The sequence below is a fragment of the Brachyistius frenatus genome, unplaced genomic scaffold, assembly GCF_029030835.1.
Source record: "Brachyistius frenatus isolate BFR_SWC_R1_liver_20210118 unplaced genomic scaffold, ASM2903083v1 Contig_21, whole genome shotgun sequence".
Classification (NCBI taxonomy): Eukaryota; Metazoa; Chordata; class Actinopteri; family Embiotocidae; genus Brachyistius; species Brachyistius frenatus.
Genome location: NW_027210620.1, coordinates 3,783,205 through 4,018,503, shown reverse-complemented (window position 1 = coordinate 4,018,503; position 235,299 = coordinate 3,783,205). Strand labels below are relative to the sequence as shown.

The window sequence follows — 235,299 nt, the reverse complement described above, 5'->3', positions numbered from 1 at the left end:
TGCGATAGATTTAAAGAGCACAACGTTTTCTAGATTGAATAATGTGTGTGTAAATGTCAAAAGAAATAGAGTTCAACATTTCAATGAGTCTGGTGCTGCTGGTTCTTATAAACTGCAGTAAAAGCACATGATCTGTATTGACCTGCTCCATCGATCAATCTACCAGTCAGTCAACATATTGTTTGTCTAATTGATATAGATAAAAGGCTGGTTCATGATTTTATATATTGCCATTCACTGTTAAGTCTTATGGCTACGTGAATGAACCATAGTTATGAGTTAGGGAATGGATCGAAACTAGTTTACTTCCTTTCATTGATTTGTCCCCCCCCCCCTCCCCAATCTGTTTACATTAATCCAAACTGATGGAGTTTTTGTTGTATGAAAACTAAGCTCAAGAATACTGTGAATGTATTTGGAAGCATACTGTAGTCACAAAATGTCCTGACTGTGTGTGAATTACCTCCATCATTTTATCACCACCATGTCAAGTAGGTTACACCAGGCAATTAAACCGAATCAGATCAATTCTATCTGGAAACCCAGAACCAGAATGAAACGGGTCAGACAACCTCTGCTGCCACCCAGTGGTTAATCATGAACGCTTATCACCTCCATATGGAACGAATTACTGAATCATGTGAGTGTGTGAATGCCGAATGTGATGTAGGTCAGCCAGTAATTTAACTGGTGATGATAATGGAAGTATGAGGAAAGAATACATGTGGTTAAACTGACGGTGCAGAAATGACAGCTTTTAGCATAATGCACTGGAAGATCCTGCAAAGCTCTGCTTTTGTGTGAATTTGTACACATGTACAGTACAACCAGATCGGGATTTCAAGCAGCACGCATGAGTGCTTCGTTTTTTTGCATTTACAGACAGACAAATCTAGTTGTTATCTTGAAAGAAAATGAGCAAACTCAGAATGTCAGGTTCATGTTGTGCATCAGAAACAAAAAGAGGATTTCTGTTTTTCAAATAGAACACGAGTCTTTTTAAAATGTTGTATCTGTAGACGGCATTACATATATTGCAATGATTTATTGGGATTTGGCCCAAATCTGCTGACACATGGAATGCATTTGTGTCTGGCTGCTTTTTTCTTCTCCTTTTCTTGTCTCCACCAAAACAAGGTCCAGAGAACAGAGGTCATGTAAAATGGATCCACTGGCATCTCCTTATTTAGCAGTGCACAAAAATTTCCGCTAATGTCAGCGGTCAGGCGGAGGCCAACTGTTAACCTTGCAGATTGACCAAACACTGAGGGCAGTGTACCACTTAGAAGTTAGCGTCTATGTGATGCTGATGAAGAAAAACATTGATCTTGCAGAATCTTAACTCCAACAAAACAAATCTCAAATAATTCTGTCAAATAATTACTTGTACACAACTCAAACGTAGCTCAAACAATGTCAAAAAGCAATGTTTCAAGAGCAGATTAGATTTACTCAACAGTAATGAGTAACGAGTAATGAGTAACCTCATCAGCTAAGGTTTAACAAAACAGTGTTAAGAGGTAAGAACAAAAGGTCAAATGAGCCCCCTGGGAATAAGGAACTCAGAAAAGATGATAGTGGCAGGAAGGACAACCACACAATAAACACCTAAACTGCAAGAAGAAAAGAGTAAACTCACAATTGGCTCGCACAGTTGGTGTACAAATGTGTAAATATAGGCAATGAAAAGATCTTAACGTCTGACAATTCCCTTCTGGATTTAACATTTCAAGATGAAGTGTCCGGGTTACTTGCAGGTGAGGTTTACTTGATGCTATCTTGTAAACAGACGGCAGCTCGTCTGATACCCGCTGTGACAGGTTTCACCACGCATGAACTAAAACTGGATTAAACTGGACTGAAATACATTTACAATGGGGCCTTTTTTGTGGGTGGTGAGCACGCTGAGATGTGGATAAACGTACTGACGTCTAGCACAGTGGGAAGCAAACAGTTGTGACAGGAGCGGGTGAAGGTTAAAGTGTGTTTGCGTTTGGCTGGGGCCCAAAATGACACACACACACACACACACACACACACACACACACACACACACACACACACACACACACACACACACACACACACAATCTCATATTGTCTAATCAAAAATATACACACACAATTGGCACAGTCAAAACTAACGTAATCCATACTTAGACTTTTTCCCCCGTCACTGTAATCCAATCACAAACACGAATAACACAATACTTTAAATGCACAATAAGTTGCAGATTGGTTTAGTAACTGCAGACTAAATTAGATATACAGTGGGTATGGAAAGTATTCAGACCCCTTTACATTTTTCACTCTTTGTTTCATTGCAGCCATTTGCTAAAATCAAAAAAGTTCATTTTATTTCTCATTCATGTACACTCAGCACCCCATCTTGACAGAAAAAAACAGAAATGTAGAAATTTGTGCAAATTTATTAAAAAAAGAAAAACTGAAATATCACATGGTCATAAGTATTCAGACCCTTTGCTCAGTATTGAGTAGAAGCACCCTTTTGAGCTCGTACAGCCATGAGTCTTCTTGGGAATGATGCAACAAGCTTTTCACACCTGGATTTGGGGATCCTCTGCCATTCTTCCTTGCAGATCCTCTCCAGTTCCACCAGGTTGGATGGTGAACGTTGGTGGACAGCCATTTTCAGGTCTCTCCAGAGATGCTCAATTGGGTTTAGGTGAGGGCTCTGGCTGGGCCAGTCAAGAATGGTCACAGAGTTGTTCCTGAAGCCACTCCTTTGTTATTTTAGCTGTGTGCTTAGGGTCATTGTCTTGTTGGAAGGTGAACCTTCGGCCCAGTCTGAGGTCCAGAGCACTCTGGAAGAGGTTTTCTTCCAGGATATCTCTGTACTCGGCCGCATTCATCTTTCCTTCAATTGCAACCAGTCGTCCTGTCCCTGCAGCTGAAAAACACCCCCATAGCATGATGCTGCCACCACCATGTTTCACTGTTGGGATTGTATTGGGCAGGTGATGAGCAGTGCCTGGTTTTCTCCACACATACCGCTTAGAATTAACGCCAAAAAGTTCAATCTTGGTCTCATCAGACCAGAGAATCTAATTTCTCATAGTCTGGGAGTCCTTCATGTGTTTTTTGTCAAACTCTATGCGGGCTTTCATATGTCTTGCACTGAGGAGAGGCTTCCGTCGGGCCACTCGGCCATAAAGCCCCGACTGGTGGAGGGCTGCAGTGATAGTTGACTTTGTGGAACTTTCTCCCATCTCCCTACTGCATCTCTGGAGCTCAGCCACAGTGATCTTTGGGTTCTTCTTTACCTCTCTCACCAAGGCTCTTCTCCCACGATTGCTCAGTTTGGCTGGACGGCCAGGTCTAGGAAGAGTTCTGGTCGTCCCAAACTTCTTCCATTTAAGGATTATGGAGGTCACTGTGCTCTTAGGAACCTTGAGTGCTGCAGAAATTATTTAGTAACCTTGGCCAGATCTGTGCCTTGCCACAACTCTGTCTCTGAGCTCCTTGGACAGTTCCTTCGACCTCATGATTCTCATTTGCTCTGACATGCACTGTGAGCTGTAAGGTCTTATATAGACAGGTGTGTGCCTTTCCCAATCAAGTCCAATCAGTTTAATTAAACACAGCTGGACTCCAATGAAGGAGTAGAACCATCTCAAGGAGGTTCAGAAGAAATGGACAGCATGTGAGTTAAATATGAGTGTCACAGCAAAGGGTCTGAATACTTATGACCATGTGATATTTCAGTTTTTCTTTTTTAATAAATTTGCACACATTTCTGTTTTTTTCTGTCAAGATGGGGTGCTGAGTGTACATTAATGAGAAATAAAATGAACTTTTTTGATTTTAGCAAATGGCTGCAATGAAACAAAGAGTGAAAAATTTAAAGGGGTCTGAATACTTTCCGTACCCACTGTACATAATGTATCTGAAATCAAAAAGAAAACTGCTAAACTTTCTTTCTTCCACACCTTCAGCAAGCAATAAAGCAGCAGCACGACAACAATTAGCACCTTTCATGCTTATTGACCACATGGAAAACTCCAGTGGTCTCTGCCAACAGCATGTGCGAGCCAATAAAGAACAGATTGTAATAAGCTATATTGTATACGCATATTTATGAAAAAACAAATACAATTATACAGTGTACAGTGTCCACAGCACACTAAGACCATGACCTCGCATACATGTAGAGTAGAACTGTGCTACCTGCTACCTGTTGAGCCTCAAGCCTGACTTTTTTTGTTGTGGTTATGCAAACGGAAGTCGCATCGATGAAGTGCGATTTATTTGTTCGTGTTTAAATGTCGAAACTAACGAATTTGCGAGGCAGACCTGTTGATTTCACAGTAAGACACCGTCACCGTCAGTCTGCACGAATGACCTGTTTCAATCAGTTGTCTCCTGTTTGATTATTTCCCATGTCAGGAAGTGGAGCAGATGGCAAGTCAGTGCGATGGTGTAAGTCAACACTGCCGTCGTTTGTATCAGCGGTCGGCTGAATCCAGCCAAGGCAAGGTGCGGTGAGTCAATACAGCCACATCTAATGCACTCATCAATCATTAATCAAAGGCTCCAATAGGAGCACAATCGATTTGTGTCAGAAACTCTTGTTTTTTTTGGGGTTCAACTGTGGTGCACATGCAGTAAGATGTATTGTCCTACCAAAAAAAAATAACTGGAGAAGGTGGTGGCACTGAACTGCATGGATTCGAATGCACACGGATGAAGTTGCTGCATGCACAAAGAAGTAGGACTTGTCCTTTACATTTTTTGGCACAAAAGGGTCAAAAAGATTCAAGTAGTCCAATTGCAAGCCATCAATATCCTTCCCTATAGCATAGTCACACACACACACACACACACACACACACACACACACACACACACACACACACACACACACCTCAGGTCAGCTCTGTGTTTGGAGTCGAGCTGTTTTCAGCCGTTTTTAATCCGTTTTCAAGCAAAAAGTCAAATATTTAATGGTTACAGCTTCTCAAAACATGATGATTTGCTCTTTGTCTTAATTTATAGCAAACTGAATATGTTAGGACTTTACAGACAGGGGCTCTGGGAAACATCACAGGTGTCTCTTGATGTTTCTGTGACCGAATTAGAAAATAATGAGCAGATCAACCAGTAATGAAAAGCATTAGCTGCAGAGTAACAAACTGAAAGAGAGGATGACAATAAGGAGGTGGCATGTTGCTGGTTGAGAGATTAACTATAACCTTTTGATGATTATGAACTCCTCAGCTCATTACCACTAAGCTTCAGTTGTAAACGCCAGGCATATTTACAGCAGCTGTTTGCTCCTCTGGGGTTTGAAAAGGTTGATCCTGACAGGGCTAACACCTCAGAAGAAATATAGCTCCATGCTGTGAAGAGGCCCAGTGTTACAGTGGTGGATGTTATGTAAGAGCAGTCTATTTACAACAGAATAACATCTAAATTAGGCGCTACAGGATTAGGTTACATGTGAGACTGTATCTCTGAGGTCGAAGAAAAAGCAGTCAGCCCCGTGTTTACCTGAATTTCACTTTCCACAGCTGCTCGCGAGGTAACGACAACGAGAAGAAACGACAAACTTTAGATTACATTATTTAAGTTTATGGGCAACATACAAAAAACAACGTCTTCTCTGGTCAAGGCTTTTCCTGCCCATTTCGCGGTTTACAATGGATGTTGTGTGAGTGCGTGTGAAAGTTTGTGCGCTCCTCCTCCACTCCGTGAAAGCCGCCGTTGATTATTTCGGTGCTGAGGCGCTCAGGATCCGCTGCCCGCCCGGAGACACACTGGAAGCCTCAGCGCACAAACCCACCAGCACAAAATGACCGTTGAGAGAATATTCGACGAGCTCGGACATTTTAAAAGGTACCGAAAGTATTTGTACTCTCTTGTTTTTTGTTTGTTTGTTGTTCTGGGAATGAGTTGTGTTTTTCTTTTTTCATCGACAGCCTGTTGCGCAGCTTTGGAACCGCTCAGCGTCTGATGTTATTTGTATTCCATGTCACAAATGCATATTTAAAAAAAACAAACGAGTGTTCGCGACTCCTTTTTATTTCATGCATACTATTTTTTGTTTTTTTTCAATGACATGTCAGTGTTTCACTTGACTCGAGGAACTTCATTGTCTAACAAACTGAAGCCGGACTTCAGCTAAAACCCCCCAAAATAATCCCAAAACAACGCAACACACTCATGTTGCCTGACCACTCGTCATTAGCACTACTTGAACATAAACTTTGCGCTCCTCTCCTTCTGGTCTGCAGATTTATCAATGACTCTGGTTAAAGTCAGTCTTCTCAGTCACCAGCTTCTTTTCCACTGACAGCATGACCAGTGTGTCTGAAGCACAGATCGCCAGCTGCAGGTCGGGGTGAAACGAGGAGACCGGGCCCTGTGTGTAGCTCCCTTGAAGTGTGCGCACAGCTGGTGTTTGTTAGAAGCCTTCATCAACACTGATACACGTTTACTCGGATGATACTCGTCAAAAGTACATGATCCGTACCAGATACTCGTCTCATCCCAATAAATAACTGCATTTTCCACAGTTCCACTTTAATCCTTTATTCCACTGCTTGTCAGATCGCAAAGAAGCAAAAGTAACGGTGCAATTACGTCATGGCAGATGTGAGGTGAACCTGAGAGACGGCGTCGAGAGTTGTCCAATCACATTAGATCATAAAACGTAAAACAATACAGATTCGCTGCCAATAAAAGAGGCAGGGTCTAGGGCGCAGAGATGTGCACCCAGTGGAAAATCTGATGCAACCAATTGAGGAGCAGTCTGAGGTCCTGTGGTTGACAAAAGTTGAAGGACTTGTATTCATTCTCATTTGGCCGGCGCCCTGCAACAGGAACTATTTGTATTCACACAGAAATGAACTAAATACAATTTATAAACAGCTTTTATTGAATGCTTACAGGCACTAACAGACTACCATGTGCATTTTATCAGCAAACTATAATGATATAATTCATTTATATTTTACATGTTAAAGTAGTATTCTTTTTCTCTCTAAGTTGGTGCCCCCCCCCCTTTATTAACAAACCGCCACTGGTTGGCACCTACAACAGTCGGGTAGTTCAAAAATTGGCATCACTTTAAAAAAAAAAAAGTATATTATGATATCCAAAATATAATACGATATCTAGTCTCATATCATGATTTTGATATCATATATAGAATGTTACTCCACCTTACAACACTGTATGTACCCAGTCTATGTGTGTACCTAATTGGTTCAAAGACTGATTAGAAGATGATCTGTTAGGGTTTTCTATTTTGGAGTTTTATGTTGAATGAGACACCCGAATAACTTCTACTTATCATCCCGTCTTCAGCCCTGCTTCACATGTTTTCATGTATTTCCTGTCTCTCCAGATATCAGGCATGTCTGTACTTTGCAGCAGCCTTCCAGGCCATAGCTTGTGGCATCCACTACCTGGCCTCCGTTTTCCTGGTGGAGACTCCAAACTTTGTGTGTAGTGCGCCCGGCAACATCACTGATGTCCTGTACGGTAACATGACTGGATCTAGTCTGGAGGACATCCTGCCGGTCTTCAATTCAGGGAGTGGACCCTTGGTGGTGAAGACGGCTGAGGGAGAACAGTGGGAGCTCAGCCGGTGCCGCTGCGCCCTGCGCATCAACCCAAAAGACTTTATATATGACTTTGATGGTAACAAAACAGTGAGAGCATGTGATGGGAACTTTGTTTATGACCACACTGAAGTTCACCAAAGCATTGTGACGGACTGGGACTTGGTGTGTGACAAAGAGTGGCTGGCCAAGCTGTGCCAGCCCACCTTCATGCTGGGGGTGCTGATTGGCGCGCTGGTGTTTGGGGACATCGCTGACAGGTAAGCAGGGAGGGGTGTGAAAGTACTCTCATGAAGAGTCCAAATTCAAAGAGGGGAGGTAAATTGTACCATGCACCACACTTGCAGTAGAGTTTCACCATTTAAGGACATTTTTTACACTTGTGCATGGAAACGAGAGTACACGTTCAATCACTAAAGACTGTTGACTTGCCTTTTTAATTCACGTAGTCATAACTTCAGGAAACATTCCTCCACTTCTGCCTCAACATTAAACAGCATGCTGTTCCCTCTCATGCTCAGTGCTTGAACACAGAACTACACAACTACCTTATAAACTTGATAAACAGTAAGAAGGTGTGGGGAACAGATGGTTTGAGTGACAGTGAGGCAAGAAAAGTGGAAGCCAAATTAGTGTAGATGACGGTTTAGAGGAAGAAAGAGAGAAATGAAGGAAAGTAATCGGAGCACAACAGGAACCTTGGCACAGTTCGGAAAGATCATGTGACCTGCCCTGAAAGCCTGAGTGGTCAGGACTTAGAAGTAGGAGAGTCGAGTGCACACTTGATTTGATATTTGACAACCATTGACAATAATGAATCCCACTAACAGACTAAAGAAGGTTAGGATTAATTGCTGATGGTCAAGATTATTTTGGATTTATCATACCTACTTTTATCAGTGCACTTATACACAATGACCTATGGTTGAATGCATGCATTGTGTGGGCATTGTCAAAGTCCTGTTTCACATGGTTCTCATGAGGACAAGGTTTGATTGTTAGTGGCTGTGAATTATACTCAGCAGCCAAAGAGGTTGTAGGGCATCTCTTGCATGCTCAGAGGAAAGTACAATCCTTTGTTATGATTTAATTTAATACACAGCTGGATGATATTGCTTTTACATGTTGTGCAAGTAAATAATCATCATTTGATGCCATACAGCTAATATATTTTGAGCTAGAACATCTCTTGCTGTAAAGCTTGGGCACTTTTTATACGATGTATCTGAAGCTCTATCCATAAAGTCCTTGCTGCAGTTTGCTGGACTGCTGCAACATCGATTCCCTGTTTTTGCAGCAGTTAATGTCCCTGCACAACTTTAACAACTGGATAAACTCTTTTTAATGCTTTTCTTACCTGATCTTGTAAACTCATTTTCTGTTCTCTCTGTTTGTTTATCTGTCCCCATCTTTCTCTTTTCACCCTGATTTCTCCCTCTGATGCTCGTCTCTCTCCACCAGAATCGGTCGTGTGAGGATTCTGATGTTCACCAGCCTCTGTCAGTTTGGGCTCGGGGTGTCTGTAGCATTTGCTGGAAACTACACTTTTTTTGTGGTGCTCCGCTTTCTCCTTGCCATGGTGAGTTCAGTGTGTGTACAAATGTATGTGCCCTTCTGTACTGTATATGGTTATGTACCTGTGTGCGTCTGTGCACATTTGAAGGAAGTCTCAGCTCTGGGCCTGAGACAAAAGAAGCGTCGTATTTTTCCACTTAATTTTTGTGAATAACCACTGTCTTCAAGTCCACTATGTGCCTAATTTCTGAATGTTTCTCTCAGCCAAACACCCTTCTGTTCTTTAGGAATGTATTTGGAGCCACCTCCTGTCAGTTATATTGCAGTGAGGCCAATTTACAGACCATAGTTTTATGTATCTCTTCCCTCTTTTTTACTGTAAGTTTTTATATATTTAGGTGTTTTTTCTTTAGGAAATACTGTTTAAAATTTAAACAAGATTTTAATGCCAAAAGCTATTTTTTCTGCATGCCAATCAAATCTGTGTATGCATAAAACTAGCTGGGTTGGTGCCCTCATCTAGGCCTTTAGGTAAATACCTAAACTGTAAACATCATATTACAGCTAACAAGTGAAATTAGATCCCACGTCCTTGTCCTGCATCATCAAATGGTGTGAGTTAAAAACAACATGCCATGCTAAGAGAAAGACAACACGAGGAACTTAAGCTATACATAGCAGTAGAAAAAGTAAAGCAGCAGAAAAAAGGAAGTTTAGTGTGTCTTTGTGTGTTAAAATGTGTGGTTATTTTTATGTACAGAGTATTACATGATATGTGCATAAAATAACACATTTACAAGCCAAAGGAAGAGAGTCATTACAGTTTGATGCCCACATGGCAGTAAAGTTGTGCTGAAAGAGCCCCTTCAGTCTGTTCAGGGTTTCACTCCTCTCCGACTTCTACCATCCCCCTACTCCTCCTCAGCTACAGCTGTTGTTTTTCACATAGAATCGGACTCTCAGATAGTGAGGACAGCCGCACTTTAAAGCCACACTAAAAGCCTTTGCAGATATATCGGTAAATATCTAGTACATTATAAATCCTTCCTTTCATTTGTAATTTACTGTGTAGGGCAAAGAGTTGATCTCGTGAACCACGAGAACAACTGCCATCAGTTTCAACTTCAAAGCAAGACCGTGCCATTCTTTAAAAGATGAAATGACACGTTGTTTCTTTTAAGATGAAAAGTTCATAAGTGATGAGGGTTTACTTCGTCTAGCATTTTTCTGCTAACTTAATGCTGCAAGCACATATCAAAATGTGTGTGGGCCTTTTTTTGTGACTGTTTTTATGTTTTGAGCATATTTTTGTAGAAAATGATCACTACAACGACTGATTCCTGCATATATCTTACGTACAACATTTGTCCTCCTCTTCCTTTCCTCCTTTGCTTTTGTCAGGTGTCCAGTGGCTACCTGGTGGTGGTGTTTGTCTATGTGACAGAGTATACTGGCATCAAGGTGCGCACATGGACCTCGATGCATGTGCATGCGGCCTTTGCAGTCGGCATCATGGTGGTGGCTCTGACCGGTTACATGATTCGGGTCTGGTGGATCTACCAAATCGTCCTCTCCATTTGTACATCGCCCTTCCTGCTCTTCTGCTGGAAGTTCCCAGAGACGCCCTTTTACTTGATGGCCAAGGGCCGTTACAAAGATACTCAGACTCTGCTGGATGCGATAGCCCGCTTCAACGGCCTTGAATGCAAGCTCAAGGTGGAGGATCTCCTGGACCCGGAGAAGAGTGAGAATGGCAGAGCTCTGCTGGAGCAGGATGCCATGGAGCGGCCCTCACAGACCGAGAGGAAGCTGTCCATCCTGGATTTGTTTGGCAGTTGGAGGATGGCGGGCCGAACATGCACAGTGTGGGCCATTTGGTTCATCGGCAGCCTGGGCTACTACGTCTTCTCTTTGGGCTCAGTCAACCTGGGAGGAAACCAGTATGTTAATCTCTTCCTCGCTGGTAAGTGGTTGGCTGATGAGTGTGAATTTGCATGAAAAAAAAATAGGAAAATAATGGCAACAACATTTGAAAACTATATAACAATAATCATCCAAAGGTTGATATGTTTGCGTTTATAAATTGGGAAACCTTTGACAACTGGTGTACCTTTTTATAACCTTTGGTTTGAAATGTAGAGTATTATTTTGTATTTGTGTTTCTTTATTTGTCTCTTTTAGGTTGTGTGCAGTGCGGCTGAATCATTTTTAGATTAGCCTATTTCATCAAATAACAAATCCACCCCTTCCCATTTAAACCAATAGGCCTCTTAGTGTAGTTCAGGCCTGTTTACCAAGTTGAACAGAATCTATAAATCTAAAGAATACTATGAAATGTTGCAGTATGTTTATCTACAGTCATGTATTAGTTAGGTTTATATTGTGTCACAGAGAAGGCAGTGAGATCATTTGCTTTTCTCCAGTGTTGTTTACTGCTCTATTCATGGCAACACAGACTGAAATCAGCCTTTGATCAAGGAACCAAAAGTACAGCGTTCCATCTTTGATCTAAATGGCTCCCATGTGGTTTGGTATCTAATAAATAAAATAAGATTTGTACTATAATAAGCATACTTTATTTAACAAATCGAGAACTGATGTACTGCTTATGTAATAGTCATGTTAAAGGATGGGATTCTTCTCAGGCATTTCATATAAACTTTGATATTCGTCATAACAAATGCCTTTCTGGGTATTATTTCTCTCAATTGTACATGTTCCTTGGTAAAAGTAATGTCTTGGAATGCTATTTTATTATTTCAGCAGGTGATACAGTACTTGCGTTCAATTTACTTCGTCTTTTTTCATCTTTATACTCAACACAAAATATTTATTTGATCTGCTTCCTTTAATCCGCAGTGGAAACATTCCTTGCTAGTTTACTTTGGATGCATAGTGTGAGGCCAACATTTCAGATGGTTATTTAGGTCTCTGGGATAGAATGTCAGTGTCAGTGCCACGATAACCGATAACCTCTGACCGAGAGCTGCTGTGATTGGCTCTTTACAGGTGCAGTGGAGCTCCCCTCTTATCTGGTTGGCTGCTTTGCAATGGACCGCATAGGAAGGAAGAAGACTTGTGCCCCTGCCCTGCTCCTGGCTGGCGTCGCCTGCATGCTCATCATCGTGGTACCTGCTGTACGTACAGAGATCCCGAGAGAGAGAGACACTATGTCTTTTACATTAAATCTACACACCACATTCCAAGAATATCCTTGCTATATATTTAGCAGCATCTCAGCACTATTTTCTGTGGAGTTATAAAGTTACAAGCGCAACACAATGTGTAGCTCCTCCAACAAAAAAGAGTCACTAAATTTTCTCACACGCAGTCAGGTTAAATGTAGGCCATGTATCAAAGAATACTTTGCATAAAGAATGCTAGCTCTGTCTTGTTTTGTTATCATCTTATGGTGTTATTGCTAACATTTGACTAAGCATGACTTCTAACTGCATTTGGAGTATTACACGTGACAGTGATATTGCTGTCAGCAAGATCTGACTGTTCGTCGTGGTTATGTCTGAGCCAAGGCAGCAACAGGAATAGGCTAGGTTTAATATAGGTTATATAGGCTATAGTATTTCCTGCACTTTCACAATATGTTTTGACTGTTCGTCTTGGGGTCAGGTCCTGATATTGCTCTGGGCTCACTGGAACATTACTGTTGAGCTCTGATATACGACACCGGCAGTTCCCGACTTTCTGAGCTCTGACCCAGATTAGTACTGCTTATGGTTGGGCTGGCAAACAGCTGGTACTTAATGTTCAAATAAATACAAGCTTTGACCTCAAAAGCCATTCTGACCAGAGTGTTCAACAAATGGGAGATGAGACTCCTGGCAGGAGACTGACAACAGCGAGTTGTATGTCTTGTGACTTTTTGTACTCTGTTTGTGTAGTAACTAATGCAGTCCTCTGTGGGAAGACACAACTTAATGAAGCTCCATCCAGAGACTGCTAGATGTAGGAGCATGTGTCACATTCTTTGGTAAACTACATGGATATATATAGATATATATATATATATATATAGATATATATATATCTTGACAAACATGCCAGGGTCTCTAATGTAACTGCATAAAAGAGGAGTTTCAAAATGAATTGGTGTTCAGAATCACTTTGAACTATGCAGAATACATCAGCTTGTTGTTGTGAAGGAAATCGTAGAGATGAGGTGAAGAAGGCAAGCAAAACCGTTCTGGGTGTCAACAGAGTGATGTTTATTGGCAGCAGCTCGATTGAGGAAAGACGTCACATGTGGCTGTGCCAGTTACTAAACCTCTCTGCCTGAATTCTCACAAGGGCTCAACTATAAGGAACACATTTGTTCCTACAAGTACATAGAATATGTCCTTGGCTTGATACTGCCTAACAGAGAGTCCGACAGGCTGTCTCCAGTGTGAGCACAATCAACACTCATCATGGACAGTTATCTCCTGAGTTCGGGGTGTCCTTTATGGGACCTTTACCCCACATTCAAAAAATCAGAGGAGTCTCAAAGTATGTCTGGCCTGAACAACAGAGTTTCCTTGACAGTTTTGGTGACTGTGTCTTAGTGACAGACCATATATACAATGGACAATCTCATGCTTTTACTATCCAATTAGGGATTCCTCAGGAAGGATGGGAATATTATCATGGCTACTGCTTTTGGAGAGTGCTTTTGCTTTTGAATGCTGTCTTTGTCTAGAAGACCATTCTGTACTGCATTAGTACGGAAGGAGTAAATACACACTCAAGTCCAAAATCTACACTATTTCAGTGGCTTTATATACCCCTATCTGTATTTTGTAAATTAAAGAATTGGTAAATACAGACACAGGTTTGATAAGCACGACATACTGTTAACACAATATTAAAACTTTCTGGCAAATCTGGATTCTGCACAACATGGAAAAAAAATAAATCACTCCTGCCACTGATCACTTGTAACAGAAGTAAGATTGCCGATGTCCCAGCTCAGAGAGGACAGAAGACTGTTTCCATGCAAACAGCCCTGTGTGTACCAGGCAATCACACCATAGAACCCATTGCTAAACAAATTCATCAATAAATAAGAGGAAAATAATAAAGAATAGAGTGTTTGTGCCGAACAGCAGTACAGCCCGAAATATACATTGTTGGAGTCAGTAAAAACATTTCAACAACTCTTCTGGATAAGCACTAGAGCTCTGTAGATCACAGCTCATGTTCCAAAATCAGCTTTTACTTATATGTACTTGTACAGCTGTACACTATCATGTTTACATTGCCAGAGGGGATTTATTGTACAGTCTGATAGCAGTGGGCAGGAATGATCTCCTGTATCTGGAATGATCTCCTGTATCTGGAATGATCTCCTGTATCTGGAATGATCTCCTGTATCTGGAATGATCTCCTGTATCAGGAATGATCTCCTGTATCTGGAATGATCTCCTGTATCTGTCCTTGTGACAGCGGAGCTGGAGGAGTCTTTTGGAGAAAGTGCTGCGCTGTCCCTGCAGAAGGTGGTGGAGAGGGTGGACAGGATTATCCAATATGGATAATAGTTTCCTCAGCGTCCTCCTCTTCACCACCAGGCTGTCCAGATTGCAGCCAATGATGGAGCCGACCTTCTTAACCAGTTTGTTAAGTCTGTTGGTGTCGCCGGCTCCAAATGCTGCTCCCCCAGCAGACCACAGCGAAGTACAATGCACTGGCCACAACAGACTGGTAGAACATCTCCAACATCTTGCTGCACACATTGAAGGATCGGAGTTTCCTCAAGAAAAAGAGTCGACTCATCCCCTTCTTGTAGACAGCGTTGATGTTGGTCTTCCAGTTCAGTCTGTTGTCGATGGAGACACCCAATAACTTGTACCCCTCCACCATGACCACTTCCTCTCCCAGAACTCTCAGCGGTTGTGGAGCCGTCGTCTTCCTCCTGAAGTCGACCACCATCTCTCTGGTCTTGGCCACGTTCAGGAGCAGGTGATTTCTTCCCGCCCACTCCACAAAGTCCTCCACTACTGCCCTGTGCTCCTCCTCCCGTCCATCCCTTATACATCCTACCACTGCAGAGTCATCAGAGAACTTCTGCAGATGGCAGAACTCTGAGTTGTACTGGAAGTCAGTTGTGTATAAGGTGAACAGGAGGGGAGACAGAACAGTTCCCTGAGGAGCTCCAATACCACTGACCACCGTATCAGACAGCACACTGCCCAGTCGGACAAACTGTGGTCTGCCTGTCAGGTAGTCATTGATCCAGGAGACGGTGGAGGTGTCCACCCCCACCACCTGCAGCTTCTCACTCAGCAGCAGTGGTAGAGTTATGAAGTAAATTAGCGTGTAGTATTGTAGTAGTGTAGTATGTTATTCAATTTACCCATCCATGGATATAATACTTTGGTTTGAAGCTTGACTATTAAAGTCAGTGATCTGTTGTAAAGTCTGAAGGCCAAAGGTCAGTTTCTTAATTTTTTTTGAATATAATGAAATAAGCTCTAATATCATTTACAGGGTTTCCCTTTTAGAGCAAATTACATGCAGAGAAACAAACCAAAGTTACTGTTTATCCTCTGAAACATGGGGAAATGTCCAGCATTTGCTGAATTTGCAGTCTTTGTCCTTTTTTTTTTTTTTCTTGCCTCTCATCATCATGCTTCATCTCACCTCATTTCCACAGGACATACAGGCCCTGGCTATCGCTCTCTGTATGATAGGAAAGTTTGCCATTGCGATTGCCTTTGGTCTCATTTACCTGTATACATGTGAGCTTTACCCAACCATCATCAGGTAAGGATAAAAGACAATCAAAACATGTACCATACACTACAGGGTTTACTAGTACACTACAGTACACTGATTTGGACTAGTATAAAACTGTGATTTGTTTTAATAGTCCTTTTTGTAAAAAAAAAAAAAAAAAAAGCCTCTTTAATTTATGAGGACAAAAATAAACCTTTTTTGGGTCTCATTTTTATATGTTGATAAAACAGTCCAAAGGGAAATCACTAAGACTGCAGTGTAATTTGACCTTTTTTATAAACAGTGTTAAGACAGCATTTCTCAAGTGTTAAACCTACACCCCTGCAATAACTAGATATATTAATTGAAAATTAAGTGTACGGTTCCTTATTCTAATTGACTCTAATATGGCAAATAATGATGTTGTCCTGAGGTAACACTTAAATATTTAGTTAGAAATGGTAATGACTGATGATTCTATTAGTTCTTCAGCAAATAATTTATGGTCTGCATCATAATTAAAAGGTTATTCTGTTTTTCTGAGACTTTAATTTTTGTTTATTATGAAGGTGATTGATTTGAACAACTTTTCTTTTTTCTCTATCCTTAATTAACTGAATAGCTGACTTGGACTGTGTTTGTCTTCTTCCAGGTCTTTGGCAGTAGGTAGCGGCAGTATGATGTGCCGTGTTGGCAGCGTGGTGGCCCCCTTCTGTGTGTACCTGGCTGAAGTCTGGATCTACCTACCGCAGGTAGACACACTCATGTTTGCTTTTCAGAACAAAAGATATTGTTCCATGTTATCGCGTTTCACCTTATCCATTGTGTAAACTGTGGACCATGCTCCCATTTGTCATAGTTTATCTAGCAGGGTATCCTGGCAACAAAACGATATGTAGCAAATCAATTTTTCCCTTTTTTCATCACGACACCTCTATAGCTCATCGTGGGAATCCTGGCATTCATTATTGGAGTGCTGACGATGTTGTTGCCCGAGACCCTTGGCAAACCTCTAACAACCACCTTGGAAGAGGCTGAAGCTCTGGGATGTGAGCCCAGCAAGAAGAGCTCAGCCCTGGGCAATGCAGATGCTGAGAACGGGTTGGAGCTGAACCAACATATAGCCAAGGCCTGAGCTGTAGACTGCAGGGAAAGCAGAAAGACACACACATGGAGAGATGCTTTGGAAAGTCCGAATGGATGGAGGAGATAGGAGGTGACGGTTTCCAAAAACCTAAAACAGGAACTTCATTGATTTATTTAATTGTTGGAAAATATGAAAAAAAAAAAAAAAAAAACAAGCTTTTATCACAACTCAACTTTTTTTCGTTGACATTTTGGTCTGCAAAGTCACCAACAGTTCAGTACTTTAAGGGTCCTGAGAGGTTGAGAATCATTTCTGCATGCGTACAGATCTCGGTACAACAGTCACAATGCAATCGCTGCACTTTATAAATTCAGTGGTCGAGAAAATAATGTGCTACGTTTGTGTTATTTGTGTATGTGTGTGTAACTTGTGTGTCCAAGACCAAGGAAACATGAAGGCTAGTGAAAGATTTTTTTCAGTTCAACTTCAGAGTTATTGTTGTAAAGTTGACCATCTTTTATTTTAGTTATGTTAACATTGTGCTCACCAAATTAATGGCAGAACACAGCAACATTGTCACAAGACAGTCACATGGGACAGAAAATTATCAGTCAGACAATCAGATAGTTTAGCCAGATTATCTAAACCAGTTTATTTAGAAAATCACAGATAGAAAAATGGCAGAATTGTTCACCTGACTGCTCATGTTTCTTGCGCTGTTGGATTTCTTTTTCTTTTGCAGTGTTGCAGTGTTCCCCCAATTATCTGTAATGAACCTACTGCAGTACCAAAGGACTAATGTCTAATGACTAATGACTAATGTCCAAACTACAAAAATAGGACCCAAGCTGTAAAACAAAGTAAGACAGAGAAGTCATCAGAAGTGAACTGCGGCACTTTGATTTAGTTACCTCTCCAAACTAGTAATTAGGATAAGTGCAAATTAAATCTATCTGTACATCTCATATTTCATCTATCAAAAGAATAGAATGTATTATTCTAATATCAAATAGGTTATTTCTTTTTTTTAAATGTTACAGTGGCCTTTTAAACTTTCTCTTTAATCTCAGGGCATCAATATCGCTGTGAAACTTTCATTTTAAAAGTATTTAAATTTTACACCTATTTCAACATTGTCCTCAATTCCATTGTTTAAGATGCCATTGCTGAGTTTTAACTTTGTTATCTAATGTTAGTGCATCTGTGCATGTATTTGTGTGCGTGATTGTGTTTGTGTATGTGAAGGAAATTGGTGTGCTAGTTTTCCACATGTTCATATTTTGTATGTAACCTAGATGCCTGACACACTGAAGGAAAATTACATCAAGTAATACTGCATTACTGTGTGTTTAAGGGTCAAGATGTGATCTCCAGATGTTTGGACCAAATACAGGAATGAACCACAAGTGTGGATATGTACATATCTGCTTTGGAATATTGTAGTATACTTTGCATGTTTTTTGTTTCATTTAAACCATTGTGTGGTGCTTTAATTTGAAGGAAAACAAATCATGAAAAGCCGCTGGTATCCTGGAACGAATGACATTTGATTACCAAGTGATGGAAGCATTAGGTCCTGCAGTCGGTTCTACAATCAACCAGGTGGATTTTTTTTTCTATGGATAGTTTCTTAGTATTATTTTTATTTCATGATGGAACAATAAATAAGATGGCTGACAATGAAGTTGTTGGAGCATTCAGAGTAAGTGAACAGAAGGTGAACGGTCACATAGCTAAATAAGCAGACAAAGCAGTACGGCAGCTGGACATAGTCTTTTTTCAGACAGTAAAAAGTCATACTATAGTATGACTTTTTTTTTCGGCCAAAATTTTTTTAAATGCTTAAGACTACAGTATGTCATCTAAAATATGAAGAGAAAGTCATACCATACTGTGTCGTTCAAAACATCATGCCTTTTTTTTTGGTGCAAAAAATCACAAAAAGTCATACTATAGTATGACGTTTTTTTTCGGCCAAAATTTTTTTAAAATGCTTAAGACTACAGTATGTCATCTAAAATATGAAGAGAAAGTCATACCATACTGTGTCGTTCAAAACATCATGCCTTTTTTTTGGTGCAAAAAAATCACAAAAAGTCATAATATAGTATGACTTTTTTTTTTTTTAAATAAAATTTTTTTAAATGCTTAAGACTACAGTATGTCATCTAAAATATGAAGAGAAAGTCATACCATACTGTGTCGTTCAAAACATCATGCCTTTTTTTTGGTGCAAAAAATGACAAAAAGTCATATGACATTTTTTTCAGCCAAAAAAAGTCATACTATAGTATGACGTTTTTTTTTGGGCCAAAAATCACAAAAAGTCATAAAATTTTTTTTAAATGCTTAAGACTACAGTATGTCGTATAAAATATGAAGAGAAAGTCATACCATAGTATATCGTTTAAAACGTCATGCTATAGTATGACCTTTTTTTTCAGGCAAAAAATCACCAAAAAGTCATACTATAGTATGACTTTTTTTTTCGGCCAAAATTTTTTTAAATGCTTAAGACTACAGTATGTCGTCTAAAATATGAAGAGAAAGTCATACCATACTGTGTCGTTCAAAACATCATGCCATTTGATTTTTTTCAGGCAAAAAATCACAAAAAGTCATACTATAGTATGACTTTTTTTTTCGGCCAAAATTTTTTTAAAATGCTTAAGACTACAGTATGTCATCTAAAATATGAAGAGAAAGTCATACCATAGTATATCATTCAAAACGTCATGCTATAGTATGACCTTTTTTTTGGGCAAAAAAAAATCACAAAAAGTCATACTATAGTATGACTTTTTTTTTTTCGGCCAAAATTTTTTTAAATGCTTAAGACTACAGTATGTCGTCTAAAATATGAAGAGAAAGTCATACCATACTGTGTCGTTCAAAACATCATGCCTTTTTTTTGGTGCAAAAAAATCACAAAAAGTCATACTATAGTATGACGTTTTTTTTTCGGCCAAATTTTTTTAAATGCTTAAGACTACAGTATGTCATCTAAAATATGAAGAGAAAGTCATACCATACTGTGTCGTTCAAAATAACATGCCTTTTTTTTGGTGCAAAAAAATCACAAAAAGTCATACTATAGTATGACTTTTTTTTTTTTGGCATGCAAAAAATCACAAAAAGTCATACTATAGTATGACCAAAATTTTTTTAAATGCTTAAGACTACAGTATGTCATCTAAAATATGAAGAGAAAGTCATACCATACTGTGTCGTTCAAAACATCATGCCTTTTTTTTGGTGCAAAAAAATCACAAAAAGTCATACTATAGTATGACTTTTTTTTTCGGCCAAAATTTTTTTAAATGCTTAAAACTACAGTATGTCGTCTAAAATATGAAGAGAAAGTCATACCATACTGTGTCGTTCAAAACATCATGCAAGGCCAGAACTTTCCACAACTCAAATTGTCCCTCGTCCGACAAAGGGATGACCAGGCGACCCGTGTTGCCACCAAAGTAATTTTTGATGCACTGTACTTCCTTTTTTTTTTTTTTTTTTTTTTATATATATATATATATATATATATATATATTTTCTAGTTCAACATTTTCATCCTGGAAAGTGTTGTTTGTGTTGTAGCTTTTCATCCGTTTTGGTGATCTCACTTCTTAGCAGCTCTTCCTCTTCATAGCCTATTTAATTTAAATTCAATGATTTATTTATACCGTCACAGCACATAACATGAAATCAGATGATTAAATTTAAGAATGTAATTTATCGTTTGTTTTTTGTCAAATGACTGTTTCTTCTCACTTTTTGCCTGTTTTCTATTTTCTTTTTTATTTAAATTTTTGTACGTTGTCTTTTTTTTTAACATATTTTGTTTTTTTATTAAAATTTGAGATTTCTGGCGAATGTTGACGACAGTCTAAATTCAATTCTACCCGGTGTAAAGATGCCATTGAAACAAGCAATGTAGTTTTATATTAGAAATAAATACTAGAAAAACTCCAGGGGCAAAAGTAAGAGTACATGTTTTGTATAAATATTGGTGCTTTTGTTGAATAAAGATTTCTCTTTTCATAATCTGTTTTTGTTTCATTATCATGACATTGATGAAGTGAACTGCTTCCCTCAAGGAGTATTTTAGGTTAGGTTAGGTAGTTACTTTATTAATCCCCGTGGGGACATTTTTTAATTTTAGTGTCCTCCAGCTGGTAGTTTTGATTTTACAGCACACAATGTTTGTGTTTGTTCAGTCTTACCTCTTTGTCTGGCTTGTTTTTGAGAATAACTCCAATAACGCAGTAGGAATGTTCCTCAAGTTCGACATTTTGGAGGGCTTTAATTTTGAGTCCATATTGGATTTTCTGAGTGACACGTTGAAATAGTCGAATACCATCCTGAGGTGAGACATACGATATCTTCTTTTAAAATGACTTGAAGTTCTAGTCTCGTGAACCCCTGTCCCACACGGATAACACATCGATTCTGAAGTTGCATGACAGCATGCGTCTTTGCAGCCTTTGTCCTAAATTGGATTCCAACCCGGTTCCACAGTGGTTAAAAGGTTTCCTAAACAGAATCTAAATATAGCTCCTCAAACTAATTTTGCCTTCCAAAGGTCCGCCGGCGAAAGAAAAAACAACTGCGCTGACATATTGGAGTCGCAGTAAAGTAATACAGTGTGCTCTTATTTTACGTTGAACCTGGACATGAAGGCACTACAGGTAGTCGGCAATTTTCCACTTCATGACAACATTTCTAATACGCAAAATACGTTGTGAATTACCTGTCGTGACATTGGGTAGCTTAGCATAACTCTAAAAGTCAGTTTAACCATTAATGGTTTTAACTCTGGTGTGGAGGTCCTGTCTCTGCTTCTCCTGACTGCAGCAGCAGCTGATGGTCAATCTTTCCACTTTGGTCGTTGCCCCCGGCCACCTGTTCAAGAGGACTTCATCGTGACCAAAGTAAGATACTGAATGAATGTTGCTCATTTCTTGATTTTGAGCTTATTGAGCAGATGTAAACGGGGTAATGTAGAAGGTTTGTGTCTTATTTAAGAAAAATTCCATTCAAATGCCATAATTTAAAACCTTTTCTCTCATCTCGCTCCAGTATATGGGTACCTGGTATGAAATAGAGAAGCTCCCAGCTTTGTTTGAAAGAGGAAAATGTAACCAAGCAACATACACTCTTCTCCCTGATGGCACGGTCAATGTTTACAATGCAGAGCTTTTGTAAGGATTCAACCGCCTCAACAGTTTTATATTCACCATTTACCTTGTTTAGGATTAATTGATGGGCCTCTTCTCCTCCATACAGATTTAATGGGAAGATAAACTCAATTGAGGGAGTTGCCAAAGTTAAAGACCCATCTCACCCTGCGAATCTCGATGTCAGCTTCTTTAAAGGTAAATATACTATAGAAGTATTTTTTCGTTTAGAAAATTGAGCTTGTATGTTGTACTGTTGGAATACAAAACTGAATAACTTCCACTGTACTAATTTTACCAGGTGTTCCAGATTCTCCATACTGGGTACTCTCCACAGATTACCAGTTATATGCGTTGGTGTACTCCTGTGCTGAATACTTTGGACTTTTTCACTTTGACTTGGCTTGGATCCTGGCTCGCGCTCGTGTGCTGCCTGACGATGTCATTAGCCTGTTACATGATAAGCTGACTGATGCAGGTGTAAACGTAAACCGCCTTATAGTCTCCAACCAGACTGGTTGTGATAGTCTTAATCAGTAAAAGAGAAAAAGTAAAAAGGGTAACCAAGTGCTGATTAAATGCTTGAACTGTACTGAAAATAATGGTTGACTTGTTGTTTTCTTTTGCTATATAAGTATGTATATGGATGTTTATGTATGAAGCTGTATATATATATATATATATATTTATATATGTAAAATATGAAGAGAAAGTCATACCATAGTATTTTGTCCAAATCGTCATGCTATAGCGACTTTTTCTTAGGCCAAAAAAAAAATCACAAAAATGTCATACTATAGTATGACGTTTTTTTTTGGCCAATTTAAAAATAAAAAAATAAAAATGCTTATAGTATGATGTTTTGAACAACACAGGTATGACTTTCTATTCATATTTTAGACGACATACTATGCCTTTTTTTTGGTGCAAAAAAATGACAAAAAGTCATACTATAGTATGACGTTTTGTTTAGGCCAAAGTGTTTTAAAATGCTTAAGACTACAGTATGTCGTCTAAAATATGAAGAGAAAGTCATACCAAAATTTTTCAAAATGCTTAAAACTACAGTCTGTTGTCTAAAATATGAAGAGAAAGTCATACCATACTGTGTCGTTCAAAATATCATGCCTTTTTTTTGGTGCAAAAAAATCACAAAAAGTCATACTATAGTATGACGTGTTTTTCGGCCTAAAATTTTTTAAATGCTTAAGACTACCGTATGTCGTCTAAAATATGAAGAGAAAGTCATACCATACTGTGTCGTTCAAAATATCATGCCTTTTTTTTGGTGCAAAAAATGACAAAAAGTCATACTATAGTATGACCTTTTTTTTTCGGCCAAAATTTTTTATAATGCTTAAGACTACAGTATGTCGTCTAAAATATGAAGAGAAAGTCATACCATACTGTGTCGTTCAAAACATCATGCCTTTTTTTTGGTGCAAAAAATGACAAAAAGTCACACTATAGTATGACTTTTTTTTTTGGCCAAAATTTTTTTAAATGCTTAAAACTACCGTATGTCGTCTAAAATATGAAGAGAAAGTCATACCATACTGTGTCGTTTAAAACATCATGCCTTTTTTTTGGTGCAAAAAATCACAAAAAGTCAAATGTCGGTATGACGTTTTTTTTCGGCTAAAATTTTAAATTTTTTTCTAAATGCATGACGTTTTGACGTATGACTTTTTTTTGGATTTTTTTGGACAAAAAAAGTCATCCTATAGTGTGACGATTTGGACGAAATACTATGGTATGACTTTCTCTTCATATTTTAGATGACATACTATAGTCTAAAAAAGTAAAAAAAAAAAAAAAAATCATGAACCATGTCTTGATGAGGTTGTTTCCATCTCGGAGTCGGCATTGTAGACTGCTGGACTGCCTTCGGCGCCGGAGGATAAGTTGTGGCAGGAGAAAGTGTTTGACGGAGTTCACTCAGAGTTTCCAGCGACTCAGCAGACAGTCTGGTTAACTCAACAGGTAAAAGATTCTACTTCACCAAGGTTGCTATTACTGGTTCAGATTCCACCTGTTGATGGTGATTCAACTGTTAGAGAAGCTGAAACGTTTGGAGAAATTTAAAATTTGTGCATACACTACACATTTCAGGAAGATATTTAACATCACTGCAGACCCCCTTGAAAACATGTATATCTACTGTCCAAAATATGTCTGTGGCAATACTGGTCGCATTTAAAAGAATATTTGTGAACGGTAAAGATTTGTCACAATGCTGCCTAAATCCTGGGAGGGTTGGTGGTGCAGTGGCACTGCTGCCTCTCAACCTGAAAGGTTTGGAGTTCAATTCCACCCTTTGTCATGACTTCAAAAAAAAAAAATCACAAGTCACTTTGGAAATGCCGGTCATTTTCTTAACAACATGCCACAGCATGTCTTTTGGGTGACTTTTTGGCCAAAACATTTTTTAATCAAGTTGAATAATTGCAAGCACAGCAAATATTATAGAGAGAACTGTTCCATTGTTTGGTGCTTATGTAATCATTCTTTTAATTGTGAAGGGCAAAGTTTCAACATACAGTATGTGGTGCTTTTATTCTGAAGGTAGACCGGAAGTGGGGAAGACAACAACGTAACTCGCCATTAATTTGTGAAACACGGGCGAAATTCAACAGTTTACTTCCCGAACCACCGAAACATGCCCAGCGGTCCGGATACCGGACTCGTGGACTTGTCGGGGCTGCACAAACCGTAGCACAGTCCAAACTATATATATATATATATTGGGGGGAATATGGACACGTCTATGTCGAGAACAATCTTCCCGTTATTTCTTTTCATTTCTTTTTCTTGTCTGGCGAGTAATTCGTCAGCCAAGAGAAATGACAAACCCATTATCGGTAAGTTTATTACGCGTTATTTACTGCGTAAATGTAGCTGGATTTACAGCCTAAAACTAACTCCACGTTGTGTTGTACTGTTTTCACTTTGTGACAAAAGGGGTCAAACGTTTCAACTGGCCGCGTTTCTCTTCCCATAAGGTGTACTGACTCAAGAGTATTATTTACCGACACCAAACCCAACAGCTTTCATTCTTGCCTCTTATGTCAAGTTCCTGGAGTGCGCAGGAGCAAGGGTCGTACCCATCATGTGAGTTTATAATCCCATTAACAACACTGCACCCAAACGCATCAGCACCATTTGCACTAGGTGCAATTGCGCCATTGTTTGGGTGTATATATGTATATATTTGTTTCTTAGCTGTATATATGTCTATTGATGATTTTATATGTCTGTCTGTTTTTGATGTTTGCATGCTGAGAGAGAAGCTGCAACCAGTCAAATGCCTTGTATTTGTAAACATACCTGTCTGATTCTGATTCTGATTCTGAACACAGCTATCATTCACCTCGTGTCTTTTAAATCTCCCCATCCTCATTTCCACAGGGTTAACCAGACACTGGAGGAGTACCAGACGCTCTTCAAATCCATCAACGGGTAAATGAGTAAAAAATACAGTTTACAAATTACACTACGTTACTCATTAATGTGTGTTATAAACAATCACTGTTAAGAATAGTTGTTCAGATAGGATACAAAAAAAACAAACAAACAACAACAACAAAAAAACAAGCCTATCGGTGTAAATTAACGAGATTTACGGAGTGTCACTGAACGTGCCTTAACCGGAGTCAGTCATCTCTGGTACTTGTGAGACAGCACGTTAGAGGTGAAAGAGGTTGGAAAACACTGGTTTCATCTCGAACATGTTGTATTTTTAAAACTTCTGTTATATTATCAAATCCGCATCTGAAAAGTAACTAAATCTGTCAAATAAACCTAGCGGAGTGGATGAAGATGTAGGTCAAGTCATATTCAAAGTAAAAAGTGACGCTTAAATATAATAATCAGTCATTAGATTGACACAGTCTTGATTTGACAATTACAACTTTTGTAAGCAGATTTTGAAGGCAACATATTTCCATATAGTCACCTACATATTTTAGGCATTTATTGAACAAGAAAAACATGTTGGATCAACTCCTCTTACACACACACAAGCCAGCAGAAAATCAAGTCTCCCTACTATTTTAATTAACCCTAGTTTGTGTTTCCCTTTTCTTTGTGCTGACTGTGACTCACTTCTAATTTCCTTCTTTGATTGACAGGGTCCTTTACCCAGGCGGGGGTGCCAGCATCACCTCATCTGGTTATCAAAGGGCTGCAGAAATCTTTTATGATCTTGCCATCCAGGTGAAAGTGAAAACAAAAAACAAAAAATGCAGCTACGTTTCAGTGTGCCGTTGGTGGACTGTGCTGCACTGAAAAGTGTGTGTCTGTGTGTGACGTTTCAGGCCAACAAGCGGGGCGACTACTTTCCCGTGTGGGGCACCTGTCTGGGGTTTGAGCAGCTGGCGTATCTGACGGGTGGAGGGGTCACACTGTCGTTTACCAACACAAGCGGTGTGGCGTTACCTCTGAACTTCACTGATGGTATGACTCTGTGTTAACAGACACACCACAATGAGTGAAGTACTATTGAGTATTGTATTTTTTTTTTTATTTTTTTTATAATCAATTTTTTTTTTATAATTGATTTATTGATTTTTATGTATGACATGTAACTACATGTCATAAATGTTTGACCCATTCCTTGGTTGTGTAACATACTAATGGTGAAAGAAAAACGACAACAGAAGTGATTTTGATTCTCTGCAGAAGCCAAAACCAGCAGGATTTTTAAAGGCTTCCCAGCTGACCTCATGAAGGATCTGGCGTCTGAGCCGCTGACAGAAAACTCTCACAAGTGGAGTTTGGCAACGTTGGTACGTCGTTCAATTCTTTTATGATGAGGAAATAGTTTAGTCAACAACGTTATCAGCAACATACGATAAGGAGTGCAGAGTAAAAGCAACAAGAGTACAATAGGTTAAAACCTTTCCCTTTTAACATGAGAATAGTTTTCTAAAAAGAAAGCAGGGCGTCGTTTAACTGAATCCACCGTAACGAACCTCTTGTCTTTTTCTTTCAGACTTACAACACAAATGAAAACCTGCAGAAGTTTTACAAAGTCCTCTCCACAAATACGGATGGGAAAATAGAGTTTGTGTCAACAATGGAAGGTAGTTAGAGCACAGCATTACTGGTTTTAAGTTCACAGCAAAATATACAAACAGTTTTAATGAGTACTTCCTCTTCCTGCTCTCCAGCTTACGATTATCCCATTTATGCGACGCAGTGGCATCCGGAGAAAAGTGCATTTGAATGGACGAGGCCTTCTATTTCACATTCTCCACCTGCAATCAGGACAACCTTCTACACGGCTGAGTTCTTCGTCGGTGAAGGTATGAACACAGCCTTATTTTGGGGTTTGAATTCTAGCCAGTTGCTGCAAAAACCCATTAAATTATGATCAGTGAATCTGGCACCGTTTTCTCTCCCTGCAGCCAGAAAGAGCTTTCACACATTTCAGTCTGAGGAGGAGGAGAGCAAAGCGCTGATATACAACTACAGTCCTGTTTACACTGGGGCCGAGGGTATATACAGCCAAATATATCTTTTTTGATTCCTGTTAGCAGAGAGCTCCTTCCTATTCAACGGCTGATTGGTTGCTTTAACTGTGACTTGAGAATGTTTGCAGATAATTTGACTTGTTTGATTTTGTATTTGCTGCTCTCTCCATCTGCTCAATCTGTAACTGAACAATGAGTAAACTGTAAATAGGAAAGATTCATGAATGCAATATGAATATTAATGCAGTGCAGGATTACAAAAACAATAATTAAAACCATGCTATGTGGATACAGCCGGGTTAACAGTAATCAAATGCTCTTACACATAGTAACATTTTAAGGCCTTTTAGCTTCAGAGAATTATCACCCAACTCCACAGTTCCCCCTCCACACAGCTGGGAAAAACAGTGGAGCATGTAGCACTTTAAGAGCAATAATATGTTCCTCAGAATTTATTGGAGACCAAAACAAGAGCTAAAAAGGGAGTAAATGTTGTTATATGTTTGACAGGTCAACAGAAACACGACTTTAGTTTGCTTGTCCTTCAGCCCTCAAGTCCAAAACACCGCCCAAAAAAACCCCCCAAAACAGAATTCAAATTCACAACAAAACATGCCAAAACATTGAAGGCTGATAAAATATCAATTTTTTTATTCTAACATTTACCTTCATGCCACATTCTGCCATTTAATCTCCTTCTATGCTTTGGATTACAAAGTTGGGTGTCTTGCAAAAAAAAGTCCTCAACCGCTGGCAAGTCGGCAAGTCCACTTTTCAACTCAATTCAAGGACAGCAACAGGAGAACAGAAATGAATAGTCAAAATGTAACTTCCAAAATGCTTTATGCACAAATAACACTCAGGTAAATATTGATTTCTTTTCTTTTTTTTTTTTTTTAGAATAAAATTATATTCTAATAACATTTACACATCAAGCTGACGAGACTGGGATCTCAATCACAATACTACTGGAAATGTAATCGATGCAATCCAGCGTGGAACATTCAAGATGTCAAAAATTACCATGTCGAACTGAGCTATCAGGGATAGTGCTGCAAATGACCTCTTAACATGCACTAAAGCGTAACACAAATGGTCATTCAAATAAAATAAAAATAAAAAACAATAAATTTATTAAAATTGTGCCTCAAGAATTAATTATTTTGGGTGATAAGCTAACATGATTTTTCCTCTTATATACAAATGCATAATTTCTCCGGGTATAACACTAATTCTAATGCCTTCTGACGTTCGCTCCAAGTATTCACTGATTTAGGTCGGGAGGAAGTGACACTACTTTTCAATGACAACTACTGCAGTTTCTGTACTTGTAACACATTTTCTTCACCTATTATTGTGAGAAATGCTGCATGCAGATTCTGTACATTTTAGCTTCATGTCGTGACGTCGTCGGGCATTTTTTTTTTGTCTTCCAGAGAATGTTTTTGTTTTTTTCTGTGAAATTTCAAAATCCCTTCACGATTTCCGAGTCAAAGGTTTTGCTGTAGAAACTAAACGAGCTATTTTATTCATTTATTATCTATTTCAAGCTGTAGGTTTGAAACCGTGGTTCACAAGAAATTGTGGGAAATATATGTTTTCTTGCCGGGAGTTGTAATAGATTGACACCACTCTTAATATTTAATTACAGCCAGAAAGGCGGTTACAGCATGGCTTGACAATTAGCAGCAGGGGGGAAAACCGCTAACTTGTCAAAAAAGTATAAATAAATAAATCTGACTCACGGAAATGTTTGCTCCTGCCAGTCCAGGTCATAACCCTCCATAAAAGCACAACTTCTTGTTTCTGTACAGAAAAAAAAACAAGTTATAACCGGCTAATAGTGACTGTTAGCAGGTCAGCTATTTCTCGCAGCTTAAAGCGAAGCTGATCAGCTACTGATTGCCGCTTCATATTTAAATAGAAGTGGTATCAAATGTTTCCATATAACTCTTAGCAAGAAAATGAGTATACTTCCCAAAATGTCAAACCTTCCAGTAAAAAAATCTGCTTCATTAGACCAAATAAATGCAGTCCCGCAGCCAGATGTTTTCTGACAAAGTAAGGCACAGTGACTAAAACAAGTTAATGCTTTTGCGTTTTTTTTTTTTTTTTTTTGTTTTTTTTTTTTTTGACGATGACGAATAAAACTTAAACAATAAGAAAACTCATGGCATTTTTTTTTCTTCTTCTTCTTCTTCTTCAAAACCATTTTTGCCAGTCAGAACTCTTGTCAGCATCACTGAGACGTTAAACGAAACTACAAGATAAAACCAACATCAGGGCAAACATGGGTACCAAAGGAAAATATATCTGTCATAGCTGAGTGAATGTTTGTGTGCTATTTTACATACTGTAAGAACAATAGACACAACCACGGTCCAACATGAAAAGTTCTTCACAACTTTAAAAATAGTAACATTTTCTGTTTTCTGCACTATTTCCAGACACCCGTCGTGGGAACACTGCCAGTCAAGTGTTGTTTTTCACCAGGGGTCTGATTTTCATTAATATACAAGTAATGTGCTATAAGGTGTTCACTTCTCCTCCTCACAGCTCGGAAGTCTGTGCGAGAGCTGATGCTTTCTCTCCACTGCTTTTGAGGAGCTGCTCCAATCCTTCGGTGAAGGAGACCCGCCTCCCCGTCAGTGTGTTCCAAAGCTTCGTGCCGGGTCATCAGTCTTTGTTGGCCTTTTTAGATTCCAACTGAAAGCACAGGATGAGAAATGGGAGGACGGATGTAGATCCGTCGTCTGCCCGGAAAGGCAGTCTCGGGTCGAGCGCGTGGTCGCGGGAAGTCCAGATGCAAAAAACAAAAACAAAACAAACCAAAAAAAAAACGCAAATAAATGGAACGAGATCGGATGAAAGCCGTATATTGTGGATACCAGTGTTGTGCTTTCGGCACAGCTACGGGATGGAAGGTAGGTATATAGATGAACCGGAGGGGGGTGGGAAGGATTTGGAGCGCAGGGTGAGCCCTCGTAGGCCAATCTAACCCTCGTTTTCAATCTCCTCTTCCAGAGCCTCCTCGAACACTCTCTCTGGTAGCCTGAAGCACTCCTCGAAGAAGTTCACCAGGGACTGACTGAGGTGCTGCCTTGTTGCTTCGCTGTGAATGAAGTGGCCTTCATCTGGGTAGATCTGAGAGACAAAGAACATGAGCAGGATGCAGCGTTTGCTACTTTATATATATATATATATATATATATATATATATATATATATATTTATATACACAAATATAGTTGATAATAGTTTGAGGATATGGGACATATTAGACAAACTCTTTGATATCTTCTTTAAAAACACGAAGTTCTAGTCAGCGTAGCTGTGAAACCTTCTCGTCTTTGTTCTGATTCTTCCGTATTATTTTGCAGCAAAAACTTGATAAGTCCAAACCTAAATCGGCAGCTAAGTTGCAAATCCCCCCCCCCCCCGCCCTCCCTCTTCCCGTCCCACTACTCAGGCACAAACAAAATGACCCAAATTGACCTAAAGTCGGCGCTGTAAAAACAACAAATCTATGCGATTATCTCGAAGGCTAGGACTATCTGCAGCGGAAAACTAAATCCAGAAAAGTGCCAGCTTTCAAAAGCGAGTACAGTTGAATAGAGTAGAGTACTGGCAGTGGAAAATTATGTAGATGAAAAAAAAAAAGTATAAAGTTACCAAAGCTTAAAGTGTAAAAAGAGTCCAAAGAACAGCCCAAAACCAAAAGGAATTTAAAAAAAAAATATAGCGCTACTAGAGGTTAACAGAGACACCAGATGAAAGCCTGCGTGCCCGGTAACGAGTCTGTCGGTCAGTAATGAGCTTTGATGAACATTCGGCTGCAGCGCATTGTATCGTAAAATGGATTAGTGGTGGTGTTAATGCAGGATACCCGAGGAGGTCTCATAATCTCATTATATGGAATGAAGGCATTGTGAAAGGGGGCTAATCCTCTGCCTGCTGTGGGACCACCACTGGGATCACAAAGCTCCCGAAGGTCGAAAGGAGAGCCGAACCGGAGGGAGGAAAAAAAGACGAGCCCAGAAATGGAGCAGCAGTTGTAATTACAGAGTGGAAGTTAAACCGCATACCTGTAAGGTGTAGTTGGCCTTTTCATTGATGAGCTGGGTGATGAATTTTGCTGTGTGTTGGAAATGGACTTTTTCTGGGGGGGAGGGGGGGGGACCAAAGGAGTCAGAAGCAAAAACACCAGATCAGCGTCTTGTCTTTTACATATTTATTTACTGAGATATACAAATTCGTCACCTACCATCAGCTGTTGGATGGATAATAAGGAACTTCCTATCCATGAATTGAGATGCTCTGTGTGCTAAGTTTGTTATCTGGGAAACAAATTGGATCAAATTAGTACTTAAGCAATTATCACAACTGGAATCTGAATGTAGAAAAAAACAAAAACAAAAACGCAATCAAATCTTACTGTGTATGCCCTCGGATCAGGTTTGGGCAGTCCGAGATATCTCTCGGAAAAAGCGGAGGCTAGAGAGGGAAAGGAGGTTTCAGACCTTTTGTTAGCAAGGAGTGATGCATCATTTGTTGCCTCGTTATGGTCATTTTTTGAACTCTGTCTTCCCCGCATGCAAATATATTCAGCCTTCCACGTATCCCTCCGTCTCAAAGCTGTCGCAGGCTGTCTTCATTTGCAATTCCAAACTTACACGGTGTCGTGGCATGTGTCTCACCCCCTCTGGGATTGCGAGAGAAATCAAATAGATGGGGAAATCAGTCACACCGCGACGCCCAGCTCCTCCTTAATTTGCAGTTTCCTGACTCGGTGCGCTCGCAGCTACGACGGCACCGCGCCTCGCTCGCCCCGTCTCTCTCACTGTGACTCTCCACATGCGCAACAATTCCACATTTCACACGTCTTCTTCCTTTGGTGGCTGATGTGAGGTGCCGGTGTCGTGAACGTTGTCATGATTGGGTTCCGGGCGTACCTTCACCGTCGCGCCGATACGTTTTATATATGTATATTTTTTTATATCGGCACACAGAGTACACGCATGTATAATGCAGTCACGGAAAGAACTCTCTCCCGCTGCAGGGGATGAAGGTGCAAGATTTGCAATCTGTCTTTCTGTCTCCCTTTGAATATGTTCCAGCTCTTGCCTGAGCCCGGATGATTATGCAGAGATGCTGTATTTGTTTACTGCGTACGGCGGAGATTTTACAGCTGCTTACCGTACAACTCAAAGTCGGTGATGGGCGAGAGGACGGCGCCGCATTTTACCAGAGATTCCACACCGCTGACCAACAGGCTGGTCACGTAGCCGCCGTACACCTGGGGCACGAGCACACGTGCAAATGTTATTTCGCAGCAAACAAGCAGCAGCAGCAGCAGCAGCGTCGAAGCCGACGTGGAGAACGGAATATTTTCTTTGTCCAACAGCTGATTTCTGGACGCACTGCAACCTGTTCACTCCAACAATATTATAATTCAACCTGGCAGTTAACAAACACATTCTTTCAGCCACCGAACACACAGAGACGGTTCCTACCTTTCCAAAAGCTCCAACTCGGGTTTTGTCCACATACGTCTCTTTTAGAATAAAACTGCAAAAAGATAAAACATGAGTTCTGGTTAGGAAGAAGAATTTGTATTCTTATTCACAATCGCAACTGCAGCTAATTCAGAGAAGATGTGTTTAGCCGCTTTTTGCAAAGAACTTTTCATTATACTTTAATAAATAAAGTGATTTATACTAGAGGAAATACCTTTAATCATTAAAAAAAATTTTTTTATTCTCATAGAGCTGATGTTATGTGAGCGTAAGATAGAAACATTCCTGCAACAGGAAGTATTTTCATTCTGATTTGTTAAATAGGAATTTAAAGGTTAAAATTACTTGTTTTTAAAACGCATTTATTTACAAATGGGCCATTTTTTGTGAACATCTGTGGCTCCATGTGAAAATCTGTAATTTGTTGGACTTATTAATGTTCAGCAAGATTGCATGAGAAGCCTCCACATACTCGAGGGCATCCTTCTGGTCCTGCTCCTCGTGCATGCCCAGTTTCTTCTGGATTTGGTGCAGCAGGTTGGTGCCCTGGAAGCCGCTGCCTCGCCCGTCGCAACGCACCACGATGGCGCCGAAGCTGCTCACCAGCACCGTGGTCCAGTCCATGTGGAACTGCTCCGACACCATCTGGCCACCAGGTGTCCCATCGCTGCACCAGAGAGACAACCAGATCAGTACAAACCAGGCCGCTGCACCGGATGCTTTTTTCTTCTATTACAATAAAAATATGCATACATAATGTATGAGTTTGGATCCATGTCTTGAGTGCATATATACCCCTACTTTGCTGGAAACTACTTTTAAATTAAACTAGTAAACTATATTGTGCAGGAAAGCAACATCAGCAGTATACACACTTTTGTACACGCCAACCACCTCAGACTGAAACTATACACTTAAAGGAGCTTAAAGGGCAATAGAAGTAAGAGGAAGAAGGGTTGACCTCAATAAAACCTGAAGTTGGGAAGGTTTTCCTACTGAGGCACGCTGCGTAGCTCGGTAGTTATGATCACTTTTATAGGAATGAGTGGGCATACATGAAATTAATGGTTGGGGTTTTTTTTTGTGGAGGGGGGGGTAGGAAGACAACACCGAACAGCAAGATGAAATATCGTGTGAGGCCCGAGGAAAGGAATGCTAACGAGAGAACAGGGTGGAGAGGAGGTTAAGTTTCCCTGTTCCCAGCGTCATTATTATCCAGCTGGTGTAGAGGAAGAAACGCTGCCTCTTTTGTGTTTGATTAATATCTCTGGCTAAAGCTCTGCCCTGGGAGTCTCCATTGATAAGGATGGACACGTCCCTCATTTAGAACTTGGGAGTCAGCACCGCTAATGGACACAAAACGTTGTCTTTTTCTTTTTCTTCGTGCGAGTGTGCGGTGAAACGGCGCGCTGATACGTACACGAGCAGGAGCAGCGGGTAGTGGGATGTTTCCACGAAGCCGGCGGGTTTCAGGATCTGCATCGACAAGGCTGGAACACAAAGCACAATAAATGAACTCAACCCAGCTTTCACTCACAAAAACGTAGCTGGAATATTTGTTTTCATGACTTTATGGACGACTACGGTCACTTACTGTAGTCGCCCATGTTGATGTCCTTGTACTCCGCTGTGGGCATCTGCATGGAGTCCAGAGTCAGCCGCAGGTTCTCATTGCTCTCCAGTTTATACACTTCTGCAATACCTGAAAAAACAGCAAATAATGAGACCGAAGAGATCGCTGTTCACACAATTTATAGTATTAATATCGAAGCAGGAATTATAGGCGGAGATTTCCTTCAGTAAGTCTGAGTCGTAGTGATGATACCCAGCAAACGAGTCATGTTAAAGTATGATTGTGAAATGAAATGTGAATAACATTGTTACTAAATATGTGATATTTATTTGTTAATTTAGATTTAAATAGATGTTACCAAGAAATCCTTTTAGCAGCTTTGATATTTTGCGGGTTATTCACGCTTCAGCAAGACTATGAAGACAAATAAAACCAGAAAATAAAAATCTGATGTGACTGCAGCTGAAACGGTGACCTGGATTCTCTCTTCCTCGAGAGGTTGGCCTGTAAAGAGAACCAGCTGTACTTATTCAGCAGCTACAGCTGGTTTGTCCAACACTAACATGTCACCCTTTGTTGCCGTGACTGCCGGAGTGAAAGCGGCTGCAGCAAACATTGAGACTTGGAATTGGTTTGTGTGCAAACGGCAGCATCCAGGAGGGAAATCAACACAACGGCTGCCCGGACTCACAAATTCAGATAAAAACCTGCCAGGCTGCTTTGATTTAATCTTCTGAGAGGAAAAGAGGAAAAAGAGCTCTGCCTGGGTTACAGACCGGAGCTGCACACGACTGTCGGTGTGTTTACTGTGCAAATGCACTAATTCTGATATGACCTTCGGTGTTCTGAATGACACACTGCCCTTGGTACCGCAACAAATAGCGCTCTTACATGTTGGGACTCGACAGGGTGGCGTTGTTTCAAATCGCACACATACAGGAAATAACCTCAGCGTGTGAATACTCCTGCCAAAATATCTGCAGGTTTAGTTATTTTACCCAGAAATGATTAGCCCACAATGAAAACACTGATGTCTTCTGTCCAGCAGCAGAAACACTTTTGTGCGGCGTTCAGGAACAGCTGCAGCCTTAATTTGCTCCTTCCTCTACGTAGCCAAGGTGGTTCAGGGCGGAAAGTGTCCGACGTTTCACACTTTAAAAAAAAAAAAAAAAAAAAAAAAATTCTCGAACGTTCTGATTGCATCATCCTGGTACTTGCAGTGCGTTGCATCTTTCCGTACTCGACAGTGTGAACGCACGTATGCACTCAAAATAGTGAGCGTTGGTACACAAGTACGCCATTTGAAACACAGCAGTCGTCTCAGATATATTGGATGGATTATTATGACATTTTCTTTATAGACATTTGAATGTACACAGACACTCTTGTTCTCCTGTTCCTGCTCATTTTTTCCACTTAGCATAATTAGCAGGTCAAAATGTATTTTATGGCAAAACATTCGAGAGGTAATGGCATCGTATTACAGTTGAACATCTGCATCTTAAATATTCTAACTTAATCAGGTTAGTCAGCTGAGCATTTAGCTGAAGTCCACCCATCTATTTGAACTAAATGCACGACGTTTATGAGCATCAGTCGGACCTTTTAATACAGAAAACTGACTAGTTGTGAAGGTAAAAAAAAATTGGCAAACATGACTGCACCTTCAAAAGCACTTCCCCAGGTGATTACATCCCATAATCACCGATAATAAATGTAATGGCATCATTTACAGACTTGTTTTTTACCATCGTCGGGGTAGGGAGGTCGTAATTGTGTAAAGATGACAAAGACTGGCACGCACACACGCACACGCGCACGCGCACACACACACACGCGCACACACACACACACAGTAGTAATCAAATTACTGATATTGCTGTTGGGCAGGTCGTAATGTAATGAGGACATCCATTGTGATGGGTAATGTGATTACTGCCATCATGCTAGACTTGGCTGGCAGACAAACAGTGACTCATTGCACAGGTGGTCATTGAGCACCGCGCTGAAAACCGCGGTTTGACAAGGACATTTTAAATGCAGCCGCTCTGCCGCCGCGCACAAGGTCACTTGTAATGTCTTTCACATAATTCAGAGACCTGTAAAATGCAAAGTGGTTCTTTAGCTCGTTGAAATACTCACTTTCTCGGTCTTGCGTCTCGCTTTCGGCGTCTCTCTGCGTCTTGTAAACAGCCACGAAGGGAATGTCCGGCCCTACGGAGAAAATCAGAAGAGCGTGATTGGATATTTTGATGTTTGAAAATGTCGTTAAGGCCATTCAGCGAAAGAAAAAAAAAAAAAAACTGACAAAAAGGTAGATTGCTATTTTTGTTGTTGTTGTTTGCAGCAAGAGCACAGTCAGCTTTCATCATGAATCCAGACGGATGTGAGTCTCCTCCAGTGAACAATAAGAGGAAAACAAAACACGCCAGATCTTTTGTTTGCCAGACAAAGAAGCAATTCTTTCCTGATTTGATTTACGTAATGCAATAGCTGAAATGGCTTTTTCCATATCGACACCACGAGCAGAGACGACGCCCTGAAACCTACGAACAGACGGAGGAGGGACAGTAAATGAAGTGATTGATGCTGAGAACACAACGCAGGAACACTGTGGCTGTATTTGGTGGAGGCTGCACTCGCTCGCTCCTTTCTCTTCCTCTCCTCATGCTAATGATGCCATAATCTCATCACGCAAGATCACAGGCAGGTTGTGAGGGAGAGAAGTGGATTACAAAAACACCAGGTACAAGATCATCGACTCAGTGATTTGTGGGGTCAGCGGGGAGGGTTTGATGGTATCATGGTCGCTCCCCTGTCTGATCTCTGCTCGGTGATGATTTCTCAGTAAGATTTAAAGGTGATTGACACAAAAGTGAATTAAACATTGAAGCTACAGGGCTTGAAGTCAGACTGAAATCACAGTCTGGAGTGTTATTTTTGTGGCGGTGAGACGACAGCGCCCTGACATTTTGATATTCGTCTGATCTTGAGAAGTGCTTTGTCTGTTCTTTTGGTATTTTCATGCCCAGCAAAGCATATCTGGATCAAAGGTGGAGGGAGACGTGCAACAAAGTGGGAGTTTCTAATTTTTTCCGTTTTTTGGAGGAAACAGCACACGGTCTGTTCTTGGCGTTACTTTGTGATTCAACCGATTCAAAACCGAATACTAAACCTTCATATTATTTTACTTCATGAAGAAGCCAAACTGGATTTAAATCCTGGCTGATTAATCACCATGGCCTTCTGATTTGTATGTAATTCATCTGACTCTTTGCGCACGTCCCCCTGTGCCGTCAAAAAAGTGTGTCCTTGGATTCATCGTCTTTGACTTCACCATTAAAACAGAGCTCCCACTTTATCAAGAGGAGAAGCAGAATAGAGGGTTGAAAAATGACAAAACGGGGACATGAGTGAAAGCTGCTGTGTCCGTTACCTCGGCAGCTGAGCAGGAAGTAGCTCATGTTGTAGCTGAAGGAGCCGTCGATGTAGCCGCAGCTGTTGTACAAGGCGCACGATAGACATCGACGGTTGAACGAACCGAATGTGTCGGCGCTGTGGAAACAAAGACCAAGACATGCAAGTTTATGCAGAGTTTTCTTTTCATCTACAGAAGCAAAACGAACCCATTTCCCCAATGAAACCTACAACTACTGCTGCAGCTCATTGGAAAAACCATTACCTGTACAGATGCCTTCGCTTTGGACCGTCTTCAGTGCTCAAGAAGTATCTATTTGAACAGAAGAAGAAGCAGGAATGACTTAATGTATTTCATACCGGCACACAACAAACTTGTTGAGCGGAAAACAGCACCTGGAGCACAGCGGCGCTGCCCCAGCTACGGGAATAGATGTTTCATAAATGAATGATGTCGGGGGAAAAAAGGGTGCATGAATCCTTTTAGAACGGAAGTAAGCCAAATCTGATTCCCTCGGGGAGGGAGAGGTTTTTGGGGGAGGCTTTTTCAAACTAGTTCAACCGTGAGAACAAAAGAAAAAGCATTTATATATATATATACATATATGTGTGTGTGTACATGTGAAATCATGTTAGTCAGATCACAGTTGCCTTGTAGCCTGGCATGTGGGAGTGAAATTATCTGGGAGGGATGGGGATGAGTCACACTCCTCATGGGTGCAACAGAGACGCTTTTACACCCAGCTCACATTCAGGGCACTTCATTGTGTGGAAGCGTACGAGTTGGTAAAACAGACCATTAGAGGCACAGTTTCTGAATATAGCATCAGTACAAAATTCAACATACATCGTTGCAATAAACATGAATGCTGATTGTGGTGCCGTAACTCTCACATGGTGGCTGTCCATGGTGCTGAAACAATCAACTGTTTTATCAGGATAGCGAGATTCAAGCAGAAAACAGTTTTTTTTTTCTTTGCTGGGCAACGAGAACACGTTAATTTGAGTTGTTTTGTGTTGTGTTTGCCTTCTGAAAACAAATTCTCATCTTACAGTGTGTAAGTTTACCAAATATCATGATGTATGTTCTGACTAAGACTTCTGGCAACTTCATTGTTGTTTTTTTTCTCCAGCTTGAGCGAGTGTAAATGGGGGTTGTAAACAGCTGTATGAGCGGGTGCTGGTGTTATTTTCGGTGTTGCTGCTGGTGCGCGCGTGCTCACATCAGTTGGCTGTCCTCGTTGTAGGCCAGGACATGAGTGACATCCCAGTCTCCAGACGTGATGGACTGCAGTGTGTCCGTGCTGGTGTTGGGCTTCGGATGTAAGAGAATAGAAAAGCAGAAAACTGAGATAACTCATGTTAACTTCAACTTCATGTTAAAAGAACACAGATGATCTATTACCAAAACAGTGATAAACCGCATTTAAAATGAGCTTTAAAAAGCAAAAGCTTCAGTGTTGCTCATATTTCATAGAAGCCTTTCTCAGTCAGTCAGATCAAGGCCTCAGTTTTCCATGTGAGCTATGCAAATTCTTGGCACACGAATATCCGCTCACCTGGGAGATGGACATGGAGATGTGAAAGAACTTGCCCCGTCCTCCTTGAGGAATTGCCCGGGTGAAGAATAGCTTCAGACCATCTTTGGAGAACAGAGGCTTCTCATTCTGAGGACACATAGAGGGCTTTTAAAAGAAATACAAATACAAATCTTTTACTAATCAAGACATAAAACCAGACTAGCGCAAAAAACAACCAATAACACAATAACACTAGATAAATGGGTTAGTAATTGCAATAAATATACACAAAGTCCTCCCATTACAATTTACAAAAGACAGCATACACGAGCCTGCAACACTGCCGTGCTCATTTTAAGGCTTGAATCCAATTACGGGGCGACACTGAGCTATAATCAGGCAAGAAATACCAGAAAACAAAAGGGTGACTTTAATTGAAAAAAAACATTAACAAAATGGGGGAAAAAAAATGTAATGCCTCAATGCTTTAATAAACCGCAGCAAATACAACTTAAATGCGTGTCAATGTTCTCACCTGCCTGTGAAGCCACCCTTCGCTTTCATCCTCGTGTTTCTGTGAAAAACAAGTGTGACAGGTTTTGAGTTTGTATATGGACGCGGCCTTCGACACGTAACGGCACAACGCAGGCGTACCTTGGTGCAGACTCCCGTCGTGGCCTCGCACAGTGTGAGTATCGAGATGTTCTGGGCTCTGTTCAGCCAGTTAATGGCCAGCTTGGTGGTGGTGGCCCATTTCACCATGGTCACATAGTACTCACTGAAGAACACACGAAACACATTCAACAGTTAACTTTTACCTTTCGCTGCCTGCGGATCAGCAGCGAAGCATCACGAGCGACTAAACGACCAAACATATGAAAATAAAACATACGATCGGAAAAAGGCGTCAAAATGTTTCCTTTTACTGATCGCTGATTTGAGCTGGAATTATAAAAAGGGATGAAACATTAATAATGTAGAGCAGAGAAAATTAATGTATTAGAGGAGCGTAAAAAGAGGCACGACGAGGGCGGAATAAAGAATTGGATATAAATGTGAACAGACTAAATGGAGGCATTAAAGTTAATGGCACTAGACGCAGGCTCGTATTAAGTAAAAAAGAAAAGAAAAAAGTATCACTGGAGAGAAGAAATTTAAAGGATTTATGTAGGCTACGCAAAAGAGACAAGAGCAGAACACAAAGAGAAAAAAAACTAGAGGAAATCAAGCAAAACGGCAACTTATTTAACATCAGAAAACTGATATCTGCTGACATGCACCACATCTCACGAGATAATACGAGTTACGAACACAACATGTCCAGTCGTGTGAAAAAGTAACAACATCTCTCAGAAACTGTTGACTTTTTCAACACATTTGAATAATCAAACATTTGAGACAATGTTTGTATTTAAAGTTCATAAAACTGATATTTGTAGACATGGAAAAAAGTGTCACGGTGCACGCGTCTATAATCAAAAAGAGATTTCACAAATGTGACCTTTTCTGTCATTGACTCAACTATTAATTCTGCATCATATCAAAGAGCGCTCGAGGGTAACGTGAGGCCGTCGGTCTGAAAGCTGAAGCTGAACCAGGAGGAGACCTTTCAACAGGAACATGACGTGTGAGAACACAAACTAGTCCACCGAGTATTGGCTCGGAAAGAAGAAGAACTGGACGGTTCAGGAACGGCCCGGTCGAAGGCTCAGATTCAGATCCCATTTCTGCTAAAGGGGGGCGAGACTCTCTTCTGTTCTGTTGATATTCATGTTGAATAAGAGATGTAAAAAGCCTATTTTCCTCGTGGTGTTGTTCCAGTACACCACCTTCAATCGCAGGAACTTTTTCAAACAGAATTATATGTTGTTGTTTTTTTCTCCAAATATGTCAAAACTATTTTCATCTTGTTGACTTTAAATCGCTGCCAGATTTCTGATGAGTAAATTGTGCATCATCTGACCGAGCAGAGAGACAGACTGTTTGACATTTGGCATGCCTCACCCTATCCTGGGATCATCGGGCCGCCTCATCTCGATGGTGTGCAGGGGGCCGTTCAGGTTCACGACGTACAGAGTGATGACGGGGTTTTCCTCACCAGCCTGGACGGCACGGAAATAAAGTCAGACAAAATTTAGCTGAGTGAACTTTACAATACACTTCATGTTTAAGACTGTTACTATAAAAAACAGATGCATTTTATAACAAAAAATATATATATATAAAAAAATACAGAACAGAACAGACTTTTGGACTCGTATAAATATCAGGTCAAAGTATTCCGAGAGAATCAGAAAGGTTCTGTAAAGAGGAAAAAGTGTGTACCTTAGGATAATGGTAATCTTTCCCCATCGGGTAGGGTGTGCCTGTAAACATCGGCAGCTCCATCCGCGGCACCAGAGTGTCGTTGATGGTGGCGTAGGCTAACCTGGCGCCATCCGGAGACCACCAATGGGCAATGTGGGACTGAAAAATCTCCTCTGGAACAAAAGACGGAACGAAAGAGCGATCAATCACAACGACGGCGGATAAAAACCTCAAACAGCAAAGACACGAGTTAATTACACCGCTGAAGGGCCGACGGCATCACACTGTTGTTAGTTGTCAGGGTTAGAAATGAACCCGGCTTTCAGGGACGGATATATATATATATATAGAAGCTAAAAAAAAGTATAAAGTGATGATTATCATTAGTGGCATTCCTCTGTTGGCCGTCATAGAGGATTAATAAAAATGAAGTTGCAGTTTGATTACAAGTCAAACTGCCAAATTCATCATTACTCGGTACAAGAAGGAAATATCAGTTCATTATAAACCTTTTTCCTCAAAGAACCCTAGTGAACAGTAGAAATGGACAAAAATACAAAGTCCCATCAGTAATACAGCATGCTTCCTGTTTGCTATATTTGGACTCTCACTGTCTCTCTCTCTGAAACCTACACACACACACACACACACACACACACACACACACACACACACACACACACACACACACACACACACACACACACACACACACACACACACACACACACACAGCGTCCAATGTTAAGCTCATAAATCACAACAGCTTTTAATTCCAGCGCAGCTTTTTTTTAGACCGAAATAGAACCGGTTTCCTCAAAATGAACCAAACAGCAATTTCTCAGCAGCTTCAACAGCGTGGAGAACTTCTCCAGGTAACTTCTGAGTTGTTTCTACTTGTGTGTGTGTGTGTGTGTGTGTGTGTGTGTGTGTGTGTGTGTGTGTGTGTGTGTGTGTGTGTGTGTGTGTGTGTGTGTGTGTGTACCATTTTCAGCAAGACACTCACTTCAACTCATTTCAGACTTGTGACCTATAGGTTTTCCCTCGAGTCCCTCTGCACAGAGGTGTGTCTGTATAAAATAATGCAGCAATCTTACTCTCTAACTCACTCACTCACACACACACACACACACACACACACACACACACACACACACACACACACACACACACACACACACACACACACACACACACACACACACACACACACACACACACCTGCAGACAGGGAGAGAAAACACTGCAGGACGAGAGCAGCCGCGGTCCTTCATCTCTGCTGCGACGCACACAAACGCCTCTGTCAACACGCAGCGACTCATTGAGAAATTATCCAAATAAAAGCTTGCTGAGGGAACTTTTTTGTTGACAACATAAAGCATGGCCTTGACAATCCGACATTCGTTATTAAGTCGGCGGCAACAACGCAGACGGCGTGGAAACAGTTGGACTTATTGTGACGGCCTGCCACCAGCTACATTTGTATCAACTTTTGCAATTAAAATTTCATTAATGTTGTTTATCTGTGGGACTGGGTGCTGGCTCCGGGGAATTAATAGACATCAACTACCAATTAGCATTTTCATTAACTGTGCACGCTTGGTGGAATGACTTGATATGCAGCATCGTTTGTCAAACAACCTCAGTGCAGACGCTTCTGTACATTTGTTCTCTTACGCAATTCTGCAGAAGTAGTCGTGCCTCGTAACTTTTTCCCTGCTGGACACAGTTGAACTAATTAAAATCACCAGATATTCTTATGCCCATGATATGAGAGGAAATATGTTAGCATTTAGGCCACTTAGTCTCTGCCAGCCTGGGGTGTCCACTCGCACCCTGCTGGCACGGCTCAGTGGGAAGTGATTGGACCTCATTCTGTTTTGATGAATAAAAGCAGCACAAGCACAGCACAGCACAACACGGCATTAAACTGCATTTGCAGAAGATGAATAAAAAAAAAAAAAGAAATAACAAAAAGATGTCCTGCATGGCCGGTTCCACCGCTGCCCGCTGACTTCACCAGCGGCAGCTTTAAAAAGCTTTCCGTGTGGAGTGGAGCCGGCGGGCTGTCGGATCCGCTCGGCTGGGGACGGCCAGTCACCTTGGCCAGTCAAGGAGAAAGTAGTTACGTTTCTAGAGGTGTCCTGGTATGTGTGTGCGATAACAAAAGTAAAGCGAAGGAGGGTGACAAAAGGGAGAGAATGTAATAGCGGGAGAATAAGAGGGTGTAAATGAAGCACCTTTAATGAGCTAACTGTCATTTTCTTCCTTAAGTAATGAGATCGCGTCTCTCTTCTTTTTGCAGCCGTCTCATTGGGATGATTACCGAGGTGAGCTGTCGGAGGCTCATCTTCCTCTCCGCGTTCTCCATCCTGCTGTGCGGACTACATGATCCACTGAGTAGAGGACATTATTAATGCGTGAGATACCATGTGTCGAGCGGCCAGTGGGAAATAATGATTGCCGGGTGACAGATTCATGCAGAGCGAGCTCGTGAGAAAAAGGAAATCAAACACTGCAGGTGGCATTTTGTTTAGATTTTTCTTTTACTACTGATCGAATGCAAAAAGTTTTCGCTGGAAATATCAAGACTTATGGTGTCATTGGAAATCTTTTTTTGACAAAAAGTCAAGTCGATTATTACATGTCCACATGCTTCCAACAGAGGGCAGCGGAGACACATAAAACAAAAACATAAACTAAAGCAGTGATATAGCAAAGAAAGGAATGCAGCTTTTTGTTCACTTATAGGCCTCCACTTCCTCATTTCATCTTTTGCTTTTGATATTTATAATCTGGTGTACCAATCAGGGGTAACATTTGCAGTCACCTCTGCCAATCAGATGAGACATCATTAAGTCTTTGCACCGCTGTCCTGGATAAATAATGGCCTCCCAGTTGATTTTAAAATGTCATTTATGAATGAGTTATAAACACTCTGTCATTAAATGAACATGTTTGACCGAAACTGAATGAAACACAGATTTGAATTCAGCATAAAAAAGTGCTACGAGGTCCGCCGATTTGAGTTGGAGGAGCAAATAAAAAGTTTAAATTTTGTTGCAAAGCGTTATCAGTTTGTCAAAAGAAAAAAGTCATCTTTAAACTCGGTTGAAATCACAAAGCTTTCAGTTTTCAATCAGCAAATGCTGTGACGTAGACGCTATCCCTCGGGGAGATGCAGGAAATGCTGAATGCCAGATTGCACTGAGTAGAGGAAGAGAGTGGGACAAAGGCTAGCCGGGAGGTGACGTTACGTCTATGAAAGATGCTGCTGAGTTTCTGGGAAACAAAACATCCAGCATGTTTGGAGCTTGAACCTACCGGAATATAAAAGACAGGATCTGTGCACCTCTTCTTCAACCTGTCTCGTGTGAGTCCCCCAACTTGACACCAACCGCTTATGCAATACTTCCCAGAAAATACTTATAGGTTCTATATTTTTTCAGGTGACGGTCTGTTTCTTCCTCTTTCAATTCCCAAACCAACGTCATCGACCAGAAACGGTAAACACACCCAACAGGTTTAATCTCTATTGTAAAACATATACATAATCTATATGAATGGGCATGAAACTGCAACAAATTATACCCATGTCCGTCAGGTATGTCTTCACCCCATGATTTCTACATGTTACATCATCACTGGTCCCACACAGTGTAGAAGCGCTAGTAACTCCAAATCATAAGCCTACATGGACTGACTAAAAAAAATAATATAAATACAATCTTGAAAAAAAATTCCACAGTTTCTCTCGTGCTGGGAAAACTGATAAATACCGAGCCTCCCCAACCTGATCCTCAGCGATAATCTACAAACAACACGGCTCTGATCCACCAAGAAAATTACACAAAACCATTTCAAACTGTCTCTCACATCAGTTTCCGCTCGTACGAACTAAAGCCTACATTTTTTTTGCTCGCTTTATTAATCTTCCCGTTTCCAGAGCACAAGTGTTGATTATGTGGTTTTCTCTGTGCCCCACAGGCTCCGACACAAACAGAGCGATAAACACAAACAGCCCTTACGAACCAGCCACTTGATGCAAACAGTCATCTCGCCAAACAATCTATGGGCCGAGCAATGACTCAAAATCAAAGCAACGCCGGGTTTTTTTCTTTTTTTATCTGGGCACACCAGAGCCCAATAAACAGCTGTTTCCTGCGGCTGCGTCACGCTGCAGGATGCGTCTGTATCAGTACAGCCTCAATAATCAGACAGCCGACAGATGACAGAACACTTGAGACTCTCCTGAGGCGTTCTGGACTATTACACGCAACCAACTGCGTCTCCTTTTTTAAATTTTTTTTTAATTTTGCGTTAAAATTTCTTCTTTTCTTGTCTCTCCAGTCTGCACGCTACAAACCTCTAAACACACACACACACACACACACACACACACACACACACACACACACACACACACACACACACACACACACACACACACACACACACACACACACACACACACACACACACACACACACACACGGATTAAGACGGCATGGCAAACCCAGAGGATATTCAAGGCCGGGAGATTATTTCCCAACCTTTCACCCCCTTGGCATAAAATCTGCTGCATGGCGACAGGCAGAGCTTAAGACCTCATCTCTGCTCGGCAGCAGTCTGGGCCTCAGCTTGACCTTGGTCAGAGGACAGGCTGAGTCATTAGCATGGAAAATCGTCTGCCTTGCAGTCTCACTGATGAATGTAAACATTACACAACCTGGCACGGCTTCTAAGCTCCCCTGCAGATGCTTGCATCACCACTGGGCCGACGCCAAATCTATTTAAAGGCTTACGGATACTTTTTTTTTTTTTTTAAAGGGATTTATCATTAATGGGAATAAAAAGGACTTTGAGTGTATTTGCATAGGTAAAGAATTAAACCCAGATAGCATTAAATCATCAACATCAGCTGGTTTCAAGGCGTTTTTTTTGCAAAGACTTAAAGTTACATTATTCTGCTGTTATCACTCTTCTGGTTCCAGGCTTTTCAACCAGAACCTGGCTGCAGGGATTTGGTTCCACCGGGCCTCGTCCAAACTGCTGCCACGAAGTTAGAAGCACACTATTGTTTAAAATGTCTCTGCATGATGCAACATAAAAAATTCAAACGACCGGAATTCAAGAAAATAGCCTCAGACAACAGGGGTGTCCACATACTTTTATTCTTCATCAGTAAAGGTGACACTTGGTTTAAAAAAAAAAAAAAAGCAACCATAAAAAAACACTGACTAGAATTACAGCATCGTGTTAATATGTCTCCGCCAACCAGTGAAGTTGCAGTTGACATCCATGTCTGTCCAGACTCTTATATGTTGGGAAGACTTTGAAGGAATTTGGCAAATAAAACTGATAGAACACAAACTTGTTGCCATGACAATAGACGACGCTTCAAAAACGGATGTTGCGACAAAGAATCAACAAATTCGACAAAGTGGATGCTTCACAAACATTTTTAAGCCGAAAGCTCAGAAGATCTGTAACGTCAGAGCAATGTCAAGGTGGACACCCAAGTTTAGTGTCATCAATTCGGTATCTGACCAAATGTTCAATATGGTCACAATCTATCCTCCTATTCCAGAATTTTGGCAATGCGTTCACAAGAATGGGAAAACCATGAGTTGACAGTGACCTTTGACCTCCAAAATCAAATCAGTTCATCTTTGAGTACGAGTGAATGTTCGTACCAAATCTGAAGAAATTACGTCAAGGCGTTCCTGAGATATTGAATTCACGAGAATGGGACGAACAACCCGAAAACATAGCGCCTCTGGCTGTGGTAATCACCGTCGCAGTGCTACAACACTGAGTTTAACTTTGTTAAGTTGTTTTCAACAAGTGTTTTCTATCTGAAGTCAACATATTTCAGTTGTAAGTTCTGACAACAGGCGTTAAATATCGGCACCAAACATTGTGCTGTATTTTATGTTGAGATAATAAAATAGCATTTTCTCTTTTCTCTTCTCAATAAAGTATCTAAACATCACATCACACGATACAGTTCAGGCACAAAACACACTTCTATTGTTCTATGATTCCTTTTTATCTTAACATTATGAAGATGATTCTGCGCTTCATCTCTCAGTGAAAGATTTATGCGGTGAGTAAATAACGAGTGTAAATTATCAGGCCTTCAGCAGCCCATAAATATGAGTGAGGGGGTCAGACGGTGCAATAACGCTCTGATTAATGTTTAAATGGCTGAGAATAGATATTGTTTCTGAGGGATGGACGTGATGTCGGATATCCAGCCTGGTTAGTGCGGAGATACGAGGAGCTGCGGGTGGACAACGTCACGTAAAAGCACACGAGGTGCGCCGCTGTCGGTGACATCAGATAACCTCTGCGACGCCTGGGAGCTCTCCTAGGTGGCGGCCATTTACATCAACAAACAGAGATGTGATGTTTCCGGGCTCGTCGTGTCTCACAGGCTGTCTGCTATCTCTGCATCTATGAGTCTGCTGCTCCCCATCGCCCTCTCGCTCTGTTATTAAAACACTGTTCCACTGGAGCAGAAAGTGCACCCCGGTGCGACACATATAAATTCATTAGTTGAATACGAACACAGTCCCCCGTCCCGGTTTTTACGGCGCGGCACACAGGTGAGTTTTGATCGGTCGTGTTGACGCTGGGAGAGCGCCGTGACATCGCTATCACAATGTATGACACACGCAGCCGCCGAGTGAATGCAAATCTGCTGATGTAAAACATTCATTCATTTTCAGGGCTGCGTAAAGCACAAGCTAATTGACAGAATATCCATTTTTAATTCACCTGCAGGAAATCAAGTGGTACATGCCAAAAATACTAATGTGGCTGCAGACACTTGGGAGTCATTCTGTCTCAAGTCGTTACTCCTCAATGCATGTAGTGCTGCAGTATTTAAATTAGAGTAAGAGAGGGAAGAAAGAGGTTCAATGTACCTATTTTTTTGTATTTGTCATCAAGATATCATTATATGCTCATTGGCTTCTTTGGCAAGAGTTCGATGAGAAGTCATGTCTGGTTAGAATATACACTGGAAAGCTAACACCATATGCCTACTCCCACCTCTGAAGTTTATGTTTTACCCATAGACTCGATATAAAAGTGGACGTTACGGGTCTGTAACATGACCGCAATACCACCGAGGGCCTGTAGGGGTTGGCTCCAAAAAGGCTGTGGCCCCATTGACTCCCATTCAACTTCTCTCATTAAATACAAAGTCAATACATTTTTTTCCACAAGTTATTTTGATGGTTATAGCTAAAGTCACTCACTTTTCATTACTTTTCTGGCAGTCCATCTTAAAATAACCCCATCAGTAATTAGAAATTAGGCCTCAAAAAGCCCTATTTTTCGGGTCCGTTTGATTGACAGGCCTGTGGTGCAGTCAGGTTTCCGCTAAAAAAATGTCGATGGCCAAAATCTGAACTCCAGACCTCATAACAGCTGTTCACAAACCAACGGGTGACGTCACTGTTGGCCGATTTTACCACATCAAATTTCTGCCAAGAGTCAAATCTCTCTCAAGAACTGGGAGACTGTTAGCTTAGGTTAGCACGACTACTCGAAACCCTCCTGTTTCTATGTTTTTGAACTGATTATTTTGTGAAAAAGAGAAAGAATAAATACCCGATTGTCACCCGATGCCTTACCTTCATACAACCAATCGCTGAGCCCGTTGAAGATGACGCCCTCTTTGCCGGTAGACACCAGACGAATGGAGCGGCTTTCCACTTTAGACCGATAGTAGATGTTGTTCTCAAAAATGAAGATCTAGAAAAAACAGCCAGAGAGGAGAGGAAAACACGGTCAAATTATGTACCAAACGTCTGTGATGTTAAAGCGGCATTTGTTTGCTGAAGTGTCCTTATAGAAGACACTGAAAGCCTTCCACCTCTAAGGACACCGACGTCCCTGACAGGCAGCCTTCGTACAGGCGACTTCCTGAGAAAGAGTAAGCTGTTTGTTTATCATTATCAACTCAACACACGAGAATCCCTGAAGACAGGTTTACTGAAATGTTTCATTCACAGGCGAGAGACCCGGGAAAGTTATTTTTTATCACATGCGAAATCAACCTCGGGGGGTCAAAACACACGTTAGCATGGCGTTTTCTCACGAGTCACACACAAGAAATCGGCAGCACCTTTCACACTAGACGGCAACAAGTGTTTCGGACAAAAGAGGGAAACACATAAATACGTCTTTTCAATTTCTGATAAGATTGTAAAACCTTGGCACCAGATTTTTTTTTTTTGACTTTGACGCTCTCCTCCACAGGCCTGCGGGGCTTTCAAGATAACTGAAGGTCAACTCTTCCATTACAGAGAATAATAGATCACCAGCACCCACAGTAAATGTGGCAGGGTGGGGCGGCTCCTGGGGGCAGGCATTTTAAAATGTTACAGCCTTAATGCCGTGCAGAAATCAATCTCAGTGTATTACTGAAAAAGGGCTGACTCGGTATCTCAAGGATTATGGAATCTCTTGGCCTCAAGCAGGTATCATGCTATCAAGTTTGTGAACGACTCGCCGACAAATATTCACTCGGAGCAGCGGAAATGATGAAAGTGCGCACAGCGGGGAAGTCCAATATTGTAGCCGTCTCTGATTTTTACAGAGTAAAAAGGGTCAAACGCTTCAAAGAAAAACACAAACACAAGTAATTTAGCAATTTCTTAGTTCTACTCTGTGTCCCAGCAGCGTGACATTGCGGTGGAAAATTAGCCCTCTGAAAGTTTCTCCAGCTGCATCTGTTTGAAAAGTAACACAGAATCTGTCACGATGGGTTTCTCTCGAGGAGACGTGAGCTGTGGGCCCGTGTGGTTTGGTGTCACTTCGGTGCAGATGGAGTCCCTGTATAGAAGCTAATCTAGGCCACGGCACCGAGAGAAGGCCTGGCCCCGTTCTCGGAAGGAAGGTGGAATATTTGGAGCAGATTACACCGACACTGAAACTCCACCGACTCAACGACTACATTACTCATTCTCATTCAAGTATTAAGACACCTGCGGTGCAGTTTAGGGAGGAGAACGTCACATGAAAAAATGAAAAGGAAGGACAGGTGAGGTTTTGACAACTTCTTCGGCGTGATCTGTTCTTTGTGTTTAGTAGGAATGGGATATGAATTTTGAATAGTCATTAAAATATATATATATTAAAAAAAAAAATCGATTTGTACACAACTATCATTCTTTCTTATTTCCTTTGTTTTTCTGGCAGATAAATCAATTAATAACTGAATAGTTTTGAGCAAATTTCGAATAGTATTTTTTAGCTTCAAGAAAGTGCCGGAGCACTTTTATAATACACAACACAAGTTACATTGAACCACTAAATATCCAGCATGAGATCTAAAATTACACAACTGAATAAATCAGAAAAGTAAACACATTGTATACTTCTAAGTGATTCGGACAGAGTCTGTGTCACGGTTTCCCTCTCTGTGTCTCTCTAATGTAATTGAGGGTTTAAAGGCCTCCTGAGGCGTAGCGTCCAAACTTGCGTGAATGTGTGTCAGCCATGTGTTGAAGATTATCCAGCTGGAGGGAGCAAAACAAAAACAACAACAACTCTGCAATTCACTGGGGGATTTCCTTTTCTAAATAATAATAATAATAATAATAATAATAATAATAATAATAATACTACAAAAAAACATAAGAAACTTCTTTGTGTTGACAAATGTTCCCATGAAAATATGACTTCAATACGGACAGCTGTGCTTGGGAACAGGATAACAGGTGGGCTGATTGATGTGTATTAACAGTCTAGATATGACAACTCGGCTCAGTCTTTGTATTTGCATGTCGCTCACTTCAACCTCCACCTCTTCGACAGAGGACACCCGAACCTCGGTGGAAAGCAACTGCTCCGACTTCCCGCTGACATACTTCGTCTGCTGGAAGTAAAACCACTTCATGACTAATGGTGGGAAACTGGAGGCTATATTAATCTAGCAACTGTGTTAATTAATCCGCGGACGAGATAACAGGTAATTAATAGCATTGTGCTTCAGGTTGTAATCGTTTACATCCCGACTGCCCTGCGAAAGCCGGCAGACTCGACGCTCGGTAATGCTCTGACAAGTTTGATTGTGCGACGGTGGAGGTGGAGGATGACTCATCTGGGGGAAGAGTTGCAAAAGGGATCGTTGCGTCTTTGCGATTCGAACAACAGCGTTTAATTCGAGATGTGTTTACCGGGAGAATCTCAGTGAATCGTTCGGATGATTCACGCCCGGAGGGATGAAGTAGTTTGTGTGTTCTGTTTTCAAGGACTTAAACCACATCAATGACTTGAGGATAAAACCGTCTCTGAAAAATAAAGATTAGCTGTGTTGCAGTTCTGGGGCGCATTCTCAACAAGGCTTCACCCAGTTGGGAAATGAGGCTTTCTTTTTGCCTGAATTTGAAGGACACAACCGGCGTTGTGCTCTGCAGCCATCAGGATCTCATAATTTGTTGTGCCATGGGCAGTTGGTGAATGCAATGGCGCGTTGAGGTGATCCTATTCATTTTGTTATGCGGCCATGTCGCATTTATCAGGTGGTTCATTCTGGTCATCAATCACTGGTAAACCCCAGTCACGTGAGGTGGACCAATGAAAAGCCACCGCAGGATGTAAATAAAGGAAGTCAGGCGTAAACTCCACAAACTACCAAATCCAGCCACAGAACACCACAGAAGAAAAAAATGGATGTCCTATTTCTGTTTCCTCCCATTTCTAAAGCATCGCTGTGGTTGCGTTTCTTCTTCGTCTTCTAGGCTCAGTTCCAAAAAACAACGAAACGCTGTGCTACTTATTACGACCACCATGCCAAGTCAGCGTTTTAGGATTTACACGTTATTTTGGAGAAGCGTCCTTGTAAATCCGGACAGAGGGATGAATGGTGATGAATCATGGACAGGTTCTTGCTGTCATGTTACTCCCACTGATTTTTATCAGTGTCTCCTCCACATATTTTCAGCTCCAAAGCCCCAACTAGGAATCTGTTTATTAACATCATATATCAAATAAAGACTCCTCTGTATGATAAGGCTTGAATTCATCCCATGGTCACGAACAGAAGTGGCCAGCTAATGAATGCTAAAACTCGGTGTCTCCTCAACATATAGATAAGCCGGCATTTGGCAATAAGCTCGCCACTGGAAACCAATAAAAATCGACTCACGTAGGTTTAAACGAAGGATACAATTAGAGCCCTTCAATCCCATTCAGCAGTCACTCTAACTCCTCCCATCGGGTAGCCAGCATTTACACATTCTGGCCAAAGCACACTGTCACAAATAATTGATGCCATCAGCTATTTGAAATTATACACAGGCATGTGAAGGACATTGAACTTAGTTCGCTTTTTTTTGTCTGTTTGAACTGTGAAGGTTTCTAACGATTTCACTTTTTCATAGTTTTAAAAAAAATATATAAATATCAGAATCCTGTCCGGGCAGTGGATTCATGGCAATTCTCACCAGTTGCTGTTCCTGCGGGCCCCAGCCTGCGTACTGCAGCTGAGCGTTTCGCACCTCCGGAGGGTTCAGGTTCCACGTCTCCCTGCGGTGCACAGACACAGTGAACAACGCTGTCACGCAGGGAAGTGAAGACACACAAACACACAATGACTGTCTGCTCTCGAGCAGCGCGGCAGCACAGGAACAAGTGTAGAACATCTGAGAACAAAGGCGTAAGCGTACCCATAAATACCGGCGCTCTATAACAGTGTCACCTCGCCTTGTTGGGAAAAGTGCTGCGCAGTGCAGGCTGCAGAATTAGAGGTGCCACTGCCTCTATGTCTTTGTCTGGAGCTGAGGATGAATGAGGTCATCAGCTGAGGTGTTTTTTTGGCACGTCACCACTGGGTGGCAGCACGTAAATAGATTTGAGAAGGGCAGCTGCTCATAGTGTCATCATACTATGACCTCGTGGAAGTAATTTAAGAGGGAAATAAGGAAAGTCATTGGTGTAATGTAACTAAGTACGTGTAGTCAAGTGCTGCACGAAAGTACAAATTTGATGTACTTGTACTGTACTGGAATATTTCCATTTTAATAAAACTTTATACTTCTTGTATTTTTTACTTATTTGTTACTAGTGACTTTACAGATTACATTTTTTTCATACCCTTCCTGTCAACTGAAGACCATGTGTCTCCAAAGACGGTGACTTTAAATGTGAATGTTTGTGATAAACAGAAGGATTAGATATTCCTTTATATGCTGAGAAAAATTCTCCTCCTTGATTTTATAAACCTTCTTGAATTCGCTGGAAAATGTCACAGCTGAAAACAGAACTGTTTGTTTTCACAGGACAGTGATGCTAAAAACATATGATGATATTACAGAATATGATGCGTTACTGTAGATTAAACTAATAGACCGTATAAAGTAGTTAGACTTTACTATAGCAGTAAAATGCACATTAATGCAGCAGCAATATTGATGCAAAACATTACATTTAATATTAAAAAAACAGGACGCATTTTATGTCGAGTGTGCACTTTTACTTTTGACACTTTAATTACATTTTGATGTTAATACTTTTAAGTTTGTGAGGTTTTGAATGCAGGACTTTTACTTGTAGTGAAGTATTTTTACAGTACGAGGACTTTTACTTATGTTAAGGACCTGAACAACTTTCCACCTCAGAGTAAAGTGTACAGTTGTAGCACAGAAAGCCCATAATATGTCATGGCACTGATACTATTTTAAAAATGCATGTTATGGTTATCTGTTATTTTCAAGAAATAAGAAAAAACAAATGTCTTAATGAACAGATTTTTTTCCTTTACGTGTATTAAAATGCAAATAAATGAAGATTAAACAGGTCGAATTGCAGCAGGGGGCACAGGCTTGTCACGCTTCACTACTTCCTGTTCCTTTTTGCAGGCATTTTAACAGCTCAACACTGACGGACAAGAGAGCTGCGAGAGACAGATTGACATTGAAAGAAAAAAAAAAAAAAAAAAAAAGAGCTCTATTGTTAGTATAGAACTCTGCAGCGAACAGCAGCACGTTTCCACAGTTCTGAAAATAATCTCCTCTGCGGTTGCTTGGCATCTAATTTTTTCAAATTTGACTGTTTCTTATTAAAATGATGCTGTTAGAGGGCTCATTCAGAAGACAGGAAGCGGATGAGGATAAGATGTGATTATGTTGGTGCCACTCCGGCTGTGATTTGAGGCCAGTTATACTGGACACCCGTTTTCATTTCACAGCTTTGTGGAGGTTTTGGAAGTAAAACAACGCGGTCGATGTGGGAAGTAGTTGTAAGAACAGGTGTACATGAGTGTCTTTCAGACTCACAGACAGCAAGGTCAGGATAGTGTAATGAAATACAATGTAAGCCCTGACGCCTACTTACGGAGTTTCCAGGCTGCAGATGATGTAGAAGGCCGTGTAGGAATGCTGGTAGACCTGCAAGAAGAGGCAGAACAAAATAAAATTGCATGAGACCACTTTAGTTCAACCTTGACATTTCAATTTGTGTCTAATTATGTTTTGGTCTATTTCTTGGAGGAATCAGTACGTGTATCCAAAGTGTGTTAGTGGCAATATTTAATCCTTTGCACTTAAAAATAAAGAGGAGAGCTGTTCGGGGGTCATTCTGACCTAAACACTGAATATCTGAAAAAAGTTGGAGCACTGACATAAAAATCTTTGGCGATGTTTTAGCAGCCGATAGTGACGTCAACCTTTGGTTACGAAGCCTCAAATTCAGATTTTGGCCGGCGCCATCTTGCTAGTTCGGAGCGGTTTGGAGACAGAAGAGACCATATTTGTTCGAGATGGGGAAGGAGCAAGCGGTGGATCTGACTCGATCTGATTGGAAACCTGACGATATTACATCCAGTCCATCGATTGCCAAAACCTGACTGCACCACAGGCCTGTCAATCAAACAGGCACACCACCATGAAACACCGCTTTTTTGAAGCCTATTTTCTTATTAATGTCAGGATTATTTTTTAGACAAACTGACAGACATCAAAATAACTTGTGGAAAAAATGTGTAGACTTCATATTTCATGAGAGAATTCGAATGGGAGTTTATGGCGCCGGAGGCTTTCGGAGCCGACCTAGTGGCACTCGGTGGTATTGCAGCTGAAGGCACTTTAGGCCTCATTTTCCAAAGCCGCGTCGTCTTTTATATACAGTCAGTGGTTTTAACACGCAAGTTTGGATCTGAACTAAACACCAAAGTCACACAATAACACAAACAAACTACGCAATCGGCAATCCCAAGTCCTGTGAGGTAAAATTCAGGTTTTTGTCAAGGGAGTCTGGTAGCTTTGAAGAGAGTTATATAACAGTGTGACGGCAAGGTAAAGCGTTTTTTTTGTTTTTAGGTAGCTAAAGTACGACTTGATGCTAATCCCACCCAGAGATTATTTAGCATCCGTGTCAGTGCAGCTGCCTGCTTCTGCAAACTGGAGGCATGTCGACAGGCAATACACTATACGTACACCTGCCTCATGCAACCGCACTTAATACAATCTGAATAATCCTTATGAGGGTAACTCAACATTTCCTGGAAATCCATTCATTTGATGTTTTGCTACAGTGATAAACAAGTGTGCTCCAGGGTGTGTGAATACGCTTGGACACCCCTGTTGGGGGAGTTTATGGCTTCACACTTCCAACCATGCCCCGAGTGATTTTGGGTGTGATTAAAACTTGGTGTTAAGTCTCCAAATCACCATGTTAATCTGTGCTTTGTTCACCCAGAAGCGACTGTGGACTTCTCAGACTGCCGTAAATTAAGGATGGCTCGCGGCCAACGTGCGGCTTAATTCCCGACTCTGTTGTTCTGCTATTTTTCTTTTGTTTGTTGTCAGACAACGGCGTGAGAGTGTGAAATTTGATTGCAGCTCATAAAAATGTTGACCAGCGGCCATTACCGAGCCGCAGATACAGACAGGCAAAATAAAGACGAAAACAAACAAGAGCCGTTATGTAAGAGCAACTATACTGAAAGTTAAAATTAAAAAAAAAAAAAAACATCTGCAAAACAATTGAGACTTTATAAAATTGGCTAATGAAGAACAAATTCTCCACTTATGTTTCCAGAGTGCAGAAGGATATATTATTTGAATTAACTCTAACCTTGACTTATTATCTCTGAAATCTATTTATGGAAAGCTCTTTGGAGATGCTTTTTTTTTTTACAATAACAACTTTTGCACGCCTTTCCATGCTCCAGTTCAAACAGTCTGTATTTATGAACAGTGCAGGAATGTAACGTTCAAATGGGCTCGTATTTACCGGGTACACGGGAAAAACTCCATGTGAACGGCGCCCTCTTGTGGTATTCACGACGTAGGAACTTGTGATTTTCTATAGGCTGAGCCTCGAGTTCCCGAGTTGTGACGTGTTTATAAAAGGAAATGGGGGAGGCTATTGAAGATCAAATTTTGTTGAATGCTAAGCTAATATGTTGTAATTTTCTCTTCATAACTTATATAGTGCATCTGTGGAAAATGTCTTTGTTCCACCGGCCTCATCGTCTCCCTCCGTCATCACGTCTTTGCATTTCCTCCGTTAGCTGCCTGCCTCTGTGGCTTCCAGACGCCTTCCACGCTGCCGTTGCTCAGCAGCGGCGTTTTTCTCACGAATTAACCGCTCGAACGGCGAGCGTACGCCGAGCGAACACGACACGTTCACATTCGAAGGACGGCGGTTCACGCGTGCAAATGCAGGTGCTTAATGTAAACACTTCATCTCCGCCGCGTGTTATAGAGATGAAGTGTGAGCGCGATGTGCACTCGCGAGAGTGAGTGAGTGAGTGAGTGTGTGTGTGTGTGTGTGTGTGTGTGTGTGTGTGTGTGTGTGTGTGTGTGTGTGTGTGTGTGACTGCGCGTCGCTACAGCGAGCACAGAGCAGGAATGACTGTCATCTATCAAGGTGGATGGATAATAAATGCAAACGCATGCAGCTCAACACACTCCGGTGTGTCGTAATATCTTTCTATTCATCTCGGGCAATCACACGAGGCTACACGCATCTGCCGGCATCCTCCGCACACACACACACACACACACACACACACACACACACACACACACACACACACACACACACACACACACACACACACACACACACACACACACACACACACACACACACAAAAGGAATAAATTCAGAGGCAGAATAAACACAAACATCAGGTGGCTGACTGATTCTATAAATTTGTTCTACCTATATTAAGAGCTGAAGTGTGGCATATCACGATGATGCTAGAAACTGATGGGGCACTTTATTTCAAGCAATCGCACAGAAAATGATGAATTCCCTGCTGATACTTCCTGTTCTCGCCGTCGATGGCGTCTCCCTCTCTCCCTCTCTCCCCGCGAGCATCGCGCGGCGCCGAGGCGTTTGTTTGTGTTCCTGCCTCCGTCGCTACAGCTCCGCTCGGCCGTGCCAGCCATCGCTGACAGGCAGCGGAGTGCGACAGGCCTTCACACCCCGCCATGATTACTCCCCCTCCCCTCCTCTGCCCCTTTTCCCTCCACTACGAGCCCGGCCACCGCACAGTCGGGGGCCCGGCTGACATATTTGGCTGTCAGTTCGCTAATTTAAAAAACAAGCAAACAAATGAGAAGCTCACCGGTGCAACGTTGTAGGCCAGCAGCACATGCTTCATGTCGGGAGACACCTCATACTTGCTGGCTTTGTACATTTCCTGAGGATTAAAGAAAGATGTAAGAAAAAAAAATATATAAAAAAAACAGACAGACAGAAAGATGAGACCTTTAACCATGCGTGTTATTTTTTCATTAAAGTAGTCCTTAAATGGCCGCCTTTGACGGATTGCTTGGCTCCTGAAGCAAATGGGAGTTGCATTAATCTTTGCACTCGGGCTTGGCGATCTGATGGCGGACATAATGTTGTGTGTCGTCACCCAAGCCGCTGCAGCGCTGATGCTGCATCTCCGTCTTGAGAGTCTTGAGTGTTAAATATGCACTTCACATTTCACAGTAATCATGAATCATTTGTTGAAGCTTTTGTATTGAAAAAAGGAAAAAAAAAAGAGAGAGGAACTTTTGGGTGCTTTGATTTGCTGACACTTGAAGAAAACTTTTAAATTAATTCATGAGTCCGTCCTTTGGTAGGAAAGTAGAAAGAGAAGAGAAGAAAAGATGACAAAACACTTACAAATTTTTTGTTATGGACCAAGATGGTTTGCTCATATGTGTCAACGTTGAACTTGATGACATCACCGTCACGATTACGGTACAACAGCTCGTTACCTGTAAGGTGAGGGAAAAGACAAAGACAAAGAATGAGGCAGAAGCTACTAAAACCATCTTCAAAAACTCTCAGCCTGTGGAGAACAAATGCAGCTCAGTGACATGAGACGGTGAGAGAAGATGTCAGTGGTCAAATTATGATTGCATGTAATAAATATTGTGTCAGAGGCTTTAAAAATTAAAAGTCTGGTTTCAAAACAAGAATATTTACCCCTGATGAAGTTACATAACATCTGCTGTCATAACAGAGAATGTAACTTTAATGAAGTTATTACCTTTCAAGAGCAGTGACAACATAATTACGTTTTAGGGCGGCTTCCATTTTTTGCCTTTTTATATCAAAGCAATATTACATTAGGTTTATTTGAGAACTATTAGCAGTTAAAAACGTACCTTTGTATCAGCAGGTGCAACAGTTATCAGCAGGCCACTTAATTGCATGAATATGTTTGGTGGAATCAAAAGTAAAAGCAGGGCTTGGAGAGCAGGGATGCACAATTTTTCTGGTTAATAATCACAATCATAATTCTGGCTTCAGCAGCGAGTCACACTTTGTCAGTCGTAGCACTTTAGCCTTGCTATGTTTTATGTATGTTGTCTGTTATGTTAAAACGTCATACTCATGAGCACCTCACACTCCAGCAACGAGCATTTGATTCAAACACTTAAACACTGCAGCGGGTGGCAGGCCGAGCGAGAAGGAAAGTCGTCACATTTACTATCATAGATTTCATTTGTTAACTTTCAGACGCCGCTCGTCATTTTTTGATTTAAAGATTTGTGTTAATTTGAAACGAAACTTTTAAAAATAGGTTTATTAATTAGACAATTTGAGCCATGTTGGTGCTGGAGTAAGAAGAAGTGGTCATTTCCTGAAGAGAGACTTTCATTCAAATCTTCTGTAAAACTTCGGACAGTCATGACACAGCAAAAAGCAATCAAAGTTCATGTTTAGCATAAAAAGATTAAAAAAAAAGAGAAGAAAAAAAGCCTGCATTATTCTTCATTGGAGAGATTCAAGGATTCAACACTCAGAAATTAAGCTAATCTCAATCAAGACTGTGCGGGATATGATCAGATATGATTAGCAGAAAACAACCCTGCATCAGATTTGGATTCAAAGTCTGAAGACTTCAGACGTAAAAACAACTACAGACAATTTTTTGTGAAAAAACTGAAACTGTTCAAACTTCAGCGAGAAAATTGTGTGTTCATGTAGGAATGCAGCAAGAATCAGAAAGAATCTGATTGTAAAAACAGCTTTTTGAAACCCTTTAATGCACCTTTACACGATTTCCAGTACGACAGTGAAATTTCCCCCCAAAATTTTAAAGAGAACCTTTCAGCTTTTAAATAAGTGTGCTCTGGAACCTGCCATAGAAAATGCACAGCTTTCAATGTGCTTGAACAAAAAAAAAAACAAAAACAAAAAAAGCCTCCAGCGCAGAGTTCAGGCCACGAGATGAAACCCCTTGAAGGCGGCCATTATTTGACAGATGTATGAAAGTCCATACCGCTCCTCATCCATCAGGCCTTTATCGGGGAAGGATAAGTTTAACACAGCAACTGCCCCCTTTCACCTTCAATCTACCCGCGCTCCTCTGTTTTATTGCTTTAGTGATCCATAGGCGCACGAGCAACCACGCCATTTGGCAAGGTAATTAGAAGCCAGAGATTGTTATGCAGAGTGCTCTCTATCTGCTAGCATATCTAATTGTCCATTAGAGGTGACAAAATTACCATCACAACGGCTTTAATTCAGAACGTGCTTGGGAGAGCAGTTTCAGGCCTTTTTAGACTGGCATAGCCAAACGCGTGATAAATACAAGGGTAGTTGTTTCCCCCCCCCCCCCCCACCATGAGTCATTATTTTAGTTCGACTCCTTTTGGCATCTTGATAAACGGTCTACTTTTATACAAGAAATGCTAATTGCAGACGGTGGGGCTTGAATGAGTAAAAAGATGATAAATCAGCGGTCGAGCCAGATGGACTGGACTTTATTTTGCTTCGTGATTTGACTTTATTTTCATCGTCGGGGGTTGACTTTCAACTCGGAGACGTCGCATCTCTTTAAGGCGCCTTTTTCATCTTTGTTTCTCACAGAATTACTGATCTTTTTCTCCTTTTAACCGCACGCTTCCAAGACAACCCCCAGATACACCACAGAGCTCTCAAGTCCTTCCCATCGCTGCCCTTATATAAAGGCCCTCCTGCTGAGTTCATCATTTCAGACCTCATCATCCCTCCTTCACCTCTCCGACTCTTTTCTTTTCTGCTCTTTCAAAGACATGGAGCCATCTATTCTTTCACAGTACCTTGGGCAAAATGTCTTTTCCTTCGATCTATCTTTCTCTTCCTTTCCCCACTGCTCTACCTTCACTCACAGTGCATTAGCCCAGGGCGCTGTTTTCTCCTCTGATCTATACCTTTCCATGGCAGTATGTCTTATTAATACAGCCTCCTGCCCTGGGCTCAGCCCTAACCCAGCCTCACTCTGGGGAGTCAGAGGGAGCACCGGGAAGGGAGGAGAGAGGAGGCGGAGAGACGTGGCCACACACCAGCCAGGTTGGTGTTTATTAGGCAGTATATTTGGTGGTTTTTATTTTTATTTTTTTTAATTTTTTTAACACTTCAATTTATTTTTCAAATTGTACTGTAGGCTTCATTAAAGCTTCAACCAAGCTTTCTACCTCATGTTCCTCGTACAATATGACAGGTTAATTACAATTACAGAAAAGTACAGAAAGACTAGTTAATACCACTTCAAGGGAAATTGACTCTAGTTGTCTCTGCAAGTTAATTTGCGTTGAACTGCACTGAGATTGTTAAGAGTTAGGCTTTTTACACTCTTCCATCTTCGTATTCTTTTATATCTATTCCCACTCAACCACTTTTATTATGGAGGCACAACGCTTCATTCACTGTGTTCAGTATTTCTCTTGAGTATTGTGCTGGTTAAGAGGTCTGAAACACTTATGCTAGAAGAAGTAAAAGAAAAAAAAAAGAAGGTAGGAATGAAGTACTGCTTTATTGGCCCTAAACTACAACTGTAACCTCCACATAATACATCAACATGTGATTAGAAAACACACTGCGGGCGACTGAAATAGGTTGTTCCTGCAGGCTATATTATTAGCCGTGAGGTGAGCCAAGGCTGCGATGTTAAGTTCAGGATGAAATGGGATTTTTCTTGTCGGTTCCAGGTCATTTGTCCGTGCCCAAGGCTGCGGATGATGACTGGTTTGACGAAAGTGACACACGCTGGGGGACAATTATAGTGTGTGTCAGTGGTTAAATAAAAACCAAGACTCCAATGAATGCAGTAACACAGTCTTACATCTTTGCCACCCATTGGCTTAGATGTGCTGTAAAATATAGGCTCATAAAAAATTCAATAGGAGTTTTAATTAAAATTGCCCCCCTTTTATATTTCTAGTTATTTAGTTTCATTCGTGTATGGCTCTTCAAAGGAAATTCACCATTATACAACTAGATGTGTGTATTGTTCTTCACTGTTGCGTACTGGTGGAGTTTGATTTCTATCTTTGACTGACTCGAATGGCAGAACAAACAGACGAGCAAAAACTTCAGAGTCTGAACTTGCTGATAAAACTTCAGTCCACCCGGGACTACAGACAACCTGCTTCCGGCCAATTTTCACAAGGAAAGTCATCTACGTTCATCAGGAACGCCAATCTGTGCTGCCTGATGGCTTCATTACTCACTGACTCTTCAGCTGCTCAGTTCACCATTAAGGTTGAAATAAAACTTTGCCAATTATTTATGCTTCATGCTGTTTAACCTTGTAATCACAGATCTTATAATTCGGTTTAATTGGACCATGCGCACCTTAAAATCCACTGTGATTCCACGAGGGACCCAAACGAAACTCTAACCTTGAAAAAGCAAAGCATGGACACACCTCAGTGAGATCATAAACTACAACCTTCTCAGTTGACCTTCTACATCAGTCGAAGGAAAAAAACCAAAAGAAAAACCAGCTTCAAATTACATTTGTCATTTACTGTGGACTGCACAAGCAGCCACCCACAGTGACGTCCCCCGTTGGCTTTCCCCACTACTGTTATGAAGCCTCGAGTTCGGCTATTGGCCGTCGCCATCTTGCTGGTTTGGAGCGGTTTGGAGCCAGCAGTGACCATATTTGGACGAGCTGGGGAGCTAACAACACCGAGATTACTTGTGGGAAAAAACATTATTGACATTGAATTTCATGAGAGAAGATGAATGGGAGTCTATGGAGCCGGAGGCTTTTTGGAGCCGGCCTCTAGAGGCACTCGGTGGCACTTCTGCATTGGTCTCATTATTCAGACCCGCAAGCTACGTCCACTTTTATATACAGTCAATAGGACTGCAAAGAGCTTCACGACATGCTTTTGCCCATTTTAACGTTAAAGCATGCATTTGAATTCCAACAAAAGGCAACAAGACCCGAGGTCATTGCCACTTGAAAAGGCATCCTGTAAATGAATTAGCCAGCAAAAGATTTAAGACGCATCAAACAAGAAAACCAGAGAATCATAAGTCCCCAGAACTGTGTGAATAGCCTAGGACACTGACAGGTACAATCATATTATATGTTTAACATATCTGTGAAAGCAGTTGAATAGAGAATTTGCAAGACATTAAATCCCCCCCAAAAAAACTCTCCCACTGCTCGTCCAACTCCGTCGTATTCCTTCAAAGATAATCAGTGTTTTCGTAGCCGCTCCACCAATTTTCTGAAAACACCTGTGCTGTTTCTCACCTATAACCTCCATCTGCAAAAGGAACCTTTAGCACTGTTATTGATGCACCTCCCTGCCTGTGAGTTGGTGGTCATCTCATCAGTGTCTACCAGCTGTTCACGTACTCCTCATCAACCGATAACCTCTGTCGCCGCTTGATTTGCACGGTTCTGATGTGCTCTGGCTCTTCCCTGTGTGTTAACGTGAGCAGCAGCGAACAGATCACTGAACTTGAACAGACCTGCACGCGCTCATGATAATTAAGATTAGACGGGGTTGGACCCCCACCCCCATCTGTGATGATAATGATGATAATGATAATAATAATAATCACATCAAGTGATCGGCCTCTCTTATGCCTCATTCAAACTACCACATTGTTCAAATACTACATTTCAATTATCCGTAGTCGTCCTTCACGATTTGCAAACAAAATCATACAACCATCTGAAGGAGAATGTCAACAAATATTTGTACAAAAGTAAAACAAAATAAAAAGAAATACTCATGTTTGTAGAGTCTCAGCGACAAAATTACCCAGCAGGCGTGTTGCTGTGAGGGGAAGCTCACTGTGTCACGCAAACACAGTTAAGCTAAGAATTCTTAATAACCAGACCGTGAGGGTGAATTTTAAAGAGTGACATTCCTCTCCACGGATTGGATGTGAATGCAGCAGGTACACAGCAGGACGAAACGCTGGATATTAGCTGCAGTAAGTCTGCGCACACATACAGGCCTCATTATGTATTCTGCCAGCACACAGATGATTCTGCACATGAAACTTTGAAATCACGAGTGTGTCGTAAACAAAAAAGACTTTAAATAAAGTAATTAGCGTCAGTTGTATAGCTGCTGAAAAAGAGGACACAAACCACCACTTCCTGTAGTGTGTGTGTGTGTGTGTGTGTGTGTGTGTGTACCAGCAAGCGTATGTCTGTTTAAATGTGTGCGAGAGTGTGTGGATGTGTGGTGTTGCTACTTCTGCTTTTAATTAACAGCACTTGTGTTTTCTCTCCTCTCTGCAGGCAGAAACAGACAACACAACTAGAGCTTTTCAAGGAGATTCGCTCGCTGTATGATGCAGCACTGCGGTACTGAGGGACCAGACTGGAGAAAAGTGTTGTTTTTTTTTAAAAAGAGAAGAGATGTAAGTAGGAAAAGAAATAGCATGAAGAAGCTGTGAAATAATCAGCTGGAAAAAAAAACAAAAGTGTTGTCGGAGAGGGAGTTTGACTTGTGCCGAGTTTAAACGAGGCGTCCGCATGAACGGCGGCCTCTTGTGGTATTCACGACGTCGGCACTCCAAATTTTCTGACCGCCTCGAGTTCACGAGTTGTTCTGCGTTGGTTTGGACGTTCATTGATTCATTAGATGTAAAGCTAGTTGCTAAATTGCAATTTTTGACATGTCGAGTTTTTCTTCATAACTTGGATAATATTCGACGTCTGAGGAAAATGTCGATCCTCCCAAATGAGAAGAATGAGAAGCTTCTGTCTGAAAGCAAATAGGCTCCCCATTGTTCAGAAACGATTCCGTATTTGTCAATGAAAAAGGAGCTGCTCTATAAAACTCCATTTATTGTTTTGAGTTTTCCATACTAGCCCCACAGTAGGCCGTGCCTCACTTTTGCTACAGATCACAAAACGCTTCTTCGGTGTCTTGTTTTGTGGATGTTTTTTTTTTTCTTGCTTCTCATTTTATGAAAGAGAACAAACTTCAAACAGACGCACATCCAGCAGCCGCAAAAGAACTTCTATAAATAAAATGGAAAAATGAGATTTCAAATAACAATTTGATCAAAGAATAAGTGAACAATACTAAAAAGACTGACGCTTGTCTTTATCCGAGGATTCAAGCTGTAGCAGTGGTTGATGTGGGTTTAGCGATGTGCACAACTCGATTTAACGTGCAACCGAAGTTTCATCACTGATACAGAAGTCTGAGACCTTCAGAGCATTTCAAAACAAGGAGTTCCTTGCCGGTGAAAGAGAAACCCTGCCTCAGCTTCTGCGGAGCTTCGGCTTGTAAAAAGTTGCAGCGTAAAGATCGAACTTCTGCTTCCACCATTTACCAGTAAAATGTTGGACTTCTAAAAGCGGAGGTGAGGGTACCATTTTGAGCTCGTTTTTGGTCAACACTTAAAAGTTCGGATGAGAATCACAAACGCATGGAACTGTGTCGGTGGGAGGAAGGCCAAGTCTAATTTTATATTTGTGAAGTCGAAGAAACTATGACTGGAAGAGCTGCTTTTCAATTTTTCTGTTTCTCAAAACTTGGATCAAAGATGACATCGAACTCTTCAGATGTTGCCTTGACGTTTGCAGCTCGGGAGCCAAGAGACTGATGAATTTGTCATGAGACCCACCGAAGCAAGCGTATAAAGTCTGCTTCTGCTTCAGATGTGTTTTTTTTTTTTTTTTTCCTCTCCAAATATTTCTCCCTGGATATTAAAAGACGGAACAACATCGGTATATTGTACAGCTCCTTTCCATTAAAAAGTTGTCACATCACTTTGGCTTCTTTTCCGCAGGTGTTTAATTTTGTGCCGAGACGTCCTCTGAGATTAACCACCGGACGTATCTGCGGTAAAACTGGGCCGTCTCAAACGGGGGATATTTGCACCTGCTGCTTCATATAACGTGACGAAAGCGGATTTTCTGCGACACCGAGCGAACACTGGATAACTCGCGGCGAGAATATCAGCTAATTCGATGTGTGCTCATTGGTGAGAAAAAGAGCCGTCGCAGAACTCCGTTTTACAAACGACGTTCACGTCATTATTTACGACGTGTCGCGGGAGCGGAGCTGCAAACAGTCGACAAGGGGAGTGAGACGACGGCCTAATCTTTTTTGCATAAACATTAGAAGATGAGAGGTCGTGCATCATTCAGAAAACAAGGCAATTCTCCGCCGTGCACGCGGAAGGACGCACGGCGACAAAAGCAAACGTCGCTGCGCTTCACTCCTATCTAAATCACAGCCACAAGTCCCTCTCAAAGTCACAGCGATAGCACTTTTTTTGCGGGCGCTTTACAAACAGCTCCCCCACTCCACCGTATTTAACAAACATCGGCGAGTCAAGAGGCCTCGCGGAGCGGCAAACAGCGAGGACGTGGCCATTAAAAAATGGCAAACAGCTGCCGCGTCCGTGTCCCACGGGGGGGGCCGGCTTTCACCTTGGTTGGTGCGAGAATGATGTTGATGTTGTGTCGGTTTGATTCTGACGGCGGGATATAAAAAAAACCCCAAAAAAACAGGCATATGTGAGATATCGGCCGTGTCTGCTAACTGTGCAATTACCTGACCGGGGAGAAATACAGCGATGGATTCGGAGCGTGATGTGAATACAGATGAAGAGCGCAGGTAGAGGAGCTTATACTCCTCCGTTATTCTTATTGATTATGAGGCAACGCTACGACGAAGTTTAAAGGTCCAAGGGATCAGTCGGGTGATTAAATATCAAACAGTTTAGCCTGATTATAAGCCACTTCATTACAACTACGACAGGTGCAGCAGGTCCAAGAAAATTGGAACGCGTGCTTGTGTAAAAAATTGTCTCTCTGCCTTTTGGTTTAGCATTTAAATAAATATTTTTTATAATAAATGTAGTTAACAAAACAACAGCACTGTGGCACCAAAAAATAAAAAATAAAAAAATGGTTACTTCCTGTAAAAAAAAAAGACTGTTTTCCTGTCGGTTGCTGCAACAGAAGATAAAAAAAAAAGTGGCGGCGGTGTAACTTTCCATCGTTGCGTAATCTTTCCTTACTGCATTATAAAAATCTGCGTGGTGGTTTTTGCATCATATTCATGCATCTGTCACTCAAACTGGCCGTCTTGGATCATTTTGTATTGACTTAATTCTACCTGGAGAAAACACCACACTGCACAAACCAATGCACCCTGCTTGCATTTCCTTTAACGAAGGGCTGTTTTTAGTGGGAAAGAGAGAGAGAGAGAGAGAGAGAGAGAGAGAGAGAGAGAGAGAGAGAGAGAGAGAGAGAGAGAGAGAGAGAGAGAGAGAGAGAGAGAGAGAGAGAGAGAGAGAGAGAGAGAGAGAGAGAGAGAGAGAGAGAGAGAGAGAGAGAGAGAGAGAGAGAGAGAGAGAGAAGCCTGTTACCCTGGAGGTTTGTTTGCTCCGTCTGGCTGCCGTTTATTAATGTTTCTGCAGATATAAGCACATAATGTGGTGAGTACAGTGTTAGTACACAATGGAAAATGTACTTAAAAAAAAAAACCTGTGTTGTGATAAACTTAAATAAATCCTGAAAATGATAATCCATTGGCTGTACATGCTGGGATCAAAATCTCTGGCACCTTTGTGAGAAGCAGATAAGAGCGCCTAATGACACTTAAGTACAGTGTGTGTTTAAACTAATGCTATTGGACAAGACACGAGGAAGCAATTGTGCCTCGTACATTTTTTTTTTTGCCTAATATACCATCATTAAGGATTCTCAGGGTTTTATATTCAGTCTTTCACCGGAGGATTGATTGATAGATTGAGACGGCCTGGGAAAATGGAAAACATGAAACTGAGCTAAATTAGGTTTAAAAATAAAATTCAATTCAATTTCCGCCTCCCAACCGGGGGAGGCCATTATTGCAAATCCTGCAGACAGCTCTGGAAGAATGCAAGCTGGTCGAGGACTGGATCTAATAAAAAAATTACTAACGAAGACAAAATAATCAGCGGATGGATTGCTCTCCTGGTTTCTCACACCGTCTCTCCTTCCTTGTGAGATGTATTTAATGATCCACTAAAAATACCTCGAGATCAAGAATGGTACCGCAGAGAAAGTCAAGTTCTGGTTTCGGGATGATGTTCTCACGAAGCTCCTTCTTCTACAGCGTCTCTCTTTTATTTTGCACGTGTTAAATTATCCCCCCGAGTAGTTCCCATCAGGCATAATGCTCTTACATAATTCCCCCCTCTCACTTTTTCTGTCCAAAACACATTTGGAAATCGCGGTTCGAGCGTTCGCAGAGAACGGCGAAGAACAGATGTTGGCTTCCAGATGTGCACAGACGCAGCAGTTTGTGATATTCAGCGGGGCTCGTTCGGGCGTGACCGATTTGTTTACAACCTTTGGGTCACAGCTAGTAACGACGACAAATCAGCCACAGGAGAGGCGTCTCCTCCTGAAGTGCACACGGGCGGGGCGGGTGGGGGAGGGCGGGGAGGGTGGGGGAGAGGAGCGGAGAGGAGGGGGGGGGGGATCTGCAGCCGGAACAAACAAGTGAGAACAACCGGGGGCGGGAAAGCTGCAGAGGAACGGCGTCTTCCTGCCGCTAATATAATAAATATGGGTTTTTCGGCTTTCTAATTACGGCCAATCACAGAGGGAAAAGGCGTCGCAATTTCGAGATTGGAGAGAACGTTTTTACAGCTGCGTCCTTTCCTGGGAGCCGTATTAGATGTCGTGATTGGAGGAGACAGCTTCGCCGGGCACGAGAGGGGAGACTCAAAACAATCCATCTCATTAATCCCCTCAGCTGCACGGATCCCTCACATCCTGAGAGCCGCGGTCCTTCCCGTCGTCGCCACCGCGACACGCCGCGGCTGCCGTCTTACCTCGATACAAAATAAAGTATGTCATTTCTCTCTCATTGGCTCCCCGAGCTGCTGTCAGCGTTTCCCCGCCGTCACTGTCGCGATATTAAAAATACAAACAACAACAAGCGTTCGAGATCGGCTGGTGATGAATTGCAACAGCAGCGAAGACCACGCGCTGTCACTGATCAAAGAAAAATGAGGTTTGTGGTTGCAGGTAATTGGGCAGCTATTGAAGCATATGAAATTGTATCTGTGCTGTTTGTGTCACTGTGTGGACTGTGTTGACAGGTCATCATTGTAAATGAGAATTGGTTCTCAATTGATTTTACCTGGTTAAATAAAGGTCATATATAATCAATTGTTTGCGGGAATGTCAGACGGCAAGGACACGCACGCACGGTGTGCAGAAAACACACGTAGTCTCTGTACATATGCATTAGATGTTTGAAACGGTGCATTTAAAGTAACATTTTAGTCATTTTTTTATGAAAACAAAAGCAGAAAAATAACATTATTGTTTGTACAAGAGCTGAACTCACATCCGGTGTGAAACACCTTCCACTAGTTAAAAAAACAAATGTTGTTAAGAAGCTGAATATGAGAAGCACTCTATTATTTCCTCTCTCCAGCGTTTCTCGACTATTTTTTGGTGTTTTACTCGGTGCCACAGCGCTTCTGGTCTTCCGCAGTAATTATGAAACAAAATAGAGCTTTTGTTTCCTCGTGTTCGCAGCAGAGAGGGAGCGACACGCAGCAAATGTACAATCGCTTGGCGGTGGCGAGACCCGCTGGCGCCCAATAACGAGGATCGGCGAACCTCGAACAACAACCTCAACGCGACTGAAAAGCTACCCGGACCCGGAGCAGCGCGTCGCCATCGCTACGGTTACGAGTAAAGTGACCCCGACCCTATCTGGAGGTGTGTGGATTAGGAACAACATTTTAAAAACAACACTTTCGATATTGGGTTTTTTTTCCCCGCAGTCGTGTAATGTGCAGTCTCGTCCGGAATACTTACTGCTTATCCATTTGGCGTTCGGATCGTGAACTTTGAAGTCTTTCCTGAAGAGGTCTCCGACCGTCACTTTGCCCTTCAGAGCCAGATGGTCGTCCTCACCTGCGGAGGAAACAACCACAGCGTTGATTTAACGTGATTCACTTAGTGATAAAACAAAAACAAAAAAACCTTATTCGTTCGTTCGGCCAGGATTAACGGCCGCTATCGATGTTTTCATGACGGAGATGAAAACAAGCACCGCCGAGGGTTAAGAGACTAATTTCCTGTCGCCATCATTTCCTGGAACATCCTGGAGCACCTTTCCCTGAATCGACCACAAAATCATGCCACACAGCTGACTCTGGCTTTTCCTTGCGGTCGTTTATATTTAAAATTAGAAGTATGAGGTTTGAGGCATCAACAAATATATCATGATGGACAGACGTTTGTATAAAATATCAACAAATAAGCATTAAAAAAAGGAAGAGTTCAACGGAATGGACATTAAAACGACAGCCGGCTCGTTCTGATGAAATTTAATGTTTTTTTTTATTTTTCCTGTTAAAGAGATCAACTGTGTGACATTTAGGAAAAAGGATTCAAAACGAATCATCATATTTTTTTAAATTTCCTGCCGAAACTGTATCTTTGAATTGTCAGACAGGCGTCTCCAAAAACTACAAAAAAACAAAAAAACAAAAAACGTAGGTGCAGTAAAGAAAAGGAAGCAGATAAGATCTTCTGACAACAAACACTGGGAGAACATATTAACGTCCTTTTGACATGTTTTGATCTCGAGCTGCATCTTAACTGCAGGCTGTACGTGTTCACCTTTCAAAGAATAAAGAGCTTATCGGAGACAACACACACACACACACACACACACACACACACACACACACACACACACACACACACACACACACACACACACACACACACACACACGAGTGTCATAACAAAGCAGAGCCTCATCTTAACTTGCTCGAGGCCTCTGATTAAGACCAGCGCTGCTTCTGATTATCGGACCAGACGAACATATTTACAGCAGATGCCTCCTGCAATTCATCTCATCTTAATTTCATCCATCGGTGCTCATCTTATCATCCATTGTATGACTCATTTCACCTCCATGGGAGGAATAATTTAAAAAAAAGCTAAAAAAAAAAACCTGTATGTCGGGCTGCTTTGTTTTGTCGACTGTTTCTCACCCCGAAATTTCATTCTGGAGAGTTTCAGTCAAAACGATTAGAGAGATTTCCAGTGTGTGTGTGTGTGTGTGTGTGTGTGTGTGTGTGTGTGTGTGTGTGTGTGTGTGTGTGTGTGTGTGTGCGCCCCCCCCCCCACCCCCACTCTGCCGAGACATGGCACTTGATGGACACAACGGTTGCTACGGGGGATCAAAGAGCCGATATTTCAGCAACTGGGACCAACATGTGATGTTTAATCCCGCTGCTGAGCCTGTCTACGCTCGCGTTGTGGCTGTCATCTTGAATGAGGTAACATTTTGGGGTATTATTATTATTTTTTTTCCTCAGGTCATTACATCCCTGTTCAGCTGTCTGCAGCAGAAGAAGAAGAAGAAAAGACATTCATAATGTTCAGCTGTAGCACACGCTGGGCTAAAGGGGCTATAAACAGTGAGTCCAGAGATGACAGAGGAAGCAGACAAGCAAGTATATTTTTCAGCTGAATCTGCTGCTGAAATATATATATTTTTTTATGTCTAAGAAGTGACAAGTTTCTTTTGGAACTTTTCTACTCAGCAGGGCTAAAAAAGCCTGAGCATCAGCTGGAAGCCCATTATGCGACACCAGAGCTGTCTATTGAAGCCCAGACAAGCAAAAAAAAAAAAAGCTTTTAGGTGAGTTGGAAGATCCATAAGTCGGGATAACCTGCTGTTGGCTGGTAAAGGAGACTCTGGAAATGAACAATCAAAGGACCATATGCCGTATAACAGAAAAAAATAAAAAAATAAATAATATATATATATATATATATATATAAAAAAGAGGCACTCAGCTGGCTCAGTGCTTTTTCCTATTTTTAAGACGTACGTATGTGAAGATTCTCACTCGTCCAGGTCATGGTTTTTCTGAGTGGCAACTCCACTAGCTTGAGGCTCCGATAATAATGCAGTCCTGAGATGCATTGAGGTCAGATTGCGTTTCCGACTGCTAAACGAACGAGTCCCAGACCACCTCCGGATGAGGCCTGAGCAGATCGTTTCCACTTGGATGTCTGATGCGATCACGCCAGGACACGTGTTGATGCCAGGTGGAAACGGGGTGTAATATCACCTGCCTGGTGGTGTGTTTTAAAAGTGAATGTGTTCTCAAGCAGCCTGCATTCAAGTGCCTGCGAGCTCCGATACCAGTGATTCAGAACAGAAAGGACCTTCTTGCATAAACATAAGTGACGTTTTCACCGACAAATTTGAATTGTCAAGACGCTAAAATATCCCGCAAGCGGCTAAATTTCCATCATGGAACCGATATCCACACAGCCTGTTGTATTATCATGCAGTCATAGCAACGGTTCGATTAATGAATAAAACAAAATCCTCACACTAACACTAGGCACTTCTTCAAAGTTTCAAAATGCATTAAACAACCTGCACGGCTGTGCTGCTGTTTATCCACCAATCCAAAGCGTCATTAGAACTTAAGCTCAGTCCTGCTTTGAGCTAAATGCTAATCAGTATCCCGATGTGCATATATTGGGTCATGTATAATGTATTGGTCAGATTCAATTTTGACCTTAAGATGGTGTTAAATGCAACCTTTGAGACAACAAAACACAATTGTATATCATGCATGTGTAATAAATCTTATGGTGATCTAGCCAACAGTTGCCGGAAAAATAAAAATAAAATAAAGTCAACCTCGTCATTCAATTCAATTCAACTTTATCTATATAGCGCCAAATCACAACATAAGTTGTTTCATGGCACTTAACACATTATGGCGCTCGATGGAAAGTCAGGGGATTATCAAAACCATTTACCGGTACCTACACTGAGCATACAGAGCCAAGAGCGACGTGCTTAATGGAATACAATTTGCAACATCAGTATGTTTGCAGCACTTCCACCAGCTTTACGGTTTGTTTTATGCAGCAGCGATGAAGGAAGAACTATTATCCAACATATCACATTCACACTTTAAAAAAAACAAAACACTACGGCTCGAGACAAACAGAGCGTGATCAGTGTGAGGAGAAGACCTGTGTGATTAAGAGAGAGGTTGAGATGTTTCCTCAGCAGCAGTAACAGTGACCACACCGCCCGAAATATTCATCCGACACCAGCTTTGATTTCTGTCTGGCAGCCGATAGAGAAATCATCGTTTAATAGCAGCAGGATGGAAGAAGTGGAGGTTCAGACGGAGGCCAAACAACTTCCTCCTGCCATCGTCACGTCACACACCGCCGACAGTTTCAGCTGTCAGTCTGAGATCTCAACAACTGTAAGTTATCACACGAGTCACATGTCAGAAAAACAACGCCCAACATTCACCTTTCACTCAGAGCCAGATGTCTGCAGAGGATCTCAATTATTTATAACACAGGAAGGAAAAAAAAAAAAAAGAAGTCTATGATGCACGTAGTCGAACAGTTTACAAAAATGTACATTTTAACAGTAAGTACAGGGCTTTTTTTTTTATTATTCATTTTACAATATATAAGAAAAAGTGAAAAATGTCTCGCGCAAACTTCACTACAGTTCAAAACCACATATGTAAAGTAACTTTGACAGGACACAACAGCAACGCCAGAAAATATAAAAAGACAACAAAGGTAAAACCACTAAATTAGATCAACTTGAGTAAGCGGGTAAATGAGAATTACAGAAGTAAAATATATGCAGTATATTCTCAAAAAAAGAGAAGAGAATAAAGGTGACTGGCTTTGCTTTGCTTGAACACTCGCTGCTGTTAGAACTGAAAATTAAATCTCTTCCATACAAAGCGCTCTGCCTTGAACTATTTATATGCATTTACTCACTTCTAAAACATCTTCTGTGAGTAATGGCGAAAATATGCGACCTTGTGGTGAAAATATTTAAACCTCAACTCATCCACTGCAAGTCAATATCAGATGAGCAGGATGTGAGAAAATGTCTTTGACACACAGCTAAGGCAGCTTTTGTGGGTTTTTTTGGAGGCAAAATCAAGCAACTAAACAAAATTTGAGCTCCTTTTTCACACATCAAAGAGGTTTCACGAGACAACAACACAACAATGACTTGCACCGCTCTCCAAACCTGCACGTCAGCTGTGTGTGTGTGGCATATTGCGTCTAACAGATGGACAGACACCAACCGATCGCCGGTTCCTCCCTGATTTCATCACGGGGGACAAAAACACCTTTGAAGGCACCTGCTCGGAGCATCAGAGGGGTTTTGAGCGTTATTATGGCAGTCATCAGACCGCACAGGGAAACGTAATAGCGCACGTCCCGTCAGATGGCAAAGTTTGGAGGTGGATAAACACTGAATTTTTAATGAGTTATGATCGCCAGATTTATGGGTTGAGCGCAATTGAAGATGAAATTATACACGTTGAAGTTTACATTCAGATTTACATTTTTATATGTGGCGCAATCCCTTGAGGGTAAATCCATTTTCTGTAGTTAAATATATCTTTATCTCGTCCTCACAGAGTGCTGTGATCACTGGCAGAAAGGTTGAATTAGTCTGAAAAAAAAAGAGAGAAGCGTCGGCCCCAGCAGGGTCAAACGAGCAGTTTATATGCTAATGTCGCACGACCTCTTTTCAGTACAACACAATGGCAGAGCAGGTTCTGATCCAACACTTAACCTGACATTATAAAATGTTAGTGTCTCTGTGTTATTGAATCAAATACAGCAAGTCATCCGTGTTGACTACAGAACACTTCTAGTTTTGGCAAATAATTCAATATAAAATGAGATATTCAACACCTGAAATGAAAACCTGTCAAATTAGCTTCAAACTTGATTGTGTATTAAAATGCACACTCAACAGGTGTATTTATTATTTTATTTTTTTTTTTGAAGTATCCTGTGGTTTGGATATTTGAGTGAGAATAAACAAAGTTCAAATGTCATAAATCAAAAGTTTTAGGTTAACATTGAACCAAATTATTACACAACAGTAACTGCAGTTCCTGTGAGCTCTATTGAGCGTTGTAGCACCTTTCAGGTCATTGTTTTGATTTTACAGCCAGCAACTTTACTTTATTAAGTCTCCCAGCTATACCACAGTGGAGTTTTCAGCCACTGCAGGTAGCTCTTCTCAGTTAAAAAAAAAAAAAAAAAAAAAGCTCCTTCAAACTTCACCTTTCTCAAGTGACTGAAAAAACTAAAAAGTTTGCTTAGTTTGGAGGTCTCCGCCTGAAATCCAAGATTCATGTGTGTGGAAAAGTTTCTCATCACGATACCGATGTTCAAAGGTGTGTTCCTACACCTCGATAAAATAAAGATCTGCAGGCCAAAGTGAAAACCAAACATAGGTGAAGAAGAGAATACATGTTTTAGAAGAAGCCAAATCCAATAGAAGGGTTGATGCAGCAGAGCTCAGGCAGCCAGAAACCAAAGTTATACCAGCTATAATAGCTCCGAGGTCACAATTACAAAGTTTGGATTTTTTCAAAGCGGATTTCAGCATCTTGAGACTCAATGAATTCACATTTTGTCACTTAAAACGGCTTCATCTCTCTCCTTTGTAATGTATACGATGATTAGACACCTGTTGATGTTAGCATCATTCACACAGGCTACGAATAATCCCTCTAATATATGTACGTCATCGCAGTCTCAAATGTAAACAGGCTCATGAATTTACAAAATATTTGCTGAATGCCACTGAAGCAGCCTTTTTTTTTTTTTTTTTTCCCCCCCCGTCGCCCGCGGGGCGTTTGTTGTCATCCGAGAAGCCGGTTTCACGCGATAATGTCTGTGACCGCTCGCTTTCAGCCGCGCCAAATTAACATAGCACGTGATCCTCCCACGGTTTCAGCTGGCTGTCACTCCGCCAGTCAGCGCGACATCGCTCAGTCTGAGGAGTACCCCGACGCCGATAGACCTGCTGACGTAGAGGACAGAGCATCCTCGAGTAATATCGAGCTTTCGGATACAGCAGAGAAGGGTGTGTGTGTGTATGTGTGTGTGCGAGAACAAAGCGGTTGTCAGGTGCAGTTAGAAATTGGCTGGTCCGCCTGGACGAGGAACATCCATCAACAAAGCGCTCCTAACAGAGTGGGAACAACATGCGATCTCATAACTCTTCAACACGAGCTGCACCGCCGCAGCTTCCTGCTCAGAGCCTTTGTTCCCAAGATGTTTCTCCTCGAGGTGTAATTAGACCAAAATAAGTTGTTCTGAATGACGACTGGATTTAGCTTTTTAATAGGCAAAAATCCTGCCTAAAGCACTCAAAGGGTATTACGCCATGTTGGTGATGTGGCGCACACTTCGGCCCATTTTATACTGCAAAAACAAAAAAAGAAAAGTGTTTTTTAAAAGCAACGGGAAAATATCTTTGTTTAAAAGCTTGTTTAAAATTCAGTCTTAAATTTTGTCTTCTTTAACATATTCTTCAATAATTCCCTTTCGAAACAGGCAGATTGATGTTTTCAGTAATAAATGACAGACACAACTGCCTTGATTGGATTGTAATAAGTAATATTGTTTTATTCAAACAGATGAGAGGTCAACCATTCTTACTGATTTATAGCAGCTAAAGCAAAGTGGGTTTTTTTTAAGTTATGAAAAACATAAGTGGTAAGCCAGTAGTTATATCAGTATCTGAAAATTGACGCCTCGTATTTAGTTCGCAGTCTTCCGGGGAAGGATTCATCTCGAGAGGCTGAGATAACGACTTCTCAACAGACTGTTGCCTGAAATCGCAGCGGCGTCATGCCGCCGCATCTTTAGAGATCAGCAGCAGCGATTATTTGTAATTGAAAAACACAGATCGTTGATGTCAAACAGTCAGAAAAGTTGTCAGACGTAGCCTCATCAAACATCTGACGAGAGAAACAGGCGACGCTGTTCGACTTATCGTCCAGAACCGACTGGCGTGTCCCAGCTGAACACGCTAACTGTTGCCAAACCGTGAGCATTAACAAGCAATGACAACATCAAGCCTTCTTCCCCCAGAAGTATACTGTCAGCATCACAGCTTCTCTGGCACGTAACCCTCCGAAAAACTACAACTTCTCATTGTTACCGTTCTGATTTTGTAGATATTAACAAACAAGATACGTGTTGAATCGTGACCTCGAGCAGATTTTGTGGCTTTTGAATAGTGTTGATGTTAGCCCTGTTTTCAGCCTTGATGCTTGATAAGAAAGTAACTAACCATACTTCCCCAAAATGTGAAAGTATTTACCTTCTTTGGAACTTGGGCCTCGGACCAAAATATATTTAAAAAAAAAACAAAAAAAAAAAAAAAACAGCCTCGGATGAAAAGAAAAGTGTCCTTCTTAAGAGGAATTTGAAATACCAAAAGTTTGTTTTAATTCTTCTGAAAAGAAAATACATTTAAAAAAAAAATCCAAGCCTGCGATGTTTTCTGGGAATTTGTTGCCCATTTTGCGAGCTGAACATCTCAGTTCACAGAGTTATTAGGAGCGGGCCGTTCAATTAACTCTGAAAGTACAAAAAGAACTAAAAACATATTTGGACTTTGCAGAATCCAGGGATTCAATTAACAGTCCAACTCGAACACGATAACCCAGAGAAGGAGTAAAATAAACTCTCTGCACAAACAAACCTCCGTCCTTGAGGAATGATTCATGGAGCTGCAACATACTGCAGCTCAACTCAGCTGCTCTGGACACCTAATTAAAGCAACCAACTTTCAGAACTGGATCTGATGAGGCCAGAGCATATTTCAATATCCAAAATCCGCTAAAATACCCGCTATCTTCCAGTTTAACTGCCAGCCTGCTCGAAGTCCCCCACAGGAGCTTAAAGGATCCAGCCAGTGTCGAGACTTGGCGCCGAAAAGTAGTTCTGCTCGAGCTCGCAAAGTCGACGCAGAGAGGGGACAGATTAGGGCCGAGGTACAAGCTGGAGGCGCCACCTGCCCCGGCCTCCCAATTTTGTTTTTTTCCCCTGTTGGCTCGCCTTGTTTGGAAGCGGCACATAAAAAAAAAAACAGCTCGAGTTCAGCCAAGCCCGTAACAAACACCCCGGGACAGGAAACGGGCCGCCGCCGCCGCCGCCGGGAGGTGAAGAGGAGTTTTTAGGCCTCGCCGCTTCGACACCTGCCGAGCTGCGCTCTGCCCTGACGCCTGTCAACAACCTCCAAGGGCGCCTGCTCTATCATACAACAAGTAGTTCCGACCGAGTGATTTGATTGGTCGACCGTCCGTTTGGAACGCGCTCAAACCAGCATGAAAAACACACCCCGCTCTCGTCACTAGAAAATATCACTCCGTCTTCTCAACGGGAATATGTAATTGGAATTGAATTTCATATGATATGCAATATAATGTTGTTTTTACTTGTTATAGGTCTATTAAACGTGACCCATTTGGTGAAATCGGGTCTCTTTTGGTCCTTTTTTTTTTTTTTTTTTGTCACTCCGAGCAACGCGGACAGTCGCGCACTTAAAATCCTAGCGGCGGCTCGCTCGACCGGTCCGGTTTTAACGCGCAGTTTAAACCTTCAAAATTAGTGATCATCTTTTTTCAGCTTATGTCTTACTTACAACAAGACTGAGCTAGCTGAGCAGTTTAGTGTTTCTATGTGCTGTATTTAGAAACCATCTCTGGAAAGCAATAAAACGGACTGGAAATCCTCTCTGTTGCTAGGGTGGTTGCTAAGGGTCGGACTTTCTTCCTGGAGTAGTAAACGTTGAATACAGTACACAGCAGTCTACTGACGGGACTGATTGTTTTCCCGTCCTTAGTCGTACCCCGCGTACTGCCATGGAAACGGTAATCACACGAACAAAAAGTTGTATATTTTGAGAGCGAGCTGCCCCGCATTATGAATACATTTTGATTACATATTTTATAATATTGCTGAAATCGCTGACCCCGCTTTGGCACCCCACCCCTCAAATTACAGGCAACATTACCTGCAATTTTCCGTGATAGAAAAATCATAACCAAGGGCACCGTGATTACTGTCTGGGTAAGTGAATTATAGTGCACGCACAACAACAGTTGTATTGACTGATTTGACTCTGGCAGCGCATAAAACCACATCAAGGAGCTTTATGAGCCTGAATATAAACAGATGGCGTATTGATTAAATCTTAAACTGAATTTGCAAACAGGAATCCTGAAGGTCACTCTTGACATTAAAACCAAGATGCCTTAAAATAAGTATGCGCCGATGTAGAAGTCCAAGGAAGAAAGAAAGAAAGAAAGAAAAAAGGGCGCTAAGTGAAGGAGACGCTGTGTTTATGAAGAAAGAAATCCTGACTTCAACGAGGTTTACCGACCTTCACTAAACGTGGCCGTTACAGCGAGAGCGGGTGTTAAACCGTGACACCGCGAACACGGCACGAGAGCACCGGACCTCACAGGGATACGGAGACACCGACGCCTCACACTTTTTCCTCATTGCGTTCGTTTGTGCCGAGATTGATTGTGAAAGCTAATGGGCATGTCCGTGCATGATAATAGGCGTGCAAACAGGGCGATGGTGCGGCGTGTAAAGTGCGGCAGCCCCTCCCCCGCCCCGTCCCGTCCCATCCTGCAGCGTGTACCTGGTGTCAACAGGATGACGGAGGTGACGATCAGCGAGCAGATGACCAGAATGACAAGAAGGGCGATCGCTATTCCCTTCCAGTTCCTCTGCGGAGGGTTGCTGCCCACCAGCTCCTACGGAGAGTGAGAGAGGAGGAGAGGAAACGGTCAGTAAAAAAAATAAAAAATAAAAAAACGACAATCAGAATACAGTGTGCACAGAAACGATGAGGACAAAATGAAAAGGGGGGGGGGAATTGCACAGGTATGTATGTGGCACGTGAGACAGAAGAAAAAGCTCGAACAAGCGAGAAGAAAAAGCAAAAAGACAATCAGAAGAACTATGAACTCATTAAAAGAAAAGATGAGGGGGTGCCAGTCAAGGGCGAACACGAGTCGCAGTCGCAGCCTCTCGGATCTCAAGGAGACACGATAGCAGCGGCGGCGGGAGGAGGATGAGGAGGAGGAGGAGGAGGAGGAAGGGTGAGAATCCTTAATGAGCCGAGTATCAGCGGCCATCACGCGCAAACAAATGTGACAGATAAAAATGGAGCCAGCGACACGTTGGTGAATCGCACGCTTGATAACAGCGCGGAGAGAAGCTTCGGGGTTGGCAAAAAAAAACAACCCAAAAAAACACTCCGGGTTATGAGCAACCTTGAGGCAATTTTATTTCTTTCTTTCTTTTTCCTTTTTCTTTCTTAGAAATCCAGAAACAAATGAACTTATTGCAGTTTCATATTGTTGTCATTGACATTGTGGCAGTGGCAATATGGATATAGTGTTCCCCCTCAGGAGATCAAATATACTGAAGCTTTAGGCTTCTGGTTCGTGCACAAATCCAAAAATGGGGAATGCATTCGATGGTGAAGTGCAGCAGGTGGCTGCGTTCAGCAAAAAATGAAATGAGACCAAAATGTACACAATGTATTACCGTAACAATTCAAGACAGTTCAGTCAGCAGCGATGGATGATGAAAACTTCCAGGCCGGAGATAATCAGATTTCTCTTACTTAAGACTTCACTGGGGAACTTCTTCATCTTTATCTGAAGTTAAATACTTGCAGCCCGTTTTGCTATCATGATTATATTGATAATAAATACATAGTTTGAAGCTGTTTTTCAGTTACAAGTACTTTGCAAAAGTACACGGGATTATAGTGACATAAGTTACAAATAAAGTATGAATAAAAGGATCTAAAGTCAAGTCGAGTTTATTTATGTAGTACATTAAATAAAACAGGTGTGCGATTCAATGTGCTTTAAGACAACAGGCAACGATCAAAGATCTTTCAAGACAAAATATGCAAGATAAGATGGTTTTATAATAAAAGGAAAAAAGATAGGAATATACTATTGTAACTCAGTAAAAATTGGACAATACTTCTTATTTTTTAAGTAAAAGTTCGATCTCTTAACCACTTTAAATCTCACTAAACGCTCACGAAAAAAAGAAAAGAAAGATACTGTTGCAGCAGATCTTCATTCAAGTGGCGGAAAATTCCAGAGAAAGTAAGAAAGCAAAACGAACCGAGGCACAAACAGCCGCTGCAGAATAAAATCGCATCAACACATTTATTAGGTTTCTTTAAAAAAAAAAAAAAAAACTGAAATTCTGTGAGAGCTGAAATCTGCTGGTGACAGAACTGAACCGCCACACTTCAACAAATTAAACACCCAAAGGAAACCAGAAAAAAACAAGAAAAAAAAAAAAAAGCAAGCCCCACACCTCAATGTGCGACTTTTAAGCCCGAGCAGGCCCGGAAAAGTTTCCCGCATCGGCACTGAGCGGTCTGGCTGGTGCACGGATGAACCGGTGCCAAAAACCACAACCAAGAGGGACCGCGGAAAGGGTCCAAAGCCCGAAACTGTTAGCGGAGGATTAATAAGTTCTTAATTAGTTTATAGAGGATGAAAAGAGCGAAGCAGACTGTGCGCTTCGGGGACCTGCGGCGGCGGCGCTAATGAATACACGCTAAGGCTTTAATGAAGCTGAATGGCTGAGCTATGGAGCAAACCTTTTAGTGACCTCGTTCCCACCTTAATTGAAAAGAGCCCGAGACGTCATTAGCCCGCAGATAAGAGCAATCAGTGCTATTTACCAGACTGCCCATTACCCGCATTCATTAAAAGCAGGAACCTGTTCGTTAGCCGTGTGCGGCCACGTGATGGCCGCGAGGAGGCGACGCCTCAAACGGAGACAGGAAAGTGAAAATATCTTCAAACTTCAAGCCTTTTACGTTGATTTCCATGTTCGCTGTAAAGTGAAGATGACAGGCAATTTACTTTAATTTAGTGACAGGCCATGAGAGGTTGAGCGTGATCGACGTGAAAAGAGCTGCTGGTTCTTGAGCTGATTTCACGACTGTAGCTGCCCTCCGTGATCTTCAACGTGGAAACGCACGAGTCTCCTGACTGACTTCATGATACGTTATAATGGTGAGGATATTTGTGATGCACTCAATACCTTTAATCCTTTCCACGTCCTTTCAAAGACATTATGTGTAATTAATGGCTCTCAATGCCATGATTTTGAACATCTGAGCTGTAGAACATTTTTTAATGATTTGTTGTTCTAATTAAAAAAATATATATATTGCAATAGTTGCCGAATTTACCCAAAATGTGTCCAAAACCAATACATCCATTGATTTAAAACTGCTGAATGCTTTACTAGATTAAGGAGGTTATATAGTAATGATTGCATGCTTCTCGGGAGTCTTAGCTGACTTATCCACACCTTGTTTTTACCTGCATTCATCCACCTTATAATTCACTGTATGACAGAGATCCTTCTCCTGATTCAACTGCAAGAGTTACACGACCTTCAAAACCAGAACTGCTCCAACTAACAGTCATCTAACTGCCAAACAATACAGCGCAGCAAACAGTTGTAAAGTTGGATTTAGCAGAAAGCACTCCGTTTTTTTGAGCGGGTAGGACGTTCTCTGATGTCATTAAAAAAAAATAGTCAACTTCAGACACTTAACGTTCTTACGGGTCCAGAATCAAACTCCACTGAGGTAAATCTCTGATGCAACGAAGCTGATCGGAGCTGATTATTGCAACACACAACGTGTTTGTAGGGATCATTTCAAACATCCAATAATAACAGCCAGCTTTGGGAGTTGTGATCAGACAGTCTACAATGTGATTCACTTTGTCTAATTCTGTGCTGCATCGTCTCTCCGGAACGATCCATTTTTTTTTCTCCAAGCAGAAATAAAAATCCTATTGTAGATTTTGACGAGCGTGGCACGACGCCCGCTGGCTGATTGTTGTCACCGAAGCAGCATGTGACTGAGTGGGATTTACAGGATGGAAACCGGTGGCTAAATTGGAGGAAAACGACTCTATAGAGAGCAGCCGCTCGCACGCAACAATGGGATGTAACGCAAACACGACTCAGTCTGTGTAAAGCACATTAAAAGAGAGGACAAATCCTCCTGCACTGTTTATTAAGCATCCTATATGCAAATGGGTCCCGCACTGAAGATAACAAAAGCTGGGCGTGAATCCATCACGGCATCTTAAATTCAACAGACTTATCTGTGTGTGTAAGGGACTGTGTGCACTTGACTCACACTGTGGAAACAAAAAAATAGATTTATTAAAGGTCAAAGATTCATCTGGATCTGTAGCACAGCTCATTTGCTGGTTAAAAAAAAAAAAAAAAAAAAAAGTTCAGTTAAATTCACTCAAGTGTTCTGTGTCTGGTAGAAGGAACATTTCTCCCTAGAAAAAAAAAAATCAGTGACCTTTTGACTTCCGTAGTCAGAGATAGTCAGTCTGTGTTCATCGCTTCAGCATTGTCTGCAGGAAGCAAGAATATAGAAAGTGCAGTGGTCTCTCCAATAACAGTAAATATTCATGTTTACTTCTGCGGAACGAGCGAAAGTCTAAAACGCACACATCGGATCGCCAGATTGCTCCGACTGGAGCGGCTGAAATTGCTGAGAAATTAGACAAACAACATCGAGATCAGCATAAATGTGTACTGACATTAAAAACTATCATGAAAAAAAAAAAATCTTGCAACGCTACCAGTTAGAATTGAAACTTGTACACTGTAATTGGATCGCAGGCGATTAGAAGAGAAGAAACCTCGACAGGACTTTGCGTCGCTTCTTTGCCATTCTCGGAGGGAACGACGGGAATGGCTTTCTTCAGTCGGGGCCGAGGGTGCAGACGCAGGGCGAAAAGCTCGCCTCACCTTCCTGATCGCGCCTCTGTGATCTGTAACTGTAACGATGATGGGACTAATTAGCCAGACCTTCTGCGCCGACGTAACGGCGAGGTGATTACAAGCGACCGGGGCGAGAGAGAGAGAGAGAGAGCGAAAGAGAGAGAACAAGATGAGGCATAAAACGAGCAGCGAGGAGACAGACATCAGAGCTTGCAGGAGCAGTAAATAAATAAAATGTCGAGAGTGCTGTGGGAGAATTCTGACAGGAAGGCTTGAGGCGTGACAAAAACATGACAGAGTAAAAAAAATAAAACAAATAAAAAATGTACAGGAGTGCTGTGGATAGACCCAGGTCCAAAACTCAAAAAACAAACCAAAAAAAAACCCCCGATCCTGGTGTGTTTTAGTCCTCTGTGTCTGTCATGTTTAAAGCTGCAGAGCAAGCAGACATCATCAGTGTTGATTCAGCCCGCAGAGTGTAAAACACTGCACGACGCCAGCAATCCTCCAAGAACACAACTATCACCATTTACCAGAGTGGTGAGCCGACACAGAGAACAACCGAGAGGGTTAAAAAACAAAACCACATACGACAGCTGTTTTTTTACGACCGCGTTTTAGGGCCTCATTAAAGAAAAAAATTAATTAGAGGGGGGTGATTTTTTTATTTTTTTATTTCGCTTTTGAGAATAAAGTTGAAATTTCAAAAATTAAATCGAACTGAATAAAGTGAAATTACATTTCAATTTCCATGTTCAACTTTTCGACTTCATCCACAAAACATAATTGCAACTTTATTAAAAAATAACTAATTAATAATTCTCAAGATATTTGGACTTTTTCTCAAATTAACAAAAATCCTCCTCCTATTGATTTATTGTTTTCTTTAATGTGGCCCTAATTCTCAAGTCGAGTTTTTCCTTCGCCACTGCATCCTACTGAACCGGTCCTGAACCTTTAGGACCACTGATCGGGAACTTTGGAGTTATTGTATTACTTGCAATTAATTGTCTTACTGATACCAAACTTAATTTCTTAATGAAATACTAGAAGTAGCTCCAAAAAAAAAAAAAAACACCTTTTATTTCTTAAGGCATGTTTAAAACATGTGATGCCACGGCAAGACTTCTGCAATCTCCTTTTAATGGTCGTATCCAGTTAGATTTGCGGGCACCCAAAAACGTCCCCATCAGTCTGCTTCTCAAACATCTCCACTCCACTTGTTGATTCCACAGCAGACTTTAGAAAGAAGACTGGAAACTAACATTTCACTGCTCCCACTCGTTCAGAATTCAAACGACTGCTCCGGCTGCAGCGAGCGCCGTTGATTTTCCGGCGGCGTTCAGTTCATTAAGACGTGCTCTTGATCCGGAATGCCGAGTTCGGGCAATTCAACAGATTTCTTGGGTCGCGAGTCGTCTTCAAATTCCCAGAGCTCGCACCGAAACCGCGCGACAGAACATTCAAGGGCGGAGCGAGCCAGCGTTCATTTGAGGTTTACAGCAAACCTTCCCTCCTGCTTAAATATAATAAATACCTTAAATCATTGGCAGGGTGGCAAAGCTAAAAGAATAAGAGGTTTGAGAATGTGACGAAGAAGAGAAGATTACAAAGGCTCCATTCGTGCTAACTTTATGGGATGCTAAGCTGAAGATGCGGGGCTTGGTCCGTCTCCCCGTGCTGCTTTAATAGATCTAAATGTATTCTCCCTGAGGACGCAATTAAAACGCCTCCGGCACCGGTATCAGTACAGGTCATTAATTCAGATTCTCAATGAACACGCTAAATCTACAGCACGGTACACGTTATATCTGTATGTGCATATTTGCTGTACTTTAAAGCACATTTCCGACTGTTTAATCATACAACACGGAAAGTTAATAGCGCCGGCATTGTCATTAGGCATGCATCTTAAATCAATGATGACACCATGGGAAAAGCAGCCCGGAGATATCACGGAGACGGAGAGGCGGAAGCGCAGCAGAACGTGATGAATCAGGAAGCATTAAGCTTTTTATGAAATGTGCTTCTAGTTCAGCCGGAGGTTGAGTTTCTTGCTCACTCGTGGCACAACGCTGCTAACGGACACAAGCGGATCAAACCTGTAACACCGGCGGCAGAGTGCACAATCTCTCCGACAACAGAAGCAAATCAAACAGTGATGAGAGCCGCCGCCGCCGCCGCCGCCGACGTCTCTCGGCGTGACGACGTCGGATGTTGTCCGATACAGCGAGCGGCGACGGAAGATGACAGCGACCGCTGGGACTCGTTTATCGGCGAGCATTTAGCCGACACTTTTACTTTCAAGACTTCAGACGAGAAAGCAGCTCGAGGCTCGGCGACGTGACGCGAGAGCTGACAGGTGACAGTTTCGGTTTTCAGGGAGCTGAAAACGTGCAACGAGATGATCTGGTACGGCTCTATTAACGTCAGACTTTAAAGAGGAATTTGGATTCAATTAGAGTACAGACCACGTAGACACATAATTAGAGCAATCGCATACAATGAATGTGCAGTGAAAATGTGAAAATTCTTTCTTTCAGTAATTATGTTTGATGAATATCTGGATTGTTTGAGACAAACTGTTTTTGTGATTGAAGTTGCGATGACTGCATTTACTCTGCTTTCACAGACCTAAACTTCTCCGTGAACAGGGTTCCCGCTCCAAGTCAAATGTCAAACTCCCTCACTTTTCTCCACTAAAAAAAAAAAAGGTTAAATTCAATAACCAACAGAAAACACGGACTGCAATTGTGCTGAGCAGACAAGAAACAGCCACATCATTTTTTCCCCCCCCCAGGATTGTGTGACCTCACCGGTGTTTACAGTACAAAACTTTTCACTACCTAACCTTCTTCACACGCCAACCCGTGCACTCTTATAAACACATTGACCTGTGGGCAAAAACTTCCCAACATTTTTTTTCTAACGGGAATGATGTCGGCGTGGCTGCGATGGTCTTCCTCTCCCAGCTTTGAAAGATTCATACTAGTTTTTACAAACTTTGCATTTAGCTTTTTTGTTTAATTTGTATCACCCCGGTCTTTGAAATCATCGTTTTGTGACCGAAGCTTTTAAAATGTACATTTTGCAGCATCGTTTGCGTTTCTAAGTAGTTACAGGAAATGCACACCTTTAGTGAAGTGCTTGACACACGTTGACTCACAGAAAGGAGATAAAACCACTCAGTACACATGAACTAACGGATAAAAAAAAAAAAAGAGGACCAAATGGAAAATGTTATATTTTGAGAAATTGCAAATACAATTTAAACACGATAACAAAATTCCCCGATATGACCCAAAGAGTTTTAAAAATTCCCCTCGACTGAGTAAAGGTGTCATTTCAGACCATTTCTACAGCACACAGACGTGATTCAAGCCTCAAATAGAGGGATTTGGACTCTGCTTCTTTCATCCTCCTCAAACAAGACTTCATTTTTGCCAAAAAATTGGAGCAGATTAGTCTCAAGTTCAAATCCTCTCCGATTGTTGAAGTGGTTTTAAGTATGGACGGATTTCTTCTCGCACCTCTCTCCATCAGACTTTTAATCTTTGAATAAAAGAGTCCCACATAGAGCGCCTGTTCCAGCTCTGTGCTTCGCGCGTCAAAAGAACATCGGCGCAACATAGCGACCGCATCCGTTCCCAACAATCTCGTTGCCGCGGTACAATCGGGTGTTGTGATGGGGCCGCGAATAAACAAGCCGTCTTGTTTGTTACCCACGGCGGGAGAACTAATTTCCAACCGGCCGCCGCGCGAGTGCGTGTAGTTCTCCGGCTTCTTTCGCCCGGTGTGTTTGATTTGCGAGTGAATCTCTTCCAGTCCATTAGAGAGATGCTAGAAGGGCGCCGCTGCCAGCTGACCTCTCTCTGCAGAGCCAGCATCCAAATCACATCTCTGTAAAATAACGTGCGAGAACCCACTGCCGGAAGATGAGTCAGGCTGTAATGGCACAGAGAGCTGCTGCAACAACGTGGAAATAAAAACCTCTGGGAATGTTTTTTTTTTTTTTTTTCTCATGCGACACGATTTGGGATCAAAACTATTCCTGAAGTCTCATTAACAGCCACAGACGGCCCAGAGCTCATCTCCGCTCCCATAACTGATCATTCATGTACTTTGAATATGATTTCTGATCCCTTAACGTGCGTGCATTTTCTTGACTCCTGTTGTTCTGGGTTTTGCACCCTCATGGTTGAAATGCACTTATTGTAAGTCGCTTTGGATAAAAGCGTCAGCTAAATGAAATGAAATGAAATGTAATGTGCACATCCCGCAGAAGCAATTAATCTCATCTGTTCTGCATTATTGTCCACGTCACTATGGTAACAGAGTAATAATGAACAGGTATAGCCGTACCCCTTCTGCACGGTAAATACGCATTATGACACGGCTAAACGAGTGATGACACACACACAGAAACGGTTCCTGCTTCTTCTCTCATTTATAATGCATGAGGATGAATTTATGTTTGTCAGGACCAACACAGAAGTCTCTTTTTTTTGGCGGTGGTGGTGAGGAAGGGGAGTAAATAGAACAATGCAGCCAGAGTTTCTCCTCATTTCATCACTTTTCCTGTGGCAGAGGGGAGGTGAAACGGATACCGCAAATGTTTCTGCGGCGAAACATTTACCTTCATCACTTCGGCGAGTACGCGCCGACGACTTTTCGTGAAATTCGCTTCGACTGTTCTGCAGGTAGAAGCATTGGCAGCTTGTGCGGTCATCCCCTCTCAATGTTCTCTACCGCTGCTTTAAATGGCAGACGCATATTCAGAGGTAGCCCCGGGAAAATGTCCCCGCATGTCATTAGCCAACCATCTGAAGGCGCGCAGCCGTGTGTGCAAACGTGTGATGCGCTGACTCCATTTGCAAAGTCCCCAGAACCTCTGACTTAAATTGGATCTGTGTGGATTGTCAGTGACAAACTCGGAAGTAAGCGGCGAAGCTGAAGTCAACATTATTACCTTCGGTGTGCTTTTCAGTCTCAGTGCACTTCGGGAGGTAAATCTCAAGTATTAAATGACACGACACGAAAACAAAAACTTTCAGTCATTGTTTGTTCGTTAAACACTCTGAGCAAAAGGAGAAAAAGGTGAAAAATATCCTGCCAACACAAAATTAATCGCTGGAATAGTCTGTGCCTCATTGAAACGACATCGTATGCCGTCGGCTGAAAAGACAGAAACATGCCGTGTATATAAACATCACGAGGCAGGCCGAGCCTTTCTAATTATCGAGTGGGAACTGGAGACAATAAAACAGCCTTCAAAAGGTTGAAGCTCATCACAGGCAAGTCCAAATGAAAGAATTGGTGTCGTTGTGTCTTAATGCACCCCCTTCTTCAATATACTACAGCCTCTCAAAAAGTGCACAATTCAATTGAAAAACAAAACGACAAACAGAAACATAAATTGTCTCCAAGTACCTTCCACAAAAGCATTCCCTCATTCATCTCTCGTATCAAACTAAAACCCACATAGTTCAAGGTTTGTTTTTATCCGAGAGCAGACGAAACACAAGAAGTAGCTCGTCACTTCCCCGGCGAGAGCCATCTCCATATTTACAACCCAAGTAGCCAACGCTACGTTAACATTTCATGGTATGTTGTTACATCGTACGCTTCTGCTGTTTCTGTCTTTTCTTACAAGGCAACCAACAATCCTCCAGACAACAATCTGTCACTCAAAAGATATCTGGGTACACAAAGATCACTCCACACCGCTCAGCCGCTACTTGACTTTTATGAGATGCGGGTTTGCCACTCAGCCTCACTTAAGTGTTTTTGCATGGAAACTCCCCGCCGCTGCAAACTAACTAGAAAGTCATCCGAGCCTCTGTGCAGAAGGAGTTGTTGTGGAGAATAGAAAAAGGCGGGCGGCAAGATTTCACTGCAGAGCACTGCGCGTCCCCGAAGCCCACACCGGGAGCCATTGGTATTCACTGCGGCCAGGCGGCGCCGCCAGCGTGTGCTGCATCTCTCAGGAACATTAAGAATTGAAAAGTATCTCTCCTATTGTTCTTATCTATCAGCCTTCATTCCATAACGCACACTTGTCGCGCCACTCTGGCAAAAAAAAATAAATTGCCATCATGGAAACAATATGCACCGGCAGACGCACTCGCTTCCTGGAAATGAAATGCCCCACAACCCACCGCTTCCAGGCGCAGGGGTCTAATAAAAAGAGGCTGCCGCGCCTGTTGATGTTTACCCAGGCTAATGTATTCTGGCCCGCTGCTTTTTCTTTTTTCCCTTTTTCTTTTTTATCACTTTCTCCCGACAAAATATGAACATTCATGTAGAAAGAATAGACTTCCAGTCTCTTTCATTTGGCATATTGTTTGGCTGACGAGCACTCCAGATGAAAAATGCCTCATACTTTCTATTACTTAAGAGCAGTATTTTCGTTTTTTTCTGAAAAAAAAAAGAAGGAATGAAAATCACCTCGTTTCACCTCTCTTCACCGACAAAAGAAATAAACAAATCAACTGCTCGGAGCAGCTTGCGAACACAGTCGCTGCTGCTGTGTGCGAGACATAAGAAGGAGGACATTGCTGGTTCCATTCATGCGGCGGGAAGGCACCGGTAGCCCAGTGCATGTTCAAATACACTCAGCGTGTTCTCCATAAAGGCCAGAGGACTCAAAACATAAATGCACAAAACTAATTTAGAATAACACATCACGATCTGAGCTGGATTCCCTGATTGCTGCCGCACGGGGCATTTCCATCCCTCTACTTTTGTTTGGGTGGCCTCTCGCTGTGTTTCCGCGGCAACAAATTATTCACCGCTTACCCTCTTCGTGGCCAGCCGTTGTTTCCGCTGCGACCCGATTGCTCGTCGCTCCCGAGAGTGGCCGCTCAACAATTTATCAGGTGTGCGAAGTGCCATATTTACTTCATAATTGGTTGTTAAAGGCTTTTGTGCTCAACATCCACTTCAGCCATATAGCTGCATTCTGTGCACATGCACCCGTATTCAGAACTGCTCTGTTGAAGCATGCTGCAAGTGTAATTTAACTCCAATTGGATTTTCCATTACAGGTGTAACCGGGTCATATAGAGCCTTTCGTTATAATTATCTGTTCTGCTACCAAAGCCTTTATTACACCTCTAAAACAGGTCAAGTTCAGACCACAGCCGTAAAAGATAATCGGCGTTGCCCACGTTAAATTATGGATTCACGAGTGCCGGTATGCTGCTGGTTTTTGATCCGCGGCACATCCGTTCTTTAAGATTTGGAGTCGTGCGCGCTACTTTTGTCTTTACGTCTTCTGAGATGCCCCACGAGTCTCATTTAGGAGACGTGGGTGTCCACATTCTTTTCATCGTAATCCATTCTATTGTTTCCACGCGGCGACCGGCGGTGACCCGTCGGTTTGCGAACGGTCGCTACGAAGCCTCGAGTTCGGAATCTGGACGGCCAGAAAACGACTGAGATGGAGCGACTTTGATTCGCAAAACCGAGATAACTCGTGGAGAAATCTCACTGACTGAGAATTTCATGAGACCGGTTGAATGGGAGTCGGTGGAGCCGAAAGCTACGTCCACTTTTATATACAATCTATGAGTGTTTCTGGTACTTTTTGTGTCTATTTTTGTTCCCACCAACATGATATCTGTTTCTAATGGAGAACCTAAGTGTTGCTAGCTTAACAGTTACTGTACATTTAACTCCCTTTGTGTTTCTCCACTTATCATAATTGCGTAGGGGCCGGATGGGGGGGCTGCTTTTTTCCTTTATCATACATCGTGGTATGTTTTAAATGCTGTGTGACGGGCCGGAGCGGGCAGCTGTGATTACAAGTTGGCTTTTCTTTATCATGTGCTTCTGTCAGAATAAACAGTGCGCCCCTTTCAAGAGATTGCGGTGACTCACGGCATTCGCTTCATAAACAACACAACGCAGAAGCCCGCCGGTTACACAAGCTACAGCTGCACGTCTGATTGCAGCCTTCTGCACTTGACACAGAATGAAGGCACATATTTGAGTTTGTATGCAATATACAGCGTGTCTAAATTGTGCCATTTGCTCCTGTGTATTTGGCAAGAATCTGCGACTTATAGCTGCATATTTCTGATCTGTGGCTACTGGTGCCGCCAACCTGCCCGATGTTTACCGTTTCTCTGCTCTCCTCTCACCTCAACCAGTCGAGGTAGATGGTCTCCCGCCTCCGAGTCTGGTTCTGTCCGAGGTTTGAGTTTTTCCTCCCCACTGTTGCTCATTTATGAGCTCTTAAATTGTTGGGTTCCTCACTATAATGTCAGTAGGGTTCAACGTTACTATTTCAATGTGGCCTGAGACGACTTATGTTACGATTTTGCGCAATATTAATCAAATTGAATTGTATTCCTGCAACAATGTCAAAAATGTTAAATTGCTTTATGTATGCTGTCTGAAACTACAAAGGTTTTACACCTGCATCACCAATTGCCTAGAAACTACATGTCTGGTCTGGTGAACAATTAGCAAGGAAGATAATTGCAATACAAGGTCAAGTCAACTCTTTTGTAACAGAAGCATCGTGCATTCACAATAGCAGCTGTTTTTGAGATGAAACAGAAACACGACAAACTCCACCGTGGTTCCCAAACAGCGTCTAGTATCATCTGAACGTACATTTTAGAGAGTCTGTCCTGTTGAGGAAACGTAACAGCCCTGGATAGTTGTAGTCGAAGCACATGCACCAAGCTTGACAGCAGCTTTGCTCGTGTGCAAGTAAAAGTTCAGTATTTGTAGCCTCATGTGTGTACAAAAAAAAATAATCACTGAATCAACAGCCAGCTCTGCACACTGCCTGTGGAGCTGTGTATAGATGTGTGCTCCCTCCGTGTCAGGATACATGCTGTTTGAAGATAGCCAGCTCATCGACTTGTCAGGACATGAAGTTGACCGTCTCAGGGGGTACAGCAGGGTTACCAATATGCCACAAAGCAAAAAGTTGCATCGAGTAACTTTGTTTCTACAGTCATATGAAAAAATAAGAACATGCCATGGAAATGGTAGATTTTTTTCAACATGTTTGGACAAGCAAACATTTGACAACTCCTATTGATACAGAAAAAGTACGTACAGCCCTACATTTATCACACCTTCAAATCCATAAAATCAGAATCATCGGTTCCGGATGAAGTGCCGATAATTCAAACCCGCTTAGTGAAGGATTTGAACTAAATCATTCAGCTGGGAGAAAAATCCTCCACAAGAAGCAAAGATTTAAAGCGACTGGCAGCCCGAGACAATTCAGCCAAAGAGCAGAAGGTTTGGTGCAAAAAGAAGTCTGCAAGAACCCCAAACTTTCATCACAAGATCTGCAGGTAACTCTTGCAACTGTTGGTGTCCAAGAGCATATGTCTACAATCAAGAAGAGATTTCACAAATGTAACCTTTTACTGTCCAAAAAGAACATTAAAAGATGAAATCTACAGTTTGCCAGTGAATTCATTCAGTGGAGGTAAACAGCAGGCCTTCTGGAATAATGTGCTTTGAGCAATCACAGATGAAGTTGCTTGGTCACACTAACGGTAGACATGTCTGGTGCCGACCAAAGACAGATTTTCGGAGGAACAACGGCAAACCAACTGCACATGTTGGTAAAAATATTATGGGTTTGATTTTGCGTCGCCGCTTTAGGGACGGGGCCGTTTGCAGTCATTGATTCAACAATGAGTTCTGCAAGATTTCGAAGTGTGTGAAGATAATTGGAGGCCATCCATCCTAAAGTTGAAATCGAACGAGAAGTGCACTTTTCAATGGGATAATCATTCTAAGCACATGGACAAATCCATCAAGGACTGGGTCAGAAAGAAGAAATTGTAGGTTATGGAACGGCCCAGTCAAAGAACAGATGTGAATCCCATTGAAATGTAGAGATGGGATTTAAAAAAACAAAACCCTCGAAACATATTACAACTGAAAGAAGCAATTTCTGCTAAAGGGGGCAACTCGCTTTTTTTTTTTTCCACAAAGGAATATCACATCCATTGATATTTTTGTGGAATAAAACATTTAAAAAGCTCATAGTTCATCATGGTTTTGTCGAATTATAACACCTCTAACTAACACCGTTTTAAAGAGGATCAAATGTTTGCTTTTAAAAATATATTTTTCACAGGATGTACTTATTTCTTAAAGATTACATATCCACATTTTTTTTTTCTACCACATACAAAATTGTCTGAAGTTTTTTTTTTCTTTTCCACCATTAAGCCTTTTTGACGTTTCTGCAAGATTACACATGAAAAGGCTGTTTGTTTTTTAACTGGAAAGAAATTCCCATTGAGAGTGTAAAACATTCACCCCCCCGCTGACTTGAGACGTCTTTACAAAGTTAGTAGTTTGCTTCTACACGGGGAACAAACTCAGTAGTCAGTGCGGATTCACAACATTGGAACTGATTCAAAATAAGTTTTCACAAAAGGAAAGGGGGGAAATTAACCAGAGACACATCTAAAAAAAAAAAAAAAAAAAAAAAACCAGCAACTCTAGATCCAATCTTCTATCTGTCTTTATGCTCCAAGCAGTTGTATTTTTGCCCTGAATATTTCTCAATCCACGGCGTCTGTCTCAGTCCTCATGGACCACCTTGTCAACCTCACTGCAGAGAGACAGCTGCACCAACCTTGACATTTAGCTTCCTGATTGGAAAAATGTAAAATGGCTGTGAAGATGTTTTGATGCAAGTAAACAACCATATGAAGATAAAGAGAAGTGATGTGAAATTGAACCTGTCAGTATTAATGAGCTGCTTCGATCCCGGTGGTGTGTTTGTAGAGGAAGCATAGCAGCGCACTCTTGGGAGCCACTCAGACCCCATTTAAAAGCATTTCTGGCCAATCGCTGAGCAAGAGGTTCGAACGTTCATACGTAAGTGCGACTGCTTTTAACATTATAGTCGATTGTTCAAAACCAAAGCAGACAGGGGAGAAATTTCGCCACATTTTGGCGATAAAATACGACTAACGTGCTGACGAACACATCCGATCATTTAGGCTCACTCTACATTTTATAACCGCAACGCCGATGCTTCGATTCTCTGCCAGCGGATCCATGTTGCATAGATTACCCCAAAGGCAAATAAAGGCAGCTCGACAATATAGCTGAAAACACACCAGGGGCCGCGGAGTGTCATGAGTTGAGTTTAAACTGCTGCCCCTGCACCAACAGGACGCGCAGCAACGCGTGAAGACCGCACACAGCATGGAAAAAAGCAACATGATGGATAAGCTGCCAATTTGTCCTGGTAATAGCAGCACGGAGGGTTGTACAGCTCTGGATATTTAACGCTACCTCGGTGAGACTGCAACAGAAAGAGGTGATGACATTGAGCGCCAACGGGAGGAGAGAAAAAGAGGACAAGCTACGGAAGCTGCAAACCACAAAAAAAAAGCCTGTTTTTCTGGGAAGTAAATAGTTTTTTTTGTTTTTTTTACAGGTGCAGCGACGATCGAAATACGATAGAGGTGGGAAGTGTTGCTGGGCCACAAATTACAAACATAAGAGTGGCAGAGAGGGACAAATTCCACAGTGATTTGAGAAGTTCTTTGGGTGTTTTTAACGTTGTTTTTTAAAGCTGAAATTCAAGCTTACGCAGAGTAAGAGTTCAGAAGCGACACGCCAGCTCATAGGGTGAGGGTATCACTTTAAAGCAACAAGTACTTTTCTACAACGATAATCAATCTGTGTAAAATGACAATAGAAAAGTTAAAGTCAGAAAACGTACGGTTTTACTCATTATGAATTCAAAACACGTCACCAGGACTGCGTGGGTGTGTTTTCATCAGATTTGTATTGACAGCGCCGCGGCATTATAAGCAAACAAGCCATCACACTAACAATCTGCTGTCTCGAACCTCAGGCTGTCGGCCCAAACAGGGCGCGGACTGTGAAGTAAAAACGACCTTCTCATCTTCAAGCAGTGCAGGCAAGGAAGCGAGGGGCAGACGTTTAACCCCTGACAGCTTCAGCTTACTGCTTGGTGCGGTTCAGCCTCAGTCTGTGCAACTCCACACCGTACCGGGCAGCTCTCATGTGTAACATGTGTAACTGTGTGAATGGGAATCACAGCTTGGCTGGAGAACAGGAGCGCTATCACCGCGTTTCAATCCTTTGTAGTTAAATAACGGTTCAACAAAATATCCCCACAAAGAAATGTCTCAGTAGGGAACCAGTAAATTAGCATGATTTTGTGTTCAGTGTTGAGCTGATTAAGAACCGAGAACAATGCTGACAGATGTATAATTCATGCCACAGGTCAGATGAATTTATGCAACACACCGAGTTAAAAAGGCTTTTTAAATTCTGCGGTCCACTTTGGAAAGCAGTCAAACGTTGTTCCCTCTGTCGTGCCATCTCTTTCATCGGACTAAAACCAAACTAATATCCGGGTTTTGAATGCAAAACTCGGATAATAATACTAATACTTTATCTGAATGCCATAAAAGGAAAATGCTTACCTTGGCTTCAAGGTATTGTACAATAGGCACTGAAAAATGTGAGCATAATACTTAGGAAAAACAAAAAAAGAAAATATTACGACAAACAGGTTTTATATCAGAGTCTTTACTATGAATTAGCAAACCAGTAGCGTATTTTCCTCACGCATATGAAAAAGTGCGGCATGCATCAGAAACGACGCATGCGTTAAAAGAACATTGTGAAGGTAAAGATTGCATAAATAATGCAGGAATGTTTCTCCACACAGCGTAAAACCAGAATTTGAAATTCAGATTCCGACCGTGGTGTGCTGAAAAGCCTAGTGGTGCACGTCTCATGGTAAAAACTATCACGAGACTAATTTCCTTTGCATGTTGCTGAATATATTTCAGTATTCCATATGACACTCCTGAAGATAATTACAAGCCGTCCGTCTCATTCACACTATAGCTCGACCGTCTCCCATCGACGTACCATAACGCTCTCTCTCTTCTCGTCGTCTTCCCAGATACAAAAGCTTGACATTTCAATTCAAGAGCAGACGGTAACCGGTGAGGGGACCGTGCTGAAATAAGGATCGTTCTCCAACGACAACCACCAATGAGCCACTCGGTGAGCCCGAACGAACCCCTCAGGTCTGCCAGAACCGTCGTGGCAATCGAGGAGACGGACGAGGCAGCCGGCTCTGACGGACATGCTTAGCGGTCCACGGCTAATGAGCCCTGATGCCGAAGCTCGAGAGTTCCCAGCGAGGCAGACTCAGATACTCGCGCATATGTACTTAAGATTCAGCTTTCCATTGGTCTTATTCTACACCTGAGGGAAACCAGAGGCCTTATAAGCATTATTTGTCCTTGAACAATAATGCATCGCAACACTGAAGTCACACCATATGACATAAAGATAGAAAAACACAGACGAAGCACCGATACACCTCCACAAATGAAATGTTTTATGCTGCAAGTGTGATGCAGCATTTTTTTTAATTTTTTTTATTCAATATCACAAGAAATCCGGGCAAATACTATCATAGCCAAATTGATTTTTCAATAAAGAAAAACATGCATTGTCTGCCCTGCACTCTGTCTGCTCCCCTCCTCCCTCTACCTCCGTCTACCTTGGTGCAGCCTCCACCTGAAAATAGCCCAGACAAAGTGCTTTCTCTTCTCTCAGCAGTTTGCGTTGCTGTCAGGCTACAGTGGGAAGAAAGGTCGATGAGAGTCTCCAGCGAGGGCGTCTGAGAGAAGAGAAATGTCTGCATTAACCTCGGCCTGTGCATCAAATCTGAACGGAGAGAAAGAGCTGCCGGTCAGTCTCTTTGTGATGAAGATAATGCGCCCGTCAATAAATAAAGGTGTGCTCACGCCGTTGGAGGCACTGAGGATGTCTCAATTGATTTTACCTCAATATTTTGGGATCTCTTTTTTTGAGGGTAAGATTAACCCTGCTGTCATTACGGTACAATACAGACAGGGCTTGAGCTGGGAGATGGTTAGCATAGCTTAGCGTTAACACTGGAAACCAGCTTTAAGGGGAAGTGACACGTTATAACCAAGCCTTAGCCATCTTGTTAGTTTGGAGCAGGAAGTGACCATATTTGGACAAGCTAGGGGGGAAGGAAAGGGGGGGGGGGAGTAAACAGCGGCCAAGTCCACGTTTCTGTCTCGCCATCCACCCACTCCTCCTCCTCCTCCTCCTAACAAGGGAGTCTCATTAGACAGACCTCATCTGACCTGCATCACTTCTCCGGCTCATTCTTGTGGCCACCACGACAAAGCATCCTTACTGATTTTCCAGTGGCATTGTTTCGGTGGTACTAGAACATAATTTAACACATTGCGTGCCACCACCACTGCGGTGTAAAGAGGTGGTGGTCCTTTCACATATTTCTGAGAGATCAGGCTGCAAACAAACAGCTCCTCTTTAAATCACAATCTGACAATTTAGCAAAAAAGATACAAGTTGTTAAGCTTTAGAGATGTTGATAGGTGGATTTTGTTTAACTTTGGAGGCTGGCTTTTTACTTTCCTAATTTCTCTTTATGCAAATATAATAGCCTCCTAGCTCCAGCTCCATAGTTAATCCACAGAAATGAGTGGTGGCGGTTAAAAAAGTAAAATATTCCTCGATAAAATATAGTCCTTTTGGATGGCACACAGAATCAATCATGGTGTGATATTGAATTTGATACTCCAAAACGTTCATAAAAACACAATGATGAGATATTTGGTCGGGTTTTATTCAAGATGATTGATATGAAGGTTCTTACTATGAAATATAAAAGTAAAATGAGTTGCTTTACCAAAATCACCGCTCATCCATTAATGGCGCTTTTATATATTTTCAGCTGATAATTTCCTATCATCTGTGTTATTACTCAAACACAGACTCTCAGCCTGAAGATGAAAATGTATTTGGAGAAAAGCTTTCATGACAAAGAACCCTTTCTTATTCTGACACAACCTGAAGAGAAAATACTGTACTATAGCCTCGAGAATACAATTTCAGAAATCTAAGAGTTGCTTGTCATCGGGTTGGAGTGTGCGACTCTCCTCCCACCTCCTCTTCCTCCAACACTAAAATAAAGAGAGCAGCAGAAGGTGAGAGGAGAATAATTGCGAGGTGGGTCATGAATTGAAGGTGCCGGGCAGGTAAAGCTGAAACACTAGTGAGGCAGTCTGAGATGCTGTTCAATTACATAGAAGCCAGTGGGAATTGCAATGCACTCATGCATATAGTTGAAGTCAATATGCACAGGAAAAAAATGGTTAACAAGATTTTTGTTCATGCAGAATGCCTCTTGCACTGGAGTCAATAGTGTATGTCAATTACTGGAGGGTAAATCTATTGACGCCGTTTTGTCAATTTGTCATCTAATTATGCCAGACTCCACAACAGTGGTCCAATTTACACCAGAGGAGCTGTAATTAAGTTGAAACAATGCTTCTGTAAACACATGCCAGGTTTGTGAATTTATAATTTTTTTTGCACTAAAGTGAGTAAGCGTAACATTCTAGTTTAAAAGAAAAGCAAACCCTCATTTATTTATTCAATGTAAGTTTAAGTTAGTTCTTTTCATTGACTGTGTATATAAAAGTTGAACGTAGCTTCCGGGTCTGAAAAATGAGGACGATGCGGAAGTGCCTTAAACTGCAATACCACCGAGTGCCACTAGAGGTCGGCTCCATAAAAGCCTCCGGCTCCATAGACTCCCATTCAACTAGTCTCACGAAATTCTAAGTCAATACAATTTCTCCCCTAGTTATCTCAGTGTTGTTAGCTAAAGTCGCTCCTTCTTATTAGTTCTCTGGCGGTCCATCTGAAAATAATCCTGTCATTAATTAGAAAAGAAGATTCAAAAGGCTGTGTTTTGGGGGGGGGGCGTATCCGTTTGATTGACAGGCATGTTGTGCAGTCAGGTTACGGCTATCTGATCAGCTGATCAGATCAAGTCAAAATTGGAACTCGAGGCTTCATAACGGCAAATTACAAACGAATTGGTGACGTCAATGTTGGTTGCCGCTTGGTTCTATTAAGCAATTGTCAAACTCGATGAATGTAGCAATCAGATGTGATCCATATTTATCTTTAAACTGCTACCATATTAGAACTCTGTCTTTTCATTTAGTTCTGCTACAAACCAACCAGGAGTTGTTAAATGTTTTGCTTGATGACCCTGATTAACGTGGTGACCAGGCAGTTATGAAGGACTGAAGTGTTTGACATCTCTAAGCACTGCTGTGACAGAGTCATCAGAAAAGTATTATTCCTGGTGAAATGACAAAATATATACTTTTAAATCCATTGAGTTGTTCTTTGTGAGCACACAGACTAGATTATTATTATTGGAAAGTTGTCAACCAGTTGTCAAAACTTTGCTGCATGACAGGAACAAGGTAACTATTTCTCTACGCACACAAAAGACACCATCAGTCTCGTAATGACGGATTACTGCTCCCGCAAGACAGCCGTCGGCTGGATTGTGAAACGGTGGGAAGTGAGGTATATGCTGTACAATGAAGGGTGGATAAAAGTGCCTCATACTTAATAATGCATTATTGTTATTTACAGAAACAGGCCGTTTCCTTTGTTCTCCGGTCTGCAGAGGATCAAAAAGCATCAAAATGACCAAATACAGAGAAAACCTGGGCTTAAGAAGGGGATGCTGGTTGGCAATTGAATGATTATGTAGCCAGCTGACATATCCTTGGAGTACCGAGCCTTCCGATTCAGTCCACTGCAAATTTAGTTTGTCCATGATCATGACTGAAACGTCCAGCTCTAAACTCTAATGGCTTGTTCAACCAGCCGGCCCACAAACCATTCTCAAAATCAATGTTGCTCCGGCACGAGGAGGGGAAAAGTACATTACTGCCAGCAGCTCGGAATCACACAAATTGTGACGTCGCCAGGCGGATGCATGTTTCCCATCCTGACTCCAGCCCGAGTGGCCACTACAGCTTGTTTGCATCGTGGGAGTGCTTGTCTGTGCTCTCACAAACAGCACGGGGGTGAAACTACACGTAACAAAGTAGAAGTCCGCCATGTTGTCAGGTTCCTCGAAATGGCAGCGAGGAAGAAAAAAAAAAGAAGCTGATTTTGTTTTATGTTTCAGAGAATTCATGCACATTCAAGCTTTAGAAAACATAAACACTGTTTCTCTGGAGTACCGTCCTTCGCCACCAAAGAAACCCCATCAACCACTTTCAACATCCATTTTACGTACATGAAGATTTCTTTCGGCCAACAATGAAAATATTTGAAGCATTGCACGATTCAAAACAAATTTCCGCAGCATGTTTCACTGCTCAGAGGAATTAAACATTCCCCTTTGGAAGACAAAGAATGGAAATCTTTTATGTGAACAAAGAAAAGGAAGGCCACGTGACTCCCCGGGCATCGGCTATCAAGCGAACCACATCAGTAGGGCTCCAGTCATTTATGCATTTTTAAAAGATGGAGAAGCAAAGAGTCCTAAAATAAAATTTGGCAACTTAATCTCCGACAGCCGCTGAAGGGAATGATGGTGCCTTGAAATCTGATCTTCTCCTGGATGGCTGGCAGCCGGAGACCAAATATAGGCCCAGTGCTTTGGTCGTAATTGGGAGCTTTATTGATTTCCGGGCCTGTCGTCATGCCTAGGTGACCTTTTGTTTGAGAATAATTGCTCTATTAGAGGGTTTATTCAGCCACCTGCTGGGTATCTCAGACACTATTATTGTCCAATAAGAATCCCCAGGCTGTAAAGTAGGCGACCCCGTTCTGATATGTGGGGTGGACTTGAGAGAGTCTGACTTTCTGCACTGCAGGGGCTTATCGTCAAATGAGGACACGTGGCCGGCTCGGTACACTGGTGGGTTAACGTGAGCTGTAATACGTCTGGGAAGCTTGATAAGGGTATAACATATATTGCTTCTGTTGCACCGCTTCCTTCCAGAGACGAGGACAAAATTGTGGCGTGCAGTTCTGCACAAACTATCGGAGAATTGAATGTTTATCAGTGTAGCACGAACATGAGAAGGAACTGATTTGTTGTTATTGTGGCGCCGACAAATGTTTGGCCAACAACTGTTACAATATTTTATGAATTTATCTGTGAAAATGGCCAGATCTGAATGTATGTATGCAGAGGCAAGCTAGCAGGCAGGCAACGTGATGCAGGAAATACGAAGGGAAAAGACGAGGCCGTCGGGAAGATCAACGTTTTCCTCAGACGTTGGCTGTTATCCAAGTTATGAAGAAAACCTCTACATGACCAAACCTACAATACATCAGCTTAACGACCTCAAACACGTCACAACTCGTGAACTCGAGGCTGATGGAAAATTTGGACTTCTGACGTCGTGACTACCACAAGAGGGAGCCGTTCATATCAAAACAATGCTGTCATACTGAGCACAGTGTCATAAAACCAGCTCATTATTTTCTAATCAAACAAATCGTCTGCTTCTAAGTGACTTTGAACATTTCATTGCTTCTACAATGGAGCGCCATTAAAATGTAGCTCAGGTTGAGGATTCATCCCAACTGTGAGCAGCAGAGAGTCAGCCGAGACATGGGAGGGTTTACATGGGGAAATTTCTTCGGGGTTGTGGCAGAGCTTCTAGGTGGTTTGTCCGAAGCCCTCTGGCCCCCCCTCCCGACCTCGAGTGAGTCAATAATTAAAACGAGAACCAAAGAATCTTTCATGTTTTTCCCTACCTACATGTATTCTTTATTTATGCCACTGGAATAGGCCAAAAGGGGCAAAAACAAGATGCATGCCGACTGCTGAAGTATTCTTTTAAATAAATCATCTTTCAGTAGACCAGAGGACAGTTCATATGAATACAAAGATGTGTTCCGTCATCATAAAAAACCCCAATTCATATCAGTTTCATGAAACTTTTTATATCCAGACGTGACTTTTTAATCTAAGGTGGAACGACATTTCAGCGCTACTTTAAAAGGAAACGTGAATGAGGCTTTCAATACGCTTTCAGGCGTCATCGTCACTCGCCTCGTGCAGATGATGTGGTGAAAAGCCCATCATGACTCGTTCATCCCATCAATCTCCATGCCTTAAAAACAGGAAGACGGGAGGTGTGCAGCCCGTTTTCTAAAACCAGATGAAAGCGTTGGTATTTGACTATTGTGCTGGAGTCAAACCTGGGACCTGGTTGTCAAAGATAGCTTCAAAGCCAATACTAGCGGGGCTCGAGTAACACAAACCGTCGACCGGGGAAGGTCACTGCGGTCGAGACCAAGACGTCATGTTTCCCCCCCCGACTTTGTGTTGCGAGTGCGTCACGTTTCCACGTTCCCTCTGACACCGCGACCGGATGATATCCTTACATCTCGGCATGAAACAGTTATGACTCATGCTCTGCTGTTTGTTTCGAGGCCGTCGCTGTCGCACGCTCTTTTCTTTAAAGCACAGCTGCAGAGGCATTTTTTAAGACGAGGATGCAACCCTCCAGCCAGTGGTGGATACAGAACATTTGACATGGGATGGCAGGAGGTTTTAGCAGGGTGACATGGCGGGGCAGTTTGTGGGAGTTCTCCATATTCACCCGAAAATTCAAACTTCTATAGGATAATGTACCAAATAAAAGATCCATTAGCAAATTTTTACAGTGTTATTTGCTAGTTTTTGTTATTTCTTTGCTATTTTCTCAGGAATGGAAAATAGGGAAATAAAGACTACTCTAATACAAACATCCGTTCCGACAGAAAATCTATTTCTGCATCTGGTCACGTTTAAGCACAGCTTCAGGCAACTGTTGTTGTTTTTGTTTTATTGTGCAGCAAAACATTTCAGAAAAATATCTAAATCAGGTGCTGTGCATGATGATTCCCAACACTAAGAGCATTAATATTCCTCAGACGGTCACCGGGAATATTCAGGCCATGGCCACTCTTCATACACTTATTTTTTTTGCTGTCCTGCGTAGCGTTTTAGGCAACGTCTGCAGAACTAGAATGATCCAATACTACATTAATATTAAACTGAACACAAAATCCTTCTTATTTTTTCCACTCACGGCATTCGTGCCTTCATTTTACATTTGATGTATCATTAAATCTAAATATCATAATCTAATGTTTTACCTCACGGATATTTTGAAAATACCTAAAAACATGTCCTTTACTGGGTGAAATAGTTGTTGCACAGCTTTTATAATGGACATACCGCCACTCCCTGCTTCTGTCGTCTCTGTTAGTGTTATATTCCGACAGTAACTTCATCCCTCATTAATTTCCTCTTCTTCTCTTATGTCTCCACCCTCTGCTGCCTTCTCCGTGTCTCCTGGTCTGTCCTGCCAACTCTCATCTAATTCTTCCCTTTCTCTCCATATCTATGTCTTCCAGTCTTCAGCCCTTCGTTTTCACCGCACCCAGTAAACCTGGTCTGGCCTCAAGGAGTCAAGACCCATGTGTTACAGTGCATTGTAGGAGAATGTAGTTACAATACAACTGGGGTCAATAAAGAATTAACACGGGATCCTGAGACTGAATCCCATCCCGACCTGCTTTTGTGCAGAGTTGTGCTGTGTAATGTCACAGTAGTCTACGTTTTTAATCTTTATTCGTAAATCAAACAAACACAATCGGTCTCTTACTGTCTGACAGTGCAGCTGAAATGTTACAGTCCCTGGAAAAGCAACCTAAAGCCTAAAGGATATGGAGTTAAACATAACAGTGTTCAACACTGCCACAGTGCACCTCCAGCTCTTTGATATATATTTAAATCTCCGCTCAGTAAGTGGAAGAATCGCTCCTCCAAAACACGGCTCGTTAAATAAGCAACCTCACCTTTGGTGAACTTTCTGATAACGAACATGCTTTCATTATTGAATCATGCTCAACTTAAGTTTCATTCATTTCTACCTTAACTTCCTTTGAACTCCTGTTGAGTGAGCAGTAGGACTTAGGAGTCTCCGGGGAGCGTCATGTCTTTGCTGCATTCACTTGCACTCGGACGCCGGCGTTTCGCTCTTGTAAATTTCAAACCAGTCACAACTTTGTTACCTTGTGAGGCAGCTGGATTCAAGAGATCCTGCGAGACTGTGTAACAAACAAGCAACAACCAACAGTGACGTCACCCACTGGTTTGTGAACCGCCGTTATGAAGCCTCGAGTTTGACTTTACGGCCGTCGCCGTCTTGCTAGTTCGGGGTGGTTTGGAGCCAGAAGTGACCATATTTGGCCGAACTGGGGAGAATCAAGCATTCTTCCCAGTTCGGCCAAATATGGTGGATCTGATTGGAAACCCGGAGATACTACGTCCCGCCCACCAATAGAGGAAACCTGACTGCACCACAGGCCTGTCAATCAAGCAAACGCCCCCAAAAACACGGGTTTTGAGGCCTATTTTCTAATTAATGACGGTATATATCAGATGGACCACCAGAAAACTAATAAGAAGGAGCAACTTCAGCTAACAACACCAAAATAACTTGTGGAAAAAAATGGATTGACTTTATATTTCATGCCACAGCACCACAAGAAACATGAATTAAAGATATGTGTTTTACGCTCCATTGAAAATCACTGGCATGGCCTCTGTGTGTGTCCAGTCGGTGGTAAAACCAGTGGAACGCTCCTGTTCAATGCACTAATGTTCTCTAATGCATTCTGTGGCCACAAAGCATCGGGGAAGGGGAGGGGGGGGCAGGTTCTTAGTGTGATCAAATTGATTTCCAACATGTTCTTTTATCCCCCGTCTGCAAAAACACATCAGAGAAGCTGTCCGATTCTTTTCATGTTTCGAAGCCACGACCGTGGCCCCGATCCAATTGTTAACACGACATTTTGTTGTGTGTACCTCCACAACATAAAAGTTAAAGAACCACACTACAGCCGTGTAGTAACTTCACATTGAGATGTAACAAATAAAGCTTCAATGAATTTAAAGTGAACCTGAACCCCAAATAGACATAAAACTAAACTAAAAAGGTTTAAAGCATCATTTCATATTAAAACAACTTTCAAGAGTGACTTGAGGCTATAAACCTGCCAGCTCTGGTTGAAATTTCAAACCCGTTTCACCTGTGAACACACCCGACATCACTCACGGGTAAGGCGAGGAAAGTCTTTTAATTTTAGAGAGGAAATGGATAATAACTTGGCGGGACTGACAACTGAATCAGAGCCCAATCAGCCTTAAATGGTTTATGAGAATCAATAGGTCTCTATTTAAGTTTCAAATGGAAACTCTTAGTCGTTTTCAATTTTGTCTCATTGTGTTTGGCCTTGGCTCATTGCTTGCAAGTATTTTGTTTGCTGCTTGACAATTTAGGTCCTTTTTGAACATTTCACTCTATACTTGAAAATGTTCTTGTCATAATACATGGCAATTTTTAAAATGGATATAAAATGCTATTATAATGAGCTCCATTAGGTCTGTGAGGCCGATACCTTCAAAAAGTGACTCATACTGGAGTCAGTCAGGTATAAGAATCACTGTTAATTTTGATATCTCACTGGCCGGGAGCCAACTCAAGGGGTCAGTGACGACTGATAATAAATGAGTGATAAAAACTCACCGAGGAGCTTTTCTAAGCTTCATTCAGACCCAGAGATTACCCAGGAGGGTCCTTTTTTTCCCCTTTTTTTTCTTTGAAAAGATAGAAAATGACTGAGTGGGGCAGAACCTGTATTTTACTGATATAAGCAGGGATAAAGGATATAATTCACAGGCAATCGACAGCACCCTGAGGATCGCTGAAATGAGATAATAAACTCCAATGTGCAAACCCCGGGACTGTGTGGACTTTATAATCTCAGAAACGGTAAAGCTCATGCCGTGTAACTGACACTTAAAACCTTCTAGTTTTAAAACCTGCTTGTTCCTGTAATGCAGGTGAATGACACATTTTGTCAGTACGATGAGCAAAGTCGGCTATTCTTTTTAGAATAAGTCCAAGAAACAAAACAAGCAAACACAAAGTAGAACCAAAAATCTCTTTTATAATCCACTCGTCTACATGCATGTTCCGTGACGCTGTAATTTTCCCTTTCTGGGGATTCAATAGATTATGAAAACACTTTAAATGGGTGCGGGACTGACTTTTCTGTAGTAATTAACTCCCTGCATGGAACGGCAATTCCAGCAAAGTGCCGATGTACCACATTTTCATATCAGGAGAACAATAGCCAAATCAAAAGCCCCAATCACGCTTCCTGTGGCATCTGATGATCGCACCAAGTTGGATGCTCATTTGCTGGAACGCTCTGAAATTAGGGGCAGCGTTCTCATTTGCCAGAATGACGTGCACATTAGCTGGGCGTTTGATTCAATTTCAGTCGCCACTTCACAATGGAAAGAGCATAAATAAGATGGCGCCGCAGTTAATGACCAATATTATTTTTCCCTACTCACTTTGTCTGTTTTAATCTGTGTGTGTTTTTCTTTGTGAGAAAGCTGCATATTAAGCACCAGCATCTCCATAGAAACCAGGGTACCGCTGGGTGTCTGGAGCGCACCCAGCGAACGTCATGATGAAAGTCAGTGTTTCAGGCACGGCCACTAAACACCACCGAGGAGACACGTAATAGCTGCCAATATTTAGAGCGTGGAAAAATCCACCGGGGGTTGACATCGTCGCCTCTGACCGATTCCCTTTTTGATATAAATTTCATAAAGTGTCAGACGGGATGACACGGGCGCCGGCTTCTTCAACACCAGAGAGATGATATTGCAAGCGGGACGCCCACTTTCGTGCTCCCCACTGCCGTGATGTGATGTGATGAGTCCCCCCCCCCCTCGGCGAGAATTATTGCAGCCATAACAATAGAAGACGGGTCCGGGCTTTTGAAAAAGGCGAGCTCGTTCCTCTCGGCCTGCGCCCGGCTGAGCGCCCGCATGCCGGGGTTTGGGCACAGCCTTCGGCCCTCCGCAGGCTCCTGAGTGGCTCCGCGTGCCGCCTCATCAAGCAATTTGCATCTCAAGAGAAAGTGAGGAGGGATTTTGTCGTTCATTAGTGTCCGAGTGCTTTGGTTTTTGTTTTTTTTGGAGGGGGGGGGGGGTTAAGCGCAACTCCGCAAAACGAGGATTTGTAACGAACAAAGGCGAAGTCTGAAAAAGCTGAGCTTAACTAAGACAAAGCTAATGACATCCCAGTTTCCTCTCCCTGTGTATCACTTCGAGCTGTCGCGCCCCCTGCCCTTCCCCCCCCCACACACACACACACACACACACACAACAGTGGCACAAACAACCCCCGGCAGCATGTCCAATGAAGCCGGAGCACGAGCTTCTACTAATTCGCATCCGAGGGCCTCCAGGCAATTACCTGCTTATCGTTCGTGACTCGCGCTCGCTCCTCTGAATGTTTGTCGGCGGAGGTGACGGCGAGATGACAGCGGGACTCGAGGTGGGCCGACGGGGGGGAGGGAGAAGGGGGGGGGGGACGTGGAAAACGCTCAACGTTTCAATTAGAGGCTCGGCGGGAACACGGCGTGCTCCTGATCGCCTTCCTGCTCCGCAGCTCTAAGGCCTCCTAATTACAGCAGGTCGATAGGGCCAGAAAACACAGCTCGAAACGGACGGAGGCGAGGCGCAGATAAGCAAAGACAAGGATACGAAGACGAATTAACTTACACGTCCGTCCAAACGCGCCTCATACCCGCACAGACGCAGGCGGACACACTCCTGGCAGCCAGAAGAACGGTTAATCTGATTATCTCGCTCGCGTTACAAAAATGTAACCATAGAAACGGAAGAAAAAAGAATACGAGATGAATCGTTTGGGGAAAAAAACAAAAACAACAACAACAACAACGCTTTTCACTGGAAGATAAGGGGAGAGAGGAAAGAAAGCAACGGCTTAAAAATTCTAGACCAGTTGATTCATTTATGGAAATATGACCACTCGTGGTTGATTAAAGGAAAGCTGAACATTGTTTAATGGGATCTATACGCATAATCTGTGCTGAGTCGGGCGGCTCAGAGAATTAGAATGAAACAAAGAAGCAAAAAAACAACAACAACCAAAACCTATTTTTTAACACCTGACAGAGAAACTGCTGACCTTTTCCTGTAATGAGGCAGTTTTACGCACTATTTGGAAACCCCTCCTGAGGTGTTTTCGCAAACGCACACACACACACACACACACACACACACACACACACACACACACACACACACACACACACACACACACACACACGAACAGACGCGCGCACGCCTGGCGTGTCCGTCGACTATTAGCAAGATGGAGGACTGTCATGACATTTAGTTTGACCGTTGCTCCAAACACTGAATATTTATTGCCGTATTAAAAACGCCCCCACCCACCCACCCCCCCCCCCTCCCCCCACTTTATAAGCCATTTCGGCGTGGAACATTTAAATCATGACAACAATCATGATGAATCGCCGCGCTGGCTGCCTGGTAATCTCGCCTCTAATCTCCACTTCAGACCCCAACATCACGGCTCGATTGTTCATAATTGCCCTCGATATGAACTATGGCACGAACATTAGGGACAGCCAATTCTCCTCTAAATCCATCTCCCAGTCCCCTCTTATCAGTCAAGGGCACTCAGCAAACCGGAGGAATCGGCCTATTATCTATTAGCATTGCAAAAGTGAATAATCTCGTCACCCCTTTTGCTTTTACCAAATCTGTTTTTTTTGCCATTCTGTTTATCTCGCTCGTTAAAATGAAAAAGCAGCTCCCTTAAAAAGTTACGACGGTAAGAAGGGAAGAAGGAAACAAAAAAAAAAAAGCATACGTGTAGGTGATTAAGAGCGGCTGACCTGACGCCATGTTTGCTACCGATTCAGGAGAAGCCTGTGTGTGAAGTGAGGAGCGAATCACCATCAGCCCGGTGCAGCGGTGCGGCTTCCACTGAAATCTGTACGCTTCCTGCAGGAAACGTACTCTCGTAAGTCAATCTGAGTTGCAAGCAAAGTCAAAAGCACCTGGCCAACGAACCAAAAATTCAAATTATGCGGAGACTATACAGTTCAATAGAAGCTCATAGATATGAAAACCTGCCTCCTGGGAGGTGCAGAAAGACCGGGCCTTTGTTTTTTTTTTTGCATTTTCCATTTTCAGCATTTTGCATACAGAATCTCTCACGCCGAGGAAGCGAGTGAAGATCTTAAAGCCCGGCGACTTAGAGACAACGTGTCGGGCTGAACGAGGATAACTTAGCCAGTGGTGGTTCAAATGGCTCTCTGAGCTTCTTCCACTTGTTGAACAATACATTCACAAAGTTTATTCAGAAGATATGTATTCAGGGATTTGAATCGATTTCTCTTTCGTTGAGCACTTTCTAGTCCAGCGGGGAAGGTTACGTTCAAGCAGACGGAGCAATCTGGATCTACTGCACTCATGCTACACACAATACGCTCATCGAGGGAGGTCAGCGGCATTGTATCGCTCTTTCTTTATGAAAATGCTTTTAAATGTAGCAGCGCAAATTTTCACTTTGCTCACTAATTTGTCAACGTCATCGGCGTGAAACCAAAACCAACAAAACAGTATGGGATCATTTCTTTGCAGCCCTGATAACTGCGTTTTCAGTTCATGTTTTGACCCACAAAATTCATTTTTGATGGCAGCGCTAGAAATACGCTCTCAAAACAGTCTTTTATGCTTACATTAAAAAGACACAAAAATAACTTCATACAGCCCCCCCCACACCCTCCCACCCCTCCTCCTGAGAGGGAATCCATTGATCACAGCCATACCACTGAAATGAATTTGCCTTGCTGTGAAATTCTGCCAATTTACATGCATGATAGACAGCCAGAGGAAAAACAAAAATCTGCATTCATTACTATCTAATCTGCAACCTTCCTGTGATGCAACTTCCCCCGTTTGATCAACAGGTGACCTTTACATCTGGTCCGGCCACACATTTTGGTTCCTCCTGCAGCTTGGAAGGCGGAATCTACGGTGTATTTTTTTTTGTTTTTACAGCGTTAAACAAGTTGACGTACAGACGCACCGATGGTGCGAACCGCATTCTGCGGGCAAGTTGACGCCAGAGCGCAACAAAGCAGCGCAGGTGCCAATGCAGATGATTCCAGCGTAGTCCCGCTGCGTCTTGCACGCAAGTTGCTCCTTTAATTAACATCTGTCTGAGCACTTACCACTGGAGCTATTCGTTGTGAGGCCACTGAGGCAGCAGCTCCACACAACAGCGAGACGAACGGAAGAAAACACAGCTGATTTCTGCACAACAAAATGCAAAAAAAACAAAATACAAAATAATGATTTCCAAGTCAAAATATCATCAATTGTACAATATTTTAAGCATCCGTCACCCTAGAAGAGACCCTTTCCTGCCCCAACTCCCCCCCCATTAATATTTAGATTTGGACTCTCGAGTGAGCCTCTTCACATTCTATGCTTGAATTTATCAGCTCGCAGCAGACTGGCTCCGTTTCGAATAAACAACATTTTATCAATATCGGACCAACATTTTTTGGGGGGAAAATAAGCGCACCCGGTGGTATTTGTCACTTTTAATTCCACCGCAGCTCCAGAGGAAGAGATGTAGACAGCTGAACGCACGGTGACATGCATCATCCGGTACGTTCAACAACAGCAGTCACCTGCCAGCAAAGAGCTTGGGGGTGGGGGGCAGGGGAGGGGTGGGGGTAGGGGGGAGGCTACAAACATCTCTTCCAGGCAGTTTCATGTTATCACATGTTCAGAGAAATCCAAAAATGGGATATCGTGCCGACAAAGAAGCTACGAAGGGAGTGTGCGTGACGTGATACGAGATGGTATAAATTCCACTTTTAACGGCGCACACCGGCAGCTCGTCTGTCTCGCAGTATCCAAGTCTGTCCAATTAGTGTCGCGCATTACCCGCTAAGATTTCCAGAGCTCGCCAGTCACAAAAGTCAGTTCTTTTCTTTTAAAAAGGCTGGTTATTAGGCTGAATGGTGGAGACGACTCTGTTTGAAGTCTTATCCCATTCAATGTTGGGTGCTGCGATCCCGCTTTAAAGCCGCACGGGGCTCCAACTGGCTTGTGTTAGCGGCAAAATCTGGACTCGGAAAAAACATCTTTAAAACGGTCAGAGCACATCCGTGTTTTCCGAGCCAGCTGGTTCAGGAAACTAGAGATAAGGAAGTGTCCATAACAGGCAACAGAATTTGATTTGAGCGGGTATTTTGTGTCAAATTGGCAGGTTTCAAATCACGATACCACCGAGTGCCACTAGAGGTCGGCTCCAAAAAGCCTCCGGCTCCATAGACTCCCATTCAATTGGTTTCATAAAATTCTCAGTCCATAAAATGTATCCATGAGTTTTCTTGGTTTTGCAGCCAATGTTGCTCCTTCTTATTAGTTTTCTGGCCGTTCATTTGAAAATAATCCCGTCATTTATTAGAAAATAAGCTTCAAAAGGTTGTGTTTTTGGGGGGGGCGTGTCTGTTTGATTGACAGGCCTGTGGTGCAGTCGGGTTTCCTATAAAATCGAGTCAGATCCCCCCCCCCCGGTCCAAATACGGTCCCTTCCTACTCCGAACTAGCCGGCCAAAATCCAAACTCGAGGATTCACAACGGCCGTTCACAAACCAACGGTTTTGGTTGTTGCTGGGTTACGGCTCTGTTTTTGTAATGAAGGAAAGATACTTTGACATTAAGTATCTCGCCTCGGCAAATGCATTACCGCCCCGACCCCAGCGCGGCCTCTCACACCTTCCGAACTTCCACCTTGTTGCTGGTAATGAGTGTTAGTGCCGCGACTCTCTCAGTGTGCCGCGGCTAGTTGATTACTGGAGAGCTGCTGCTGCTGCTATCTCTGGTGGGCTGCCCTCTATCTCTGTCCTCTGTCCCCGGACCACAAGCCCTGCTCGCAGACCATCAATCAGCCGACCACAACAGGACCTCACGTAATCACAGCCGTCGGGCATGCTTGTGTGATGTGTGTGTGTGTGTGTGTGTGTGAGTCTGTGTGCAAACATGCTCGTCTATGTTACACCACCAATTTTACAGCCGAATATGCTTGAAGCTATTTTTCACTTTGTTGGAGTTTCACGCCTCAAAAGAAATCCACTGACAGCCACCATTAACTCTTAACTTCTGTTCCAGCTTCCCCGGGTCTATAATCTCCCGAGTCATTTCAAAAAAGGTCAACCCCTGCTGGTGGTTACTACAACGCTCAGCGAGGCCTCCAAATCGAGCGATTTAACAAGATTACAAACCCCTAAAGCAGCCAAAACCATAAGCTAATAAGTCAAAGCCAAAACTTGTCTCAGAAGTTTAGAGCTGCAACATTTCAGGTATTCATTAATACTGATAATGAATTAATGACTCTGTTTATTTGTTTCTTTTTTCCTTTTTCAATATTCAATTGATTATTCAATAAAACAAATTAAGCTTTCAACTGAAAAAACCTTGAAAAAAAGTTGACCGGCTCTCTTTCTGACTTTAGTTTATTCAAAATTAATCAATCGCTTAAAAGATAATCATACTATTATTCAAAGATCCTCACCCCCCCAACACACACACACACACACACACACACACACACACACACACACACACACACACACACACACACACACACACACACACACACACGCACGCTTACAGAACCACAATCCTTTTACCAAAACCTTATATTCACGCGTTCTTCCTGCATTACCGCAACCTTCACCTTTACTGCAGGCACCAGTAAAATCTAGCGAAATTATATTTTGTAGGACGAAACGAGTCGCTTAAACTATTCGATGATTTCAATCATGACTCATCCTTGATCAGAGCCTTTGGAGATCTCTTTCAAAAATACCTCGCTTGTCCAACAAACTGTCTAAAACCCAAAGATATTCAACTGACAGAGACAAAGAAGAGTTAAAAACATCAACCCTCACTTCTGAGAAGCTGCACCCGGCGTTTATTTAGCCATTTGATTCACTGTAAAAATGTAATTTTTTTTTTTCCCGATCGGTTAATCTTTCCCTGCCAGCTTCAGCACCACGTCAGAGTCTTATCGCTTGCTTTTGTTGATGTTTATACCAGAGCAGTCTGCTCTGCATGTGCAGAATATGCAGGGCGTGAACTGCTGGACCTCTGGCTGCCTCCCAACGGTTTGACTGACAGCCTGCTGCTAAATCACAGCGGGGGAAGATTGTCTGCTTGGCGGGATAAAGCCAAGCGTCCCTCTCACCTTTTCTGTCATTTTTCAGACAGGTGTAGCGCACAGGTGGAGAGTGGCGGTGAAAGATGCCATCTAAAAGTTACGGTTTCCGTTAATGGGCTGGCTCAAAGGAAACAGAAACGAGGTATGATTTAGAAACTTGAAAAAAAGATAACCTTCGTTCTTGCAGGTGGCGGAAAGCAGCAGAGTGAACATGTAGCAAACAAGATAACAAGATACTCAAAATCTCAGACTTAAATGACTTTCAGGGTCTCATCCGGTTGAGTTGGCCAAATAAAAACTCTTCACATAAATCGGGAGAATAGTGATGCTGTAAATATAATATATTTGTTCATTTAGGTCCTAAAGGTCAGATATAAATGGCCATTTTCACAAGTTTTAAAAGTTACATTTATTTTCCTTCCAATCTAAAAAAAAAGTTTCAAAGCATGGGAGCCCTCGTGAAAGCTGGCAGTCAGTATAAAACTGCAACATTGCAATACTGGCTCTATAATGTAGGAGGAGGTGTATTACATTATTTGGTAACCTTGACATGAACAGGGCAGAAACAAATTAGCAATCTTTTTATTTCACGTCATGAAATATTTTTCATGAAAAAAAAAAACCCAAAATGTCCTGTGTGTATTTTGTCCAAGGCTGGAGCCTTTGGTTGACATGGAGGCGGGTCAACATTTGCTCCATCATTACTGACTGAGTGATGGAGGTGAAATCAGAACAGAGCCACCCTGCACCACACCAAAAAAAATGCAACAGTGTTCTCAGCCTTTCAGACTGGAGAGGAAACTCGAAGAGGTGGGAAGATTCAAAGGCCCACACACGGACAGGACGAGCCTGAAATGAAGACTTTTTGTTTTTGTTTTTTTCCAGACACTTGATGGTCATAAGTGGCACTTTTTTTTTTTTTTTTTTTTTTTTTTGCAGACCCCCGTATTCCAAACGCACAGTCTGATTCAAGTTGGGTTCATTGAGCTGATCTGCGTGTCCTGCTGCAAGGTGACGCGCGCCGGACGGAGAGGAAAACACAAACTGCTTCGTTGTCTAACGCGCGTAAAGTCCCCGAATAAAATGATCAACCGCATGATGAAAAACGAGGATTACAAACCGAGGCTGTAACATGTTTTTTTGTTGTTGTTTTTTTTTTTTTTTAAATCCTCCAGTCTTGACGATGAGCTGACAGCGCAGCACCGGCTATCACTTCCAAATGACTCCCGAGTGCAGACGCCTATTACGGACGTAGCCTACCAAATTGTGATTTTTTTTTTCTTCCCCCCCTCCCTCCCCAACACACCATTTCAGTCGGTCCAAAAAAAAAAAAGTAACCGCAGCGTCTCATGCAAATATAATTCAACCAAAGCAGGGCGACACCGGTTAATTGCGATGTTAATATGCAAAAGGAAATTAGGGAAAAGCAACGTCGGTACCTGTTCTTGCTGGTGAGCCGTTTTCGCCGGTGCATTGCCTTCCTTCGCGGTGGTCATGATTCCCTAAAGCTGAGAGAGAGAAACTGTTGTTTCCCCTCGACAGGAAGGATAGAAAAAAAAAAGAAGAAAAAAAAAGATAAAATGCAAATAAAGCAAAGATGCAGCGGGAGAACCGGTGGGCAACAGAAGAAGAAGAAGAAGAAGGAGGAGGAGGAGGAGGAGGAGGAGGTGAAAACGGTTGTATTCGCCGCGCTTGCAGGCTTTTTACACGTTTGCGGCGACCAAGGTGTGAAAATAACAAGTGGCGGAACGGAAGGACGCGCTGCTCACGAGGAGAAAAGGCAAAAGATTCTCAGTGGAAGCGAAAAGCGAGGAGGAGGAGGAGGAGGAGGAGACAGCACAGAGAGAGAGGAAGAGAGAGAGAGAGAGAGAGAGAGAGAGAGAGAGAGAGAGAGAGAGAGAGAGAAGCCGCGCATCTCCTTCAAACGCCTGATGCGGGACTCTGCGTGAGCCATTCAATATTCCACAAACGCGTGCGCCCACACACACACACACACGCACACACACACACACGCACACACACGCACCCCCCCCCCACACACACACACACACACACACACACACACACGCTTGGCTTGCAAGTCAGCCGGGAAGCAGTGTTGCAGAGTGAGTGGATATCAATTAAAAATGTACATTGAAATTAAAGCCCTGAAACTTTAATAATCAACTCGTGAGGAATGAGAAGTTCATGAAATATTAATTTACTACCACGAGGACATTCTCATTCACGCTACAATTTTTTTTTTAATCACATATTATCAAATGCCTAGTTTTATCATATTCATATTTATTCATGACAAAAGAAAGTGCCATCTCGTTAAATCCGCTCCCAACCTGTCAAATTTCAGAGGCCGCCGGTAAACCGAGCAAGTAAAAACACGTCTTTGATTTTATTCCTGCGGCATTTAGATCCAAACATTAACATTATGTAACTTTCTTGTTGTAATTATAGAAACAAAACTCTGCTTTGCAGCACCGATGCATTAGTAATGGTTCTGAAGCGCTAAATAGCTGGAATGAAACAAGGTTGGATATAATACTCGTACAGGGGCAAGCAGTAGTAAAGTCATAACACTCAGTCGTGAGAATGTTTGAAATTATGTTTAAGACATGAGCGGCTGTAAAAACTTATGACCCAGAGGATGAAGTAGTTGCAATAAAAGCGGGACTGGTTAAGGCCGAGGCAAAAACTTGCTTTTAATGATCCAGTCCGAGGATTTAACAAAACCTGAGAGTATAGCAGAACGAAAATTATAGTCTGCTGCAGTAAAACTGAAAAGAAGCCTCTCGTGTTGTCTACATTTCACGATAAGAACCCAAATCCTTTTCATGAGCTGGTTCAATTAATTACATCTGCAAGGAGTGTCGTACAATCCCAATTAAACATCGGAGAGGAAATGACTTATTTTGATTCTTCTCCGAGATGTACTTAATGTTAATTAATATCTCAGCCTCCGGTTTGACTCTTTCCATTGCAGGTTTTTGCAACTGAATGTGAGGCGCCGTTAATTAAAATCAGGTGGCGACTGGGTGAAGTCAATTACCTTGGAATCCCCGAACGAATACGTGCAGTGTTGTTGCTTCATGTGACCGGCGGAGCATAGCAAGCAGAACAAAAACAGTGAGCTTGTTCTTCAGAAAAATAGCCTCAAAGGGAAATAAAATCCACTTCCAGATAGCCTTGGACAAGATATCGCTGTGTTGTTTCGTAATTTACTTTCAATCAAACTGCCTTTATGAGTTTCAGTTTTCTCAAGAGCAACTCCCAGCGGTCTCCGTGAGGTTTTCTCAGTGTTGTAAAAGTGAAGGAAGCTTCACGGCATCAGCACCAACAGAGTAGTCAGAGCTGTGAGAGCAATGCCCACATGTTCGCTGCTGACTTAATGTTAGCTTCTGTCGAGCCAATGGCGCGTTCACGAGCAAGTGGGACGTGAAAGAGCCAACCTCACAAAAGCAGGAAAAAAAAAAACACCTGAACACCTGTCGAACTGGGAGTTGTTGTTTTTTTTGTTTTGTTTTGTAGCTCAGAGAAGGAGGTCGGACGTCGGTTGACGTCGAGCTTGCGTCGAAAGAAAGGAACGTATACTCCGAGGTGAAACAGACACAAACCGAACCTACCGAGTTTGCTGGCTGACACGTCACGGCTGTAGAAAATTTCAAGTTCTGATATTGTGAATAGCACAAGAGCACAAGAGGGCGCTAATCACTAATAAACAAGGTACCTTCAAAGACAATAAATCGATGAAAAAAAAAAAAATCCCAGTAAATAATTGAATCGGTCGGGAAAAACCAAAAGCTAGCAATCCCGGCGTCACGCTTCAAGTGCCTAAAAACGACTGACAATCTGCCGTGCCGGAAGTTTGTCAGGAAAAGTCTGAAAGAAATCAACTTCCCAGTTAAAAATAATAGAAACTCATCAGTTTCTTTTCCCCACATCTAGATTCCTGCCAAATGTACAGCCACTAAACCTAATGGTTGTTTAGAAAGTTTTGACGTATGGAAAAAGAATGAAAGCCGACACAGTGTTCGCAGCAGCCTCCGCTCGTGGCCCCCAAAACCACATTAGCGGCCCTCTCCAGCAGCTCAAAGCCTGCGCTCAGCATCCAAGGGGGATGATGTATGAAACTGAAACAACATCTCAACAGCCAATCAATCAGCTCCGACCTAACGACGGCCGCTTTCTGGCCGGAGCCCTATTGGCTGATGACGGATATGCCGTGTGGTCGGACGGCGGCAGCCAACAACACAATAACAGCAGTAAGGTATACTGCTGCTGTGAGTGTACAAACCTCTTGTCTCTGATGTTGACAAATGGACGAGAGACGGCCGTGGGGAACGCTCCCGGGGGGGAGGGGGGCGGCTCCGTTTAAATACCAGTTCCTGGAAAGTCTGGAATTAACTGACTTGACGATGCCAACCTGTCCAAACAAATGGAGCCATCCGTCCACTGTCCTGCCTCGTGGTTTCACTGCCAACGGCCAGCCAGCAGCCAACCTGATGAACCCAAAGCGCTTTTGCCTAATTAAAAGTCCAATGCAATCAATAGTGGCCACGATCTTAAAATACTGTACGCCGATGCATCGTTTGGGCATTTTTTTTTTTTTTTTTGATCGTAGCTCTGTAATTACTGGAAACAAAAACATGATTACAGGATGGGTGATTAGATAGATACAGAAAATAATTCATAATGTTGAAGAGGTAACTCCAATTAACCCTTTGCAAATCCGGAGTCTGGCATTTCAAATTTAGATTGCTTCAAATGGAGGCGATTCACTGACTTGACTCACCAGGTCTTTGATACTTATTATATATGCATGAATTAAAAACAGCCTAGATGGGCAAGAAGATTAAGAAAAATAATTTGGTAACACTTAAGGGTAAGGGTGCATGAATTATCATGAATTCACGCATTAGTACCTCATAAATCTTCAGGAAGTATCACGAGCTCAGAGTCGTTCAGTCACGATCTCATGCATGAACAACACATTCATTAAAGTAATAACTAAAGTTAGTACATCACGAATGGTGATTAGGATTTTTTTTTTTTTTTTAAAGCATCATCATGATGTATTCTTTGCTAAAAAAAAAAAGTTGGGGCCAATTTTTGGGTCTGTCCATTTTACTATGAATAGTTACTATGGTTACTATGAGGATGCAAACATTTAATGATGTGCTCTGTGCTGCAGATGCTTCATAAATCATAATCATTGACGATACCCTGACCTTAGTTAACGCTTTCATTAATGTGTTGTTCATGCATGAGATCATGAACAAAAGACTCATGTTATTTCCTGATGATTTCCCGAGATATGAATTCATGAAGTAATGCAGGAGCTCACGCAAGAATCCTCGATAATTCTTTCACTTTTAAACCGTACCAATAATTCGAGAAAAGGAGACGTTGAGGCTTCAAAATAAAGAGGATGATATCTGGGCTGCCAGTCTGAGAAGCTCCCACGAACTGCTGCACAGACTGAATTCAATTTCTGTTTAATTTCAGAGCCAGAAACCGAAGCAAAGTCTTTCCAAAGCTTTCCGTTTACTTGAAGCAAACATTCGTTTCCTCGAGTTCTCCGGCAGCAGAGCTTTTTTTTTAATTTTTTTTTTTTAATTGAGATGTTTGGACGACTAAAGCGTTAAATCCCCGTTAACGCCGCCGGGCACGACGGGGATCACGCACAACATTACGTGGAAATCTGGAGCGGTTTATTTTTTTTTTAATCAAAAGTCTATGTTGTTGAAACTCGAGGATGTTCGCCATCACACGCGGGGAGGCTGGAACACTGCAGCAAGTTCAGAGAAACAGAATCAAAAAAGCTCAAATAACATAAAAGTTTGGCGTACCGATGCGATTATTTAAACCGAGCGGATTGTGGGTTTTTTCCCCGGCGGCAGCGACCACATCGCAGAAGAATACGCTCCCCGGTTGGTTTAAAAGCTTTTGCATGCGCACATTCAAGTCGATAAAAATGTGTCCCAACACGGGCATCTGTGGAGAAAATGGAATAAAATAAATAAATAAATAAAAGCATTTTCTGAGTTATAGCCCGCTCCACTCTCCCAGAACGTATTCTGTCATTGTATACGGCCGGAGCCATCTATCAGTGTTATTTTAATTCCTGTATCAAACCCTTCAAAGCAGCTCCAGTCCCCCAGCGTGCAGAATAGCCGAGTGTAATGGAAGGGCTCAAAAACAAAAGTTGCTCGGCACTACGCTGGGACTTGTTTTGATTAAATACACGTAATGATTAAATCAAATAATCTTGTATATGATGGGAGAAGCTAGCTGAAAAAAAGAAAAAAAAAAAATAGAGGCCCCCAGAGAGAGGTGGAGGATGCTGTAGCTAAGTGATTACTCTGGGATTGACACGGAGCGAGACTAGAGGTCGTGGGATTCACAGGCAGCTTTCCCAGCAGGCCCGGGCCTCCAATTTTTTTTCCCCCACTCTTATTTGACGGCAAGCAATCGGAATATTGGAAATAAGTAATTGCTTTTCCATCTTTTCACTCTCCCCGCGAACAGTCTCTTCGCATAAATACAGCTCGGACCCATCGTCCTGACTGGAGAGGGGGACGCGTCAGGAAGCAGTTTTTCTCCCATTGTCGGCACACGGGCACTTGATGGCAGGTGTGACTCATCAGCCTTCGCACCACTCAGCCGTGAAATGTCAACAGAGGCCGATTCCACAGCCCAGCTTCTTGTTTCCAGCAGCGGGCCGATGAGCACGTCCGGAGTGGAGAATGAGTTTTCTCTGGTGTACGGTATCTTGTCCCTTTGCGAAAAAAGTAAGACTTAAACCTAAAAAAAAAAAAAAAAAAATGGAGGTGAGAACCCAATCAGATCTTGCAGTGGTGTCATTTTGAGTGATTATGTTTTTGATGAATCACCGGAATTTCTTGGCCTACGAGTTCTTTGTGTGTCTTTTATTGATGGGAGTTTAATTCCTTGTGCTTCACTTCACAATCCTGTTTTTCTCCCGCGGATAATAAATGCTAATGGCGTATTTTTAACAGGTGCCTCATGGACATCAACTTGTTTTTCAAAGGCTCCATTGTCATGACAACAGCAGCTGCTTCACACATTAAATGGGATTGCTTTAAGTCAGAGCTTTGTATTTTGCATCGCATAATATGGCATATTTGAAAACCGATCCGACTGTGAATAGCTTTTAGAAAAAAGATCTTTAAGTCTATGTGCAAAAAAGAAAAGGAAAAAACAAAATATATATATTTATATATATATTCAGAATTCAAACACAAAGATATTTTGGGATATTATGAAACAAAGCAAATCAACGCTACTGTGATTAATAGCACTATCTCGCATGCTCTTTGAGGAGATGACAAGCCGCTGAATCAGCGGCGCGTCACTTCTTCAAGGACTAACACTTTCTGCAACACGTCGAGTAAGAGCGCACGTCGGAGCAGCACCCGCTAACACATTTAGTTGCCTCACTAAAAAGGCCAGCTGACTACCAACACATTTCAGCACCATGCAAACGGACAGCTCCCGATACTGATCCAGACACCATCAAAAAGCCTGGCTGTGCTGAAATGGATTTCAGCACCACTTAATGGACAGCTCCGACGGTGCATTTCAGCTCCGCATGCACGACCGCTTTCACCGGGAAGTGGGAACCCGGAGAGAAAAATACCCGCACAATTGGGCCTCTTCCACTTTTGAGGAAGACGGTGAGAGGCAGGAGCTGCGAGAAAATGACCCTGAACAGATACCAGATGTCTTCGTGGCCCTATCACTATTATAAATTGATCGGACTACCAAGGATTCAGCCTTCTGTAACATTCTTTTCTTTTTTATAATTACACATCATTATTAATAGTTGCAGTGCTGAAGAACTGTTTTGTAGACTCCAGGCTGACAGCTTGTCTAAGGTGAAGGTGGTAACTACAGAGTGCAACGGGGAGCTGTGCAAAAGATTTAGGTTCACAAAATAAAGTGGATATGTTTTTTTTTTTTTTTTTAAAGAACATGTATTTATTATTCAACTTCATGAATAATACAATCAAGAGAAAAACCTGCTGTATATCTCCAATATTCGGTTCACTTATGTACACAGGTTGTTTTTTTTTAAGTAATTGGCAGGGATGTTGTTTCTAAGCATCTTAAAAGAATTTACAGCATTTCTTTGGTGGATTTAAGATGTCTGAATGTCTTCTGCGTTTTCATGTAATCTCTGACTGACTCTGACAAACTGGAAGTTCAGGGTCATGCTGCAGAATGATTTAATGGTATTGTGTGAGGGATAAGAGTTTAATATCTGAAGTATTTAAAAGACTTTGCGCAGTACTTTACATGTTTTTCTCCGGATCTTAATCCATCTTTATTCTGCAGCTTTTATTGAGGGCAACAAATGTGAACCCGAGATCTGCTGATGCTGATACATCCGACGCCAGCACCATGCAATCTATGTTTGAAATTACTGGTTATCTGAGAAGTCAGTGGATATTCATTCAAATAATAGCAGTAATAATAAGCAGTAACGTTTCAGGCAAGTGTGATTGGGTTCATTGTATGCTGTGTTTGCGCCACAAACGTTTTCCCAATAATGATATTTCTAAAACTGATTTAAAAAAAAAAACTAAAATGTAAACAAATGTGAAGTAGAAGTTTAAACGTGGACAAATTAGAAATATTCACGTAAAGCACGAGCACATCCAAGCCGGAGTAGAATAAATGCGCCATGTTACTTTTCACCCATGAGAGGTACAGCACTTTTACACAGCGTGACTATAAATGTGTGTCTGGTGGCAGAGAAATGACAGTAATGGCTCCCGACCTGAATAAAGACTTGTTACAGTGGAGTTATGAAGGAACATCTTGTTTCACATGATAAAAATCTAAGTCAGAACTAGAGGGGGGGGGAATGACATCCTGACCCTCCCGAATGAGTTCAGAGATTGAACTCGCATATTAGTCCGGAGTCAAAATATATTTGATTACAAAACAGTGTCTGCTAATTAATTTGTGTTATAACGTTGTTACTCCCCATAATGTCATAAAGTTATTTTTCTGACAATTTTGTGAGTAATCAAGTAAAAACCAACCACAAGCAGACTGCAGTCTGACATTCACTGTTAAGGTTCCCAAGCTCTGGATCAGGAACCCAACAAGTGATCACATAATTAATTTCAAGGGCTCATAACTGGAGGGAGCAGAAAAAACACATTTCTACTGAAAAAAAATGACCAATATTTTTTCACATTTTTCAATCAAAACTCTCTTCCTGTTTGAATAACTGGACAGAAGAGTCTCTGAAATGAATTCAAATAAGACAAAGGAGATGAAAAGACTTTTCGTCGTCACCGGTCTGGACGAATGGAGACAAGGGTTTGCAAGTAACTTTATGGTCAACGCCAGACATTTTGCTTGCACAACAATACATGATTGTTACGTATCTAAGAAGAAAAAACGTTGCATTCCCATGCAAACACAAAAGAAAAATGCACCACTCGCCTCTTAATTGTATGCAACTTTTCCAGCGCCATTAAAGCTTCCTCAATAAACACTAAACCACCAAACTGTTCGGTTCTGTTCTTCTGCCTGAATGAGAAATGAGACCTGTGACTCCCGACAGTGCAAACCACTCTTTTTATTCCACACGGGGCATTAAGATAATGCTCAGTTTCTCCAAGACGATTCATGGACTTCGCCGTTTAGAGTGACCGATGTTAAAATGCCACGATATCCTGCCTCCTTATGGGCACTGAAGTACAGGACTGTAAAGATGTGAATGCATAGCAACAAAAAAAAAAATGTTCTGTCGGTAGTTATTTCCACAACTGCACTGGTTGATCTGGAGCTGCTGCCTGCGTTGCTCTCTCAGTCTCTGGACCATGATGAATCACAAGTCGGGAGAACATTTGTCACAGTGGGCCACATGTCCTTTCATCACACCAGGTTGCTCTCTCTTTTTTATTTTTTTTATTTTCTTCCCTGCCTCACTCGGCCTCCCCTCTCCCGCTCGCCTCTCATTCCTTCAACCTCCATGGTAGTTTCATTCCTCACAGAAAAAAGCTTTGTTGTGAATTTGTCACTGCCCGAGCCTCCGTGCCGTGTTAGCCGTGCCCTTGGGTTTCTAATAGTGCCGGGGCGCGGGTGCACGGTGGCGCTGAGGTAGAAGTTGCGAGCTCGGCGGGGTTGCTCTCTCACCCGATGCGGAAAGAAGAATGGTCGGTTACGCAGCGAGGGTTTTTTATTTTTTTCTGACAGGTAGGACACTGGAGGGCCACGGGGGGAGAGGGGGGGGGATTTCAATACAGCGACTTTACGGACACGTGCCACATCGAGGCGGTGTTTGACGTACGTACGGTGAGAAGAGAGGAATATAAAGTGGACTACGATGGCTGCTGAAGATGAGGTGGGACTCCGTGATGCACAGGGAGGGGAAACGCTGGAATTGGACCTTCTTTTTTTTTTTTTTTTTCTCTCTAAGCACCGGTACCCATATTCTACTTGACGCGTCCCTTTCGAGAAGCTCCGCTAACAAAAACCAACCTCTTACAGGATACCTACTGCACGCGTCTTTTTAATTTTTTTTTTAATTTCACTTCAAAGTGATGCAGCGGAGCGCCGAAGAACTGAGAAAACACACTTCTGCCCGCATCGCCCAAAAGGCACGAGTCAAAACAGATCTATACGGTTAAATTTAAAAGTCAACGACTCCGTCTGAAGCTTTCGAAGATGGGACAAATCAGCCGAGATCACGAGCTGATTCAAGAAGTAATTATAGAGGTAAAGGAATTCCAGATACACAGCTTATACCCGCGGAGTATTCTTTTGTACGAGGACGAGGTTGAGGATGATTTGAAATATTAAAGGTGAGATTGCTGGCGGGGGGATACTTCCTCCGAGCAGGCAATAAAATAACTCATTAAAATTTCTCGTCTCCTAAGACAGAAGATAAGCAACTAGGTGAGGAGGGGCGGATTCAGATGAAGACGAACCAAAATAACCTCGACGGCGGAGATTCGTTATCGAAATCGGCCCTTTTTTTTAAATGTTTTTTTTTTTTTATCAAGCTCGGGTTTTAATAACAAGGTTTTGGGTTTTTGTCTGAAAAGGAGGTGATTATTAAGTGCAGATGGTAAAGAGTTTGGGTGACATTTTCTACAAAGCAGTTATTTTCCAACATGTCTCTGGAGGCAAAGGTCCATGTCTACGTGAGATTAGGTGTCAACCAGATGACAGATCTATTCCAAAGCATGCAGAGTCTGCTGGAAAACATGATGATGAGAAACTTAAAAGCAAAAAAAAAAAGACGGAAAATAAGCGCAAGGAGCAGAAGGAAGAAGCCAGTTCCAAATTTAGATGATCGTTGACGGTACATTTCATCAGGTTTTTAATCTGTCGTTAATTGCAGATTTACTTTTGGGTCAAACATCCATCCCTCTTTGAAGAAGATACTCAAAGCTGTTCTTTACATTTAAAAGGATTTGTTGCCACGGTGCCAAAGACTGTTGGAGAGGGATTTTTCCTGTGATTGTTAATTGCTGAAAAGTTGCTGGATATAATTGGACATAATGACGCGCTTTTGTTTGCAGCAGGAGGGACCACAGGGGAGGTGGTGAAGGAGAGAGGATCTCTGACCGCCCGGTGCTTCTCTCTCTCACTGGCAGTACTCGTATCAAGCAACAGGCCAGCTGCTCGATCGCCCCGGGCTGGAGGACCCGCCCTTCCCTCTGTTCCCCCTGCAGATACACAAGCTGCTGAAAGGACTTCTGATTGGCCGGGTGCAAAAAAAACAAAACAACAACCTGCCTAACAAATATACTTAAAAACGGATTCAATGCATTTAATGCGACAGATATGAGGACCTGGCAGACGGAGCTCTGAGGAGAGGAGAGGACGTCTGTTAAAGGACGGGAACCAAAGTGTGACATCAGGAGGAAGGAATAAATGGCAGAACGCTTCCTATAGCCAATATACCGCTGTCGGGGCTTTATAAACTGATATCAAACGATGTGAACTCACAGGCTGACATCTCAATAAGGATAAAGGCAATTTATGGTCCCATGAAGAAATCTAAGTGAGACGAGTGAAGCGCGGCGTTTGTTCTGCAAACTTCAATCCAGACTGCAGCGGATTTATGAGTCCGAAATTTAAGTAAGATAACCGTACTCAACCCGACGGTTTCAAAAGTCGACCATCTCGTTCCAAAGCCATCAATACGCTGCGAGAACAGCCGGTGCTCTTCTGGGAAGGACGGTTTCAAGAATTTGCCGCGAGAGCATCAGTGGTGTCAGTCTGTGATGTTGAAACTTCGACCACGTCGCCGTCTGCCCCCCCCCCCCCCCCCCCCCCCGCGGCCTTTCAGTTTGGGCAGGAAGTGCTTCCTCCACCCGCTAACAGACACGGTATGTGGAATAGATGCGCAACAAATAGGAGGACTGATGTTTTTTTAATGACTAAAACACAGCTGGCCTTATTAACTTTGTCTGCAGGCTGCAGCGCGAAGAAGGAAATGACAACAATAAACGCACAACGGACAAAAATGAGGCCGTTTCACAACGTTTAGCCGCGACAGAAGCACAGAAATGAAGGAAACGCGACCAAATCAGGAAGCAGTCAGACAAAATGCTCCGCTTCTGAAACGCTCCCGGTGTATGACAGACCCGTGATCAGAGGAATACGCAGGCGAGTCTCCCATAAACTGCCATATTTTGCGTAATTGTATTCTGTAGTTTGATTTCCCTTAATTGGAACCGAGCGGAGACCGTTCAAAACAGCCACACACTAAAAACACAAGTCCAAGAAATATAAAACACACTATTACGCTTAAAAAAAAGAAATAAAAAAAAAGCAACAATTATTTTAAGGCGGTTTTTTTTTCTACCCGTGTGTCTGACAGAATAACTCAGGATGGTTCACACATCGCAGTCTGGCAGGTCGGACCGTTCGGGGGGGAGAAAACATTGGTGGTCATGAATCAGAAACCGGTATTTGAAACGGAAATGACAACTTCAGCAGCGTTCGGACGGCTCGGCCCGCCGTCTGCTCCGAATGACAGACAGGAAACACCAACGCACAACGCGCGTCGGCCAAACCCGCACCGTCAAATGAAAGGGAAAATCAAAACAGCGCATCATGGTCGGCCGATCAAAGTGTCAATGAGGACCTGGGAGACTTCCTGCCGAGCAGAAATACAAGCTGTTGGAGGGGAAGACGGAGGCGTCTGGGGAGGACAGACAAACCTTCAGACACAGGAAAAGACTTTCCGTCGACGATACGGAGTGATTGCTGGGGAGGAGACGGAAAACATGATCCCGTCTTCGTGTTTTATTTATCGCGTGAAGGGTTTGGATTTGATGCCGCCGCGCTGCTTTCATTACATCATGCTCATGCACTGTGAAGCTATTTCTTTCTCGGATCGATCCGAAACAACGAGTAAATTACAAACTTCTATCGCGAAGTTAAGGTTAAAATAAATCGGATTTATTTAACGCCTCGCCTGATTGTGCAAAAACTGAGTGCGGCTACGGGAGATGAGCAGATTTTGAGCCACGGAAAGAAATGAGCTATAAAGGAGAACCTGGTCTGACAGATGCGTTGTTGGATGACTAAACTGGGCCACCGTTCACAGGCCCAGTGGTCCATAGGGGTCAGAAGCCCCGCCCCTCTGTAGGAGAGTTAATATGGCTTGTTGGGGAGTCGGTAGATGACAAGAAACGAACGCAAAAACGACCACAGAAGAGACTCAGGAAAAAAAGAGATTCAAAAATGATGAAACAATGAGACGCAAAGAACAACAACAACAAAAAAAGGTGCAAAATGACCATAAAGCGACTCTAAACAAGCACAGAGGCTCAAATAAATAGAACACGATGAGAGAAAAATGACCACGAACAGATGCGAAATGACAACACAAAGGAAAATGTTGCCAAAAGGGACACACGATGACAACAAAGCAAACAAGTTTGTATCTTTCAGTCTTTGTGTGTGTGTGTGCGGTGGTTTCTGCATGGCTGTACCCAGGGGGGGCCCTTCATCTCACGCCGCCCGTTTTACATCCAAAAAATACATGTTCTGACAACGCCAGAGAAAACCGCTGAGCCTTGGCTGAAAAGACCGACAACAACTTATCATTGATGTAATTATGAAAACGCCATTAGGCAGCTGTGATACTGTAATCAAGAGAAAAATAAATAAATAAAAATAAATCCTCTCGCAAACCGCAAGCCAAGTGCAGGTTTGAGAGGTGGGGGGGGGGGGGGGAGTTGGTTTCTGCCAACATTTGCAGGATGATTCAGTGACACCACCGAGACAGGAAGTCCACCACATCCCCCCCTCCCCCCTCCGCCTCCACCTCCTCCTCATCAGATGCAAAGCTTGCAGCAGGGGAGCGATAATTAGCCGCCGGTGCCAAAGACGAGAGTGCATAATGGCGTTGTTGGGTGAGGCTTCGGGCCAATCGTACACATTATACCCTCGACACTCAGGCTGCAGCTGTGCGAGAGGATCAGAAGGGGAAATACTGTAGATTCCCAGAGTAAACAGAGGCAGTGGATTAGCTGTCAGATGACGACCGATTCTGTATGCGCAGGGTTCTCAGCTGGGAAGGGAGGTAAAAATACCCTCGTTCCTGCCTACACAAAAACATGACAGCATTGTAGTGTGGGGGGAAAAAAAAAAAAAAAAAAAGATAAAAGTCAGTAAATAAAAATAAAATATCTGTATTTTCTTCTTTTGCCTTCATTTCTGGACAGAATGAGTGCGGGAAAGAGAACGTCGAATTAGTTTTCTCGTCTTTCCATTTAGCAACGCAGCATTCAACAAAAGGACCCGTCATCGCCGGGGGAGCGTTCGAGATCGGCGGTCGTCCCCGCTGCGTCCGTATCTGTTCGGCTCCAGCCGATCTGACGTCATCGTCTCATCGTCCCCTCCGCAGTTTCATCAACGGGCGCTTGCAGCGGTCGGTCTTCGTTAATTCTGCCGTTATCCGCTGCGGCGCAGCGAGCGTTCAAGACCCGACAGCTTCGGCGCGACACGCACTCGCACAGGGTGGCGTCGTCGGCTGTTTCAACATGAAACCTCTACTTTATTAAGTGAATATTCAAATAATAAAGTGGAATATTATGAATTAATGACGTTGAAGCACACCCTCTTGTCTAATATTGTGATTATAGAACAACTGAATAAAAACGTGATCAAAATGTTTTCATGTTGTGGGGCGATTTGCTCTCAAAATATTACAACTGTTTGTGAGCGCCATCTCCGTTTCCATGGCAACAGACGGGGCATGGACTAAGAACCGGAAAACAATCAGTCTCGTCAGTAGATGCTTATGTAACATGTTTTTTTTTGTTTTTATCTAACTACGGTTTAACTACGGCCTCACTGTTTGCTTATTTTGTACATTTTCTAGTAAAATGATAATTGTTTGGAACACACGAAGAGTTTCAGCTGCTGTCCTCAAAAACGGAGCAACAAACTTCTCTGAGGCATCTTTCAAGCCCTTTCTAGGGAAGATAGAGAAGCTACTTTCACTGGACTCTCTCATTAATTGGACCCCACTGATGTAAAAAAAAAAAAAAAAAAACCTGCCCACCTGCTCAGACTGACCTCAAAATTAGTCCAAAACAAATCCCAACAGAGCTTCGATCTGTTCCAAACAACCCTCTCCTCTCCAGAGGAGACGCTGACATTTGATGACAGATCTCCGACACGGACATCAGCAGCCAGTGGCGTTTAAATAAAAAAAAAACAAAAAAAAACGCAGACATCGTCAGCGAACGCTTCGAGGTTTTAACGAGATCAGGAGAGGAAGCGCTGTTTACCGACACGCTGCTCAAAAATCCCTCTCATAATATTTCCCCAGCAAAGTGCCATGTTGATATTGTTAAACTCGACATTATGGAGCGTCGCACTCTGTCCCGCAATATGTTCTCTTACTTCTTACAGCTCGTCTAATTTTCATACAACAGAGGCGGCGGAACGGACAAATGCGCCCTTAACGTTGCAAAAAGAAAGACGCCTTGTCATCTAAACCATTACGGTATAAATATTTGATTACAACATAAAAGGTCTCTCTTGTAAGTTAGCCTGGCCACGCATACAAAGAGGGGATTTAAGTTTCAATGTGTCAGCACACAGCAGCGGTTAAAACTATTTTAGATCAGCATTAAACCAATGTGTTCGTTAAATATTAACAATGCTTTTGATAAGTCTCGAAATCTGCACCGCAGACCGTGTGTAGATCCACACGGAGTCTAATGAGAGCGTAACAGCAGAGCTGTGGAAGTAGTCATCGATTTCTGATGTCCGCATCTTGTGCTGCTCTTACGAATACACGATGGGAACGCGATGCACGCGGGTGCGAATTTGATATTTCCGAGAAGAAAAGATGAAAGCAGACGGAAGGAGAGCGGATTCAACGCTCGTCGTCGTCGTCGTCGTCGTCATCATCATCATCATCATCGGGGCACGCGCGAAGAAAATTTCATCAGCAGTTCAGAAGGATTTAATTTAGGAAACACTCCTGTAAAAGTTGTATTTGAAACTCGGAAACAAACAAACTATATGTGTTGAAAGACTTCTTGTGGAAAACCTTCCTGGTTCAACTTTGACCTACTGAACTTAGATTTGAAGAACGTTAACAGATGTGAATATTGAAAAAAGCCATTTTATATTTTTTTTTAAAAATTGGATTTGCATATTTTTATTAATGTAGACAAAATATTAAAAGTTCAACATCAAGCGACAAAATTTGGGATGAAAAAAAATGAGTTTTTACTTTTTTTGACACCAAAAACAAACAATTGATTCATTAAAGATAGTTGACAAATTTGGCAGAAATGAAAAAAAGCCATTAATTGTTGCCTCAAAGCGGTTATCCACGTTTCTTTAGATCTGTTGCAAGATTTTTCAAAAGAACAAGATTGTAAAAAAAAAAGCAGAAAGGTCTTCTAATAAAATCAGGAAGAGAGGGAGGAAGATACATGTCACAGATGTTAGGACACTCATATTAAGCTTGGAGTAAACTGCCCTTATATATGACCTTTATTTAACCAGGTAGAATCAATTGAGAACCAATTCTCATTTACAATGATGACCTGTCATTTGATTTTGTTAGACCTGAAGTGCATGTTTTTGGATGATGGGAGGAAGCCGGAGAACCCGGAGAGAACCCACGCAAGCACAGGGAGAACATGCAAACTCCGCACAGAAAGGCCCAGGACCGGATTCGAACCCAGAACCTTTTTGCTGTGAGGCGACAGTGCTAACCACTGCACCACCGTGCCGCCCTTATCACCTGCAGTTTGCATATATACACAAAGCCAGACTCCCATTTTGCTGGAAGAACATCCGGCTGAATGACTGCTGCGCTGTGCTTAAAGGTTGACAGAGTCGCCCTCCAACAAATTTCCCTGCAGTGACCAGTGTCTCTTGCTCATGAATAGCAAAGTCGGTTTTCACACATCCCATTTTTCACTCAGACATTCACCTAATCTAACATTTGAAGCGGCAATATCCCTCTAAAAACCAGAGGAACCTGTGCACAGCGGAGTCAGGCTCCCGTTCATTTTTCATCACGGTGTCACTCGCGAGGCCAAATGATTGCAAATTCATTCACTTGAAAGAATCGAGTCTTCTTGTCTGGCGGGTTTACAAATTCACGGCTCTAACAGCAGAAAGCTTTGTGATAAATCTACAAAAGGAAGTCGGTTAAATGGGTCCAAGCAGTGTAATTGCTTCAGTCGTGGTTGGAGCCTTTATTTACCTTTCATGTAGAGAACAGGCTTATTAAGTATAATTAATCATATTTTAGGAAGAGCGCTGATGCAATAAGCATCTAAATGGAAAGGCTTTCCATGTGTTGTTGTTTTTGTGTTGATAAATTCGCAGTAATGTACATGTTTACAGCTTTAATACCATCATTACAGGAACACAGGCTTTTCAAACTCAGCCTCAAAAATGTCCAAAATAAGATCATCAAAAAAATGTCATTTGTTCTTAATCTTTTTCTTTCCTTTCATGATCTCGTTGTTTTTTAAAAGGTAAGTAAGCAGTTAATGATCAGACAGCCAGAATTAAGCAACATAATATTCTCCTAAATGCAAACAAGGTTTCAAACTATGCACTGATTGTCAACTAGATCCCATCACAAGCCTCCCTCCAAATCTTCATCTCGTTCTAATCTGCTACTGTTTGGTTTCATATTAAGCTCCTTTCAATGAAAATGAGCACTTCCTGCACAAATCTTTCACGTTCAAAGCATTTTTGTGAACTCCCTGCTCCAGGTTTTATGTGCAACATATCTGCTGTAAATTTTAGCTGAGCGTGACATTAGTCATGTTGTTCAACTGAATCAGTGTTCAATACACTAAACTAATGAAGTGGATAATTGCAAATGGGGTAGCTTTACCACCCCTACAGCGTTTTATTCTGGCTTTGTGAGGAACTGGCCTGTATTCCTACGCTGTGATTGAATATCACACCAAATTTGATTTGCTGTATTTCACTTCTTACGAGTAACTGGTTGGTCTTTGCTAGTCTCCTCCGTCCTTTTAATTAATAGAAAACAGTAAAATCTGAGTTTGATTCGAGGCATTTACATTGTAAAAACGACAGAATCCAACGGTGAAGTCTTAAAATGGTCTGCCTCCTCATTATAGCTCCATCAATACTCCACAAACACCGTCACACGGGCTGCGTTTCCTTATCTGACGCTATTCTCAGAGTGAGGTTGACTATAGTGAGCATAAATACTGCACGAAGCCATAAAGCACCTCATCTAAGTGGGTCATAAATTACTGGTACACATTCATTCTCAGACCGATATCAGCTGAGTTATGACCTTCGAGCTCAGTGCAGAAAGAAAGGACAACAACAGCCTGCAACCCTCAACAACTAAAACCTGATAGATGCTTCAGCCACGAGGAAGGTAAAGCAGCTTTATACGGTCATGTTTCAGAAACACCAACTTGGTGAAGACTGCGCGGAATCCCAATGAGGTAAAGATGAGCGACATACGACGTGTAAAGCAAATACATTTAGAGAATGACAAACGATTCTTTCTGTTCTGGCTTTGGTAATATAATAAATGGAGAAAAAAAAACTCACATTTGGGAAGCTAACTTAAGTCATGTTTTGTATTTTTTTTGCCAACTGAGTGAGTTCATTAAGAGACTTCAAACTAGCACAACACATAAACAGAAGGAATCCAGTTGCCAACAACTATTTTTTAACAGATAGTATCCTCACTCTAATCAACAGACACAAAAGAACATAAGAAAACCTCTGATCTGTAAACTAATTGTGTGTAAAAATCTGTGAAGTGCCTCATTAAATGACTAATCAATTTTTCCAATGAAACAAGCTGCTAATTTTCTGCTATTTGACTGTTCAATTAGCTGATGAATTCCTTGCAGGAGGATTATTCATTTCAAGTTAGTTTTTCTATAAAAGGTGCCCAATAATACAGACGCTTCCATTTCACAACCATTTAGTAGTGTTCCCCTGCACGGGAACAGGAGGGAGAAACCAATGGCACACTAAAATGACATTTTGCTGCAGATTACCCGCAATCAGAGACGGACAATACATTCCTGTCAGCTCCCGGGACTCCGACAAAAGAGGGAGAGAGAGTTACGAAGAAGAAAAGAGAGCCGGAGAAGGAGAGGAGGGAGGATGCGAAGGGGGGAGAGGTGATGATAAATGAGGAAAAATCTATTGTTCCTGTTTTATGAGCTGATGAAAAAAAGACAAAACAAGGTACAAGGCAGACTGCTTGGCACCCTGCTACAGTCGAATTACGGAGAGCGGCCATGTGTATGAAATGCATACATCTGGGGAGATGATAAAAACAACACACACAAAAAACAAGTTGGAAGTGCAAATCAGTACATCTCAGATCATCTGCTGAACACAACGCCGATCTGAATGAGCATTAGTGGCTCCGCTCCGATAAAAACTAGCTCGGTACATCACGAAGTGTCATTTATGCTTTTTTTTGCTCAGGAGTGATTCGTTTCCATGGCAAGATGCAAGATATCCGCTGAAAAAAAGATATAGATAGACTCGTGTTTTTAAGATTTTGGCACCGTGTTATGTTTGAATATATAATACATAAGGTTTTAAGTGCGAGGTTGTGATGTCATGCTGATTTGAGCACGTTCCAAATGTACAGTTGGCCGATCAGACCTCTGGGTCGGAACTACTTGTTGTGTAATTGCAAGTAAGCTATAAATTCACTGTACTGTGGAAAATTACATCGCTTCAAGCCTCCTGTAAGAGACTCAAGAGTGTGTCTGAAATCCGATACCACACTGAAAAGGACTTGGAGAACATGTTGGCTTCTCTCCCAACTTCCTCCGGCCCCCGAACCTGGCGGTCATTTAAGATTTTCCGTACACTCTCATTCCACACTGAACTCGGACACATTGCACATCACTCAGCAAGTTTGGGACTGGACTTTTTGTCGGACTTTGCGGTCCGGCTCATCAGCGTCGGTAGGGAACAGTGCTAAGTGAACTCTGTTCGCACAACACGACAACCTCAAAATCAGCTCCGGTTTCTCTTCCAAGGTAACTGTGGCTCCTTGGAGGGAGAGAATATAATCAGTAATCAAGTACAAAGCAGGAAGCAAGCAAAAAAGGAAATGGATGTTGAATTTTAATATGGGACAAAGACCTAATTGGAAAGCGTAGTGAAACGCAACAAGGACAAATTCTGATTATGTCAAAATTCATTGGAGCCCCCTGACAAAATAAAACCAAAACTTGAATGACATGCAGCCGAATCTGTTCAACATACAAACTATTCAGGAGTCCAAGTGGGTTTTGTGAAGACGACCTTGTTAATTTCCAACTGGACCACATGCAATACAACACTAAGTGTCTAAAATGTATTCAAGTTTTAAGTGGAAAAAGTAGAGTTCCTCTCTGAGTGTGTTTTCCCAAAAATGTTCAAGGCATCCAACTCTTGATTGACGCAGATGGTGTGCAGAAGGCTGAACGCGCGACCCTCTCGTCATGGGACAGCGCAGCCCTTTATAGACACTGCATCATCGCTGTTTTTCTTGCTGTGATCTGACATCTTCGAAGCTACAGCTGCTGATGACAGGAGACTCCAAAATTGGATGCATTGGACAGGACGAGCTACTCTGTTTTATTTTCTTCAAGAAACCGAGAGAGAGAGAGAGAGAGAGAGAGAGAGAGAGAGAGAGAGAGAGAGAGAGAGAGAACCGCAGCAAAACAGAAGATGTAAACAAAATTGCTGATGAGTGGTCCGACCCTGGAGTGACTGTCGTGTTGCCTTGGAAACTTTGAATATAACTGAAGGAAACAGCAGATTCTCTGTAGGATATGAGCTAAACTGCTGGTAGCTGCTGGCAGGGAGAAGCAGCGGAGGGTTGTGTGGACAACAATCGCTCGAAGGGATGGAAAGTGCAGAAAAGTCGACTGACCCTGGAATGACCAATACTCCACTCACTGACTTTATACGCCGCCGGAGGAGATACAAAGACTCGGAGATTCTTCGTCCGAATTCATGCCGACACATCAGAAAATGGCAAATCACAAACACCTTGGGAGATGATGCTCATTACATCAATCACTGTGGTATTATTCATCGATTACGACAGCGTCTGGTTCTAAAGAGGACGACGGCGGGAGAGTGACGTGTCATGAAAAGAAAAGGATGTTGGGTTGGACAGACTGAAATGAGGGATAGTTGTTGCTTCCAGTATCTGACAAAGTTGAAAAGAACTAATCCGGTTAAAAATGTGTTTTAGGTAGGACTGGATATTGCTCAAACATTTCCAAAACAGGTACCATGACCTAAATACCGGTTCCAGAACCATACCTTTTTGACATCAATTACATAAAATCTATTTGAACATTAAATTACATCAAACATTACAGTGCAAATCTTGGGGTTTTCATGCAGTTTAGAGGGGGAGAGTCTCTATCAGTTTATTTTCTGTAGAAATAATTTGCAGATGTCCCCTAAATGCCTCGCATGCAGACTTTTGAAAAACAAAACAAAACAAACAAAAAAACCTCCGCTTTAACAGGAAGACAAACCTCCACCATTGGGAAAGAAAAAAAACTCCCCTTTAGCAGGAAGAAAAACGTCAGACAGGACCAGGCTCAGACGTGGGCGGCCATCTACCAACAATTTACTGATTTCCATCACAGGTTATCAGCAGACACTTGCTGGACAGTTGATGCCTCCAGTCCACAGTTACTGCAGCGCAAGCAACACGGACGGACGTGTGTAAAAAAAAAAATAAAAATAAATCATTCCAAAACAGTAAAAAAAAAAATGAATGTGTCCCGATGTAAGATTTACTTACATTATAACACTCTATTAGCTCGATGGCAGTGATGAGATTTACTCCTGCGTAAATGTAGCAAAATGCATGAATGCGTTTTAGAAATGAAAACTCATTAGTGTGGATGTAGCTTAGGTACAGACATTTTTCAATACTAGATTTTGTCAAAGCAATCGGATCGGAGCCTTAAAGCATTCAGCTCCAGGTGTAGGCAAGACCTTTTCAGCAGAGCGTCTGAAAATATTTCTTAGCAGGTTGTGTGTGTGCGTGTGTGTGTGTGTGTGTGTGTGTGTGTGTGTGTGTGTGTGTGTGTGTGTGTGTGTGTGTGTGTGTGTGTGTGTGTGTGTGTGTGTGTCCCTCTTTCATAAAATAAAAAAAGACCCTCTTAAAATCTGGAAATGTTGACCACGCTCGCCTAGATGTTTCTAAATGGGTCTGGGCTGGAGTGCAGAGCCTGCTGTCTGTGCTGCCCCGTCCGGTCTGACACTCAACAGAGTGGAGTCAAGTGAGGCAGAGCACTACATAGTGCAAATCAAATAGTGGAGAGTAAAAGGTCGACAGTGTGAGACGGGGGAGAGTTTAGCCGGCGCGGGCGATGACTGATGGAGATTAAAGTGAAGGGAGAGCTCGTGGGTATTGGAAGACGGCGAGATTGATGCGGGCTGCGGGAAAGGAAAAAGCAAAAGGTGAGACGACGACGACGACGATCGAGACACGCTCCCGAGTTAAACTCCAGAATTCATTCGCAGGAGCCGCCGCGCTCGAGTCGCCTAAAACCGCACGCTTCCGTATTCAGCGCTCGACTTTGAGGAGAAAAGCGCCTGTCTTTACCCTTTTAAAGTCATTGTCCTGGGGGAATGCAATATTGACTGGCTCCGGCGGCTGCTCCAAACACCCTCTGTAGCAGTTTGGTCAGCACTGAGTTTCATTAGCGCCCCCCACCCCCCTCTCCCAACACCACCCCCCCACCACCCCACCCTCACCCCTCCCCTTCACACACCTCTCTCCTGGGATAACCTCTAGCGAAGTGGACAAACTTTGAGGCCGGCCTCTCTCTGAAGTGAGCTAGATCTGAGGGATACTTCTTTTCTCTTACTGGATACAGCTTTTCAAAAGGGACCAGAAGTTGCTCTTTTACAGTCTCATTAAACCGATTCGCTGGCAGCGATAAGAACGAGTCTTTGTCAGCGAGCTTGGAGGGTTTCTCTCGACGAGTACAGCTTTTCAGAGATATTTAAAAGAACATGTACGGCAGTGGTCTTTCCTTGAAACACCAGTAACCTCTTCCTTTCCCTCTCAAATGATGTCCCAAAAAAAAAAAAAAAAAAAAGATGACAACATAAAAATGGGGCAAACATTTCTCTCTTCATCTTACTCAAAGCTGCAGCGTGCATAATTTGTTTGAACAGTAAAGCTACAGATGTGCTTGTCCGATGTTTCCGAAGGCTCCCACAGGGAGAGTTGAACTCCACAATCGATCTGAAAACGCTTCTGAACCGTGATGCACTTTATATTCCTCAACAGGCTACATGTGCTTCACAGTCATACAGACACACGCACGCACAGACACACACACACACACACACACACACACACACACACACACACACACACACACACACACACACACACACACACACACACACACACACACACACACTGACAGAAGCTCCGTTCGATCATTTCAAGATCGAACTCACCTTCCAGAACCTCTTGGCCGTCTCCACCCTGGAGGGTTTCCTGTGAAGGCCCAGTGGAATCCCCGAATGATGGTCGAACATCATCATGAAGAAGCTAGTTAGCCTCTCGCCGTAAGCGGGGGGGACGTTACCGTTGCCGTTACCGTTGCCGCTGCCGCTGCTGCTGCTCCGACGAGCCGCTCGTCCGCTTTGACAGCCCCAACCGGCCGTTTCCATTTATGAAGCCACCGCCACACCCAGAGCCCATTAACACTGTGTACTTCCCAGCAAGTGCACGCAAACCCCCCTCCCCCCCCTTCACCCTCTCCCCCGACCCATCCTCCCCCACACCAGTCCGTCTGTCTCCAAACCCTGCTGCACGCCGCGCACATTAACGGGCCCCTAATGGAGGCTCTCCGAGAGAGGGAGACGGTCACGGCCCGTGATTAGCTTTCACTCTCCCGACCCTAAGAGAGTCCCTCACAAACATCAACTTAGACTTCTTTCAATTTCACGATGCTCGGCCCTTATCGGAGCAACGATACGATTAGGAGGGGCTTAAGTTAATGAGCGGGAGGAATTCTGGAGATACAGATGCAAGCGGGAGTGGCGAAGGGGTTGATGGAGGGTGAACGCAGGTAATTCGACACCGGTGTGCGAGACGCCGCTGAGGGAACAATCAGTGCTAAACTGTTTACTCAGCCATTAGAGCAACAGCAGAGCGGGAGGTGCAGCCACAGGTAAGAGGCTGATGTGAGGGTCGGAAGGATGCAGCCGCAGAGTGTAGGGGTGTGTGTGTGTGTGTGTGTGTGTGTGTGTGTGTGCGCGTGAGCTGAACATGTACAGCTACGCATAGTCTGCTTGAAAGACATGAGCCAGAAGAAAATTAAAAGTACTACCAAGTGCCTATAATTGCACAAATTCTTTTTTTTTTTTCAATTTTTTTTAATAACCACATCATCACCAAAATGTAGACCTACAAACTATTATCACCGAAACCCTCAGTCACGTCAAAAAAATAGCTCAAATCCACACAAAAACAATAATTTCTCTACTAAAACGTGTTATTGTCTCTCTTTTGTCCAGATGCAGCCGCCGCGATTAATCTCAGCAGAAGCCTAATAACAACAATTCCAGCCTTGTCAGGAAGCAATCTCTCACAATGGCAGGGCCGATAAAATATGATAAATCTCTTTTTGATGTCCGTCATTAAATCGCCTGCATGCGTGGGAGCCGAGGCTCTCCACGTTTTTTTTGTTTTTTTTTTTTCTATAAGCTGAGGAGACACTCGCTGTAGCGGGATGAGTGTATGTGCTGCACACTTCCACTAAGTGATGGGACGGATAAGCGTTTGTGTGTGTGTGTGTGTGTGTGTGTGTGTGTGTGTGTGTGTGTGTGTGTGTGTGTGTGTACGAGTGTGTGGGTGTGCACACAGCTGCAGCGTTTGTCCTCCTGGAGGAAACGGATTCATCAGAGGTAATAAAAGAAACCCCGACGCGTTCACTCACAGCCGTCTGACCGCCATCGCCAGCCCACACATGCTCCGACCGCATCAGACATCAAATAAAGCGCGAGTGTCAAAAGTTGTCAATAATGCACCGCGGCCTCGTTTACGTGCCGACACTGCAGATTGTGATCCGCCCGAGTAAAACACGCTTTAATCAGTTCCCAATCATTCGAAAATCCTTCAGACAACAGTAAACACATTTACGCCCTGTCTTTATGATGCAAACACAACCACAGTCAAGAAATATATTAAAAACATGCTTTTTTGGGTTGTTTTTTTTTTGGCTTGTCCCTGTTACAAAGTCTCCTAAAATTATGCCACAAAACAATTTATGCAAAATGCAGTCTGTGGAGCTTAGCGACAATAAATGCAAAAACAGGCGAAACGGAATGTGAAAAAAAAAATGATGACAGACTGTCAAACCTTTTTTTTTTTTGTGCAAAACACAGCCTGTAATTCATAATAAACTGTGCGCTAAATTGACTCAGTCGGGATTACAACCTGGAATCTAACCCCCCCCCCAAAAAAAAAACCCCTCTGTGGAAGTGTTAGAACAGCTGGGATTAGTCTGTGTACAGTAGCTGCATCCCACACAGGCAGACGAGCGGCGAGGTAGCTTTGTAGAAGAGGAAAGGGTTTACTGAAAGACATCATAAAAGTGCATCACGGTTCAAAAATGTTGTCCGGATAATACAGACCGGTCGTTCCGCCTTCAGTGAAACCTTTAAAACTCAACGTAAAACTTCCTGCCGAACTGCAGCCACAATTACCGGATAATGGCTCATTGAATTTGCCTTCATTCGACTCGAGTCGATTGCCCCGAGGACACCGCTGTGTCCATCATTGACATTCGAAAATGCGACATAATAGCAGCAGCAAGTAGCGAAGAGCCGTTAAGTCATCTCAGACTCGCAGCAACCCGTGGTGATGAAGTAAGTAGGCAGCTGAAAAGAAAGGGATCGCCGGATAGGAAAAGTGTACATTTTACTGATATGAATTCAACAATTTTTGTTCATATGACAGTTGTTTTTTTTTAGTTACCTGGTCTCACCTTAAGGTTCTCTTGACTTCCTGAAGACTGACAACTTGACTTCTGTGTTAACAGCCAGCAAAGCTTCTTCTACTACGAGATAAAAAAAGATACGGCTTTGTTCAGACCGCAGGCAGATTGGATTCGTTTCTCCAAATCAGAACTTTTAGGACAGACTGTCCTGCACTGTTATTTGCCAGTCAGCATATCAGATTTGGTCATCAGCCGATCTGCAGGGGTTTGCTGTGACGACGAATGCGTAGCTACGCTGATGACGACGATTTCCAACGCGGATGAAAAGCAGACAACTTTATTTCAGCATTTGTCAACAGACGGTTGTTCTCCTTTTCCTCCGCGGCTGCAAAATGGAGACTCTCTGGTAAGCGCTCTGCCGGCGGTTGCACAGATCCAAATCACTCTCGAGAGACGTTTTATGGTTCTTGCGACACAAACTGACGACGTTTTTCGTCACGCAGTTTTCAAGCGTCGATTTCGACCAAATTACAATAAAATACTTTCTCTTCTTGTCCCACCATGTGCCAACACGACAATTTTTTACTTTGACTCGTTCTTTTTCTTTCTCTATTGGTTAATGGCTTATGACAGCCTGCCGAAACGTCGTATAATCAGTTCGAACCATAACATTTAAAAAAAAGAAATTTTTAAACGTGTTTTTACCTTGCAAATAAAGCAAGCGATGGTTCAGTTTGATCCGAACGGAGACCGCCTCTTTTGGTCGAACTAGATTTTGCTCCTGACTGTGATCTGAGGCTCCTTACATACTTGTCGTTTGGACCAAACAAGGTTTACGTGAAAGCACTCAAAGACACGGAGAACGAAATGTCACCAAACCGAAGCATGAATACAGCCGGTGCAACGCATGGAACCAATTGCATGTTTTTCGCCCAACTCCAAGTGCACCTTCAGCACATTGTCACTTAAACCGACCCCTCCCCCCCCCGCCCACCACCCCACCAGAAGCCCTCTCTCTATCTTCTTTACATTGACATGTGGGGCATTACAGTATTCATCAGCAGTGTGTGTGTGTGTGTATATAATTTAGACTTTGTCCAACCACTATTGCAGCCTCATCCAAGGTCTTTACCGGTCAGAGCCGACCTGACAAACAGTGACAGATAAACCGTGCAGGCTGCGTTCTGCGGCTGCTGTATGGCTGACAGCCCCTGAAATGGATTACTAATGGATCAGACGGAGCCCGAAAGACAAACTACTGCAAAAAGTGGAACGCCGGGGGGTGGGGGTGGGGGGGGGGCAGCTACCTGTCTGTTTGACAAGAGAAAGGAGGAAAGAGAGGGCATGATGGGAGGCGGGATAAGAGAAGAGAGCTGCAGAGAGGAAAAGATGAGGTGAAAAGTGAATAGGAAGCCATGAGAAAGTGACACTTTTGAAAAGACTCGAGGCGTTTTTTTTGGGGGGGGGGGGTCCAGTGGATGCTGAGCTCGGTGGACCTTGGGGAGAGAAAATAAAGGGGGTTTGTTTTTTCCCTCCATCCTGATAGACAACACAGACACATCGGATGTCCCTGAGGTGACACCGCCACAGCGTGCAACACACGCTGCAGCATTTAGAAAGTGTCACTAATGTGCTGTCTGCGCTGAATTTCCCGTCAGATCAGAGATGAAGAGAGAGTCCGCGAAGCAAAACGCACATTCAAAAGCCAATAAAAAGAAAACCAGAAAGCGCCTTTAAAAAAAAAAAAAAAAAAAAAAAAAGAGAGAGAGAGAATGTTTTGTGCGCACATGGCCTCTGCGTCCCCGAGTGTTTCACGCTGCGTTGCTTTGTAAATTGTGCTGACACAAGCCAAACGGCCATCACGTGGGAGCTTCAGCGGTGTAATGATCTAACTCCTGCAGACCCGGGCAGAGCAGAGCTCATTTACAAATCCTCTTCCCGTGATGCCCCTGGTACCGCACAGACAGGATGCCACAACTGATACATAACGGTCTCAATCGGAGGCCTCAAACTCCTCATGGGGAAGGATCTTAATGCAATATCACGTCACTAACTATTATCAAGACCATAGCACACATTTTGATAATTATTTGCAACATTCTCGACAGAAACAGTCTTGCATTTAGTCTATGAAAGTGTAATCAATTATTGTCATGTTAATGGTGCTGTTGTGTGGCAATACAGTTGCCAGAAGGGACCATTGTGCGAACTCTCCTTGGTGGTGCATTCAAGGACACTCCGATATTCAATAGTCAGGAGCTGGCTGCCAACAAGCATTGTGACGAGAGTTTGTGCACCTTGTTGATGGAAAACGTAACCCTGACGCCCAAACATCATCGCACGTATTTATAGTGGGTAGTTTCGAGCATTAAAAAGGCTTCTGTTTGACTCCCGTCGACGTGGAGTCTTCCCGGAAGGCAGGAAATAATAAGAATTGTTGTGTGTGCTGGTGAGCAGTCCTATCAAGCAGTTTTCATTAACAGGATTGAACCTGCAGAACTAATATTTTTAAGAGCACAAAACACTGAAAAAGCTTCTTTTTTTTTCTTTTTTTCATTTATTGAGTCAGAAAAGGTATTTTTATTAAAGAAAAAAAGAAGAAAAAGTTCAAAAATTGATTGTGTTTTTTCTGTGTGTCATTTTGCAGCATTTGTCCTTATTCTGTCTCATTTTACGATGCTAAATCTCATTCGTAGAGAATTAGTCAAAATACTTGGGTTCAGGTATGATTATCTTTCTGGTGGATGCAGATCTTTTTCATTGTTTTAAGAAATCAAGATGCCGATGACTCCATGACATACAAAAATGAAGGTATTTGCAGAGTAAATTGTCACAGACTGCAGAAAGAATAGTCCTATAATAGGGAGGAAGGCTGACTCACGGAAAGCTGTCAGCAAGCTGTGACAAAATATATATGTAAATATAGTTTTGAAATGCATTCTACTCTGAAATACGTCAGTCCCCTTCTGCTGCTTTTCACATACATCGTCCCTGAACCTGTCGTCTGCTCTTCAGTCTGTTCACAAACGGCATCGAGGAGTCTCTCTCTGGAAAATGAACTCATTTCACGACTCTGTCCGCCAGTCCATCAAATTATTTTCAAATTCTATTGTTCAAACAAAGGTTTTTTTCTCTGCTCTTCTCCGAGCACATACGTCTCCGCAGCCACAGAAAAGCAATATTCTCGGTAGGAAGGAAAAAAAAAAGTCTCATTCCCTTCAGTTCATATCTGAGAGCAATTCTACACACTCAAACACACACACACACACACACGCACACACACACGCACACACACACACACACACACGGGGAGGTGCACTTATAGGGAGCCGAGTCACGGCGTCACAATGTCCCATAATGGTGGTATGGATTCAAAACAACTAAAGGGAGCTGAGGTCATTTGTTACATAGCGGGGGTCGTAATGTGCGTCATTGCTTTCTACATGCCAGGTAGGTGTGTGTGTGTGTGTGTGTGTGTGTGTGTGTGTGTGTGTGTCACGGTGAGGAACACATGTTCACCAATATGTGAAGACGGTGTGAGAGAAGCAGAGAGCCTGATACAGCCTTGTTATATTAATAGATGTTCGCGGGCAAGGAACATCCACAGAGATGAAACATAGAAGGAAAAAAAATAAAAAAAATCTATTTTTGATGAGAGGCCATAAAAGATTTTGATCTATGACTGGGGCAAATGTGAAAATAATACAACCCTCAGTCTGGCTGCATTGTAGGCTTTTTAATATTGCCTCGTCACAGGTAGGGAGTGGTCTGCAAGAAACTTACATACTGACAAAAAATAGAATTCATATCTGATTAGTACACGGAATGAAGGCATTATTATCCCTGAATAAACAAACCCAGTATCACGGCAAAGCGTAAAATAGACACGTTGGTCCGCTTCAGCAAAACGTGAGATAGCCACGCTTTTGGCCTCTCTAGACAGTTTCACGTTTTGTAAGCGTGAAAATTACACACACGTAAAAGTAACTTAAAGGATCATGCGACCAAGTACCAGGACAGGAGGCAGGAGGCCAAGCAGGAGATGACAACGTTGTTTTTGAGTTGTTTTTTGGTTTCCTAACCCCAAACACGTCAGTTTTTTTTTAGAACCCAGACCATTTTTTTTTTTTGTCACAAATCCCAACCATATGGTGATTTTCTATCCACAACCATGAGTTCTTCCCTAAAAGTGTCATTTTCCTGTAAATCACAAGGCTTTAGGTTTCATTTTTGTCCACTACAGGAAAACGTGAAACTGTCACGCCTAGACGGACCAACGCGTGGCTATCTCACGCTTCGTTGTAGTGGACCGTCGTGTCTATTTCACATATCGCCGTGATACCGGGTTGGAATAAAACAAATTTCAGAAGCATTTCATTGACTTCGACTTGGCCTGATCGGTTTGTTTGTTGGTCCAAACAGAAATCCAACTGAGGCTCCACGAAGCTTCGTCATTAAAATGTTCTCTTAAACATCCCTGATTTTTCAAACCACTAAGCAGAGCGTTTTCAAGAAATCAGACTTGAGAGCTGCCCCAGAGCATCATTATATATTCACTACCAGTGTCTCTTTTGCATATAAATCTTTTCCAATTACATTTTGGTTTTGATTCTACTTAATGCTGCAGCCTAAAGACAAAGTTGATACAGTTAGTTGTTAAAATCCTCCTCATTTGAACTATTTTACACACAGGGCCTTTCAGCAGGAGAAGAATGCATTTCTTGTCCTCGTTCCAAGGCGCAGCGGGACGGACGTTGCCGTGATGTGATACGCAGTCGGTCGTCTGCACGGCGTGTTTTATTTAGAAAATTGACCAGCCGCTCTTTGGGTTTCGTCCGTCTGACTTCCTGCCAGGTTGTTCTGCTCGGGGCAGCTTGACATGTTTACCGTCCGGCTTCCGTACAAAATAGACTTCCCTATCGTGAGCAGAGACGACCAGCGAGCCATTTCCGTGAATGCCGCCCGACACGTGCCGCAGCGTGTCTGGTGGAAATCGGGAGCATCGACTACGACGCCAGCGATCAGCTCCGGTGACCGTGGCGGAGCCGGAAAGGACAAAAAAAATTAAAACTTCCTTCACTGGCATTGAATACTGAAATGTAATAAAGCAAAGTAATTTGTAGGGATATGGGGGCTATAAATCCCGACATATATCGCCTCATATTCTCGTCGTGTTCCCGCCGTGAGCGTCCAAAGTAGCTGCTCCTTGAACAAATGGCGGAGCTACTGTTAAACTTTAAACCTTTAACAGAATAAGACTTCCAGGTGAAGGCCGGCTGCCAAAGTAGCCTGCAGATAAATTGAAACGTAGCAGCCCAGCTTCACCTCGCCCGGCGTAACGAGGTTCAAACACAGACATTCTGGTCAATGCAACTAATTTGGTCTGGAACCACACAACCGTGAACCCCGAGCCCGCTCGGACAAGAGGCGAGGCTGCTGATGTAATGTCACGCTTCAGTCGGCCGACGCCATTCAAACGTCGAGAGGGGTCGAAGAGGCGAGCGACGAGGAGAGGAGAGGAGGAAATAGATCAGCGGAGGAAGGTGTGGCGGCGACGACGACGACGACGACGATGATCTCGGGGGCGTTCGGCTCCATTCAGGAGCTCTCGACAGGTCGATGGAAAGGAAAGCAATTCCAGTTTGTAAAGAACTCTGGAAAGAAGCCAAGACTCAGATCGAAGGGCGTACATAAAACCGGCGTGACCGTGGGTTCTCTTTTTGCAAAGGAAAAAAAAACAAAAAAGCTCCATTAGGAGCTATTATATGAGCTTCATTGCTATAGCCTCATTTTAACAAGCACTGGAGGAGAGACGCTGCTGTAAAATCTGATTCAGTGACGGCAGTATTACGTCTCAGCTCGAGTACACTTACCCCCAGGGTGCTGGCACTTATTTCAGGTACTTACGAGCAGCCATTCGTGGAAAACGCAAGAAGCTCGGCTTAAAATCATCACAAGCACCAACTTCGGGGGAGAAGAGTCCAATTTGGATGTTTACGATGTATAATTGCTAAAAACATTTTTTTGTCTTTTTTAGACAACAAAAAAAAAAAGAAATGAAAGGTGGAGGTCGATGTTTATTTGAATATTAGAAATGCGGGAAAGCAATAACCCTGCACTGAACAACAGACGGAAGAGAAAACAACAACAGATCAATTCAAAGAAAGAACAAAACAAAAACAAAGATTGGACTGCAAATGTGGATGTTATGGAAAACACTGCAGACATCCCGGCGTTTCCTACGTAGGCACCGTGCGATGAAACCACAGCGGTGACGTACCCCCCCCCACCCCCACCACACACACACACACACACACACACACACACACACACACACACACACACACACACACACACACACACACACACACCCTGAGGTTTCAGCAGGTGAAAGATGGTTGGGCGGTTAAAAGCATTTCAGCCGGAAAACACTCGGCAGAACGGATCCGGCTGAGAAAGCAAAGTTTGTTTGTGTGTGTGTGTGTGTGTGTGTGTGTGTGTGTGTGTGTGTGTGTGTGTGTGTGTGTGTGTGTGTGTGTGTGTGTGTGTGTGTGTGTGTGTGTGTGTGTGTGTGTGAAAAGTGCAGCAATAACAGCAGGGAGACGTGCTCTGCTGAGTTGTGGGTGGTTCTGTTGCTGATGTGAGTACCTGTGTTTTCTGTCACCAGTCATTATCTGCGAGGAAGCTCTGCCCTCTATAGTGCGTCTGGTGCAATAATGATCCATTCGTGGGCTGAAGTGAATGCTCTGATTTTTTTTTAATTTTTTTTTTTTTATCAAAGCTGTTATCAGATGGAGAACAAACTGGCCATTTATCCTGCTCGCGGTTTTCCCGGCCCGTACATCATCATCCTGCCTGCATTGGGTCACAGACTGTCCGGACGTGAGGAAGCGCAGCGAGCTCGAATCTGAAGCTGTCCGGACTCGAGCTGCAGGAAGAAACTCGGACAGAACGAGAGGTCTGGTGTCGGGAATTTGTTTGGTTCGGTCTGAAAGCTCTCTGAGCCTCTCAGCATGCAGTTATATACCTAATACTATCTGAACTATCTATACTCACCTTTGCACCATTGTTTAGATGGGTTTTTTTTTTTGCTGTATAAAGGTCTATTTATGTTTTATATGTCTATTTATGTCTGTTTTTTTGTGTTTACATTTTTAAAAAAAATGTCTACAACCCAGTTTATCAATAAACATGAATTTTAAAAAAAACTAAAAGTGCTCAGTTTACTGTTTGATAAGAGGCAGAAAATCTTCATATTTCAGAGATTGAAACCCCCCAAAAAATATATAATAGTCCAATAACTTTTTTTGCCACTGGTCAATCAATCAACCGAAGAATCTCTGCGGTGTAGTTAGAGGGACATCGGACTATTTGCCGGCACAAAAAAATTCACAGTTCTTGGTATAAATTCTCCGAATCTATCGTGTTTATAATTGTCCGTTTTAACCCGCCAAACAACACATGCTAACGGCTGCTAACTGACGACTTGCAGCGAGTTTGCAGCACTAAATTCAACACACGGGTGGAAATAATCACGTTCGCATTCATCGCACGCAAATACAGAACTCGTCGCTACGGTGTCTACAGCGTAGAGAGCAAACCGACAGTAAATATTAAAACCCGACCAATGATCACACGGCAGGTCGAGTCACGTGATGTCCTTCCCTTCCCGTTCAGCTGTACCTTGTGATCCGCGTCCTCCCCTTCTGACGTTTATTCATGAAACACTACTCATCTTTCATTACACAGCACACCATTCAATTATCCGCCTCCGGTTTTGATCTAGACTCGACTTCCCCCGTCTGTCCCTCCCTCCGTCCCTCCGTCCCCTCCGTGCTTTCCTTTCATCATCCCACATCCTCTGTATCATTGATTTAACCTCACTTTGTACGACCGGCCCCTCAGCCCCCCCCCCCCCACCACCCCACCCGACCCACCCCGCGGACTCGGTTTGAGCCTCCGCCGAAGAAACGTCGCACCCCGACTGTGAGGCAGGAAGAGGACAGCCTCTAGTGGTGCACCGGGGGCACTTCAAGTCAGCCTTCTTTTTCTTTTTCCACAAAACACTCAAAACTCAGAGGAGACGCGGACGCACATTCAGACATATTCACACCCGCGAAGAGGCTCAAAACGCTCGACAGATAAAGATTCGATTGAGCGCAACACGCTTTAACCTGCAGGGGTATTCCCTGTCAAATCACATGAAACAGACTTGTTTATCAATCTTTAAAAGTAGAAGAAAAATTAAAAAAAAAAACACATCCATACGCACGAGGACCGCATCCGAAGAGTGAAACCGAAGCCGCAGAAGCTATAATTGACGCAACTGAACGTCGTCATTTCATACTCGGCTTCCCTGTCGAGACGACGTCCAACATGCTTCCCTGTGATCCGCATTCGTGTTTGTTTGCAGTGCGAAAGATTCAGAAGGGTTTCTGCCCTCTCGGCCGTTTCCCTCCCTAATCTTAGAAAAAAAAACCCTGCGTCCAGTCATAAATAATGACTAAATCAGCACTCCGGTTTTCAGACTCATAAAAGTTCAAAACGCAGCGCAGCTCTTAAAGGCCCGCGCTCGTGTGTGTGTGTGTGTGTGTGTGTGTGTGTGTGTGTGTGTGTGTGTGTGTGTGTGTGTGTGTGTGTGTGTGTGTGTGTGTGTGCGTGTGCGTGTGGAGATTTGTGTATGTGTCGGAGATGGGTGGGGGGTTTCTGCTTTAAGACCCAAAAGAGGAACATTTTTGTTCCCCCCCAACCCCTCTTCCTCCCCCTTTTAGTCCCCTCCTCCTCCTCCTCCTCCTCCTCGTCCTCTCTCGCCACCACGGTGAAAACGCCTCGTGAAGAGGCCGGATATGAATTCATTTTACGCCGAGATGAAGTTATTAATGCCCACCATCTGTTATCGTCAGCGAGCTGCCAGATGAGCAGCGGCAACACAAAGAGGGATTCGAGCACCAGTCGGAGACTTGCAGACGTCAACAGTGAGACGCAAGACGCCACCTCGGTATTGATGAATAGCCTTTTTTTTTTTTTTTTTTTACCAGAGTCATCTATAGCCTGTCCTCCGTTTATTGAGCAGGAGTTCCTCCATTTTTTATTTTTTTTGGTGTGCAAAAGGCAGGTTCCCAGAGACATGACAAAAGCGTAACGGTGATAAGGAGGAGTGCAGCAATGTTGTTCTGCTTCAGCAATTACCGTTATTTCCATTTTGGCAGCCTTCAGTACAAAAACACTGTTGACTGTGTTTCTTGGTTGCTTGTATATTGTATGTATATTATATATATAGATATATACTGTACCGTATGTATATATATATATATGTTGACTGTGTTTATTGGTTTGTTGTATATAATATATATAGATATTTAATGTACTGTATATATACTGTATGTACTGTGCATTTTATATTTATATTTTTTATTTTATTGCTTTTCTATTATATTATTCTATTCTATTATTATTTTATTCTATTGTTTCTATTATTGCTCCTGTATGTATGCTGCTGTGGCGAAAAAATTTCCCCTCGGGGATTAATAAAGTATATACCTACCTACCTACCTACCTACCTACCTACCTACCTACCTTCAGAAAGGACACGCTTGATTCTGCCTTCATTTTGCCCTACAGCGAGCGGCGCAGGATCATTGCATGTTGTTACCCTTTTGTCTGTTCATATTCAATCGCCGGTAGAGATTAAAAGAGTGAAGCTGAGGGAACATGTTGTGTTTAGGGGCACGTTTGTGACTCTGGAAGGACTTCCATTTTCTGCATTTCATAAGATTTCACCTGCCCTTACAAAGATCTAAAGCAGGGGTCTCTAACCTGTCGTCTCGGGAGCCCCCAGCAGTTCACAACCCGGTTCCGAGTACATTCGCGACACAATATGCAACACAATCGATTAACGAACGGACGATCTCCCCTCGCTCCCTCCACGGAGGTGGAGCTCCGCCCACAGTGTGAATAAATGTCACTAAACACGAGGAGCTCTCATATTTTGTCAAAGTAGCTCTCGGAGGAAAAATAGGTTGGATAAAATAGTGCTGCAATAATTCATAAACATTTGTAATGCTTTGCCGTACATTATACATGTCAAAATGCACATATAATATAGCAAGAGCTCCCCGATGATAAATAAACCATACCGTCATTTTACACCCCGCTGGCTGCATAATTCATCACGGGGGGAAAACGGTGCACATGCGAGCGTGTCATGTTCGATCAACATGAAGTGTTCGAGGATGTGTTGATGAAGGAGAAATCAGCACGATGGGGGGAGGGGGGAGCAGAGCTGGAGGTCAAACGGGGGGCTTGTCGCTGAATGTTTATGCTGTGACAGTAATCAAGAAAAGTTATTGTTGACATGAGGCGAGAAGAAAACAATTACGTCTGCTGTTTTTTTGATTGCGTTATTCCCACGACGTGCAGGAGTCTGAGAAGCGCGCACACACACACACACACACACACACACACACACACACACACACACACACACACACACACACACACACACACACACACACACACACAGATCTCTAGATGCCACTGCACAAATCGAGTGTGTAGACTGATGACTCAATCCTTCAAGTGCCATTATTGATCATTCACTGACTATTTACCAATCAACACAAAATAAGACCAACGCCGGGAAACACCGCTTCTGTAATCAAGAGAGAATTACGACAAGAAGCAGTTCATCACTCTGAACTAATTAAGATCAGTTTGCTGGGGACTGAAAGACGAGCAGCACGTGCGGTCACCTTGCTGCTGCCTTTCGGGCCTCCGGGCTGCTTTCGCGAACTATTCTCTTCATTCAATTAACCGCAGCGAAGAACACCGGCGGGAAACCATCACCTCCAAACAAAGACCACCACCGCTGGTGTGATTGAAAAATGACAGGTGACGTAATGAATGAGTGTGGCTGTCGCTGAGGCTGTTATTCAGCAACTGCAGTTGATCACAACATGAAATGCATCCGGATCTCGGTGACTTTAAGCCTCCGGCCGCGCCGGCAGCTCCGTGAGGCTGAACGCGAACATCACGCGCTCACAAGGACGGCGCTGACACACCGATGCCGACTAGGTGCAGCGTGCTGACTTGAGTCACCATCTAAAGTCCCGTGCGTCAGCATGCTGACGTTTGCCGATTAGCACGACGCACGCAGGGCCGGCTGAGGCTGATGGGGGATGATGTCATCATTTTAGCAGGAGTTTTGTGCTGAAAGCAAAATGTTATCAAGGTCACCGTGTCCTCTCTCAAATGAGCGGCAAGTACACTACATCACATTATGAAACAGGTACTGTAACTGGGCCAACTGGAAAACCGAGTACTGATCCAAGTAAATCTTATGACAGAAATTCATGCTTCTGCCAGAAGATCATCAAGATATTAAAAACCTACACAAATGTGTGCATCTTTAACTGTATGTTTACTCACACCGCAATAATAAATAGACTGAATGAAGCTACAGTTTAACAAAAAACATTTGACTCTGAAGTAGTATTTTTTTTTTTTTTTTAAGTCTGCAATGTCTGAATTGCTCAGAATAATACACACACTGAATGGTGATGTCCATAAAGAAAACACGTGAATTTGATATGTGCAAAAACCTCATGTGAACATTTCCATGGGGTAGTGAAGTCCATATAGATTCACATGTGAATGTCAACATGTGTTGTGGTCAACACGTGTCATATATGTGATCCCATGTGGAAAACATGTCATTTTCCATAAGGGCAATCACAACAGACAACTTAAGTAATATAATGTACGTTAATATGAATAGTCAACCACATGTTACTGTTTAAAAAGGGACCATCGTCTTTCAGTGGAATTAAACCGGTGCAGTTGACAGCTGTGTTTGACTAGAGGCGTCACTTTGCTCTCCTTTGATTGCAATATAGAAGAAAAAATAAATAAATAAACTCGAAAATTATAAGCATGGTATATGGAGTGTAATGTAATAAGAAACAGTGAATTTGATCCGCCCAGTGAGGGTAAAAAATGATCCCCATGACTTATTCAGAGGCCTAATATACTCCGGAATAACCTCCACAGCTGCTGACACGATGAGAAAAGAAAGACATAAAGCAGGTTCTATGATATACTGCGTATTTACTGCTTTCTTTTCACCGCTCTTCATCATTGTTATTTGTGTTATCGTAAAAACCCGAATCTGATATTGGTCGGCTTATTAAAAGGGCATTTAAGGGGCTCGGCTGTCCTCGTAATCCATACCCAGAAAAATATCCTCTTTATGTCTGTGCGTGCGTGCGTGTGTGTGTGTGTGTGTGTGTGTGTGTGTGTGTGTGTGTGCGCGCATTGATATGCAGCTCTGGATTTATCCTTTTCTTTTTTCCCCCCCTCATCCTTCTTAATGCAAAGTGCAGGCGCGAAGCCATTAGAAGGCAGAACAAGCAAAATGAGTCGGGAGGGTGTGAAAGAAAAAAAAAAAAAAAAAAAGTCAAACTGCGGGACTACGTGATTCAAACTACACACAGAAACGCATTCACCTCTCGGTGTCCGTCAGAGGTCTGAATCCCAGCCGAGATTTCTCCCGAGTCTCGTTACGTTTGCGCTGATCGTAGCGGACGTATACGAAAACAGAGATGTGTGCTCTTGTAATGGGGTCTGTCGAGGAAAAAAAAAAAAAAAAAAATCACACCGCGGGGATGAAGTGAGTCGAGATCCATTTCTGCTTTTTTTTTTTTTTTTTTTTTTTTTGTCTGTCTTTTTGCTGGTTTAGATACCATCGGAGAGGATGTCTAATTAATGAGGATGAGATGTAAAGACTGCATGTACTCTCAGTTTGCCAAAAGGCTGAGGATGAAAACCCGAAAGGTTTTAACATGAAGAGGGTGAAAGGCTATTTGAAATTATACACTCTTCAAATGAATTACTCAACAATAAAATCCAGCAGATAAAGATGGGAGACAAACTTATTTCATCTATTCCAAATGAAACGCAGTGTTGGGTTCGTTCGGTAACAAAGGCATGCGGGGGGGGGGGAAGCTTTGAGGAAAAAAAGATGTTTGATTAGATTGTAATGAGTTGTTTCACCAGCCTGGAATCGTCATCAGAGAGGATTTCAGACTAAGATCACTATCACATCTATTGACAGAGAAGGATTTAGTCCACAATGGAGAGAAAGTCACACTCTTGCCAAACAAGAGCGATAATGAGCCGGTTTAAATGCATTGTCTGTTTGAGGGGGACGGATTCCTCGGCCATGGAGAACAAAAACACCGATCAGTGACTTAATACAGAACTGGAAGTATAAACGAAGCAATCCGTTATATAAATACTAGGATTTGATCATTCTGTTGGTGTTAATTTGCAGCTACGCAGCATCACATCTGTGACTGTAATCATACAAAAATGATCTTAATTCCTGTTATAAATCCATATTCATGCGACACGTGATATTTATTTAGGAACTTTGCTCATTACTTTTGGTGGAAATTAAATGTATTTGACTTTTTTAGTACTTAAATACAGCTTTAAGGTATTTGAGTGCCTTTTTCCAGTTTGATTCTTTTACTGCATTTGAAATAGACACGTGTTTGAATCCACTGGATTAATGTGACTGCTGCTGTAAACCAGATTACGTTTTGTTGCACCAAAGAGAGACGCTCCTCTAGAACTACATGGTTTTATTAAAACATCTGTTCAAGGCAAATATGCAATGTTAGATTCGATTAGATCAAAGTCCAAACAACAGATTTCTGTATCAGAATTCAGTTTTTTGTTATTCTTACCCCTTTTAAAATCTCGTGACCCTTTGAAGGAGGTCTGACCTCTGCAGGTTTGGAACCACTGGATTAAACTAACCAACTGTATGATGTAAGAGTGCCATCGACCAATCAGTGTCGACGGTAATTGTATCGTGATAGTTTATGTACATTTTGCTGACAACGCTTACGTAATTTTACTTATAAAAATAATTCAAATGTGGGTTTTACTTCAAGGGAGTACTTTTACATTGCTGTGTCGGCACTTTAAGACACGCAAGGAATGTAAAACGCTCTCTATGATAATACCCACTCAAGGTATGGGGGTGATGGAGGGGGGGGGGGCAGAACTGCATGGTCGCTCACTTGATACTTCATTAATTCTTCAGTAGAACAGCCAACTCCCCCACCCCCACCCCGCCTTTTCACTCCGTCTGGTCCTGGATCCAAACTTAAACTGGAATAAGTCACACGGAAGTGAGGACGGAGCGAGTGGATCAAGTTCGGAGGTGGCGGCGCCGTGGGGAGGCGGAGTCAGTGGATGAGCTCTTCATCCCGGCGGGCTCTACTCCTCATCCAAGCAGCGTGATGTAAATGTCACCTCCACCACGCTCGCTCATTAAGGCCACACGGCTGGAGAGCTGCCGAAGCTCGGATTGACATTAAAAAAAAATTTTTTTTTTTTAAAGTGAACCAAAGATAAAAGTAGCGTATAGATACAGTGTGTAGACGTACTGTGAATGTGGAGTTTTAATGGGGGGGGGGAAAAAAAGCACCTAAAATCTGCTCCACGAACAACAACACGCTCTTCGGTTGATGAATATGGACTATACATCACGGTTTGTATTGATTTCAGATCATGTTGGAGTTCTCTGCACCAACAAACACAAAGACAAGACCGCCGGTCAATAAATCAACCTCATGTTATATTCATGCTCACCTCAACCACCGTTTTATCCTCCTGCACCTTCCACTACAGCATGAGAGTTTTAAACAACTGCTATAGCATGTGAGAGCTGAGAAACAGATATTTATGTGGCGATTACTTTAAACACAACAGAAAGAGGAATATATAGTATGTGTGTTTCTTAACCTAGCAGGAAACGAGCAGACCCCAAAACAAATTTTGAAAAGAGAAAAAGGTTGTATCTACAAAAATCATTCAATCTTTTAGAATTCTGTATGAACCTGAAAAGCACCAATCACGGCCCAGAAATGCAAACAGGAAGACCAATCAAGTGCGGTTTCTTTACCCGTCACCTGACTGCTTTACAGACTGGAAGTAAAGGGGTTACAAATATTCACAAAATGCTGCTCATTCAGAAGTTTTGCGATTTGGGAATATGTCTGATTAGAATTTTGCAGGAGGTTCACAGAGATGACTACATTCAAAGCTCATCCCGCCAGACAACACGAACCACCAGACAGAACGAAAGCAACTGCACAAATGTAGAACAAGGAGAGAGAGCAGCAGCGGAAATTAATGGGTCTCAATGTTGCTGAATTGCTTTCTGTGTGCAAATACATCAACTCCCATCAGTAACTCATGCATGGACTTTTGTATAAACACACCAAAAAAAAAAAGATTTGAAAAATTATGATTAAAAACTATTTTTATACTGTGTATTTTGGATACATTTAGTTTTAGTTGAGCTTTGCAAACAAATAAAAGAAGCTCTTTAAAAGCTTTGTATGGTTGTAGATTTCAGCACCATGGACAGCGATAGCAGCGGCTGGTCATGAGAGTTTCAGCACGCCGGACAGCGCCACCTGTGTTCTCGTCTACTTTAATTATTTGGCAAACGTTTCAGACTCAGACAGGTGCTTTGAAACGGCCAAACATGGATTATAACACCACGGCCACCCACCCACCCCGCCCCTCCCCCATTATAAACAGCCGAGGTGGAATTTATACCAAAAAAAAAAAACAAAAAAACCTTCCTCTAATAAATCATCAGGGGTAAACAAAAGCATTATCCGGAATTTGCGTTGCAATTTGACAGGACAAGGTTTCGGTTAAACATGCGGGATGGGGGAATTAAGCTGACAAGGAACCCACCACAGTGGGCATGTTTGGAGGGAAAAGAAGACTCAGAAGAGGAATAATGATCACAGTGGATCCTCATAAAGCCGGTCATTTGAGGTTTGTCGTACATCGGTTCCTATCTACGTCGAAGGCGTCGCTGCATGTGTAAAAAGTAATTCGAGATAAACAGTCGATTTTTGTGTCAAAACGCCGACGTGCCATTTGTAGGATTTATTAGGAGCCCAGACGGCGCCGCGGAGCGTCTACTGATTTACAGGAGACGTAACCGACGCGTCATTTATTGACACGAGCCAACCAATTGAAGCGATGACGCACAAGTTTGACAACTTTGTCTTTAAAAGGGAGCGGGGGGGGGGGGTCGTAATTAAAAGCAAAAACAAAAAAAAGGGATTAAGTAGTGTCGTTTTATCAGATGTAAAACCTATAATAAAATATCCCGTCATGGAGGCTGTAACTCGGTTGCGGAGATATTAGTTTTTTAGCTTTAACGATCTTAAAACGGTCTCAAAACGTAACCGGACAAGTGAAGGTGATGACAGCGTATGTTTCTTACGTCCTCGTCCTCGCAGTGCCGGTACTGATGCTGCAGCTGCGGTCGCTGGCTCTCCGCCGCCCGCTCCCCCTCCACACCTTGCCCGAGGAGGCGGCTCGCCTCTGGAGGGTTGGGGAACGTTTTGTTTGTGTTGATCTTGCCGGCGAATCTCTGATACAGTGACGCCATGTCGTCCTACTTGTCAAAAAAAAAAAAAAATTGTAATAAAAACTTGTCGAAGGCTTTGTTCTCAACCGATAGATAGCAAGAACAAACAAAACAAAAAAAAAGTTAGAGGAGGCGAATCAGCTGGTGAACGGCCGGAGTGATTCCATTTAAAACGAAGCTCAGTTGAGAGAAAGAGGAAATCACTCCACGCCGCGTTCAGGATTCACGGCACGTACTTTTCCAGACTCAGTCGGGTCCTCACCGATCCTGCAGCGACCCAGCTTCCGCGCTCCCCACCACCACCACCCCACACACACACACACCCCCTCACACCCTCCCAACCTGGTGCAAAAAAAAAAAACCAAGCGAGGGGCTGGTGACAGGAGACCGAACCGAGCACTCCGGAGCCCCAAAGACGGAGAAGCCAGCCTCAGCTGGATCAGATGGTATGTCCCGCCGTCTCTTTCCCTCCCTCGTGGCAGAAAAGAAAGTGACCGCTGATGCACGTTCGGCCACTAATAAGGTCTTTGTCTTACAAGTCAGCACAGAGACCGGCCGGTGCTCCAAACAGCCGCCAATGACGCAAACCAACACATGATTTCAGAGGTTTTGCGGTCGAAAGTTATTATGACTTGGCACACAGAGCGGGATCCAAGTGTTTCCATCAGTTTCTATATTTTTTGCCTCCATTCGGGTCTAATAAGAGAGGGGAGGGAGGGGGTGGGGGGTGACGATGCAGAGAGCAAGAGCGCCCCCACGTGGAGAGAAGGGGCAGACAAAAGTTGACAGGCATGGCACATTTTTAGGGAGACAGGATTTGATAGACCATAAAATAAGATTAATCTGTCTGACATCACTCAGAGATTTTCCACAATTTTAATCCCCAATCTTGTTTTGTTTTTTTTCCACCAGGTTTCATGTGACAGGTGACAAGTGATACTCATTAGTTTTCTTCTAGCGAGTCCGCAAATACAGCAAATTACAGGGACCGCTGGGTTTAGATGGGTTTACGGTTGCAAATGACGTGTTTCTGCATATATGATCCTTTTTTTACCACCGTTAAAACCAAATAAACTCACACTTTAAACCTGAAGCGATACAGTATGGTGCACACGTGGCACTAATTATTGTCATTATTGATTAATCGGCCAGCTATCATGTTTGATCGAATCATTCTATAGTTAAATTTAAATATAAATAATAGGAAATAGAGATTTTTTTAATCTGACTTTATATTAACTTTATTATGACATATGACCAGAAAGGCATTAAATCTTCACATCTGAGAGGCCGTAGTTGCTGAATGTTTGGCAATGTTGCTTGATAAAGGAGTGATATGATTTCTTAATGATCAAAAAGTAGTTGATCAAATCAATTAATCTCACAAAAATTAGAAATAACAACTCAAAGTTTTGAAGAATGTAATTGAGTCAATTTCCTGCTGCTGCAGCAAACTATGATAGTCCATACATCCAAAAACAACAACTAAAACATCAACAGACATATAAAACTGGCTCTATGTATCGCTGGCTGTCCTTAAACCACATAAATCAGCGTTATTAGCAATTCCAGTTCAGGAAGAGTCAGTCGTACAAAACAGACCCAGAATCCATCATCTGATTTGATTTGTTGGCCTCAGAGGACACAGAACGCCTCCCTCTGTGTCCTTAAGAAGAACGGCATGCTCGGATTTAAAAACACAGTCATCCACTCATCACAGCCCGAATAACTCACGGGTTCCAGGAGCAGGCCCGACTACTTTGGGAGAATCTTAAAGTTGCGCTAAACGCAAACAGCCAAACCAGCTCCTCCATGTTCAAAGTCTACCCACGGCAAAAAAACAACAACTCACATCTGCTCAGATTTACCTTTTAATTAAGATGCCTTCCTGAACCGATTAAAAACACACTGCATGACGTGATTACTCAGCTGCACACACACACACACACACACACACACACACACACACACACACACACACACACACACACACACACACACACACACACACACACACACACTCCTCCTCTGCTGTGGTTCTGCAAAAATATTTGACCATTGATTTCCAAGAAAGGTTTCATAAAAGAAAAAAAAAAGATGCTTGCATGTTTCAACCCATCAAATCTCTCTCAGACTCTCTGGCACAGGATTCACAAATGGAATTCAATTTTTAGCCACTGTAGTGATGCGATTACGAAGAGGGAAAAAAAGAAAAGGAAAAAAAACACAGTCCGGGGAACAAGATTTGGCAAACTGCAGGAGATCCTAAGGGTACTGATGCAATACCGTTTTAATGTGGACTGCGGAGTGTGTGGAACACCTTCAACCTGATTACTAATACAAGGGGAAATAAATGATATGAAAGTTCCCGGACCTGCCATGTGGTCTGCGTTAGCCAGTTCACCTCCTGAGATCAAAAACAACATGAGAAAGAAGTAAAATTAGGATTATTTCCAGGCTTCTCTGTTGTTGGATGAGGAGTTAAAACCGCAGCAGGCTGCGAGCAGATCAACTGGGCAGCAGAGGGCAGACCTGCGTGGTCTAAGCACCGCCAGAAGGACTGGCTGATATCAGCTGAAGGGAGACTCTGAGAGGACGAAAAGAAGCAAAAGGAAACAAACTCACTGTGTGTGTGTGTCTGCAAAGGACATTTCCAGATCTCTGAGCATAACAGAGGATTTAGAGCAGCTTCAGTTGCTTTTTTTTTTTTACTACACCCACAATTCACATGGACCTATTGCGTAATCGTACGTGAATGCAGCCCTCTCTGACGGGCCACTGGGGAGTGACTCCTGGAAGTCACCGTCAAGAAATCACTCCAGTAGTCTGCCATTAATGTGTATTTCATTCTTGTTTTCTAAAACTCATAAAAAGCTATTAAATATTAGATAAACAGCGACGAAGGCAAATCTTAACACTCAAAAATCCAGCTAAATTAGATACAGTGGATAATCATTTTCCAAAACAAACAAACACCGACATCTAGTGGATAAAAGGAGCTTCATATCTATATATTTATTTCAGAATTTTGAATAAAGGTTGACCGAAAAAAGATCACTGCTGCAAATTCGCATGCATTCACAAAGGCTGATGAGTTCACATCCTGTTCTGTCAACCGACCGCCTTGATTTATGGTGGATAGTTTCTCATTTCATGCTACTCTGTGAGAGCTACGCTTATCGGGCCACATGTCTCTCCCCCTGGAAAGGAAAGTACTATGGAGGGCTGCAGTCTCTAAAAAAAAAAAAAAAAAAAAGAAGAGGAAGGCGATGTAGAAGCAGATGCTCCTCTCAGGTGGCAGAAGGAGTTCTCCGGTCGCCGTCCGTAATATTTTCCCCAAAGCCGCGTCGCTGCCGGAAAATGTTGAGCTGCGGGGCTGCCAGACAGCAATTAATGTGTGCCAAGGGAGGCGGTCAATCATCCTGACAGGCTTTAAGTAACATGAATTAAACAAGAGGATCAATTTTTGTTGATGCGGGAGGAATAAATGTCCATAATTTGAATAAGATCATATTTGAGAGGGAAGTTCACCCAAATCATTTTTTCCTTATGTCGCTTTAAGGTTGATAATCCACAGACCTTGCTGTGGACGGTTCTCTTCTCTATTTCTTTGGTAGAAAGCAGTCAACCCGATATCACGCCAAAGTGTGTAAAACACCACAAAGTCCACTAAAGGATACCGCAGTGTCGTGTTTAGCCTCTTCCAAGCATGAAAAGTAAAGTGCCCTTCAGCCCACAAACTGAAAATATAAGTGGACGTAGTACCGGGTCTGTAAAACGAGGCTGACGTGTATTAAAACTGCAATACCACAGAGGGCCACTAGGGCTGGGCTTCAAAAAGGCTCCGCCTCCGTAGACTCCCATTCAACTTCTCACATGAAATACAAAGTCAATACATTTTTCCACAAGTGATTTTGGTCTCTGCTTCTCATTAGTTTTCTGGCTGTCAATCTGAAAATAACCCGTATTTTTGGTGCCGTGTCTGTTTGATTGACAGGCCTGTGGACAGTCAGGTTTCCGCTATTGATGGGCGGGGCATAGTTTCCTCAGTTTCCTCTCCACTTGGTCATATGACCTCCTTTTTTTTTTTTTTTTACCCTGATCATACATGCATGTACTTTGCACACCTACGTGATAATATAATGAAAACCTGACACTGACACAGTGTCCTCTGGTGGACTGATGGGTGTATTACACCCCTACATATGTGATACTGCTACTGATTTAGTTAAAGCAAAATCTAAAACATGGGCAAATTAACCCAAAACTACCTGCATTTGTAATTTAGGTCAACTCCGACTTTAAAAAGAATAAATATTCAATAAAAAGACAGAAGAGTCGTACGGTGCTGCTCCTCTTGTTTAAACACGTGGCGCTTAATCAATCCGGCTGCTGAACGAGAAACAGAAGAGAGGAGGACGAGTTTTGCAGCTTTCTGTGGAGGTAAAAGACAAGTTTGACCTTGTCAGAGAAAAACAAAAAGAAACTCCCCCTATTGAAGCTGCGATGGGAGCAGGCACTCACAGCAGGAGCAAAAGATCAGGTGAGGGGCAGCCAGAACTCATGAATTTATACTGCGGTGTCACATTTCTCTGTTGTAGACCATTTCTCACCGGGAATACTGTCACAAACCTCCGCCTCCCCGAGCGTCACGGAGGGAGGATCAATCCGGCCATTACCCGCGGTGTGTTAGGGTTCTTTTGGATCTCTGCTTCATGACAAGAGAACCCAGTTTGCCAGCTGCAGTCATTTTTGCACACCCTAACACGCGTGCCTAAGTATCACCACCATGTCGCAGCAGCAATTTAAATCGTGGGTAGGGTAGAAGTCTGATTGATCTTAAGGGTTTTCTGGCTAGGTGCGTTCTCAGGGAAGGACCAGGCTGAGTTTTAGCTGGAGATTAAAAACCTTTTCTTTGCGTCCTATGTGTTTGTGTGCGTGTGTGTGTGTGTGTGTGTGTGCGCGTGTGTGTGTGTGTGTGTGTGTGTGTTTATGGCTGCCGGCTAGAGGCTTGTTTTGAATGACAGGGGGAGATTGAAGGTGCTGGAGCCTGACGCTGTTGGACTTAAAATTAAATGGCCAAATTAATAGGTGCTGTCACTTTGCCGCTGCGAAACCACCTACTTGCCTCAACAGCAATCCGACCGTAACACCTTTCTTTGATCGACACCCCCCACCTGCCCGACGCCGGGGCTCCGATCTCTCCCGACGAATTAGAGCATTGCGAGGGGAGAAACGAATCTCCGAAAAATGACAAATAACAGGGGAGGTAAAAGTTTTGACAAATCACATTTTGCTCATTCTGCAAGTTTTATGATGTGTCCGTATCAACTGTGGAATTCGGCAGCAAAGTGACATGAAGCATGGCAAATTGAGTCGAAATCCTATTTGAAATGGCCGAGATAAAGTCCCCGGGAAATTTAGATGGACACAGTGAGCAGGGGGAGGAGGGCAGAGAGGTGGGTGTGGGGTGGGGTGGGGGGGGGAGGATAGAAAAGAGCCAGGAGTTGTGAGCGGGCGTGAGGCGCAACCGCGGGCGAAACATCGAGCACATATGAAGTGTAAGAGGCACAAAGGTAATTTGCAGATGCAAGGCTGGGCGGGAAGGGGAAGAAAAGCAAAGGAGAAAAAAAAAAAAGAAGCATTTCGGTTATCTTCTCTGTTGACTTGGATCCCATTTCCCAGGCAGAGCCAGCAGAATAATTTTACATATGGTGGAGATGGTGGTCCAAGTAGAAAGAGTCTGTTTGCTGCCGGTTGATTTGTCAATCTGGCGGCTCAGCAATAAAACAACAAATCCAGTAGCAACGACGGGGTGGGGAAAAAAAAAAAAAAGCGTGCGAAATCCAGAGTTGAAATATTGACTTTTTTTTCGGATGGCATCATCCAGTAAATTCTCTATTAGCTCCCTCCAGCTCCTATTTGAAGCGACGTGACGTTTTATCCGACGGAAATATTCAAACCCGAGACGCGGCTTCTTTTTTTTTTTTTAGCCGCGTTAACGGCAGCCAGTCGGGTTCAAACTGAAACATCTTCCCGACCAATAGGCAGATTACCTCGAAGATTTTCTACAAAAATTTGTGATCCACAGAAGACAGATCTCCCTGAATCGGTAACTTTTACTTCACTGTCGCCACGGAGCTTCAGGCGAATAACTGAAGACTGAACGGTAAAAACGTTGATGTTCTGACTTCAAGTTTCACATGTCCACCTCTTTGGTTTGTGATTAAAACTGTACAACTAAAGATATTCCCATCATCTTAAGCAATACTTTGTGTCTATTATATTTTTGCAAGTGTTAGCACGCTAACACACTCAAACTAAAACCAGTGAAAGGCTGTACCTATCATACATTAGCATGTTCGCATTGTCATTCTTGGCACGTTTACACGATTAGCCATACAATTAGGCAAATGTTATGTTTACGTGAGCTTGTTGAAATCAGACACACTCTAGTTTACTCTTTTTTAAAGCTACATAATGTTTAAACTGAACTTCCCCTCCAAATTTTTCATTTGATCTATTTTATGTTTCTTATGACAGCAAGCGAGATTTAAGAGTCTGTAACTGTAACAGTAAAAACGTATGGCCAATTAGAGACTCTTTGAATATAAACAAACTAAATCATTTGTTTACTCTGCTGTACCAAAAACATACAAAACCCGTCCAAACCAAAAACCTGGGTACCCCCAGACCCTTGAATTGTTCTTATACGGTTCCACCGTGTGCTTAAACTTAAACCTAAGACACATTGTTATGCACGTAAACCTAAAACTCAGCCCGACACATTTGGCATATTTAAAAACTAAATTGAGTTTAAGTGATGTAGATCTGAACAACGATTGGCTGTTTCAGCATGAGCCGACCAGCGGGCTGCTGCTTGATGAACTATGTTAAGGCCGTACCGGTCGATTCATTAGAAGAGTTATTAGATAAGAGGCACGAAGAATAAGGCAAGACTTCAGGCGTCTAGAAGCTTATTACTCTATCGTTTTTCTTGTTGTTGTTTTTGCTGCAAACACTGCTGACTGCAGCACAACAAACACCCGCAACCTGTTTATTTATACCTCCAGAAGTCCTCAAATTATAACGGAGAGGTTTACTGAAGGCGTGGCCGGAGTTGGAAAAAGAAAAAGCTCTAAGGAATGAGCGGACAGGACAAGGAAATGAATGAATGGTGCTAAGAAGAGAAAGAGGCGAGGGTTGGAAAAGTTCTGATGAATTTGCCTGACCTGGACTGCTGGCATTTAAACTTGCCACACACGTACAGTGTGTGCGCACACACAAACACACACACACACACACACACACACACACACACACACACACACACACACACACACACACGCTCCTCAAACCCATGAATGTGAAAAAGCTTTGTTATTACTACAACAACCTGCTGTCATTAACTGATGGCTCTTTAATTTGTTTTACCAGAAGATTCCAGCCACAGTTTTGACGGCAGGCCAAGTGAAGTGGCCAGAACGTATTAGCCACGGCTTCAATTAGCACAACAACAAAAAAAAAAATCAATACATTCAATCCCACATTAGTCTTTTCTCTACTCAGCTTCTTTTTTTTGGGGGGGGGGGGTATTTTGGCTCAGAAAGTGAAAAGGTTGTGTGAATGACAAAAAAACAAAAACAAAAAAATATATATATATATAGAAAAGCTGCGGATTTAAAGTCATTATTGATTTATTTGAGGAAGACCTAAATGCCAGAGGAGCCGTGCCAGAGACAAATGTCCGCAGAGAAAATCACTTATTCATATTTCAGCCTTTGCTGTTTGTTGCGGTCAATGATCTGTCGTAAAAAAATAAAAATAAAAAAAATCAATACTGAATCTCGCTTTTTTTTTTTTTTTCTTTCCCAAATATACCTCCCATTTTTACAGAACTAATCCGCCACATACCACAGAAAAAGTGTTTTCCAATAACATCTGTATTTCTATCAAAATGTCATTAAAATACATTCCTGCACTCTGCTGCACTCTCCATTTCACCCCTTCCGTTTCTTACTTTAGCGAATGAAGAATTTCTGGTGTTTAAAGTGAAGAATTTTCCATTAGAGATAATAGTTCATGAGCTGGAAACCTAATGTCACAGAGCGATTGGAATTAGACACATTAGCTGGGAAATGAGACATAGTTTGGTAGAGAAGTGATGTGTGCTGTCTGCCTGGGGGAGCTATAAGGGGGGAACTTTGGGAGCTTTGTGTTGAAACCTGACCACGTGAAAAAACTCAGACAGGGGGGGGGGCTGGCACTCGTGGGACGTACATTATCTCATGTGCACCGTCTCAAACGGACGACCCCCGGTGCTCCGGGGACGACGAGGAGTGAGAGTATGGGACACCAGTTCATAACTGCTTAAGTGTACCGGTGGTGACGAGTTCATGAAACATACCAAGACTGTAAGAGGACGGACGGGCGACGCTATTATGAATCAGCTCGAGGCTTGAAGACAAAGACGAGGGTTTGGCGTCAATGAAGCAAATCATTTAGAAACACATCTAAAAGCACAATTTGAGTGTCAACTGTAAAAAAAAAAAAAAAAAAAAAAAAAAAGATTGCAACGTCCATTTCTAAACTGTCCGCTGCTGATAGAAAACAGACATAAACATCGACCTGCAGCGATGGCCAACAATGCCAGCGATGCAAAAAGTGTGATTTTATGTGCTAATTATGTGAAGACAGCAGTAAAAGTCAACGACTACCAGTTAATGGAGTAAATAAAAAAAAAAGAAAGCAGAGGATCTGAAGAGGAACCGAACTGGCCGTATGAAGTTTGTGTTTTCACGTGCTGTTAATTTGAGTCAGCCGCTCCCTTAACAGCAGCTGTGAAGCAGCTTATGCTTGTTGTCAGTATGTTGCTTCCAGTGTGCTTCTTTTTTTTTTTTTTTTTTTTAAACAGATTTCAACAGCATTTGTCGGCCAGAACAGGTGTTACAGGATGAGTCACGACAGGCTGATCATCATTTCTCACTAGCAGCTGTGAGGGTTGTCTACAACTTCGCTAGACACTCTAATGCGTGTTTAAGAACACATTAACACCCAATCACGGTTTATCACTTAGAAATATGGCAGATTCTTGCAGGGACTTCACATTTTCTCGTGCCATTATAGTTGCAGCCTTTACAAAGTTCATAAATGACTTCTTTAGGTTCTCTGACAAGTGCACCATTTTTTTTTTTTTTTTTTTTGCAGATTTTCTTTCTTAATGTGCACAAATGCGCGTGAACATGCGTACATGTTGCGCATTACTTTGTGAACTCTCTTTACCGTTTCAGCTCCCGACATCTTAGCCCAGCTAATTAAATTGTAGAGTTCCCCTCTCACGGAGACGACGTGATCTGAGCAGGTGCGACTTGAGGTGACTTCAGCCGTGGTTAAAAATTCAAAGGTGTTTAATCAGAGCTGCACACTGCAGTCAGCGTACAGCGGCTTCACTTCATCTCGCATGTTATTCCCCATGCCTTCGGTCTGACTGCACTGCCTTCATTTATTGGAGTTGCATTTTGTTATGCAGCGCCTGTAGGCATTTAGTTATTACAAGTATCAAACTGCTGAAATCCAGAGTCCAGCAAATCCACCTCACAAACATATATATCTTCCAAGTAATGTGAAAGTTGTTAATTCCCACCACAAGCCGCCGCAGCCAAGGCCACTTGACAAGTGTGTTGCAGCAGCGTACATTTCATCCCCCCCCCGACAAGCGAACACAAGCGCTAAATCACTCACCTCTGGCCCGATCCCGGTTCTATCAGACCTACGGGTGTGAGCAAAACTTCGATGAGCTTTCAAGGGGTTCAAATGAGGCGACCAAATGAGCGGATGAAGGAGATCAAAAACGTGAGTGGGGAGAGGTTGACTTTTATGAGACAGCTGGAGAGGCAGATTTAATGTCCACCTCAGCTCGGGAGTCTTGAGAGACAGTGAGTGAGTTATGAAGGTGAGCCCCCCCCCCCCCCCCACCACCCCCCCACCCCGCCCCGGGGGCAGCGCTGGCCATCAACAAACGGGTCTTCCTGTCATTGGAACCAGACGATATATAACACTCACAGTCGGGTGATCCGACACGATGACGGGACCAAAAATCACACTTAAATTGCAGACTGTAACTAATATTTTCATTCCAATTAAAGTCGCGCATGCAAAATACATTTAAATATGATTTGCAAGTGATCTTAATTAAGTAAAACTGGAACAGAAACTGGAAATAATTCATCAAAAAATGTGACCAAAAAAAAGCAGAAATGCAAGTCTGCTTATGGCCAACTGGTGTCATGCAAATCACATATGGGCCTAAAAGCACTAATAAAGAAGAGAAACGGGCTCAAGAAACGCTAAACGATCCGGCACAACAGCATTCACACCACAATATGACAGCAAAATGTCCAAACTTACCATTTTGGAGGTGGTGGTATTGATGTGCTGGGGGACAATTAGCATCGACATGACTGAAGGGACAGCTAAAAAAATTTGTTTTGAAAAAAACCTCCTCCAACACCACCTCTGCCTTCTGCTCTCCTTCTCTACGAATACAGGAAAAAAGTCCTCTGGACAAGTGGCTTGGACGAGTGGGAGGCTTCACAAAAGAGTGAGAGGATTAGTGGAGCCCCTCTTCCTCCAGACCCACGACCCTCCTGTCAGCTGACTGGCAGACTCCAAAGCTCACTTCCAACGTTAGCCAATCAATCACATAGCGACGAGGATTCTGCCGGACGTGCGGTGATCCATTCACCACGACGTGGCTCTTTGGAAATGTGCGCTCCCCCCCCTCCGCCTGTTTCTTCTTCTCCCCACCGACCCACCACACTCCCCCTTTTTCTCCTCCACGGCGCTCTGCCTATCCCTCTTTGACTTTTCTCAGCCCCTCGATCTTCCTCACTGACTCCAGCTCCCTTACAGGGTTTATCCGTCTTTGTCTTTCCAAGACAAGTCGCCTTCTCGAAACTCTCCCTTGTAGTAGCTGCAGAGGGTCCGTGTGTGTGTGTGTGTGTGTTTGGCTGTCCCCCCCCCCTCCTCCCCAATTCATTCTCAGTCTTATCCCTTACCTTCCTTCCTACCTTACCCCCCCTCTCCTCCCTCCCGCTATAAGCTCTTCCCTCACAAGAGGCTGCCTGTCTTTTTTTCCGGCAGGGTTCAGCACCTGAACTAAATTGGAGGTTTAAGCATAAACTGTTGGTCTGGCCATGAGAGGCATCTGGCAGCAAACGCAGCCAAACACCGTTCCTTACATCTTCATCACTGCTTTAGTGAGGCAAAAGTGTGTGTGTGTGTGTGTGTGTGTGTGTGTGTGTGTGTGTGTGTGTGTGTGTGTGTGTGTGTGTGTGTGTGTGTGTGTGTGTGTGTGTGCGTGCGTGTGCGTGTGCGTGTGCGTCGGCTGAGAGTTGGCAGGTGGGCAAAGAGACAGCGAGACAGAGGAAGGGGGGGGCGAGGGAGAACACAGAAGAGCAGACGGGAAACAAAAACCTCTGTGCCGCTATAATAATGCGGCACAAATGCAACCGAAATGCACCAAACAGAAGCAGCTACATGCAAAAAATAATAATAATAATAATAATAATAATAATTGTTATATGATGATTGGATGACTCAACTTATTGCACATCAAAACTGTCTTCAAGGTAACTTTTACCCGAGTTTGTGTTTCTGCAGGTCTCGAGATGAACGAGGTGTCTGCGGCTGCCGTCCCCCCAATCTGCAGATCAATTTAATCAGTCCCTGTGATGGGCTGTAATAAAGTGGCGGTGATACATTCGTGCCATGAATTGCACCTCGTAAATTATCCCGACCTCTTTGGGATATTGGTCGTGCGCCTAGCCCGGGACCAATCGAAATTTATGTAGTGTTTCTATCCACAGCGCGGTGCACCATTGTGCCAAAGTGGAACGACTGGTTGTACACTTGCCCCACACAACAACATTAGTGAGGCCAGCAGCTAGTAAACGAGAAGCAGTGGAACACCAGAGCAGAGGCACCGGGCTAGGATTGAAAAAGATTGAAGTGGTTTAACTCTGGGAAAAACAAACTCGTGTGACAAGAAAGTTCTGAAAGTTTTTAGATTCCAGTTTAATTTGCTCTGTAAATATTGATCCAACGCTGCAAACTTTCAACTTTATTTTGGTCTAAAAAAAAGACCCCAAAAAAATGCAAGTTAGGTAACTTCAAATTCAAGAGGTAGAAGCTCATTCTGCTGTGAAACATGTCACATTCGAGACTCTCAAATAGCAGCCGTGGATGACATCTACAGTACTTGGAAAATCAAAAGGCCTCAGTGAGCGAGCTTACGACAAAGGTCCTCTAACAGTGATGCATCAATCCAACTTTTTCTCTCCCAATAGCAATTTTAAAGACGGCTTCTGGGCATCTGCCAGTACAAAGTACTGATCCATTTCCCCTGATTTAAATTCTGTGGACGAGTCTGCATATGAGTCAACAGAATCATTTTTATGCGAGCCAATATACGGCCAAGAAAAGTTGTAGCACTAAAAAAGTTAACAGCCTGCCGTGATAGAGTGAAAGTATGAACAGGTACTACATCTACTTAACGCAATATGGTCATTAAAAGCGCTCAAACTCATCCAAGGAAATGTAAAACCCCATGTCAAGCATCGGCATCAGGACGTTCTGCTTTTAACAACGTTTATTACTTAGAACTCGTATTTCTACTACTTTTAGTCCAGATTGAAATATTTCAACAACTACTAGAAAGACAATCAGGCAGTTTTGAACAGACATTCGTGTTCTCAAAAGCTAATTGTCTGAACCATTTACCAGCAGATTCCCATTTGTGGTTTTGTATGAAATGTCTCAGTGTCTATAAGGATGGATCGTCACAGTATCTGTTGCTTTGTGCCATCATCAGTTCAAAACGTTCCCAGCACTTTTGGTTTTGGACCAAATATTCTTCCAATATCTTCAAATGTCGCATTTTGTGCTAAGCAGCAAAATGTTAGAATGCTAAAACGCTAAAATGCCAGTGCAACATGCGTTTGTTGGCATTACGGTGACGAGCTTGTTAGCGTCGAGGAACAAGCACCACGAGTACAGAGTCGCGGCGCTGCTGCCACGGCTGCACACTCTTTCCTCCTCCTCATTCTGCACACAACAGACGACTGCTGGCACCTTTTTGGCGAGTCAAGCCGTGTCCAACCCTCGAATGTGTTTGAGGAGATATCGTCTAGCAGTGCGTATCTTTATCTCTGTTTGTAGGATTCACTGCCTCAACAACTAAAACACACAAACGACAGGGCTTCACAACTCGTGCGATACATGGTGCTGTAGGATAAGTAGCCAAATCTGCTGCACAAAAGTACTGTTTTTATGACTGATGAATAATTTAGGATCATTCAATTTAGCATTTTCGTGATTTACGGCGTTTGCTTGTCCTCTTGCGGATTTTACACAATAAATGCCTTCTCGGAAATTGAATAAATAATCCATCTTGGGCTGCTGAAAGGATTTTAATTTTAAATGGAGAAAGAGTAAAGTTTATAATAACATTAAAAAAAAAAGCAATGGGGAGGCTTCTTAGAAACACATTATGATCAAATAGACATAAAACGGGAAAATTGTACATAAAAGTCTCCAATAAAAAAAAAAGAAAAAGTAGCTTTCTCTTCTGTGGAGGTAAATAAATGCCCTGAGCAGCACTGCTATATAATTTATGGGATTACGTTATGGATATCCAGGTGTAAAATCTACTGTCAGTTCAGCAATATCTTCAAGGAAATCATGTTGTAAAAACTCAGCAGGTCCATCTGGTCCATTCAGAGACCTGGATCAGGTGCTGGCTGAGCATTTTTCATCTTGACGTCAAACGTTTGATTACGCAGAGTAAGTTACCGCTGCTGCCACAGGGAAAAGAAAAAAAAACTTTCATCCAATGTACAGCACTTCAATTTAAATTGCCCTTATTTTATTTGTTTATAGTTTACAGACTCAGCAGAGCAGCTGATTAGTTGCATTCCAGTCATGGGAGCTACAGTAACTTATAAATTAACCTACTAAATCGAGTTCCTGGTTGGATGAACTGTTTGTGTATCAAATTATGTGGATGAATAAACAAATTGTGTAAGGTATTTTCTCAAATGAAAATTAAATGCAGCCCAAAGTCTTTAACGGAGGGTCAGAAAACATTCGATAAATGCAATAATCTTAACTTTAATTGGAGCTATAAACATCACTTTTGCTCATTTTGACATATTTAGAAATTTTAATTATTGGTTTTATATCACGGGATACATGTTGATGTCCGTGCAACTGGGAAATTTAACATAAATGCAACAAAAATAGTTCAACGTACACCAAATCTCATGAAAGATTAATAACGACGGATTACCATACATGCAATTAGGGAGTGTTCATGGTTGACGGAGTATCAAACACAAAGCCCGATATTGCGTCTGGGCTGTTAACTAATACCTGAACGAGGACACGGTTCTCCGGCTCAACCCTTTAAACCCATTTATTCCATTATTGAGCACTGACTTTTCAATTCCCCCAGATTACAAGAAGGGAGTGAGAAGACAAAATGAAAAAAGTCCCCGAGGTCTGAAGAGGCACTGGAAGGCAATTCCAACATATTGTCTACGAGGATGAGGCTGGATGGAGCCAGAGCCAGACTCACCTCTGCTTGAGGCAAGAAACAGACCAAAAATTTTAAAAAAAAATTTTTTTAAAAAAACACAATCAGATTTAAAACAGTGAAACAATCCAGTGAGAAAAATAACAGCACACCAGGCTGCTGTGAAAGCTTTTAAAAGGGAAAAATAAAGAAAATGTCCAACCGGCAAATTTATTCCAAGCATCACTCAGTGCAAAATAGGAAGCGAAACATATTGCTCTAAATCATCTCTCTGAGAAACGACCATGATGTAGTACAAATCCATTTCAAAATGGCTTTCCATTTTTTTGATTAGCAAGCAGTTCAGCATTTCCCTAATTTAATCTGGCCTCTGAATTGAATTTGTATTACAGCCATAGTTAATAACTTGACATTCAGCGTACGACTCTGTGCTATTTAGATAAGTGATGGGCTTTCTTTGAACTACCACATGCTTCTATGCCAAATTGCCCCATTGCTCATAATAAAACCTTTGTCTGTACGACTCGCTGCTGTTATATTTTATTTCGATTGTTATTAATAGAACTATAGAACATATTGCCAGATCCGTATGTAGAGATCCCATAGTGTATAAGGAAGATGAAGAGCCTTTAAGGGGGATTTGAGAAGAAGAAGAGGTCTGAACTGGCATTCATGCGATGGCTTGTGAATAAAAGATGAAAGTTTTGACTTTGCTCCAAGTTCCTTCACTCTCGTGGCTCATCTCAATTATTAGAGGAGGGTGTAGAGGAGAACTCAGTCGGTAACTACATCCCAAAGAGGAGGCAGCGTGGACTGCTCAAAGAATTTGTTTTCATTTTTTAATACGTGAAGGACAATGAGTGGCACTTCAGAAAGCGTCAAAATCCCCCGAACACAGGGAAACGTCACAATATGGTGAAGCTTAACCTACATTTTACGTGTTGAGTGTCAAAAAAAAGTCCATTATTGTGACCACTTTAGTTTTAGTGCGAATGATAATCTCAGTTTTTAGCTTCAATTGATTTGCCCCAAAAAGGTTTGGAATGAGTGGAAAAGTTTAATCTTATTCTTATCTTGATTTTTAGGCTTTCTGCCTCAAGAAGATGCAAATGAGACGCTGTCGCATCGAGCACAGCTGGGAAGATGCATTTGATGGCAGAAAACAGAGAAATGCACAGGACGAAATCTCAAATAAAGTGCTAATGACCCGAATCTATCACTTTAACCAGACTGAAATGCCTCTACAAATGTCAAATGGATTGCCATAAAATGTTGTACTGACGTTCATGGTACCCAGAAGACAAATCCTTATGACTTTGAGGATCGTCTGACTTTTCCCTTGGGCCACGATGAGTTGGGCCATGTGTGGTTTTAATTTTTTTTTAAAAAAAAAAAAAACTCAACATCTATTGGACTAACTGCCATGAAATGTAAATGTCGAGATCTCATAATTAAGTGCTGTTTGCTCAATACCTTCATTCACGACCAAACATCTGCCATAGTACGTTTATTTGGCTGATGAGAATACAATCTACTTTGTATTTACTGCTAATTGGAATTAACACACTAAACTAAGATGGTGATGACTGTAAACATTATACCGGCTAAACATCACAACAACCGCTCCAACCCGTTCGACCATGCACGTCGTTTGTTTCTACCTTCAAATACGACCCACAGGAGTGTTTCCTAAATTAGCGCCCCCGGTTAGATTTTGGCACAAAAACCATTTGGTTTGGGAAAGATAATGGTTTGGGTTCAAATTAGCCCAAAGCAACCTCTATGGAAACAAGAAGGAAAACACTGAAGTCCACTGTTGTATCAAACCATTCACCGTCAACCTACAGTAAAACACACAGAGGTCAGAGGACAGAAACGCAGCAGAGACCCTTCACACTGACCTGGAAACAAACAGGTGCTCATAAATTAGGTAAATAACATAAATACAATATTTTCGGCTGCTATAAAGTATAGCAATATCTATCCCTGAAGGTTTTGCAAAACATTTGCAAACAATACTGACATTTAAAACCTAAAAAGAACCAAAAAGTCTTCATTTCTCAGATTCCTCAAAGTAAACCTTCAGTCTAAGATTAAGCTCCCGTTGAGCAGAAGAAGAAAAGAAAAACGTCAGCGTTGACAAAATATTAATTTAATGAGAAGTCTTCAGAGTGAGGTGAACTCAACTCAATAATGCTTTCAATAAAACAATCCGTCTCGGGGGAGAGGAGGGGGGGTGACAGATTCGCCTTTTGACTAATTGCCGGTTAAACTGACTCCTGCCTGATGCAGGAGAGCAAAGAGATTCACCGACACCAACGAAACAACTCAACACCTCACTCAGACGAGAGGGTGCTCCAACCAAAACGCGGAGACATTAATCCAGGGCACCTCGTCCATTAGCCTCCTCAGCTTGTCAGCTAGTGAAATTGGAGGGAGAAAAGCCTACCACGCTGGCATATAGTAAATTTCATGCCATGCCGAAGAGAGACGAGGATGGGCAGAGAGTAAACACTTTAGGTCGAGGCCTTTTAAAGCACTCATAAAACACTCATCTGTTGGTTTTTGGAATTGAATTCCTCCTTCCAGCCTCCACGGGGTTTGGTCTGGACGAGGAGGGACGAGTCCAAGGTCAGGAGCACTCCTCAGTCCGTGCACTGATCTGAACGCCAGGTCAATTCAGCAGCGTGTGATTGATGACGAGCCGAGCCAATCGGCTAGTACAGGCAGGAGAGGCCAATACCGTGACAGATGGAGGAGCATGTGCACTGCATTTAATAATGTAAAGGCTCGTCATACGGCGACTCAAGGTAAATGACAGGATCAGGAAGGGAAGTGTGGGGGGGGGGTGTAATTTCTCACAACAATGTCAGACGCTACCTGCTGATGCGGTTTCCTGCGTCTGCTCGGCTTCACTGATACCAGCTGCCTGCCGGACAGATAAATGGATGCCGTCCAAATTTGAAAGAGGATTAAAAACAAGAACAAAAGAAGAAGAAGAAAAAAAAAGTTGTATTTGTCCAACAGTTTAATGTTCGGAGTGAAGAGAAGAGAGAACGGCCTGACGTGCACCTGCGACACTACCGGGATGTCTTTAGGTAACCGGTTCCAAGTGTCAATGACCATTTATTTTTTCTTATTTATTTTGTCTTACTAAATTACATTAAAAAAATTATGCTAAACAGAAACTTTACATTTATTTAAGCCGATAATTACATCTCCAATTTTTCCCCAAAACAAGAAATTTCATTTTTCCGACTTGCAAATCTTTTCTTTGTTCTATATTTGGTTTGAAAATTGAGCAGGTTACATAAAGAAACGTCTGGTTATATATTTTACTTTACACATTTTTCTCTTGTATTTAAGGAAAATGTTGATTGGCAGACAGGACGTGTTCGATGTTGGTTTTTGGTGTCGATTTGTACAAAATTGTCAAAAGACTGCGGACAAAACGGTGATTAGCGATTTTTTTTTTAAAAAGAATGAAATATATTCTGAAAATTCAAGCATTATAGTTTTTTTGTCACGTTTGTTTCTCCAATCTTTGTTACAAGATATTTAATTAGTTGGTCTTTGAATGCACCAAACTTTCTTTGCAGAGCTGTCCAATCTTTTCAAACATTTGATTCATTTTCTAATCCCTTTCTGAAATTTAACACTTTAATCATGAAAAACAAACAAATAAATTCCCCCTTTTGTTACTGAATTTCTCTGCAGGAGCCGGACCACCAGATTGCTGCTTGCAGCTGTAATTTCATTTCGCTTCTGTCACCCTGCGACTGTGACCTTAACTCATAAACCCCTCAGAACCTTTCAGGGCTATCTTCTGGCCAGCAGCAGGACAATAACTACCCATTGTGGACGGAGAGCTGCAGCACAAATCCTCCTCGCAGAGCTCGTGCACCAGGAGTATTGATGGATTTTCCTCCGTCGGTGTAACCAGCTTTACATCAACCAGTCTGACCTTCTCCTACTTCATTTGGTGTTTCCCTGCTTGCATGTGACAGCTGACGGCCCTTTGCTTTCACCTCGGCGAGTAAAAAGTGAGACTTTTTGAAAAAAAAAAAAAAAAAAAAGCACAAATTTCCCTCCAATCTATGATAGATGCAGTCTAAACAGAAGCATTACTGTTTAAATTTGCAGGGCTGACACCGCAGCCTGCAGTCCAGCTAGATATTAGCTGTCTTGGAAATATCTCAACGCGATGACTCATCATTCAGATGTGGCCGAGTCTCAAAGGGAGAAAAACTTGCTGACGCTCGGCCAAACAACAAAGGAATTACAAAAAGTTCACTAAGCCGCCGTACTCTTGTGTGTTTTTTTTTTTAAAGGCGGACTTGTCCTCTAAACTGTTATCAGCTCCCGAACTCATCAAGTGTGTTTTAGAAAATTGGCTGCAAATTAAACAATGTCGAAAAAAAAAAACCTTCAGAGTTGAGCCTTTTGAGAATACAAAAAAAAAAAAAAAAAAGTGTTGACGCAACGTATCAAATGCGGCTCCGCTCGGTGGGTTCGATCTCGGAGGGCCCGCTGGGGGCGAAGGATAAAGAGATGTTGTGTGAGCGCAGAGCGAACAGCGCCGGCCAACCTCGGAGATCTCAACCACCGCACGGCTGACAGGTACAAGTGGAAGGAGATGAGACGGGGTGACGCACAGCTAGAAGGGTGGAGGAGGAGGAGGAGGCTGCCAGTCAACCATCCCCTTGTTTCCTTGTAGACAGGACCATATGTACCCCCACCCCTCTCACCCCCTCCCCTCCCATCCTGTCTTGATTGCACTCTTCCCCCACCCTCCTGAGATTAGAAGAGGGGTGGAAGAGGGTACACAAACAGGGGATATGCTGTGGTGGACAAAGAAATCGCACACAGATAGAGGACATCCCTCCTCCTCCTCCTCCTCCTCCTCCTCCTCCTCCTCCTCCTCCTCCTCCCCCTCCTGTGTGCACAGTACCATAAGCACCATGGGGATATTGAGACAGACATATCCCTCCTAGATGAAAGGGGCATTTCAGTCACACAGGCCCCAAAGGTAAACGTGGTCGGAGTGAGCAAGCAGCTCCTCCTTTATTGTGGATCGGTTGAGAGCGAGAGAGAGAGAGAGAGAGAGAGAGAGAGAGAGAGAGAGAGAGAGACTCAAAAGCACCATAACACCACTGGAAGCAATAAAGGGGCAACTGCTCTGTTCACACTTTCCGTCGAGCTATTTGCGAGTCCATCAGGCCATAAACGACACATGCTTATTTGCTATTGTTTGGCGAAGCCCGAACAAAAGTTTGCGACTGCTGAGAGTGCCGTTGTTTCCTCTCCATTTATTCCCCCCCCCCCGCCCTCGGAGATACGGAGCCCCGCCGGAGCGTTCTCCTTATCATTCATTACCCCGCGCAGCCGATTATGCGCGAGATAACCCTGACAGTTTGAAACCTCTCTTCCACCTCCCTGGAGGTCTGCTTCACATCTCTGGTATTTTTGTTGTTGTTGTTGTTGTTAATGGTAAATATCATGCGATAAACAAGGCAAACATTTTCACACAAAAAAAGATGATTCCTCATCCCGCATTCATTCGAGCTTCGATACCCCCCCCCCCTCTTTTTTTTTTTTTTTTTTTTTTTTTGATAAGAGCTGAACAAACACGCCGCGGAGTTTGGAGACGCTCCCTCCACTCCGGGCGTCGATACGTCTCGGTAATAAACACACACGGTGAAAGTGGAGGCATACAACGCCGTCTCCAAATGATAACGGAGAGCTGACAAACTGCTCAGACACCGCGGCGTGTAGAAGCGCCACCCGGAACAGGCCGGCTCTGTTCGTTCGTATCCCTTTCTGTGCGAGAGAGACGTGCAAAAATGTCAGTGACAAATTAGCCTAGACGCCATTATCTCAGCCCGGATTCCACAGCAGTGCCATAGCGAGACGGAGCACGGACGCCCGTGGCTACATAGACATTTGAGCTGGAGCACCACAATGTTGATATATTTCCCCGGAGACACGGCGGCGTCCTCTGCCGCTAGAAAAAAAAAAAAATCCTTTCACGGAAACACATTTTTGGCAACGAAGCGACACCGGTCGCCCAAAAATTCAGACTGAATTTCAGCGAGCGCCTTGTTGCGGTGAGATTTACACACAAATAACAGCTAATTCTGCAATTACGTCGCCGGCTAACTAGGGAGGCAATTATTGTGTTCCACAGTGGAGCGGATATTTATCTGTAACGGCGTCACTTCTTATAGCAACAGATGTTGCAAAGAGCCACGTCGAGTCATAAATAAGCGCCAATTAACAACAAACGTTGCTTCAGTTTTCTTTCTAGCTCGACAATTTACATTCCGCTTATCAGTTTTGGCGCTTTCCCTGAAATAAAGTTTGTTTTATTTTCCAGACAAACTGACTGGAGCAAATGGAAGAAAATATAGAATTGAAATCTAATCGTGAGGAAGAAAAACATTTTGACAAGTCCATCTGTTAAGTACTGAGCAGTTTAGTGGTAGCGCAAATCCAACAAACACTGACAGAAATATACCATTTGCATGTCCTAATTAAAAACAACAACACACATCTACATTAAATTAAGCTCAAACAACTTGAACGTTTTCTTCGGTAAATCCTGAAATGTCAGCAACTTCCGGGGAAAGTTGTCGTGTTGCAGAAAGTGGCGTTTCCAATAATTACTGCACAGCTGATTGGCCTGCAGGGACACTCACAGCGGAGGCTGCACTTACACCGCGCACCATGGCGGGACCCGACCGAGCTTCAACCGCCAGCGACGTCACCCGTTGGTTTGTGAACGGCCGTTATGAAGCCTCGAGTTCAGATTTTGGACGGCACCATCTTTGCTAGTTCGGAGCGGTTTGGAGCGGGAAGTGACCGTATTTGGACGAGCTGGGGGGGGGGGGGGCTGTTGGAAACCCGGCGATTCTACGTCCTGCCCACTAAAGCCTGACTGTGGTGCACAGGCCTGTCAACCAACCAGACACGCCCCCAAAAACATGGCTTTTTGAGGTTTATTTTATAGTTAATGACGGATTACTTTCAGATGAATGGTCGGAAAGAGAAAAATCTAAATAACTGAATTTTTTTTTTTTTTTTTTTTATAAGAGAAGGTAAATAAGAGTCTACGGAGTCGGAGGCTTTTTGGAGTCGACCTCTAGTGGCACTCGGTGGTATTGCAGCTTAAGGCACTTCTGCATGGAGTCTCATTTTTCATACCCGGAGTCCACTTTTGTATACAGTCTGTGGATCTGACACATACACGTTTTATCAAAAAAGTCACAACATTTACATGAGCGCAAATGTCAATCCAAGCTCTACTAAAAGACTGCCTTTATTGTTAGTATTTATAGGATTTTTGTGTTGTTCTGTTCATGTTGCACTCCGTATTTAGTTTGTTTACATAACTGCAACTTAATTTGTTGATGAATTTCTTTTTATCTTCTAAGCTGTTACCAGGGCTTCACCATCTTTTTTCTTTGCTTTACCATTCACACTCATTCCTATAATGTTTTGGTGAAAGGAGGAAATCGCATAAAAAAAACAAAAAACAGAAGACGTGTCACTGGACACATTTTCTCTAATTAGAATCGGTGCTTCATCCAAACTGTGAACAACAGGGCGTCCACATACTTCTGGCCATGGAGCAGATATTTCGAGTGCAAAGAGTTGCACGTCCGTCTAAATGTGGCCACTGCATCTGCGGTGATTCGATTACATGTGATTAATTGTGCTGCAGCTCCAAGCAGCATTTGCAAAGTGGCATATCGTAAAGGGCGGGCTGAGGGTGAGGCAGCGGAGAGGAGTCAAACTTGGCTGTGGGGAGCAGCAAAGAGAAAGGATGTGGCTGAGATGAGGACGACAGCAAGATGGGGGGAGGGGGGGGCAAGACTTGGCATTGACTCGTGTCACTGCGGCCAGAGTGCCAGCTGAGAAACATGGCTGCTCTCCCGGGCGCTGGTCACTTTGACTTTGACTCCGAAAAAGGAGCACACAAACACAAACAAGTTATGTTGCCATTAAAATATTCCTTAAATTTAGAAGCAAATCTCTAAAATTGCGGCAAAAAAAAAAAAAAATGCAAGTCATCGCGTGTTTAAATCAACCCGAGTAGAAATATGTTGAAGAGGTCGTGACTTGTTTGCAAAATGAATAGTTCCAAAAGCTGCAATTACTGCTTTTCACCAGCGGGGCTGCGAAAGAGAACAAAACCGATATCTCCAGGAATATAGTTTTAAACTTTAATCTGCTGTCCAAAACTAAAATTGCATTTCTGATTTTCTAACGTCCCTGTCAAAACACTGGATTTCCTGTGACTATGATTTCACAATAAACGCTTTAAAAGCAGAGGTATAAACAAACTGCATTACATGTTGCGTCATTTAAGAATCCCTGATGCATCGGTTAGACACAGGAATGGCGGACTCCACCACTAACAATGAAAACGTCTATAAAGTGAGGTAATTACAGAATGTAAATACACTAAATGACAATTGAGATTTTTCTACATTTCTCAGTTTAATGTCATTACATCTTGACATTTTCAGAAAGTGAGACATGAGGAGACATCTGATGATGACCTCAGATTAGATTATTGACATTTTTTCATTATTTTTGTTCACTTTATTGGCGAATTGATTCAAAGAATAAATGACAATATAAATAACTGAGCTGAACGAGCATCAGCATGAGATGAGAGCCGTGCCTTTAGTTAAAGAAGCAATTTTCCAGGCTCAGGAGATATGAAGGAAAAAATTATTATTTCCTTTTTAAGTCAGTAACCTTATTACCATTCACTAGTACTGAGTGAGTAAAAAAAAAAAAAAAAAAAAAAAGTTTTTGTGTTTTTTTCCTCCACTATACATTTGTCATCATCACAGCTAATATTCCACACATCTGTGGATTTTTTTTTTTTTTAACTTTTCCTCCCTAATTACTTTCCCGTAAACTTTTTGAGAGGCAATTTTCTTCCCCCTCGCCACCTCACACACGCAGACACACTATTTAAATTCCAGAGGCAAGCTTTGATCACCACTACATTAGCTTTACATTAGAAACAATCATTAGAAGGACATCATCCCTACGACCAATTTGCCTTCGGAAAATAGTGGTGCTTGAGTGTGCGGCAGCCCACAGAGGACCAATGAGCCACATCCAACTTGATTAGGCCTCATAGTAATGTATCATTCCTCCTGGCCAAGGCTTTGTAGATGAACGACTTGTCTTCATATTAAACGCTCTATCTGGGAAGGGCTCGAAAAACTGGAGTGGACTCATTTTCAAAAAAAAAAATTCTCTTTGAGGAGGTTCGCTCTGGCAGGAAAGAATGTGTCAGAAGATAAATGAGTAATGAGCTTCACGTGTTCAGTCGAGGCTGTCGAGATATACTTCCCAGACAAGAGTTTCGGGTTGGATTTTCAAAAAGAGGCACTTGTGAAGCTATTTGGTTTGAAACAGACATATCTCACTTTCACAAGTAAATCGTTTAACATTTCTAGACTCGAAAAGGCATCTAGAAAGGTAAGGATTCTTTTATATAAGGTGTTTTGATGCCTGGTCGAGGAAAATAAAAGCCATCACATACTTTGAGAAATTGTACCCATCAAGGTGTCCATAACCCAGAAAGTCTCGTGTGAATCACGTCTTCGTACAGTCGCATTAAAATCATCTCTAATGTGCAATGGGCGCCCCATAAATGAAGGATATACCTCCTGAAAGTCCACAGAAAAGAAAAACCTCCTTGAGCGTGAACACTTCATCGACATGCACTATCCCATGTAGCCGAGATGGGCTCGTTTTCAGACCGTAAAGCCTCTCCATCACCGGGCCCCGCCGCATAAGCGGGGCCATCAAATCCTCCTCGTGACAGCTTTACGAGAGCATAACGACCACCATTTTGTGGCTCGGGGTAAGTTTCAGGGAGCAGATGGGAGTGAACTTTAAACTCAGCGGGGAGAGAACAGCAGCGTCCAGCTGACAGCGGAGCCGGCCCTGCCTGATGTTTGATGAAGAGGCACGGTGACCTTTCCGAGGCTCCAGGGGGCGCTGAGATACACTTTCACCTGACAGCCTGCGAGTCGGAGCCTTCTCATTATGGCCCCCTCGAATCTATCAGTCTGGTCGGGAAGATTTTTCCTCTCTTGTTCACATTGAGAAAATGAAACGCCACAGGGTTTGTGGAGGAGGAGTACACGACGAGGAAGATGTCACCGAGAAGGGAAGCGTCGAAGGCTAAATGTGGAAGATTGGAAGGTAAAAGACAAAAACAAAAAAAAAGAAAACGCTGCGTGTGATGTGGTGCACGCCTGCAGTAACCCACATGCAACTGCTGCAGCCTTCCAACGAGATCAGTCTGAGTCACACCCGCACGTTAAGCTGTGAAATACAGATCAGTCGATAACTAGGAGCTCCAACTACTCATACGGCCTCTCGTGATGAACACAAAGGAACCTTCTGAGCACGGCGCTCACGCCTTTACCAAAGATTATAATTGATGGCGAGGAAGAAGCTGAGGCGAGTCAATACAGCGTGATGAATTAGGCCTGTATAGTGGCACTGGGTGTGTGCCTCGACTGTTCAAGACAAATTGGCCATGTCAGACTCTCGGTATTTCCCCCCACGATCAATACAAACTGACGAAAAAGGGTGCCGGGGCCAGCTCGAGTTTATAACCACGAGATGAGACAGACGGGGACGCAAACAAAAGTCACGGACACACAAACGCAGACCGGAGCTGAGCGGTGGGATCAGAAACGTCACAACCATCACAACCTCAGAGCGACTATTCACAGTCGTTCAAATATGACACTACCGGTTTTTGAAACCTGTCACTCGTAGACAAAAACTCAGTGTTTTAGCACCTTTAAGCTCTTTGTTGTGGTTTTCCGGCCCACGAACTTTACGATGTAGCTTCAGTCTCAAAACTTTCAAAGTATCACCTTCTAAAAAAAAAAAAAATTCTTTTCTACAATCACAATGAAAAGTCTGCATGACACAGATACACTGCAAGATTGTTGTAGTATCATAAAGAAAATGTTTCACTTTGGGCTTAACAGAATAACATTGGATGGTATCTTCTGTATAAAATGAAGATGTTACTTATTCTCCAAAGCAAAGCCGCTTCAATGTCAGTCACGATAGAATATAACAAAACAAACAGGCCTCTCTTTGTGCAGTGAAATGTGGTGAGCTTCTACTAAACATACCGAACAAGCCAAAAAGAGTTGATGAAAGATTCTTGCCATCAGCACAAAAATGTTAATATGCCAACCCGGCCTCCGTGCAGCCTCTGTAACCTTCTCGTTGTAAAGGACCCGTTTTAAAAGTGCATATGTGAAGATGCATCAGTGAGCCACGGGGCCGATATTGTTACTGCTGCTGATACCTGCCGGTGGGCATCTGCCCGATCAGTGGGGACTGGCAAACGAGCCCGGGATGCTACTGTAATCCATTAATTCAGCTTCACCGAGCTGCCTGTGCAGGATGACGTCGTGTTTACAGTGTGTTACCTTCACACAGCAGACTGAACGCAAATGCAATATTTGAACTGTTCCCCTTACCTGCATCCAGGTATTGATTACAGTCCTTTATTACCAAATTTCCTCAGATAAGCATTTCGGTGGTAAATACGTGTATTTTTTTTTATTTTTGTACTATTATTATTATTATTTTAAGCTCCAAAATAACATAAATCAAGCAAACTTTGTAAACCAAACGCACACAGACACACCGCAGCTCTTTCGTGTGCAGGAGTTTTGATGACCTCAACCCTGCAAAGCTACAGACTCTGGCAGTAATATATTAATAAATAAACCCTCAAAAAGAAATATTTCTGCCCACACCGAGCAGGCATCTCGACCCCGCACTCTCCCTCGCTTCATTTCACTGCTCTCCGGCTTTTTGCCAGCGCGAGTAACTGCTGTCCATCGGACTCCAAACGTTGGCCCGATTGCACCGATCACACGTTGCATCTTAAAGGGTCTTTGCTTTGTTGCCGTTTTGGGGATTACTTCTTCGCTCCTAATGAACCACATGCCTGCTCACTCTGCACACAGCTGAATCACAGACATTTTAAATGGGTTCTCTTTGACTGCGGAAATCAAACATAAAAAAAAATAAAAAATAAAAAAAACTCTCCAGAGTTAGAAAAGAACCGTTCAAATATGCATGGTATGATCGCGCCCTCTGTGCTACGTCTAATGTGTGGAGAAAATGGCAGTCCGTGAGGCATTCGGTAGGCCTCCAATTAATTCCGATGAACCCCTAACACCCATATCATAATTATCAGCTGCACAAGGAACGGATGCACAAAAGTTAATTTAGCAGTCCTCCCAGTGTTGTTGAGCATTCTCCCAATGCACCGTGAGGTAATATCACTCTAATGTTTGGGGAATACACAACGTTCCCCTCTACAACAGGTGCTTTTTCATTTTCTGTCGGGCTCGCTTTAATGATCTCATTAGACAGCCTCTCTAACCGGAGAACCGCCGACGGCACCTCTGCCACACAACAGGGAGTAACAACAACAGTGCCGAACAGGCAGGCGGGCGGGCAGGCGGGCAGGCGGGCAGGCGGGCAGGCGGGCAGGCAGGCAGGCAGGCGGGCAGGCGGGCTGCGCGTCTGTCTGATGTCACAGTCGTAACAGAAGCTGCTTACTTCCAAGATGGACACGACTCTGAGAGAGTAGTAGAAAGGGGGAAAAAAAAAAAGGCTAATTGAATTCGGGCTGGAGAGCCGAGCTGAGGACCCTGTTAGATTTGAGCTGTACATCATTACCCAGAATTCTAGCCGGCAGTTTCCCCCAAACTTCCGCTGCCAGGAATCAAATGGCAACGATTAATCTCGGCTTTCTTGATGGCAACGGAAGAGGAAGGAAACTGCTTCTACAGGCTGATTATAAAGCTTCTACCGAAAAAAGAAAAAAAAACAACCTCCTACAGCAGAAAAGGACACAAGAGTAGAGCTTCTTTTTTTTTTTTTTTAAACTGGTGAATGCACAGACAGTCGTTTTAAGAGGTGTTATATTCTTTTCAGATGGATTATAATTTCTCAGCATCATCAAATTAAAGAGAAAAAAAAAGCTCAAACACATTATGAACCGAGGTTCATTTCAATACATCAGACGGGCGTTGCATCATCCAGAACAGCCTCTCATCATCTTTTTTGGGGAAAAACAATCCCGCATACTCCATCGACGGCAAAGGTGACCCGGAGGACGTTGAAACGTTTCTCTTAAATTGTATTTTAAACTAAACAGTTGAAATAATGAGCCGAAGATTAGTATGTAATTAGTAATTAGTATAAAAAAAAAATGCTGGTCTCTGGTTTATTTTCCCCCCAACATGTCCTAAAAAAAAGATCCTAATAGAAGGACTTAATGGCACCACTCTTTACATGGAAATAAGGTCAAATCAGATGTGAAGAGGGATCAAATTAAACTTTTCGCTCTATCTAGCGTGTTCTTTGGCATTTGGACATTTTTCTTGACATGCCGTTTTTTGGGTCATTTATAAATTAATTTATCTATTTTACATTCAAGTCTGTGGTGAGGGTCACTTGTTTTCCCCCTAATAAAGGGGGGCGGGGACATGCTGCAAACCAAAGTTCCCACATGGGGCGGTCTGATCGACGCGAGGAAAAACAAAATATGATCAACTAATGCACAAAATGACGTTTGACTGGCAGAAGTAATCGATAACTGATTAAACCTTTAAGTCATTTCAAGTAAAAATGTCAAACATTTGCTGTTTTTTGTGTGAGGAGTTGTGTTTTTTGTGCCGTTAACATCCTTACGGTTTGAATATATTCGGCTAACCGAGAACTTTGAAGATTCCGCCTTGAAATTATGATGAGAATTTCCCACCACTTCTGACGTTTTAAGGAACACACACTCAATCAAGACAATAATATAAATAATGAACAGTCGCAGCCCTAAAATGAAACAGTGCTGTCGGTAGGCAGTTGGAGCCAATATGAATGTCATTGGAAGGTTAATTTCAGACACATTTCCCAGACCCATTCTGGCTGGAGGATTTCAAATGTGCAAATATAAGACAGGATGATTTTTCATCTCCAGCCTTCAGTGTTCGGCGTCCAGTCGGAGTCCGAGGGAGAGAGATGTTTGGGTGCCCAGTCTGACAGAATGCAGCTAATCTTGGCAGAATTTTGGCAAAAGTGTATTTCCACAGCTTAGTTTTTAATAGGTCTCCAAAACTCCCTCTTCATATTGGACTGCTTGGTCCAATTTGAAAGTCAAAAACTTGGCACTGTATCTTTTCTCCCCTCTCCATCTGTCCCCTCTGTCTGTCAGTCGGGGGCCTCGCTCGTTTCGCTTCCTTTCCGTCACTCATGAATTCTCCTCCCGTTTATCACCTCGTTTCCCCGACTATAAATACATTTAAAACACGCCGTTTACCGTCTCGTTTACCAACCTCATCAGCAATACATATCTATAAATATGTAATCTGTACACATGGAAGATAGTAAACACTGTGGTGACGCAGCGAGAGGTAGTGATTTCAAATAAATTGAGCTGTCGAGTCATCTGCCCGCTCATTCTGCGCTCCCGGTCTGCCTGTGAAATGCAATTACACTCAGTGCTGAGAGTAAGTGGTGGAAACCAGCTTATCATGTCAGAGTCTTAACGAGTGTTACTGAAGGGAAATCATCATTAACGGCGAGCACAAAAAAAGAAAGTTGGTCCGTTAAGGGAGGGAAACAGGCCTTCACGAGACAAACCCGGGGACTTATCTTTTGTATTGAAACCCTCCTTCTCGTTGTAGGTCGCGATGATTACAGGGTGTCACCATGTAATGTATAATCACTTAAACACGGGCTCTGATTCTAACATTTATCTTGTTACCTCTGCTCATCCAGACGACCGGAGGAAAACTTCCTGTAAAAAAACAAAAAAACTGAACTAAATCTCACTATATTAGTTTAAAAAATACAACAAAATTGCTCTAAAATGTCCTGATGTTGAGTTGCGGTGACTTTTTCCACAATCCGTATCTCCACTGTGTTGAAACTGAAGGGAAAATACTGGCGGGTTTTGCCTGTTTTTGCCCCATTAAATAATTTGCATGTACAGTTCCTGCCGTCCACCTTCCAAAGTCTACCAAACACTTTTAGATTAATTTTCCTCCTCGCGGGCAGTTTGCATTAATTCTTCACGAAAATGAACTTGCAGGGACTTGTGACTTGCTCGAGACGGGCGATCCATCACACTCATCATTTCTTCACCTTTATTTATTTTTTGTCAAGGTTATTCGGTAATGCAGCTGAGAGAAGGAACAGTTTGGAGAACTCGGACGACAGCAGCGATTTTAATAAGAAAGTGACAAATTTACTTTTTGCAACATACTTGTTTCCTCTTTTTTATATATATATATATATTATTCTGGTTTTAATTTTTTTAATCTCTTGGGGTATTTTTGAATGTTTATATGTTTAGAAGTGCTCCCTACTTTGAAACGCAAGCATGGACCTTCAAAGGATGTCCTGAGTGCCGCTCTTCTTTCCTTTGCTGCTCATAGCAGAGTTACTGCACCTCATTATCACCCCACTGTATGTTGGAAACTGTACTTGACGGTGCGTTCGAGATCGCTCAGACATCGAAAATCTTGACAGACTGTCCTCGGATGGTGCAGCAATGTCGAACCAGTCCACCATAACCAGCAGGTCAAAATGTTCACTTCCCACCAACTTTAATGATCTCGTGACTTTTTACTCTGCTGCCACTATGAAGTTGACATTTGTGGTTTCGAGTTAAATGTCTTGGAAACTGTTGGATGGTATTTTGTGAAATTTGGTGCAGTGGTCTATAACACGTTCATGTTGCCTTCAGGATTAAGTTTACTATCACTGGTGATCCAATTCTTTGGTTTATGAGCAAATACCTGCGAAGTAATGAGATTCCCATCAGCCGTAGCTCTTGGAATTTTTTTGCATCAGCAGCTACGATTGTAAACCTGATAAACATTACTTCTGCCAAATATCGGCATGTTAGCATTGCCTGCTGTGAGTTCATATGTGGATGTTAGCTTGTCGCTCTGCATCATGGAGCTGCTGACAAGAAAGTAAAACCTTATTCTGGTGAATAATAAAGAAATTTTGGTAGTTGACAAATTCTAAAAGTTGGAACGTGCCTGCAAGTTTTTCATTTTTCTCGCTCTACAAAGCCAGATTTCATTTTACAAGGTCAGCCTGACAGCATGCCTGACGGTGCACATGTCCAATAAGGAGCACACATGGTGTCAATCATCTAATTATAAACACTGAATTGAATTTCTTTCTCATTCAGGATATTTCCCTGTCAGCGGTAGCCTTGCCAGATCTCAAACATAGAGGAGGGAGTGTGGGATGGCATTGGGAGGGTAATTTATTTTCATAAAGCAAAAAAATAAATAAAAAAGGATTGGAAGTTTGGTGTACATTCCTTTAAAATACTGATTCTCCTTCGTGACTGTAAAGCATATGAAATCAATGAGACAAAAACGTCTTTTACCTGGATGTACCTCATTAGTGTAATTCATATAAGGAGTATGTATCGCTCGCATACTTTACGAGTGTTCACTGAGCAGAACGGTGCTATCTCCGTTCCACTACAGTGAATAAATCCTCAGGAAAAAAAAAAAAATCAACACAGCCACTTGAACAAGCCCAATTACTGCATTTCCTCATAAAAGGACGAACGTCACCGCAATCAGAGCTTAACAAGCGCCGGTCCTCGATCGCGAGATGCAAACAATGTGGCCATGGATGGGGCGGGCATGAAATGAAATATTCACCTACTGTATACTCATTATTTCGCTGAAGCACTCAGCATGGCGCAGGCCGGGCCTAAGTGGGTGATTGATTGCTCAGGGCCGAGGATGGGCGGGGGGGGGGGGGGGGTGCAACAGACGACACACACTGGATGCTCAAAAATGCCTCTGAATGTCTCTTGTTGCATGTGGGACGCTTCCACTCGTGAGGCGGTGAGAACAAGACGCAGGCCACGGCGTGATGCCACGGCAGCGCGTTTAAGAAATCCAATTAACTCCTCGGTGCGAGTAAAAACAAAAAGGAACAACAATACAAGCGTGTACGCTCGGTTTCTGCAAATATGGATTCGATTGCCAGCACACGTTTTGAGCGCGTCTCCTTCGTCTTTTGAATGGCTGCGTTTTTCAAGCCAAAATAATACTATTACTCATTGTTTCCTCTGGCGTGTTCCTATTGGCAGGGTGTGAAAGACACTGACAACAAACCGCCATGTCGGGCGGGCGAACCCGAGGCGAACAATGGTTTACTGTTCGCCGCTTGTAGAGCCAGGAAAAAAAAAAAAAAAAAAAAAAAAAACAGGGTGTATTGTTGCCTCTGATTGAGGAATAAATGCTCAAAACAGAAAGTGAATTCATATTTCAACGCATCGGTCGATTTTCCCGCTCGCTGACGAAGCAACAAAGTGTTAACGCTGTGGGGCGGTCGCAGTTCGCTCAGGCTGAGCTAACGGTTCGGGTTGAAATAGCTACGCGAGTTACCTAAAGTAACGTCAGTGTTACGTTATATTACCTGTTTCACAAAAAAACAAAAACCTGCCAGCTACTGTATTAATGAGAGATGAAATTATTTTGATAACTGCTTAAGCAAATGTTTTTTTTTTTAAGCAAAAACACAGAGTTGGTTCCGGTCTATTAGTTGTGAAGATTTGCTGCTTTTTTTTCTGTCAAATTATTGTAGACCGAATGTCTTTGGGTTCTGAACAACCGGTCAGACAAAAACAGGACATTTCAAGACGTCACCTTGCGCTTTAGGACTTTGTAATTTTCAGACCTTCTATAGAAAAAAAAATAATTAGTCAAGAAAATATCACAAGACCCGTCGGTGGCGATGCCTCGGCGGCATCTCGTGGTGACACGAGATGCATTAGTGATCCCGCGTGAACTTAACAACGTGTGAACTCCTCGGAGGCCGTTTCCATTGAGCAACCAGCCGAGGGTACAATAAAAGCAGGATTACTTTGACATTCTGTATTGGCAGTCGAGGATTTGGGTTGTTTGTAGCTCTTACCCACGAGAGTTTGTGCTCACGCCGTGTCTAGGAACATCTTTCAGTTGTTTTCAGTTGTCCATCTCGTAGATGCCTTTCTATTTTGATCAATTTAGAGGCCACGTTACAGCATGTGTTCCACATTATAAGCTCATAAACGTTGCCCCGAGACTATTTTTAGACCGTTTTTTTCTAGCCTTTTTTGCTCGTGTGTACGATGGTTGTGTGTTGGGCTTTTGAGCACTGCACTCTAAAAATAGAAATGCGAAGGGTTGGACAGAAGTGTCTAGAGAAGACTGTGATCTACTAATATGGTGTAATTACCACACCGTTTTGATGTTGTTCGCGGTTTAAGAACAAAACGTGATAAAATAATCCTGCTCGTCCCGATTAGAGAGCAGAGCGGCGACCAAAGCGAGCAGGACGCCTTGTTTTTTTTTTTTTGTTCTGAAACACAAATCCAGGCTCCGAAAGCGAGAATGTTAAACGTCGGACAAAAGTGACCCTTGAATCACTGGTATTGATCAACTGCCCCCTCAAAACCAATTACAGGCATTCTGGGCTTCTCTAACTTTTCTATCCAACTCGAACACATGAACAAACAACAAATAAATAATAGACAACAAAGTGACTGAAGACGAGAAAAACTTCGGACCAGGGAAAATAATGTCTGACTACCCTTGTCGTAAGATTTCAGCTCCTATGCTGCAAAAGATGATAACTCCAGCCATCTGCCGGCTTCGCTTGATTGCTCGACAAACAAATGTAGCCGAAGGGGGAAACACGCAGCATGATGGATTCCAGTGCGCTTAATGAAATGCTGCTGTTGTGCACTGGCACCGCTGAAAAAACTGAGGCCTGCATAAAGGTCACTATAAATCAAGTCCCTCAGTCCCAGACTGCTGCCTTTCTGATTTGGCCCCAAAAAAAAAAAAGCTGACCCCAATCAAGTACATAAATATCCCACAAACATGCACGGGCGGTATGAATGGGCCGGCATGTGGTGTTCCTGCCCACACTGAGAATTTCAAAATAAGAGCATTTGCTTTGCAATTTATGACCAGCTATTTCTTTCAATTTTGTACATTATAAAAGCATAAAGGCTGATAGAGTGGAGAGTAGATATGCAGATCATGTACGAGTATGTTAATATTTAATATTTTAGGGAACACTTTGCTGGTTTTCGCTTTTTAAATTTGGGGATTTAGATCGTTGCAACTTCAACATATTTCTGGCATATATTTTTTTTTATTTACAGATTAAGGAAATAGTCAATTTATGAAAAAAATAATTGCTGGGTTATTTCATATTTGAAAATGGACATTAGTTGCAGCTCAACGCAGCTTTTTCTTCCCAACGCCGTGCTGTTGAGAATGTCTGTACTACGATGTCCAACACTGTATATCAGACCCCCGTTTGATATTTGCTGAAAGCCTCCGAATGCAGCAACAGCTGCGATTGTAATGCTGACTCACTCACTGTACAAGACGGTGGATAACGGGTGCACAGATACCAGATGTCTGGAAAAATCCTGGTGCAAGGTGCAGCCGGCGTTGCACAACAATCAATAAAGGAGCATGCATGCGGAGGTGTCCAAGCACCGCTGCGATTTCAATTCTTCTTCGTGTGGTTTAAAAACAAACAAACAAGCGAAGTGAGCTTTTGACCCAACACCTACAAGTTGGCCCGCAGCCACGAAGTTTGTATCGGAAAGGCATTAACTGTGTAGCGGAGCGCCAAATCACGCACGGTGGTCCTCCATCAAAATCGCGCCCCAAATGGGCCTGAAGGCAGCGGCGGCGGCAGCAAGCAGCTGTTTGAGGTGCAAAAAAAACCAAAAAAAACAGCAGCATTCGGTGTGTAAACAGCTGCTTCCAGTCCGCGCTCTGGGGGAAACATAACGGGCAGCAAATTAGGCTGATCTTCAATAAAGGTGACAGTTTGTATGTTGAGCTTATCGCTGGTGTCTGGTGGAATAATTGTAGCTCCAGAATGTCAGCAGCTCAACAGCCAGTCAGCCTTTTGTTGTGGCTTTTTGTGGACACCTTCTGGGAGCTTTTAAAGGATCACTTAAAAGGGCCGGCGAATAACTGTGGTATATGGAAGTTCTGGAAAGTCCTAATTAAGGCCTGAGGATTAAGATGCATGAGTTTTTAATAAGGTTTCAAAGTAGAACAAGTTTCACAATATTGGTGTTTGAAATATTGTGAAAGAATCGACAAAAGTCGGTCTGAAATCCGGGGTCGAAACCTTACGTTTGTTTACTTCCTTGTGGCGTTAGCGTCCACATGCCGAAGTGTTCAATAGCAGCTCAGAGTGAGTGAGTGTGAGTGTGAGTGTGTGTGTGTGTGTGTGTGTGTGTGTGTGTGTGTGTGTGTGTGTGTGTGTGTGTGTGTGTGTGTGTGTGTGTGTGTGTGTGTGTGTGTGTGTGTGAATTGTAAAGCGCTTTTGAGACTGCCAATGCGAAAATGCGCTATATAAAGTACAAACCATTTCCCATTCACCTTATATGGATGTGAATATACTGTATCTATATGATTGGGCAAAATCCTTCATCTAACTGTGATGCATTAGAAAAGTCATGTTTATATAAATAAATTTAAAAAAAGTGGTTTCAGCAGCAACGCGGGGTTCATACAGTGTCTCTGTCTGTTGATTCAGAGTCCCAAAGAGCTGAATTCTCCAGAAAAATTAGGGGAAATACTAAAAAAAAAAAATAAAAAAATAAAAATCCTCTAGGAGTCTAAAAGTCCTCTTTAATCATCTTTAGCTTCACCTCCCTGAACACCGGGGTCGGGAGCAATCACACTGAGGTATTAAAAAAAAAGGAACTTGTTTTGGCAGAAAAGCAGCACTTAAAGCAATAATACATGAATAGAGTCAGACTAATAGATCAGCTTAGGTTTAAAGACGTTCAGCCTCCAGTGGAAGTCCGTCCATCGGAGAGCACCGACACGTTTTCCTCACTGTGTATCGGGTCATGAGTTCAACGTGAGTTTTAGCCTTCCAACATCCAAGCAATGACTATGATTCCAGGATAATGAACAGTGTGATGAAATGGACGTTTTTATTGGGCAGGTGATTTCATTTTTCTACCGAGTAGTAATAAAAAACAACAACATTCGCTTTGAATATTAGTATTAATAATTGTAAAACAAAAATAACTTTCGAGAGAAACCCCAACAGTGACCTTTTCTAATACTTCAAAAGTCAAGGTGGCGCCAGGTGAATCTCCGCATCACGCAGCCGCACACACTTTGAAGTTAATGAGGCGACGGCGGTCCCCACCGCAGGAGCGCCGCTGTTTACTTAAAGCTGAGGACTCCAAACATAACCACGACAACCGGACCCGCGCTGATTAGCGTTTTGAATGCTTTTCTTTCTGCAGACGGAAATCTCTCAGCCCATCGCGCTTTTTATTTCAGCCGAGGGAAGCAAATTATTGGCTGTTCACCGACGCTGCCGTCTGTGCCCTCGAAGGAGGATGTTTGCCATGTCGGGGGAATAATTTCCACACAAACGCAGCGAAAAACGAATGAAGGCTGGAGAGCTGGAGAGAGACCCCCCCCCTCCCCCTCCCCTCCCCCCGTTACCAAGAGACTTCCCCACCGAGGCGCTTCAAGTTGGCCTCCGTCCCACAAGTACGGTGTAATAAACCTGTCACGCTGAAGACCGAAGCGCCACGTCCGCTTTCATCATCGTGTTACCGTCCATGTTGCGACCTGCTAAATCACACACCCTCCCTCCCCCAGGTTGAATAATTTTCCACTTGGCTAAGTCCATAAATCAAACTGTGAATTTAGGGACGCAGGCGTATGAATGCATCAGTAAGTTAATGGAAGCAGCCAATCAATAGATGCAGGAAAGGAAAGGTGAGCGTGTGCAGAGGTTGTTGTTGTTGTTGTTTTTTTTCCTTCCAGGGACTGATAACGACATTATAATTTCTTCTTAATATCTCATTTTGAATGGATTTCCATGCCTCTGTAAAGCACTGTGAATTGCCTCGCGTCTAAATGTTGCTTTTTGAAATAAACTTGACTTTCGTCACTGCGAGTTCCCGGTTTGGAGTTCTGGACAAAAACACTTCTGTCGACGGGTCGCAGGCCAAAACAGTAAGAGGCCAAAATGGACGCCGAAATGGTCGAGATTCTGGTAGCCGACTTCTCTCGAGAGCTAAAGCCACAACCGTTTGAAAACTAAGGACAGCTTCACCGCGTGTTCACGGCATTCCTGCAAACGTCGCTGCTCCAACTCTCGGGTATTAGCTTGGAAAAATCTCAAGTTTTGTTCCGTTTTTAGAAGGACGGATGATCTCTCGAGGGGTTTCCACTTTAACGACGGACTTTATGAAGAAGACAGTTTCTTGCGAGTAACCTAGACGCTAACGATCCCCCCCGAGGTGAATTTCCTTGGTTTGTTTTACACATCAAAACATCGCAAAGACAAAAAAAAAAAAAAATATGTTGAACTTTCTCATAAAAGATATGCAAGGATCCATTTTTTTCAGGCGTTTTAAATCCAGCATAACTTACATCCGTGTTTACTGGCCTTTAGTCTCCTGTGATCCGTTGCCACCGCCTGTAGATCAGACCAGAGAGACCGCAACGCGTCACTCGGTGAAAGAGCGACCCACAAAACGGCAACCGAAGCGCCACTGAAGGTCAAACCTCCAGGTTTTCAGGGGGGGCCAATATGGTTGCAAAGAAGTAGCTCTGCACATAAACCCCAGTAAAAAAAAAAAAAAAATCACCACTCGTTGTTTATTCCGCAGGATATGTCTTAATAAGTGAGATTTAGAGGTGCTGACAGGCAGATTATTATTATTTATTTTTTTTGCCCGTGGACGTGTGCTGCTTCAATTAGAATGAAAACAAAACAAAACAACAACAACAACAAAAAATCACTTTACGTCTCACTTGGCAAAGGAGTGACTTTCTCCCATGGAAACTGACCAAAATACACCCGTGTTTACTTTTCATTATGCCAGGATGAAAGAGATAAACACACTCTGCACAAAATTAGGCCACGGGGGGGGAGGAGGGAGGGGGGGGGGGAGGCGGGAAAGACGGTGTTCGGCGAAGGAAAAGCCTGACTCCACACAGCTGTGCTCCACATCTTCAGAGATGGCCCCCGAGTGTTCGCAGAGCGACGCTTGCTCAGCCATAAAATAAAGAAATCGAAAAATCACCGTCGGAACTTGAACCGCCCGGGAACAAAGTTGGTCTGAGGAGAATTTCAGTGAGTCAGTCGCGTTTGGACAACATCAGCAGAGGCATGAACTAATGTCTTAATGCACCACAATAAAAAAAAAATTCCAAAAAATAATCATAAAAAAAAAAACGTAAATTAAACAAAACAAAAGCTTTAAGGAGGCATTAATAGTGGCCGTTAACAACTAAAAGAGCCCGCCAAAAGGACACTTGGTATTCACTCCCCTCATGCGTACGTCCACAGAGCTCCCAGCAGAAGGACAAGCCGGGGCAATATATCCTGCACCTCACAGCTTTAGATGCAGTAAAATATTAATGGGACCCTCCTTGGGCAAAAGGTTACCTCTGCCCTCAGAAGCTTCACCAGGCAAAAGGAGACAAAGCCAAAAACTCTGCAGTCATTATGAAACAGCCCCATAACATTTTTTTTTTTTTTTTTAACTTTCCAACTCCCTTTAACTGGGGATTGACGTCCTCACTGACTCCGTTATTAGATCGGTTGTACTCGCAAGCAGGAACGGACACGTGAAAATCCCCCCCCCCCCAAAAAAAAAAAAAAAAAAAAAAAAAAGGGCGTGAACTGTAGAAATCAGCTCACATGGGTTGTAACAGATACAAAGAGGAAACGGTAAACACATGAAAGGCGTCGGACGTGCGTGGAAAAGAGCGTGCGGATAACGGAAACGGGACACTTGCGACACATATTTTTCTCTTTTTTTTTTTCTTTTTTTTTTTTTTTAAATAAGGGAGGAAATTAATCGCGCGTCATGCAATATGAACGAGTCCCCCCCCCCCAAAAAAAAAGAAAGAAGAAAAGCCACCTTACCATGACGTTGCCCTGCATTTTCGCAGTCTCAATCAGACTCTTTTCCTTCATTGTTTTTTGTGTGTGTGTGTCCTCCTCTCTCTCCGATCTGCTGCCGTAAGGTTGAATTTGTTGGACTTTTTTTTTTTTTTTTTGGACAGCGTCTGTCAGCTCTCCGTGCCCGCCAGTTCCCAAAGCCAGACCCCCTCAGATAGCGAGCCAGTTCATAAATGGGTGGGCTTACAACCTCACGGATTGATTAAGAAAAAAAGAAAAAAAAAAAACAACAACGTGGGCTCCCCCCCCCCCCCTCTCCCACACCCCCGGTGGAAGAAAATGCACATCGGCAGATCTCTTCCTTTCCGCGCACACAAATCAGTAGATCATAGAGTGATAGGTCTGATTAGATTAGATTAAATTAAATTAACGCGCAGATGGGAGGTGAGTTGGAGCTGATTGGGAGACGCGCAGAGGATCAGTCGTTCTCTTAATTTCAGAGAAACAGAAAAATCCTTCTTCCACATTCGTCAGTGTGTGTGTGTGTGGGGGGGGGGGGGATTTGGCAGTCGGTGCATTTCAGTCCCCGCTGCTGAGAAAGATTTGAAAACGTGACGGACAGCCCGTAAACTGATGATGGCTGGTGAGAAACAGTCTCCACACTCAGCTGGTGCTGCATTTACGTGTTTCACGGTCATTAAAAAAAAAAAAAAAAAAGCCGCCGCGATCATGAACGAGCACTTATAAATATTCTCAGGTTTGCACGTCTGTCTGTTCAAACGCTTCCCAGTTTTGTTGTCGTGAACGATGGACTTTTTTTTTATCTCATAACTGTGAACCCAGTCTCTGGCGACCATCCTGTGTGTTCTTGGCTGCACGAAGAGGTTTGGTGGCACTAAAATATCATCCACTTCTAGTCTATCAAAGTGACCAAACATTTCCGGTGTCAGTCTTGTTGTGTCTGTACATTGGTGGTTCCCAACCTATGGGTTGAGACCTCTGAAGCGGGGTCGGAAGATAAATGTGAGCGGTCACTATAGTAAAGAAGAAAGGTGAAGAAAGTTATTCAGTTCCAAGAGAGTTTGTTTAAATACGTTCCTTTGACTTTTTATTGAATAAATAAGATTAAAAAAATGTTTTCAACTTTTCCCAAGTTTAACAAATAAGAAGACCAAGCTTGGCTAAAGTTAAAAAGAAAGTTCTGGAAAATACACTTAGAAGCTCTCTAAAACTACCATATGAGTCCCAGGCTTTAATGCTTTATAGTTAAAGGTTAATTGAATTATTAACTATTAATAACCAAAGTTATTTTGAGAGAATGGAAATCTATCTGTCCTCCTTGTTTAAAGAAGAAGCTCAGTGATACCATTCTCCTGTCCTTATTTATAAAAGATACTCATCATCTGAAGCGGACTCATGTTGGTTGATTTATGAACGACTTTGGGTGACTGAAAAGTTTGTTTGAGATACTTTTTATTCACACTTATTGTACAAACACACAGCAGATCTGTGCGTGCGTATTTTTTTTACTCAACGCAGTATCGCGACAAAGCACGCAATACACCCGCCGTCAACTAGAGGGCAGCTTGTCTTTGGCGTCGTCTTGGGAACGAACATCACCTGAAAGCGGTCATTAGACGGACGGTATCGTGCCGAACGTCACAGGGATGGCGGTTGGTGTAAGGTGTGGATTTTTCATTCAGGAGGCCAAGTATCGATTTCAGGAGTGGCTGACGTGGATCGTTTTTAAACCGATGTAGTTTTGGTGCGTAACCTTAACCACGTGATTTTTCGGGGTACCGTGCGGCAAAAATGTGACACGAAGCAAACATGTGGCGCTTGCTATCCTCTAGTGGCCTATCAGGTATATTACACCCTTTGTCAAGATATCAGGTTGTTTTACTATGACAACCTTTGTGTTTAGTTATACTTCATAACTACATAGTTATACTTGTTTAAAAATGAATTTCAAAAGAAATGTGGCCATTTGAAGGGGTCGAGAGTTGAAAAAGTAAACAAACTTGTCCTCAGTTTCCACTAAAAGTAGCAACAATGACTTAAAATTGAATGTCCTAAATTTACAGAGCCCAAAAAAAATAAAGCTTTGAACTTGCTGCATTACTTCTATTAAAACAATGAAAGGGCAAAAACCACCAGGCACAGTATTGAAACAGCCACAGTATCACCACTTAGATTATTCTTGTTCTCTGCACAGTCAGATGATGAAACGGCAACTTTAAAAACTTAAGGGTTTTATGTGCCGTCCTCATAACTGCAAATGTCTTGTTTATCGCATGTGAAATAGAGCTGTTCAATTATAATGAATGTGCGAATACAATGACATTACCCCCCCACCCCCACTGATTCCTTTTATTGAAATCAGCACACATCACAAAGGAGGCATAGATAAAAGGAGAATAATTACATAGATGTAATTAGCGTGGATTATGTTCAACAGCATCATGTGACTCGAACATTTTGTATTTCCAGTGTGTGGTGAAAATATATTTTTTTAGCTATCTTTACCCATTTTCTTTTGTATTCACAGCTTTTTAAGATGGAGGCCACCTCAAGTTCTCTCTCTCCAAGTTTACAAATCAATAACGGTCTGAAAAACCTCTGAATATAGACTTTTAATGTTTACTGTAGTGAAAAAAAAACCAACTGTACAGTGATGATGCAACCAAGGGAGCCGAGTGTTTTAAACTCACAGTTCACCGAGAGCAGGTTCTCCCAGCTGGGAAGCACAAACAGCACGTCTTAAATCTCATTTAAAAGTGCCTGGTATTAATTACTGTGGATAAGACTGTCAAAACAACCTAATGGGGGCACCGGGCTCCCTCGACACCAGCTGGACTGCTGACAGAGGGAGAACGCAGCGGTTGCAGAGACGGGTAGCTGGCTGTGCTTCTTCGTTACCGCGTCTGCATGTTTGACTGATTTCCCAACAACCCCACGGAGGTCTGTGATGCTTTAAGGAGTAGCTACGCTTTGCTGCAGGCTCCACATTTAATCAGGGTTTATGGATCAAACGTGACAAATAAAACTCCATCCAACCCCGCGAGCTGGCCCCCCGCACCGCACACCGTACGCAATATTTAATCCCCCCCCCGCCCCACCGTGCGGTTTATTCCTCGACGAGACACGTCGGGGCCAAGTTGGAATTCGTCACGTACAGGTGAGTGGCGGCCAAGGACATCTGTAACAACAATGTTGGCCGTGCAGAGGCAGACGGCAGCTGCCTGATGTGAAGACTCTCCGAGAAAATGGTCGGCCAGGGATGGCTAAGTGCTTTAACGCAGTGAAGCTCCACAGCAAAAAAAAAAAAAAAAAAAGGGGCAGTTGACTGTCACGGAGCAGACAGCTGGCAAAGCTACAGGGCTGCATGGGAGCTCTGCTGGGGAGAGAAAACGTGCTGCTGGAGTGCTGGCTGCCGCCGCCGCCGCCGCCGCCCGACTCCGGTGGAGAGTTCGCTACGGTACACGGCCGGCCAAAATCAAAACGGCCGCGGAGACACGGCGCGCGGAATATCGACGACGTTTGTGACGTTCAATCCTGCAGACGAGCGAATGAATGCACAAAGAAATAAATGCAAAAACGACACACAGAGGCGACTTCTTTTAAAATTCTTGCTGGAATATCGGTGCGTGGCAACGACAGTATTAGCGGAGGAAAAGTTTGCGGTTACGGCAAATTCTTAAGCGATATAGTGACGGTCGGGTGACCCTACGCAAACGTAAAACGGGCAAATACTGGTGTCCTGCATGAAAATGACATGCTGCGTTCAAAAAGCCCGATGACCCCCCTCAACCTTCAACTTCCTCAACTCTCTGCTTTGCTACACAAAGTGAACGTCGATCGTGTCGGCCCGAGGGACGAGACGAGCGTCGGACATGCGTTCTTCTGGCCTTGAACCAGCCGACATGATGTCATTCTGAGACGCGCAGCTTTCTCGCGCACATCAGATTGCACACTTGCCAAGATATCATCCGATATAACAACGGCACTCTGGTGTACAAGTATAAACCAAACTGCCGCTGCATACGACTCCTGTAAACGCGAACTCGGAGCCAAAGCAACTTTTCCAAGCAAAAGACCCGATGATCGGGCCTTCACGCACGAGTTTATCCATTCTGTTAACCCATCTGTTCCCTCAAGGCAGTCAAGAACGGTAATGCCTGTACACGCTCAATCTATAGAGTGGCATTTGCATTCTTTACATTACAGTGACTGCGTGAGTGCGGAGTGTTAACAGAACAACTGAACGCGTGTGAACGTTCGTTGCAGTGTTTTTGGGACTTGGGTGGCGTCCAAGCCAAGCCTCTATGACGAGCCGGGAAGCCTTTTAGACAAAAGTGATTAAAACTAGCCCAAATCCAGGATTGATTGGCCTGGATCCTCAGTGGAGTGAGACCAGAGAACGAGCTTCATTCTGGTGACGGCAGTCATCCAGCACAATAAACTCAACCGAGACCTTCGCAGGACAAATCGATGGTTTCATTATCAACTTAATTACTTGATGCCATGATATCCTCCATGCTGCTGTCACTGTTGTCTTTTGCCCTTTTAATGACAGCCCGAGAGATACTGGACTAGTTTCAAAGAGGAATAAAATTACCGTCAGCAATATCACCCTCAAACTAAATTGAATCCAGGAAACCGAGACGGCCACTAAATCCTTTCCTGATAGAACTGGCTTCGTCTTTAACTGATTTTTATCATTTCGAGAAAGTGGTAAGAAAAGGTTCGAAGTAAGTTCGAGTTCAAATGCGGCTCATTTTAGCCGCAGGTTAAAAGTGATGAGTGAACCAGACATATTTGAAAATCATTACCGAGCAGCGGGAAGCAACTATTTCAGTGCACTATCAACTGATTTGCATCTCGAACAATTCTTCTCTCCAAACAAATGGCGGGTGCACTTCTCCGCTGGCGTGGAGCTCCATAATGTAGATAAGAGGCTCGTGCTGACCTTCCGCGACCCGGACTGTCACAGCAATCGTTACCGCGTCTAATGAATTCTGAGGCCGGAAAAAAAACAGCGCACGGGAATGTAAAGTGCACATTAATCTTGCAGCTTCTGTGCAGGAGGTATATTGGACTGTATCACTGCCACATACAGAGCTGGAAAGATCGTGAACTAATGTGGTGTTTGGTTAGAAAAATGCCAATATTTTTGCTGCTATGTGTACTTTTCTTTTCTTTCGTTTGCTTGTAAAAGAAGTTTTACTTTCCTTACTTGAGCTTTTACGCAGACGCTAAATCTCAGCTGAAAGGTCTTGCAAGTGAAAAGAGTAGTGATCTTTTAAATTCATATTTCGGGAGCTCACATCCTAATGAACTATGACACACAGTAAATTGTAAACTATATTACCATGCAGACAGTCCCTTTTCAGTGGCAGTTGGCAAAGCAAAATGGAAAAGTTACCGCAATTATTTTCCAACTTCGGGGGACTTTCGCTTCCCTCCACCCCATGACAGAGCCAGTAAGCACATCTGAATATTAATGAAACAGTTGCCTTGAACAGCAGGCGTTTGTCAGGAACTTGGATCAGATTCATCACTTTAACCTGCTCTGCTCCGCTCAGGGACGGATGATGAGTTCCCACAGCACAGCAGCTGCTCCGGCTACTCACACTTGAGCAGTTCAAAAGGATGTGAACATGAGTCGAGCAAAGTATGAGAACTGAAAATCAAAGCCTGCGTGCACTTTTTGTTTTGACTTTCTTTTTTTTTTTTATCATTTTGCCTATTCTCTCTGATTTATATACGATAATATATCAGAGACACTGTAGGTTAGATATGCAATTAGTGTTTTAAAGAGGACTTTACTTGACCTTGACAATGAAGCCTTTGCAACTTTTAATGCAAGCAGTAGTTAGGTTTGACACGTAGGCTTGTACTAACGAGAGCAAACAGATGGGACAATTGTTCCCCGCTGTGTTTAATGCATTATTTTCAGAGGTAAGAATTATTCACTAAAAACTGTCAGTCAATAGCTTCTTATTTAATATAAATTGACCATTTGTTCATACATCTGTTGCTACACCTGTCAAACTCGCCATTCCAGTATAGGCTACATATGCACTCGAAAATAAGAAAGTACCACTTAAAAGTCTTAGTTGTTTTCAAAATAAGGATTCCATTATTTCAGACGATGGTAGAAAAAAAAACAAGCTTCGTATTTGCAGTCAGGAGCAGAAATGACAGCTGTCGCTCCATTTGTTGGGCCGAAACGCCCTCCGAAACTGACGATTGATTATTTTAATTACGACTCAAAAATTTTGAACAATATGAACTTAATGGCAACATAGATGATAGCCTACTATGGTATTATCATGATTAAACTGAGGCCGGAGGTATATTTCCCCCTAAAAATAACAAAAAAAAAATGAATAAATCACCATCGTCAGCAGGTAATAATCCAGGTAGAAGACAGAAATAGAAATGAGAGTATTATAAAGGGGAAAATGTAATGTGCTTTGCTTATATTTTTGTTCATATTTTCAGTATTTGTAATGGGACAAGAGAAGGGCTGCGAGGATGAGAAAGACTAACATTTGCTGGGGTTGCAAGAATGTAAGCAAATTCAATTAGATGAAAGAGAAACACGCCAATGTTAGCCTAACTTCTGAGTATAAAGAAGTTTACACACATTGGGGAAATACTTAAGTGCATCATGGGATTTTTTTTTTTTTAACCTAACTTTAAAAAAAAACCACAAACTAATGCGGTTATGTTTCATGCTCCTTGGCCTTGTCATGCTTAGTTACAGATGTCAGTTGCCAACCGTGTCAGCAAACTTTTCATATTCATGTTTCTTCAGCGTCCTGTAGTACATTAGACACGGCGAGTGTAAATGGAAGAAAAACACACTTGCACCTTCTCACACTTCTGACGGCCTGTTAGAATCAGCAATCATCAACATTTACATACAAGTCCTTCCATACTGTCAACAGCCTGTAAAAATGATTACACCCGGTTACTCCGTAATGCTAACAACCATTAAGGCTGACGGATGGCGCGGTGGAGTTCGCTGTAAAACCTGCACGTGCTTGGACGCTTCATTTATCCATCAGGAAGCTACAGCCCCATTGAATCTCTCAGCACTTTCTGTTCTCCCATTTTGCTGATGAATTTCACACAATTTCCCATCACATATGGTGTGAACAATTGGCCTAGGTTTTTTTTGTTGTTTTTTTAAGCAGGGGAGAATCAAACACAATTCATGTGGAAAATATATTTTGTTTGTACACCACATGGCCAAAAGTACTTGGAAACCCAAACACCATGGGTATTGTCCACAAGGATTTGGAAGCTGGCTGCAGGGATTTGCTCCCATAGGTATAACACCGATGGGTGATGAGGCCACATATTCCGGTTCACCTGACAGATGTTGTGTAGGTTTGAATGTTCCTGTTGTGCACGAACGGAGAGGAGTGCAGTAATGTGCATGGAGCGTGTGGAAGCATGAACTTTCTTGAATAAGAATTCCAAGTTTTGTCGCTTGAACAACATCAGCACCTGTGTTGGTATGGAATTTTGTGACCTTGGCGCTTAAGTATTTTGCAATTTCACCATGGACCAGAGCAGAAAACACGCGTAACATTTGGTGTCAAATTTGTGAAATTGCCAGCCAACGCTTCAGAAACCAAAGAAACAATCTCTGAATGTTTTTGATCAAACCTGGTGTGCTCCATTTGTCTTCTTTTTTTTAATGCATACATATTCCATCCTGATCCATCCGACATTATGATTTAACAATAGAATTGATTCCCTAAAAAAACCACCAAATTCTGCCATCATGTGTCCAGACTAAAGTCTTGTCTATATGAGTGAATAATGGAACTTTATCTCTTTGTAATTCTTTCGGCTTTGAAATGAACTGCATTCATAAATTCTAGTGGAAAAGGCTCTCTTTCATTACCAGTCAAGGCCCACGGATGGCGGATATCTTTTGAGAACGCCCATTTGGGAAGATTGACTACAGGAATATGCTATAGTGTCTGATAACGGGAGAGTCATATCACATCGCCCAAGGTGGTTTCTGGGGCAACCACGTGGCCATCAATCAGCTTGGTGTAATCTCACCAGAAATCATTGTCAGAATGCAAATTAGTGTCCCATCTCACACACCGCCTGTGTACACGCCAGAAAAATGGGGAAACGTCTGGTAAATAACGCTGTAAAACAGGATCTGTGTGCAAAACGTGCGTGTTCGCATGTGAAGATAATAAATCAAGGTGGAACTTGATTACACAAAGAGAAAAAAAAAGTGAACACACATTACAGATTAAAGAAAATACATCGGGAGACACTTGGAACAACAATAATTGCATTAATATGGTCAGTCGGGACAAAATGGTGTAAAACTACGACATCTTTATACCCAAACATCTAAAAGGCCTTCGTGCGAGTCAAAACATCCCTTGTTGCAGTGCAGCAATACAAGAATGCCAAATGCAAGCCTGCCTGACATAAGCCTGCTGTGAAAATCAGTGACGGTGGATCACTTTGAATCGCAGTTTGCAGAGAAATCCAGCAGCAAAATATCTGCGTGTGGGGTCAATACGAAAGTGCTGATGGCAGTAAAGATCTGAGGCCTTTTATTTTTAACCTGTGTGGGATTCAACTACTCTACACTCCAGGAAATTACCGGGTTGCACTCAGAAATAGTCCTGCATAAGCTACATATGCGCTTGAAAATAGCAGAATTTCTTCAATACAATCAAATATTGAAAAAAAAAGAAAAAAAGTCCTTTATTCGGTGCCACATTTTGAAACCCAAGGAGTAAATCTCATCAGTGTGAAAGAGCCAATAAAGCCTTTCCCATACACAAGCTCACGTAGATCAAATTACTCAAGTTTCAACTCAAGAAAATCTTACAATAGGCCGCCATATTTTAATCTATGAGTTGCAAGTGCTGAGTGGGGACGAGAGGCTTCTCTATGACTAGCCTGCAAGTGAGGCGTTTAGGGGACATCTGTAAATTGTATTAACCGTTAGCGTCCAGTCAGAATCCAAGTTTTAACTGTTATACAGGTAACGTGAAATGATGACAATATATAACAACACAATACTGGTATGCGTTTCCAGTATCTGTAATCTGCACCATTGCCACTATGTGCATGCACTCCAGAATCCACCATTAACAATAAAGAAAAACAACTGTGTAACGAGACATTTATAGATCACCGATACATTAGTGCCCGGCTGTATAAAGTGAAGATGACGTCTGACATGCTAAACATCGTTAAGAGTGGCAGATAACTTTAAACTACGGGGTGCTGGTGTCACAGCGGGCTCATTAAGACATATATTAACTTCAGCATTAAAAAGAAGAGTTAATGATGCTCAAAGTTTTGTCCTTGAGGCAGCAGCTTTCTGGAGAGCATCACTCAACAGACGGGGGAAGCTCGTAAGCCACTTGCAGGTCTGCGTCTTAAGCCCAAACCAGGCTAACCTAAAGGACAGGGCTAAGTAGGCTTTACTCTCCACCTGCGCATCTGTCCCACTTTCTGCTGTTGTCTACCGCTTGCTTGCTCATTTTTAGATCGTACTCGTCTCTGGAGGCCCCAAAAAAACCATTAAGGGAAACTAATACAAACAGGCAGCGAGGTGAGGTTCAGCAGTTGTTGCCATTTCAGAAAGCATCACGCTTTTTTGTTGCACTTAAACGATGGCTCAGGTTTAGAATTGAGCAGAGGCGATGGTCGATGGCTTCACTGATCCCCTCATCTCTCAGACTCCCTGCCATTTTCGCCCACAAAAAGCACTCATTATTATTGGCTGACAGTACATGGCATTGGCCCCCGTGCTCTTTATCCATCTGTATTAATGTGCCAGCGTGTCCGTAGATGTTTTGGCTGCGCAGAATGAATCTGTGTTTGCATGCCTCCCGAGGATGATTTACAAAGCATTGATTTGGAAGGCCGCAGACTGGAGCACAATAAAAAGTGTTGTTTATGTTCAGGCGGTGAGTGTTCATTGTCAAGGGGAGCAGCATCTTGTTTCAGGGGCGATGTAGAGCACCATGGGAGTGAACACAACAAATCATTTAGCTTTAACTGCCAGGGACGAGGGGACAGACGAGACCTGCGCCGATCGGTTATGCAACGGCTTTTTTTTTTTTCTTTTTTGCTATAAGTCAATAAAATTGCCTCAACCGGTTATATGAAAATGGGCTGTGGCAGTGGCCGTGCTATACATTTCAATAAAGGCGAGTAGATTGGAAATGCAGCAAGACAAGGACAGAGCTCGGGAAAACAATATGTAGAGTCATGGCCGAGCCAGCGGAGCGCCAAGCAATCAGGCCAGATAAGGCCGAATGATTGTCTTAGTTTAAATCATTATGTGCAGCACATATACGGGCCTAAATCCTCTTTTAAAAGTCGTGATTGAAATCCCTTTATTATCAAATGCAGCGACACAAAATCGGACATCTTTCTAATGTTTTAAATTTAAAAAGAAAAAAAACCTACAACCAAAAAAAGTGAACTATTTTCTTCTTAAAAGCAACGTAAAGCACAAAAAAAAAAAAAAAAAAAAAGAAGCCAAAACTGGAAACTAAAACCCAAAAGTGGGGGCTTAACTGATTACATTCAAAGCATGTGCAAAGCTAATATACTTTCACCTGAAATCAAGTGAAGTGATTCTAATTAAGGGATTTTGACCCGGAGGTTTCGTTGTTGCTGCGTGAGCGTCAGAGACACGCATGGGCAACCAGCAGCTAACATCAGGTCTTCGAGAGCTTACCGCTGAAAGGCTCAGCTTAGGAGAGGGATATAAAAAGGATTTCAAAGACCTAGATATTCCCCAGAACACACTTAGGACTATAATGAAGAAGGGGGAAGAATTATGGAATCCACGGGTCCAGGTAACGGGGTAATCGGAGTGGACGCGGGTTTTTTTGCAGATTTGTACAGAGCCCTCGTGGCTCCTTAAGAAAGACGCAAGAGGGTTTTTCTCAGAGATGAACCAGTACTGCAAAAAAAAATAGCTGCGCTGGGAATAAATCAAATGGTCCCATTTCCTCTGCCTCAAGTACACCGACGTGAGAAGCTTGTACAAGTCAGGGGGTTGCATGCTAGTAAGATTTATGGGCCAAATTTCCTCAGATCAATAACAATAAATCAGAAATACTATAAAAAATACTAAACAATAACACTGATACATCTTCGAACGCCACGGTTGATTATGTGGTCGCACGGCTCTTTTTAAAAACACAAAGTCAGACTGGAACTTATTGTTTCAGACGAGAACAAAAAAATCATTCTGGAGACTAAATGGACACGTGTACGCGGTGAGGTATCGCAAAGCCAGCCTACATATTTCCCTTCAGTCACTGCGGTCTGGAAAGGTTCAAATGTTTAATAGGCTACAGACACAGTTGTGGATCCCACCGGGGAAGAAGACGGACAGAAGTGGAGAAATTCAAGCTCGGAGAGTCGTGTTTAAGATATCCCGCGAGTCATAAACACGTGAACATTTTCCAATCCGACTCCATTACATTTGTAAAGTATGAAGAAGGCCATGAGACATGTTCAAAAGCTCTGGGAACTACAACCGAAGTGAATCTTGCTTTTAAAATATTTACCACAGATTTGCAAAATGATCGACCTTTAAAACAACAACAGCAATTATTATAGTTTTTTGGGTACTTTTTTCCAATTCCTAAATTATATCATGAAAGCATCATTCTGGTTATTTTTTTTTCTATTTTTCTGTGACTCCCAATTCATCCATGAAGCTGGATTTGAATGCAGGATGTACACAAATGTCCAGAACTACATCAACATGAACAAGTTCGAATTTTTGGAGTTCACCGAATGATTTATACGATTTTATTAAAACTGATATTAGCAACCTGTGACTTTGCAAAACACTTTATTTTATTAGTTGATTGAACTCGCTAATGAGAAAACTATAAAATAAAACCACAGAGGTCATCCTTTAAAATAGACTCTACCCTAAAAGTGACAAAAATAACGATGTCATATTACTGCAGGCAGAGTATCATAAAATAATTTAAATTATAATCGAATTTTTCAGTTATAATTTAACCTCTAAATCTCTAACAGGAGCCAGAAAAGTCTGAATAAAGTGGGGTTTTTTCTCAGGAAGGAAAAAGGCAGAATAAATGTGATGAAGCTAATTTCATAGAAAGCAATATCCCCCTTCCCATTACGAAGCCTGTCATCGGTCGCAAACACATCACTTGTTGTCTAATTGCATTTAGTCTTGATAACTAACGGGGCAACAACACCTGAGGTGTTAGAAGAAGTGGAAACCTTGTACAGCGGCGAGTAAAACACAAGAATGATTAATGAGATGATAGAAGAAAAGTCTGCCGAGTGTTTTAACAACACTCAACTTAAAGAGGATACTTGACAGCTGCGCGCGCACACACACGCACACACACACACACACACACACACACACACACACACACACACACACACACACACACACACACACACACACACACACACAGATAATACATTCAGCACTCGTTGTCAATGACAACTATAGAGTGACATGTTGTGATGCTCAAATAGAGACACAAGTGTCTCATTAGGGTTGTGTTTTTGGGGGCGTGTCCATTTGATTGACAGGCCTGTGGTGGAGCCAGGTTACGGCTATCGGTGGGCGGGTCACAGTATCTCCGGGTTTCCAATCAGATTAATGTAGTTTTTTTTTTTAGTTTTTTTTAATCTATAAATCTTGATAACGTAGTGGGTTATGTTTATATATCCTTTTGCCACATTTCCTAGCACAATAGATTCCTCTATTTGTCCACATCTCTCTGGATGTCTCAACGAGGCCCTTCGACACACGAGTCCGCCCCGAGCGCTGCTGCGTGGGTTTAAGATTTATAGTGTAAGGATGAACAGCGTGGCTGTAGCACAGAGTGGCCTTTTTTCTTTTTCATCTTGATTTCCACGTTACTACTATCAAACACCCCAATAATACAGAGTATCTTTGCTCTTCACTTTTATATTCCCTTTCACAGGGAAAAAAAAAAAAAAAAAGAAGAAAAATCAATGAAAACCAAATATAAATTATGGTTTATTTATAGAAACTGACATCCTGCTGTGTTACATGATGGGAAGCAGAGTCCCACTGTGTCCCTAGTAAACAGGAGAGTGATGCTATCGGCTATCAATTTAACTGTAAAACAGCCAGAATCATTTCTGCTAGAAACAGTCTCTGCAATTTTTCTGAAAACATTTTTTTGTTTAAAAAAGGCCCTTAAAACCAAACTCTGTAAGTCCATACCACTTCATTGAAACCAATAATTGAAATGGCTTCAGATGCTTCATTGTGCACCAACTTCCTTCACCGAGTGAGACCAGGGACTCGTGAACTCTTTCATCCAGCAGAGGGCAAGCTTACACCTGACCTGCAGAACCTCTGCAGCTCTTGCACATCAGCACATGGTCATATTTGACTCCAGACTCCTTCTTTTGTCGAGACTCATTTGCATTACATGACCGTAAAAAGTGGCACAAGTGCTGCTGCGATCCACCGCGACACGCTCTGACAGCACGACGTCCCCCTCGGACGCGGCGAGTTCAGCCCGGTCTGACGGAGCCGAGGCCTCCCGGGGGAGGGGGGGGGGGGCACACAGCGGATGTGCTCGTGATTTTAGATATGGCTCAAGTGTCTGTCTTCCACCCAGCGGCTACTGTTTACCGTTTATGGCCGCTATTTGTCTCTCGGGGCCTCGTCGACTGCTTGTGATACGCCACCAGATGGGCTGTCATGACCCCAGCATTTTGCCGAGCCAACCGCTCACTCAAAAGGGGACCGGGGAGGTCTTAGTGACTCGTGCAATTACACTCCCCGCGGTGTCAATCATCCCCCTGCAAAAAAAAAAAAAAAATCACATAAAAAAAAAAACTACAGAGCCTGCAGCTGAGATGCTGCAGCTGAACGACACCGACGCAGCGCTGCCTTTGAATGCGCGTACACGTGAGCATCACGGCGTGTTTGCATGTTTTTTTTGTTGTTGTTGTTGTTTTTTTAACCAAGCTGACATATACGGTAATAAAACCTCCTGCTTTCCTCAAGGATTTCCTACGAGCTGAGGCAGGGGAGCGCCGCTGCAGAACCTGATGATGAAGTGCGCACGCCAGTGGGTACAAACAGAAATGCTACTGCAGCAGAATTAGCAATCTACAACACATTTAAAGAAAAAAGAAAACACATCAGCGACTGCTGTTAAAAGTGAGAAAATCTATTCTCTCTGTGTGTGTGGTGTGTGTGTGTGTGTGTGTGTGTGTGTGTGTGTGTGTGTGTGTGTGTGTGTGTGTGTGTGTGTGTGTGTGTGTGTGTGTGTGTGTGTGTGTGTGTGTGCTGCATTATTCATCTCACAGAGGTAGAGCTCTCAGATGTGGCTGCAAATGTTGTTTTCTTTGTGTACACTGCAAACAAGTTCCCATACAAATACAGCAGAGGCACAAAGGTGGATTTGTTGGTTGTTTTGTTTTTTTTCTTTTTACAGACACAGTCAAGACAAACTTGATCACATCGCTGCCAGACAGCAGCTTCTACGTGTTGGGGAACAGCATGAAAGAGCATCTTCAAAAAGCAGAAGAACTGCCGAGGCTTCTGCCATGTACAGGAACGAGTTGACCGACGGCACGGCGCCGTTCTCCGGAGTCAGCAGAATGAGAAAAAGATTATTGGCGCTAATGAGAGCGGGAGAGGGGACGCGAGTACAGGAATTCAAAGCGTGAAGATGATTGAGATTGGATCTCTCCTGCCAGTTTACCAAGCAGGCAAATAAGGCAGGAGGAGGGAGGGAGAGAGAGAAAAATCAATCATGATTTCCATAGACTCTAGTGAGTGAGTCAGAGTGATAACTGCGCATTACAATGGACCCGCAGCATAATGAGAGCAGGGATCAATACTTGGCACATTCGTGCTGGTGTTTGCCCCGCTGTTGGCCAACAAAGCTGCGGTAATTAAGGAGTCCACCCCTCAATCCAAATAGCATTTAGCGCAGCTCCTGTGCTCCATAAAGATCCCTTTAGCACTTTTGCTCTCTGTGTAACTGCATGTCACAGTTATTTGTATTCTGACGTTTGCTCAATGATTGTATAAAATTGAATTTTTAGCTTAAAAATCACCCTCCGGACAAAATGCATGCAGTAATAAGATGCACAAATAAGCCACAGGGAATTTCTAATTATTTGACAGAACAGAAGTCGAATACTTTCCAAAATGACAAGGTTTAGTCGAGCGATCAGTTTGCATTTGGGCAGCAGCAGTTAATACATATTCACGGCATATAGGACAATCAGTTCAGTCTTGTTTTTTTTGTTGTTTTTTTTTCCCTGCCTCAGCCGAGTCCCACAAATTAAACTTTCATATTCTCATTATGAATCTGTAATCAGAGGAATTGGAGGATTTTCCGGCGCTGTGCTGATGCGGAGATTAGCGAAGTTGCAAATGGCTCGGAACCGGAGGGAGCTAATTGGGATTTTGTGTGCGCACGCAGGGCCGCGGGGCTGTCAAGGGCCAAGATAATCAAACCAGCCCGCTGTGACCGAAACAAGGGAAAAAAGAAAGGGGAGGCGTGAACTGTAGAGGCAAAAAAAGAAGTCACACACACACACACACAAAAGTTAAGCTCCGATTTGATCTCAGAGCAGTGGGGATCCTGCACGTCTCCAAAAATAAATCATAGATTTATTTAATATGGTTTTAGTCCAATCTTTGCAAAAAACCAAAAAAGTGTAACTATAGTGACTGTTAATAATGGAAAAAGTGCTACAAAACCTCAACCAGAGAGGAGATACTGAAGTATCATGTGATCAAAATGTATAGATACGTCATCGAACTAATCCAAATGTGTCACGCCCAGCCTCTTTATTAAGAACACCTGTCGGCAATCTGATGCAAGCCAGTACAATTTGTCTGCCACGATAACATCTTGTCCATCCCGGTATCGTAGTGTGACCCATTACGACCTCCGTAATATGGTTTGCTTTGTAAAATATATGGCAGCGCAGTTGTATCGGATTGCATCAGATTGCACAGGTGTTCCTAATAAACAGGCTGGGCGTGCTCCACCAAGTCAGTGCAGGGCTCCGGTACGCCTACATGTATTGCAGTACGACACTGCCCTCTGGTGACTCTTTCACCATTTTCATCACTTCAGAACTACAATAAATAACGTTTCCCTTTTCATTCAGGACATCCAAAAGAAAAGTGTTTCGTTTTCGACCGGGATATTATTTTCTCTGTCCTGCACGACGACATCACCGCACGCATCTAATCTGGACAGAAACTTTAATGTGCTGTGAGAGCTATTTTGGGATTTACTTGTTCCTTTCTTTTTAAGGTGGCATGCTCTGAATATGACCGCGAGTCATGAGTATGAACTTTAATACAATGTGAAGTACAGCAGCAATAAGGATTCTTTCTCAGTAAGATTCCCCTCAACAATACAGGAGGTAAAATGTCTTTTTAACATCAGGTACACATAGAGGACACTTAAAAAGAACATTCCACCCTTTGGAGTGTATTTTTTTAAACTAGATATTGATGCTGGATCTAATAATGATGTTCACAATCTATTAATCTGATTGATCCTCTTCACTTCCAGGATTTAAATCTCAAATGAAAACATATTTATTCCCAGTGGCATTTCAAGATAAGGCCCAATTTAAATGTTTAATCTTTTGGTGTTTGTTATTAATTACTGCTCATGTATATTCTCCGGTGTCGCTTTGACTTAATCTTGTTTTTAATATCTTTTAATTTTGTTTTATTGTTTAATTTGTTTTTAATGGCTTCATTGTTTCAAGTCTATGATTAGTTTTAGTTCTTTGATGTTGTGCAGCACTTTGGTCATTTTATATTGGGTGTAATTACGCAACATAAATAAACTGGCATGACTGGATTATTATTAGAGTCTTACATCTTAAAAATGTCTTGTTTAATTCAACCAAAAGCCAAAGAAAGTTCACGTTTCGGATGCTGAGACACAGAAGGTTTTACACTCTGCTCGAGAAATAAGAAAAACAAAAAAACGAGTCGACTTCTTCTTCACGTAACTTCCTACATTTCCCACAAGGCTTGTGAATAAAACCTTAACTTCTTCTCTGATAGCGTAATCATACGAAAAACGAGCACCACGGGGACGTTGTGACAGAAAAAGAGCGGCTTTTTGTTTTCCCTCCGCAAATCTACTGCACCCACATGAAGGTCTACGCAGGCTTCTGTCAGCGGAGAATCCACTCTGAATGCGTCGACCACGATTCTCCCAGAGCCTCAAAAAAATGTTTTAAAAATAAGCTGCTGTTCTGTGATAAGAAGGACGAGACATACTGTTGGTGTCACAGATAACACAACCAAAGTCCTATAAAGCTGCAGTGGAAACATCCAACTGACTCCATATAGCGTTCCAAAAATACACCTCCAACAACAACAACAACAACAACATTTGTGCAGGATTGCGGAGTCCAATAACGTCTTGTTTTAAATATAGATGTTTTTCTTTCCTTTTGGTTTGGGCGTAATTCTAAAGCACACTTGCTCTCCTTTCATTGCAGGTGTTTATAAACCTGTCAAAGCTTGTCAGGAGCTGATGTCCGTGACCATGTGAGGCTTATCCTGTTGGGAGGGCCGCAAAACACATGCAGGCCTAATCAGGCTGTCATTAATCCACAATGAAATGTCTCAGTGGCCGACTGTCAACATGACTGGAAATAGAAAACTCCACAGAGAGAGACGACCCATCAAAGAGACATTTTCTGCAGCACCAAAGCTTTAAACAGGCACAAATACAAAAAAATAAATAAATAACAAAAACAAAAACAGTTTGAAATTGCAGAGCTTCCTGCTGGGGAGCTAAAAGTATCCACGGGGACAGATAATGAAACGGACACTGCTGTCTGGAGAACTGTTTAGTCTGAATCTATTTTCTCTCACAAAGTTGATGAGTAAGAGGAGATGAAACGCCCCAGAATTAGTACAGGCAGCCAGTGAAAGGACACCATAAATATTGTGTGGACAATAATACCAACCTGCTGGTAAAACAAACAAACACCGCGGACGCGACAGTTAGGAAGCGCATCGAGAAGTTAAAACAATCTGAAGCCTAATCTTCATTTCTAACAGGTGGGAAGTCTGTTATGGCGGTTCGATGAACTGAAGTCCGTCCACACCGTCTGCCACATTCGTGGGTTCATTTAAACTGATTTCAACCTGGATGGTATTCAACGCCGTTGGTCATATGAACGAATATAAGTTTATACAGTTCAACAGAGAAAGTTCAGAGCGGTATAAAACATTTAGCAATTACTTTTAGCTATTTAAACAGGGTGTTTTTTTTCATTACTTTTAATGAAAAAGCAGGACCTGTTGTTACTTTTAACAAACTATTTTAACACTCTATCCTTACATTTCGCCAACTATTCAAACTGTTTATCTAATATTTTCACAATTTATTTTTCTGACTACTTTTCACGAGTCTGATTTACTGAATTTCAGCCATTTGTCTTTGCATTTTTAGCTTAACACCTTTCTTACCGGGATTACAAATCTCTTTTCTTTTTTCTAAATTAGCTGAGATAAGCTACTATTTTTTTCAATGTAAGCCTACCACGGGAAACTGCAACAGCAGTAGCCTTCACCTATTTAGGAATCACTCCAGTTATAGAAATAAAAAGCTTTTCTTTTCCATTCATGACATAATAGGTTCCATCTTCTGACATTTTTCTCCCATTAAAAAGGCACGATTAAAAATTCATGCATTTTGCAGGCTCACAGCATGACTTTATTTTGACCATTTATTTTTTTATTTTCAATTCCCTGGATTCCCGAGCGTGGAATAGTACAGCCCGTATCATCACACTGAGAAGGAAAACAAATCTGTCGGTCTCAATTAAACAGACAGAGTTAACCAACACCGATGCAACAGTGTGGGTTTAATTCTCGTCCGCGCTCATCAGAGCTCATTTCCCCACATCGTCCTGAACACCGACGAGGGGAACGAGCACCGCTCCAATCAATGCACATCAACTCCAAATATTTGTAGCCGGAAAAATCAATATTTGTAAACACTGGGAAGTCTGCTGTGGATGTTCGGCATGTCATAGCTGCTGGTGATAAATAAGCTTTCATACTTCATCATCGCTGATTGTGGATGTTGACAGAGCCAGATGTGTTGGGAATGAGAGCAGCTCCCCCGCACTCAGCCTCTGATGGGTTTCACTGGAAAGACTCTATCATTCTCACTCCTCACCCCCCCCCCCCTCTCTCTCTCTTTCCTCCCACATTCTCCAGCTTTGCTCCTACCTCCTTTCATCCCACCTCAACTCTCCCACTCTCATCCTCATCCCCCCCCCACCACCACCACCACCCCTACCCCTCTCTCTCTTCTCCCTGTTGACTACATCCACACAGCAGCAGCAGCAGTAGCAGCCTGGTAATGTGGGTCACAGGCTTGGTAAAACAGCTGTGATCATCTTGGATATGAGAGTATACAGCAGGTGACTGTCAAGTTGCATCAGAAGAAATAACGGTATAAAAATAACCCGCGCGAAAAACACAAGCTGCCAGTGAGCACCAATCATCTGCTCCTTTTCAATTTGCTTTGGGGGAAAAAAAAAAAAAAAAAAAAAAAAAAAAAAAAATGAAAATTGTCACTGTGCACGAAAAAAAAAAAAAAAAAGCAGCAGCTTTTCTGGCCTCCAAAAGCTTCCAAATGTGCTTGCAAACTGACCACCAGCATCGCCCGCTTTAATGAAACTGATTTCTCCAGCCAATAAACTGTATCCGCACAGATTTTGCGTCATCTTCCAAAAGGAGCACAGACGAGCCGTAGTGACCCAACAAGCTGAAAACTGTGGCTAAAGCTTCTCCTGAGCTTGCAGCCAACAGCCAACATCACTGCAACGCTCCCTGCCAGTGCTGCGCCGAGCAGCGTGCGTTTACACCAAAAAACCTCAACTTCTCGTAATAAGTCTCTCTTACCTTTCCACCCTTGGAGCACCTGCGGTACGCATTTGTGGCTCCCGCGGTTTGATTCATGCTGAAAACTTCTGCAAAAAAAAAAACAATGAAATAAAAGTAACGAGGGAGCTCAAAGTTGCGAGTTCAAAATTGGAGCACGGAGAGCCGCTGCGAGCGTGTCGTGTGTTTGCTTTTGTTTTACCTGCTGCGCTCGATCGCCCTCGCTTTCACTCCTCGTTATCCGTTTGCAAAGAGCTCGTTTGGTATTCAGACGTGCATTAAATTGCCCAAATATTTCCCAAGACCTGGTCCAGAGATTTGAACGAGATCTCCTGCTTTGTTGTTGTTGTTGTTGTTGTTCCGGCGGACAAAGTGCTGCTGAATGTTCACGTCGAGAAGTCAAATGTTAAATCCTCGCCGAAGTTTTCCAGCAAATCAAAAATAGTAAAAGACTTGCGGTTTTAAAATCCACTTGCTGGAACTTGTGACGTGCACCGTTTTCCTATACGCGCACTTTCTGCAGGATTTTGAGCGCTGACCTGCACACACTGACAGAGCCGCGTGTCTCTCTCTGTGTGTGTGTGTGTGTGTGCATATGTGTCCGCGCAGCAATTGCGCAAGCGCGTTTCAACTGACAGCTTCACTACACTGGGTTGGAGCCTGTCAACATCGCTCGCCCACTCCAGAGCACAAAGCAGCAGCAGGGACTGCACAATGATCATGTTTCACGAGGAAACCAAATATAATATTAAACTATGCAGATCTGATTATCACAAACTACAGCCCCCCCCCCCCCCCCCGCCTGTATCGTGTGTGTTTCTACTGTACTGAATGTGATTCCCTACTTTATGATCAACTAAAAACACCTTGCATGGATAGATAGTCATTGACCTCTATCAATTCAAATAGGATGACTGACACCAGCAACCAGAAGGTGACAAATTGTTTGTGACAATTACAATCATTACCTCAACGCCAGGAAGTGAATTTGTTTCATTTCAATTATAGCCTAATAAATGAATGTCACAGGGGCAAGTTTTCTCTGAAGTGCGTGGCAATTAGCTGGACAGGTCAGTGCTCAGCTGTGACAAAGTTGCTGTCACTCACTTTGGCTTAGTGTAGAAAAGGATTTAACAATTTACACGCTTACTGAAATGCACTTCTGGGTGTGCAATTAAAGGAAACGCCAACATAAGTGCCAAAAAAGCAGCTGAAATAATTATTGAAATATATTCGCAGATTTGGTGTTTTGATGATGATGGTGGTGGTGGTGGAAATGTAGCATGAAAGCATGATTTGCATTATTTTTGTCATCGTTGATCCATTCTGTGGCAGCTCGTGTCCTGTACGGAAACATCGTACGTTGCGTTTTTTTGTCTTCCGTCTGTGACTCAATTATTTGAAGATGTCAGTCCGAAACATTAATGAATGATCAAAAGTCTCGTTTCAAGCAACTCAAGACAAACGAAACATGAATAATGTAGACATCCCTCTGAAGGAGCAACACCAGCTTGCATCACCACAATAAACTTGAGGCTGTCTTCTCCAGAAAAATGACAGCGTGGGTTGTTTGAAGTAGTTTGATGTTGAACTGTCAGTGCAAACAGTTTGAGTTTGATGGATGGTTCTCTGTCACTAAAGTAAAATCAAGAAGTTTCAGGTCCTCGGGCCTGAAAAAGATTCCTGCTGGACTGTTTTGCTGTACGCCAAACTCATCAAAATGTCCAATCGGATGTTCTGGAACTGACAAACAACACGAAGAGTCATTTAGGAGAGGCTTAAACCGTCATGGCCACAAAAGCCCAAAGTTTACCATTACGGAGTAATCATCCATCCATATTTTCATCATTATCATGATATAACATGTTAAAATATCAACCCTATATCACGGTAAAGCGTGTAATAGACACGCCCGTCCACTAAAACAAAACACGTTATTCTCACGCCTCGACAACGGCGGGCGTGGGTTTTATGATCGGCGATAGGAGCAGGCTTTTTTTACCATCCCGTTCGTGGACGCTCCGATAGGACACTTAGTCATCGCAGGGGTCCTGGACTTCTATTCTTCTGGGCTGCAGCTCATCCGTCGCCCCTCTTCAAATCCGCCTGTTGACAGAATCTGTCAGCAGACCAATCAGTCAGCGTGGAAGTCCGGCTGTCAGCGTGGTGACACGGCTGAAAGGTAAGGACACCTGAGACCACGGCTCACCTCCACACTTGAGCCCCGCTGTCACTGCCAGGGTTAACTCTGACCTATAGATCGTCTCGGAGGGAGGACACCAGCTGCACATGCTGTCCTTTCACCACCAGGACAGACACAAACAAACAAACTAAAACGTCAACCAAATGAAGTGTGAATGAGGAGATTCGTGTCGAGGCCGCGTTGAAGAGCTGCTCTTTTGTAGTGTTCGACTGTGTGGTTAAGCACCGTTTGGCACAAGTGCCGACCTGCAGTAGTTTGGCTACTTGGTATTCCCACTCACTGCAGTGAAGGGGAACCTCCACTACAGCCTTATTGACTGCAGAGCTCACGATGTTTTCCTGTGTGTGGATTTTAGTGTTAAATTAGCATGTGGTGCAAAACTTTAATCTGGCACTCACAGGTGGAGGGAACAATGCAAAGAATAATAAAAAAAAAAAAAAAAAAAAAAAAGCATTCACTGGCTTGTCCAGGGGACAGATTTAATAGGAAGTCTTCATCCGGGTTTAAAAATAGCTTCTGGCATTTTTGTCCAATTTCCCGCAATGCCGTGTGATCAGCGTTTGATTGTCTGAAAGTTTTTAGAGAGTGGCTTTTAAGGTGCTTTCAGACCGATCTTGAAGTGAGTATTGATGACTGAATTAAGGGGGAAAAACTGACAATTACCGCCTCGACGTTTTACGCCCTCGCCAACAAGTTCCAGTTTACATCCACGTCTGTTCAGATTCATAGATGTAGTGAGGGAATTTGACCAATAAAACCGATTCTGATAGAACACAAGGTTGTCGCCATGACAGTAGACAGCGCTTCAAATATGGATGTTGCTGCAAAGTCAGTATCCTATCCAATGTGAAATATGGTCACAATTGCCCCTTCTGTTCGTCATTTATGGTGTTGAATAATGGACCTTGACCTTTGACCTTTTGGGTATAAAATGGCATCATTTCGTCATTTTATTTTATTAGTCCAAGTGAACCTCGGTGCCAAATTTGAAGAAATTCCCTCGAGGTGTTCCTGAGATATCACATTTTGAAGATTCCTGATGCAGTCTCCGTCACAGCTCTTCTTCCACGCTTCACGGTCGGGAACCAGATAGGAACACGTCACCCGTTCACTTTCTCCACGTCTCTCGAAGACGTGTCCCGGCTAGAACCAAAATTCCTCCGGACTTCCACTGGTCTAATGTCCATTCCTCGCGTCTCTCGGTCCCGCCGGCCGTCTTCTTGCAGCACTTCCACCACGAAGGCCTGATTCACACGGTGTCTTCCCAACGGCCGACGTTGTCACGTGCCTGCTGTTCGATCTCTGGGAAGCACCGACGTGGGCTCTCATCTGAGCTGCTGTTAATCGTTGTTGATTTCTGAGGCTGGTAACTCTGATGAACTCTTTTTCTGCAGCAGAGGGAACTCTCGGTCTTCCTATACTGAATGAGGCTGACGAGAGTCGGTTTTATCGCCGTGTTTGATAGTTTTTGCACGTGAAAAAAGTTGCTTGAAACGTTCTGGACTGAGCTACGTTCATGTCTTCAAGCTCAGCGGTTCTTGCCAGAAATTGGTTTTCGGCTGTAGTTGAACAGCAATTTCACAGTGTGGCTTTTCATTCAAATGACTGCACCGAGTTGTTATTTGCTGGGCAGAAAAACAATCACTTGCAGCCTTAAACCATATAAAAACATATCACAAAACTTCCTTCAGCCACCAGAGAAACTACCGAACGCTGAACGAACTCGATATCTAAATCAGAAACTTCAGCAGTGACGAGGGGAAAACACGACGGATTCCACGTCAGTCGACAGCTACCTCTGCAGCAGCTTTACTTCATGGGGATGCAAATAGCACAAAACGTAAAAAGCTCCTGAGAATTAAACATTAACTTTCAGAAAAGCTATTAAATTTGGAAGAAGTATCAATGCTGCGTGTGGCTTTAATAAAATGGGAGGGTGGTTTTCGTAACTCTTCTTTTCCCGAGCATCTGCACCAACATGGCGGAGACTATCTTGATTCGCTCACCTTTTGGTTTGCAAGTCCTCTGAGATTTATGTCTGTGCTCCTCGTTGCTTCTGTACACGGTGAATGTTAATGTGCGGTGCTGCTTTCTGTGTTGCTGTAACCAGATAATGGACTTATGCATAATAATGTTCGGTGGGGATAATCTCATTTTGGAGGTGTTTCTTTTTTCTTTCTTTTTTTCTCTGATAGCATCCTAATGTTATTAAAGACGCTTCTTCCGGTTCTCCAAACTTTGTGCAATAACAGTTTTGCAGATATTTCAGAGAGGAACACAAAATAAATTGTGGTGAGCCAGTGTTTTAGATATTTTTAGATTATGGGCCAGTTTTTATTATTTAGGGCCCGAGCACCGATGGTGCGAAAGCCCTATTGTTATTCAAGCTATTATTATTATTATTATTATTCTCCGTAAACAACTGCATTATTGGTGGCTTTATCATACTCAAAAACTCATGAAAGTTGGTACACACGTCTCACCTGGCGAAAATTTCATATTTTAATGGAGTCGTGAGTGGGCGTGGCCAAATGGCTCACTCGCGCCACCTAAACAGAGGCTACATTTACCTACATGCATGAAATTCGGTGGACATGCGTATCGCACCGAGATGTACGAAAACGTTCCATTGCACCATTACGTCAACTCAACAGGAAGTCCGCCATTTTGAATTTAGTCGCCATTTTTGGCAAAAAAAAAAAAAGTCATACTATAGCATGTTGTCCAAAAAGTGACCCAAAAATGAGTTTTGGGTCACTTTTTGCTCTGTATGATTTAAAAAAAAAAAAAAAAAAAAAAAAAGTCATGACAAAGGGGGGATCGAACCCCTAATCTTCTTGCTATTTTTTTCCAAAATATCCAAGTATGTTGTCTTATATTATTTTGTGAAAAATGTTCCTTTAACTTTAACACTAGAACGTTGGACTTTGTTACTCCTCATGCTTTAACCAAGAAATAAAGACAAAGCTTGTAAAATAAACTAGCTTTACTAATTTTACATGATAGAAAATCAGCTGAAAGATCCATAAAGTCAAGATATTGTTAGTTTTTAGCCAGATGAGGTAACGGAAAGACTGCACAGCTGTAGGTGCCAACACACACACCCACACCCCCATACACACCACACACACACACACACACACACACACACACACACACACACACACACACACACACACACACACACACACACACACACACACACACACACACACACACACACCCAAGAGAAACCAGGAAATAATGACATGTATCTAAAATAGCTATGTGTTTGCTGCACAATGTGCTAAATCTGAACCAAACTCCGACAGTGACTTAGAAATTCAAAACACCCCCGTTGGCCCACTTAAAAAACAAACAAAAAAAAATTATTTAATTTTTTTTGGGCTAAGTTTTGAGCATCAATGTCTCCCAAAACAGCAGATTGTGTTCCCTGCAGTGAGTCCTGGGAGTATAAGCAGATGGTAGGTGAGCCATTCAACCTGGAAACGTAGGCTCCAACGCAGGAAATATAATTACCTGGTTTGAAAAAAATAAAAAACATCAAACCAAAACCTAACATACAGATTCAACTTCTCTTTGCTTTCATTTCAATCTGACAACTGAATTAAATCCATTTCATTGTTAGATATAAAGAGCAAAAAGTAATGGTGTTTTTAAAAAAAAAGTTGAATCATCTTACCCCGGTTGATTAGGGCCATTAAAAGTGATTGATGGTTATTAACAAAATGGTTCTCTTAAAAAGCGACAGCTTTAAAAGGAACATTTCACTTTATTCAAATTTCTATTCAGCTTTTGCCTATATGCATTTGTTAGTCAGTCTTATTGCTTTTAAGCAGTGTAAAATTTCCATGTCACCTAGTATGTGTAATTTCATCACTTAACCAAAAAAAACCTTCCCTCATTGGTCACTCAATCACTTTTTTTCTGTTTACATGAACCCCAATGAGGTGATGACAGATATAATGCAACTGCATTAAGGCATCGGTTAATAAAAAAAAGTATCTGAACTATTTGAGGTGATAAATGAATGTCAAATAAAAGTACAAAAAAATGTGACAAATGACAAATAATGTGTTAAAATTAACAAAACATTATTAAAAAAAAAAAAAAAAGCAGATTTCTTCTTTTAAGTAGAAAGTTTAAAAACCTGCTGCATGATATGAAAAAGCAAAATAGTACAGTAGAGCCTATTAAATAGGTGAATTTGAAAAGTTTGGAGGTTATGAGTGTGTGATTTTGACTTTGAAATGAGCGCAGCGGAGGGAAAGGTCGTGCCGTAGATTTAGGGATTAGAGCAGCTGCTGGGTGAATCCCAGTCCACATCTGCTGCCTGCCGTCCTGCCTGCTAACACACCTCTGGCTGCTCAGCAACACTTTGAATGCCAATCAATCGTGGACCACTTTGCTGATGGCGGGGGTTATACTCCACTTCATCTCTACAAGTGTACGTTTTTCTCTACGGCAGAAAGTTCACAGACTGGATCTTTGCCGAGTTTCAACTTAAACAACTATTTAAGCACCGACTTTAATTTCATATGTTAAAGTGGCTGCGTTATTGAAATCTCAATAAGTGCAACCTCTCAGACAAATTGCGTTTCAGGAGCAACCTCATTGAGTTACCTACTGCGAGAGGGAAATAGTTTTTTTCATGCGTTTCAGTTTTGTATAATCAGCTGTTTCGTGAGAGCACGCTGTACCGATTCTTTTCAACAATTGCCAGCCGTGTTATGAGCCGTGCTTTGGAACACCTACAGTGTGTAATTCATATGCATACATCTCGTTAACAAGACCAGCACTAATTACCATTTTTAATGGGTGCATGATGTATAGTTTATTATTGACAGAGGAAATTCAATCCTGCCCTCAGTCTGTGAAACACGTCATTGTATGTCCAGGAAATCCTCCTTCTCTGCATGAAATGTGATCTGCATCAGTATCGAATTGTCGTACGTCAGTGAATGAAAATGTGTCTGAGGAAGACTAGCAGAGAAGTATAATTTAAAGCCCAAAGCTCCTCTATAATAACATATGGAAATGAGCTGTGTGATCTTTTTTTAATTTTTTTTATTATGGCCCCAGTATGAGCGAGCAGACGACCCGATTCGCTCAGGTGGAGGAACTATCTGACTGCTATATCCAACGAGGGAATGACGGGTTCGTGGCAAAAGCGAGTCCAAAATAATTCAGTTGACGGGTCATTTGTAGTCATTATGTGTGCAGAGCAAAATACCCGCTGATGTGTATGTAGAGGGGGAAAAAAATAATAATAATAATTCCATTTGCAATTCAAGAGTCCAACAAATGTTGATCAGGTTAACTTTACTGTCGTTTTGCCATTAGGAACATGTTTCAGACTCATTGCTAGAAGAAGAAGAGTGCTGTTTATGTATTTGGGGACTTTTTAACTGCTCGGAAGGTAATTTTTACTTTTGATTCCTGTGTCTTTGGTTAAATGTGTTCTTGCAGGGCTGAAGAACGCCGGGTCCAAACATGGAAACGTGGTATCCCAGTATGAAAAACAAACAAACAAACAAAAGGTCAAACACATGTCAAATGGGAAATTTTGACCTGAGTGTGGCACTTAAGGGTAAGTAGCCTACCATGTACCAGCCCCTTTGAAAGAAGCAATGAGCGGTAAATGTTTCATGTAAAGTGTCACATCATCTCTATAGTATTGTAAGTGGACTGGACCAACACACTGACTGTTCCCGCGGATTAAGAGGAATGCAAAACTTGAGAGGCCTTCATGCTCAATGCGTATAACAAACAGCAAAAACATGGACGCTCACGTCTTCAAACAGTCTGGCTCGCAGGTCAAATGGCGTTTTCAGGTCAAATGGCATCACGGTCGGCAATTAAGGAAATTGTAGAAGTTGTCCATCAAAACAGTTATTTATATGTATTTTTTTTTAGACTTCCAGCGACAATATCCTGCTGTTGTTGTCATCGTCATCAGAAAAATGGAAATAATTCCAAAGGTCATTCAGTTCAGATAAACAGCAGATCCTATATTACCGTCTGAGCCGTTTATCTCTGTTACTGAAACCGCCACCGCCCATATACACATCATTTGTGGCATTCGGTTATAAAAAAAAAAAAAAAAAAAAGCACGGGCAGGACGACAGGAGACGTCCTCCGTTATCTACCTCACGCATTGAACTGCTGTTTCATAAGCATGAAAGTGAAGCTGTTTAAGTGTGAAGGTTAACAGGAATGCTAACAACTCACATCTCGTTTCAGTCCTGTCGTTATCACACCGCGCTCACATCCAGGTGCAGATTCACCAGTCGCCCGATCTCCCACCACCATCCCGCGGACACACACACACACACACACACACACACACACACACACACACACACACACACACACACACACACACACACACACACACACACACACACACACACACACACACACACACACACACACACGCATACGCTCACAGTCATAATTTGCTTTTCCACTCCATGACACACCGATATCAGAACCATCAATCTGCAGCGTTCCCGCAGAAGGTTAGTTATTCCTATAGATCAGTCAGCCTTTTCAATTCCATTGATGGAACATCTTGTGAATTGTCAACACACACACACACACACACACACACACACACACACACACACACACACACACACACACACACACACACACACAGGCACATTATTTGGTGTTAACAACCTTCACACTTGAGTGACTGACAGCGCTACAGCATTAGGATAGATGGGCTGTATTCTTTTTATCCAGCCCTATTTGAATATTGTATTGTTAAGCGTGCGGGCGGCTTGGCGATGTAAAGGCCTTAAAAACCTTTGATGCTCCTCATCAGCATGCTGTTAACCGTCGAAGGAATGTAATATATTTTTAGTTTTGTCCTTGCATCTGGCTCATCTATAGTATAATGACAATCTGTAAGACGTTCAAGCAAACCTGCAAGTTAATGTGGGCGCTGGTGATGACATATATGTCACGGAGAATCCCTCCCCTTACACTGCCGCCAGGATGAAAACGTACAAAAGTACAGACAATTATTTGTGCCTCCGCTACTCAAGTTGGGGAGGTTCATTATCTGTCCGTAAAATAACCCTCAACCAATAAAACAACAAAAAAAGTCGAAACAAATAAATAAAACGATTTCTCAACTTGAAGAATCAACTGAAGGGACTCCAACTGATGATTGGCATGCATCAACCTCTGGGGCTAAAAAAAAAAACGCAGAAGTGCCAAAAACTGCAGTTCCTCAAATGGCCACTTGAGGCCGGCTCCAAAAATGAGTCAATCCCCACAGACAGCCGTGTGAAAATGATCAACTTTACAGCAGAAATAAACATGTTTACAGTCTGGTACAAAAAAAACAACCTGTTTTGGTCTTTATAGCACATTTTCTCATTTATGACATTTATGTACAGGGGTTGAATCGTTATATAACTTACACGTTTTAATCATAATTAAGGGCGGGGCGGCTTTAAGTGACCCGTCACAATTGGAATATAGTAATATTTAAAGTCGTCCTTTCTCTTTCTGTCTGCCAGGAAATAGAGAAATCCCGTGCCTGCATCTTGCAAAATAAAACAAACTGTAGCAGAATCGGGCAGCAAGAACCCTGATATAAAATGCAAGTGGGATAAATGAATAACTAAATGGGTAACAGCCGTTTCCTAAAGCTTAAAATTTATGATATTGAGTTTTTAAGCTGCTAAGAGATGTGTTAAATCTGCATTAAGATTTTCATCAATTGCCTATGGATGCTGCTACAATGTGAGTGCGCTCGACGTGGGTTTCAGCGTGTGTGTGTGTTTCGCAGAAGACTTGCACAGATTTCACTGAAAGCTAATCCAATTTCGTTGGCATAATTTGCATAGAAATTGTGTGTGTTTCCTTTTGAGGTCACGCTCATTTTGGTCGGTTTCAGTTTCCACACAAACCGGGAGCGTGTGGCACAACGCTGCGTCGATGAAAGCCTCGGTTGGCTCTACACAGTTCAAGCTTCGGTATTCAGGTCACTTGATGCGTCGGTAGAAATGTAGGAAGTAGTCACGGCAACGGTCGCTGTTTTGGCAGCAACGAGTTGAGCCGGCTGTGATGTGTAATTAGGTAACGTGCGATAATTTGTGATGCGTAACGACATATCTGACGAGCGTCGTCCTGCTGCGAATGGTAACTACCTTTATATATTCTGTTGGATATCTTAATAGCATGTATGCAAAATATTAACCAACTATGGTTGTTGAGTATGAAGGACAAAAAAAAAACCCAACTTGCAAGTAGCAGTGAGTTCACGCAAACGCTTGAACGTACTCGCTACATTCCTCTCTACCAAGTTAAATTCTTAGATCACGAGCTGAGAGGTGTTGAGAGGTCTTTGTACGCGCAGGTATGGAGCCTATAGCTCTACTGTTTGTTCTTCTTATATAGCTGATGTGTGAAAACCTCCTAGCGGGTCTGAAAATCTGCACACGAAAGCCGCACGTTTAAACAAAACCCATTTCATCATCTGTTGACGTGCCATGTCAGCGTGGAGGAAGTCCTGACCTGTGGGTATTTTATTTTTTATTATTATTTGAGAGGAAACTGGCGAGTGGGTATATATCGTGTGCTGTAGGAGTTATGTCTCGTGTGTTCTGTAGGTGGGAAATCAAAGGGAGGGAGACAGAGAGAGAGAGCGTTTGGATTCCAGTTTTTCTTCTTTAACACCTCTCTTGTGAGAAACGAAAGGTATCAAACAGCATATGATTAAAGGGAATACAGGAAGAGAGAAAAAAAAACAACTTATCAGCAACACACCTTACATTTCTATGGTATTCCACTTTGTCACAGAAAGTCTGCCCACGCGTTGGCAACTTTCACGACCAGATATTTCCGGTTATAATTGAGCCGTTTCTGTTTTGGGTATCTGAAGCCGAGTCCCGTTACAAACCGTGATAAAAAAATATATATATTCTGAAGTTTTGGCTTGAGCAACATTTAACACAAATCAGTCCTCAATGGAAGGGGAAAAAAAAATACATCAATTAAACATTATAAGCAACAAGAGTACATTTATATTTTTTACTATTCTTCCTGGCATTTAGTTCGCAGGATTGTAATATTGTTCAGCATTTCCTCGAACAAACATGAACTGAAAAGGAAAAGAAAAAAAAAAAAGTTTTATTTTAAAACCATACTGCCCTATGTCAACTCATATTTTACCCGTCTTAGATCTGCGTTGATCTGGCTGAAGTAGTTGACATGCTAACTGTCAGCAAGCTCGCCAGCAGTTCTGTAGGTTCATACAGTTTATTCAAAAATGATGCATTTGTATATTACTTCTCTCATAACGCTCCGCAAACTCCTCCGTTTTTGTGAAGCAGTTTGGCAATTCGCTGTCACTGCAAAACTGCGGGACAGAAATGTGTGGGCAAGTCTGAGGATATCTGATGGGGGACGGAGAAAGGAAGGAAACCGGGCTGAAACGACAAAAATAAACAGGGCTGACACCAGTTTCTAAATTTATTTGGTGGGTAGAATCCAAATGAGGCCCTGAGCCTGACAGTGACAGGCGGAAATCAAATTTGACAAACACAATAAGCCCCAATAGTTTCCTCCTTTTTTGGACTCCCTGGCTTCTAATAAACAGCACAAGTGTCAAGTTTGAGTTCAAATTCATTGAAATTTCACTGTCGGGCTAAAATGGGTTAAATGTGGCATTTTCTTTCCTGCAGTTTGAATTAGCAGAGATGTGACAGAAGGACTCTGGATGACGTGTATAAATAGAGTGCAGAGCATGACAGGAGACAGAAGAGTGTCTGCCTAAAAGGATCTTAAAAAAAAAAAAAAAAAAAAAGCTTCATCTTTCTTAAAGTAAAAATGTACACAAGACAAAAAGATGATAGACGTGTCTGACCACGCAGACTGAAAGGAATTTATTAACATCAAACTGACAGATGAAAAAAATTGAATTAGACTACAGTGATTTTTTTTTTTTTTTTTTTTTTTTAAAGTAAGAAAAGTTTCACTGAAATCCAAACAGCCTCTTGCAAATGAGTCTTTTGAACGACACAGACTGCACTGCCCCTTCCGTCCCTCGACCCCCTTCAGCTGTGGTACCTACTATCGTGTCATTTTAATAGTTCAGCAGTTCTTACGTATGATATTGATGGGAAGTCACATCACGGTGTCATCAGTACTGTAACGGTGATGGATTGCGCTGGGTAAGCTCCCCACTAAACGCTGGGCTAAATTAAACAGCGTATCCAGCGAGATGAATAGCCACTGGCTGCCGCAGGATCGTTACCACGGTGACCACTTTACTGGCAAATCACAACGACAAACCTGAACATGCGTCGCCGGGCTCACGTGCTTAATGTGAAGACAGTGCGGGTGAGAGATAATGCAGAGAAACAGTCGTGAAGCGTGCAGAATAACAGAAAATGAAATGTCAAAGACCGCCAGTCAGACGCATTTGTCTCCATAATGGTGAGAGGATGTTTCCCAAAAAGATTTCCTGCTGAAGGACTCGTTATACATCGAGCCCAGCGGTATAACAGATTTAAAGAGGATGAGATTGCCTTTCTGCAGCTGTTGTCTGACTGTGCAGTGGAGGGAAATTATGCAAAACGATACCATCAATCCCAGCGTTTCTTCTCTCAGCAGATTACGCCTCAGAGTGGAGAAGTCACTTTATCGCCTTTTCCATCCACCCACATGGGAACTTCGCATGAGCCATTTGGGAACTCGTCTCCCAACAAACCCAACTAAATTTCTTGCCATTGAATTCTGTGCACTATTAGGCCGGAGACATTCCGGCTTTTCACGCATTAAGAAATTAACCTGAAGATCCGGCACGCACGTGAATGATTAGAGGGCAGTACGGGGGTGTGACGGGGTCAGCAGACATGAAAAGCGGGGCGGTGGCAACGGTCTGCAGTTACCCGGCATCTGAACAATGTGTCAACACAAAGCACGTGTGCAAGCATATGAAAAATAACTGTAGTGATGCAGCAGGTGTTTATTATTGTAACAAATGATGCCAAAAGGTTTTTCTATTGAAAGACAAAACCACAGTCTTTTGCTAAACCAAGTTGTTTTTGTGCCTGCATGCATCGGTCGGTAAAATTAGGGAACGATAATGGTTAATAATTAGGGTGCTCTAAAATGACAACTTCTGTAAATGTATGCAGTCTTTGCCCGTTGTTATTCATACGACCACTAGAGGACACTTAACTTTAGACCCGTGGGTCACAATAAGCTGTTTGTACAAAAGAACTTTGGATTCGTTTTTTTGTGAAAGGAAAATACTCGCTATTTATCTGCTTCTGGAGAAAGACTTACAGGACAAAATACTGTAAACACCCCTTCAAATCACGTAGTACAAATGCAACAGCGCCACAAGCTGCAGCCTCCAAACTCAACATGAAGATGTATAAACACTCCTTAAAATACTTCAAACAAAAACTGAACATTTTGAAAGAAACGGGCAACTTTTGCTCACAATTCTGTGATTCATGAAGGTATATGAACGCTTACATTTATTATGTTTTGTCAAATGCAAATGTGATTTTCAAGCAGGTTCTTACTAAAATCCCCTAACTTCAAAACACATTAATCTCTTGCTTGAAACAATAAATGAAGTGGATTACTCATAAGGGAATATATAAAAAATAAAAAAATGAAATCTCCACTTTTCACAGGTACAATCTTCTTTATTGTCCTTTCCCCTCACTGGTTTTCAAGAGACAAAAACAATATGTGACCAGAAAAAGACTAATACATTGTTATGCATGATGATTTTGGACTTAATACTGTAACGGTGACTTCTGACTGTCCCTTGGAGCTACTGTAGACAGCTTCTGCGTACATATGGCCTCAATCACCGTGAAAGCATCCTCTGTCACGCTCCCTTTGATAGGATTAGCGTGAAGCTGTGGGCAGGAATGTGGTAAAACTACATTTTTACTAAATGCACTTGCGTGTGCGAGATGTGTCTGAACTGACATGCGGGAGCTTAAACGAAATGTTTACACAAATGCACCACATCATCATCATCATCATCATCATCATCATGTGATCAAAAGCGATGCCTCCTTCCTGTCGGGAGCTGTCGGTAAACAAGCAGCAGTGAAAACGTGTTGCGTATAAATATCGCGAGTTGCCAGTGGCTTGATGACTACTGGTAACCGCTGTCACAGCTGCCAGCTTTGGCACCAAATGATAAAACTGTGTCCTACTTTTCACTTTCTTTTAAAGTACTTAGGAAAAGTACTGTTTGATAATACCGTGGCCTTCCTCAGCCATTCTTATCGTTTCCTCCCGTGCCATACGGCCCCCGTGGTACCCGCTCCTCCTCCTCCTCCCCCCTCCTCCCTTCCCCCCACCCACCCAAATAAAATTATTTTCTTTTGTGTCTTTGTAATGTATTCATAGCACAGGAAAACAGGCAGAGGATCAAGATCAAGCAGCCCAGAGAATATCAAATGGAATATATTCATGGGGCTCTGGTTCCTCTCTGTGCCGGCCACACACAAAAAAACAAAAAAAAAAAATGAGGAAAAAAAAAATAATAACAATACCAATTTCTATACATGGATACACACTAACATAGTTTGTAGTCGATCATTGTTATGTTCGAAAAGCACACAACCAGATCCTTAACCGTGCCGTCAACCGTTAAATTGACTGAAAGAGAAATTGCTTCGGAACCTGATCCACGGTTTTTATATTTGTTTGTAAGATATTCTGTAATCACTTTAATATGAGGATCTAGGGGTTTTTAAATAAAATAAAAAAAAGGATCACTTCGTGTGCTGTCTTCTCTTAGTCAGACGCAGAATGATCTTTATTGGTCCAAAAAGCATGTATAATATATAATGTAATATATATGTATACTGCTTAACTGTGTTGCCAAATATATTCAGAAGAAAATCAAATTGTGTTGGTCGGTCTTTTTCAAAAGTTACTGACTGCACTGATTTAAACAGAAAGAAATCGCTATATATATGCAAATACATGGTATATATTACTAAGGCTGGGTATTGTTTAAAATTGTTCAACGGAAGTGCAGATTCCTTGACTTTGCAACCTGATCCTGAACAATACTTTTTCAAAACCAATCTTGTAAAATCTATCTTAAGATTTTTTTTTTAAAAATTATTATTACAAATCATTAGTCATATTATCATTTATTGTTATTTTCTGGAGCTACAGTTTACAGCTGCCCCCTCGACGCCTCACACGCTATTCGTAGATGCTAGCGAGCCGACCGCAAGCAGAAAAGCCTTCAGTTACTGCAGTGCTCGCACAGTGTGGTCAAAAATGAGTTTAAGAAAGGAAAAAAAAATAGGGTGTAGAGAAAGTCAAGTGCTTAAAAACTAAACGACAAAACAAAATACAGCTAAATGAGAGTCAATACCAGACGTACGTACATCGGGTGTCCAGACACACAACTCCAAACAGATGACGATGTTGGTCCGTAAAGCCTGGATTTGTGTATATAAGCGTACATTTTTGCTCACTTTGGTAGAAATCAAATACCATTTTTCACAAGGTCAACTGAACTTCATGAGGAATGCCACCTCCCCGAGAGGCCTTGTGCCACAAGAACACTTTTATCATTTTAAACGTAAAGGAAAAAAATATTATTTAGATATCTGTCAAACCACGTCAAGTAAATTCTCCAAAAAGTAGATTTGCCATGGCGACATTGCGATCAGATGTCCTTCAATCCCTAAATGACTTACTGTGACCTTTGACGTACGAGAGACGAGGTCACCTAAAACTTTACTTCTGTACTTTTGTCTCATTCTGCTGCTTGTAGGATTAATCTGGCACCTATAACAGTATGTGAAAAAAGAAGCTGCTCCTAATTGGTCCATGTGGGAGCCCATTGATCAGCGCATCAGAGGCTCGTATGCAGTCTCTGTCAATAGCATGGATCACAGAGGAAATAATACCAATACACAACTGGATGCCAATTAGGCTTTTGTCTTCACACCGCTCTGCTCTGGTAGTCTTGCATATAAAACAAAAAGGAACGCTGTCATCACCTGCATTAATTCATTCATTTTTGTCATTTACTCATCTATTTATTCAGCTGCTCATTTGTCATCATATTCGTGGAAGTATCGAGCTGCCCTGGCCTTGATCTGAAAGGACTGTACTTCTGTGACAACTCAATATCTTTTGATTTGTTTTAAATTGGCACAAAAATACCTCTGTGATTAGCGACGGCAGGCTCAGTCTAAATTTAGGAATCCCGGCTGTATGGCAGGGTGAAGTTGGGTTTCCACAAAACAGCAGCTTTCAGGTAGAGAGAGAAAAAAAATAATTATTTACAACATTGCCTTTGAACTTTATGCCTATGAACTCTTTTCAAGTGTTTTTTTGGTTTTTTTTTTTTGTTATGACTGTGGTGCACCCTGGTACTTGTGGGTCTTTGATATCGTGCCTCTTTGACTCTCAGATGAGCGGGAGTTGGAAGGTGTGAACCCCAGAGCGATCCGATCTGTTTACCGCGGGCCACCGTAGCGTCAGAAACGAGGACCGACTCAACTCTACATGCTAAAAATAAGAAATCGGGTAAGAGGTGGACATCAAAAGGCATTAGTGTTCTTTTCCAGCAGTGATACGCAGGTTTTAAGTGGAGGCTTGTTTACCGTGTCATGCATAATGTGATTTTAGAGGTAGGTTTGGCACGGGTGGCGAAAAAAAAATCCAACCTTAATCGCGTTTCCATAAATGTCAGGAAGATTTGCAAGACGGTGCCCGTGTGACCGAACGGCTGCAGAGAAAAAAGTCTCTACGGCGACGTCGGAGAGGAAACTGAGCACGCACGGCACAAAGGTTACAGGTTTTACAGTCATTGTTGCTTTTTTTTTTTTTTTTTTTTTTTCCCCCAATTTGACATTTCGTTCTGATGATGATGACTTTAATGTGAGTGATGCGATAATGTCAAGGGTCTTCTGCTCGGCTGACGACGGAGGAGTGGCATTCAGGGTTCTTCGCTTTCGAATTCTATTCGGTATCAAACGTTCACCTGCGGCACGAATACATTACATCGACACACGAGCATGAAGGAACGGCAGCTGGCAGATACTGTACTTTGTACACCTTCCTTTGATTTGAAAACTCTCTGTGACCTTCTGAATTTGGACTGAATATTACAGCACAAAGTTTAAGATTCCTCCTGTTTCTTATTCCCTCTCTCTCTCTCTCTCTCTCTCTCTCTCTCTCCCCCGAGAGCTTTCACCTCTCGTGGTACTCGCTGGGCGTCTCCTGGGCGTTACGGATGAAAGCTTTTGCGCAGATTCCCTCAGGAGCGCCACAGACCAAAAATCTATCCAAAGACAACCTTTTGTACTTAAACCCGGAGCAACAAGGGTGCAGGTTTTTAAAAGAAATACATGGCTCCTCCGTGCCCGATTTGCTCAAGGTGTGTTATTGATGAGGGTTACCTGCAAGCAGGCTGCCGCGCCCCAGACGGGGACCTACCCGTCCGCCGTCTTCTGCGCAGCCGCGTCCATTAGAGGAGGAAGTAGTCCCACGGGTGTCGCGCAGAGATAACAACCCCGGAGGTTTACGCATTCTCCAAAACTAAGCAGCCGAGAAGCCACGTTAGTCTAAAAGCAGCTTGACGGGGAAAGTAAATCACGGCTTCAATTGGAATCCCCGCTGAGAAGCTACAGCCCTTTTGTTGTTTCACCTTTGAAGCCGGCCTCATTAACCTCCGCGCAAATTTTTTTTAATGTTCATGCAGAGAGCCGGCTTACACTGCTCAGCTGCCGGAGAACCTTCAGGCTTCAGCTGTGGACCAAGTAAAAGCTTCACAAGTACCTGAAGCCTAAAAGCTCCTGCTCACTGCAGTTTGCCCGTACCGTGGACTTACAGGGAACTCCAACCATGAAGCTGACATCTCGAACAAAACGCTGTAAACTTTAACAACTTTTTTTGTTGATAATGTGACCCGCATCCATATTCACTCAATCACTGATTCAAAATTAGTTTCACAGCACATTCAAGGGCATTCAAAGTGGTTCGTATTCATATTGAACAGATGGTTTGGGATTCAAAACTGCCAAACTATTCATCACAAGAACTCTTCTTATTTCTCAGCTATCGTCCCCGATGAGCCGATTCAACAGCTTTATGAATGACAAATGTAGCAAAAAAAAAAAAAAAAAAAAAAAAAGTTAACAGCGAATAAGCTTTCTGCGCGGAGCTGGAGCACAGGGACAACACGGAGTTCAGGAGAGTCTGCTTCTTTACATTTTGCCACTTGTAAGGTGAAGCTCATTACCATTAATAGTCTCAAATAGGGCAACAATTTGCCTCCGTTTCCCAGCTATTTGAATTACACTGAGGTCTAGTACCTCTGTCAGTGTAATTGATGTTCCTCACTTACTGCTGTTCAAGGTGAGTAATGGCATTTTCCCCCTCCGTTGCTGTTTCTCTCTGCATCCCGTAATGGCTCCTCCGAGAGCCGTAATGGCATCCGAGATGGGCGGCCGACTGCTAATACTCTCATCTCATTGTTACTTATGGAAGCTGGAGTGACATTTCGGTCACTGCATGGAGGTCCGTACACAAATATTACCTACGTCACAGGTCACACGACGGGAATGAGCTTACATTTTCCCGTCAGTAAGAAAGTGTTTGGTTTGATAAACTCAGAGGCCTCTCAGCTGCTGTAATCGTTTTTCTGTGCTTTCTGTGCTCCCTTTCCCACCTCGGATGGGTTAGTTGGCAGCACAGTCATCCAGAGAGCGGATGGATGATCCAAACAGTTCTGCTGTATTTTCTTCACGGGTCTAACCTGTGCTCAGAGGACCCACCCCCACCAGCAACCGCGGCATGTTGGAAAGCAGACACGTTTGAAGTGTAAATATCCCACAGGTCAAACAACAGCAACTGAGAAGTCAGATAACGGCATATTTTTATCCATGCAAAAACGACTTTGATTTATTTCACACACTCTGTTCTTCCCAGACTGCAGACAATGTTCGGGATGTGCCAGCAGTGGATATGAGTAATTTTTCTTATTTTTACAGTGGCTTAGAAGCTATATAAAGAGCAGTCGGCACCAAGTTTGCCTGGTAAACAAAAGTCAGAAGGAAGGTCTGGAAGTTGCAGAAGCTGCCCTGGAACTAAAAACATCACAGATTCGTGACCAAAAGCGAACTGAAAGAAATCTGCTTAATTCTGGATTCTGTCTTTAGCATTTCACTTGCGAGTGTCATGCTGAATATGCTAAAGTGA

At 42.6% G+C, this 235,299-nt stretch overlaps 4 protein-coding genes across 8 annotated transcripts; 3 read left to right on the top strand and 1 right to left on the bottom strand.

Annotated features, from left to right (window-relative positions):
* The first annotated feature begins 5,043 nt into the window (after positions 1-5,043).
* slc22a16 (solute carrier family 22 member 16) lies at positions 5,044-18,580 on the top strand. The gene is made up of 8 exons (XM_069696429.1): positions 5,044-5,856; positions 7,370-7,846; positions 9,048-9,165; positions 10,503-11,064; positions 12,111-12,238; positions 15,748-15,857; positions 16,462-16,561; positions 16,750-18,580. The coding sequence occupies exons 1-8, from the start codon at positions 5,813-5,815 to the stop codon at positions 16,942-16,944; spliced, it is 1,734 nt and encodes a 577-aa protein (XP_069552530.1). The 5' UTR covers positions 5,044-5,812; the 3' UTR covers positions 16,945-18,580.
* Positions 18,581-21,521: 2,941 nt separating this feature from the next.
* LOC138619637 (apolipoprotein D-like) lies at positions 21,522-22,775 on the top strand. Its single transcript, XM_069696262.1, has 5 exons — positions 21,522-21,584; positions 21,723-21,827; positions 21,976-22,097; positions 22,183-22,271; positions 22,375-22,775. The coding sequence occupies exons 1-5, from the start codon at positions 21,570-21,572 to the stop codon at positions 22,611-22,613; spliced, it is 570 nt and encodes a 189-aa protein (XP_069552363.1). The 5' UTR covers positions 21,522-21,569; the 3' UTR covers positions 22,614-22,775.
* Positions 22,776-24,671: 1,896 nt separating this feature from the next.
* Positions 24,672-28,129, top strand: ggh (gamma-glutamyl hydrolase (conjugase, folylpolygammaglutamyl hydrolase)). The gene is made up of 9 exons (XM_069696549.1): positions 24,672-24,934; positions 25,076-25,184; positions 25,482-25,532; positions 26,204-26,288; positions 26,390-26,528; positions 26,754-26,860; positions 27,067-27,157; positions 27,245-27,379; positions 27,482-28,129. The coding sequence occupies exons 1-9, from the start codon at positions 24,829-24,831 to the stop codon at positions 27,598-27,600; spliced, it is 942 nt and encodes a 313-aa protein (XP_069552650.1). The 5' UTR covers positions 24,672-24,828; the 3' UTR covers positions 27,601-28,129.
* Positions 26,843-216,346, bottom strand: LOC138619755 (A-type potassium channel modulatory protein DPP6-like). Of its 5 annotated transcripts, XM_069696480.1 has the most exons (27): positions 216,067-216,346; positions 215,886-215,953; positions 80,127-80,241; positions 70,442-70,540; positions 59,026-59,120; positions 58,478-58,552; positions 55,234-55,286; positions 53,346-53,427; positions 49,527-49,647; positions 41,899-42,053; positions 41,578-41,675; positions 40,228-40,351; positions 40,109-40,147; positions 39,613-39,720; positions 39,277-39,368; positions 38,319-38,366; positions 38,073-38,191; positions 36,779-36,850; positions 34,658-34,765; positions 34,484-34,553; positions 33,536-33,730; positions 33,061-33,115; positions 32,744-32,843; positions 31,983-32,041; positions 31,812-31,884; positions 31,633-31,706; positions 26,843-30,691 (listed from the first exon to the last, which is right to left on the bottom strand). In XM_069696480.1, the coding sequence occupies exons 2-27, from the start codon at positions 215,940-215,942 to the stop codon at positions 30,542-30,544; spliced, it is 2,436 nt and encodes an 811-aa protein (XP_069552581.1). In that variant the 5' UTR covers positions 215,943-215,953; positions 216,067-216,346; the 3' UTR covers positions 26,843-30,541. The 5 variants fall into 5 exon arrangements, with proteins under 5 accessions (XP_069552581.1, XP_069552582.1, XP_069552583.1 ...); XM_069696481.1 differs by lacking the exons at positions 215,886-215,953; positions 216,067-216,346 and adding an exon at positions 195,923-196,107; XM_069696482.1 differs by lacking the exons at positions 215,886-215,953; positions 216,067-216,346 and adding an exon at positions 167,686-167,751.
* Positions 216,347-235,299: the final 18,953 nt, after the last annotated feature.

Coding starts and splice junctions, on each gene's coding strand:
- slc22a16 (XM_069696429.1), top strand. CDS start 5,813: ATGACCGTTGAGAGAATATTCGACGAGCTCGGACATTTTAAAAG. Junction 9,166..10,502: donor TCCGCTTTCTCCTTGCCATG/GTGAGTTCAGTG, acceptor TGCTTTTGTCAG/GTGTCCAGTGGCTACCTGGT. Junction 16,562..16,749: donor TCTGGATCTACCTACCGCAG/GTAGACACACTC, acceptor ACACCTCTATAG/CTCATCGTGGGAATCCTGGC.
- LOC138619755 (XM_069696477.1), bottom strand. CDS start 157,299: ATGGCGTCACTGTATCAGAGATTCGCCGGCAAGATCAACACAAACAAA. Junction 80,242..157,131: donor GGCACTGCGAGGACGAGGAC/GTAAGAAACATA, acceptor CACTCTCCGTAG/GAGCTGGTGGGCAGCAACCC. Junction 70,541..80,126: donor CGTCATCCTGTTGACACCAG/GTACACGCTGCA, acceptor TTTCCTCCGCAG/GTGAGGACGACCATCTGGCT.
- ggh (XM_069696549.1), top strand. CDS start 24,829: ATGGACACGTCTATGTCGAGAACAATCTTCCCGTTATTTCTTTTCATT. Junction 25,533..26,203: donor CTCTTCAAATCCATCAACGG/GTAAATGAGTAA, acceptor TTTGATTGACAG/GGTCCTTTACCCAGGCGGGG. Junction 26,861..27,066: donor AGTGGAGTTTGGCAACGTTG/GTACGTCGTTCA, acceptor TTTTTCTTTCAG/ACTTACAACACAAATGAAAA.
- LOC138619637 (XM_069696262.1), top strand. Junction 21,828..21,975: donor AGGACTTCATCGTGACCAAA/GTAAGATACTGA, acceptor ATCTCGCTCCAG/TATATGGGTACCTGGTATGA. Junction 22,098..22,182: donor GTTTACAATGCAGAGCTTTT/GTAAGGATTCAA, acceptor TCCTCCATACAG/ATTTAATGGGAAGATAAACT.